Here is a 288,358-nt window from a genome sequence, read left to right on the forward strand (position 1 = left end):
CTCTTCTATGCTGTAGAGATACCTTTTTCCTTAAAAAAAAAAAGAGGCTTTATTATATTGAAAGCGTGCTTGTGGAACACTGAACACCTGTGTGTGAAGCGGCGATAAAAGTTGATGGGTGCATAAAAGCGAAAAGTAATAAAAGAAACAATACGCAAATGCTCTGCATGCCTCCAGCATCTATCGACACTAACCCCCTTGTGGGCCTTGTTAGGCAGTAGCTACACCTAAGTGCAAGCAGCATGCAGCCTAATTTGGCAGACACGGCACGCTGAATTAGGTGCTTTCCTGTTTTTTTTTTTTTTGTTGTTGTTGTTTTTTGTAACCAATGTTGCTTCTACCAACAAGTTGTGTTTGAACTCCTGCATTTCACAATCAGGGTAATAGAAAAGGTACGGTCTGAACCCTATGATGGATTTTGGTTCCAGCCGGCTGCCCTTTGGCCGAGGTTATCAGGCATTTGCAAAAAGGTGGTGTTTGTCCAAATTGAAATGAGAGAGCAGAATGGAGCTTCCCCGAGCATCATGACCTTTGCTAGCCACTCCATCAGCTGCTCATCACCACAGGCTCATTTATCAGGAACAGTACTCACCGAGGAAGCTCCCAGGTGCTGCCCTGGATGGGGTCACATGACACATCGGGTCATCGCACACGGTCTTTCCTGGAGGCAATAAGCGAGTGGGCGGAAACACAGTCTTGACTAGTCAATATTTGAATAGAATGGAGCTTTTCTGCATCGGTGCTAATTTAGGACAAAAGTGAAGCAGCCGTAGCTGCTCGTCTGTCTGCTAATCTCTGACTTCTCGTCAACCCAAGGCTTTTCAAGGGTTTAAGGATTTAAAGTTGATGCAGAAAAGCTAATTGGACAGTGAAAGGTCTTACTGACAATCATGGAGTGTTTCTTAAAAGAACAGCCTGTAGTGGCATTAGGACAGTAGAGTCTGTTGGCTGACCATTTTTGGTTTCTGTCTTTACACCAGCCACTAAATTGCCTCAGACACTATTATGCTGTGTTGCGGTGAATAAATGAGCACCAGATACCTGCACTTACCGACTATAGTATTATATCTGCGGCTGGCTGGTAGCAATTTTGAGACATTGACTCTGATTCCAGAATGTCTCGTAGAATTTGTATATTAGCCATCTCCCATCGAAATTACAGCCTACAGTAAAAAAAAAAAATAAATTGCAGAAAATAAGTTTGTTTTTTTAGTCACAACAAGCAGGTAATGGTATCTCAAGGTCGGATAGAGTGGCAGACAGAGGGCCAATGCTTTTATTATTTAGAAATGAGACCGGTAATTTTATGTTTAGATTGATTCATCCACTTTAAACTGTTTTTCCCAGGTACGTCTCTCGTCTCCAGCTGTCAGTGGTCAAGGCTCAGTCTCACATGAGTATAAACATAGTATTATGCTGCTACAGAGGCTAAAGTGTGTAACCGGAGACGGAAAAGAAACGACCGACTGGAAAACACAAGATCTTGCCTTGTTTTAATTGATATTTCACCACAGACTTCTTTTTTAACCTGTGTAAAGTTTATGAAACAGCTAGTAGATTTCACATCACATGCTGTAAATGGGATGGTTTCTGAGTTGAAGGACAAGTCAAATAAATACGTCAAGTAATAATTGCTGTTTTACTCAATTTATGACGAAGTAAAAGAAGAACTAAAAGAAAATCAATCTGTTGCACTGCATATCAGTCAGATAAACTGTAGACTAGACTTTCTCAAGGAAATAATCTCACATTTCTAATCATTTCTAAGTAATAATAGTTCTGAAATATCAGAGACATAAACAAAAGGAAAGTGATATGCATTTTAGAGCTACTATATAATGTAACTTTAAATGATTATCAATACATACAATTCCTTTGGATGCTCTAAGGGAAGACACTATAGCTAATGTTGTGTTAGCTTAGCATACTATTTATTTTAATGTGTGCAACCTCCAGGGCTGAAAAATGAGTCCAATGTGGAACTTTCTAAATCTTTGGTTAACTAAATGCCTCCAAACGAGAGTTAGCTAATTAGCTCACATAGCTGTAATAAGTGCATTTGTATATTTCATTTCTTTCACGTTGGCTGAAATCACTTGATGGTGTTTATTTTTACACTATTAGTCAATGTGGTTCATGTTTTTAGTAATTTCCGGTTGAATCCTTGCCTATTCTCCAACTCCACCCAATTGTTAACCAACTAAACCAACATGGTGATGACCATGTCACATGTCTTTAGGCTTCAGAATTGCACTTCACAAACCAAATGGGTGATGTCACAGATGTTTCAACCACTATTTTATATACTATTTACATCAGGGGTGTCCAAACTGTTTTTAAAGAGGGCCAGATCTGATAATGTGGAGATTGACAGGGGCCAGTGGTCCCTCCCTTTTTTAAACAGTATAAATTACATATAAAAGCGATAATTTTAAAAACAACTTTATTTTCATTGTCAAAATATCATTTTTTTAAATGCCAATGTAACCAAATCTAAGCCACTCAGGTGTGAACAAATTAAAAAAAAACAAAAAAACAAAAAACATTTCTGCCTTCCTTTCACATCTGGAGTCAGATAACAGAACAAACTGTGTGGAGTATCGTAAACATCCAAGAAGTTGATAAAAATCTTAACCCCACATTCATTTTAAACATGACTTATATGAGTAATCATTACTCATATATTACTCAGTAATGCAAAGTCTGTTAACATTTAAGATGAAAACATATGACTCTTACGCTTGTCTTTCACAAAATCATTCAGAAAGTAATATTTTGTGTCACATTTACAAGTACATAACACCAGCAGTTAGAGGCAACTAACCTGGCAACTTGGTAGCCTGCCTTGGTGGCGAACTCATTGAACTCCCAGGTTCACATGAAGAGTCACTGTTGTGAGTTTAAAGCAGCTTGAATTTGCTTCACTTTTTCGGAGCGCTCACTCCCTGCTAGCTTGTCGTATGCGTTAGCATCTTTTGTCTGCTAGTGTCTCTTTACATTGAATTCCTTAAACAAGGCAACAGTCTCTTGACAAATTGGGCAAACACAATCACCTCGATTTTCAGGGGAAAAAAACTGTAATTCCCATCTCTCCTGGAAGCGGCGGCCCTCACTGTCAACTTTCGTTTTTTTATTTACAGGCGCCGTGGTTAGAAATTAGCGAAACGGGTTCACGGCAAGGTCACAGAGCCAGATAGAGTTAGTGGTGCTGCCACCATGAGGTGAAAGGAGAAACTGCATTTTGAACCTTTTATGATTCATGTACTCTGTTCAACAGTCCAAGCGGGCCATAAATAATACATTATAAAACCGAAGCTGTGGGCCATATAAAATCTGACCGCGGGCCGTGATTGGCCCCCGGGCCGGACTTTGGACATGCCTGATTTATATAGTATGTATGGTGGTATCCAGATTTAATTCAGCCTCAAATGACACACAAATTTATATGAATAACTTATAATGCTCAACTGTGTATGTTTGCTAACTGGGGCTGCAACTAACGATGATTTTAATAATCGATTAATATGTGGGTTATTTTGCTAACTAATAGATTCATCAGATAAGCAGAAAAGAAAAGAGAGGTGGGGGTATATACATGCGGGTGTGTTCCATAAGTAACTGGCGTGAAACAGAAAATGAAACTTGACTTTGGACATCCGACTCCCAGCTTCTATGCTTCTCTTTAACTCTGTAGTTTACAAGAAATTTTCACAACTTCTAGCCTATATCCTCAGGCTGATAAACGGAGATGGATGAAAAAATGTGAATTTCAATGATAGTGACTAACTAGCTAGCGGGCTAAAGTAATCACAACACATAGGCTATCTTAAGTTAGGTCTACATTCTGTTCCCAGCGGCCACGGCAGCCCCGTTTGCCCGAAACATACTGTGCTGTAGGGTATTGGCCATTTTTTTTCTCCATACAGGAGGTCCTCGGGTTACAAACGAGTTCCGTTCCTACGTTGGCGACGTAACCTGAATTTCCGCGTAAGTCGGAATTAACCCTTTAATACCCCCCAAATCTCTCAATAAATATCCAAATACACGTATTAGGCTTTACCAATGTTCGTCGGCGTCTCGCCTTTCTCCGACCTTTTGATGATATCCAGCTTCATTTCCATCGTAATGGCTTTCCTCTTGGCTGGACCAGCATCGCTAGAAGATCCTGCTTTCTTTTTTGGGGCCATGATGTGAAAAAGGAGGGTGAAAAGGGCGAGGATACCGAGAAAATTACGGAGCACAAACACAGACACTGTACACTATGGGGCTGGAGACAAACTGGCGGACGAGACCCAGGCGTCGTAAAGTCGAAACAGCGTAGGTCGAGTACCGCGTAACCCGAGGACCTCCTGTATTAAACTTTTGTTTTATAAACAGCGCACTACGTTTCGAAGCCTCAGCCATGCTCCTCTGTGTTTTCCTCTGTTTTGTGCTCAAAGCCCAACGAATCCATTGCCAAATTCATTGCTAACTCTTAACAATCGATTTGTATCAATTCATTATTGCATCACCATGGTAACAAGTGTGTGCTAAATGAGATTACATTTACTCTTGAGTTATTGTTGATCAGATTAACACTTTATTGTTAAGTAGGTTAAAAAAGGCCAACTTGCTTTATTATCTCTGTAGGGATGATTAGTCTCTGCATTTTACCCATCCTAATACATACACACAGTACCTAGCATTAGCATTAGGAATTAGCATAAGCACGTACAATAGCGTACACATTAGGAGCAGTGAACTAGCATTGAAGGAGCTCAGGGACCAACTTACATCTTCACCAACACCGTACCCTTCTCTGCTATTTCAATATAGTTAGTACATACATTTCCAGTTATTCCCATTGGAATTTAATGTTTCTCTCTGATGACATTCACAACTTAAGTATTTTCACTGAAGGCAGAAAGATTCCAGTCACTGGGTGCAATCACATCACAGCCGTGGGGTCTTTGAAGACAGACCCGAGGCTGTTCTGTCTGAATGGAGTCCTATGGAGGAAGTGACTCAAGTATGAAAACTATTGGTGTCATAACAACCAGGCGACCTCTGTAATGATCATCTTATCTACAGAATAGCAAATTACAGCACAACCTGATAACATCTAGAATTAACTCAATTGTCAGTTTGTGAGCCTTGTCATGTTGGCAAACCATGGACCAGACACACACATTTGCATCCGTCCTCAGCTTTACTTCAAATCACCACCACTCATCTCTCTACGCTGACTGTTGTAAACATTAGGAAAACATTGTACGACATCAGAGACTTGATATGATTGGCTCACACTGATGCACTTCACCAAAGCCTAAGCTATTTAGCCAGAGGTTACCTGCTGCTTTTTCATCAATGCTGAAATGGATGAGGTTGGAATCTTTTACGTCTATTTGATGAAAATGCCATAGAGTGAAAAAGTGTAAAAGCTGGACAGTCATAGCAACAGTAACTAAGGGAGGCGGGGCTCAGTGAAAGGCCATCTGAGGGGGTAAACTATATGGTATTAGATTGAATGTTGGATCTTTTCATATGTACAGGGTGCTTGCACAGATCTTGAAAGTCTCAAAAAGTCTGGAATTCTGAAATGCTGTTTTCCAGACCTTGAAAACTCTGGAATTTTGTATGAAAGTCTTAAAAAAATGAGGAAAAAAGTTTATCTCATAGTCGAATTTTAGAGTATGCTCAAAGGCACATAACCTTGTAAGATAAGAAATACATGCCGAAAGTATATAAAAAAAAAAAAACTTGATATGATTTCAATAAGCAGTCGGTACTGGAATGATTCTAGTCAAACTTGTTTGTGTGATATCCATGCACTTTGGTGATTTTCATGTTTTTGAAAATGTTTTTGTCAGTAAAACATAATTTGCTGCAAATTATGCATTCATTCGTTTATTTAGCCCTATAACGCCAAACGTATCATATTTGAAACATGAGTTTTGATCAGTGTGATTTTTTTTTTTTTTCTTGAAAAACCTGATGTACGCAATTAGATACATCCAATACACAGATAATCCACCAGGGGGGAGGAATTCATTCACCAGAGGCCTTTCCAGTCACACTACAAGACTGTCAATAATGAGGAAGGAGGAAGAACTTTGCTGATTTTGAAAAGGAATTACCAATTTGTTAGACATGTTTGTGTTGTACTATGTTTTTGTTTGTTCAAAAATAATATTTGAGCATTGATACCCAATGTATCAAATATGATATAAAATTCAAACTCTTACGTGGAAATTAATATTTGAAAAAAAAAATTTGGGGGGCTGTTCTGAACGACCAATAAAGGCTACCGTTTCAAAGGACTAGAATTTTCTGTCAATGACTTAATGGTTCGGGCTTTACAGGGTTAAATTAACTTTTCTGCTACGCACTACAGGTAGAATCGCAACCAAAAAAAAAATGCATGCGAGTATAAAAGTACATAAAGTCAAGGTCTTGGAGGGGGGGGGGGGTGGCAGTTTTGAAAATGTCAAGAATTTTTATTTGGATAAAGAGAAAGCATCCTGTATGTAACTGAATGTATTGGATTACTGTCAATGCATCAACATCACTGATCGAGATGTACAACCCTAATACATAAAGTATTTTTCCGGAAGTTTTCAAAGTTCAACTGGACTGGTTTTGCTCAGTTGAACTCCGAAAACTACCAAGAACAGCAATGACCTGGACAAACGAGAACCTACACATATAGTACTGTTTTTTGGGGGTCATTTTTGCAACAAATATGCTATTTCCTTGTTATGTTGATGGAAAATATTCAATATAGTTTGAGTGCATTTCATCCATAAATTATTTTCTGCTGTAAATGATGTTGGTGTACATTTCCAGGAGGCAGGGTTGGTGTCTGAACAGACTCCCACACAACCACTTCCAATGCCTTTCTAAAGCACTCTAAGTGTAGCAAAGAGTCTCCTGGCCTTACCACTTATAAAATAGACTAATCACTCAACTGACTGCTAGCAGGGACCACTAGAGGCTGAGTTCAAATTCAGTTAAAGCCCAATCTCACGCAGCCTGTTGTAAATCTGTGCCATCACCCAGGGCAATGATTCAACACAAACAAAGGCCACTTGACATCTTATCAATATGAATGTTAAAATGCAGGCAAGACCTCAGTTAATTACATACAGTATCTGAGATCTAGCTTCTAATTTAGTAAATGATGTAATCAATTTATAGTCCGACTGATGATTAAAAACAACGTGAGATAACCGTTAAAATGTCTGAACCTGGCAATGCTGTTCAAGTTGTAATTAAAGTTTCTTTTACCCAAACAGGGACGTTTTGTTTTTTTGTTTTTTGTTTTTTTATATTAAGTGGTTACCATGCAGTTTGACCTTTCTAGAGCATTGTATTATTTTGTTCTTACCGTCCTCTCAATACAAATGGGTGCTTCTATGAAACTGGGTACATTTTGGTACCTGGCACTTTGCCTTAAACCTGACAGCTTCCATTCTCAAAGAGCGGCAGTTTTACTGTTTGGAAGCGTTTGTTTTTCACTCCAGTGTTGTCTCGTGTGAGGTTTTTGTTTGCATGGAAGTCACAAATAAAAGAAAATAATCAAATGTGATGATGTACAGTTGGGTTATCTCAAGCCAAAGAGTTACCATATTGTGATAAAGGCTTTTTCCATGATGTAAAATTGCATATGGGTGCTTCTATGAAACTGGGTTTGTTTTGGTATCTGGCACTTGACCAGCTTTTTAGACCCAATAATACAGAAGAAATTTCCTGTAAATTGGTCAGAAAGTCCAGATGAATAACTGGGTCGCTCCATGAAATGGGGTTTTATTTTGGTATCGACCAGCTTTTTAGACCCAATAATAAAAGAGAAATTCAGACATATTTCCCCCCAGGATGGACCTAATGATGATCTCAGATAAATGCAAAAAAATATATGCTCTTACTCTGAGCCATCCCAAAATTATTTAATTTTTAATCAAATGTTGGGGCCAAAAATAGGACCAAAATTGGGACAGGAAAAGCTACCTAAGTGTCAGTGGATTTGATCTGGAAAACATGGCTGTAAATGGTCTAATATACCGCTATAAATAAAGACACTGTCTTAAATTTGGTGATCCTAGTAGTTTTTCTATTCCAGACATTTGGGTTTTTCATGGTCAGTCTTATTCCAGGTTTCGCATGTAACCCATCGTGTCCACTAGCAATACATGCAGAACCTCCCCAGTTAAACGCATATAAATCGCGAATGATTTTGCAACAGCGGTCATTGTTGTGAAACACTCTGCCTTGCATAATTTGTTCAATTCCCAAAAATGTACCCGTGAGAGAATAAAAAGTGTCCTTTTTACCATGTTACATGCAGATTTTTGGACAAAATGAATGTAAAAATAATATAAAAATGTTTGGAAATCGTCTTATATAGCGCTATAAATAAAGACACTGTTATATTTGTCAATCCTAGTGGTTTTTCTAATCCAGACGTGGGTTTTTCATGAATCTCAGGCTCATTCCAGGTTTTGTATGTAACCCATCGTGTCTATGCGGAATTTGCCCATTTAAACACAAATAAATTGTGAGTGACTTTGCAACAGCGGTAGTTTTTGTGAAACACTCTGCCTTGCATAATTAGTTCAATTCCCAAAATGTACCTGTGAGAGAATAAAAAAATATTTTAAAAAATAGTAATGCTTAATTTTTTGGAAAAAATTAATATAAAAATAATATTAAAATGTTTGGAAATTGTCTTACATAGCTCTATGAATAAAGACACTGTGTTAAATTTGATAGTTGTAGTGGTTTTTCTAATCCAGACATGTGGGTTTTTCACGAATCTGTCTCATTCCAGGTTTTGTATGTAACCCATCATGTCCACTTGTTACATACAGAACCTGCCCAGTTAAATGCATATAAATCACAAATTATTTTGCAATAGTGGCCATTTTTATGAAACACTCTGCCTTGCATAATTAGTTCAATTCCCAAAATGTACCTGTGAGAGAATAAAAAGATATTTGAAAAAATAGTAGCAACTAATTTTCGTGTCCTTTTGACCGTGTTACATGCAGATTTTTGTATTAAATACAATGTAAAATAATATAAAAATGTGTTTTATCAGAAAAATAGTTTCTCTTTTATCTCAGTATTTATTTTTAAAATAGACCCAAAGTGCTTCCAAACTTGCTTCATCACATTAGTCTACATCTGGTTTGAATTTTTAGCCCCCATGTCCTGTTTTTAGGGAGAAGTTTCAGTGAAGCACCCAGATAGACAAAGCCAGTATAGTTAAGTCTATGGATTAAATTAATTCTGTTATTCTTTTTTTCCCTCTCTCTCTCTCTCTGCTGTGGTTGCTCTCATTTAAAGTTAGTTGGCCAGCATAGCTCTAATTATTGGAAACAACATATGGTTGATACTATTTTGGGGTAAAGCAAAAGAAACAGTCGATAAATTTAGCTACAGGGTCTCGGGGGGCCTGATTTGTTGCTTCATGGTTTCATTATACTGACACAATATGTTCTGAGGATCAGTTTACTCCACAGTTTGCTGTATGTGTGTTTTGACAATGTCTGGGTGATAACAGGCACAAGATTAGTGCATCATAGTGAGGTGTACAGAACTGTAATGTGACAAGGTTTTAAGGGATTGACCGAGATGGTTTTTTCTGTTTCAGTGCTGATACCAGTACTGGTTAGTTCAGTGGTTCCCAAGCTTTTTTGGCTCGTGACCCCATTTTAACATCACAAATTTCTGGCGACCCCAGATATTAAAACAGAGACTTTTTTTTTTTTGGTAAAATTAATTTGTTTTTGATCATGTCATAGTTTGCCATACGATGTTGCAAATAAATGTTAATTTTAGACACATTTAGTCTATATAATGTATATTATTATGGACAGAGGCAGAAAAGCCAGGTGTAGATTACTGCACAAAGTGAGAATTTTATTTTCCTTGGTCAGGATATGTACAGTCAGTCCAGCTTGGATTTCCAAGGCTGACAATTAATACTGAACAAACAAGAACTCAAACTATGAATTATGAAAGAGCTGCAGCATCTGAAACCGACCACAATGAACATTTGACAGATAAACAGAACCACAGTGTTTCAGTTTCAGCTTCACAGTTTGTCATGTCTTTTATGGATTGGGATTGTCTCTGTCAACTCACCATATATTTTTTATTAGCAAGTGTTTTTTTTTTTTTTTTTCATCAATTACTAGAAATTTCAGGCGATGCCATTTGAATTCCAGGCAACCCCAAGGTTGAAAACACTGGATTAATAGCAAACAAAAATACTGATAACCATTTTAAATTGAATTGTAAGAATTATAAATCATATTAACCCATGAAGACCCAGTGCTACTTTTGTTGCAGTTCTAAAACATTTTTTTCTCTATATTTAGCTTTTCTTAAGTGATTTATTACCCTTACTCCCCGTGTCTGTGTGGGTTCTCTCCGGGTACTCCGGCTTCCTCCCACCATCCAAAAACATGCACTAATAGGTTAATTGGTTAATCTAAATTGCCCATAGGTGTGAATGTGGGAGTGATTGTTTGTCTCTATATGTTCAGCCCTGTGATGAACTGCCGACTTGTCCAGGGTGTACCCCGCCTTCGCCCCTATGTAGCTGGGATAGGCTCCAAGCGACCCCCGTGACCCTAGTGAGGATAAAGCGGGTCAGAAAATGAATGAATTTATTACCCTTTAATACATTCCTTCATCTGCTGTTTATTTGACTGTTGTTTGTTTTCATATCGAACTAATTCTGTAAAGCCCTGTGAGGCAACCTTGTTGTGATATAGGGCTCTACAAATAAAATAAAATTGAATTAATTATAACATTATCCTTTGTATTTTGGGTTTTTTCAGTGAACATCAGGTAATTTCCTGTATTTAATTCACTGATCATGTAGATGTTCATAAAGGCTCACATTAATGTTGAGGGTTATTTTATTTAAAAAAAAAAACAGAGAAAACTGAAGAAAAAATTCTTTTGTTTCAGCAAAATACATCATTAACTGAACACATCAGTATAAATGAAAGATTTTGCTTAGATTATATGATTTGTTTTATCTATATTATTGGTTAAAACTGCACAATCTTGTTATCTTGTTTTGTTTCTGCAACTTTCTTACTTTTAAATAGGGTAGGTATAAATAAACTGTTGCTTCTGCCTACACCTTTTTGCCCATGTTTAATATAGAAATCCAAACTGTATTTATCATGTTCTGTTAAATGGGCGGATAAATTACCACTACTACTACATGTGTTTCCATCCACTGTCACTGATCCAACTCCATGGGTTTTACTAGTGAATCAATGTTGTAGAAGATGACGGTGTTTCCATGGTAACTACAGAGCCTCTGAACGTCCAAATGGGTCATATCTGATGAACATGAACTCCATTTTACACTAATTATTTACATGTATTGATGGGATTAGTGGATCAACAGGTATTAAACAGTTTAGATCAGTAGATGGTTTTGGTCGTTGGTGTCTGTTTGGGTCTTTATGGGTTAAATTTTTAATGTTTTTTTTTTTTTTTTCTTATTTATATGCAGTACTGTACAAAAGTCTTAGTCCGCCTTTAGCTCTGTTGCTTTTTTTCCAGGGTTGAAATAAGTATGTATCAGATATGACAAGAAAATACTGGAAATTATGTGCACAGCCTTAAAAGACACAAAAACAACCAAGTACAAGTTGTTAAATTAATGTATCACAGTGATTCCCAAACTGTGTCCAGAGGCAGTTTTTTTTTTTTTAATGCCACGACCTGATTTTCAGAGGCTTCTGACAGGGACTTTTTGTTGCTATGGTTACAAACAAAGTCACCTCCATAGTACTTCATTATAAATTACTGGCTGCTGGAACTTTTAACTTGTCCAATTCTATTCACAGAAATTAATAGTAGCATTCTGATTATTTTAAGTGTGAATGTGGTTGTTTAAACGTAGAATACGCGGTCGCTTAATTAAGATAGAGCCTGTTTGACAATTTCAGAGATGTGCTGTCAGTCATTTTGCCCTAACGACTACTAACCTTTGCAGATGGAACAGCCTTAATTTGGAAAGTGCTTATTAAATTCAATGATGTTTCAAACAATGAGACAAGTTAATTATTAATAGAAATACTCGTGATGGAGTCAGAGATGTGCAACATGTTTAAATGTCCGGTTCAGGCTGTGAATCTACCAAAATGTAATGGATGTTAAGGATGTTCGTTTTTTTCATCAGATTGTATTAACCCTTTAAAACCTAAACCTAAAAGGGTCTGCCCCAGAATAGAAGTGATTACATTTTGGCAACAATAGGTCAAAGTTTACTTCTTTTTTTTTTTTTTTAATTTTTCAAGTCTTTTTTTCCCCATTGACTTATAATGGGTGAAATTTCAAATGTGTGTAGCAACAAAACTATTGGTTGAATTCATACCAAATTTAGTTTATAGATTTCCAGTGACCCAGAATACATGCTATTATATTTAGGGAAAAGTAGGTCAAAGTTAAAAATTTTTATGAATTTTTAAAATCTTTTTTTTCACCATTTACTTATAATGGGCAAAATTTCAAATGTCTGTAGCAGAAAATTAATAGATTGAATTCATAACAAATTGGGTTTATAGACTCTCAGTGACGCAGTATACATGTAATTACATTTTGGGAAAAGTAGGTCAAAGTCTGAATTTTTTATTAAGTTTTTTATTTATTTTTTTTTTACCATTTACTTATAATGGGCAAAATTTCACGTGTCTGTCGCAGCAAAACTATTGGTTGAATTCATCCCAAATTGGGTTTCTAGATTACCAGTGACGCAGAATAAATCTGATTACATTCTGGGAAAAGTAGGTCAAAGTTCACATTTTTAATACATTTTTTTGCATCTTTTTTCTTCTCCTGTTTACTTATAATGGGCGAAATTTCACATGTCTATAAAAACTGGATCACTGCCAAAATAAGCGACAATACATGTGAGGGGCGGGGTTTGTTGTGCCTGACACCACTTGCTTGTTTTGTTTTATCTATAAAAAGGTTGGAAAATATGCTGTGAGTGAGTACATTTGCCCATTTTTCCCAGAGCACTTTTTTCCAGATTTTTCAAAATCTAGCAATCTTTTACAAATTACTGCATGTTATAATCCTGCTAAAACGGCTTCTTCTCCAGCTTCTAGTACAGGCGTGAGTGAAATTACCGTAATGACCCAAAAAAGTCCATGAAGCGCAACATGTCAGGTTTCAGAAACTGTTGGAATTTTTCCAGTTGCAAAAACAGTGGAAGAGTTACAGCCAGCAAAATACAATAAACAGGTGTCACATACAACATGATTTCATGAGATCAGTCTGCACAAAGCTAGAAACGGCCCTGGTTTCAGAAACTGTTGGAATTTTTCCAGTTGCACAGACAGTAAAAGAGTTACAGCCATCCAAAATGTATATGTGCAGGGTGTGTCAGCGATGACACGTCAGGTTTTAAAGAGTTACCCCTTCAGTGTTAGCTCATAAATAGCTGGGTTGTCAGTGAGGTTCTCTTTCATCATTGTTGACAGTGTTGATATCGTAAGTCCTGCCTCGTCTTTGTTTTGGTTGGTTGTTGAGATAGAAGCGAGATTGACAAGCATCTTTAAGCGTATATTTACGCCATGTAAAATAACACACCATTAGGGCAATTAGCGGTTAGCGTGGTTAGTGGTTAGGGTTAGGTTTAGGGTTAGCGGTTAGCGATTAGTGCGATTATTGGCTAGTCCATTGACACACCGTCAAATGTTGTTAAATAACACGAGAAAGGATGAAAATGCGTACTTATAGCACACTAAATGCAATAAACTGGCATCACATACAACACAGTTTCATGAGATCAGTCTGCATGAAGCTAGAAATGGCCCTGGTCTCAGGTTTCAGAAACTTGGAATTTTTCCAGTTGCAAAAACAGTGAAAGTTACAACCATTCAAAATGTATATGCGCAGGGTATGTCAGCATGACACGTCAGGTTTTTAAGAGTTAACCCTTCAGTGTTAGCTCATAAATAGCTGGGTTGTCAGTGAGGTTCTCTTCCATCATTGTTGACAGTGTTGATATCATAAGTCCTGCCTCGTCTTTGTTTTGGTTGGTTGTTGAGTTAGAAGCGAGATTGACAAGCATCTTTCAGTGTGTAAATTTACGCCATGTAAAATAACGCGCCATTAGCGCGATTAGCAGCTAGCGCAGTAAGTGGTTAGGCTTAGGTTTAGGGTCAGTGGTTTGCAGTTAGCACAGTTAACGGCTAGCGCATTGACACACTGTCAAATGGCGTTAAATAACACGAGAAAGGATGAAAATGCGTTCGTATAGCACACCAAATGCAATAAACTGGCATCACGTACAACACAATTTCATGAGATCAGTCTGCACGAAGCTAGAAATGGCCCTGGTCTCAGGTCTCAGAAACTGCTGGAATTTTTCCAGTTGCACAAACAGTGAAAGAGTTACAGCCATCCAAAATGTTTATGCGCAGGGTATGTCAGCATGACACGTCAGGTTTTTAAGAGTTACCCCTTCAGTGTTAGCTCATAAATAGCTGGGTTGTCAGAGAGGTTCTCTTCCATCATTGTTGACAGTGTTGATATCATAAGTCCTGCCTCTACTTTGTTTTGATTGGTTGTTGAGATAGAAGTGAGATTGACAAGCATCTTTCAGCGTGTATATTTACGCCATGTAAAATAACACGCCATTAGCGCGGTTAGTGGTTAGGGTTAGCGGATAGCAATTAGCGAGATTAACGGCTAACCCATTGACACGCCGTCAAATGGCGTTAAATAACATGAGAAAGGATAAAAATGCGTACGCATAGCAAGCAAAATAAAATAAACAGGTGTCGCATACAACACGATTTCATGAGATCAGTCTGCACAAAGCTAGAAACGGCCCTGGTTTCAGAAACTGTTGGAATTTTTCCAGTTGCACAGACAGTAAAAGAGTTAGAGCCATCCAAAATGCATATGCACAGGGTGTGTCAGCGATGACACATCAGGTTTTAAAGAGTTAACCCTTCAGTGTTAGCTCATAAATACCTGGGTTGTCAGTGAGGTTCTCTTCCATCATTGACAGTGTTGATATCATAAGTCCTGCCTCGTCTTTGTTTTGATTGGTTGTTGAGATAGAAGCGACACTGACAAGCATAACGTTGTTCTACAAATTGAGCTCTTTTCAACTCAAAATGGAGAAAACACCAAGGATTTGGAGCCAAGCCCAGCACTGTAAACACTGAACTACATAGGATTTGTGTGTTAACTAAACACTGCAGCAGTCTCTTATGGATATAGACTCTATATGTTGTGTTTCTCCAGGACTCAAATCCTATCATGAACGGGTGTATGTTATTGACTTTTTCAAGCTGGAATGTCAGAATGTGAATCACTGATAGTGGTCAAAATCACCTCTAACAAGACATGTTCACCGACAGACCCACCAAACAAATAATTCAACACTAACATACACAGTGTCTCTCACCTTCTCTTCTAAACACTATCACTGAAAGGCTCTTTTTAAGGTTGTTTTCGTCTTGTTACTTTCTATATACATCATTTTTGGGTAGTTTTGTCACATTTTGTGTTTTACATCATTTTCACACTATTGCATCTTCCAAGTTCTTTTTCTCTTTTTCGTCTTTTTTTTTTTGACTTGCCTACGTTTCACATGGCTTTGGTGGGGGTACCACACATTAGGAGTGCCCTGTGCTTTCTTACCGTAGACCAATGTTTTTCAACCTTGGGGTTGGGACTCCATGTGGGGTCGCCTGAAATTTCTAGTAATTGATAAAATAAATAAATAAAAACTCAGCTACTAATAAAAATATATATGGTGAGTTGACAGAGACAATAGAATAGAATAGAATAGAATTGATTTGTCATTTGACAGCACAGTACAATGTACAGCACAACAAACGAAATTGTAGTTCGATGTTAGGGATATTGCGCCGCAGCAAAGACGAGTCACGTTGCCCAGAACCCTTTCTTCGAAATTTGCCGTGAAGAACTGTTGAGCCGCATTATGTAATAAATTCCCATTATGTAATAAAAGTTCAAAATGTAATAAGAATGTCTCGTCATCTTGTAATAAAGCCGCATTATGTAATAAACTGACGCATTTTGTAATAAACTACCTCAGTGCATTATGTAGTAAATTTTTTCGCATTATGTAGTAAGTTATTACAATTTGAGCAATTTATTACAAAATGCACTTGACACGTTTTTATTTTCATCTTTAAACTGTGTGGTTAAAGTTCTGATTACATTACCTGTAGCTCCTGTGACTAATTTCTTCTAAATTGCTCTGAAATTATATTCATTCAGATTGTTATTACATAATGAACCATGTTATTACATTTTTTTTAAATAAAAATGTGTCAAAATGCGTTGATGTAGTTTATTACAAAATGCGTCAGTTTATTACATAATGTGGCTTTATTACAAGATGACGTGATATTCTTATTACATTTTCAACTTTTATTACATAATGGGAATTTATTACATAATGCGGCTCAACAAGAACAGAGAAGATAATGCAAGCACATACATCATAAGACATCATACAGTTTTCACACGTTACACGTGGACAATCCCAATCCATGAAAAAACATGACAAACTGTGAAGCTGAAACTGAAGCACTGTGGTTCTGTTTATCTGTCAAATGTTCATTGTTGTCAGTTTCAGATGCTGCAGCTCTTTCATAATTCATAGTTTGAGTTCTTGTTTGTTCAGTATTAATTGTCAGCCTTGTAAATCCAAGCTGGACTGACTGTACATATCCTGACCAAGGAAAATAAAATTCTCACTTTGTGCAGTAATCTACACCTGGCTTTTCTGCCTCCATCCATAATAATATACATTATATAGACTAAATGTCCTCTAAAATTAATGTTTATTAGCAACATAGTATAGCAAACTATTACATGATCAAAAACAAATTACCCTGGTCTACAATTTTTTAGAAATGATTTGCTTCAGACATTAAATGTGCTAAATGTTACGTATTTTAATAAGATTAATTGGAAAATAAATGACAAAAGTGCCGCTTTGCTGATGTTTTCAAGGTATATGATTAAGTGTTATTGCACATATATATTGGTTTATGCACATTTATATAATAGTTTTAGAAATCTTCCACTAAATAGAACCTGTAAAGTGAATGTATTCTAATGTGCAGACAGTGTTTTGAAGTAGATCTTGTCGCTCTGAGACAAATATTCCTTTTGAGTCAAACCCATTCTCTCGTTAATTCTCAAGTTTCATATTTTGACCCAAGGCTGTATCTTGGAAAGTTCAGCCGACCAGCATTTTTGACTTGATTTTTCTTTATCAGTGACTCTCATGTGGTAAAATTTCATTACTTTTATTCTGGCAGCATTTTTTTTGTAGACCAGTGTTAGTTTTAGCAAAAAAAAAAAAAAAAATGTCTGCGGTCGCCAGAAATTTGTGATGTTAAAATGGGATCACAAGCCAAAAAAGGTTGGGAACCACTACCGTAGACACTCATCACAGTTTATATAAAACACTTGCTTCAGATCATTGTCAAGCAGAAACCATGTTCATCTAAACGGCCTTGCTACTTATGTTCCGAGCTCATCACCATGACACCATATCACCAGACTGGAACGTTCTGTATCTCAGATCAAACTCATATGTTAAAACACTCATTCTCTGAGACGTCAGGGACTAAGTAGTGTCTATTTGCAGTAATATGCGCAAGTGTTTTACCGAGAAACAGTATTTTGTGTGCGGGCGTGTGTGAATGTTGATGAAGAGTAAATGAACTGTGTCATTTAATCAAGTTCATGTAACAGTAAGTCACACTCAGGTCTCTTAAGTAAATGAGATCCTCTTGTCAATGAGACAACCTGAAGGAAAATAGAACCGGCAGTTCAACTCTGAACAAAGGCAGAATGCGAAGTTTATCTACTCTTTCGCTATAATGTGAAGGGAACTGAAGTGATATTGACGCATGAGGCACTTAAAGCTATATGTTGTGAAACTCTTTAGCTGAGGTTTTTATGACAGATGTGAAAAACCGTGATGCTGTTCTTTGAGTTGAGTCATACTGTGCTGTTGTCTATTCCATGAGCGAACTTCTGGATGACAGAATTTGTCACACAAAGATAAAACTAACCAAGGCAGATCAGTCACCAGCAAAACTTCATCATTTGTTCCCTGTGCCAGTGACAACATTTCCTGAAAATGTCATCAACCCCCCACCCCCCTGATCACCACCACCAAAATGTAATCAGTTGTTCCTTGTGCCAGAATCAACATTTCCTGAAAATTTCATCCAAATCCTTCCATAATTTTTTGAGTTATTTTGCTAACAGACAAACAAACAAACCAAAAATCTGCCCCTCTGACACATCAGTTCACCAGTAAAATCCATGGAGTTTAATAAATGACAGGAGATACTTCTTGTTATGCTCATTTAATGATATATTTTGCTGAATAAGTCACTTTAGCTTCAGTTTTCTTCTGTTTTGATAAAATAAGCTCTGAATTTATGCTGAGATTTAATGAACATCTACATGATCAGTGAGGTAAATATATGAAAATACATGATTTACACTGAAAAACTGAAAATGCAGAGGATGATACAGTAAATGGTGATAAATCACACTGTCGTCTTCTGAAACTTGGATTCACCAGTAAAACCCGTGTAGTTTGGTAAATGACAGTGGTTCTAATGTTCTAAAATACATGTTCCTTTCACATTACATGTGTTTTTCTTGTATTTTTTATATCTATACACTTCTTGGATTTTTTTTTTGTCACTTACATGCAAGAAACCAAATATGATAACTTCATTGAGCTTTTTTTTATACATAACAATAAGAAAAAAATAGAAAAAGTCTACAATAATAATAAAGTCTTGTTATGTCCTCTAATAACACACTAAGGTTGAAATTTTGAATTTCAGAGTATTTCTATGAGTGAACTATAAAGGGTTAAAATATCTTCCAGAGACCCAGCAATGCATTTCTGTCCTCTGCAGGGGACAAAAGTTGGACAGTTTTACTAAAAAAAAAAGTTGTCCATTGCAAAGGACATTCCATTAAAAAAATAACAATAATACAGACATACATACATAAATAACACTGGAAAACCCCTAAAGCCCTGCAGTTTACTGCTTCATAAGTTTAACAATAGGGATGGAACCACAGCACCAGTTTGGGACCCACTGTGGTCTTACATAACTATGACTGACAGTCAGCAGGATGACAGCTGAACTACTTCCCTCTAGTACAGGGGTGTCAAACTCATGTTAGTTCAGGGGCCACATAAAGACCGACATGACCTGCAGTGGGCCGGATCAATAAAATAATAACATAATAATACATAAATAATATCGATTCCAAAATTTGTATGTTTAATTTCAATGTTTTAGAGTGAAAAAAGTAAGATTATATTATTAAAATTTCTACATCTACAAACTATCCTTTAAAAAAATATGGAAAAATATGAACCATGACCAAAATGAAATTTATTAAGAAAAAAAGGGCAATTTTAACGATCTATGCCATTATTTGGCCTCAGCTTCTCATTTTTACATGTTCATTACAACGTACAGATCACAGTGGATCTACAAATGCACAAAACATTTAATAACAGACAGAATATTGGTACAATTACTCTTAAATCTCTTAAGACCTTTCAGGTTGTTCATATTTGTTCAGGTTTTTCACATTTTTTGTGAAAGGCTAGTCTGTAAATGTTAACATTTTTGTGCAATTTTACTTTTTTTACACTAAAAAAAAAAGAGAAAAATATGTGGTTTTTGTTATTTATACTTTATTATGATTGTATTTTACTGGTCTGACCCACTTTAGATGGAATTAAACTAAATTTATTTTGACATCCTTGATTGTTAATATCTTCAGCGTAATTTTTGTATTTCACTAATTCATCCTGGGGGCCGGATTGGACCCTTTGGTGGGCCGGTTTTGGCCCCTGGGCCACATGTTTGACACCCCTGCTCTAGTATTTTATTTTATTTTTATCTTCTTAAGAACTTCCACGCTTTGTAGCATTCTTGATACTTTTCATGTATGTATAGAAGCCCTGTTTGTTAACATTAAGCAACATTGTGTGATTGTCGTGTACCAAGTGAAAACTCCAATGAAACTTGAATTACAAATAAATAATTTTAACTAGAAAAGCACTCCGAGAGCACAGGCTTCCACCAAGGCAGATCAGTCACCACCAAAATTTAATCTTTTGTTCCTTGTATCAGCACTTCCTGAAAATTTCATCCAAATCCGTCCTTAACTTTTTGAGTTTTCTCGCTAACAGACAAACAAACAAACCCTGATGGAAACATAACCTCCTTGTCGTAGGTAATAACACATCTCAACCAACACAGAACCTTTTTGTTTTGTTTTTTTTTTTGTTATTACAGACTTAACGGTTCTCCGGCTTTTCAAATATGTCATCTTTAGTCGTGTCCCCCCTATTTACAGTGTATTTTTGGAACGCATCTGCTTCTCAAAGTACATGCTCTGTCCACAGTCTAGAGCTTCAGGACCCATATGTTCAGCTGTGACTCAAATCAACCCCTGTAAAAGTAATGATGGGCGGATCGTGACACGCATGAAGACTCCGTTACGCACCAAACTCATTTACAAGCCGGCAGCTCAGCTTCCTTATATGCCAGTCATAACTCAGCCATTTTGTGAGGGACGGGCGCGGTGGATGAGGTCAGACCACAGACGCTGCACGCCGGCTGATAATAGCTGATGGCTTTGAGTGGTCTTTAGACTGAGATGCAAGCAGGAAATGCTGATTACATTCAAATTCTGAACATGAACTGGACTTTCTCACTGTTCGGCTGCATGACGCACCACTCCAGAGACCTGCAGATTGTCACTGGTAGTTGTCGGGATCAGCCGCGCTTTGGGAAAACATAACATGCATGTCATTGAGGAGGCTGTCATAGTCGTGAAAATTCAGTGGGTGATTAATTGTCATTGTTGAATTATCTTTTTCTGGTCATTTCTTGCCAGTGTAATATTTATAAGACAATAGTTTAACCCACAGGTGTCAAACATGTAGCCCGGGGACCAAATCCGGCCCTCCAAAGGGTCCAGTCCGGCCCTTGGGATGAATTTGTGGAATGCAAAAATTATACTAAGATATTAACAATCCTTTTAGTTCAGGTTCCACATTCAGAACAATTCAATCTCAAGTGGACAGGACCAGTAAAATACGATCATAATAACATATAAATAATGCCAACTCCAGATTTTTCTCTTTGTAAATGTAAATAATTTCATGTATTTACACTAAAATAAAGTCAAATTTCGCAAAAAAAACAATGCACATAACCTGAACAAATATGAACAACCTGTCTTAAGTGAATTAAGTATAATTTTAACAAGATTCTGCCTGTTATTAAATGTTTTGTGTATTTCTAAGTTCTAAAGTACATGTGTAAATGATAAACTGAGGCATAATATTGTTATGTTGTTTTTTTGCTCAGAAACAGAGAAAAGTTTGGAGTTGACTTTATTTATATATTATGTTGTTATTTTACTGGTTTGGTCCACTTGAGATCAAATTTAGCTGAATGTGACCCCTGAACTAAAATGAGTTTGACACCCCTGGTTTAACCCATAAGAATAGAAGAGAATGCCTTTATTGTCATTAGGGATGCACCGATACCAGTAGGGCTGTGTATTGGCAAGAATATGCCGATACGATACAAATCCCAACACTAGGATCACAATACGATATATCACGATACTGTTAAAAAGGCAATTTTTTTGTTTTTTTGTTTGTTTTTTTAAGATTGTTTCCAGGAAGAATTGAATTACACCAGAAATATGCACAAATACTAAACACATTTTATTTGATCAGAACAGGATCTGATGCTATATCACAACATTTTTCTAAGCTTCCTAGTTTCGAAAGGAACAAATATCTGCCTCTCAGACAGTAAAAAGTGCTTTCAGGATGCTTCAAATAACCATTATTTAATAAAACAGTGTTAAATAATAATAAATAAGATATAAACAATAAAGAAAACAGAAAACAAAATGAACCTCCACAATATCTGCATTTGAATAAATACCTAAAAATATCGATACAGTACTTTTTTTTAATATCGATACAGTATTGCGAAATGAAATATCGCAATATATTGCAGAAACTATATTTTCTTACACCCCTAGATACCAGTATCATGCCCCGTTTCCACTTCGTGGTATCGGCTCGACTCAACTCGGCTCGGCCTTTTTTGCGTTTCCACTCCAAAAAAGGACCTGGAATCTGGTACCTGGTACCGCTTTTTTGGTATCACCTCCGCCAAGGTTCCAGGACTGGGGACCAGATACTAAACCGTGACCTGTACACACTGCAGACCACTGATTGGTCAGACAGTTTTCTCTGTGACCCGCCATTTTACAAAAAATAGATGCGGAAGTTGACAGTAAATATAGCGGTACATTAATCCACATGATAACAGCCCAAAGCTACACCGTGGTCGGTCGAGGAGATTCAGTCTTTGGTGGCTGACGTAAAAATTCAGACAAGACAACACGCAACGAGCGAGTTTATCAGTGACTCTCTGAACAGATGACACGGAAGTAACGCGCTGCATCACTATGACGACCAGGTACTGTAAAGTCGGTAGTATCTTGTAATGGAAACGCTCTCCAGGAATACCGAGTCGAGCCGAGCTGAGTCGAGCTGGTTCCACGTAGTGGAAACGCGGCATCAGGTATCGGGTCCGATACTCATCAAAAAACTTCCGACATATTTATGACAAGTACCCTCATCTATATCAACATTAGTATCCACATTAGTGTTACCTCTGTCATCTCCTTATTCATTATCACTGACTTCCTTCTTCTCAAAAAACTTTACTTTTCTTCGTGATATTTGTCCAATATGGTTAATTCAGAGCGGTGACCCCTGGTGGATTGATTGAGAAATGCTCATTCCAACGCGTTAAATGTCAGTAACAGTATTTTGTTACAGTCAGACTAATGACAACGACAGTAAAGCACATTTTCAAAAGGAACAAAGAACTGGAATGGGATTATTTAGTACTCATATTGGTACTTGGTATCAGCAAGTGGTATCGGTGCATCCCTAATTGTTGTTATACATATGTACAACGAAATAAAGAGACAACGCTCTTATGGTGCGTAGTGCAAAACAGTTTAAAAGAGAAGTGTAACTATACAGTATATACAGTATAAAATGAAGCACTTCAACCAACCAAAAATGGCAGAGATAAATATATTGCACTTTGACTGAGGATATATGTTAAATATATATACAAATATAAATAAAGACCCAAATATCCACCAGTGACCAGAACCATCTACTGATCTAAAATGTTTAGTAACTTTAAAACCACTAATCCTATCAGTATGTTGAAGTAATCGGAGTAAAATGCAGTTTGTCATTTTTTTCATGGTCATCAGATATGACCCATTTGGATGTTCAGAGGCTTTGTAGTTACCATGGAAACACCGTCATCTTCTACAACATTAAAACACCAGTAAAACCTATAGAGTTTGAACATAAATCAAGCATTTCCATTCACTGTCATTGATCAGTTGATGACAGATTTGACTGAAAGTAAGTTTTCTCTGTTTTTGATATGATAACCCTTTAATCATCATGATGATAATATTACATTTAAGTACATGATCAGTAAATTAAATATAGGAAAATACTTGATTTTCACTAAAAAAAAAAAAAAAGCAAAATATAGAAGATAATATTATGGTAAATGGAGATAAAGCACTTAAGAAATGTTAAATAAAGAGACAAATTCATTTGGGAACTGACTCAAAAGGAGCACTGGGTCTTTATGGGTTAATTATGTATTTACTTATAGTCGCTATGGAAACCTCTTATGTCCAAAATGGTTATTTTTCAGGAAACTGCAAAAACTATGTATATTCTAAATAAATGAATAGAGTTGAGAGCTGTAGTAATAAGCTGTTTTCAACACTTTTCATTGGTTAAATATTTCTGAAACTAAACTACGATCGTTTAATAACAACAACAACAACAACAAAAACAACAACAAAAAGTCAAAAAATGGACTTACGAGGTTTCCACCCGACAGCAACATTATGGTTTATTTAATAGGGATAGATGCAGTATTCTGTACATACAATATACAGGTAAAAATACTGTAGCACATCACACCTATACCATGTAAGACCTCCCTTTCCTGTCGATTAGAACTATTAATATGATAAAAAATGTTCATGTCAGTTGTTCATCAATCATGAATAATGACAAATCAATATGTCTGTCCTGAGTGAGAGCTGTAGAAACCAGATTAGGACATGTGGTTATTATTCATGGTGGGAACGTGACAAATATTTCTAAAATCTTGAGGCAGAACATTTAAAACAATTATAGTAGAAAAGAAAATCAATGTTCAGTAAAATTAACTGAAAACCCAGCAGCAGTTTCAGAGCTTTTAGATGAAAATGTAAATAAATTAACCTTTGGGACAAAACAAAAGCCTTTAGTGTGATGATATTTATTCCAGTGGAAAATTATATTGTGTATGTATTTGGCATTATCATTTTGAATTCAATCAAATTAACTTTTTTGTCCTCCCGAAGGTGAATTTGTCTCGGTCTAAAGTCCAAAACAGGAAACGACATAGACAGACACATATACAAGACAATACAGACATCAGCATGGCTCACAACATGTAAAAACAAGTACTGGACACAGAAAATGCAATAAAAATAATACTATTATCATACAATAAAGTTGATTTATTTTAAATTCACTATATGTTTGGACATATAGTGTGAATAAATTGACAACAGCTAATGACCTAGGGGTCACCTGGAATTCAAATGGGGTCACCTGAAATTTCTAGTAATTGATTAAAAAAATAAAAATAAATAAATAAATAAATAAATAAATAAATAAAAACTTACTAATGAAAAATTATATGTTGAGTTGACAGAGACAATCCCAATCTGTAAAAGACATGACAAACTGTGAAGCTGAAACTGAAGCACTGTGGTTCTGTTTATCTGTCAAATGTTCATTGTGGTCAGTTTCAGATGCTGCAGCTCTTTCATAATTCATAGTTTGAGTTCCTGTTTGTTCAGTATTAATTGTCCTCCTTGTAAATCCAAGCTGGACTGACTGTACACTGTAAGCCCGGAATTTGTATTTACTAAAATGCTTTAATTACAATGCACTTAAATGATTTAAGTTTTATGATGTTACTGTAAAATGTTCAGTATATTCTACTAATTTGAAGACATAGTTGACAGCACAAAAAAGTTTAAGTTGAATGGGTTTAAATCACTAAGTTTTAGTCATGACTACACCTTTTTATCTTCGCATTGCATTGTGGGTATTGGGCATGTTGTTGAAAATGTGTTCTTTTTTTGTGCAGGGGTTCAGCGGGGTTGTGGTGATAGTGTTAATTTGGATTTAATGTGTGTATGGCAGTGTTTATTGGCCTTTTTGTGTTTGTTTTTGTATTTTTGTAGAGCTGCACCATGAGTCAGAGCCAGAGGAAGAACAATGGCTTTAATGTTCATCTAACACCATTATTGTATAATGGAAATTTTTGTGTCTTGTCAAATTAGAAGCACTTTCTGTACCGGCAAATGACATTGCGCTAATGTACATTCATGCAAAAAAATTATCAAGTTGAATAACTTCATAACTATTTCGGTCAGGAATAGAATTTTGAGTTTGATTACCTTAAAAAAAAGTTGTTTAATCAATGAGAAGTTACTCTGGCTGCAATTGAGAAAATCAGTCAGTGTAAGCTAAAATGCTGAGTTGAATGGTTGGATAGTGGGGTTGATTTTACAACAGATTTAAAGTACAAATAACTTGTCTTTTAGTGTTTTCTACTTAATAGTTTAAGTTCAATACTTTTAGCATTAAAGTTGAACCTACTTAAACCAATTGATTAGTCGATCATTACTCAAATCATTTAAGTACAAACACTTGCCTCAAATTTTTTGAGTAAACTCTACTTATCCGGGCTTACAGTGTACATATCCTGACCAAGGAAAATCAGATTCTGCTTTTGTGCAGTAATCTACACCTGGCTTTTCCCAACACTGGTAATACAGTGAGTTAACCTAACCTTACCTAACATTAATGAATTCTAATTCTCTATTTATAGAAATATTTAAATAACAAATTTCTCATTTTCTTTTATATTTCATTTGTCACTTTCTTTTTCTTCACATTTGTGTGTTTTATGTTGCTGATGTCAACTGTGAAATTTCCCCATGGTGGGATCAGTAAACCCTTGTCTTGTCTTGTCTTATCTTATCTTATCTTATCTTATCTTATCTTAGCTTATCTTAGCTTAGCTTAGCTTAGCTTAGCTTGGCTTGGCTTGGCTTGGCTTGGCTTGGCCTATCTTACCTTGCCTTACCTCGTCTCGCCTCGCCTCGCCTCGTCTTGTCTATAGTTGAACATATTGAAGTTTGCAGGATTTCATGTGATCTGAAGAGTTGAAATGAGAACAAAAATTCTGTAGCAACATGCTAATAAGCAGGCTGAAACAATATGCAAATTTTTACAGTATGTGCCTATTATTTCAGGGTACATAATCCAGTATACAAGCTCTGGGTACTTTGGCAGCATAAATATCCCATAGTGCATTGCAGCTGTGACAATAACCACAAAAGCAGAAGGTGAACAGACCAGTAGCAGGTCCAGTCTGTATTCCACACATGCTGGTAGAGGTGAGATTGGCTGATTATAACAATTATGTACCACCTTTTGTAAAGAAACCTTTCAGAAACTGACGTGTATTCACACTGTGAGTAATGCATTTAAATAGATACTGTATGTTCCACTGAAAATTTACATAAAAGTGGGGTGAGTTTGTGCATTGTGTATTTGTGCAGTGCACCTAATGAATAATAATGATACAAAATAAAATAAAGATTGCATTTTGTTTGCCTTTTAGGCTCTGCAAACAAACATTGCTCAGGGAGCATTAATAATGTAAATACACAAATCCTATGACTTAAAGTCCAACTTGCAGGTATTTTCCTCTGGATTTACATGTGATATTAAATGGAAACACATAATTCTCTGAGACTATTTACTCATGTATCAAAGCATAAATCGAAAAATCCCAAATAAGTCTTCGTGTTCAGCTCTGCTCTTAAAAACGTGATTTTTTTAAAACAGTCGACTTATGTTTCAACAAGGGAAACTGGATAAAAAATACCTACAGGGTGGGGAAGCAAAATTTACAATGAACATTTAGTTGTTTTTTCTCAGCAGGCACTACGTCAGTTGTTTTGAAACCAAACATATATTGATGTCGTAATCATACCTAACACTATTATCCATACCTTTTCAGAAACTTTTGCCCATATGAGTAATCAGGAAAGCAAACGTCAAAGAGTGTGTGATTTGCTGAACGCACTCGTCACACCAAAGGAGATTTCAAAAATAGTTGGAGTGTCCATAAAGACTGTTTATAATGGAAAGAAGAGAATGACTATGAGCAAAACTATTATGAGAAAGTCTGGAAGATACTATTAAAGAAGAATGGGAGAAGTTGTCACCTGAATATTTGAGGAACACTTGCACAAGTTTCAGGAAGCGTGTGAAGGCAGTTATTGAGAAAGAAGGAGGACACATAGAATAAAAACATTTTCTATTATGTACATTTTCTTGTGGCAAATAAATTCTCATGACTTTCAATAAACTAACTGGTCATACACTGTCTTTCAATCCCTGCCTCAAAATATTGTAAATTTTGCTTCCCCACCCTGTACATTTGTCATTTAAGTGTTTTTTCCCTATATACTGTATATGTGTGTCAGACTGAGATCCTGGTCCAGGTTCTGTGCTGACTGGGAGCTGTTGGGTCTACCTGTGACGTTCTTCTCCAGCTGAGGTCAATCAGTCGGACTGCGAGGGTGAAGAAGGCGCTGGTTCACAGTTCAGTTGGTTGGTGCAAACAGAGAATCAGTGTCATTTGATTTCCTCTGTATTCTCTTTGCCATTTGAAGTTTTGAAAAACGAAAGCTTTCATTAGTCACATTTTCATTGGACATCTGGGCAAAACTTCACCAATGTTTACTAAATGTTGAAAAAACAGAAGTGCGTAATGTCGATTTATCCACTAAATCCCAAATGCGATGATTTGTTGTATTATCGCGAGATGACACGAGGAGTCATTCCATAAACATGGCGATGAACGTTAATATGGTGTTGATTTACAGATATATTCATTATTATTATACACTGAACAAAAATATAAACGCACCACTTTTGTTTTTGCTCCCATTTTTCATGAGCTGAACTCAAAGATCTAAAACTTTTTCTACAAACACAAAAGGCCTATTTCTCTCAAATATTGTTCATAAATTTGTCTAAATCTGTGTTAGTGAGCACTTCTCCTTTGTCCTTTGCTGAGATAATCCATCCACCTCACAGGTGTGGCAGATCAAGATGCTGATTAGACAGCAGGATTATTGCACAGGTGTGACTTAGGCTGGCCACAATAAAAGGCCACTCTAAAATGTGCACTTTTACTGTATTGGGTGGTCCAGGGGGGTCAGAAAACCAGTCAGTATTTGGTGTGACCACCATTTTCCTCGCACAGTCTTCTTCATGAATTCTCTGAAACAGCTTTGGAGATGGCTTATGGTAGAGAAATGAACATTCAATTCACAGGCAAAAGCTCTGGTGGAGATTCCTGAAGTCAGCATGCCAATTGCATATTCCCTCAAAACTTGTGACATCTGTGGTATCGTGCTGTGTGATAAAACTGCACATTTTAGAGTGGCCTTTTATTGTGGCCAGCCTAAGGCACACCTGTGCAATAATCATGCTGTCTAATCAGCATCTTGATATGCCACACCTGTGAGGTGGATGGATTATCTCAGCAAAGAAGTGTTCACTAACACAAATTTAGACAGATTTGTGGACAATATTTGAGAGAAATAAAACTTATGTGCATACAGAAAAAGTTTTAGATGTTTGAGTTCGGCTCATGAAAAATGGGAGCAAAAACAAAAGTGTGGCATTTATATTTTTGTTCAGTGTATATTACCCCTCTATCTCGTACTAAATTAAAAAATGATTGGGTTTCCTGGTGTGTCCACACATACTGCAACATGTTTCTTCTTCTTCGCTTGTTGTAACGTCCGTCAACATCCGATTTTTTAATTCACCTGACTCTAGTTGCGAAAAAATGTCTCTCCGTTGCAGTTTTACGTGATATGCCATTTGCGCTGCGCCCGAAAAACCACCTCTTTCCAGCGCAAAAACTTAAAAAAAAAAAAAAAAAAAGAGAGAGAGAGACTTTTGGCGACATTGTCATTTTTCCATTAGGTAAATTTTTTACAGATCACGTGGATCTACAAACACACCAAACATTTAGTAACAGGTGGAATATTATTAAAATTATGCTTACTTCTCTTAAGAAATTTCAGGTTCATATTTGTTCAGGTGATTAACTTTTTTTCTTTTTTTTTGTAAAATTTTACTTTGTTTTAGTGTAAATACATGAAAATATTTGCATTTACAAAGAAAAAGTTGGAGTTGTCATTATTTATATGTTATTATGATAGTATTTTACTGAATCCTGCCCACTCGAATTGGTCTGAATGTGGAACCTGAACTAAAAAATGGTTAATATCTTAGTGTAATTTTTGCATTTGACAAATTCATCCTAAGGGCCGGACTGGACCCTTTTGCGGGCCGCATTTGGCCCCCGGGCCACATGTTTGGCACCTATGTCGTAGATCAACCGGACATGGGTCAGTACTAACAAGCTGAAACTGTGCTTGTTGCCACCTATTGTAGCAGAGATTACGACCAAGTTCTGATGTAGATATTTTGCAAAGTGGATATTCTCCTCTGTTTCTCTTGTCCTTTTAGGTTGCAAAAAGTGCGATTTTTATAAACTCCGGTTTGTGTGTATCTGTTGGGACAAGGAAAACAGAGATTGGAAAACCTTTTGTGTGATTTGTATAATGAAGCTGCACCTGAAACATCAAATCCAGGTATATAAATCAGTGTATGACCTGCAGTAGATCGAGATCAGCACCAGTACCTTTGGGAGATGGACTGGACCGGTGGTACGGACAAATCGACATCATGTAATGAATCCACTTCCACAACCAACACTGGAGGAAAAGCAAGTTTAAAACTGAACTTGCTGCTGCTTCAGGTTCATGACGGATTAAAGCGTCTGCGTCCGCTACATCCAATATTATCCACAACAAATATGGTTTGTCTGAGACTGTTGCATTGTTGTGTGGACAGAATGTGTAAAATAGAAAATATCTGTATAGAATAATATGTGTTTGTGTGGATGGGGAATAAATATAAAGATAGATGACCCTAATACTGTTGGATGCTGCTGTAGAAAACTGAATCCACTTTCCTAAGCTTGTGTTGAACCACAGGGAGCAGTGGAGTCACATCTGAACGCTGATTGGTGATTACAGCTGTCAATCATATATTTAACCTCCATACATGTCTGAAAACAGCAATGAGTGGCCAAAACCTCACATCATGGGGTAGATTTTCCTCATACTGAAAACTGTCTAAAGTTAAAGGTAGAATTCTTATTTCCTCTTATGCTTATGTACTGGATTTTTGTGAAAAAAAACAAGTAATTCATGTATAATTGGTGGTGATGAGATGTTTAGGCCTAGGAAATAATAGCTCAAAATAAATTACATCTTTGTTCAGTTCCAGGTTTTTACATCTTTTTTTTTTTTTTAACAGTGTGATTTTCAGTTCCACATTTATTGTGTTTTTATTCCAGTTTTTTAGGTACTCATTTGACTATTTCAACTGCTTTTCCTAACTTTGTGTTGAACCATGGGGAGCAGGAGAGTCACATCTGAACACTGATTGGTAATTACAGCTGTCAATCATATATTTAACCTCCATACATGTCTGAAAACAGCAATGAGTGGCCAAAACCTCACATCATGGGGTAGATTTTCCTCATACTGAAAACTGTCTAAAGTTAAAGGTAGAATTCTTATTTCCTCTTAGACTTATATACTAGATTTTTGTGGAAAAAACACAAGTAATTCATGTATAATTGGTGGTGATGGGATGTTTAGACCTAGGAAATAATAGCTCAAAATAAATTACATCTTTGTTCAGTTCCAGGTTTTTACATCTTTTTTTTTTTTAAGTGTGATTTTCAGTTCCACATTCATTGTGTTTTTGTTCCAGTTTTTTTAGGTATTCATTTGACTATTTCAACAGTTTTTCCTAACCTTGTGTTGAACCATGGGGAGTAATAGTCACATCTGAACACTGATTGGTGATTACAGCTGTCAATCATATATTTAGCCTCCATACATGTCTGAAAACAGCAATGAGTGGCCAAAACCTCACATCATGGGGTAGATTTACCTCATACTGAAAACTGTCTAAAGTTAAAGGTAGAAGTCTTATTTCCTCTTAGACTTATATACTAGATTTTTGTGGAAAAAACACAAGTAATTCATGTATAATTGGTGGTGATGGGATGTTTAGACCTAGGAAATAATAGCTCAAAATAAATTACATCTTTGTTCAGTTCCAGGTTTTTACATCTTTTTTTTTTTTTAAGTGTGATTTTCAGTTCCACATTCATTGTGTTTTTGTTCCAGTTTTTTTAGGTATTCATTTGACTATTTCAATTGCTTTTCCCAAGCTTTTGCTGAACCATGGGGAACAGGAGAGTCACATCTGAAAACTGATTGGTAATTACAGCTGTCAATCATATATTTAACCTCCATACATGTCTGAAAACAGCAATGAGTGGCCAAAACCTCACATCATGGGGTAGATTTTTCTCATACTGAAAACTGTCTAAAGTTAGAGGTAGCATTCTTATTTCCTCTTATGCTTATGTACGGATTTTTTGCCAAAAATCAAGTAATTCATGTATAATTGGTGATGATGGGATGTTTCGGCCTATGAAATATGACCTCAAAGTAAATTGCTTTTTTTTTCACAGTGTGATGTTCAGTTCCAGATTTGTTTTTATTCCAGTTTTTAGGTATTCATTTGACTCTTTCAACTGCTTTTCCTAACTTTGTGTTGAACCATGGGGAACAGTACAGTCACATCTGAACACTGATTGGTAATTACAGCTGTCAATCATATATTTCACCTCCATACATGTCTGAAAACACCAATGAGTGGCCAAAACCTCACATCATGGGGTAGATTTGCCTCATACTGAAAACTGTCTAAAGTTAGAGGTTGAACTCTTTTTTCCTTTTATACTTACATACCAATTTTTTTGCCAAAAAAAAAAATCAAGTAATTCAAGTATAATTGGTGATGATGGGATGTGTAGGCCTCTGTCTATGACGCAAATAAAAGCTCAAAACAAATTGCATCTTTGTTCAGTTTTAGGTTTTGTATGTGTTTTAATACATTTTTTTACGTATTTATTTAACTATTTCAACTGCTTTTCCTAACCTTGTGTTGAACCACATCTGTGTACTGATTGGTAATTACAGCTGTCAATCATATATTTCACCTCCATACATGTCTGAAAACACCAATGAGTGGCCAAAACCTCACATCATGGGGTAGATTTGCCTCATACTGAAAACTGTCTAAAGTTAAAGGTAGAATTCTTATTTCCACTTATACTTATACTGGATTTTTGTGGAAAAAAAAACAAGTAATTCATGTATAATTGGTGGTGATGGGATGTTTAGGCCTAGGAAATAATAGCTCAAAATAAATTACATCTTTGTTCAGTTCCAGGTTTTTACATCTTTTTTTTTTTTTTTTTTAGTGTGATGTTCAGTTCCACATTTATTGTGTCTTTATTCCAGTTTTTTAGGTATTCATTTGACTATTTCAACTGCTTTTCCCAAGCTTTTGCTGAACCATGGGGAACAGTACAGTCACATCTGAACACTGATTGGTAATTACAGCTGTCAATCATATATTTCACCTCCATACATGTCTGAAAAGGGCAATGAGTGGCCAAAACCTCATATCATGGGGTAGATTTGCCTCATACTGAAAACTGTCTAAAGTTAAAGGTAGAACTCTTTTTTTCCTTTTATACTTACATACCAATTTTTATGCCAAAAAAAAAAAATCAAGTAATTCAAGTATAATTGGTGATGATGGGATGTGTAGGCCTCTGTCTGTGAGGCAAATAATAGCTCAAAATAACTTGCATCTTTGTTCCGTTCCAGGTTTTTTATGTGTTTTAATACATTTTTTAGGTATTTATTTGACTATTTCAACTGCTTTTCTTAACTTTGTGTTGAACCACATCTGTGTACTGATTGGTAATTACAGCTGTCAATCATATATTTAACCTCCATACATGTCTGAAAACAGCAATGAGTGGCCAAAACCTCACATCATGGGGTAGATTTTTCTCATACTGAAAACTGTCTAAAGGTGGAGGTAGCATTCTTATTTCCTCTTATGCTTATGTACGGATTTTTTGCCAAAAATCAAGTAATTCATGTATAATTGGTGATGATGGGATGTTTCGGCCTATGAAATATGACCTCAAAGTAAATTGCTTTTTTTTTCACAGTGTGATGTTCAGTTCCAGATTTGTTTTTATTCCAGTTTTTAGGTATTCATTTGACTCTTTCAACTGCTTTTCCTAACTTTGTGTTGAACCATGGGGAACAGTACAGTCACATCTGAACACTGATTGGTAATTACAGCTGTCAATCATATATTTCACCTCCATACATGTCTGAAAACACCAATGAGTGGCCAAAACCTCACATCATGGGGTAGATTTGCCTCATACTGAAAACTGTCTAAAGTTAGAGGTTGAACTCTTTTTTCCTTTTATACTTACATACCAATTTTTTTGCCAAAAAAAAAAATCAAGTAATTCAAGTATAATTGGTGATGATGGGATGTGTAGGCCTCTGTCTATGACGCAAATAAAAGCTCAAAACAAATTGCATCTTTGTTCAGTTTTAGGTTTTGTATGTGTTTTAATACATTTTTTTACGTATTTATTTAACTATTTCAACTGCTTTTCCTAACCTTGTGTTGAACCACATCTGTGTACTGATTGGTAATTACAGCTGTCAATCATATATTTCACCTCCATACATGTCTGAAAACACCAATGAGTGGCCAAAACCTCACATCATGGGGTAGATTTGCCTCATACTGAAAACTGTCTAAAGTTAAAGGTAGAATTCTTATTTCCACTTATACTTATACTGGATTTTTGTGGAAAAAAAAACAAGTAATTCATGTATAATTGGTGGTGATGGGATGTTTAGGCCTAGGAAATAATAGCTCAAAATAAATTACATCTTTGTTCAGTTCCAGGTTTTTACATCTTTTTTTTTTTTTTTTTTAGTGTGATGTTCAGTTCCACATTTATTGTGTCTTTATTCCAGTTTTTTAGGTATTCATTTGACTATTTCAACTGCTTTTCCCAAGCTTTTGCTGAACCATGGGGAACAGTACAGTCACATCTGAACACTGATTGGTAATTACAGCTGTCAATCATATATTTCACCTCCATACATGTCTGAAAAGGGCAATGAGTGGCCAAAACCTCATATCATGGGGTAGATTTGCCTCATACTGAAAACTGTCTAAAGTTAAAGGTAGAACTCTTTTTTTCCTTTTATACTTACATACCAATTTTTATGCCAAAAAAAAAAAATCAAGTAATTCAAGTATAATTGGTGATGATGGGATGTGTAGGCCTCTGTCTGTGAGGCAAATAATAGCTCAAAATAACTTGCATCTTTGTTCCGTTCCAGGTTTTTTATGTGTTTTAATACATTTTTTAGGTATTTATTTGACTATTTCAACTGCTTTTCTTAACTTTGTGTTGAACCACATCTGTGTACTGATTGGTAATTACAGCTGTCAATCATATATTTAACCTCCATACATGTCTGAAAACAGCAATGAGTGGCCAAAACCTCACATCATGGGGTAGATTTACCTCATACTGAAAACTGTTTAAAGTTAAAGGTAGAATTCTTATTTCCTCTTATACTTGTATACTGGATTTTTGCTGAAAAAAAAGAAAAAGTAATTCAGGTGATGGGATGTTTAGGTCTCTGTATCTGCCTCTGAGGAAATAACTCAAAATAAATTGCTTTTATTTTTTTTATTTTTTTTTTTTTATTACAGTGTGATGTATTGTGTTAACTCTTTTTTTAGGTATTCATTTGACTATTGCAAGTACTTTTCCTAAGTTTATGTTGAACCACAGGAGCAGTAGAGTCACATCTGAACACTGATTGGTAATTACAGCTGTCAATCATCTATTTAACCTCCATATATTCCATATACCTCCACTTATATACTGGATTTTTGCGGAAAAATCAAGTAATTCAAGTATAATTGATGGTGATGGGATGTTTAGGCATCTGTCTGAGGGAAATTATAGCTCAAAATAAACTGCACCTTTTTTTTACAGTGTGCTGTTCAGTTCCAGATTTATTTTGCTTTTTATTCCAGTTTTTGTAGGTATTCATTTGACTATTTCAACAGTTTTTCCTAACCTTGTGTTGAACCATGGGGAGTAATAGAGTCACATCTGAGCACTGATTGGTGATTACAGCTGTCAATCATATATTTAACCTCTATACATGTCTGAAAACAGCAATGAGTGGCCAAAACCTCACATCATGGGGTAGATTTACCTCGTACTGAAAACTGTCTAAAGGTGGAGGTAGCATTCTTATTTCCTCTTATACTTATATACTGATTTTTTTTTTTTGCCAAAAATCAAGTAATTCATGTATAATTGGTGGTGATGGGATGTTTAGGCCTCTATCTATGAGGAAAATAATAGTTAACCCTTTCATGCATAGTGGTCACTACAGTGGACAGTTACTTTACAGCTTGACTCTTGTATATTCATGGGTTTTGTTGTTTTAGTTCCATATCAACCAACACAGTGGACACTTATGCATCATCTCATAAACTCCAATTCATACCATTACTGTAACTTTGCTGTTCTTGATTGGAAATCAATTGTTAATATTTATTTTTTGCATATTATCTCCATGAAGTGCGTAATAAGTAGTATTAGAATGTGTTAAAATGTGAGAAAACATCAGAGTAGCTGCATTAACCCTTTCATGCACGAATTATGAGAACCTTAGTCAAGATTTTTTTCTTCAGTGTTTAGCCATGAAAAAAACAATGCGATCGAGTTTTTTTTTTTTCTATGGAGTTACAAAAATATCCATGCATTTAATTTTTGAAGTAAAGAAACGTGTTTAAAACCCAATATCAGAAAGTGATATAAAACAATGAAATAAAAACATTTTTAATGCTGCTAATCTGATAGCTTCTCACATTTTAACATATTCTAATGCTAGTAATTACTCACTTCATGGAGATAATATGCAAAAAAAAAACCTTCTTGTCTAACAAATAACAATTGATTTACACTCAAACATGTTAGTGCAGATCAGGTTTATCAAGAACAGAAAAGTTACAGTAATGGTGTGAATGTCAGTGTATGGGATGGTGCATAAGTGTCCACTGTGTTGGCTGATATGGAACTAAAACAACAAAACCCATGAATATACAAGAGAACAGCTGGAGAAGAACTGTCCACTGGAGTGGACAGTGCATGAAAGGGTTAAACATGGTTTCATTTCACTGTTTTCAAATCACTTTATGATATTGGGTTTTAAATACATGTTTCTTTGCTTCAAGAATGAAATTTATGGTGTAGCTGAGTGGACATTTTTGTAACTCCATGAAAAACAGGTTGATTTAAAAAAAAATTCAATCACATTGTTTGTTTTTTTTCATGCCTAAAGAGGGATAAAAACACTCAGGAAAAAAAAAAAAATCTTGATTAAGGTTCTCATAATTCATGCATGAAAGGGTTAAAATAAACTGCATTTTTTTTTACAGTGTGCTGTTCAGTTCCAGATTTATAGTGCTTTTTATTCCAGTTTTTTTAGGTATTCATTTGACTATTTCAACAGTTTTTCCTAAGCTTGTGTTGAACCACAGGGAACAGTAGTCACATCTGAACAGTGAATGTTAGTCTTATATTTAACCTCTATACATGTCTGAAAACAGCAATGAGTGGCCAAAACCTCACATCATCGGGTAGATTTACCTCATACTGAAAACAGTCTAAAGGTGGAGGTAGCATTCTTATTTCCTCTTATACTTATATACTGATTTTTTTTTTGTTGCCAAAAATCAAGTAATTCATGTATAATTGGTGGTGATGGGATGTTTACTCCTCTATCTATGAGGAAAATAATAGTTAACCCTTTCATGCATAGTGGTCACTACAGTGGACAGTTACTCTACAGTTTTACTCTTGTATATTCATGGGTTTTGTTGTTTTAGTTCCATATCAACCAACACAGTGGACACTTATGCATCATCTCATAAACTCCAATTCATACCATTACTGTAACTTTGCTGTTCTTGAGTGGAAATCAGTTGTTAATATTTATTTTTTGCATATTATCTCCATGAAGTGAGTAATAAGTAGTATTAGAATATGTTAAAATGTGAGAAAACATCAGATTAGCTGCATTAAACATGGTTTCATTTCACTGTTTTCAAATCACTTTATGATATTGGGTTTTAAATACATGTTTCTTTGCTTCAAGAATGAAATTCATGGTGTAGCTAAGTGGACATTTTTGTAACTCCATGAAAAACAGGTTGATTTAAAAAAAAAAAATTCAATCACATTGTTTGTTTTTTTTCATGCCTAAAGAGGGATAAAAACACTCAGGAAAAAAAAAAAATCTTGATTAAGGTTCTCATAATTCATGCATGAAAGGGTTAAAATAAACTGTTTTTTTTTTTTTTACAGTGTGATGTTCAGTTCCAGATTTATAGTGCTTTTTATTCCAGTTTTTTTAGGTATTCATTTGACTATTTCAACAGTTTTTCCTAAGCTTGTGTTGAACCACAGGGAACAGTAGTCACATCTGAACACTGATTGTCAGTCTTATATTTAACCTCCATACATGTCTGAAAACAGCAATGAGTGGCCAAAACCTCACATCATGGGGTAGATTTACCTCATACTGAAAACTGTCTAAAGTTAAAGGTAGAATTCTTATTTTGTCTTATATACTGGATTTTTTTTTTTGGGGGGGGGGGGGGGGGGGGGGGGGGGGGGGGGGGGGGGGGGGGGGGGGGGGGGGGGGGGGGGGGGGGGGGGGGGGGGGGTGAAGTAATTCAAGTATAATTGGTGGTGATGGGATGTTTAGGCCTCTATCTATGAGGGAAATAATAGTCAAAATAAACTACTTTTTTTTTTTTTTCTTTTTACAGTGTGCTGTTCAGTTCCAGATTTATAGTGCTTTTTATTCCAGTTTTTTTAGGTATTCATTTGACTATTTCAACAGTTTTTCCAAAGCTTGCGTTGAACCACGTGGAACAGTAGAGTCCCATCTGAACACTGATTGTCAGTCTTATATTTAACCTCCATACATGTCTGAAAACAGCAATGAGTGGCCAAAACCTCACATTAGGGGGTAGATTTTCCTCATACTGAAAACAGTCCAAAGTTAAAGGTAGAATTCTTATTTCGTCTTATATACTGGATTTTTGCAGGGGAAAAAAAAAATCAAGTAACTCAAGTATAAATGGTGGTGATGGGATGTTTAGGCCTCTGTCTATGGGGAAATAATACCTCAAAATAAACTCCTTTTTTTTTTTCCTTTCTTTTTACAGTGTGCTGTTTAGTTCCAGATTTATTGTGCTTTTTATTCCAGTTTTTTTAGGTTTTTCATAAGCTTGTGTTGAACCACAGGGAACAGTAGTCACATCTGAACAGTGAATGTTAGTCTTATATTTAACCTCTATACATGTCTGAAAACAGCAATGAGTGGCCAGAACCTCACATCATGGGGTAGATTTACCTCATACTGAAAACTGTCTAAAGTTAAAGGTAGAATTCTTATTTTGTCTTATATACTGGATTTTTGCAGGAAAAAAAAAAAAAAAAAAATCAAGTAATTCAAGTATAATTGGTGGTGATGGGATGTTTAGGCCTCTATCTATGAGGGAAATAATAGTTAAAATAAGCTGCTTTTTTTTTTTTACTGTGTGCTGTTCAGTTTCAGATTTATTTTGCTTTTTATCCCAGTTTTTTAGGTATTCATTTGACTATTTCAACTGCGTTTTCTTTCTTTCCTGCTCATTATATCACCCTGGTATAAACTCCACCATCACTTGACCTCTCCATAGGTTTATACCTCAGAATAAACAGCAGGCTTATTACGCATAGACAGCACGTATAATTTATTACAACCTCCGTGAACTCAACATTTCATACGGTCTCTAATGTATCCAACTTCCTTGCATGCATCGCTGCGAAAAACTGCTGTCCTTTACAAATGGTGTGCTTCTGAAGGTGTCTCCGGTGCCGTGTTAGAGCTATTTTCTGCTTAGGCCATTTATTAATAAATGTCAGGAGATGGTGAGCTAGCTGGCTTAGGCGCTGACTTAATGCACTGCTGAATCGGTGACTTGACCTTCGACCCTGACACTTCGCTTCAGCTTGTATTAAGACAACACGGCCCGGGCTCTGAGCAGCAACTTGATTTTGACGGGCGTGCAGTCGTTATCTCTGCTGGTTGCCACTAATCATATGCCTCCGCAGAGTAATAGCTCAGGTCAGAGAAATGACAGAATTTCAAGGGCAAACCTCGCCCCGGCCTTTCAGTTTCAGATGAATAAGGCAGCAGGTGAATTAGCTGTCATGCGAGGCACAGTGTGACCACAGTGACACACAGAGCAATATACTGCAGCTTTATAAAGTCAATAAAAGCATTAATAAAGTGCTGCGGTCAAATAAACGTGTCCAGCGGTTAATGACTGGATGAATCTTCCAGGCTTAAAGTTATAGTACGCTGTCTAATTGCAAAACACAACTGACAACATCCTACTCGGCGCAAATAATAATAATACAACCTCGTTTTACTGAAGTGACAGTTCTAATTTTAGCACTGTAACCCTTAATTACTGAAATCCTACACACCAAACCTGACATTTATTAAGCCTGTGGTAGAGCAGGTTTGACAAGTGACTATATGAGATCAAGAGCTATTTAACCCGTAAAGACCCACTTTTATGTAAGTTCCCGAATCAATTTTTCTCTACAGGGTGGGGAAGCAAAATTTACAATCAACATTTAGTTGTTTTTTCTCAGCAGGCACTACGTCAATTGTTTTGAAACCAAACATATATTCATTCATTCATTTTCTGAACCCACTTTATCCTCACTAGGGTCACGGGGGTCGCTTGGAGCCTATCCCAGCTACAGGGTGGGGAAGCAAAATTTACAATATTTTGAGGCAGGGATTGAAAGACAGTGTATGACCAATTAGTTTATTGAAAGTCATGAGAATTTATTTGCCACAAGAAAATTTCCATAATAGAAAATGTTTTTATTCTATATGTCCTCCTTCTTTCTCAATAACTGCCTTCACACGCTTCCTGAAACTTGCGCAAGTGTTCCTCAAATACTCGGGTGACAACTTCTCCCATTCTTCTTTAATAGTATCTTCCAGACTTACTCGTAATAGTTTTGCTCATAGTCATTCTCTTCTTTCCATTATAAACAGTCTTTATCAGGGGTGGCCAACCCTGGTCCTGGAGAGCCACAATCCAGCATGTTTTAGATGTTTCCCTCTTCCTGCACACCTGATGGTCATTATCAGGCTTCTGCAGAGCTTGATGATAGGCTTATCATTTGACTCAGGTGTGTTGGAAGAGGGATACATCTAAAACATGCTGGATTGTGGCTCTCCAGGACCAGGGTTGGCCACCCCTGGTCTTTATGGACACTCCAACTATTTTTGAAATCTCCTTTGGTGTGACGAGTGCATTCAGCAAATCACACACTCTTTGACGTTTGCTTTCCTGATTACTCATATGGGCAAAAGTTTCTGAAAAGGTATGGATAATAGTGTTAGGTATGATTATGACATCAATATATGTTTGGTTTCAAAACGGTTGACGTAGTGCCTGAACCGTTAAATCATTGACAGAAAATTCCAGGTCTTTGAAACTGGAGCCTTTACTGGTCCTTCTGAACAACCAAAAATTATTATTATTATTTTTTTTTTTTAAATTAATTTCCATGTATGTGTTTAAATTTTGCATCATATTTGATAAATCTGGTGTCGTTGCTGAAATAGTATTATTGTTGAACAAACAAAAACATAATACTAGAAAAGCACTCGGAGAACGCAGACCTCCGCTAAGGCAGATCAGTGCCCCCCCCCCCCCGAAGAGAAGACTTGGAGTTTTTCATTATAGTTTAGTTTTATTTAGTTTTGACTTTTTTTTTCTCTAATTCAGTTAGTTTTACTTAGTTTTTAGAGCAGGTTTGCTAGTTTAGTAGTTTTTGTTGTTTTCTAAACACTTAGTTTTAGTTTTTCATATCTTTTATCTTCCTCGCTATCATATTCAAATAAACCCCAGACAGGACTCTGCTGCTTTCTCCCAACTTTAGTCTCTATGTTTCGAGGTAGAGTGGGAAAAAGAAGATGACTCTAAACCACAAGTGACGATAAGTGACGGACCATGAAGCGCTGTATGGTGCCGCTAGCTAAAATTGCTTGAGAAATAAATCAATTTCATGTCAATCCAACATTGACAAAGACCAAAACGAAGGGAATTTTATCCATAATTTTTATACGTTATAGTTAGTTTTTTAAGCACACAATACAGTTTCAGTTATTGTTTTTTTACTTTTAATTATAGTTTTTATTTATTTCAGTTAATGAAAATGTTTTTTCAATTCTAGTTTTTGTCATTTCATTAGTTTTCGTTAACGATAATAACCTTGGTTAACACTGACCTTCATTTTCAAGGTCAAATCAGGGTTGAGGCATAAAATTCCAATTACATTTTTTAGGTCTTTCTGGGACACAATTTGCCAAAACTGTCAAAGTGGAACATAACCTACAGAGTGAAGTCAATTTATTTAAAAATATATGCATATCATTGCATAAATACCCACCCCCTTCAAGTCATTATTTAGTAGATGCACCTCTGACTGTAATCACTGTACTGACTTTGTGTAGGTAGGTTTTATTTGGGTTTTCACATCCAAGAGTTGCAATTTGACTCCATTCTTTTATGCAAAACCACTCAAGCTCTGTCACGTTGCACTGTGATTGGGCCAAAACAGCCTTTTTCTCAAATCAAGCCACAAATTGTCTATTTGAACTGAGGTCTGAGGGTTGTTAGACTTCATTAGCACCTTGCCAGTGCTGTGGATAGATCTGTGAATCAGGGGCGCCATTCATGTAAATCTACACAGCCTGGCCAAAAAAATAAATAAATAAATAAAAATACTCCACTTGCAAAGAAGTAACAGTCTATCATTGGGTAATAACTGCAGTGATAATAACAAAAAAGACTCTTTATCAAAACTTGAGACTTAGAGGTTGTTCTTTCACTTAGATAAGTGGAACTTCATTTATATAGCAACTAAAACACATGGGTACAAATTGCTATATACATGTAAAAGAAAGAAATAAAGCCTAAGAATAAGTGGTTCCAGGTACAACAAACCCCGCCCCTCGCACGTATTGTAGCTTATTTTGGCATCGATCAAGCTGATGTCATCATGTCTATGCATGTGGTGATGTCAGTGTATCAGTTGCCTCTATATATGTGCCAAGTTTGAAGTAAATTGAAACAAAATTTATGTTTTTATAGACAGTAGAAATTTTGCCAAATGTAAGTAAATGGGAGAAAAAATTCATGTAAAAATTTGTATTTTGACCTAATTTTCCCCAAAATGTAACCAAATCTAATCTGGCAATCTACGAACCCAATTTGATATGAATTCAATGAAAACTTTTGCTAGTACAGACATTTGAAATTTCACCCATTATAAGTGAATGGGGAAAAAAATAGTTTAAAAATTCATAAAAACTTTAAACTTTGACCTCCTTTTCCCAAAATGTAATCACATCTATTCTGGGTCACTGGAAATCTATAAACCCAATTTGGTATAAATTCAACCAATAGTTTTGCTGCTACAGACGTGAATTTTTTTAACATATGTAAATTGTGGAAAAAAGACATTTTTAAAAAATTGCAAATTTTTAACTTTTACCTAATTTTCCCCAAATCTAATGATATCTATTCTGGGTCACTGGCAATCTATAAACCCAATTTGACATGAATTCAACTAATAATTTTGCTGCTGCAGACATTTGAAATTTTGCCCATTATAAGTGAATGGGGAGAAAGAAAAAGATTTTAACCCTTTCATGCATGAATTATGAGAACCTTAATCAAGATTTTTTTTTCCTGAGTGTTTTTATCCCTCTTTAGGCATGAAAAAAAAACATTGTGATTGAATTTTTTTTAAATCAACCTGTTTTTCATGGAGTTACAAAAATGTCCACTCAGCTACACCATGAATGTTATTCTTGAAGCAAAGAAACATATATTTAAAGCCCAATATCATAAAGTGATATGACAACAGTGAAATGAAACCATGTTTAATGCAGCTAATCTGATGTTTTCTCACATTTTAACATATTCTAATACTAGTTATTACTCACTTCACGGAGATAATATGCAAAAAAATAAATATTAACAATTGATTTCCGCTCAAGAACCAATCAAGAACAGCAAACTTACAATAATGGTATGAATTGGAGTTTATGAGATGATGCATAAGTGTCCACTGTGTTGGTTGATATGGAACTAAAACAACAAAACCCATGAATATACAAGAGTAAAACTGTAGAGTAACTGTCCACTGTAGTGACCACTATGCATGAAAGGGTTAAAAATGTATAAAAACTTTTAACTTTGACCTACTTTTCCAAAATGTAATGAATTCTATTCTGGGTCACTGGCAATCTATAAACCAAATTTGGTATGAATTCAACCAATAGTTTTGCTGTTACAGTGTTAACAATGAAACAAAGAAACAAACCAAAAACAATACAATAAGAATGGACCGAACAGGCAGGAATGATCAAACATACATTGAAAAAACACCATATACCCACTAATGGACATGCACATACAGATGTACAAACACCAGTCAGATATACATACACATATGATCGATATTTTGCGTAGTGTTGGAGACTTTCATCCACAGATTGAGGAAGGAAACAGAAAAATTAGTCTTTATTTTAGCAAAATACTTCCAGAGGACGATCCATCATTCGACGGTACACTTTAAGATTTGGATTCATTTGTGTTTTAGATAAGACCGAAAAGCTCATGAGATGTTATAGTGCGTTTTATATAAAGCTCACCTAAATGCACTAAAAGCATAAGGGACACAGTTAAGGGACACGGAGTTGGAGTTGCTTATTATAGCGACCGGCAGAAAGACTTGATAATTGGGTTTGCATTAGACCATTTGCCTTCTATCACTGAAGTCGCAGCTGAAAAATCAACCCTATTATTAACAACTGAGATCACTGTTCTTTTCCTTTTTCCCCTACTTTTCTTGACTTACTCTTTTTGTTCCCGTTCTTCTATCACCATTGGCGCCGCTATCCCCTGTGCTACGAGAATAGTCCGATTAAAAAATGATTGCATGCTTGTTCCTTCAGCCATGCACCATCCCCCCCACCCCCCACCCCCGACCATTTCACCATTATAATCATTCACTGTACTGATCTTCTCATCTGCATGGAGGCAACCCTACTGCCAACATAAGGACAAGAAATTGGACCTCAGCAGGGAGCTAAATGTGCCTTCAATCTCAACAATCCTTTTAATCTTTCATCAATCATGGGGAAGCAGCTCAGAGCCCAGATTCTATTACAGTGTGAGGGGAATAGTCTCAGATTGACAACATGAGAAGTGCAGTGAAGTTTGCCGTGTGAGAAACTTGTGAAGCGAGGTTTAGCTTTGGGCAATTTAATGTGCAGGGGGGAAAAAAAAAACTTATTTGCTAACACCTAAACCACAAACAATGACACAATCAGACATACTGTTTGCTTGCTGTCAACAAAAGGATCTAAAGGCCCCGAAATTGGAGACAGGTTGGGGTTTTTTTCCTTTTCTTTTTTTCCCAAAAAAAAGTAGTAATCAGTGAAGCGCCAGGGCCAAATGAAATGCAAACCCTAGACAGACTCTGAATTGACAAAGTCTAGGCCAAGTTGCTCTTTAGTGGCCAATTTAGGAATAAAGCTGAAGAGTAATGGGGGTTCATCACAGCTTAAAGTTTCTCAGATAGTAATTTACAAAACATTTCAGGTCCAAATGTGCTCCCAAATCAAGACCAATGAGCTGGAAAAGTGATTTAAACTAAGGCCGCTCTTACTACTGCCTGCACATACTCATCGCTCTGGCTTCAGATTGTCCTCCTCATAACATTTAGTCTAATATCTTTAATGTCTAAGTGTTTCACAGATATTGTCATTGTCATTATTCTCAAATAGTCTCATATAAATAAGACTGTCCTCTTTGCACAGTACATGCTCTGATTTGCAATTCAGAACGGAACTAGTGCTCTTGATATAAAAACAAACCAAACAGTAAATTGAACAACCTCGGCTTTGGTTTTTCTCGGCTCAAATGGAATTCTGGGAAAGAGCCTGCTTATTCATATTTGTATTTATCTTGGTGTGTTCTAGTCTTCCTGAATATATCCCCTTGAAGATATAACAATGAACCTGTTTTATATGGGATTTTCTTGCAGTTGTGTATCTATCATTGCAAACGACCTGCCCTTATCGTGAAAAGGACAATATTCCAAGTTGTACATCTATAATAAAATAGCTTTTCGACTACTATTACACAGATTAAACCAAAATGTTTCCTACCATGTACATTAATAATATGATTTATTTACAGGTTTTCCATCGCTGGCGTTCTTGTTGGACCATGCGAACACAGCCTGCTTCTTTTATTCCTTCAAACGTCTTTTTAATCAGGTAAGTGTTGCGATTTTCGTGCACATCCAGAGACTTAACATCCACGACTTTCATAACGCCTTAAAATAAATGTTGACTGTTCTTTTCACCGTGCAGCTGTATTTGGAAACTTGACTTGTTGGTTTGCGCAAAGATTAGGGCTGTAACTAACAATAATTTTAATAATCAATTAATCTGTAGATTATTTTAAGAACTAATCGATTCATCGGATAAACACGAAAGACTCAATTCTCAAAGATTGGTATTTAATCCAAACCAGTGTAGGCTGCAGACAAGTCACCAATGGGACTTTCTTGTATTTACATGTAAATGTTCATTAATACAAACTGTCCCATTTTAGAAATAAATAAATCATTCATTCATTAATAATGGTTACATCCCCGCAATGGCTTCGGGTATAGTTAGCGAGCACTAGCCCGCTACCTGGACTTGTTATGGCTCAAGACTAGCAAGCTATAGTCTTCAACCAGCTCCGGTTTTAGGCTATCGAACTAGTGTTGTATGTATTAGTTCCAGTCAGTGATAAGTAACGTTAGTCTGGTGGCCTGATAAACGGAGATGGATGAAAATGTTATAATTACGACAATAGTATCTAACTAGCTAGCGGGCTAACGTAATCACAACATGAAGACTGTCTTAAGCTAGGTTTACATTATGTTCCCGGTGGCCACGGCAGCCCTATTTGCCTGAAGCATAATGCGCCGTGGGATTTTGGCGCGCTACGTTTGGGCCGTGGCCACCGGGAACATTCGATTTGATTTGATTGATTTCGAACATGGAAAGAAATAAAATAAAACAAAAGGAAGCAAATTAAGAAAAAAACAAAATAACATTTAAATGGACAGAATCTATCTTCAAGCACATACAAGTCTGAATATTGCATGGTCGAAAAGGAGTAGGAAGAAGTATAAACTTATTTAATCTTACCCTTCAGTACATAATGTAAAATTAGCTTTAAAAATCTGGCCCGACATCCGACACCTCAGCCATGCTACTCTGTGTTTTCCTCCGTTACACTACATAGTATGCTTCAATACATACGCACTCAAGACCCAACGAATCGTCTGCCAAATTTTAATCTTTTAAGAATCGATTCCGTTGTTGCAGCACATACAGAAATCATCACAAAATGCAGTAAAATGAATGTCGAGACATATATTCACAAATGCACTGTACAGGGTGGGGAAGCAAAATTTACAATGAACATTTAGTTGTTTTTTCTCAGCAGGCACTACGTCAATTGTTTTGAAACCAAACATATATTGATGTCATAATCATACCTAACACTATTATCCATACCTTTTCAGAAACTTTTGCCCATATGAGTAATCAGGAAAGCAAACGTCAAAGAGTGTGTGATTTGCTGAATGCACTCGTCACACCAAAGGAGATTTCAAAAATAGTTGGAGTGTCCATAAAGACTGTTTATAATGGAAAGAAGAGAATGACTATGAGCAAAACTATTAGGAGAAAGTCTGGAAGATACTATTAAAGAAGAATGGGAGAAGTTGTCACCCGAATATTTGAGGAACACTTGCGCAAGTTTCAGGAAGCGTGTGAAGGCGATTATTGAGAAAGAAGGAGGACACATAGAATAAAAACATTTTCTATGATGTCAATTTTCTTGTGGCAAATAAATTCTCATGACTTTCAATAAACTAATTGGTCATACACTGTCTTTCAATCCCTGCCTCAAAATATTGTAAATTTTGCTTCCCCACCCTGTATATGTTCAAAGAATGCACCGGAAACCATAATATCACTGTGCCTCACATATCTTTCTCCAATGTCCAAATGAAATCTGCTGTTTACCTGAACTGTACGAACTTTGGAATATCTTCATAGTTGGAGTATTGGTGCATGTTTATGTAGTCACTGAAGCACATTTAGGTCCAAATGACCCATCTCCAGTATACATTTAAGTGCAATGAAAACATCACGGAGGTCATTACTATGGAGTGACTGTGATTTTTATTTGAAGCTGGACTAATATTTTGTTTACACACATCTCTACACCTTCAGTATTCTTACAATCAAGCACCTGTGGACTGAATTGGACATTACGCTCATGCTACATGTTTTGAGTTCAAGTCATCGCAATGCATTAGCACTGTCTTTAAATAACACAGCCTGCTGTTTTCATTGAGTGTGGAATATTCATGTAATGCTTCAGAGCTTATTCCAGACGTGTAATTTCAGAAATGTCAAAGTAGTTATGGAGTTCATTCAAGGCTGTTTGATACCAATAAGTGGCTACAATTTATTCTCAAATCTGCATAATGTACAAGAGAGCTGAAAAAAAAATCAAGATTTTCTTTTTTCCTACTAAAGCATCTGTCGGCTTTTATAAAGATATTATTTAACCTATTGTAAATTGTAGGAGATAAGTGTATATTAGGGATGTGGAATGATTTTGGACACTGAAATAGTCCAAATAAAAACAATAGATTAGCATATGCAGATATTGTCATAACATATAAATATTTTGCCGCATATGTAATCAGGATTGGAGCCTGTTTAATTGACACTCATTAATCCTTAGTTGTTTTCAGAGGTTAACTGGACCGGTGTTTGTTCTTGAAAGTGTTTCATCCCTCCACCAGACACAACTTGTCAAAAACGTACAACTCCACCTTGAACGTCCTCCCTGAACAATTCTCAACATGCAACCTTTCAAATCTGGACTCACCTGAGATCACTCAAACCCCCCCCCACCCCCTCGGCCGAAGCACCTGGACAACAACTCACCCTTCCTCAACGACCCTGAAACTCAAACACAATTCCCGCTAATGACCTTGAAACTCAAGATCACCCCTCGACAACACTGACACCTTTGGTCATTAACCCTTTCATGCATACTGGTCACTACAGTGGACAGCTATTCTACTGCTATTCTCTTGTATATTCATGGATTTTGTTGTTCTTTTTGTTGTTGTTTTTTTGGGGTTTTTTTTACACATATCTTTATTAAAGGTTTAAGACACTACATATCTTTTCTGACATGATTTGGTAACATTATGTAGATCTCTCCTGAGCATAAACCCTCAGAATCACAAGCGTTACCCATAGTTTTCACACAATTTATCAGTAAATACATGTTTCTGTGCATCAAAAATTAAACGTGTGGTGTCCAGCTGAGTGGACATTTTTGCAACTTCATGAAAAATAGGTTCATAAGAATTTCTTTTGTCATATTATTTTTTAATGTTTTGTTTTTTTTTTTTTTTTTAATTATTACCTCCACCAAGGAGGTTATGTTTTTGCCAGGGTTTGTTTGTTTGTCTGTCTGTCCGTTAGTGTGTAACATAACTCAAAAAGTTATGGACAGATTTTGATGAAATTTTCAGGGTTTGTTGGAAATGGGATAAGGAAGAAATGATTAAATTTTGGTGGTGATCGGGGGTGGGGGGGCCCACGGGGGGGCCCATTTCCAACAAACCCTGAAAATTTCATCAAAATCTGTCCATAACTTTTTGAGTTATGTTGCACACTAACGGACAGACAAACAGACAGACAAACAAACAAACCCTGGCAAAAACATAACCTCCTTGGCGTGGGGGGGCCCACGGGGGGGGCCACTGATCACCCTTGGTGGAGGTCTGCGCTCTTCGAGTGCTTCTAGTTGTTATTTTATTTTATTTTATTTTTATTTATTTTTCAGAAGAAAATTTTCAATCGCATTGTTTTTTTCATGCCTAAAGAGGAATAAAAACTCTCAGGAAAAATGTTTATTAAGGTTCTCATAATTTGTGCATGAAAGGGTTAACATACGGGAACAACAACCTACACACACCACTCCCCCTAAAGGTTTATACGTCTGCAAATACAACTGATGAACATGTTTTCAAGAGCATAAATAGGACCAGTGGCCCTGTATCTCACCGGTATGTTCTATCACAAATCAATAAGTTGAATTTGCAAGGTTGTCAGGTTCTGCCGCTATATGAGAGTCCCGTGGTTTTGATACAGTCTCCCAATAGAAGTGGGTGGTACTTTCACTGGGGGATAGCTCAACTAATTATATCCCCGAAATGGAGTTTCGGGGATATAATGGTTTCACCCCAAATGGCGCCGCCGGATATCCTTCATGTGAATGTGATAACTAGGACAGATTTGGTTGGATTTCTTCTCCCTTGATAACCAACATAGGTTATCAAGGGAGGAGAGGATTTCAGCTTCTCTATGATGATTATAAATCATCCACATGGGGGCGCCTTAGTTGAAAATTAGTTTTTTGGACATAAATCAAGCAATAATTGGCAGATTGAGAAAAAATTTGGTTCATATGGATCGTCTTAAAAATATCCATTTTCTCGCTACCATCCAGAGTTCATATGGTGTCATTTTCATTCACTAGGTGGAGTTTTGGGTTGGAAAAACTGGTTCTGTGACCGTTATTCTGCCACTATCAGGTCGATGTAGCTCAAATTGAGTTCATATCCATTGTGTAACAATTCTCTTTCTTCATGGCACTACCTTGAGTTTACATGATGTCATATTTTGACACCAGGTGGTGTGTCTTTTTTCCAAATGGTTGAGGGAGCAGAGGATTGGGGGGATTTCAGAGATATGCCCTTGCTGTCGGCCCCTGACAGCGTAAACCTCATTCAGTCAATCAATCAAATGTTTTTATATAGTGCCAAATCATAACAAAAGTTATCTCATGACATTTTACATATAGAGCTGTTTGTGCAAATGAATTCATGTACAGGGTGGGGAAGCAAAATTTACAATATTTTGAGGCAGGGATTGAAAGACAGTGTATGACCAATTAGTTTATTGAAAGTCATGAGAATTTATTTGCCACAAGAAAATTGACATCATAGAAAATGTTTTTATTCTATGTGTCCTCCTTCTTTCTCAATAACTGCCTTCACACGCTTCCTGAAACTTGCGCAAGTGTTCCTCAAATATTCGGGTGACAACTTCTCCCATTCTTCTTTAATAGTATCTTCCAGACTTCCTCCTAATAGTTTTGCTCATAGTCATTCTCTTCTTTCCATTATAAACAGTCTTTATGGACACTCCAACTATTTTTGAAATCTCCTTTGGTGTGACGAGTGCATTCAGCAAATCACACACTCTTTGACGTTTGCTTTCCTGATTACTCATATGGGCAAAAGTTTCTGAAAAGGTATGGATAATAGTGTTAGGTATGATTATGACATCAATATATGTTTGGTTTCAAAACAATTGACGTAGTGCCTGCTGAGAAAAAACAACTAAATGTTCATTGCAAATTTTGCTTCCCCACCCTGTATATGTATAAGCTTTGTTTGTTTTTGTTTTGTTTTTTTTTTCGTTTTTTTTTTCCATGACTTCTTACTACCTGTTTTATTTCTAAGGATTAAGTAAGATTACTTTGTCTTGTTGCATATTTGAAATAAACTAAACTAAAAATAAAAAAAACATATAGAGCTGGTTAAATCCAGATTCTTAAGCCAATTTACAGATGCTCAAAAGACTCCTTAATTCTTAGAAATACAACATTAAATGAAAGTCCATATATGACTTCCTATCAGTGCTCAATAGTAACTGTATGGATATCTCCAACCATTTACCTTTTATAACCCATCAAAATATGGCCCATTATATGTAAAGGCTAATGTTTTAATATTAAAAAAAAAAAAAAAAAATTAAAAATCCCAAAATCAAAATTTCTCAAAACTGAACAAACTTTGTAGACATTGTCCTAAGGAAGATACATAAGCCATTTTAAATGATTCCAACCAGTAGTTTGGTGAAGATGTTTCAAGAAAGATGACATTGAAGGTAAGGAAAATAAAGGCTAAGACAATGATGAAAACAAAGGTGACGAAAACAATGACTTAGACTCGACACAGCGCATATTGGCCAGTGGGCTACAAAGCAGTCCAACTGAACTTCACAAACAATGAAGGATGAATGATGACCTGGACAAACGAGGACCTATACAGTCGACCGTCATTGACAGTTTTTACATGAATCCCATTTTTTGCTGGATATCTGACTTGTTTTTAGCGACAGACCGCAGATTTCAGGACTCAGAATTAATGGAAGCAGAATATATCACATAGGAATGCTGCAGGTTGAATATGAAAAGTTGGTGGTAGACCAGCTGATGAAGTATCTTGAAATAAGCCTTTTCATCCAAAACTGTTAGGTTTTTCTCCACGACATTCAACTGAAGTATATATGTGCCGTCTACCAGAAATTATAATTAAACCATTAGATGAGGGTAAAGTAGTCGGAGGACAGAAGACATTTAATACTGTGGCTCATCAGATACTTTAACACAAATAAAACTAAAACTTTTCCCATCAAGTCGTACCTGTTTGGCTGAATTTATATGTTTTACAGTTAGATGAGCTGCAGACGGTCATTTACTGCCCAGTGTCGGCTCGTTCAGCTTCTTACACCTGTTTAATCTGTCCCACTTTATGGACTCGCATCTGGTTTTCAAACAAATCTGCAACAATAACCATTTACTTTTGGCATATTAACTAGTACCACTAGTTTAACCCATAAAGACCCAGCACTACTTTTATGTCAGTTCCTCAATGAAAGTTTCCCTCTTTTTAATCTTTAAGTGATTTATCAACATTTATTTCTAATATTATTCTCTGTATTTTCTAATTTATCAGTATAAGTCATGTATTTTCTTATATTTAATTTACTGATCATGTAGATCACAGGTGTCAAACATGCGGCCCGGGGGCCAAATCTGGCCCGCCAAAGGTTCCATTCCGGCCCGCAGGATGAAAGTGCAGAAATTAACCTGAACAGTCCAGGTTGTCCAAATCATTTTGGTTCAGGTTCCACATACAGACCAATGTGATCTACAGTAAAAATAATAACACAATAACCCATAATTAATGACAACTACAAAATTTCTTTGTGAAAAATTATGTAGAAAAAAATTAAGTGAAAAAATAACACAATTACACTGTGAAAATATTTACATTTACAAAACTTTTTTTTTTCACACTAAAATGCAAATAAATACATAAATAAAAACAAAGATGAACAACCCGAAATGTGCAATTTGAACAATATTCTGCCTGTTACTAAATGTTTTGTGCATTTATGGATCCATTGTGATCTGTAGTTGTGTTAATAATAAGAGATGGAATATTGTAGAAATTGTTCAAATTTTAGTTCCAAACTCCAAAATTTTAACAATATTCTGTCTGTTACCAAATGTTTATGTAACATTGTGTGTAATGTACATGTATAAATAATAAGTCGAGGCATAATGTTGTTAAAATTGCACTGATTTTTCAAATGAAATTTCTGTTTTTTCAGGTTATTCACATCTTTTTTGTAAAATGTAAATATTTTCAAAATTTAATTGTTTTTTGTTTTTTTTTGTTTTTTTTTTCGTACTAAAACAAAAAGAAAAACTTGGATTTGTCATTATTTCTTGGTTATTAAGTCATTATTTTACTGGTCTGGCCCGCTTGAGATCAAACTGGGCTAAATATGGCCCCTGAACCAAAATGAGTTTGACACCCCTGATGTAGATCTTCATAAAAGCTCAGAAAAAGGTTGAGGGTAATTGTATAAAAAGCAGAGAAAACTGCAGAAAAGTGACTTTTTCAGTAAAAATATATCATTAACTGAACATAAACCAAGCATTTCCACTGATCCAACTCCATGGGTTTTAGTGGTGAATCAATGTTGTAGAAGATGACAGTGTTTCTACGGTAACTACGGAGCCTCTAAACGTCCAAATGGGTCATATCTGATGACCATGAAAAGACGACAAACTGTATTTTACACCAATTATTTACATGTATTGATAGAATTAAGGGATCAACAGTTATTAAACATTACAGATCGGTAGATAGTTTCGGTCGGTGATGGATATTTGGGTTTTTAAGAGTTAAGTCTTTATTTTACTATTGCACTGTGTGACAAAATAGTAGATCATAATTCACATAAGCTAATCACCAACTACCAGCCACTGTTGATACTTTAAAACTGCCAGAAATATCATGATATAGTTTTTTTTTTTTTTTTTTTCTGAATTAATGTTATGTATAGTTGTGTATTGGATTATAGTATGAACTTGTGTTACACAGGGGACATATTTAATTTAGAGACTTTTTCAGAGGTTTTCCAATACCTATAATACATTTATGAATAATTTAGTTTATAATTATTCATATGTTTTTGAGACTTTTGGACCTTATGTGCATGGAAGTGATCTCTCTCTTGGAAGTGCAACCAATGCAGTGTGTATTTCTATTAATATTTATGTCGTGTATTTATTTTCACCAAAGAGTTATATGAGGTTTCTGTTTGTCTACTGTTTTTTATGAGCAGTTTGACATTGGATTTTATGGAGATGATTTGAAGAAGTGAAATAAATCTATCAGTGTGCTGAACATCGGTCCTGTGTATTTCCTGGAGGGAGATAAAGATACAGTATTTTTGCTCCAAATGTCCATTCCTAGTACATACTTGTATACAACATACACACATTGATTTCCCAAAGTAGGTTTTGCTGCAGTAAATAAGACTCTGTAACAATGATCTTTGGGGTTTGGGGTGGGATATATGTATTTGTGCACCGTCTGCCGGTTTTGCCGTTATCATGGAATGGACATTATTTAAAGTTGTTCATGGCTAATACAATATTGTGTCGAAGAATGGGGTAACACTTACAAAACCAACCTACAAGCATTATGCACGCTTTAAAAGAAAACAATACGGAAAATAAATAATACAGGATATCTGGAACATACCAATAAAGTATTTTTTTTACTCTCACATAGACCCAGATTAAAGGATTAAATTAACAAAAAGACATGCAAAAGACGGTCTATTACTTGGATAAATGAAAATTCTGAATGATGAAGTTTCTGAATTCCTACACTGGTCACATTTAAAAAGACTATCTGTGAAGTTCACAATAAATTACTCTTTATTTGTAATTTATCTGTATCAATATGGACCACCACAAGTTGTAAATAACACTGCGTTAGTATTAAATACATTAAATAAAGCATTGTGATTATATCTGACTTGTTTTAAAAAATAAGTCAACATTTTGGGTGATGCCTACAATGGTAAAGAGTCGTCCACGTGTTACTATGGCAACCTGTCCAGGTGTTACCACATTGTCATGTCAATAAAACAGAGACTTCTCAATATTTTACTCCAAAATTTATTTTCAGCATAGTTGAACATAATATCTAGAGGGTTTTGTCCTATTTGGTATCAGTTTATGTCGAGAACCACATGTTTTGAATGTTTGCGTAACGCCTTTATAGGTCCTTCTTTTATTCTTTCAACCATCTTTTTATTCAGATAAGTGTTGCGATATTGCGATATAGGCACATCCAGAGACTCATATCCAAGACTTTCAATAGACAAGAATTAAAAATACAGTAATTTTACTCGAAATGTCCATTCCTAGCGTATACTTGTACGATTTGCACAATCACTCATTTCACAAAGTACGTCTTGATGGAAAAATGGGGTAACATGTATAAAACCAACCTACAAGCATTATGCACGCTTTTAAAGATAATAAACAATACAGGACATCTGGAACATACCAATAAAATATTTTTACCCTCACAAACACACAGATTAAAGGATTTCGTTGGAATTAAAACAGCACTAATATTATACAAAGCAAGAAATAAATGTCTTCCAAACAACACACAGGAAATATTCACAGATAGAGAGGGTGGTTTTGACTACAGACAGAAACAAAATATGAAATATTTCACGACAACAAATCTTCAAAATAAGTGCATGTCATGTTGTGGGATGGTTTTGTGGAATAGAATAGAACAGCGTAGTCGCATTATGGCCGCTGCGCCAACAAGCACGGAAACGGCTTCATTGCCTTTTGCCACTGCAGCTGTGTGGAACTTCGCTTCCCACAATGCATGTCGCGACAAATTTCCGAAAATGCTTGAGTTACCAACCAGTTCTGTTTGTAAACAAATGGAGTGTTAACGGTGGAGTACACTTCGAAATTGGTCATCGTGAGGGTAGTGTTGTTTTTGTCAGTCTGTCTTAATTTTAGTTTTAGTCTAGTCTCATTTCAGTCTTTATTAGTTTTTGTCAAGTTCATTGTTTTTTCATCTAGTCAAGTTTTAGTCGACAAAAACTCTGAGCATTTTAGTCCTGTTTTAATCAGAATAATACATTATTATTTTTGTCTACAGGGTGGGGAAGCAAAATTTACAATGAACATTTAGTTGTTTTTTCTTAGCAGGCACTACGTCAGTTGTTTTGAAACCAAACATATATTGATGTCATAATCATACCTAACACTATTATCCATACCTTTTCAGAAACTTTTGCCCATATGAGTAATCAGGAAAGCAAACATCAGAGTGTGTGATTTGCTGAATGCACTCGTCACACCAAAGGAGATTTCAAAAATAGTTGGAGTGTCCATAAAGACTGTTTATAATGGAAAGAAGAGAATGACTATGAGCAAAACTATTAGGAGAAAGTCTGGAAGATACTATTAAAGAAGAATGGGAGAAGTTGTCACCCGAATATTTGAGGAACACTTGCGCAAGTTTCAGGAAGCGTGTGAAGGCAGTTATTGAGAAAGAAGGAGGACACATAGAATAAAAACATTTTCTATGATGTCAATTTTCTTGTGGCAAATAAATTCTCATGACTTTCAATAAACTAATTGGTCATACACTGTCTTTCAATCCCTGCCTCAAAATATTGTAAGTTTTGCTTCCCCACCCTGTAGTTTTAGTCGACGAAAACTGATGACATTTTAGTCAATGAAAATTGTATTTTAGTCTCTTTTTAATCATGCAGTTCTATTTAATCAATATAGTCTCGACAAAACCAACATTTTCTTATCTTATCATTCTTATGGACTCAGAAATATATTACATGCTGTCAATTACCATATCTGTATGAATATTCACGAGGGCAAGTCTACTGAGTCTATTGTCGGTCACTGTACTGCGCAAATAGCCTATGTCTTGAGAAGCCTTAAGGGGGGGGGGGGGGGGGGGGGGGGTGTCCGTGTGGTAAAGCCCAGCTCAGGCCGCATATTTCTATCCAAACATGAACCGTGCCTGACACAGTTGTGTCTGAACCCATCTGACTTGGTTCGGGTTGCAGTACTCTACCGTGCGGACCTGGACAGGGAGCAAGTCTTTGTGGACCCTGGACATGTGTAGCATGAGACGGAAGGCGAACCATCCAGACTTCAGGTGTGAACCGCCTGGGTGCAAAACATCTGTTAACCTGCAGACCTTACAGTTTCACGGCACACCTGCAGTAATGTAGCTAAAGATTATAACGTCAATTCATCTCGTCTTGTTAACAAAAATGAAGAGACATTTTATCACAGTTTTTTTGTAAACTACATTTGGTGTCGTTTTTATTTGTCAACAATATTGCATTACACATTTAATTATAGTTATCGTCACATGACCACCATTTTCATTACATCTTGTCATGTTTTCATCATGCAATACAGGTTTGTTGACGAAGATGTTTCGACATAATTTTCGTTGACAAAAGCAACACTATGTTAGGGAAGAGATTCAGGTGTGTAATCACAGAAAGACTTACGGATTTGTGATACTATGACTCTGGTTTACAGATTTGATGAAAAATTGGTGATGAAAGTCATACACAGCTTTAACGTCCATGAATTTCAATAGACAAAAATTAAAAACACAGTAATTTTACTCAAAATGTCCATTCCTAGCGTATACTTGTACGATCTGCACAATCACTCATTTCACAAAGTACGTCTTGATGCAGTAAATGACAGTCATGTGACTTACAGTATTCCAAATAACCCAGACCTGGAGCCTTATTCTTATGTTTTCTAATTATTAACTTTGCTCATCAACAAAGTGTAAGGGAAAATAAGACGGGGAGTTGGGAGTACAGCATCATCAAGCATCCCCTAATTAGGAGTTTTATGGGGCATATAATTTGAGTCACAGCACTAAGACTTGATTCAAAAGCAAAGATTGTGTTTCTTTTTTTTTTTTCTTGGAATATTACAAGAGCGCAGTGCTGCAGTACAGACTGTACAAGTGCACAGTAACAGAGGAAGCTGCGTTTGAGAAATGACTTCAGCGAATCCCCTGATAGAAGAGATTTCACATAGTTAATGCAGTTCCGTCACGAGTTAGATAAGCCTATTTTCTACAGACAAATAGTGTAAATTTGGATATACAGTGGTTGAAATGTTTCTTTATTTCCTCTCCAGTCTGCAGTATGTTCTAATTATCACTGATTATGAAAGCAGACAGCGCCGCTCATTCACCTTACATACTGTATAGGTTTCTGAACAGGTACTCCATCTCCATCTGGAGTCTAAATGAGAACAGCTGGGATGTGTTTACATTTGATATTCTCTTTTATATCTTCTTCTTTTTTTTATTTATTTTTATTTTTTTTACATATTTCACAGAACATCCATTATAACTCCAAATATGTACGTTTCATTAGTTGTAATCTGGGGGGGGGGGGGGGGGTGTCATTCAGCGTGGTTTGTTTTTAGTAGGGCAGATCACGCCTCCTCTGCTGACAGGAGGACGGTAGGGACAGATTTAGACTCCTGTGAGGCTTCGACAAAATCATAAGCCGTGATTTTGCATTTTACATTGAGTGAAAAAACATGGAGGATACCGCATGCTGCTTGAAGTGTCATTAAGATCCAAACAGGTGTCAAAACCAGTCATCTAATAAGCTTAAAGGTCCCACGTCTTAACACTTCTAGCATATCTATAGCATGTACAGTCACAGAAAAATTTATTAGACCACCAAAAGTCATCATAAACAATGGTTATGCAATCAAGTACGAACTCCTGTGTGTATCATGTGACTAATGCCGTGTTTCCACTATGTGGTACCAGCTCGACTCAACTCGACTCAGCCTTTTTGCTTTTCTATTACGGAAAAGGATCTGGAATCTAGTACCCCGTACTAGTTTTTTGGTATCACCTCCGCCGAGGTTCCAAGACTGGGGACCAGATACTAAAATGTGATGTGTAAACACTGCAGACCACTGATTGGTCAGAGTCGTCTCTGTGACCTGCTGTTTTACAAAAAACAGATGTGGAAGTTGACAGCAAATATAGCGGTAGGTTAATCCACATGATGATAGCCCGAAAACTACACCATGGTCGATTGAGGAGGTTCAGATGTAAAATTCAGCATGAGCTTGACGAGACATCAGACGAGTGAGTTTATCAGTAACTCTCTGAGCAGACGAAACGGAAGTAACGCACCGCATCACTATGACATCCAGGTACTCTAAAGTCGGTAGTATCTTGTAATGGAAACAGTCTCCAGGAATAGGACCTGGTACCTGAGTTGAATTGAGTTGAGCCGGTTCCATGTAGTGGAAACGCAGCATAAAACAGACAGAAAAGAAAACATGGAAATCATGCTCAAGTCTAACTGCGTTCTGGTCGTCAATATTTAAAGTGGCTGAAGACGTTCATTTTGTCTTCTGGTTTATGTAAATATTCCATTTTCTTTTGTTCAGACAAGGTATAGTTTTTGGATGTTACCTGCTTGACAGTTTCAACTATGACTCCAGTCTTCCTCAGAAGCGTCATTCGACATGCTGCTGACGTGTCATTTATCAGCTGGTTGGCTCGACGGACCAATCAGAGCCTGTCGAGCCGACCGTGCCTCCAACCGGGACGAGGGGGTGTACACCCTCTTGCACACCTGGGATTCCCTCCTTCAGAGACCACCCAAGGCGCAGGAGGCACGGTCAGCTCAGTGGGCTCTGATTGGTCCGTTGAGCCGACCAGCTGATAAATGACACGTCAGCAGCACGTCGGATGACGCTTCTGAGGAAGACTGGAGTCACAGTCGAAACTGTCAAGCAGGTAACATCTAAAAACTATACCTTGTCTGAACAAAAGAAAATGCTATATTTACAATATTTGAAGTGTATTCAGTGATTTAATGTCTGACCATTGACTCCTATCCTTTTATCAGACTTTTTGGCATACCATTAGAAGATGTCCCGCTACAAAGGCCACAATTAAATAGTATAGCCTACTCCTCCCTTTTAGCGCGGCGACTTATTCTTTTAAACTGGAAGAGTGACAAACCTCCCCCCTTTGGCAGATGGATATGTGAAGTCATGCTTTTCCTTAAAATTGAAAAGATTCGATACACATTGTATGAATCAATGGGGAAGTTAAATGTTGTATGGCATCCTTTTATTTCTTATGTAGAACAGCTGACGTTGAAAGTCCTAGTCCAATATTAGGTTTGTTGGTTTAGTAAATTAAGATCCAATCTCCACAGTCTTTGGTCTCCACACACCAGAAAATATGTCATTGGCTAAGAAGAGTGAGAGGTTTGTGGCTAAAAATAGCAAGAGCTTGTCGATTTTGTGGAATTGGTGCGGCTTCGAAGTTTCCGATTAAGACCAAACCATTCCTTGCCGCAAACTCAGCCAGAAGGTGGTATCAGTCAAAAACAGCAGCACAACCAACTTATTTCAGCAACTCAAACTTCATCACACATCAGAGTGGGAGCAGCAGGCTACACGAAGACGCCATGTCAGCTAAAACGCCACCACAAAATCAAAAATTGAGTTTTTAGAGGAAAAAAATCGGGATTTTATTTTTGGCCGAAATCGTGCTGCCCTAATGCAAACTATGACTTTTTCACATGTCAGAGGTCTGTGACTGGATCAGAGCGTCATGTTTTGTTTTGTTTTGTTTTGTTTTTTTAACATTCTTTTTATTGAACATTTCCAAAATTATACAGTCCAGAGCAGTACATACAGCTTGTATGAAATGTAAAGCAGATCCAAAATATGTCCACAGCAATGATCTCAAAAGTCCGTATTAAGTCTATTTCAGGTAGTTGCAGTCTGAGTTCCTAGATATTCCAACACTTTTCCAAACTTTGCTGTAAAGACATCCTTCTGATTGTTAATATGAAATCTTAGGCTTTCCAGAGAAATATAGTCTGATATCAAAGACTTCCACAGATGTATTGAAGAAGGTTCTTCTCCAACCCACTTGGTCCTAACAGCCTTTCGGCCCAAGATACACAAAAACTGAACAGTATACTTATATGTTCTCAATGATTCAGTGATACATCCCGATAGACACAATACAGGAGGTCGTCGGGTTACGCGGTACTCGACCTACGCTGTTTCGACTTTACGACAGCTGAGTCTCGTCCGCCGTTTTGTCCCCAGCCCCATAGTGTAGAGTGTCTGTGTTTGTGCTCCGTAATTTTCTCGGTATCCTCGCCTTTTTCACCCTCCTTTTTCACATCATGGCCCCAAAAAAGAAAGCAGGATCTTCTAGCGATGCTGGTCCAGCCGAGAGGAAAGCCATTACGATGGAAATGAAGCTGGATATCATCAAAAGGTTGGAGAAAGGCGAGACACCGACAAACATCGGTAAAGCCTTAAGCTTCAGTCGGTCGACCGTGGCGACCATTATTCAGGACAGGGGGTATTAAAGGGTTAATTCCGACTTACGCGGAAATTCGGGTTACGTCGCCAGTGTAGGAACGGAACTCGTTTGTAACCCGAGGACCTCCTGTAATGGATTAGGCTGTAACTGGTGCTTAATGACCACACTAACCTCAACACATATGATTTGCCAAAACTGTTGAATCTTTTCATATTCCCAGAGGCAGTGAAGTCTTGTCCCTAAAACAGTTTTATATTTGGGGCAGTTTGGAGAGGCCCCCTCTGTACATTTACTGTACATATATGGAGATATAGTCATTTTGTAAAATAGAATATTGCATTTCTCTAAATCTGTTACATATGGATATTTTTGAAGGTAAAAGTAAGACTTCCTCCCACACGTCGATATCTATTGTTGTTTTCAGCTGAGTTTCCCATGATTTCCATAAGAATCATAACTTATCAGTAGAGCTTCATGTTTTTAATAATAGATGAATTCCTAGGTCACAGATTGCTGGTTATGTGTTTGAGTTTGACAGATGACGAGTCAGGGGTCGTCCAGTTCAGTCCTTCACGTTCCATCTCATCCCTTGACACCAGTTTCTTTAGCGTTTCCATTAACACCACACAGGCTGCTTTATACTGTCACCTCAACTCTGATGTGCAAGTTAAGAATATTGTCCAATCATGTTTTCTGGAGGTAGAATTACTTTCTAAAGTCCAGGCCTTCATACCTTATAGTGACCTTCAGAGGGTTATTTATGCTTTTATGTAATCTAGCCTCGATTACTGCGGTGCACTTCATTCAGGTCTGAGCTCCAGGACTCCATCCATCGTTGACAACTGGACCAGAATGCAACACAACAGGCAACAGGATATTTTACTCTATCGTCTCCTTACACTGACTCCCGATCTACTACTGTGTGTTACAGTACTATTTTTAAACGGGTCATATTTTTGCTAACCCCACTTTTATTAGTCTTTGGTTCATTTATTTGTGTATTTGGACCCTAATAGTTCATAAAGTTTGAGTTTGAACCTTCCAGGTGCTGCAAAGCTATCTTTATATTCATTTTGGCAAAAATCAAGTGGATTTCTACAACCTGTTTTAATTCCTGTTTAATTTGTTACGTCTATAACTAGTTACGTCACAACATTTGCACATATAAGGTCAAGACTTCCGACAAACATTTCTCCGAGTACGACATAATTGTTTATCAGCAGCAGCAGTTGTAGTAAAAACTGAAAATATGTCCAAACTTTGAGCTGATTACCTAAAATTTTCAGTTGTTGGTTGTATTAACAAACACAAGTGGCTAAACAAGACAGAGCAGCATGGTCAACAATCTGGAGGGGGTGGGGCCTGAAGTGGCTCATTTGCAGACTGAAGCTAAAAATGTGCAGAAAATAAAACACTAACATTGTCCAAATGACTGAAATCCTCCAAAACAACTCCTAGCAAAACAATCTGTCTTATATATATTTTCACATATGCAGAAACACAGAGCCAGCTAACTGTTAGCAACAACAGCCTTGGCAACTGAGTCATCAAGTCCTACACAAATAAAAAAAAAAAAAAAACCTATAAGTAAATGGCAGCAGAACTGAATTATGTATGAGAAGCTGCAGAAACAACAAACCTTTAACAAACTCGAAATTGAAATCAGATTATTTAATTAGAATAATGTTTAAAAAGGGTAAACATCAAATCAAAGCAACAGCAGTTGTAGTAAAAACTGAAAATATGTCCAAACTTTGAGCCGATTGCCTAAAAGGTTCAGTTGTTGGTTGAACAGGACAGAGCAGCACATCCAACAACCTGGAGGGGGCGGGGTCTTAAGTGTCCAATTTGTATTTAAAGGGCCAGCGCTCAAAACCACCTTTCTGGTGTCATTACTCAGAAATAGGGTTGAAGATGGACTGTGGACTTGAACTAATGAAGAATTCAGACCCAAGTAGGGCATTTACAGTTTATGTAGACCACAGGGAAACGTTTGAAAATGCAGAATTCCATTTAAAAAAGCAAAATATCACTCCTTTAAGGCATTAAATGGTCTTACACTTATTCAGTCTTTTGTCCTGGTGTGTCGCTGCGAGGCCTTTAAGACCTTCAACAACTTAAAACTCTTATATTTTTTTCATCAAACTTAGAAATATAATATAATAAAGCACTAACATGCATTTCAGTCTTTGTTTCTTTGTTCCTCCACCCCCTGAATTTACAGGGGAAGGTAAGGGGTATTGTTTTAGGTTCAGTTTATTTTTTGTTTGTTTGTTAACACTCTAGCAGCAAACTATTGGTTCAGTTCATACCAAATTGGGTTTATAGATTGGCAGTGACCCAGAATAGATGTGATTACATTTTGGGAAAAGTAGGTCAAAGTTACATTTTTTTTTTAAATGAATTTTTACACCCCACCCCACCCCCCATTTGCTTATAATGGAGGAAATTTGTCTACACTGTGTGTGTCTATGCTGACATTAGCACATGCATAGACATGATGACATCAGCTGGATCGATGCCAAAATAAGCTACAATACATACAAGGGGTGGGGTTTGTTCTGCCTGGAACCACTTATTTTGAACAGATTTTATCGGTTTTACCTCCTATTCATTCCATTTTGTCTGCTTTTATTTAATTTCGTGAAGCACTTTGTAACATCATTTGGAAAAGTGCTATACAAAAGTTAATTATCTGTTCCTCTCAGATGTTTTCAACTGTTTGTGCTGCTTCTTGTCATGAGGTCAGAGGTCACACTAAATAGTGACTTTAATCTTTACATCCCATTTAGTTCAGTTTTTGTGTGTCTGTAAAGGCTGTGCATGTATTTCCTGTATTATCTTGTTTATATCTGAAGAAAAGAGAATGAGAAATAAATGTGTGTTCAGTTCAACCCTGCAGAAACAACAAACCTAGAGGTGGTGTAAGACTTGCACAGTTCTGTACAGTCGCGGAAAAAATGATTAGACCCTCAAAAGTCATCAAAAACAATGCTTATGCAATCAAGTACTAACTCCTGTGTGTATCATGTGACTAAAACAGACAAAAAAAGAAAACATGGAATACTTAAAAGCACTGTTTTTGGCAGTACAATGCCATAGATATTGATTTAAGACAGTTTTCTTCAACCTTGGGGTCGGGGTCCCCTGGAATTCAAATGGGGTCGCCTGATATTTCTAGTAATTGATATACTTTTAAAGTCCAATTTTATTCGAGCTAACACAATAATTCCATTCTTTTTTTTTTTTTTGGTGTCGTGGAAACCTACGGATATTTCCACCAATTTGGTTTCCAGTGGCCTCCAGTCAATTAACAACCACAAACCTTTAATGCAGTGTTTTTCAACTTTGGGGGTCGCCTGAAATTTCTAGTAATTGATATAAAAAGAAATGTAATAAAAATATATATATATATATATATGGCGAGTTGACAGAGACAATCCAGAGCCATAAAAGACATGACAAACTGTGAAGCTGAAACTGAAGCACTGTGGTACTGTTGATCTGTCAAATGTTCATTGTGGTCAGTTTCAGATGCTGCAGCTCTTTCATAATTCATAGTTTGAGTTCTTGTTTGTTCAGTATTAATTGTCAGCCTTGGAAATCCAAGGAAAATAAAATTCTCACTTTGTGCAGTAATCTACACATGGCTTTTCTGCCTCCGTCCATAATAACATACATTTTATAGAATGTCGTCTATAAATTCTTTATTTGTAACATAGTATAGCAAACTATTACATTATCAAAAACAAATTTATTTTAGCAAAAAAATAAAAGTCTCAGTTTTGAATGTCTGAGGTCGTCAGAAACTTGTGATGTTAAAATGGGGTCATGTGCCAAAAAACGTTGGAAACCACTGAGATGTAAGAACTGAAGTGATTTTGGCTATTATCAAGAAAACCATAGAAAATGGCTAGATATCAGTTCTGAAATTAAACGCTTATGAGCTATTTTTATTGTTATCATTACATTTGTCCAAACAAATGTACCTTTAATTGTACCAGGCATTAAAATGAACAAGAAACTGAAGAAAACAATGGGGGTCTAATAATTTTTTTCCATGACTGTATGTTCACATTTCCTTTCACCGACTTTTGATTAAGTCTGGTTGAATTTTCCAACACACGGACATGATAGAAACCGGACTAATCTAGGGCTAAGGTCAATAAAAGAAATGAACAGTGAAATGAAGCGTGGCATCACAGGGTTATTCAAGCAGGTCATATTAGACTCAGTTTATAAATACATGAACTGGCCATGTCGTATGATGTACAACGTGCCCTTAATTCTGTTTGATAGTTGGCTGCAGACGACCACCGTCCAGATGTAACCTGCTTTAATTTATATTTCACACTTGGGGCCACATGGAAATCGGTGCATGACCGGCGAGTTACAGGCTACCACCTGCAAACATAAGCTTGAATGCACCTCCTCGAACTGAAACCGGCCCCTTTCCCCTCCTGTTGCCTGGGTCAACGGCAAATCTCCCATTCCCACAATGACACGACCACAATACCGGGCCAGGCTTGAGTTTTACATTTGAAAGCATATTTAACTTTTCACTCATCCATTCAACAGCCTGTGAGCAGTAAGACGCTGAACCCGGCCAAGATTAGCTTTTGGCAGACAATGCAGTGAATTAAAGGCCACACATGGACCCCCTCTTGTTCTCTGGGTGACCAAACACACTTCCAAGGCCAGGGAACTCTTGACCAGTCTTTTTAACCCCCGCGCAGATCAACTAGGAATCGGAGATAAGTATATGGCTATGGATTTAGGATCAGAACCCGGCCAGACAAAAGTGTTGTCAGATGGAACAAGACAGATGGTGTTTTTCTTCAGTAACGTACAAAACTCCAATGTCAGAGGGTTTCTGGAATATACAAATGATGTAACCTTTAGCTTTAGACTTTAATTATATGTTGGTCTCTTTTAAATAAGTCTGGATGCATTTTACTCGTTGAGGCATAAATCTAAAATCAGGGTCATTCTAATAAACTGTTACAGTAGAAATTGTCATTTTAGGAATCTCTAAAAGCGTATTAGTCTTGAAATGAAAAGCAAAACTTCATTGTCATGGTTTTCTCGTGGTTTTTGACCAGTGATCAGTAAACTGCTGTAAAAGTGTTTAAATGTGTGTGTTAAATGTCGAAACAGCCAAGAAAGTAACATTAGTCGACTCAGTTCCACCTGTTCCAACCTCACAATATTGAAATTAGCAACCAATTATTGCTAACTTTCAGCCTCCATTGAGAAATGACTTGGAACGGTGGGAATAAAGGCATTGGAGTAAGTAAATGCACAAATTTTTGCAAGTGTGGCCATGAAATAGGCTGTGAAATGAGCATTAAATTCTGTTCTCATTCTTAAGAAGTCTTAAATTTAACTTGTAGAAACTTGTAGGAACCATATCTGTCTGCAGGAAACTGTTAAGTTTTAGTCAACCATTTAACTTAGAGTTGAATGTGTAATGTATTGTTTTGATGTTGTTTTAAGCTAATGGCGGCTAATGGTGCACAGATGCTTTTGAGACCCAAACTCCAGTGTCAGAGGTTTCTGGAATATACAAATGATGCAACCTTTAGCTGTAGACTTTAATTATATGTTGGTCTCTTTTAAATAAGTCTGGATGCATTTTACTCGTTGAGGCATAAATCTAAAATCAGGGTCATTCTAATAAACTGTTACAGTAGAAATTGTTGTCATTTTAGGAATCTCTAAAAGCGTATTAGTCTTGAAATGAAAAGCAAAACTTCATTGTCATGGTTTTCTCATGGTTTTTGACCAGTGATCAGTAAACTGTCAGAAATGTGTTTAAATGTGTGTGTTAAATGTCGAAACAGCCAAGAAAGTAACATTAGTCGACTCAGTTCCACCTGTTCCAACCTCACAATATTGAAATTAGCAACCAATTACTGCTAACTTTCAGCCTCCGGTGAGAAATGACTTGGAACGGTGGGAATAAAGGCATTGGAGTAAATAAATGCACAAATTTTTGCAAGTGTGGCCATGAAATAGGCTGTGAAATGAGCATTAAATTCTGTTCTCATTCTTAAGAAGTCTTAAATTTAACTTGTAGAAACTTGTAGGAACCATATCTGTCTGCAAGAAACTGTTAAGTTTTAGTCAACCATTTAACTTAGAGTTGAATGTGTAATGTATTGTTTTGATGTTGTTTTAAGCTAATGGCGGCTAATGGTGCACAGATGCTTTTGAGACCCAAACTCCAGTGTCAGAGGTTTCTGGAATATACAAATGATGTAACCTTTAGCTGTAGACTTTAATTATATGTTGGTCTCTTTTAAATAAGTCTGGATGCATTTTACTTGTTGAGGCATAAATCTAAAATCAGGGTCATTCTAATAAACTTTAACTGGAAATTGTTGTCATTTTAGGAATCTCTAAAAGCGTATTAGTCTTGAAATGAAAAGCAAAACTTCATTGTCATGGTTTTCTCGTGGTTTTGACCAGTGATCAGTAAACTGTCAGAAATGTGTTTAAATGTGTGTGTTAAATGTCGAAACAGCCAAGAAAGTAATATTTGTCAACTCAGTTCCACCTGTTCCAACCTCACAATATTGAAATTAGGAACCAATTATTGCTAACTTTCAGCCTCCGGTGAGAAATGACTTGGAACGGTGGGAATAAAGGCATTGGAGTAAATAAATGCACAAATTTTTGCAAGTGTGGCCATGAAATAGGCTGTGAAATGAGCATTAAATTCTGTTCTCATTCTTAAGAAGTCTTAAATTTAACTTGTAGAAACTTGTAGGAACCATATCTGTCTGCAGGAAACTGTTAAGTTTTAGTCAACCATTTAACTTAGAGTTGAATGTGTAATGTATTGTTTTGATGTTGTTTTAAGCTAATGGCGGCTAATGGTGCACAGATGCTTTTGAGACCCAAACTCCAGTGTCAGAGGTTTCTGGAATATACAAATGATGCAACCTTTAGCTGTAGACTTTAATTATATGTTGGTCTCTTTTAAATAAGTCTGGATGCATTTTACTCGTTGAGGCATAAATCTAAAATCAGGGTCATTCTAATAAACTGTTACAGTAGAAATTGTTGTCATTTTAGGAATCTCTAAAAGCGTATTAGTCTTGAAATTAAAAGCAAAATTTCATTCTTATGGTTTTTGACCAGTGATCAGTGTGGAAAGGTTACTTTTGGCGACATATTACTAAGCTACCCTGCTGAGCCGCATTATGTAATAAATTCCCATTATGTAATAAAAGTTCAAAATGTAATAAGAATGTCACCTCATCTTGTAATAAAGCTGCATTATGTAATAAACTGACACATTTTGTAATGAACTATGTCAACGTATTATGTAGTAAATTTTTTCACATTATGTAGGAAGTTATTACAATTTGAGAAATTTATTACAAAATGCACTTGACATATTTTTATTAAAAAAATGTAATAACATGGCTCATTTTGTAATAATAATCCAAATTAATATAATTTCCAGAGCAATTTAGAAGAAATTAGTCACAGGAGCTACAGGGAATGGAATCAGAACTTTAACCAAACAGTTTAAAGATGAATTTAGCACATTACATTTTCCTGAAAATAAAAATGTGTCGGTCGTTCTGTCGTTCTATCTATCTATCTATCTCTCTATCTCTCTATCGTTCTATCGTTCTATCTATCGTTCTATCGTTCTATCGTTCTATCCATCTATCATTCTTTCTATCATTCTATCTATCATTCTATCTATCGTTCTATCTATCATTCTTTCTATCTATCTATCGTTCTATCTATCGTTCTATCGTTCTATCTATCTATCGTTCTTTCTATCTATCTATCTATCTATAAATTGTTCTATCGTTCTATCGTTCTATCGTTCTATCTATCTATCTATCTATCTGTCGTTCTATCTGTCGTTCTATCTATCGTTCTATCTATCTATCTATCTATCTATCTATCTATCGTTCTATCTATCGTTCTATCTATCGTTCTATCTATCTATCGTTCTATCTATCTATCTATAAATTGTTCTATCGTTCTTTCTATCTATCTATCTATCGTTCTATCGTTCTATCATCTATCATTCTTTCTATCATTCTATCTATCATTCTATCTATCGTTCTATCTATCATTCTTTCTATCTATCTATCGTTCTATCTATCTATCTATCGTTCTATCGTTCTTTCTATCTATCTATCTATCTATCTATCTATCTATCTATCTATCTATCTATCTATCTATCTATCTATCTATCTATCTATCTATCTATCTATCTATCGTTCTATCTATCGTTCTATCTATCTATCGTTCTATCTATCTATCTATCTATCATTCTTTCTATCGTTCTATCTATCTATCTATCTATCTATCTATCTATCTATCTATCTATCTATCTATCTATCTATCTATCTATCTATCTATCTATCTATCTATCTATCTATCTATCTATCTATCTATCTATCTATCTATCTATCTATCTATCTGTCGTTCTATCTGTCGTTCTATCGTTCTATCTATCTATCATTCTTTCTATCATTCTATCTATCATTCTATCTATCGTTCTATCTATCATTCTTTCTATCTATCGTTCTATCTATCTATCGTTCTATCGTTCTTTCTATCTATCTATCTATCTATCTATCTGTCGTTCTATCTGTCGTTCTATCGTTCTATCTATCTATCATTCTTTCTATCATTCTATCTATCATTCTATCTATCGTTCTATCTATCGTTCTATCTATCATTCTTTCTATCTATCGTTCTATCTATCTATCGTTCTATCGTTCTTTCTATCTATCTATCTATCTATCTATCTATCTATCTATCTATCTATCTATCGTTCTATCTATCGTTCTATCTATTTATCGTTCTATCGTTCTATCTATCTATCTATCATTCTTTCTATCGTTCTATCTATCTATCTATCTATCTGTCGTTCTATCTGTCGTTCTATCGTTCTATCTATCTATCATTCTATCTATCTATCTATCTATCTATCTATCTATCTATCTATCTATCGTTCTATCGTTCTATCGTTCTTTCTATCTATCTATCTATCTATCTATCTATCTATCTATCTATCTATCTATCTATCTATCTATCTATCTATCTATCTATCGTTCTATCGTTCTATCTATCGTTCTATCGTTCTATTGTTCTATCTATCTATCTATCTATCTATCTATCTATCTATCTATCTATCTATCTATCTATCTATCTATCTATCTATCGTTCTATCTATCGTTCTATCTATCGTTCTATCTATCGTTCTATCGTTCTATCTATCTATCATTCTTTCTATCGTTCTATCTATCTATCTATCTATCTATCTGTCGTTCTATCTGTCGTTCTATCGTTCTATCTATCTATCTATCTATCTCTTTATCTATCTATCTATCGTTCTATTGTTCTATCGTTCTATCGTTCTTTCTATCTATCTATCTATCTATCGTTCTATCGTTCTATCTATCTATCTATCGTTCTATCGTTCTATCGTTCTTTCTATCTATCTATAAATTGTTCTATCGTTCTTTCTATCTATCTATCTATCATTCTTTCTATCGTTCTATCTATCGTTCTATCTATCGTTCTATCTATCTATCTGTCGTTCTATCTGTCGTTCTATCGTTCTATCTATCGTTCTATCTATCGTTCTATCTATCTATCTATCTATCTATCTATCTATCTATCTATCTATCTATCTATCTATCTATAAATTGTTCTATCGTTCTATCTATCTATCTATCTATCTATCTATCTATCTATCTATCTATCTATCTATCTATCTATCTATCTATCTATCTATCTATCTATCTATCGTTCTATCGTTCTATCTATCTATCTATCTATCTATAAATTGTTCTATCGTTCTTTCTATCTATCTATCTATCTATCTATCTATCTATCTATCTATCTATCTATCTATCGTTCTATCGTTCTATCGTTCTTTCTATCTATCTATCTATCGTTCTATCGTTCTATCTATCTATCTATCGTTCTATCGTTCTTTCTATCTATCTATAAATTGTTCTATCGTTCTTTCTATCTTTCTATCGTTCTATCTATCGTTCTATCTATCGTTCTATCTATCTATCTATCTATCTATCTATCTATCTATCTATCTATCTATCTATCTATCTATCTATCGTTCTATCGTTCTATCTATCTATCTATCGTTCTATTGTTCTATCTATCTATCTATCTATCTATCTATCTATCTATCTATCTATCTATCTATCTATCTATCTATCTATCTATCTATCTATCTATCTATCTATCTATCTATCTATCTATCTATCTATCTATCGTTCTTTCTATCTATCGTTCTTTCTATCTATCGTTCTATCTATCGTTCTATCTATTGTTCTATCTATCGTTCTATCATTCTATCGTTCTATACATCGTTCTATCGTTCTTTCTATCTATCTATCTATCTATCTATGATCATGTAGAGGGTTTCAAAACTCATGTATCAAATATGATACGTTTGGCGTTATAGGGTTCATTTTATGGAATGCCCTTTGCGGTGGACTTTTTTTTTTGTTGTTTTTTTGTATAAAGCTGTGAAACTCTTGCCCACAGACGTTGACAGAAAACCCATGGCTGAGGTTCATATTACTTATTCACATTAAGTTATAACCAAATGTATTCAGAAAACAGTCCATGCAAATCAACACAGCACAGTTATGTTTAAGCTCTTGTGAAATGAGTGTTGAATTTCCTGCAGTGAAAGCTGCTCAGGTCAGATGACATATTAACTGGCCTTGTATTTGTTTTTTTTTCTGCTTCTATATTCTACATATAAGCTGTTTACTGAAAAGAATATGCTCAAATGTACAGTAAATCTCCTCTGTAATCACCAACATCGCTGGCTGTAATTTAATGACATTTTTTCAATAACTCTAATTACATTCATTTTGCCATTTCATTACATAAGTACCAGTGATTATCTCGTTATCCTATAATTCACATCTGTGTTAATGCTGCATTTTCACAGTAGGAGCATATACATATTATAATGTAAAGAGAGAATATGTTCAACTTACAGAAACTGAAATGAATGACAGCCTGTGTTAAAGCAGTAACAGGTTTATACTGGGTTTTTTTTTTTGTTTTTTTTTTTTACTTTGCTTTGTTTTAATTGTGATGTTACCAGTGTGTTTAATTGATATTGGCTCTGTAAATGTTGCCAGTTAAGAAAAAACAAACAAAAAAACAAACAAAAAACAACGTTTATAGCTATTTTATTAATTATTAGGTGTTTAATAATCCTTTCCTAAACTTATTCAGGTCCAGAAATGAGTAAAATGCATAAAAACAATATGGAATGTGTATTAATTTTCTAGATTAAACAGTAAAGGAGGTTTTGGAAAAGTTTATAAATATCAACCTGTTATTGCATGTAAAGATTAGAGGATAGATAAGAGATGTAACCAAACAAAAATGACATTAAAGATGCAACAAGTTGTAAAAGATAAAACAAGAGAAGAAAAAACGGGTATAAAGGATGAAAATGGGAGGAAAACCAGGTGTAAAAATAGCAAAACAAAAGAAAAATACAAGAAAAAATGAGAAAATCCATATCAAAGAGGAAAAAAACACGTGTAAAAGATGGAAACGGGAAGAAAAAACAGGCGGAACAGGTGAAAAATGAGGAAAAAGATAGATGTAAAGACAAAAATAAGAGAGAAACTGGATGTAAACAATGAAAAGAACAGGGAAAAAACAGATGTGAAAGAGGAAAATGAGAGGAAACCCTGATATAAAAGATGAAAACAGGAGAAAATCAATACAACAAAGCATAAAAGATTTAACAAGATGAAATGATGTAACAGAAGTCAGGACAAAAACAATGTAAAAGATGTAACAAGACGTTCATCAAATCCAAACAAGATGTTAGATCGAGGATGACACTGATTCCTTCATCATTTTTTATCATTTTTATTTTACCAGTCAACCAATCAATAGTGAAACAGTGAGTGTTTATGTCGAATTGGTAAAATAGATTAAACCGTTATAGTAAAAATGAGACAGATACAGAAATAGTAAAAGCAAAAACAGATGGAAAAGGTGGAAACAAGCAAAAACTGGGTGAAAATGAGGGAAAAAGGTAGATGTAAAAGCTGAAAACAAGTGGAAATATGAGATATGAAAGATGAAAACGAGAAAAAGTAGATGTAATCGATGAAAAGAAGAGGAAAAAACATGTAAAAAGAGGAAAATAGAAGAGAGAAGCAAGGTATAACAGATAAAAACAAGAGAAAAATCAGATGTAAAAGCTGAAAACGAGTGAAAAATCTGAAGCAAAACATACAAATAAGAAAAAAAACGGGTATAAAAAAAATTAAAACATGACAAAATCAGTGCAACAAAACATAAACGATGCGACACGATGAAATGTTGTAAACGACGTCGCGACAAAAACACTGTAGAAGATGCAACAATATGTTAAAAAAGACATTTGACAGGATGGCACTGATTCCTCATCATTTTCTAATATTTTATTCTATTGATCCAGAAAATTAACGAATGGAAAAATAATCATCAGTTTACATTTACACATTTATACTAAAACTAGAAAACAAGAAAAACTAGATGTACAGGTTGAAAAGAAGAGGCAAAAAAAGATGTAAAAGAGAAAAACATGAGAGAAAACCCAGGTATAAAAGATGAAAACAAGAGAAAATCAATGCAACAAAACATAAAAGATGCAACAAGATGAAATGATGTAAAAGGCAAAAACACTGTAAAAGATGTAAAAAGGTGTTTAAAAAAAAAAAAAAGGATGACTGATTCCTCATCATTGTCTGATATTTTAGTTTATTAGACCAAACAACTAATCAATAGGAATGTAATCATTTATTATATTAACACAGTTAGACTAAAACTACATGCAAAAGATGAAAACAAGAAAAACATAATGTACAGGATGAAAAAAGAGGAAAAAACAGATGTAAAAGTGGAAAACGTGGAAAACCCAGGGGCAAAAGATGAAAACAAAAGACAAGATCACATGCAAAAGGTGAAAACAAGAGGAAAAAGTAGTTGTGAAAGTTGAAAACAAGAGAAAATTAATGCAACAAAAACATAAAATATGCAACAAAATGAAATGTAAATGAAGTAATGACAAAAACACTGTAAAAAATGTAATTAAGATGTTAAAAACAAGACATTTGACAGAGGATGACACTGATTCCTCATCATTTTCTGATATTTTATTTTAACAGACCAAACAACTAATCAATAGGAAAATAATCATTAGGTTACATTAACACAGCTGAACTAAAACTGGATGTAAACTATGAAAACCCAGATGTAAAGAAAAAACGAGAAAAAGACTAGATGCCCAGGATGAAAAGAAGAAAAAAATCAAATGTAAAATGTAAAACAAGAGGAAAAACTAGCTGTAAAAGACGAAAACAATAGAAAACCCCAGATGTGACTGAGAAAAATGACAAAAACTAAATGTACGTGATGAAAAAACGAGTGAAAAACAGATGTAAAATGGGAAAACACGAGAGAAACCCCAGGTATAAAAGATGAAAACGAAAGAAAAGCTGAAAACAAGAGGAAAAACTAGTTGTAAAAGACAAAAACTAGCTGTGAAAGTTGAAAACATGAGAAAATCAGTGCAACAAAACATAAAATATGCAACAAGATGAAGTGTAAATGATGTAATGACATAAACACTGTAAAAAATGTAACAATATATTGAAAAAAAAAGACATTTGACAGAGGATGACACTGATTCCTCATCATTTTCTGACCAAACAACTAATCATTAGGAAAATAATCATTAGGTTACCAGATGTAAAGGATGAAAAGAAGAGGAAAACCAGATGTAAATGATGAAAATGAGAAAAACTAAATGTACAGGATGAAAAAAGAGGAAAAAAACAGATGTGAAAGTGGAAAACATGGAAAACCCAGGTAAAAAAAGATGAAAACAAAAAAAAAAAATCACATGTAAAAGCTGAAAACAAGAGGAAAAGTAGCTGTGAAAGTTGAAAACATGAGAAAATGAATGCAACAAAATATAAAATATACAACAAGATGAAATGTAAATGAAGTCATGACACAAACCCTGTAAAAAATGTAACAAGAATGTTAAAAAAAAAAGACATCTGACAGAGGATGACACTGATTCCTCATCATTTTCAGATATTTTATTTTAATACACCAAACAACTAATGATTAGGTTACTAGATGTAAAGGATGAAAAGAAGAGGAAAACCAGATGTAAATGAGGAAAATGAGAAAAACTAGATGTACAGGATGAAAAAACAGATGTGAAAGAGGAAAACATGGAAAACCCAGTTAGAAAAAGATGAAAACAAAAGAAAAATCACATGTAAAAGGTGAAAACAAGAGGAAAAGTAGTTGTGAAAGTTGAAAACATGAGAAAATCAATGCAACAAAACATAAAATATGCAACAAGATGAAATGTGAATGAAGTCATGACAAAAACACTGTAAAAAATGTCACAAGATGTAAAAAAAAAAAAAAAAAGACATTTGACAGAGGATGACACTGATTCCTCATCTTTTTTTTTTTTATCCATAAAACTAGTCACTCCAACAGAACAAATCCCACCAAACAGTAAATTCACACATATTTTTTCTAGATATTAAACCATAAACAGTGTGTGTTTATGTGTAAGTGGACAAACACTCCAAAAAGTCACTATCATAAAAATAACTATAATGACATGCATTTTTTATAGTGTGACAAAAACTGTAAAAAAATGTAACAGGATAATCTGATTCCTCATCATTTTCTGATATTTTGTTTTTAATAGACCAAACAACTAGATGTAAAGGGTGAAAAAAGAGGAAAACCAGATGTAAATGAGGAAACCGAGAAAAACTAAATGTACAGGATAAAAAAAGAGGAAAAAACAGATGTAAAAGTGGAAAACATGGAAAAAATGATTAAAACAAAAGAAAAATCCCATATAAAAGGTGAAAACAAGAGGAAAAAGTAGTTGTAAAAGTAGAAAATGAGAAAATCAATGCAACAAAACATAAAATATGCAACAAGATGAAATGTAAATGAAATAATGACAAAAACACTGTAAAAAATGTCGCAAGATATTAAAAAAACACATTTGACAGAGAATGACACTGATTCCTCATTATTTTCTAATATTTTATCTTAATAAAACAAACAATTAATCAATAGAAAAAAATTATTAGGTTACTAGACGTAAAAGATGAAAAGAAGAGGAAAACCAGATGTAAATGAGGAAAATGAGAAAAACTAAATGTACAGGATGAAAGAAAAGAGAAAAAAAAAAGATGGAAAAGTGGAAAACATAGAAAACCCAGGTTAAAAAAAAAAGATGAAAACAAAAGAAAAATCCCATGTAAAAGCTGAAAACAAGAGGAAAAGTAGTTGTGAAAGTTAAAGACATGAGAAAATGAATGCAACAAAACATGAAATATGCAACAAGATGAAAAGTAAATGAAGTCATGACAAAAACACTGTAAAAAAATGTAACAAGATGTTAAAAAAAGACATTTGAAAGAGGATGACACCGATTCCTCATCTTTTTCAGATATTTTATTTTAATACACCAAACAACTAATGATTAGGTTACTAGATGTAAAAGATGAAAAGAAGAGGAAAACCAGATGTAAATGAGGAAAATGAGAAAAACTAAATGTACAGGATGAAAAAAAGATGTAAAAGAGGAAAACATGGAAAACCCAGTTAGAAAAAGATGAAAACAAAAGAAAAATCACATGTAAAAGGTGAAAACAAGAGGAAAAGTAGTTGTGAAAGTTGAAAACATGAGAAAATCAATGCAACAAAACATGAAATATACAACAAGATGAAATGTAAATGAAGTCATGACAAAAACACTGTAAAAAATGTCACAAGATGTAAAAAAAAAAAAAAAAAGACATTTGACAGAGGATGACACTGATTCCTCATCATTTTTTTTTTTTTATCCATAAAACTAATCACTCTAACAGAACAAATCCCACCAAACAGTAAATTCACACATATTTTTTCTAGATATTAAACCATAAACAGTGTGTGTTTATGTGTAAGTGGACAAACACTCCAAAAAGTCACTATCATAAAAATAACTATAATGACATGCATTTTTTATAGTGTGACAAAAACTGTAAAAAATGTAACAGGATAATCTGATTCCTCATCATTTTCTGATATTTTGTTTTTAATAGACCAAACAACTAGATGTAAAGGGTGAAAAAAGAGGAAAACCAGATGTAAATGAGGAAACCGAGAAAAACTAAATGTACAGGATAAAAAAAGAGGAAAAAACAGATGTAAAAGTGGAAAACATGGAAAAAATGATTAAAACAAAAGAAAAATCCCATATAAAAGGTGAAAACGAGGAAAAAGTAGTTGTAAAAGTAGAAAATGAGAAAATCAATGCAACAAAACATAAAATATGCAACAAGATGAAATGTAAATGAAATAATGACAAAAACACTGTAAAAAATGTCGCAAGATATTAAAAAAACACATTTGACAGAGAATGACACTGATTCCTCATTATTTTCTAATATTTTATCTTAATAAAACAAACAATTAATCAATAGAAAAAAATTATTAGGTTACTAGACGTAAAAGATGAAAAGAAGAGGAAAACCAGATGTAAATGAGGAAAATGAGAAAAACTAAATGTACAGGATGAAAGAAAAGAGAAAAAAAAAAGATGGAAAAGTGGAAAACATAGAAAACCCAGGTTAAAAAAAAAGGATGAAAACAAAAGAAAAATCACATGTAAAAGGTGAAAACAAGAGGAAAAGTAGTTGTGAAAGTTAAAAACATGAGAAAATGAATGCAACAAAACATGAAATATGCAACAAGATGAAAAGTAAATGAAGTCATGACAAAAACACTGTAAAAAAATGTAACAAGATGTTAAAAAAAGACATTTGAAAGAGGATGACACCGATTCCTCATCTTTTTCAGATATTTTATTTTAATACACCAAACAACTAATGATTAGGTTACTAGATGTAAAAGATGAAAAGAAGAGGAAAACCAGATGTAAATGAGGAAAATGAGAAAAACTAAATGTACAGGATGAAAAAAAGATGTAAAAGAGGAAAACATGGAAAACCCAGTTAGAAAAAGATGAAAACAAAAGAAAAATCACATGTAAAAGATTAAAACAAGAGGAAAAGTAGTTGTGAAAGTTGAAAACATGAGAAAATCAATGCAACAAAACATAAAATATGCAACAAGATGAAATGTGAATGAAGTCATGACAAAAACACTGTAAAAAATGTCACAAGATGTAAAAAAAAAAAAAAAAAAAAGACATTTGACAGAGGATGACACTGATTCCTCATCATTTTTTTTTTTTTATCCATAAAACTAATCACTCTAACAGAACAAATCCCACCAAACAGTAAATTCACACATATTTTTTCTAGATATTAAACCATAAACAGTGTGTGTTTATGTGTAAGTGGACAAACACTCCAAAAAGTCACTATCATAAAAATAACTATAATGACATGCATTTTTTATAGTGTGACAAAAACTGTAAAAAATGTAACAGGATAATCTGATTCCTCATCATTTTCTGATATTTTGTTTTTAATAGACCAAACAACTAGATGTAAAGGGTGAAAAAAGAGGAAAACCAGATGTAAATGAGGAAACCGAGAAAACTAAATGTACAGGATGAAAAAAGAGGAAAAAACAGATGTAAAAGTGGAAAACATGGAAAAAATGATTAAAACAAAAGAAAAATCCCATATAAAAGGTGAAAACAAGAGGAAAAAGTAGTTGTAAAAGTAGAAAATGAGAAAATCAATGCAACAAAACATAAAATATGCAACAAGATGAAATGTAAATGAAATAATGACAAAAACACTGTAAAAAATGTCGCAAGATATTAAAAAAACACATTTGACAGAGAATGACACTGATTCCTCATTATTTTCTAATATTTTATCTTAATAAAACAAACAATTAATCAATAGAAAAAAATTATTAGGTTACTAGACGTAAAAGATGAAAAGAAGAGGAAAACCAGATGTAAATGAGGAAAATGAGAAAAACTAAATGTACAGGATGAAAGAAAAGAGAAAAAAAAAAGATGGAAAAGTGGAAAACATAGAAAACCCAGGTTAAAAAAAAAGGATGAAAACAAAAGAAAAATCACATGTAAAAGGTGAAAACAAGAGGAAAAGTAGTTGTGAAAGTTAAAGACATGAGAAAATGAATGCAACAAAACATGAAATATGCAACAAGATGAAAAGTAAATGAAGTCATGACAAAAACACTGTAAAAAATGTCACAAGATGTAAAAAAAAAAAAAAAAAAAAGACATTTGACAGAGGATGACACTGATTCCTCATCATTTTTTTTTTTTATCCATAAAACTAATCACTCTAACAGAACAAATCCCACCAAACAGTAAATTCACACATATTTTTTCTAGATATTAAACCATAAACAGTGTGTGTTTATGTGTAAGTGGACAAACACTCCAAAAAGTCACTATCATAAAAATAACTATAATGACATGCATTTTTTATAGTGTGACAAAAACTGTAAAAAATGTAACAGGATAATCTGATTCCTCATCATTTTCTGATATTTTGTTTTTAATAGACCAAACAACTAGATGTAAAGGGTGAAAAAAGAGGAAAACCAGATGTAAATGAGGAAACCGAGAAAAACTAAATGTACAGGATGAAAAAAGAGGAAAAAACAGATGTAAAAGTGGAAAACATGGAAAAAATGATTAAAACAAAAGAAAAATCCCATATAAAAGGTGAAAACAAGAGGAAAAAGTAGTTGTAAAAGTAGAAAATGAGAAAATCAATGCAACAAAACATAAAATATGCAACAAGATGAAATGTAAATGAAATAATGACAAAAACACTGTAAAAAATGTCGCAAGATATTAAAAAAACACATTTGACAGAGAATGACACTGATTCCTCATTATTTTCTAATATTTTATCTTAATAAAACAAACAATTAATCAATAGAAAAAAATTATTAGGTTACTAGACGTAAAAGATGAAAAGAAGAGGAAAACCAGATGTAAATGAGGAAAATGAGAAAAACTAAATGTACAGGATGAAAGAAAAGAGAAAAAAAAAAGATGGAAAAGTGGAAAACATAGAAAACCCAGGTTAAAAAAAAGGATGAAAACAAAAGAAAAATCACATGTAAAAGGTGAAAACAAGAGGAAAAGTAGTTGTGAAAGTTAAAAACATGAGAAAATGAATGCAACAAAACATGAAATATGCAACAAGATGAAAAGTAAATGAAGTCATGACAAAAACACTGTAAAAAAAATGTAACAAGATGTTAAAAAAAGACATTTGAAAGAGGATGACACCGATTCCTCATCTTTTTCAGATATTTTATTTTAATACACCAAACAACTAATGATTAGGTTACTAGATGTAAAAGATGAAAAGAAGAGGAAAACCAGATGTAAATGAGGAAAATGAGAAAAACTAAATGTACAGGATGAAAAAAAGATGTAAAAGAGGAAAACATGGAAAACCCAGTTAGAAAAAGATGAAAACAAAAGAAAAATCACATGTAAAAGGTGAAAACAAGAGGAAAAGTAGTTGTGAAAGTTGAAAACATGAGAAAATCAATGCAACAAAACATAAAATATGCAACAAGATGAAATGTAAATGAAGTCATGACAAAAACACTGTAAAAAAAAAAAGTCAGAAAAATGACATAGGATGACACTGATTCCTCATCATTTTTTTTTTTTTTTTTAATCCATAAAACTAGTCACTCCAACAGAACAAATCCCACCAAACAGTAAATTCACACATATTTTTTCTAGATATTAAACCATAAACAGTGTGTGTTTATGTCTGAGTGGACAAACACTCCAAAAAGTCACAATCATATAAATAACTATAATGACATGCATTTTTTTTTATAGTGTGACAAAAACACTGTAAAAAATGTAACAGGATAATCTGATTCCTCATCATTTTCTGATATTTTGTTTTTAATAGACCAAACAACTAGATGTAAAGGATGAAAAGAAGAGGAAAACCAAATGTAACTGATGAAAATAAGAAAAACTAAATGTATAGGATGAAAAAAGAGGGAAAAAACAGATGGAAAAGTGGAAAATGTGGAAAACCCAGGAAAAAAATGATTAAAACAACGGAAAAATCCCATGTAAAAGCTGAAAACAACAGGAAAAACTAGTTGTAAAAGTAGAAAACATGAGAAAATCAATACAACAAAACATAAAATATGCAACAAGATGAAATGTAAATGAAGTCATGACAAAAACACTGTAAAAAAATGTAACAAGATGTTAAAAAAAGACATTTGAAAGAGGATCACACTGATTCCTCGTAATTTTCTGATATTTTATTTTAATACCAAACAACTAATCAATAGGAAAATAATCATTAGGTTACCAGACGTAAAGGATGAAAAGAAGAGGAAAACCAGATGTAAATGAGAAAAACTAAATGTACAGGATGAAAAAAAGAGGAAAAAACAGACGTAAAAGTGGAAAACATGGAAAACCCAGATAAATTAAGAGGAAAACAAAAGAAAAATCACATGTAAAAGGTGAAAACAAGAGGAAAAGTAGTTGTGAAAGTAGAAAACATGAGAAAATCAATACAACAAAACATAAAACATACAACAAGATGAAATGTAAATGAAGTCATGACAAAAACACTGTAAAAAAAAAATGTCAGAGAAAAATGACAGAGGATGACCCTGATTCCTCATCATATTTTTTCTTTTTTTTATCCATAAAACTAATCCCTCCAACAGAATAAATCCCACCAAACAGTAAATTTACACATAATTATTCTAGAAATTAAACCATAAACAGTGTGTGTTTATGTCTAAGTGGACAAAAACTCCAAAAACTAAAATGACATATATTTTATTTATTTTTATTTATTTATTTATTTTTTATAGTGTGTACCATTAAAATCCTTGTGTGTGATGTGGTGCGTGCACGTGAAGTGGACTCTACTCCAGTTTGGCACCGAAGGGGGCGACCACGAACAACCCCACACACTCGTCCCCTTCATCCTCCAACTATAGTGGTGGTGGTGGTGTGTGTGGGGGGACGACACACACACACTCACACATCCACGCACGCACGCACACATCCACGCACGCAGATCGGCCGGGGGTGTCACCTTATATCTCTCGCGCACTGTGCATCTGGGGACCATTCCACAGATTCCTCCCGCAGGATTTTTTTTTTTTTTTTTTGTTTTTTTTTTTGCGCGTATCCCCCCCACCCTCCTTCCCTCTCTCTCTCACTCTCTCTCTCACTCACTCACTCACTCTCTCTCTCTCTCTCTACGACGTTCAATTAGGTTCTCGTGCGCGTGCTAATGCGCATCTCGGACGGATGCGTCTTGTCCATGTGTGCGTCTGTGTGAGCGGCACCTTGGAAAAGGAGAAGGAGAAGTAGGAGGAGGAGAAAGAGGAGGATTTTTTTTCTGTGTGTGAGTGTGTTTTTTTTTTTTCTTCTTCTTCTGCCGTACCGTGTCGTGCACAGTGGAAATACACTCGCCTGCTCCGGTACTATCAAACCGAAAGGGAGGGAAGAAGAAGAAGAAGAAGAGGAGGAAGAAGAAGAAGAAGCAGGAGAGCTGTGTGTTGTTATTGGGGCATCCCACTCTATATTGATGATTTGTCAACGGGACAGGCCTGCTCCATTGGATGTGTCTTCAGAATGGTAAGGTTCATCTAAGTGTGATTTTATTTTTTATTTATTTTATATATTTTTTTTGCCAGTGTTGCAGAAAAAACACAGACAGCTGCACACAAGCATCATGCACCAAGCAGAGAACTACTAACGCGACCAGTTTCCCCGCAGACGCATGATTCTTTTTTTTTTTTTTTTTTTTTTAACTATTCCATGTTTATTTATTTTTTTTATTTATATTATTGCTGCGTTGGTAAATGTTAATCCTTTCCTTCCTCCTTTTTTTTTTCTTTTTTTTTCTGAAATCCGCGTGTGTTATTTCCCCCTTTTCCACATTTAACGCTGCTTTGTGAACCGTACATCCGACAACGAAAACGCAACCCCTGTCGATTCATTCCGAGCACGTTTGTCCGTTTTTTTTTTCCCAACTGGGGGAAATACTACAACTACTAATAATAAGAATTTAAACACGTAAAGTCCGAGAGGTTGCCGATTTTTTTGGGGGGGGGGGGGGGAGCTGGATCAGAGCTGGGAAGGGCTGCAACGCGTCCTAATGTCAGATCGGCACATAAATAACGGATCAAGCCGGATCAGGACTTGGTTTTTGGGTGGATTTTTAGAGGTAGGTTCGAGTGTTTATATGGATATACATATACGTATATATATATGAGCGCGTGAAGCCGGTTGTCATAAGATGTAAAAGAACAGGAGGGGTGTTGTGAGTCTGTGCAATGCAAAGGATGGCTTACTCTAAACGGCTGCTGTTTGCATTTTCAAAGCCAAGACTCCCAGGGAAAATGTGGAGGATAATGTGGATTTCATGAGGTGTGGAGTCAGGTGAGTCCATGCTTCAAGTTTGGAGGAAGCTTTTTGCAGTAGTAGGACCCATCCCGTGTCTGGAGATGCATGGAAAAAGCAAAGAGAGAGAGAGAGAGAGAGAGAGAGAGAGAGAGAGAGAAACAAACAAAAACATGCACTTGCAGAAAGAATAACATAACAGCACGAATAGGATGCAGTAATGTAATAATAATCATAATAAGTACTTTTTTTTTTCATTTGAAGTAACAATAACATAAGAGGACTTATAGGATGTGGTCATGTAGTAATAATCAAAATAAGTACTTTTTTTGGGAGGGGGGGCACTTGCTGAAACAACAACATAACAGAACTAATAGGATGCAGTAATGTAATAATTATCATATAATAAGTACTTTTTTTTGTTTTTTTTTTTCGCTTGCAGAAACAACAACATAATAGCAGTAATAGGCTGTAATAATGTAGTAATAATCAAAATAAGTACTTTTTTTGGGGGGGGGGGTCACTTGCAGAAACAATAACATAACAGCACTAATAGGATATGATAATGTAATGATAATCATAATAAGTACTTTGTTTTTCATTTGAAGTAACAATAACATAAGAGGACTTATAGGATGTGATCATGTAGTAATAATCAAAATAAGTACTTTTTTTTGGGGGGGGGGGGTCACTTGCAGAAACAGCAACATAAACGCACGACTAGGATGCAGTAATAAAATAATCAAAATAAGTCCTTTTTATGTGTTTTTTTCACTTGAAGAAACAATAACATAACAGTAATAGGCTGTGATAATGTAATAATAATCATAATAAGTACATTTTTTTGAGGGGGGGGTCACTTGCAGAAACAATAACATAACAGCAGTAATAGGCTGTGATAATGTAGTAATAATAATAATAATAAGTACTTTTTTTTTGAGGGGGGGTCACTTGCAGAAACAATAACATAACAGTACTGACAGGATAGGATAATGTAATGATAATTATAAGTACTTTTTTTGGGGGGGGGGGGGTCACTTGCAGAAACGATAACATAACTGCAGTAATGTAATAGTAATCATAATAAGTTATGTTCTTTGTGGGGGTCACTTGTAGAAACAATAACATAACAGCATGAATAGGATGCAGTAATGTAGTAATAATCATAATAAGTACTTTTTTGGGGGGGGGGGGCACTTGCAGAAACAATAACATAACTGCAGTAATGTAATAGTAATCATAATAAGTTATGTTTTTTGGGGGGCGTCACTTGTAGAAACAATAACATAACAGCATGAATAGGATGCAGTAATGTAGTAATAATCATAATAAGTACTTTTTTTGGGGGGGGGGGGGGGGGTCACTTGCAGAAACAGTAACAACAGCACTAATAGGATGCAGTAATGTAATAATAATCAGAAGTACTTTTTTTGGGGGGGGGGGGGGGGGGGCACTTGCAGAAACAATAACATAACAGCACTAATAGGATGGGATAATGTAATAATAATCATAATATGTACTTTTTGGGGGGGGGGGTCACTTGCAGAAACAATAACGTAACAGCATGAATAGGCTGTGATAAGGTAATAATAATCATAAGTACTTTTTTGGGGGGGGGGTCACTTGCAGAAACAATAACGTAACAGCACTAACAGGATATGATAATGTAATAATAATCATAATAAGTTTTTTTTGGGGGGGGGGTCACGTGCAGAAACAATAACAACAGCACTAATAGGATGCGATAATGTAATAATAATCATAAGTACATTTTTTTTTGGAGGGGGGGTCCACTTGCAGAAACAATAACATAACACCACCATTAATAGGATACAGTAATGTAATAATAATCATAATAAGTACTTTTTTTTTGGGGGGGGGGGGGGGGGCCCTTGCAGAAACAATAACATAACAGCACTAGTAGGATGCAATAATGTAATAATAATCATAACAAGTACTTTTTTTCCCTTTTATTTTATTATATGGTACAGAGCACAAACATCATGTCATAACAGCCAAAAAAAACAAACCCCAAAACAATATATAGTTGTGGAAAAAATGATTAGACCACCCCTTATTTTCTTTAATTTCTTGTACATTTTAATGCCTGGTACAATTTGTTTGGACAAATATAATGTTAACAACAAAAAATAGCTCATAAGAGTTTGATTTCAGAGCTGATAATCGATTCATTTTTCATGGTTTTCTTGATAAAAATCAATAGTTATGACATTTTACTGCCAAAAACAGTGCTTTTAGGCATTCCATGTCTGTTTAAGTCACATGATACACACAGTAGTTCATACTTGATCGCATAACTGTTGTTTTCGACGACTTCTGATGGTCTAATAATTTTTCCCGCGACCGTACATTCAACAGTAACAAAAAAAATTCATCGAAAAAGACCGCGTCATTACACCACCGTCACCATCCAACCGGTCGAATTAAGTGAAATCAAATCTCATTTCAGTGTTCAGCAGTTCACAAACGGTCCACAGCAGAGGAGCAGGAGCATGAGTAGGACCCCTGGGAGTCATTGTTGGGGCCCCTACACACCCCCGGCTCGGAGCTCTGATTGGACCACTTGTAAAGCTAACACACAAACGCACGCACAAACACAAACGCACACCTCCGAATCCGAGCGTGCAGCAGGACTCGCACCAGTGGGAGGGTTTTTCGACCTAAACAACATGACGAGGAAAATATATTGATAGTAGCCGTCTGCTCTGTGGTGACGGGCATTAGATGAGAATGGGCTTTTATGTAGGAGGGGATGTTTTGTTGGGAATATTCATCGTTAACCCTTAAAAACCCACACAACTTCCACATGATTTTGTCCTTCCCAAGTGATTTATCATCATTTATTGAAATATTATCCTCTGTATTTTGATTTTTTTTTAATGTTTTCCTATGTTTAATTCACTGATCCTATAGACCACAGGTCTCAAACATGTGGCCCGGGGGCCAAATCCGGCCCGCCAAAGGGTTCAATCCGGTCCCTGGGATGAATTTGTGACATGCAAAAATTACACTAAGATATTAACAATCAAGGATGTTGAACTCATTTTGGTTGAGGTTCCACATACAGACCAATGTGATCTCAACTAAAATAATGGCATAAATAACCTGTAAATAATGAACTCCAAATGTTCTTAGTTTAATGTGAAAAACACAATATTACATTACACCTATAAAATAATGAACTCCAAATTTTTCTCTTAGTTTTAGTTTAAAAAGTTACATTAAATTATGAAAATATTAACATTTACAAACTATTTTTTAACAATAAAATGTGAAAAACCTGAACTTTTGAAAGTGAAATTTTGAGGTGTAATATTGTTAAAATTGCACTTATTTTTCTCCAAAAAAATCATTTTTTTCAGGTTTTTCACATCATTTTGTTTGGATAGTTTGTAAATGTACATATTTTCATAATTTAATTTTGATTGCAGTAAAACAAAAAGAAAAAATTGGAGTCGTCATTATTTACAGGTTATTATGCTACTGTTTTACTGGTCCGGCCCACTTGAGATCAGTTTGGGCTGAATGTGGCCCCTGAACTAAAATGAGTTTGACACCCCTGCTATAGACCAAGGGTGTCAAACTCATTTTCTTCTGGGGGCCACATTCAGCCTAATTTAATCTGAAGTGGGCCGGACCAGTCAAACAATAGCATGATAGCCAGTAAATAATGACAACTCCAAATAGTTTTAGTGCAAAAGATGACATTAAATTATGCCAATATTTATGTTTACAAATTATCCAAACAAAAAGGATGTGAATAACCTGAAAAAAAAAGAAATTTGTAAAGAAATATAAATACAATTTTATCATATTATGCCTCGATTTATCATTTATACATATATATTACAGATCAGATCTACAAAGGTACAAAACTTTTTGTAACAGGCAGAAAATTTTTTAAATTGTGCTTAATTTTCTTTAGACATTTCAGGTTGTTCATATTTGTTCAGGTTATTCACATTTTATTGTTAAAGGATAGTTTCTAAATGTAAACATTTTCATAGTTTAATGTTTTTTGCATTAAATCAAAGAGAAAAAGTTGGTGTTGTCATTATTTATAGGTTATTGTGATAGTATTTTTCAGTTCGATGCCCTAACTTGCACTTTGCAAATTCATCCTGCGGGCCGGATTGGAACCTTTAGCGGGCCGGTTTTGGCCCCCGGGCCGCATGTTTGACACCTGTGCTATAGACCATAGGTGTCAAACATGCGGCCCGGGGGCCAAATGCAGCCCACCAAATAGTCAGATCTGGCCCGTGGGATGAATTTGTGAAATGCAAAAATTACACTGAAGATATTAACAATCAGTGGTGTCAAAATCCTTTTAATTCAGATTCCACATACAGATAAATATAATCCCAAATGGGTCAATCCAGTAAAATACTAAGGTATCATATCGTAACCTATAAATAGTGACAAGTTTTCTCGTTGTTTTAGCGTAAAAAAAGTAAAATGACATGAAAATGTTTATATCGACAAACTCTCTTTTTCAAAAAATGTGAATAACCTGAATAAATATGAACAATCTGAAATGTCTTTAGAGAAGTGAGTGTAATTTTACCAATATTCTGCCTGTTACTAAATATGATGTTTTTGTAATTGTAAAGTAAGTTATAATGCACACGTGTAAATGATAAACAAAAGCAGAATATTGTTAAAATTGCACCTGTTTTTCTTAAGACTTTTCAAGCTGTCCATGTTATTCAGATTTTTAAGGAAACTTTATAGATGTAAACACTGACATCATTTAATTTGACTTTTTTCACTGTTATTATTTTACTGGTCCGGCCCACTTCAGATCTTATTGGGGAGAATGTGGCCCCTGAACTAAAATGAGTTTGACACCCCTGCTATAGACGTTCAGAGCAAATTCAGTGCTTATTATATCAGAGCAGACAAAAACAGAAGAAAAAGCAACTTTTTTTTTTTTGCAAAATATATCATTAGCTGAACATAAAACAAGTATCTCCAGCCACTGTTATATATCAAACTCCGTGGGTTTTACTGGTGAATCAGCGTTTTAGAGGACGCTCACTACGGAGCCTCTGATGACCGTGAAAAGATGACAAACTGTATTTTACACCATTTATTTACATGTATTGATAGGATTAGTGGATCAACAGGTATTAGATCATAGATGGTGGATGTTTGGGTCTTTATGGGTTAATGAACATACCACCAACAGTTTTAACTTCTGTAGCTTGAAATGTATATACACACTGCTCAATAAGTGTACATAATTGTTCTATTAACATGCATGACCATGCAAAGCTGAGAAACTATATTTAGTTGGTTTTTTTTTTTAGTGTAAATTAGGTATTTTCCTATATTTAGTTTGTTGATAATGTTGATGTTCATGAAAGGTCAGAGTAAATTCAGTGGTTATTATATCAAAGCAGATGAAAACAGAAGAAAAAGTGACTTTTTTTTTTTTTTTTTTAGCAAAATATATAAACTGAACATAAAACAAATGTCTCCAACCACTGTTATATATCAAACTCCATGGGTTTTACTGGTGTTTTATAGGATGTTCACTACGGAGGCTCTAAACGTCCAAATGGGTCATATCTGATAACCACGAAAAGACGACAAACTGCATTTTACACCATTTATTTACATGTATTGGTAGGATTAATGGATCAGCAGGTATTAGATCAGTAGATGGAAAAGCTGAGAAACTGTATTTTGTTTTTGTTATTTTTTTAGTATGAATCAGGTATTTTCTTATATTTAATTCACTGATCCTGTAGACGTTCATAAAAGCTCAGAGCAAATTCAATGCTTCTTATATCAAAACAGACAAAAAGTGACTTTTTTTTTGCAAAATACATCATTAACTGATCATGAAACAAGTATCTCTAACCACTGTGACATATCAAACTATGGATTTTACTGGTGAATCAATGTTGTAGAAGATGACGGTGTTTCTATGGTAACTATGGAGCCTCTGAACGTCCAAATGGATCATATCTGATGACCATGAAAAGACGAATAACTGTATTTTACACCAATTATTTACATGTATTGATACAATTAATGGATCAACAGGTATTCGATCGGTAGATTGTGGACGTTTGGGTCCTTACGGGTTAATGAACATGTGATGACTTTTAACTACTGCAGCTTGATATGTATATACACACGACTCAATAAGTGTACTTTATATTAACGTGTCCATGAAAAGATGAGAAACTGTATTTTTTTTTTGTTTTTTTTAGTGTAAATCAGGTATTTTCCTACATTTAATTCACTGATCGTGTAGATGGTCATGAAAGCTCAGAGTAAATTCAATAATTATGACATTAAAACAGAGGAAGAGTGACTTTTTTTTGGCAAAATATATCATTAAAGCTGCGTATGACTTTTGGCACCAGTTTTTCGTCAAACCTCTAAAACCCGAGTCATAGCCTAAGTATCACGAATCTAAAAGTCTTTCCCTGATTACACACCTGACTTTCAATTTTGAAGTGTACCTCACCATAAACAAACCACTTGTTTACAATCAGAGTTGGTAGGTGACTCGGACATTTTTGGAAATTTGTCGTGATGTGGATTGTGGGAAGGGGAGCTACATGCAGCCACAGTAGCAAGAAGCCGTTTCCATGTTTGTTGCCGCTGCGGTCATAATGCGGTTGCGTGCGTAATCACGGAAAGACTTACGGATTTGTGATACTTAGGCTATGACTTGGGTTTTAGAGATTTGATGAAAAAATGGTGACAAAAGTCATACGCAACTTTACGAAAGTGTAAAAAAAAGCATCTACAACTGCTGTCATTTGTCAAACTCCATAGGTTTTACTGGCGAATCAATGTTGTAGAAGATGACGGTGTTTCCATGGCAACTACAGAGCCTCTGAACGTCCAAATGGGTCATATCTGATGACCATGAAAAGATGACAAACTGTATTTTATCGCAATTATTTACATGTATTGATAGGTTTAGTGGATCAACAGTTATTGAAAGTTTTAGGTCAGTAGATGGTTTTGTTTGACTTGGGATGTTTGGGTCTTTATGGGTTCAGAGAGTTGAGAGTAATTGATCGCCTCAAGAAGAATAATCACCGTTGCAGAGCAGAAACGTGGGTATTTCGCAAGTTATCTGAGACGAGTCAAACTTCAGCCGGTAAAGGAGCAACTCTGTGTGTGTTGGAGATTTGTTTTTGTGCGTGCGAAGGCTTAAAAGTGCCGTTATTACCCGCGTGACCCCAGATATTAGAGGTTAAATCCGAGGGAATCCGTAGGCCCTCCATCCTCCACGCCAAGTGTTTGTTGCGGAGTCTTCAAATGAGAAGTCTGAAGTTGTTAGGTTCCTCCGAGGTTAACCTTTGTAGAACAAGGCCGCATTCTCCCCAGTTGTCTTTGTCGTGCTGATGAGGTCTGAGAAGCAGCCTTGACGCTAGTTCTCTGCATGATAAGAGGGGATACAACCCTCCCTTTGTGGTCACAAATGAAAAATCTGTTCCTTGTCTTTTGGCCTTTTGTTGTTGTTTCATTGTGAACCAAGGGGTGTATAGCTTATTCTCCAAAGGACAGATCGCAGAGAGAAAGATGACATGTAAGTTGCAGTTGGACCTTGTTATATTCCATAAACGATTGGTAGTGTTTGAACTAATGTTGGCAGCGTACCGGGGCAGAACGATGACAAAGACCCAACAATGAAATGCCTTAACGTCCCTCTAGACTTTTCCAGTGGGGGATATTGTGTGTTTCAAGTCATAATTGTTGAGAGAGCTGTACGGTCATCTGGGGAGGGGGAAACGGTTAGCGTGGACGGTAAAAGGAGGCGCTGTGATTTGTGCCGCTCAGTGGAAACAACGTGACATTAAAACTGATGCTCACAAACACAATAAGGAAAGAGCAGGTTCGCCTTTACCTTCCGGAACAGATGGAAAAAAAACTAAATCAACAAACCGGTCTGTGCAAACGGACTGGATTCAACCTGTAAAGACCCAGGGCTAGTTTTGTTGCACTTCCCACATGAATTTCCCTCTATATTTAACCTTTCTTAAGTGATTTATTACCATTTATTACAGGGTGGGGAAGCAAAATTTACAATATTTTGAGGCAGGGATTGAAAGACAGTGTATGACCAATTAGTTTATTGAAAGTCATGAGAATTTATTTGCCACAAGAAAATGGACATAATAGAAAATGTTTTTATTCTATGTGTCCTCCTTCTTTCTCAATAACTGCCTTCACACGCTTCCTGAAACTTGCGCAAGTGTTCCTCAAATATTCGGGTGACAACTTCTCCCATTCTTCTTTAATAGTATCTTCCAGACTTTCTCGTAATAGTTTTGCTCATAGTCATTCTCTTCTTTCCATTATAAACAGTCTTTATGGACACTCCAACTATTTTTGAGATCTCCTTTGGTGTGACGAGTGCATTCAGCAAATCACACACTCTTTGACGTTTGCTTCCTGATTACTCATATGGGCAAAAGTTTCTGAAAAGGTATGGATAATAGTGTTAGGTATGATTATGACATCAATATATGTTTGGTTTCAAAACAACTGACGTAGTGCCTGCTGAGAAAAAAACTAAATGTTCATTGTAAATTTTGCTTCCCCACCCTGTATAGGGGACACAGTAATGTCCCGTCAGAGAGCGAACTTTAATTGATCGCCATTCCAACATTTATTTCAATATAAAGTAGCTCCTTGTTTTGGATAATCCCTTATGGTCCAACTAAAGCAAACATGAATTTAAAAGTAAAAATGTGGGTCATTTAGCAACACTAATCTGTCAAATTATCTCTAAAATGTCCCGTTGGAGAGATTTCGAATATGGTGTTTTGACGCTATAATATTATCCTCTATATTTTGCAGTTTTCACTGTGAATCATGTATTTAATCTCCTATATTTAATTTATGTGTTTATGAAATCGGAGTAAATTCAAAGATTATTACATCAAAACGGACAAAACTGAAGAAAAAGTGACTTTTTCAGTAAAACATATCAATAACAAGTTTGTTCATCCGCTGTCGATGATCAAACTCTATGGGTTTTACTGGTGAATCAATGAGCCCGTTTACATGACAATAAAAATCCAATAACTAGGAGTAATCCGATAATTGCCGTAATCGGATGTGACGCGTTTACATGCTCTTCCGAAAAACCCTAGTTTACATGTTTCAGTTCATTATTTGATTTCTTTCGAAGTACGTACATATGTTATGACATAAGACGTACACTTCCTGTCATTTTCAAAACATCTGGTCTTGTCTTGTTACCATGGCAACATCTATGGTGTTAGCGTTAGCCGTCCTAATGTGGGAGCTAATAAAATGGCAAAATACAGTCACGGAAAAAATTATTAGACCACCTTTGGCATTGTACTGAGAAAAACAGTGCTTTTAGGCATTACGTGTTTTTTTTTCTGTCTGTTTTAGTCACGATACACACAGGAGTTAGAACTGGATTGCATAACTATTGTTTTTGATGACTTTTGATCGTTTAATAATTTTTTCTGCAACTGTAGGTCACATGTTGGTCCTATCCTTCTTTTCATTTCATTGTTCGTTTACTTTTTTCCTTAGGCTCATGTTGTCGCTGCGTTACTTTCATTTATATAGTTGTTTTTTTTTGTTTTTTGTTTTTTTACACATGCGCAGATGTAAAAAAAATTAAAGAAATCAGGGTAGCTTCTACATGTGTGAAGACATTGGAATATTAGGGAGAAATTTAGGTGTCTTAATCTGATTAATCCGATCACATGAATAGTCTGATAACTCCAAAAATCGGATAATAATCGGAGTATTGGTATGCATGTAAAAGGGCTCAATGTTGTAGAAGATGACTGTGTTTCCATGGTAACTACAGAGACTCTAAACGTCCAAATGGGTCATATCAGATGACCACGAAAGACAACAAACTGCATTTTACACTAATTATTTACATGTATTGATAGGATTAATGGATCAACAGGTATCAATCATCGAACATCAGATTTACCATGAAACATCTCAGTGATTCTCAGTGCAGTTAGTGTTTTTTAGCAGATATTTATAAGTCAGTAGACTGTTTAACCCATAAAGACCCAGAGCTACTTTTGTGTCGGTTCCCAAATGAAATTTTCTCTCGTTTTAACTTTCCTTAAGCAATTTATCTCTATTTATTACAATATTATGCTCTACATTTTGCGTTTTTCACTATAAATTATGTATTTTCCTATATTGAATGCCTATTTTTAGTTTAGATTTTCATGAAAACTCAGTAAATTCAAAGGGGATTATATATGAAAATGTGACGTTTTCAGCAAAAATATCATTAACTAAACATAAAACTAAACACAGTCATTGATCCAACTCCATGGGTTTTACTGGTGAATCAATGTTGTAGAAGATGACGGTGTTTCTATGGTAACTACGGAGCCTCTGAACATCCACATGGGTCATATCTGATGACCATGAAAAGATGACAAACTGTATTTTACACCAATTATTTACATGTATTGATAGGATTATTTGATCAACAGGTATCAATCACCGAACATCAGATTTACCATGAAACATCTCAATGATTCTCAGTGCAGTTAGTGTTTTTTAGCAGATATTTATAAGTCAGTAGAGTGTTAAAGACCATAAAGACCCAGAGCGACTTTTGTGTCAGTTCCCAAATGAAATTTTCTCTCGTTTTAACTTTCCTTAAGCAATTTATCTCTATTTATTACAATATTATGCTCTACATTTTGCATTTTTCACTGTAAATTATGTATTTTTCTATATTTAATTTCCTATTTTTAATTTACATAGACTTCAATAATTAAAGTCCAACAAATTAAGTGGTATATGCCTGGTTCACCCACTCCATTAGGTTATTGGTGTTATAACTAATTTACCAACTATGGCTCAATTTTTGGACCAAAAGTACTTAAAATGTACATTGCTAATTATGTGAAATCTCTTCTGCTTTAAAAAAAAAAAGGAAAAATAGTCAGAAATGCACAATTTTTGACTTTGTGAAATAAAATTCCAAATGTTCAACTGAAAATCTGAGTCAGAAGTAATAAAAAGCCATGTAAGTAAACAATAAATAAGTAAATCTCAATCACTGAATATCTGATTTACTGTGAAGGTTCTAAATGATTCTTGATGCAGTCTTTTTTTATAGGAAATATCTATAAGTCAGTAAATTGTTTAACCCATAAAGACCCAGCGCTGCTTTTGTGTCAGTTCCCAAATGAAAATTTCTCTTGATTTAACTCTTCTTAAGCAATTTATCTGTATTTATTACAAATTATGCTCTACATTTTACACTTTTCACTGTAAATTATGTATTTTCCTATATTGAATTCCTATTTTTACTTTAGATTTTCATGAAAACTCAGTAAATTCAAAGGGGATTATAAATGAAAATGTGACGTTTTCAGCAAAAATATCATTAACTAAACATAAAACTAAACACAGTCATTGATCCAACTCCATGGGTTTTACTGGTGAATCAATGTTGTAGAAGATGACGGTGTTTCTATGGTAACTACGGAGCCTCTGAACATCCGAATGGGTCATATCTGATGACCATGAAAAGACGACTAACTGTATTTTACACTAATTATTTACATGTATTGATCGGATTACTTGATGAACGGGTATTAAACAGTTTATATCAGATGGTTTTGGTCGTCAGTAGATGTTTGGGTCTTTATGGGTTAACGTCAACATGTGCGTCTTTCTCTTTTGCTTTCTGGCTGATTTGTAAACTTGCTGACCCCGCCCCCATCCCCACCCCCTCCTTACCCTTCCACCCCCTCTTTCCATGCATACCTGCTTTTTAAACTTGCCTATATTGATTGCTGTACAAGGGGAGGTGAATTCTCTTGCCTGAAGCATTATGTTTAGTTGAAGCTGCAGTCTGTCATCTTGTGATTTATCACACGTTGAACTAATGGGGAACTGTCACAATTACACCACTTTATTTGACATGAAAGCAAGCCTCTGCACCCCCAGCCCCCCACCCTACCCCCCATCACCTCCTCTTTTTGTCTATTTTTTTTTTTTTTCCTTTAACGTTGCCGGGATAACTCCAGACTTCGAGTAATAAGTTGAAGACGCTGCAGAAATGGAAAGCATGTGTTTTTACTGAGTGAGTGACGATTAGTCTACGAGTGTCGGACGGTGTGAGCAAATGTTGTGTATCGTGGTGATTTTTAAGATATAATAATGATGAGTTCTAACAGGAAAAAAGCGATGAATGATTTATTGTCTGTAGAGATGTGCATAAATAATGAATTAGTTGAATAATCAAAATGAGAAGCATAGTCGACTTCTTCATCTTTTCATTATTGTTATTATTATTATTATGGCTTGGATCGAAGGCATTTCTTACCAATATCACAACTAATCACCTGAAAATGGCTTGATTATCCAATAACACTGCTCATTTGAAAGAAAAAAATGGAAAAAAAACAGGCACAAATGTAATGTTTTGGACTTAATTTGAAAAGATACAATATTTGAAGTGAATAATCTGAGCCAAAGTAATTAATATCTACATGAATAAACAATGAATGAATAAATGTAGTTCACTAAACATCAAATTAATTGCGAAAAAAGATGATTATAGCTGCAGTTTCTACTTTGTTTTTAAATTAACATTTTTTGTCAAAGTAATTGCATGCTTTTGGGAATCTTAATATTAGCTATTAGCGACGATCAGAGCCAGATTCTGCGACGGTAAAATGATAAATCAGTGCCGTTTATTTCCTTTTTTTTGTTTTTGTGCACAATAATAATTAGAAGTTAGTTGAATTACATGCATCCAGATTACATTGTAATCTGTTTGTATTAGAGATATGCATGAATAATCGATTGGTTGATTAGTCAGATTTGTAAAATTGGCACAGATGACATATTTAATGATTTTATAATTATTTTTATTTGGTGTTGGAAGAGATTTATGTTTCATTTTGTAGAGAAACAGAATTTAAATTAATGGTGATGTTCTTGTAGGTGACTTTTATAAACAAAGTCCAACAAATTAAGTGGTGCATGGTTCACCCACCCCTTTAGGTTATTGGTGTCACAACTAATGTACCTATTATGGCTCAATTATTTGACCAAAAGTACTTAAAATGTACATTGCTAATATGTGAAATCACTGCTGCCTTAAAAAAAATGGAAAAATAGAACAGAAATGCACTATTTTTAACTTTTTGTAGTGAAATTCCAAATGTTCAACTGAAAATCCAAGTTGAAAGTAATAAAAAGCCATGTAAATAAACAATGAATATGCTCATCTCAGTCACTAAACATCAGATTTACTGTGAAACATCTAAATGATTCTCAGTTCAGTCTGTTTTTTAGCAAATATTTATCAGTCAGTAAATTGTTTAACCCATAAAGACCCAGCGCTACTTTTGTGTCAGTTCCCAAATGAAATTTTCTTAAGCAATTTATCACTATTTATTACAATATTATGCTCCATATTTGGCATTTTTCATTGTAAATTATGTATTTTCCTATAGTTAATTTCCTATTTTTAATTTACATACTCATGAAAACAGTAAATTCAAAGTGATTATATTACAACAGAGAAAACTGAAGAAAAAGTGACTTTTTCAGCAAAAATATCAATAAGTGAACTTGCAGTGTGTCCATCCACTGTCATTGATCCAACTCCATGTTTTTTACTGGTGAATCAATGTTGTAGAAGATGACAATGTTTCCACGGTAACTACAGAGCCTCTGAACATCCAAATGGGTCATATCTGATGGCCATGAACTGCATTTTAAACCAATTATTTACATGTACTGGTAGGATTAGTGGATGAACAGGTATTAAACCGTTTAAATCATTAGATAGTTTTGGTCACCGGTGTATATTTGTTTTTTTATGGGTTAAAAAAATGTCAGTAGTAGCTCTCAATAACAACTGGAGTCAGATTTTGTCAATACCTGGTCTGTAAAGTATTAAATCTGTGCAGTTTATCATTGGAATGCAGTCTCCTGTTAGTGTTACAGTACAATATAATATTACAGCATTTTGTTTGATGAGATATAATGAAAACTTTAATTAATGTAGGCTTTGTTTTGAGTTTTGCCTTAAAAAATTAAACAATACATGAAAGAATCAGCATGAAACCTTTGTAGAAAGTGATCAGATTTTATTGTCAAGCAGTGATGGAAACAGAATATAAATATGATAACTTTAACTTGAGTTTCTGTCTTTAGTAGTTATGTTTTTGTGTATTTTCTGTTTTACCTCTGGATGTGTACATATATCAATACATATATCAATAAATCATATGCATCCAAATGTAGATACAGTTACTTGAGCAAACTTTGCGATGTTGTGCTGCAGGTAAATGTCTTCAAAATTTAATCTCTCCATTTTATATGTATTTGGTCTCAGTCTGATATAAATTGGTGGATATTTATTTCTTTGCAACTGAATTTAACTACATTCAAGCAAATATAGATGCTCATCACACACATAAAAACAGAATATCCACTACATAAGGCATCATTAATGATGATAAGTTGGAATATGGGCAAACTGTACTATAAATTGCATGTAAATTAAGCTTTTTGTGAAGTTCAGTCAACAATTATCCATTATTTGTATGATTCAGTCACATTTGGGGGAAACATTAACTCAGTGTTTTTTCAACCTTGGGGTCGCTGGAATTCAAATGGGGTCGCCTGAAATTTCTAGTAATTGATTAAAAAAAATTACTAATTAAAAAAAATATATATTATGTATATAATATATATATTTCATTATAGTTAAAACACCACAAACTTTTCCTAATAAAAATCAGGCTAAGATAAAATGCAGGATATAATATCTGAGAGGGCATATCTTAACTTGATCTTGACTTGATCATATGTTGAGTTAATTTTAGACAACATTTAGTCTATATAATGTATAATATACATGCATATTCTCTTTTCAGTCCAGTTTTCTTACTGTGACTGTGTCCAGGCAGGTTGAAGCGTAGTAACACGCACGGTCACATGATTGGGTCAATCAAGATATGCCCTCTCAGATATTATATCCTGCATTTTATTTGAACTTCATTTTTATGAGAAAAAGTGTGTGGTGTTTCAATTATAGTGAAATGTATATATCATATATACAGGGTGGGGAAGCAAAATGTACAATATTTTGAGGCAGGGATTGAAAGACAGTGTATGACCAATTAGTTTATTGAAAGTCATGAGAATTTATTTGCCACAAGAAAACTGACATAATAGAAAATGTTTTTATTCTATGTGTCCTCCTTCTTTCTCAATAACTGCCTTCACACGCTTCCTGAAACTTGCGCAAGTGTTCCTCAAATATTCGGGTGACAACTTCTCTCATTCTTCTTTAATAGTATCTTTAAGAAAGTCGACATTGCTGTGTGATGTTCTATTGGTAGCATGTTCTAAAACGCCCCAAATAGCAGAATCCAGAGGGTTTAGATCTGGGCTAGAAGGCGGCCATAAACATGATTCCCAAAAATTGCTAAAGTTGGATTTGTTGCTGTTGTCAACAAGTGTTTTGGTGTTCTTGTGTAAGATTTTAACTTCAAATCATATTTTACTGCATTTCTAACGCTCTTGTTGTCTACCTCAAGTTCAATTGCCATTTTTCTCATGGATTTGGTTGGATCCTTTAGGGTTTGGGATTTGAGAGCTTTAATAAAAGCTTTGGTACGTTTTTTGTTGCTTCCTCCACTTCCAGACTTTCTCGTAATAGTTTTGCTCATAGTCATTCTCTTCTTTCCATTATAAACAGTCTTTATGGACACTCCAACTATTTTTGAAATCTCCTTTGGTGTGACGAGTGCATTCAGCAAATCACACACTCTTTGACGTTTGCTTTCCTGATTACTCATATGGGCAAAAGTTTCTGAAAAGGTATGGATAATAGTGTTAGGTATGATTTATGACATCAGTATATGTTTGGTTTCAAAACAATTGACGTAGTGCCTGCTGAGAAAAAACAACTAAATGTTCATTGTAAATTTTACTTCCTCACCCTATATTCTCGTGTGCTTCTATAAAGTTTGTTTTCAGTAGTTTTTGAAGCCATAAGTTTATATTATAGCAGCTTGTGATTGTGTCTGCGTGTTTTTACTTTCTTCATCTATTTATTATGCAAGTGTGATTGTGTATGTAATTTTTTTATGTCAAGGATTGTACCTTTTAGGATTGCACTTTTTAATTTCGTTGTACAAATGTATAATGACAATAAAGATATATTCTATTCTATATTTTATTCATATTTGGACAAAAAGGTGGAGCTTAAGAGGGAAGATGGTGAGCTTCTCCAAGAACAGTAACTTAACGATATGCTAAAATTTGACATTTTATTAAATATTTATGTAACAAAATTATTTCAAGGTCGTTTGCATGCACACTAATAGGGATGCACCGATACTGATACGAGTATCAGCATCGGCTCCGATACTCAGTGTGTGTACTCGTACTCGTAAAAGATATCCGATAAAAATGCACCAATACCACTTAAACAACACCTCAAAACAACTAAATGGTCATTGTAAATTTTGCTTCCCCACCCTGTACATATATATGTTAGTTTTTTCTTAATCAGTTACGAGAAATTTCAGGCCCCAATGTTGAAAAACACTGACATAAACCCAACTCCTAACCTGCAGAACATGGTATTTGACGCAGCGTGAACATACACACAGAAAACTTAGAATGCGTACAGATCACACGTCAATTAAAGGCGGCGTGTATTTTTACGTGAGTCACGATATCATGTGACCTGAGATTGTTGCCTCACTGTAACTGTTGCTGTCACTGTCTTGTAGTGTGTGCGGAAATGACCAAACATAGTCACTTGTCTGATAAAGGGTGAAGCTTTGTCAAGTATTTTACACAGTTGTAATTAAACCTTTTTGTCATAATTGCCTGAACAGAACTGGGTGCAAAAGTAGAATTAATACGAGTGTGATTTTTGTGGTTTTGTCTTCACACGATGTTCTTTGTAAAATAGTAAAATTAGACGATTCACCTGCAAAGTTGGGAAACCAAAGAAAGGATCTTTTAATCAACTAAAAACATATAAATCATGGTCTGACTCCTGCTTTAATTAGACTCTTTCTCTATTTGAAGATTAGATTGTAAGGATTTGGGTTTCATCTATTGACTTATTGATTATCAGCGGAATAAGATTGAAACACTGGGAAGGGAGCAAACATTTGATCCCACATCTGAAAGACTTTCTGATGAGGGATATTAATACCGTGGAATATCAGATACGGTGGACGTACTGGAGCGTCGCACTGTGCGCCGTTTTCCACTAAAACTATCCGATTCGCTTTTTCAAAGACGTGGAATCTTACACCTGTTTGGAGCTCTGAGAGTCAGAATCACTCAAACTAAGTACTGGAGGAGTCCGTTTGGGATGGGAGTTATGCACTTGAGCGCCCAGACACAGGATAGTGTTTCTCCTCCAACAGACTCCCCTTTGTGTCCGACATTTCATAGCGCGCATGTAGTAATTTTAAAGATGACTCTCATTGCTGCAGAAGCTAATGACGGTCTGCAGGTGTGGTACTCATTATCCCTACACATTTGGCTTTGATATATTCCTGTCTGTGCAGCGTTAGCCTCTCCATGTGATGGCCAATGATTAAAGACTATTTTTCCACAGCAGAAACATAATTCTCCATATAAACTGGGGGAGAGTGCGTCTGGTTGGAAGTCCCTCTTCATGCATTAATCCTGCGTTCCTTTACATTAATAATGCATACGGAGCCGATACCGTATTGGATTTTCTCGTAGCCGTATCAATAATTGTATTAAGTTTTGCGCTTTTTTTGGAATGCATGCAAGACGTATTGGCATGTGAGTTTTACAGCAAACACAAAAGAAATGAGAATTTTCCTGAGAAGGCCGATCGGATTGGAATTTCAGATGCAACTGTAAAACAGAAGCACAAATTACACCACAGGCTGCATCTGTCTGCAGGGTCATTTCAGCAACGTGTGCAACTTGAATAATAGTCGCAGAAGGCAAATGTATTAACACAGGGTTTCTGCAGGTCATTAAAAAGCATTAAAAGTCATTACATAGATTTTGTGAAAATTAAAGCCTTTAACGACATTAAAAAAAAAAAAGGATTAAATTCGATGTCCAGAGGTATTAAGAAGTACAGCTGGACAATACAGCCAAAAAAATTCAATCTTAACTTTTTCAGTGTTAAGGACTAGGGATGTAACGATTACTGGTATAACGATAAACCGTGGTAAAATTCCTTATGGTTAGTAGAACTCTTTAAATTCTAATTATCATGATAACTGTGTTTGATTACCGCACTTTGATCTATCTATCTATCTATCTGAAACTGAAACATCTAACACTTGATATGGAAAATGGTCAAACAATAGCCATAAGGTTCCATCTTTAATGCACATTTGTATATTTGATGTTCACATATTCATATTTGAATGTTTCTGCCAACAGAAAAAAAAAAACATTGTGCTGTTATTTTTTTTATTTATTTATTTATTTATTTATTTTTTCCCAAAATACAACTTGGTTAAATTATTTCAGTGTGTGTATCAGTACTTTTTGAATATTTTGAGCACAATTTTATCCAATACTATGATAATAATGATAACCGTGATAATTTTAGTCACAATAACCGTGATATGAAATTTTCATATCGTTACATCCCTATAAAATTCAATCTTAACTTTTTCAGTGTTAAGGACAATTGTAGTCACTTATTTTTTGGCTCTAAGAAGAGAACGTGATGGAAAAATACTCTTTCTTTACTAAAAAATATATGCCGTAGGCTGAAGAGACATTAGAATAAAAGGTGACAAATCACATAGAAAATGTTAAATATGGAGGAAATTCATTTAGAAATGGCCACAAAACCCAAAACTGGACATAGTGAATGTAGAAACGCTGATTCACCAATTAAATCCATGTAGTGTTTTTTTTACATGTATGAATGTAGCTGTAGTAGACTAGGGATGTAACGATTACCAGTATAACGATAAACCGCGGTAAAATTCCCGACGGTTAGTATTACCGTTTAAATTCTAATTATGATAACCGTGTTTGATTACCGCACTTTGAAAGAGAGAGAGAGAGAGACACTATCTATTCATCTATCTATGAAAAAGAAACTAAAACAACTCAATCTTGATATGGAAAATGGTCAAACAATAGCCATAAGGTTCCATCTTGAACACACATTTGTATATTTGATGTTTACGTGTTCATATTTGAATGTTTCTGCCAACAGAAAAAAACATTGTGCTGTTATTTATTTATTTATTTTTTCCCCAAAATACAACTTGGTTAAATTATTTCAGTGTGTGTATCAGTACTGTTTGAACATTTTGAGCACAATTTTATCCAATACTATGATATTAATGATAACCGTGATAATTTTAGTCACAATAACTGTGATATGAAATTTTCATATTGTTACATCCCTATTAAGGACAATTGTAGTCACTTATTTTCTGGCTCTAAGAAGAGAACATGATGGAAAAATACTCTTTCTTTACTAAAAAATATATGCCATAGGCTGAAGAGACATTAGAATAAAAGGTGACAAATCATTTAGAAAATGTTAAATATGGAGGAAATTCATTTAGAAATGGCCACAAAACCCAAAACTGGACATAGTGAATGTAGAAACACTGATTCAACAGTAAAACCCATGGAGTTTTGTTACATGTATGAATATAGCTTTAGTAGATACATGTTTTTATGTTCAAAGATATATTTTGCTGAAATATTCCCTTTTTCTTCAGTTTTCTCTGTTCTGATCAAATAATCTTTAAATTTACTCAGAGATTTTTTGAACATCCACCTGACTAGTAAATAAAAAAATATAGGAAAATACCAGATTTTCACTGAAAAATGCAAAACACAGAGGATCATATGATAATAAATGGGATAAATCACTTAGAAAAGGTTAAATATGGAGGAAATCCATTCTGTCATTACATAGATTTTGTGAAAATTAAGGCCTTTAACAGCATTAAAAAAAGTATTAAATTTAATGTCCATTGGCATTAAGAAGTACAGCTGGACAATACAGCCAAAAAAATTCAATCTTAACTTTTTCAGTGTTAAGGACAATTGTAGTCACTTATTTTTTGGCTCTAAGAAGAGAACGTGATGGAAAAATACTCTTTCTTTACTAAAAAATATATGCCATAGGCTGAAGAGACATTAGAATAAAAGGTGACAAATCACATAGAAAATGTTAAATATGGAGGAAATTCATTTAGAAATGGCCACAAAACCCAAAACTGGACATAGTGAATGTAGAAACACTGATTCACCAATTAAATCCATGTAGTGTTTTTTTTACATGTATGAATGTAGCTGTAGTAGACTAGGGATGTAACGATTACCGGTATAACGATAAACCGCGGTAAAATTCCCGACAGTTAGTATTACCGTTTAAATTCTAATTATGATAACCGTGTTTGATTACCGCACTTTGAAAGAGAGAGAGAGAGAGAGACTATCTATTCATCTATCTATGAAAAAGAAACTAAAACAACTCAATCTTGATATGGAAAATGGTCAAACAATAGCCATAAGGTTCCATCTTGAACACACATTTGTATATTTGATGTTTACGTGTTCATATTTGAATGTTTCTGCCAACAGAAAAAAACATTGTGCTGTTATTTATTTATTTATTTTTTCCCCAAAATACAACTTGGTTAAATTATTTCAGTGTGTGTATCAGTACTGTTTGAACATTTTGAGCACAATTTTATCCAATACTACGATATTAATGATAACCGTGATAATTTTAGTCACAATAACTGTGATATGAAATTTTCATATTGTTACATCCCTATTAAGGACAATTGTCGTCACTTATTTTCTGGCTCTAAGAAGAGAACATGATGGAAAAATACTCTGTCTTTACTAAAAAATATATGCCATAGGCTGAAGAGACATTAGAATAAAAGGTGACAAATCATTTAGAAAAGGTTAAATATGGAGGAAATTCATTTAGAAATGGCCACAAAACCCAAAACTGGACATAGTGAATGTAGAAACACTGATTCAACAGTAAAACCCATGTAGTTTTGTTACATGTATGAATATAGCTTTAGTAGATACATGTTTTTATGTTCAAAGATATATTTTGCTGAAATATTCCCTTTTTCTTCAGTTTTCTCTGTTCTGATCAAATAATCTTTAAATTTACTCAGAGATTTTTTGAACATCCACCTGACTAGTAAATAAAAAAATATAGGAAAATACCAGATTTTCACTGAAAAATGCAAAACACAGAGGATCATATGATAATAAATGGGATAAATCACTTAGAAAAGGTTAAATATGGAGGAAATCCATTCTGTCATTACATAGATTTTGTGAAAATTAAGGCCTTTAACAGCATTAAAAAAAGTATTAAATTTAATGTCCATTGGCATTAAGAAGTACAGCTGGACAATACAGCCAAAAAAATTCAATCTTAACTTTTTCAGTGTTAAGGACAATTGTAGTCACTTATTTTTTGGCTCTAAGAAGAGAACGTGATGGAAAAATACTCTTTGTTTACTAAAAAATATATGCCGTAGGCTGAAGAGACATTAGAATAAAAGGTGACAAATCACATAGAAAATGTTAAATATGGAGGAAATTCATTTAGAAATGGCCACAAAACCCAAAACTGGACATAGTGAATGTAGAAACACTGATTCAACAGTAAAACCCATGTAGTTTTTTTACATGTATGAATGTAGCTGTAGTAGACTAGGGATGTAACGATTACCGGTATAACGATAAACCGCGGTAAAATTCCCGACAGTTAGTATTACCGTTTAAATTCTAATGATGATAACCGTGTTTGATTACCGCACTTTGAAAGAGAGAGAGAGAGAGAGAGACTATCTATTCATCTATCTATGAAAAAGAAACTAAAACAACTCAATCTTGATATGGAAAATGGTCAAACAATAGCCATGAGGTTCCATCTTGAACACACATTTGTATATTTGATGTTTACATGTTCCTATTTGAATGTTTCTGCCAACAGAAAAAAACATTGTGCTGTTATTTATTTATTTATTTTTTCCCCAAAATACAACTTGGTTAAATTATTTCAGTGTGTGTATCAGTGCTGTTTGAACATTTTGAGCACAATTTTATCCAATACTATGATATTAATGATAACCGTGATAATTTTAGTCACAATAACTGTGATATGAAATTTTCATATTGTTACATCCCTATTAAGGACAATTGTAGTCACTTATTTTCTGGCTCTAAGAAGAGAACATGATGGAAAAATACTCTTTCTTTACTAAAAAATATATGCCATAGGCTGAAGAGACATTAGAATAAAAGGTGACAAATCATTTAGAAAATGTTAAATATGGAGGAAATTCATTTAGAAATGGCTACAAAACCCAAAACTGGACATAGTGAATGTAGAAACACTGATTCACCAGTAAAACTCATGTAGTTTTGTTACATGTATGAATGTAGTAGTAGCAGACATATGTTTTTATGTACAGTCAAAGATATATTCTTCAGTTTTCTCTGTTCTGATCGAATAACCTGTGAATTTACCCAGAAATTGTATAAACATCAACTGGACCAGTAAATTAAATATATAGGAAAATACCAGAGTTTCACTGAAAAATGCAAAAGAAAGAGGATCATATTATAATAAATGGGGATAAATCACTTAGAAAAGGTTAAATATGGAGGAAATTCATTTAGAAATGGCTACAAAACCCAAAACTGGACATAGTGAATGTAGAAACACTGATTCACCAGTAAAACCCATGGAGTTTTGTTACATGTATGAATATAGAAGTAGCAGACACATGTTTTTATGTTCAGTCAAAGATATATTTTGCTGAAATATTCTCTTTTTCTTCAATTTTCTCTGTTCTGATCAAATAACCTTTGAATTTACTCAGAGATTCTATGAACATCCACCTGACCAGTAAATTAAATATACAGAAAAATACCAGATTTTCACTGAAAAAATGCAAAAGAAAGAGAATCATATTATAATAAATGGGATAAATCGCTTAGAAAATGTTAAATGTACAGAAAAAAAAAAATAATTTAAGAGTCCAGATAAGTGGTTTTTGGCTTTTAAGACTCAACTAAATTCACTGTCCGTTCCATTTGCACATTTGTTGATCATTTGACTCAGACACGACTTATTTCAGTCGCAGCCCTGGTGCGATAATAATCCGCCTAGCCTTATCAACATTTGATTTATGTCTGTGTAGTCCGTCCAGAGTGAATCAGCTCTTGTTCCTAATGTGGAGATTAGACTCACAAATACTGTTTTGAAGGAGAAAACACATTGAAATCGGACTTTTTGAAGTGTTTATTGTTAAAAGAGACAAGGCTATTCTTGGGTTGTCAAGTCTGAGTCTTCAATTAGAGCAATTACGCAAATTCAGAACTTCCATCGGCGGAATGTATTTGACTACATCCTGATGCTGCGGAAACGCTTTTGAATATGCTTATCTGGGAGCAGCATCATCATCATCATCATCATTGGAGGAAAGCTGGGGGGATACGCTAGGAGAACAGTGTTTGCAGCGCTAAGTGCACCTGGTCCTGTAAAATGGGCTCATATTATTTGGCTGTTAACAACCAGGCAAGGCAACCATCAGATCTAATGACCCTCAGGAGATGGCTTCAGATCCCATTACTGGACCAGAATCATGTTTAAAAGTGGGAACAGAAAACGTGGGCCTGCTCAAGCTTTCAACACACGTTAAAAAACGACTACTCTGAAGGATGAAAAAGGACCGGAGTCAAATAAATTACAATTTCTTTTGTTTCTTATTTTATTTTGCAGCTCTGTTCAGTCAACTTCTTCATCGTGCATCATGATGTTTCCAATTTAGGGAATTATTGATTTAAAAAAAGCCAAATCTTGTACTTTCCTGGGTCTCAGGAGGTTAAATATCTTCTTTTTTTCCCATTTATTTATTTATTTATTTATAATTATACATTTACACAAACATGTACCCATACACAGGGAACTACACTCAAGAAAATGATTCTTGGCTCTAATAAACATCAGGTAATATTTTAAAGTAAAATATAACTGAAATACATGAAATTTAAAGTTTATTTATCCGAAAAAGTCAAACGTAATGTGAATATGCTTAGTATAAAGTGAATCTAAACGAGTAAAGTAAACTTTATTTACTAGATCACATAAAAAGGCTGAGCGTCACAGTCAAACACAGTTTATGTAAAAGTTTGCATGAACTAAAACAAATCTGACTGAAGGTATTTAATTTATTCATCTTAAGTCAATGTGATAGAAAAAACATTGTATTAAATGCAACTCTTTACATTAAACTTATGTAATGAAATTACATGGAAAATTTACATGTAATTAAAATACATAAAGTCAACATTTTTGGCTTAATTATTTTTTTTGAGTGTACACAGACACAACATATACAAACAAACCATACAACAAACGTACCACCCCCCCACCCCAAAAAAAATAAAAGAAAAAAGAAAAACAAAAAAACACACAAAAAACCAAAACAAAACAAAAAAAGCAACAGGATAAATAACGTTATCAACTCCTCTTTACAATACTCAGGGCTGAGTCAATACAATGCAAACCAACAACACATTTCTCCATCATATCTTCTTAATAACACCATATATTGAAAAAAAAAAAAAAAAAGTCAAAATACATTTCAACTTTAGCCAAATTTTGGGTAACAAAATCAACCTAAAAAAAATGTAGATGCTTCTTTTTCATAATTTATGCATGAAAGGGTTAACTAAGTGTAAAAAAAAAAAAAAAGCATCTGCAAGCACCATCATTTGTCACTCTACTGGTGTATCAATGTTGTAGAAGATGACGGTGTTTCCATAGTAACTACAGAGCCTCTGAATGTCCAAATGGGTCATATCTGATGATCGTGAAAAGCTGAGAAACTGCATTTTACAGCTGTTATTTACACGTATTGAAAAGATTAGTGGTGGTAAAGTTATTAACCCTTTCATGCACAAATTATGAGAACCTTAATCAAAATTTTTTCCTGAGTGTTTTTATTCCTCTTCAGGCATGAAAAAAAACAATACGACTGAAAATTTTCTTCTGAAAAATAAATAAAAATAAATAAATAAAATAAAAATAATTGAAAAAAATTTAAAAAATACATTAAAAAAAAAAAAAAAAAAATTAACCCTCTGGTATCCCATCCAGCAAGGCCCTTACTAAGCACCAAGTGTGCCTTTTTGGCACACTTGAGGAATAATGTCAAAAAAATTTTCATACACTTTGTTTTTAATTCTTTTACACTTTTTTTCTATTTCATCAACTTGAGCCATAAATGAAAATACCAAATACTCAATAGTTGTCACATTTTTTAACCCTTTAAATGCCGTGTTTGTAATGTAAACAAACCATTTTTTTGGATGCAAAAAACAAACAAAACAATTTTTTTTTCCAATTTACTACATAAAAAGTGGATCACATATTATTTGATTTTTTCATACTGGCATATGTCAATGATTAACTCCAACATCGGTTAATTTGCATGATTATTTTTGGCGCTAGGTCAAATGTTCAAAAATACTAGCATCTGTCACCAAGTGTGTGTAAAATGCACACCTATAAATCAAACTATTAAATATTATATATTGATTTATTTTTCTGCTCTAATTTGATTTTATTTTTGTAAATCCAGGTCAGCCCTAATCATACAGATCAAATGGAAGAAATAGTGCATTTTTGGCACACTTGGCAGACAGATGCTAGTCTTGTAATTTTCTTTTATTCACAATGTGCACATTTTAGTTGGTGGCCAGAATTTTAAAGATCATGCAAAAATGAACAACTTTTGAATTCTAACCTTATTAAAATTGTGAGAAATAATATGAAGTTTTTTAACACGAAGTACAAAGTGTGCCTAAAAGGCGCACCCGGATACCAGACGGTTAAAAAAAAAAATCTTCATGAAGTTGCAAAAATGTCCACTCAGCTGGACACCACACGTTTAATTTTTGACACACAGGAACATGTATTTACTGATAAATTGTGTGAAAACTATGGGGAGGGCTTTTAATTCTGGGGGTTTATGATCAGGAGAGATCTACACAATGTTACCAATTCATGTCAGAAAAGATATGTAGTGTCTTAAAACTTTAATAAAGATATGTGTAAAAAAAAAAAAAAAACAAAAAAAAAACAACAAAAAGAACAACAAAATCCATGTATATACAAGAGAACAGCTGTAGAATAGCTGTCCACTGTAGTGACCACTATGCATGAAAGGGTTAAACATTTTCAGTAGATGTGTTTGGTCGCTGGCGGCTGTTTAGGTTGTTTGAAGAATTCCAAAAAATGCAAAAAAAAACAAACAAAAAAAAAGCTTTGAAAATTAAGTGCCAAAACTGTCATAAAACAATTTCCTGTAATAGAGCGTATTGGGCTTGTGTGGCCCGACCAACCTTTGTTTTTTGATTGCCATTCATGCGGTTAAAAAAAAACCAAAAAAAAAAAAAACCAAAACTCCCTCCTCTGATGGAGAGAAATTGAGGCTGACCATTTCTAACTGTTTCCAACTACTGCTCACAGACTGACTCTGCTCGACTGTCGGGTCAATGTGTTTTACACCACTAGAGTTAAATGCACTGCAGCAAATTGCCCCACTCATGTTGCCGCGTGTACGCCGAGGACTGCCGCAGCCGAACACAGCAGATAAAAAAAAAAAGCTAGTAATTTGATGACTCAAGCTCAAATCATGTTGAACCTGACAGAAAAAAAAAAAAGTCAGACAGCGGTAATAAGACATTCTTCCAGGGGTTTGAAGGTCACATGATGACACCGATTGGCTGACAGGCTTCACATGCCCTACAGCCATCAGACTAACAAAGTAGCGCTGTATATTTTCTGCGTGTTCGGATCCTCCCATCAGAACACGCTCCCCTGTGACATTTCATCATGACCAGGATAATCTTATGCAAGACGGTGAAACGACAGTTAATTTGCAGGTAATTAAACCCCAGTGAGTTACAGTTGGAAAAGCAGCATTTACAGTAGAGCTGCACGGAACCATGGCGAGGATGCAGCAGCGTGAGGTCAGCTGCAGCTTTTGGTTAATGCACGGTAAGTAACGTGAGACTAGGGCTGTGTATCGGCAAGAAGTGGCGATAGGATACAAATCACAATACTAGGATTACAATACGATATATCATGATTACCTCCGCCAAGGAGGTTATGTTTTTGCCAGGGTTTGTTTGTTTGTTTGTTTGTTTGTTTGTCTGTCCGTTAGTGTGCAACATAACTCAAAAAGTTATGGACAGATTTGGATGAAATTTTCAGGGTTTGTTGGAAATGGGATAAGGAAGAAATGATTAAATTTTGGTGGTGATCGGGGGTGGGGGGGCCCACAGGGGGGGGGGGCACTGATCAGCCTTGGCGGAGGTCTGCGCTCTCCGAGTGCTTCTAGTTAGGGATGTAATGATATGAAAATTTCATATCATGGTTGTCGTTATTATCACGGTATGATTGAAACTAGGGCTGCTCGATTATAGAAAAAAAAAAATCACGATTATTTTAGCAATAATTGAAATCACGATTATTAAAAACGATTATTTGTTAACCTTAAAGTTGTTTATTTTTTTCTTGCAAAACAATGTAAGATATACTCTTTAAATATAAATAAAGCTTTTAACCATTAAAACAAAGTATGTTCACTTTTGTACGAAACCAAAAAATCTTTGAATGCAAATAAGTGTACTGTAAATTCAAGTATGTTTCCTTTTGTAAACAAATAGTGCACTGGAATTAAACTGCTATAGACTTGCCATAGAACTGGAGTAATAAAAAAAAAAAAAACTCACATAAAGTGCAAATTATAAATTCAAGTATGTTCAGTGTAGTATGAAACAGTAAATTCAGTGGCGTGCCGTGAGGTTTCAGTTAGGTTAATACGGGAGTTGCAGCGTAAAGAGACTGAAGATTGCATTGTGGACGAAGTTGTAGACGGAGTTTTTTTTATGTGTTTTAGTTTTTCATAAGATTATGATAAAGGTCACGGTGGTTAAACTGTAGATGGTTAAAAAGGTTTGCTGTGTTAGCGGTCGGTGCGGACACAAGTACGAAACACTTTTTGCACGTAATAGGTTTTTGCTCTTCATCAAACCCAAAGTGATTCCATACAATTGAATTTGACTTGCCTTTTTTGTTTACCAAGCCCTTCTGCTGCGATTCTCCTGCTATTTTTCCAGACCGCTAGGTACAACTTTCCTCTTGGGGTGGACCTGCCGGCTAGCAGGCAGCAGTAGCTTAGAGGGGGGCGGGGCAGAGCAGCTCATGGTAGCTTGCGTGCGCGTGAATTAAACTCAAAATTAATAATTGTTTTTTCTCGATTACATAATTTTTGTAATCGTTGCGTGTAATAATCAAAATCATAATTGAATTTCGATTAATTGCACAGCCCTAATTGAAACTGTGCTCAAAATGTTCAAAAAGTACTAATACACACACTGAAATAATTTAACCAAGTTGTATTTTGAAAAAAACAACAACAACAACAAATAAAATAACACTGGGTTACAAAAACATGTTTTTTGCAAGTTGTCTAGGTTTTTTCAGCTGAATTAGGACCATTTTGCACCGCTAAATCCAAAAATGACATCTGTTTTTCTCAATCAGGTCAGGTTTTTTTTTTGGCTAATTTGATTTTGAAAAATTTGATCTTCTCACCAAATATAATAATTAATACCAAAATAACATTGGTAAGCACACTTTATGAAACTTGTGACTTGATTCCTGTTAGGTACAATGGTGTATTCACCGCAGATGTAGCAGAATACGTCAGGCTTATTTTTGCAAGATCTTCTAGTCGAAGCCATTTCATTCACCTGTAATATTAAAAAAAAAACATTAATCATAAATTGGCAAAAGTAAAATCTTCAGAACTCGTTTATTGCAAGAAATACGAAAGAATTTTGTATCATATGATGTGAAAATGCCCATAAATGTAAGCAAAAATGTTAAAAAGCCAATATGTAGCATAGTTCAGAAAGTTGACCTGATTGAGCAAAATTAATGTGATTTTTGGATTCAGCACACCAAAATTATCCTAAATCAGCTCAAAAAACTTCAACAATAAATTTGTTGTTGACCAGTGTTGTTGTTATTATTATTATTATTATTATTATTATTATTATTATTATTATTAATAATAATAATAATAATAATAATAATAATTTAAATGGCGTGACATCAATGACACTATTAAATAATACTTCTTCCAACTCCTTTTCGTCCATGCACATTCAGACATGTGCTTGAAGACAGATTCTGTAGATTTAAATGCTATTTTGTTTTTGTCTTATTTTGCTTTGTTTTGTTTTATTTTGTTTCTGTGCATGTTCAAAATAAATAAATAAATAAAATAAAACAATATGTTTTTTGAGGAATACCTGAAAAATTAAACAACTTTTTATTACTTTTATTAAATTATTTTATATTGCAAGAAAATAACCTCACTGGGTCGTTTTTCACCACTTATGCATTTAAGGGTGAATGTAAAGCAACTTATTACAACTGATAAGCCTCTAATACCTAGATATAGATAGATAGAAGTTGTTTTTTTTTTATAGATTTTATGAAATTGTAGTTTTTGTATAAATCCCCCAAACTTCCATAGGAGTCAACGGTGGATGTTTGGGTGTTTACGGGTTAAAGCAGTGGTTGAAGCCGTTCTAAAAACTGCCGTGGCGTGGCTCGCTCTCATTTTACAGTGTTGCTTTCATGGTTTGTATTCAGAATTGGTAGGCGTTCTCACAACCCTGATGAAGGGAGGAGGAAAAAAAAAAAAAAAAAAAAAAACCCGTCTGTGCATCTGGGATAAGTCAGGGTCAGTGCTATTTAAGTTTCAGCAGATTGCAGTCGGTGGAACCTGGGGTGATGCCATTTCTAATTTAGGGCCTTTTCGCACCTGAAAGTACGAACCAAGGTTAATGTTTGCGTTGCACTGTCTACGTTTGATCCAATTAGCTCCAACTTCACATTGTGTTTTTGTGAGCACACTTTGCATGACGTACCGACATCCTGTTATCATCACCTACATGGGCTGCATCTGTCTGCAGATGGTTGTGTGTCTGCTCTGGGCTGATTTTCACTTTGATGGCACACGTCTGGCTTTTTCAATCAGTGAATAGAGACGTGAAGTTAAATATCAATAGGATTAAGGATGCACCCATGGCTAAAGTCTGGTCCAGTATTGACATTTAACATGACATTTTAGACCATAGCGGATATCAGTGTTAGTCTGGGCCTTTGTATCATTTTGGATTCTGTTTATTTTGTATTAATAAATAAATCTTTATTATATAAAAAGAAAATAGTTAATATTTTAAAGTCTTTTAGCTCATTACTTTATCTGTGAATGAACACAGATCCAGTCAAACAAGTTTATGAAAAAAAAACGTCCATACAATAGGAAAACATCTTAACTTATTTTGTCTTATCTGATTTGATCTTTACGTAAGTTTATCTCATTTTATCTTTTTGTAACTTATCTTGTTTTTTCTTATCTTATTTTATCTTTTCATAACATCTTATTTTATCTTATTTCATATTTTCGTAGCTTATCTTACTTTGTCTTATCTTATTTTATCTTTTCATAACTAATCTTATTTTATCTTATTTTATCTTTTCACAACGTATCTTATTTTTTCTTATTTTATCTTTTCGTAACTTATTTTATCTTATTTTATCTTTTTGTAACTTATTTTATCTTATTTTGTCTTATCTTATTTTATCTTTTCGTAACTTGTCTTATCTTATCTTGTATAATCTTTTCGTAACTTGTCTTATCTTATCTTGTATAATCTTTTCGTAACTTATCTTTTATCTTATCCTATTTTTTCTTATTTTATCTAATCTTATTTTATCATATTTTATCTTTTCGTAACTTATTTGATCTTATTTTGTCTTATCTTATTTTATCTTATCTTATACTATTTTATCTCATTTTATCTTATTTTATCTTTTCCGAACTTTTCTTTTATCTTGTCCTATTTTGTCTTATTTTATCTAATCTTATTTTATCTTTTCACAATTTATCTTGTCTTGTCTTAACTTAACTTAACTTAACGGTATCCCATCCACAGAGCTCCTTCCCGACCAACATGTATGCGTAATAGGCACAGTCACGAAAAAATGTCAGTTTTTTTTCTTTTCATTTTTACCTCTTTTACTCATTTAACTCTTTTGCCAAATATGACAAAAGTGATGTCACCAGGTAAAAAAAAGGTTGATGTGAAAATTTAGAGCCACGCCTCTGAAATGAAGCCTAAATATGAGTAAAAGTATGATTTATGCTTTAGTAGCTTCAAAACCAGTGGTTATAATGGGAGATAATCAGTTTGATTCCTAAAATTTACCTGTGAGAGAATAAAAACATATTTAAGAAAATAGCAGCACCTAATTTTCGTGTCCTTTTTACTGTGTTACATGCGGATTTTTGTATGCGTGCATCAAATAAAATAATTACATCTGGAAAAATAGTTTCTCTTTTATCTCAGTATGACAAAAGTAATGTCACCAGGTAAAAAAAAAAAAGTGGTTCATGTGAAAATTTAGAGCCACGCCTCTGAAATGAAGCCTAAATATGAGTAAAAGTATGATTTATGCTTTAATAGCTTCAAAAACAGTGGTTATGATGGGAGATAATTAGTTCAATTCTCAAAATGTACATGAGAGAATAAAAAAATTGTGACGCGTCATTTTCGTGTCCTTTTTACCGTGTTACATGCAGATTTTTGTATGCGTGCATCAAATAAAATACCTGCATCTGGAAAAATAGTTTCTCTTTTATCTCAGTATGACAAAAGTGATGTTACCAGGTAATAAAAAAGTGGTTCATGTGAAAATTTAGAGCCACACCTCTGAAAAGAAGCTTAAATATGAGTAAAAGTATGATTTTTGCTTTAATAGCTTCAAAAACAGTGGTTATGATGGGAGATAATTAGCTCAATTCCCAAAATGTACCTGTGAGAGAATAAAAAGATAGAATTTGATGATCCTAGTGGTTTTTCTAATCCAGACGTGGGTTTTTCATGAATCTGTCTCATTCCAGGTTTCGTGTGTAACCCATTGTGTCCGCTGGCGTTACATACGGAACCTGCACCAGTTAAACGCAAATAAATCACGTGTGATTTTACAACAGTCATTTTTTTTAAACACTCTGCCTTCCATAATTAGTTCAATTCCCAAAGTGTACCTGTGAGAGAATAAAAAGATAATGGAAAAAAATGTAGCGCCTAATTTTTGTGTCCTTTTTACCGTGTTACATGCGGATTTTTGGATAAAAATAATGTAAAAATGTGTTTTATCTGAAAAATAGTTTGTCTTTTATCTCAGTATGACAAAAGTGATGTCACCAGGTAAAAAAAAAAAAGTGGTTCATGTGAAAATTTAGAGCCACACCTCTGAAAAGAAGCTTAAATATGAGTAAAAGTATGATTTATGCTTTAATAGCTTCAAAAACAGTGGTTATGATGGGAGATAATTAGTTAAATTCTCAAAATGTACCTGTGAGAGAATAAAAAGATAGAATTTGATGATCCTAGTGGTTTTTCTAATCCAGACGTGGGTTTTTCATGAATCTTACTGTCATTCCAGGTTTCGTGTGTAACCCATTGTGTCCACTGGCGTTACATACGGAACCTGCCCAGTTAAACGCAAACAAATCACGTGTGATTTTGCAACAGTCATTTTTTTTAAACACTCTGCCTTGCATAATTAGTTCAATTCCCAAAATGTACCTGTGAGAGAATAAAAAAATAATGGAAAAAAATGTAGCGCCAAATTTTTGTGTCCTTTTTACCGTGTTACATGCGGATTTTTGGATAAAAATAATGTAAAAATGTGTTTTATCTGAAAAATTGTTTCTCTTTTATCTCAGTAAGTATTTATTTTTAGAATAGACCCAGAGTGCTTTCAAACTTGCTTCATAACATTAGTCTACATCTGGTTTGAATTTTTAGCCCACATGTCCTGTTTTTAGAACCGGTTTCATAGAAGCACCAGCAGATTCATTCGGCCATTTTCTCTCTTTCTCTGTGATTGATTTGTACAGATTCTTAAATTCTTGAACGTTCGAATAATCATCACGCTCCATATGTTTGAGATTTTAACCTTCAATGGAATACACATCTGTACCCCCCCCCCCCCCTTTAATGCTGCTGAAAGTGATAAAAACAACAGGCAGATTCTTTATTATCATAATAAATGTGACCGTGCATGTTTTCTTCTCTAAATGGAACTTTTTCGTATTAGATTACCTTTTACAGATACGCTTTCACCAGGTCACACCAAGCAACGTGAAAATACTCCAGTGTTTTTTTTTTTTTTTTTTTTAATTCCACAGACGACTATGGGGGCGTTTTTAAAGTGTTGCAGTGCTGCAGACCATTTATAAGGTTTAAGTCGACAGTGCTGGAATCCCCATCAGATCTCATGCTAATGTGTTGCTGCGACTCGAAGCTGTGACATTCATAAAGCTACGACAAAGGCGTCTTTATGGAAGATTTATATTCGGACTGAGGTTCAGGACATTTAGACGATTATCACAAGCATTGATTAAGCACCTTCTTAATATACGGCGTTAGAATTTCAGATTTTAGATTACAGCTGTGTTTTCTCTCAGCGTCTGTTAGAATGTTTTATTTTTATATTGCATAGTCATATATTATTAAATGGAATTCTACTAAATAAAGCGAGGCAATAAATGGAATTTAACTAAAGTTTTCATCTCTGAAAATTGTGGAAAATGTCCAAAAATTCAGGTTATTTCTTCAGAGAGCTTTCTTGTTCAACAAAAACTCAAAATGCCAACTGTGTTCTTCTTATAATATGCAGTAAATGTGATTCTTGAGTCATATATGGCATGTATTTTTTTAGTGATGTCCCGATCTGGATTTTTTTGCTTCCGCTCTGATTTTTTTGCAGATATCGATCTGATACCGACTTTTTACAGTAAAATTCTGATTTAAATTTGGAGTCATTATTTATAGGTTATTATACTATTATTTTACTTGAGATCACAACTGTGCTGATGTGGAACCTGAACTAAAACAACTACGACATCTTTGATTCTTAGTAACTTTAATCGGCTAAAATTTACTTAGGGGGTCAAATGAGTGACCATTTTTGTCAAAAAAAAAAAAAAAGTTGTAAGAAATGCATAGAACTGTGTTGCAATAATGCTAATCCATTTGTGCACAGACTACTGTTATTATTTGACAGTGGAAGCTATATTTTCAGAAATATTGGATTTTGAATAGCACGTGTATGTGAAAACTTTTGCTGGTGGACAGACGTGACATTACCCATGATGCTCTGGTCAGTACCAGTACTTTATTAGTAATAAACTTATATACTTACTATTGCTAATTCTCCTCTTATTCATAAATGTTAGTATTGTGGATCTAAAACAATAACAGCTGACACAAAAACACAAAATGTGGCAGTGGACGGATGTGACATGGTTGTTACAGATCCCATCATACTGATGCTCGGCAGCCATGTCACCGTTTCCACTAATGATCCCTGTGCAAAAACTAGGATCAGAATTATTTATTGTATAGTTTATCATCAGACTAAAGAGGAAATAATATACACCACCAGTCAAAAGTTTGGACTCACCTTCTTATTTAAATGGCTTGAGATGGACCGCTGATGGTCAACAAGTGCTCAGCATCATTGGGAACTGCTTCGAGACTTTTGGAAAACACTTCAGGTGACTACCTTATGAAGCTCATCGAGAGAAAGCCAAAGAATGTGTAAAGCAGTAATAAAAGCAAAATGTGTCTATTTGGAAGAATCTAAAATATAAAACACGCTTTGAGTTATGTCACACTTCTTTTAACTAGATAATTCCATGTGTGTTCATTCATAGTTTTGATGCCTTCAGTGAGAATCTACAATGTAAATAATCTTAAAAATAAAGGAAAACCAGGTGAGTCCAAACTTTTGACTGGTAGTGAATTGTTATTTCTTTATAAAAATGCTTATTATTAGAAAACTGTTGATTTAAAAAGTGACGTGTGACATTCTTCATGTATGTATTGGCATAACATAAGCAGGATGGATCAGCACCATACTCCATATTGAACCTGTAAAAATAAAACGTGATATGTAGGATATAATTTTGTAAGAAAAACTGGGGAATCTAAAAGAATAGAATATTTGTTTTTCAGGTAAATTCAGTTCAAATATAACTTGGCCATTTGTGACATGAAAATATAGCATTAATTGTGATGAAATTGGACATTTTTGAGCTGAAAACATAGTTCATATGACCATCAACATGTTGAATAGAACTGAAATCCTGTCAATTTGCATAACTTGCATTTACCAACACAAAGTTCCTTTGGGGATTCACTTATATTGATTTCTTATGCACAAAGACATAAATAAGACCTCTAAGCAAATTTTAGCTGTAGTATAATTTTTGCACTTTCCAAATTCATACTGTGGGACAAATTAGAACCTTTACCGGGCCGGTTTTGGCCCGTGGGCCGTATGTTTATGCTGTCGCTGGTCTATGGACAGGTCCATCCAGGTATTATATGGGGGTGCGTTTCGTGCCGTTAGTGATGTGTGGATCAGTGGGTTACTTGCGGGTCAAGTTGGGGCAGGTCAAAAGAATGCCAGTTTATTCGCGGGTTGAGTTGGGGCGAGTTTAAGTAATTCCACAAAAGCCCCCTGGGTTGAAAAAAAACCCGACCTGCGCATCACTCCTGGACCTTAAAGTGAAAGTGAAACTTATAGACACCTGACTATTTCCTCTAAAAGGAACAAGGCTGTGAATATTATTGTATTTGGCATTATTGATTTTGCTGTTTTTTCTTTTTCCTTTTCTTTCTTTCTGTTTTCCCTTAATCTTCTTAATATAATATTTAAAACCCTTTACTGATTTCTCATTTTTGTATACTCACATCCTGTGACCCTTTTACTTATTAGACTGTCAGTTTTGTTTTCATTCCCTCCTCTGTCTCCACCTGCATATGCCCAACACACACAAAATAATCATAAGTAATCATACACACACACAAACTCACATGTAAATAGACCTCTGTTTGCACCCGTCTACGAACTATTCTGTCTTGTCTGGTGTCTGTGAACTTGTATCCCTTGAAGTCTATCAATTAGCACGCCAGATGTTTTGTCTAGCACTAAATTAAAAAAAAAAAGAAAAAAAAGATGCTTGAACAACTGAAAAAAAAATCTACATTTTTCATTTTTCAGTGAAGATCAGGTATTTCCCTGTATTTACTTTAAGGATGAGGTAGACAATAGAATAGAATAGAATAGAATAGAATAGAATAGAATAGAATAGGCTTTTTTGTCTTTGTACTCAAAGTTACAGTGAGATTGGTTCAGGATGCCCTTACCAAAGTGCAACAAATAAAATAGCAATAAATATAAAAACAGTAATTATAAAAGCACAATGTTCATAGAAATTCCTCGTATATTCAAAGGTTTTTATATCAATTCAGAGAAAAAGTGATATTTTTCAGTAAAATACACCATTAACTCATCATTTGTTAAACGGCATGGATGTTATTGGTCACTGAAAAGCTGAGAAGCTGCATTTTACTTGTATTTTTTTTCCCATGTATTGATCATATAAGTGGTTCAAAAGTTAAGCGTTTTAGATCAGCTGATGCGTTTGTCTGCTTCCTGCTTCTGGGTTGATGTTAATTCAACGTGTTCTGTTCAAGGAAACAAAACACACGTCCTCCAACACATGTGGCCGGTGTTTAATTAACGTTATTCTACCGACACGAAGGGCCCGTCTAAAAGCTTGTAAGAGGTGAAAGCGCTGAAGAATGCTCCTTTTATGTCAGAAGGACTCGGAGGTTTATTTGGACTCCAGATGAGCCTGATGAACACGCCACAGTATCCGTTGCATGATGGGATAGCGCGGCCTGCCTGTAGTCATTAGGGAAGCTCTGGAAACGTTTATTCGGCCAAAACGGTGATGAAATAATTTTGCGGTACGTATTCTGCATGTTTGGCTAATCTAAGCAATCAGGGAGGAAAAGTAGCCCCCTTTGATTACGTATGCCCATGTGGATGTCACTTCACATCAAGAGCCACCTTGGCCCCGTCTCGGGTTTCAGACGAGTCGGCTGAAGGAGGAGAAGGTTCCGTCTGTGCTGTGAAGGTACTTCACAGGTTCTCAGCTCAAACCTGGTCTAAAAAGCGCAGTTCTGATGCTCCACAGGGCTGCCAGCCGTGACTTTCATACCCATCCAGAGGCCAGAGGAGGGATGGAAACTGATAAGAGTTTAGAGATTCCTGTTCCATTAAGGCAGGGGTGTCAAACTCATTTTAGTTCAGGGGCCATATTTAGCCCAATTTGATCTCAAGTGGGCCAGACCCGTAAAATAATGACTTAATAACCTATAAATAATGACAAATCCAAGTTTTTCTTTTTGCTTGAGTACAAAAAGCCTCAATTAGATTATGAAAGTATTTACATTTTACAAATAGATGTGAATAAGCTGAAAAAACAGAAATTTAATTTGGAAAAATTAGTACAATTTTAACAGTATTGTGCCTCCACTTATTATTTATACAGGGTGGGGAAGCAAAATTTACAATATTTTGAGGCAGGGATTAAAAGACAGTGTATGACCAATTAGTTTCTTGAAAGTCATGAGAATTTATTTGCCACAAGAAAATTGACATAATAGAAAATGTTTTTATTCTATGTGTCCTCCTTCTTTCTCAATAACTGCCTTCACACGCTTCCTGAAATTTGTACAAATGTTCCTCAAATATTCGGGTGACAACTTCTCCCATTCTTCTTTAATAGTATCTTCCAGACTTTCTCGTAATAGTTTTGCTCATAGTCATTCTCTTCTTTCCATTATAAACAGTCTTTATGGACACTCCAACTATTTTTGAAATCTCCTTTGGTGTGACGAGTGCATTCAGCAAATCACACACTCTTTGACGTTTGCTTTCCTGATTACTCATATGGGCAAAAGTTTGTGAAAAGGTATGGATAATAGTGTTAGGTATGATTATGACATCAATATATGTTTGGTTTCAAAACAATTGACGTAGTGCCTGCTGAGAAAAAACAACTAAATGTTCATTGTGAATTTTGCTTCCCCACCCTGTACATGTATATTTACACACAATGTTACATAAACATTTGTTAACAGGCAGATTATTGTTCAAATTTTGAAGTTTGGAATTAAAATTTGAACAATTTCTACAATATTCCATCTGTTATTATTAACACAACTACAGATCACAGTGGATCCATAAATGCACAAAACATTTAGTAACATGCAGAATATTGTTAGAATTGCACATTTCGGGTTGTTCATCTTTGTTTTTATTTATGTATTTATTTGCATTTTATTGTGAAAGAATAGTTTTGTTAATGTAAATATTTTCACAGTTTAATGTTATTTTTTTCAGTTATTTTTTCGTTGTCATTATTTATGGGTTATTGTGGTGTTTTTTTTTTTTTACTGGAGATCACATGGGTCTGTATTTGGAACCTGAACCAAAATGATTTTGACCACCTTGACTATTTAGGTTCATTTTTGTACTTTCATCCCGCGGGCCGGAATGGAACCTTTGACGGACCAGATTTGGCCCCCAGGCTGCATGTTTGACACCTGTGCATTAAGGGATATCACTGATTGATTTGATTCTCTTATCGATTCTCATTGGATTTAGCCTTGTTTTCTTCAATGTCTAGTTCATTTTAATGCCTGGTACAACTAAAGGTATATTTGACATATGACTTTTTCAGCAAAAAATATATCAATAACTCAATGTAAAAACAAGTTTGTCCATCCACTGTCAATGATCAAACTCTATGGGTTTTACTGGTGAATCCATGAGTCCGTTTACATGACCATAAAAATCTGAAAATACAAATCACAATACTAGGATCATGATATGATATACCACGATATATCATGATACTGTTAAAAATGCAATTTTTTTTTATTTGTTTCTTTTGTAAATGATTATTTCCTTGAAGAATTGAATTACACCAGAATTTTGCACAAATGCTAAACACACTTTTATTTGATCAGAACAGGATCTAATGCTATATCACAAAATTCTCCTGTGTTAAAACTTAAATTATATTTTACGGACGTTACAGTTTAAGATCCTGTTCAAATGTTCATATTCTATTAGTTCAGAACTAACATCAGAACATTATTTTTGTGTAATCCCAACAAAGGAACTAACATTATTCATTCATTAACATTTATTAAACATCAAACACGGCTGTGGCTCAGGTGGTAGAGCGGGTCGTCCAATAACCGAAGGGTTGGCGGTTCGAATCCCGCTCTGTCCTAGTCAGTCCGTTGTGTCCTTGGGCAAGACACTTCACCCTCCCTGTGTCCGGTGCCACCCACACTGGTGTATGAATGTTTGGTGGTGGTCGGAGGGGCCGTAGGCGCAAATTGTCAGCCATGCTTCTGTCAGTCTGCCCCAGGGCAGCTGTGGCTACAAATGTAGTTTACCTCCACCAGAGTGTGAATGTGAGAGCGAATGAATAATGGCTTAATAATGTAAAGCGCTTTGGGTGTCTAGAAAAGCGCTATATAAATCCAATCCATTATTATTATTATTATTATTTAATAAAAGTGTTAAATAATAATAAATAAAATATAAACAAAAAAGAAAAACTAAAAAACAAAAGTGCACCTTCACAATATCTGCATTTGAATCTTCCAGAAATTTGCACAAATGCTAAACACACTTTTATTTGATCAGAACAGGATCTAATGCTATATCACACAAGTTTCCTGTGTTAAAACTTAAATTATATTTTACGGACGTTACAGTTTAAGATCCTGTTCAAATGTTCAGATTCTATTAGTTCAGAACTAACATCATCACATTATTTTTGTGTAATCCCAACAAAGGAACTAACATTATTTAATAAAAGTGTTAAATAATAAATAAAATATAAAAAAAAAATAAATAAAAATGCACCTTCACAATATCTGCATTTGAATAAATACCTAAAAATATTGATTCAGTACTTTTTAATATCGATACAGTATTGTGAAATGAAATATCACGATATATTGCAGAACCGATATTTTCTTACACCCCTATTGAGCACCATCCGCTACATAGCATCATGTTTGTGCTGCTTCTTTTATTTTATTTTTTTTCTCTCTTCAATAACACAATTTTTCAATCATCTCTCATTTTTTTTCCTTTTCTTTTCAAGTCCTTTTAAAATTGACTTCACTCTCCCCGGTTGACAAACTTATCGGATCAGATGGGAATAAGAGTCTATTCTTTGTTAGTAGCAGAAAACTGGCATATTCCTGAAACCTGCGGCAACACCTGCACCTGCTCAGGGAGCGTTTGAGGGGCCGGGGACCGCTGAAAAGAAGTTGTCAATATATTTTGCAAGTGTTAGGCTGCAAAGTGGAGTGATAGCTCTCAAGGGGGCTGGCCTTAAGCTGTTATTCTATAAATATTAATAAAGCCCACTAGCCTGCCTGGAAGGAAACTAACAGTTTGCTCATGTCACAAACTGGGCATCAATGTGACACGCCGTGAAAAGAGTGATGAGATGACAAAGAGGCGGCGGGATGACATTTAGTGACAGGCATCATTTTTCAAGTATGAATGTCATCACTGAGAGCGGAAGCACAGGCCGTTGACCTCCCCATGCACAATCTGAATACAGCGAGCAAATATCTCCATACCTAATAACATCTGTATACAAAAATAACACGTTAGCATCGTATGTTTGTGCAGAGCGTGGATGTGTACACGGCTGTCACAGTTCATGATTTACTGACGTCGAAAATATGAAGATGTCATTGACTTGTTGTTGTCTGAGCCTAGCAGGAGTTTATTTATACACATATTTATGGAGAAGAACAGGTGTTTATTGGCTTTGAACGTAGGAAAATTGCAGCTGCGTTTTGTTTTTAAGCCTTGGAAACAAAAAAAATTGACTTAAATCATCTTATTTTACCAGGAGTTTTTACTATGTATGGACACAATTTAAAAATAAAGTGGAAGATAATGTCATTAAAAGGAAATAATGGACTGATGCGGAAATAGTGATGAAATAAAGACTTTTTTTTTAGTTCTGTGCAGCTGTTTATACATAAATGGACATAATTTTGACATCAGATTCAGATTCAAGTTTGTCATTTCAGCGTATAAAAAATACACAGAAACGAAATATTGTACTCAGATCCCCGACTGTCAGCAGCATTTAGTAAATAGTATAAATTACTGATAAAATAATAAAATACAGATATAAAATAGCAATAACAATACCCCCCCCCCCCCTTAATTAGGAATTTAAAAAAATATATAAAAATAGGTCATAGTGGTGGTGATGGAACAATAATGATAATTGTCAAAATGATAATAATTATAATCATCTTTATTATGATAATAATTTTGATGATTGCAATGATGATAATGGTGATGTAAATATTATTTCTATTGTTACTACTAGTACTACTACTACTACTAATAATAATAATAATAATAAGGTGTAATACACTAGCTACTTCCAATTCATAAAGAATAAATCACATTGTCACAATCATTTCATGAGAAGAAGTAAAAATGTTATTCCAATTTTATGGGAAACAGTGTATTAGTGATGATGATAAACAATGATAATAATACTGATAATAATTAATGATAGTAAAACTTGTCAGGTACAATAGTGATAATGTTGATGATTATAATAAGTAATGATACTTGTAGTAATAATAATAATTGTGGATACTGATGGCAATGAACAATAATGATAATCGTGAAAATGATAGTAATAATAATAATAACAATAATAATGATAATAATTGTGATTATTATAATGATGATAATGGTAGTGGGCATGAGTGTATTAGTGATGATCATGAATAATAATAATAATAATAATAATTGTGGCAGTTAAAATAGTGATAATGGTGATAATTATGATAATGGCAATGATACTTGTAGTAGCAGCAGTAGTAATAATAATGATCAGAAATGCTTTTCAGAAGTCAAATTACACAAAAATGTTGCATGAGATTTAAAAGGATAATACAAATATGATTTTTTTTTAAAGGTTATTGATGTTAAGATTTATTGAGACAGTAGGATTCTGTAACAGGTTGGTTTGGAAGTGACATAATTCAACCTTAAACTATCGTCGTAGGACTGAAAATCCACGACTTATTAATAAAAACATTGTGAGCAGTGCTTGGCGATACAAGGATAATTATGAGTATGACACAGTTCTTAGTTACAGTTAAACTCAATGAAATAATGAACTAATTACACACAACTCCCTCTTAAATATTAGTCATTGTGTATCTACTTTTTAACTAACAAAAGAGTAAGATACAAATTATTTCATGCATACAAATTCCTTAAATATTAGAAGCAGCTGATGCCAAGCACAGCCTTTATTATCCAACTTAAAATAAATTTATTTATATTATATTTTCTCCAGACAGTAGAATAATCCTACAGAAATGTGCCAGTTCTGACACATCTGTGCAGACTTTTTCTGTGTTTAATTCAGCTGCTGTCAGAGCCTGATTCTAAGTAAAAAACTTAAATAATGCTGTCATTTCTGAGAGAGACGATTGTATTCCCACGAGCACTTAAAATACTTACATGCTGATATACATAGAAATGTTGAAATGAAATGTATTTTTAGGTCAGGAGCACTGATATTAATTTGTATCTATGGTTTCAACAACTGTACATTTTATTCTGGTGACTGGTGGAAAACATATGGGTGCTGCTTTGAAACTGGGTTCATTTTGGTATCTGGCACTTTACCAGCTTTTTAGACCCAATAATAAAAGAGAAATTTAGACGTATTCCCCCCAGGATGGACGTAATGATGACCTCATACCTGTATAACATTGAAAAATAATCGCAATAATTAATTTTTTGGCTTTATGACCTACATTTCCTGTAATTGGTCAGAAAGTCCAGATGAATAAATGGGTTTCACCATGAAAGTGACTCAACAATAAAAGAGACATTTAGACATATTTCCCCCCAGGATGTACCTTATGATGACCTCAGATAAATGCAAAAAAAAAATTATACTCTTACCCTGAGCCATCCCAAAATTAGTGAATTTCTAATAAAATATTGGGGCCAAAAATAAGATCACAATTGAGACATGAAAAACTACCTAGGTGTCAGGGCATTTGAGCTGGAATACATGGCTATAAATGACCTTATATACCGCTATAAATAAAGACACTGTGTTAAATTTGATGATCCTAGTGGTTTTTCTACTCCAGACATGTGGGTTTTTCATGAATCTCAGTCTCATTCCAGGTTTTGTGTGTAACCCATCGTGTCCACTTGTGTTACATGCAGAACCTGCCCAGTTAAACACATATAAATTGCAAATGATTTTGCAACAGCAGTCATTTTTATGAAACACTCCGCCTTGCATAATTAGTTCAATTCCCAAAATGTACCTGTGAAAAAATAAAGAGATATTTTTAAAAAAAAATAGCGCGTAATTTTCGTGTCCTTTTGGCCATGTTACATACAGATTTTTATATTAAATATAATGCAAATTAATATAAAACTGTGTTTTATCTGAAAAGTAGTTTCTCTTTTGTCTCAGTAAGTATTTATTTTTAAAATAGACCCAAAGTGCTTCCAAACTTGCTTCATAACATTAGTCTACATTTGGTTTGAATTTTTAGCCCCCATGTCCTGTTTTTAGAACCAGTTTCATAGATGCACTCATATGTATATATTTGTTGATTGAGTGCAGTATATCAGTGGTTCTCAACCTTTTTTGGCTCATGACCCCATTTTAACATCACAAATTTCTGGCGACCTCAGACTTTCAAAACTGAGACTTTAATTTGTTTTTGATCATGTCATAGTTTGCTTTACTATGTTACAAATAAATTTAATTAATTTAATTTTAGACAACATTTAGTCTATATAATGTATATTATTCTGGACGGAGGCAGAAAAGCCAGGTGTAGATTACTGCACAAAGTGAGAATTTGATTTTCCTTGCTCAGGATATGTACAGTCAGTCCAGCTTGGATTTACAAGGCTGACAATTAATACTGAACTCAAACTATGAATTATGAAAGAGCTGCAGCATCTGAAACCGACCACAATGAACATTTGAAAGACAAACAGTACCACAGTGCTTCAGTTTCAGCTTCACAGTTTGTCATGTCTTTTATGTAATGTGATTGTCTCTCAACTCACTTTTTTATTACTACTTTTTTTTTTTTTAAATAAATTACTAGAAATTCCAGGCGACCCCATTTGAATTCCAGACGACCCCACGTGGGGTCCCGACCCAAAGGTTGAAAAACACTGACTTATATTATATAACAAAAACCATCCACGTGCAGCTCTGAACTAACACTAGGAAATAAAAGGAAATGCACTTGGATGGAGAATATGATCTGAATTTAATTTCCCACAAACTCACAAACATACAGTACACGATCTGCTCCATTTCTCATTACTTTTCCTCTGAAGTCCATGGGGCATTTAGATAAATTAACCGCTATCATACAACACGTATTAGCCATTGTGTGTAAAGTTGTGATAGCGACTGTTACTCCACACTGTAATTGCCTTATTCTCTTCAGATACAGTTTTGTATTAATCTGACAACTGGCCTCATGTGTGACCTATTTTCACTACTGTGTCTGAAATCTGCCCTTGTACTTTCACCGGAGTGGTTAAATCTCACCGTGGTCTGTTTCCCCCCCAAACGCCTGCTTGGCTGGAAGACTAACGGAAGCTCCAGTGTAGACGGGCACGCTGTGGAAGGTTTTGGCCGCCGCTGACATCGCTCTGCCAAGATACACTTGTTGCACGAAACAAAGACTAAGCTGCAACACAGCGTTTTGGCGTGCTAATAGACGCTCGCTTATTTTGTATTATTCATTAGGTTCAGCGCATGCAGATATTGTTTCTGTGAGCGCTGACAGGAAGATTTGTTGTTGTTGTTGTTGTTATTGTTATTGTCGGGTTCCCAGTGGTGCTCACCGAAGCCCTATTTTGTCTTGTGGTTTTTTGCCGAGAAACTTCCAAACTTTACTGAAAAGCCAATTTAAGTCGATCAAAGACAGACCGGTTACACTGTCTGTAGTATTGTTGTTCTGCTCCGACTATGTTTAATGCCTTATTCCTAATCTAAATACCACCATTCTGAGGATATCCGTGGGGCGATGTTTACTCAGAGCCAATTTCTGTAAACAAAAACGGTATTTTCTGGACTAAACCCACCGAACAAAGAGCCAGTAAAGTACACACTGAACAGAACCAAACCCAACAGTACGATACAGCAGAACGGTTTCTCTCAGGAGTATTAGGGCTATGATAAAAGCTAAAAATCCGATCTTTGGCTCTGTTTATGCGACACATTTGCCACACAATGCTTATGTAATGTCACAATATTTATTTCCATGCCAAGCTGCGTTAACTTTTCACAGATATTGTTTTGATGGTGGAAGTTTTGGACCATGATGTAAAGTAGGGTTGCACGATATCGGAAAAAACTGACATTGCGATTTTTTTTTTTTAACCCTCCAATATATATTGCGATATAAAAAAAAATAGAAATGTCCCAATCCGATGTACAGATCGGTATCGGCTGCCGATCTGGCTTTTTTTTTTTACAAGATCAGATTTATTCATGAGATTAGACCCATCCAGACCTGGTTCTGGGATGGGGGTAAATACAGGTCCTGCTCCCTCAAATTAAAGTTTCCAAAGGTAGGGGAAAGGAAAATTAGTTGCACAACAGCGGGAGGCTTAGAGGAATTAGTAAAACATCTATAGGTTTCACTTTGACTTTAACGTGATGCGCGAGTGGGGTTTTTGTGGAATTATTTGATCCACTTTAGATCATATTGGTCTGTATGTGGAACCTGAACTGAAAAGATTTCAACACTATTGATTGTTAATATCTTCAGTGTAAATTGTGTATTTCAAAAATTCATCCCACGGGCCAGATTGGACCTTTTGGTGGGCTGGTTTTGGCCCACAGGCCGTATGTTTGACGCCTATGAATGAAAGGGTTAAACAAACTAATCACTGCGTACTTAACCAATGGAAGGATCTGAACTTTTGCTTAGTTAAATCCAGGTGGTGACTGTTTTATTATTATTATGAGAATGAAATTGTGTATAATGATGACAAAAAAGTCTTCGTAGTTCAAGGATAAATTTTATTTTCAACTGTATGGAATTTCTTAGAGATGAAGAAATCATGTGGCGCCAATATAACGTAACTACAGAATAAGCCTGTGGGGTCAGCAAACTGTTCTTATACATCCAATACAAGCAGCAGCTGTTAGAACCGGACCGCTGCTTTCAGTTCAGCAGGGAATATAAAACTGATGATATTAAGTCCTTTTCTCACAAAAACACAACTTTTCTCCAGCTTGACCCTAATACTCCTTTGTACTTGTTACACTTAACTCCTACATTAATATTACTATATCTAATGAAATTGGTCTGATGGCCCAGTTAGTTATTCCCTCATGATTAGCACCATAACTCATGTGTGGACAAAGTGTTAAGATTAAACAGTCGCATTTCCACAGACATGGCTGAAGCCTTGTTCTCTCAGCTCACGCTTTCCAAAGCATTTATATTAATGGTGTTTCACACCAGTGAGGAGATAATTCCTGTGTGGCTAGGTGTAAAATTGAGCAGCTTTGATGTTAAGCGGTTTATTTAAGATTCAAGATGAGGGTGTTAATTAGTTGACAAAAATCTTTTTGGCTTTAGGAGCTTTTTTTATCCTCTAATCCCTCTGGTCTGAGATCAGGTTGCTTCATTTCATTTCAAAGAAAACTGTTAAGATAAAAAATGTAGTTAAGATATGTCAGGCACCATACCTGTATCCTTTTTTATTTTCATAAATCCATTGTCTAATGTCGCTTGGATAACGCCGAAAACTGCTTATGTGGGTCTTTGTAACTAGGTTGTTCAGTTTGGGAATAAGCCATTTATAATGCATCCACTGTCAAAAAAATAAATATATAACATAACTTCCGAATGGGTCGTATTAGTAATTATGACAGTGGCTCAGTGAGCAGCGAAATGTACCAACTGCTATAGAAACCAAACACAAGGCAGCTAAATACTCATCCTGCGATATTTAACCTGTGGGAATATTTAGCTCGACTCCAAAAGCGAGGACTGTTTGTCAATATATGCAGCACACGGACACTGCCTCAGTGTGTAGCGAAGCATCTTACAAGAGAAAATATATAGCCACATTAAATGTGTAATCCATTGTGCAGTGTACGTGCTCTCCTCTAAAAGTTCTTGTGTATCCTTTATGGCCGATGTTCATCACACTGGGAGCTTTTACTGTGTGAACAATGAGCAGCCATGATCACAATGCACACACAGCACTGCACTTGTTTTCACAGAAAGGCAGCAGACTGCTTATTTTGGTGATGTGTGTGGAGATTAGATTGGTCCGGTCCTTGCTAAGCCCCTACATTTCTTCCTCTAATCATTGCAGATGTATCTTTCTGCATTGTTTAGTCCTTCCTTGCAGTGGTTGTGTAGTGAGCTTCGACAAAGTGCTCAAATGCCTCTATAGCAACCATGAACTGCTGTATCCTTGGCTTGTTCCTCTGTTGCATCTCTGCTTATTTTTCTGTGCTATTATATTTTTATTTTTAATTTTTATTTAACCTTCACTTTTATGCAACCAGGACACGAATCACGTCGAATAAGAATCTCTGGTAGTGCCTTAGTTAACAAGGTTTAGACAAGGTTGAAGCTGTAAATACTTGCTATATACAGTCACAGAAAAAATTATTAGACCTTCAAAAGTCATCAAAAAACAATGGTTACGCAATCAAGTACTAACTCCTGTGTGTATCATGTGACTAAAACAGACAGAAAAGAAAACATGGAATGCCTAAAAGCACTGTTTTTGTCAGCACAATGCCATAGGTATTGATGTAAGAACTGAAGTGATTTTGGTTATTATCAAGAAAACATGGAAAATGGATAGATATCAGCTCTGAAATTAAACTACTATGAGCTATTTTTGTTGTCATCATTATATTTGTCCAAACAAACGTACCTTTAGTTGTACCAGACATTAAAATGAACAAGAAACTGAAGAAAATAAGGGGTGGTCTAATAATTTTTTCCATGACTCTGTATAGAAATCTAAACCTACACCTCTCAGTTCTTTAATTCCCGTGTTTCCTTCTGCCACAGGTGTTTAAAAAAGCACCCACCCATGCAATTTGCATTTTCAAACATTTGTTAAAGAATAGGTTTGTCTAAAAAACTCACTGAATTCAAGTATTTTACAGTAATCCAAAGCCACTGCTACAATAAGTGAAATGTCTTAGATATTCCACTATCAAGTATATGTGGTATTATTGGGAAATAGAAGCATTCAGGAACAAGAACAACTCGTGTAAAGCTATATATAAGTCACCAGTGCTTTTCTGACTCAATAACTGTAGAGTTCCAGACCTCCTCTGGTGTCACTATCAAAAAAACTGCATCAGGAGCTCCATGTCTGAGCATTGATATGTAAACCTTACATCATAAAACACAATGCCAGGCGTCAGATGGAGTGATGTAAAGCAGGTCACCACTGGACTCTGGAACAGTGAAAATGTCTTCTGCTGAAGGATGAATCATGCGTCTGTATCTGGCCATCTGATGGATGAGTCTGGGTTTGGAGAATGTTGCCATCCTGACTGGACTGTGCCAATTATAAAGCTTGATGGAGGAGGGATGACGCTATGGAGTTGCTTTTTCCAGGGTTGGCCTATAGGGCCCTTAGTTCCAGACCAGATACATTTACCAAGACGGGTTAAAAACATCTGTGGTTCCAACTTTGTGGGAACAGTTTGGGGAGGGTCCTTTCCTCTTCTTGTACCCCAGTGCCCAAGGTCCATAAAGGCATGGTTCCATCAGCCCTGACCTCAACCCCATCAGACACCTTTGAGATGAAGTCGGTGATTTCTCGACATCCCCCCTTATCCAACATCACTAGTCGCTTTTCCATTGGACATCTGCGCAAAACTTTACCGATATTTACTAAATGTTGAAAAAACAGAATGGGCGACACTGTGGTGCAGTGGTTAGCATTCGTGCCTCACAGCAAGAAGGTCCTGGGTTTGATTCCAACACCAGTCGACGTGGGGTGGGACCTTTCTGTGTGGAGTTTGCATGTTCTCCCCGTGTCTGCGTGGGTTCTCTCCGGGTACTCCGGCTTCCTCCCACCATCCAAACACATGCACTCATAGGTTAATTGGTTAATCTAAATTGCCCATAGGTGTGAATGTGAGAGTGATTGTTTGTCTCTATATGTTCAGCCCTGCGATGAACTGGCGAAATGTCCAGGGTGTACCCCGCCTTCGCCCCTATGTAGCTGGGATAGGCTCCAAGCGACCCCCATGACCCTAGTGAGGATAAAGTGGGTTCAGAAAATGAATGAATGAATGAAAAAACAGAAGTGTGTAAGTTCGGTTTTTCCATTAAATCACAAATTTGTGTTTGTTATCACGAGATGGCGTGAGAAGTCATTCCATAAACATGGCAACAAACATAAATATCATGTTGATTTACAGATGTATTCATTATTATTATTATATATTACCCCTCTATCCCGTACTGAATAAAAAAAAATAATTCCTGGTTTGTCCACATGTACCGTGCCATGTTTCTTTTTAAAACTCTTCTTCACTTGTTTTAACGTCCGTCAACATCCAGTTTTTTTTAATTCACATAACTAGTTGCGGAAAAAGGTCTTTCCATTGCAGTTTTGCGTGATATACCAATTGCGCTACGCCTGAAAAACCACCTCTTGCCAGTGCAAAAACTTTTAATCAAAAAATGAGAGTTTTAGCGAATTTGTCATTTTTTCATTAGGCAAATTTTCTTTAAAACTCTTCTTCTTCCCTTGTTGTAATGTCCATCAACATTAGTTTTTTTTTTTTATTCATGTCTCTAGTTGCGGAAAAAGGTCTTTCCATTGCAATTTTGCAAGATATACCAATTATGTTATGCCCGAAAAACCACCTCTTGCCAAAAACCTTTAATCGAAAAACAAGAGTTTGGGCAAAATTGTTGGTTTTTCCATTTGGTAAATTTTTATGCACAAGTTATATCCACATAATTTGAGGGTCAATGGAAAAGCGACTAGTGTCTGACCTCACAAATGCCCCTGTTGATGCCTTAACAGAAGAGTGGAAGCTGTTAAAGCTTCAAAGGGATGTCCCACTCCTTATTTAATGCCTATGGATTTAGAATGGGATGTCATAAAAGCTGCTGAAGGTGTGATGTAGGTGGCCCAATACTTTGGTCCTTATATTGCACTGGGTAATACATAATATAGTTCATCTACTCCATAAATTATAGAATCACAAAATGTCCAACGTAATCAACAAGTGTTTGACATAAATCATTTCTGTCCCCATATTAATGAATCAAGCAAAACGTCCACAGTCTGATGTGCATGCCCCCAAGTCATTTAAAATTACTTTGAAAGTGTCTAATGAGACCAGGTCCTTAACTTTCAGGTCATTTTCTGATTGGTTCCAAGCAAAGGGAGCTGCAAACTTTAATGTCTTTTTCCTCAGTCCATTAGGGGCCTTTAGAACAGAGCGTACAAGTGTTAGATTTAGAGATTTGAAGGAAGCGGACCAAAAATGAGCAGATTGTGCCAATACCTTAGTCTATCTGGGACTAACAATTAGTTATATTTTCACATTTACATGTTTTTATCAACAGAGGAGTCGAGGAGGCGTCTTGCCGTTTTAATGATGGGTTTCAGTTTAGGGATGCACCGATACCACTTTTTCCAGACCGAAGTACTTAGATTTGGGTACTTGCCGATACCGAGTACCGATATGAGTATTTAATGATACCATTACAGTTCCGAGTTACTTTTAAAAATGTGCTTTATTACCTCTGCCAAGAAGGTTATGTTTTCATCGGGGTTTGTCTGTTTGTCTGTCTGTTTGCAAGATAACTCAAAAAGTTATGGATGGATTTTGATGACATTTTCTCTGTGCTCTGCGATTGCTTTTCTAGTTATCATTGCCACTAGTCTGACTGGAACAAAGTGCTGCTACTGACATTTAATGCCTTGGAATGAGCATTTCTCAATCAGTCCACTAGGGGGCACCGCTCTTAATTAACTATACTAGACAAATAACATGAAGAAGAGTAAGGTTTTTTGAGAAGAAAGTCAATAATAATAAACATGGCGACAACAGAAGAGGTAATGCTAACTTACAGGGGTTGGACAAAATAATGGAAACACCTTCCCCTCAAGATGATAATGCCCCAATCCATACAGCTAGAATTGTTAAAGAATGGCATGAGGAACATTCTAATGAAGTTGAGCATCTCGTATGGCCGGCACAGTCCCCAGACCTCAACATTATTGAGCATTTATGGCCAGTTTTAGAGATGCAAGTAAGACGTCGATTTCCACCGCCATCGTCTCTAAAAGAGTTGGAGGGTATTCTAACTGAAGAATGGCTTAAAATTCCTTTGGAAACAATTCACAAGTTGTATGAATCAATACCTCGGAGAACTGAGGCTGTAATTGCCGCAAAAGGCGGACCTACACCATATTAAATTATATTTTGTTGATTTTTGAAGGTGTTTCCATTATTTTGTCCAACCCCTGTAGATGTTAATGTTCATATTGATGAGGGTAGTTGTCATAAATATGTCAGTAGTTTTTCACGAACTCACACAGTCACTCTTCGAAAAGATCCGCTACCTCCACGGTTCTTGGTGGTACTGCTCTGTATTCTTCGTCAGAATTACATATGGAATGTTGGCAGAGAACGGAGAGAATGCTCTGTCCGTAAGGTAATGGGATTAACTGTGAACGTCATGCTGTCGTAAATGGTATCGGTGTGTTTGTATCGGAGCACTTTTACGAGTACAAGTAGAAGTACACGTGCTCAGTATCGGACCGATACTTGATACTGGTATCAGTGCATCCCTATTTCTGTTTTAAAGCTGCATTCTTAGAAACAAAAATTATAGTGTGTTGGAATTGGGTGATGTGACGGCATATACCCTGCACCAGTAGATCTGCGTAGACTGGTATTTCCATTTCCTCTGCAACATGTTTAAATTCACTGTGAATATCTACTGTTGCTGTATTTTGTAGACACACAAGCCATGTAACAAATTGAGGCTGGATTCTGTGTGACTGTGTGATGTCCGGAATTCATCTGCCTTCCAAAATAACATGCTTTGGACAGCAGGACAACACAGCGCGTTAAAAACCACTAAAATAAAATGTGAAAATATCGTTCTCATTATGAAGCTGGAGTTGCATGATTAGTCTCCCAGACATTTGCACATTGTCATTGATTTTGACAGTATTATTGTTCTCATTTGAAACCTTAAAGCTTCCATTCTGAAAGAGCGTCAGTTTTACTGTTTTGAAGCGTTTGTTTTTAACTCCAGTGTTGTCTCGTGTGAGGTTTTTGTTTGCATGGAAGTCACAAATAAAAGAAAATAATCAAATGTGATGAAGTACAGTTGGGTTATCTCAAGCCAAAGAGTTACTGTATCGTGATAAATGCTTTTTCCATGATGTAAAATTACATATGGGTGCTCCTGCTTCTATGAAACTGGGTTCATTTTAGTATCTGGCACTTTACCAGCTTTTTAGACCCAATAATACAGAAGAAATTTCCTGTAATTGGTCAGAAAGTCCAGATGAATAACTGGGTCTTTCCATGAAATTGGGTTCATTTTGTTATCTACCAGCTTTTTAGACCCAATAATAAAAGAGAAATTTCGACATATTTCCCCCCAGGATGTACCTAATGATGACCTCAGATAAATGCGAAAAAAATTATAATCTTGCTCTTTGCCGTCCCAAAATTAATGAATTTTAAATCAAATATTGGGGTAAAAAATAGGACCAAAATTGGTACAGAAAAAGCTACTTAGGTGCATTTGATCTGGAAAACATGGCTTGAAATGGTCTTAAATTTCGCAAAAAATAATGACACTGTGTTAAATTTGATGATCCTTTTTGTTTTTTCTAATCCAGACGTGGGTTTTTCATGAATCTCAGTCTTATTCCAGGTTTCATGTGTAACCCATCGTGTCCACTGGCGTTACATGCAGAACCTGCCCATTTAAACATATAAATTGATTGTCATTTTTGTGAAACACTGTCTTGCACAATTAATTTGATTCCCAACATGAATAAAAAGAGATTAAAAAAAAAAAAATACTAGCACATAATTTTCGTGTCCTTTTTACCGTGTTACATGCAGATTTTTTTTTTTTTTTAATTTTAAATTATACATTTATATAAGCATGTGCTTAGATATAAGGGACCACACAGACACAATCCAAAAAAAAAAACCAAACAAACAAATTATACAACTACAGACCTATTTAACACAAAAAAAGAGAAAAAAATAACAAAAACACAACATCAAAAAACAACAAAATAAATATTATCAACTCCTCTTTACAATGCTCATGGGGATTTTTGTATAAAAATTGTATAAAAAAATTAAAATGTGTTTTATCTGAAAAATTGTTTCTTTTTTTTTCTCAGTAAATATTTATTTTTAAAATGGACCCAAAGTGCTTCCAAACTTCCTTCATAACATTAGTCTACATCTGCTTCGAATTTTTAGCCCCCATGTCCTGTTTATAGGGACCAGTTTCATTGACGCACCCATACACCGTAATATAAACCCATCTCTGTGAGTGTATGAATAAAACAGAACTCTATATACCTATGATCACACATATTGTAGACAATCATTTCCCCATGAGGTCGACAGTTCAGTTGACAGTGGGAAACCATCGTATGTTGGCTGTGGCCCAATCAGGACTGCGATGTTAGCACCCCCCCCCCCCCCTCATGAGGATGCAGTGTACATACTGTTACACTGAAGCACCTAACAGCACACCAGTGGAAAATACATCGCGGTCATATATCATCAGTCAATTTTTAGCCGCTGCTGTTGAATTCTGATGTGGTTTACACATGGATGTTCCAGGGAACGATTGTAGCTTCAGCAAAAAGTAAAACTGGGAGACCGGATTTGCGCAGTTTATTTCATTCACCTATAATAACTGTTAGTGATGTGACAACTGTTGGATTGGTTGGGTTCATGTTTTATTGCAAATGTCCTGAAAAAACTGTATGTGATGCAACAAATGTCAAGCAAAAGAATTGTCATGTTGCATTGTAAGACTACTTCTACTTTAACCCTTTCATGGACAGTGGTCACTACAGTGGACATTTATTCTACAGCTGTTCTCTTGTATATTTGTGGGTTTTGTTGTTTTATTTGCATATCAGACAACTTTGCTATTCTTGATAAACCTGATCTGCAGTAACATGTTTGAGAGTAAATCAATTGCTAGTTGTTATTAGACTGTAATTAACAGCTTTCTGAAACAAAGTTTTTGTTTTTTTTTGTTTTTTTTTTACATTATCTCCATGAAGTGAGTAATAACTAGTTTTAAAGTATGCTAAAATGTGAGAAAACATCAGATTAGCTGCATTAAAATAATATTTCATCGTTTGCACACAGTATATCACTTTCTGATATTGCATTTTAAATACATGTTTCTTTTCTTCAAAAACTAAACACACGGTGTCCAACTGAGTGGATATTTTTGTAACTCCATAAAAAACAGGTTCATGAAAAATTTCCATCACATTGTTTTTTTCATGCCTAAAGAGGAATAAAAACACTTCGGAAAAAAATCTTGATTAAGGTTCTCATAATTCATGCATGAAAGGGTTAAAGGGGTCATATTTTGCTAAACCTACTTTTATTAGTCTTTGGTTCATTTATTTGTGTATTTGGACCCTAATAGTTTATAAAGTTTGAATTTGAACTCACCAGATGCTGCAAAGCTATCTTTATATTCATTCCGGCAAAAATCCAAATGATAACACTGGGTTACAAAAATATGTTTTTTGCAAGTTGTCTAGGTTTTTTCAACTGAATTAGGACCATTTTGCAGCGCTAAATCCAAAAATGACATCTGTTTTTCCTCAATCAGGTCAGGGTTTTTTTGCTAATTTGATTTTGAAAAATTTGATCTTCTCACAAAATTGATTACATTTTTGTGACTTTATCAGTTGATTTTTTTATATAGTTGTCACCCAAAATAGGTTTTAAGAGAAAAAAAATCATTTTCTAACAGGATGTATTTATTAAGTGTTACAAATTGTAGCACAATACGTCAGGCTTATTTTTGCAAGATCTTCTAGTCGAAGTCATTTCATTCACCTGTAATATTAAAAAAAACCATTAATCATAAATTGGCAAAAGTAAAATCTTCAGAACTCGTTTATTGCAAGAAATATGAAATAATTTTGTATCATATGATGTGAAAATGCCCATAAATGTAAGCAAAAATGTTAAAAAGCCAATATGTAGCATAGTTCAGAAAGTTGACCTGATTGAGCAAAATTAATGTGATTTTTGGATTCAGCACACCAAAATGATCCTAAATCAGCTCAAAAAACTTAAACAATAAATTTGTTGTTGACCAGTGTAATATTTACAAAGTCAAATATCTTAATAAACTAATTTAACACATTTTAACACATATTTTTCTCAGTTTTTTAGGTATTTTTAACCACTGTGAAAAGAGTAGCAAAAGGTTTTTAAATCGACATTACAGCCTATCATACGTATAATATAGGTCCAATAGAAGAGGCTCACAGTTCTGCTTTGAAATGCACTGACAGACAAAGAATGCAAATGAATACAGGGTGGGGAAGCAAAATTTACAATATTTTGAGGCAGGGATTGAAAGACAGTGTATGACCAATTAGTTTATTGAAAGTCATGAGAATTTATTTGCCACAAGAAAATGTACATAATAGAAAATGTTTTTATTCTATGTGTCCTCCTTCTTTCTCAATAACTGCCTTCACACGCTTCCTGAAACTTGCGCAAGTGTTCCTCAAATATTCGGGTGACAACTTCTCCCATTCTTCTTTAATAGTATCTTTAAGAAAGTCGACATTGCTGTGTGATGTTCTATTGGTAGCGTGTTCTAAAACGCCCCAAACAGCAGAATCCAGAGGGTTTAGATCTGGGCTAGAAGGCGGCCATAAACATGATTCCCAAAAATTGCTAAAGTTGGATTTGTTGCTGTTGTCAACAAGTGTTTTGGTGTTCTTGTGTAAGATTTTAACTTCAAATCATATTTTACTGCATTTCTAACGCTCTTGTTGTCTACCTCAAGTTCAGTTGCCATTTTTCTCATGGATTTGGTTGGATCCTTTAGGGTTTGGGATTTGAGAGCTTTAATAAAAGCTTTGGTACGTTTTTTGTTGCTTCCTCCACTTCCAGACTTTCTCGTAATAGTTTTGCTCATAGTCATTCTCTTCTTTCCATTATAAACAGTCTTTATGGACACTCCAACTATTTTTGAAATCTCCTTCGGTGTGACGAGTGTATTCAGCAAATCACACACTCTTTGACGTTTGCTTTCCTGATTACTCATATGGGCAAAAGTTTCTGAAAAGGTATGGATAATAGTGTTAGGTATGATTATGACATCAGTATATGTTTGGTTTCAAAACAACTGACGTAGTGCCTGCTGAGAAAAAACAACTAAATGTTCATTGTAAATTTTGCTTCCCCACCCTGTATAATGCCGTCTAAGTATTTTTTTTTAGTTTTTTTTTACAGCAGTAGTGCCAAAAAAAAAAAAAAAAATCTACAAAAGACAAAAGAGACTATACAGTTTTAATACTTATTCAGTCTTATTATATGTATTACCTTTTACTCATTTGAACATTCTAATAGTGGTTGGTGTATGTTTTCACATCGTTGAACATATGCATCTGTGTCTGAAGATGAGAGAGCGATGAAGAAAAAAAGAGAGGCCAGCTTATAAACTGTTTGTATCTAATTTGTACCTCGGCGTCCTGACTAAGACATGGCAGCATTGTAGCAAAAGGCAATTCCAACAGGCCTAAGGGTCCTGACCAGCGTTTTCTATTCGGTGTAATTGAATAAAAACACTGTTACTAACAATCAGAGTTTTTTTTTTTTTTTTTTTTTTTTTTGTAGTGCTGGCATATCATCCATTCCAGCATAAATGCTTTTAATGGGGCTTAAAATGTACTTTTCCCGCACATTCATGTATATATAAAGAAAAAAAATATTATGTACTAAATATTGAATGAATAGTATGAAGTAATATTAGTAAAATGTTATGATATAAAACATGAAAATATGCTCAGCTCTGCCTCAGCTCTTTCTATGTTATTATATTTTCTGTAATATCTATGTGCTCTTAAATAAATGCTTGTTGTTAAAGAGACACAAGTATGTAGGTGTGTATACACAATAACAAGGACTAAAGGGAAGGGTAATGAATTATTTGGTAATAAAAAGACCAAGGTTATGGGATTAAGTACAAAAATAAAATAAGCATAATAAAATTAAAGTGATATGGGAGGATATAAAAGCAAATATATATATATGATATACACAATGCACCTGTTTGTTATGATGTTGTGTTTGTACAGGACAAGTATGAATTATATTGTAACATTAAAATAGCTCCACATGCACAAGTGCAGGTGTAAATCATACAAAGTCACTCAGTTATACACTAATATTCCATCCACACTGGACCAACATTTATTATTTGCATTCAGTTTGGCATCATAGTAATTCACTACATTTCAGTTTCTATCTATCTCTTTTTTTAAAAGATAATTTAAGTGTAAGAAATTGAATAAACGTGCATTGGATTTTTATTATTATTTTTTTTTAACTTATATTTTATTGTTTCCTTTTAGAAATTTTACAACCCATAAATTTAGAACATAGTAGTCACTTTTCCATTGGACATCTGCACAAAACTTTACCGATATTTATTAAATGTCGAAAAAAACAGAGGTGTGTAATGTCGGTTTTTCTATTACATCACAAATTCGATGATTTGTTTATTTATTATAGCGAGATGACGCGAGAAGTCATTCCATAAGCAGAGCGACAAACATAAATATCATGTTGATTTACAGATACAGGGTGGGGAAGCAAAATTTACAATGAACATTTAGTTGTTTTTTCTCAGCAGGCACTACGTCAATTGTTTTGAAACCAAACATATATTGATGTCATAATCATACCTAACACTATTATCCATACCTTTTCAGAAACTTTTGACCATATGAGTAATCAGGAAAGCAAATGTCAAAGAGTGTGTGATTTGCTGAATGCACTCGTCACACCAAAGGAGATTTCAAAAATAGTTGGAGTGTCCATAAAGACTGTTTATAATGGAAAGAAGAGAATGACTATGAGCAAAACTATTACGAGAAAGTCTGGAAGTGGAGGAAGCAACAAAAAACGTACCAAAGCTTTTATTAAAGCTCTCAAATCCAAAATCCTAAAGGATCCAACCAAATCCATGAGAAAAATGGCAATTGAACTTGAGGTAGAAAACAAGAGCGTTAGAAATGCAGTAAAATATGATTTGAAGATTTAAATTCTCATGACTTTCAATAAACTAATTGGTCATACACTGTCTTTCAATCCCTGCCTCAAAATATTGTAAATTTTGCTTCCCCACCCTGTATATCCATTATTAGTATTTATTACCCCTCTATCTCGTACGAAATTAAAAAATGATTGGGTTTCCTGGTGTGTCCACACATACCGCGACATGTTTCACTTAAAACTCTTCTTTGTCGCTTGTGGTAACGTCCGTCAACATCCGATTTCTTATTCATGTGACTCTAGTTGTGGAACGAGGTCTTTGTATTGCATTTTTGCATGATATACCAAATTCGCTATGCCTGAAAAACCACCTCTTGCCAACACAAAAACTTTTAATCGAAAACAAGATTTTGGGCGAAATGTGCGTTTTTCCATTACATACATTTTTATACGCAAGTTATATTCGCGCAATTTGAGGGTCAATGAAAAAGCGACTTGTGTCAGTTGTCTTCCTGTATATTGTCCATTTTTTCCATTGATCTTCACATGTTGTTTGCTGTAGTCTGATGATAGAAGTAAGTCTCTCCATGTTGTGAATTTCTTCCACAATGTCTCTCCAGTTATTTAGGGGGTGGGGATGGGGGGGTCCTCTTTTAGACCATTTTCATGTGATGGCTTTTTTGTCGTGCGAATTGTTGGAAGAATCTACAAGGAAGCATTGCGTAAGCCGATAAATCAGCTCCGACAGAATGAACGACCAATGGAAAAGTGGAGATTTAAATTATTCAAAGCCTTGCTGGTCCTGTTCCTGTCACATCGAAACAACATCTTCAGTGTCAGAGAGAAGGAAAACAGAAAAGAAAAAAAATGGAGCTTTAGTTTACAGAAATGTTCACTGATGTGTACTGTCCCTGCTAAATAAACAAACAAATAAAATGAAGTGGGTTAGACACTGAGCTATTTTATACAGTAATGTTAATAATAGAATCAGATAACAGATCAATAATGATTTTGCTACTGGATCAGATGTGATGTGGGATCAGCAGGTCGGATTTTTTTTTTTTTTTTTTTTTAGAGTTTCATTTGACCCATTTAACATATGCTACAAACAAAAAGTTAAGGATATTTAATTTTGTTTTTGTCTTTTTTTTGGTCATTTTTGTAAATAAAACTATGTCTGGTCATTAAAAAAATTTGTTTCAATTTAATTCACACACAAAAAAGTAAAAAGCACTGTGCAAGAGTCCTAACCAAAAAAAAAAAAAAAGCCCAAAAATTAAAAATATCCTTAACTTTTTTTTTTTGTAGTGTAAAGGTAGCATTTAACCCTGTAAAGCCTGAACCATTAAATCATTGAGAGAAAATTCCAGTTCTTTGAAAATGGAGCCTTTATTGGTCCAACCCAAACATTTTATTTTTTCAAATATCAATTTCCATGTATGAGTTTCAGTTTCGTATCATATTTGATACATTGGGTCTCAATGCTCAAATATTTTTTTAACAAACAAAAACATAATATAACACAAACATGTCTAACAAATTAATAATTCCTTTTCAAAATTGCCAAAGTTCTTCCTCCTTCCTCATTAATTTAATCTTGTAGTGCATAGGTGTCAGACATGCGGCTCGGGGGCCAAATCCAGCCCGCCAAAGGGTCCAATCCGGCCCCTGGGATGAATTTGTGAAATGTAAAAATTACACTGAAGATATTATCAGTCCAGGATGTTCAATCTAAAATGGGTCAGACCAGTAAAATACTATCATAATCTATAAACCTATAAATAATGAAACCTATAAACCTATAAATAATGAAAAATAGCACATTTTTTCTTTTTGTTTTGGTGTCAAAAAAGTAAAATTACACAAAAATGTTTACATTTACAGACTGGCTTTTCACAAAAAATATGAACAACCTGAAATGTCTGAAGAGAAGTAAGTCATATTTTAACAATATTCTGCCTATTATCAAATGTTTTGTGTATTTGTAGATCCACTGTGTTCTCTAAGTTGTGATGCGCATGTATAAATGATAAACTGTGGTGTAATATTCTTAAAATTACACTTATTTTTCTTCAGAATTTTCAGGTTGTTCATATTTGTTCATATTACGTTCAAGTACGGTTCATAGATGTAAACATTTTAACCACAGAATTTTCCTTTTTTCACTCAAAAACACAGAGAAAACTTTGGAGTTGATGTTATTTCTCAGTTCTTATCCTATTATTTACATTATTTTACTAGTCCGGCCCACTTTATTTCATATTAGGCTGAATGTGGCCCCTGAACTAAAATGAGTTTGACACCCCTGTTGTAGTGTCACTGGAAAGGCCTCTGGGGAATGAATTCCTCCCCCCTGGTGGATTATCTGTGCATTGCATGTATCTAATTGTATACATCAGGTTTTTCAAGACAAAAAATATCACACTGATCATGTAGAGCACAGGTGTCAAACATGCGGCCCGGGGGCCAGATCCGGCCCGCCAAAGGATCCAGTCCAGCCCTTGGGATGAATTTGTGAAATGCAAAAATTACACTAAAATATGAACAATCCTTATAGTTCAGGTTCCACATTCAGACCAATTCAATCTCCAGTGGGCGGGACCAGTAAAATACTATCATAATAACATATAAATAATGACGACTGCAAATTTCTCTCTTTGTAAATGTAAATATTTTCATGTATTTACACGAAAACAAAGTATAATTTCGCAAAAAAAACCTGAACAAATATGAACAACCTGAAATTTCTTAAGTGTAACTTTAACAATATTCTGCCTGTTAATAAATGTTTTGCGTGCTTATAAGTTATAATGTACATGTGTAAATGATGAACTGAGGCAGAATATTGTTAAAATTACACTTATTTTTTTCAGTTTTTTCATGTTATTCACATCTTTTGAAAGGATAGTTTGTAGATGTAAACCTTTTCATCATGTAAATGTACTCTTTTCATTCTAAAACATAGAGAAAAGTTTGGACTTGACATTATTTATATATTTTTATGTTATTATTTTACTTATTTGGCCCACTTCGGATCAAATTTAGCTGAATGTGGTCTCTGAACTAAAATGAGTTTGACACCCCTGATGTAGAGGGTTTCAAAACTCATGTATCAAATAGGATACATTTGGCGTTATAGGGTTAAACATCACATCAGCTTATTCTACTTGTAATTATTTTCTTAGAATGACATGACATTCATATGTTGTGAATCACTGAGCAGAACGTGACTAGCTCATAAATCTAAAACACGATTTCTACCTGAGTCGTGTCATAGTTCAGCCTCTGCAGCGGTGATGAAACAACAACTTCATCCTTTTGTTACTGTTTTCAGAAAAATAAACCCACAGCGGCAGAAATTATGTAGTGCCTGCAGCCTTGAACATCTACAGAAGCTGGGAACTCACTCAACCTCTGCCATCATCAGTTCTGTCTTAAACAACTGGAGAATATCTGTGGATGTTACTGCCCTGGCCACACTAGTACACGTATTTTTTTGCGCAATGGATATAATTCTTTATGTGTGGGCCTTTTGTTGACATGCAAACAGCATTTAGGTCACTGAAACAGAAGACTTTTAAACTGTGGTTTGCGAGTATCTGTGAAAAATGAAGATATTAGAAAACAATAGCCTCACTTCCTTATTCTCCCATGCATATTGTTCTTTTGTGCAGTAAACGTACACCTGAAACACCAAATTTAGGTCATTCAGGTTAAGGTTTATTTTTATAGCACATTTAAAAACAGACGCTACTGTCCCAAAGTGCTGTACATAATCAGGAACTAGAATATAAGTAAAAGAAAATAAATAGAATAAAACTATACTAACACATAGTTGATGCATGGAAATATTCTTTTTTTTTTTTTTTTAATTAATAACAACATGAATAAAACATTCACTATACAGGAAGATAATTTTTGATTTTAATCAATGAAAACATTTCTGAAAAGACAGAATGAAAATTAGTTTAAAAAATATTAATGATGTTTAAAAACCATAAATAAGTGCAGTATAAGAGAACAATATAAAAAAACAAGATAATTGATAAAGAGAAATGGAAAAGAAAATAAATAATAATAAAAAAATATATATATATTTTAAAGTAAATGAATAAAAGGGGGAGGGGGGTTACTAAGATTATTGTTGTGGGTTTCTTGTAAAATACCAAGACGTGGTGCCATATTTTGTAAAATTTATTCTCTAATCCCTGAATAGTATCCGACCTTCTCTCATACATTAAAATATTAACCCTTTCATGCACGAATTATGAGAACCTTAATCAACATTTATTTCCTGAGTGTTTTTATTCCTCTTTAGGCATGAAAAAAAAACAATGTGACAGAAAATTTTCTTATGAACCTATTTTTCATGGAATTAAAAAACATGTCAGCTTGACACCATGCGGTTAATTTTGGAAGCAAAGAAACATGGATTTAACTGATATATCATGTGAAAACTATGAAATAAAAACCTTTTTAATGCTACTAATTTGCTGTTTTCTCACATTTTAACACATTCTAATACTAGTCATTACTCACTTCATGGAAATAACATACAAAAAAAAAAAAAAAAAGTTTTTGTTAAAAAAAACAACAACAACAGTTAATTGCAGTTTAGTAACAATAACAAGCAATTTATTATTTTTATTTTTAGTTTAGTTTATGTTGAATATGCAACAAGACAAAGTAATCTTACTTAGTCCTTAGGAAAAAAAAAAAACAGGTAGTAAGAGGTCATGGAAGAAAAAAAAAAAAACAACAAAACTTATACATGTACATGACTTCATTTGCACATTCTAAAAGGAGTGGAGGAAGTATAATTTACTTATCCCACCCCTTCAACACTCAAACATGTTAGTGCAGATCAGGTTTATCAAGAACAGCAAAGTTACACTAATGGTATGAATGTCAGTGTATGGGATGATGCATAAGTGTCCACTGTGTTGACTGATATGGAACTAAAACAATAAAATCCATGAATATACAAGAGAACAACTGTAGAAGAACTGTCCACTGGAGTGACCAGTATGCATGAAAGGGTTAAAATAATAAATATATACAGGTGTATCAGTCAGTGTTTTACAGTAGACTGTAGTCAACACCAACACATTTAGAGACGGACACATGTACTGGTGATGTGAGGAAATCTACACAATCTGAAAAAACACGTAAAACCCAAACCTACAGTTTTAACCCGTTATAGAGAACTCATAGAAATACTCTAGGATTTAAATGTTGGTGTGTTATTGGAGGACCTAACAAAACTTTATTACTTTTGTGAAATTTTTCGACATTTTTTATTGTTAAGGATAAAAAAAAAAAAAAAAAATCAGGATTAATGGAGTTACCATATGTGGTTCTTTACCTATAAGTAGCAAAAAATAAAAGAAAAGAAAAGAAAAAATCCAAGAAGTATATATATAAAAAAATACAAGAAAAACACACGTAAGATGAAAGGAAAGTGTATTTTAGAACATTAGACCAACATAAGTGTTGATCCAGACCCCATGTCCACATCCATATTATCCCTTTGAACATCATTCCTTACATTCGTACCAGTACTTCATGGTACCTGACAAAGCAGGTACACTCACTGTTCTAATTGGTTAATCTAAATTGTCCATTGGTGTGAATGTGAGATGATTGGTTGTTCATCTGTATATGTTCAGGACACTACTGAAAATTAGAATCAGTTCTCAACTAACTTACCTGAGGTGGACCTTACAGACCCTGTAGACCGCATTGGACCTGAGATTGTTGACTCACTGGAACTGTTGCTTTCACTAATCACTTTTCCATTGGATATGTGCGCAAAACTTTACTGATATTTACTAAATGTCCTAAAAACAGAAGTGCGAAATGTTGGTTTTTCCATTAAATCACAAATACGATGATTTGTTTATTTATTATCGCAAGATGACACCAGAAGTCATTCCATAAACATGGCGACCAACGTAAATATCTTGTTGATTTACAGATATATTCATTATTATTATATATTACCCCTATATCCCATTCTAAATTTAAAAAATGATTGTTTCCTGGTGTGTCCACACATACTGCACCATTTTTCTGTTAAAACTCTTCTTCACTCATAACATCAATCAACATCTTTTTTTTTTTTTTTTTAATTCACGTGACTAGTTGCAGAAAAAGGTCTTTCCATTGCAGTTTTGTATGATATACAGAATTGCGCTACGCCAGAAAAACCACCTCTTGCCAGCGTAAAAATGAGTTTTGACGAAATTGTCGTTTTACCATTAGATAAATTTTTATGCGCGAGTTACATTTGCACAATTTGAGGGTCAATAGAAAAGCGATTAATGGCTTGTAATGCATGCAGAAATAACCAAAAATAGTCACTTGCCTGATAAAGGGTTAATTTGACTGAATGATAAATATGTAGCATGTTATTGTTGACACTAAAGCCTCTGTATCTGCTACATTTAATATTATGGCATAAATATATATAGTTATGTTGTTTTTAATAGAGATGTTTTATAAAATGAAGGTCATATAGACAGATTATTATTTTACTTTTATAATGATAGAGAAAGCAGAAACATATCCATAATCATGTTGCCTGGGCATAAGTCTAACTCGGAGTTGAGCCTTGACAGGCAGGAAAAGAAACGCGATATTTCTCATCCAGTTCTCTTCGCATTAAAATTCTGTTTGGAAAGAATGTCTTCATATTCAGTATGGAAAAGAATTATCATTGCTCTGACCATTTATTTTTTATTAATACTAGCATGTGTGTATTACGCTGAGACAAATCAATGAGAACCTGTTCTTTATTTATTCATCAAAGGAAATGGTGGTGTATTTCTAGATAGAGATATTATTTCGTTTTTTTTTTTTTTTTTTTTATTACATTCTGTTGAAAATAATTAAAATGATATAACCAGTGTTTTGAATCTTTGATGAATTGAAACCTTTGGGCAGAACAACGCCAAGCATACTTACCAAGCGTGGAAATCAGTTGATGGTCATCTGCTTTTGGGCATGTGACCTTTTTGACAATCATGGAATACATTGTTGGATCAGAGAGCATATTCTTAATTTCACAGCCAGCTTGCAGTTCTCAGATATCCTACTTGTACTATGAGTATTTTGCTGCTGTTTGATATGTAGTACATGTGCACTGTTGAATAAGTAATGGGGGTGCCACAGCATGCATGCATGCATTAACAGTGTAGATCAACAGAGATGCTCAATGCACTTCAAACCCACTGACTGTCCCAAGTGCCCATGCAGCCTTTTCCAGTCCGAAGCATCGGCTTTTTAAATAGTGTAGAGGGTTTTTATGTAAAAATACATGTAACCTATGGGCCTCAATCACAAAATGGCACTGGAAAATGGAAGTTAAACCCACTTCTCTTACCAGTTGAATGCCAAAGAGGTAAATATGAGTGTGCTGGTGAAGTCACTTTGTGGGTGTCCATTTAAAGGTTCAATGTGGGAGATTTGTTACCCCGCCCCCCCCCAAAAGGGAGGCAAGGGGTGTTATTTTTGGTTTGGTTTGGTTGTTTCATTGTTAACACTCTAGCAGCAAAACTATTGGTTGAATTCATACCAAGTTTGGTTTGTAGATTGCCAGTGACCCAGACTAGATCTGAGTACATTTTGGGAACAGTAGGTTGAAGTTCAAATTTTTTATGACTTTTTAAAATCTCTTTTTTTTCCCCATTTATTTAAAATGGGTGGAATTTCAAATGTCTGTAGCAGCAAAACTGTTGGTTGAATTCATGCCAAATTTGGTTTGTAGATTGCCAGTGGCACAGAATAGATGTCCTTAGATTTTGGGAAACATAAGTCAAAGTTTCAATTTTTTATGAATTTTTAAAATCTTTTTTTCCCCATTTACCTATAATGGGCGAAATCTTGCATATCTGTAGCAGCAAAACTAGTGGTTGAATTCATACCAAATTGGTTTTTATAGATTGCCAGTGACCCAGAATAGATGTGATTACAATTTTGGAACAGTAGGTCAAAGTTAAAATTTTTATGAATTTTTAAAATCTTTTTGTTTTCCCCCATTTACTTCTAATGGGTGGAATTTCAAATGTCTGTAGCAGGAAAACTATTGGTTGAATTCATGCCAAATTTGGTTTGTAGATTGCCAGTGGCTCAGAATAGATGTCCTTAGATTTTGGGAAACATAGGTCAAAGTTTAAATTTTTTATGAATTTTTAAAATTTTTTATATTTTTTTCTCTCCCATTTACTTATAATGGGCGAAAATTGACGTCTATAAAAACATATATTTTGTTTCAGTTTTCTTCAAACTTGGCACATAGGCAGTTGATATGGTGACATCACCACACACATAGACATGATGACATCAGTTGGATTGATGGGGCGAGGGGCGGGGTTTGTTGTGCCTGGCACCACTTGTTCATGTTTATGTTGGGATCTGTGTTGTGCTAACATCTGCTCATTTGTCGATGCTAGCTGTCTTCATTTTTACACCAGTGGTAGCAAGTGTTGCAGTTCTAGAGGAGAAGAAATGAGCTGTTGAAAACAGGAATTAGTGCACAGGCTCCTGTTCTGGATGTTGTTAGCTTAGAAATTTAATTCACTTAAATGCAAATGAACAACTAGCCTCAGGAACCAAACAGACTCCATCTTCAAATTGATGACGGTGCAGGAAGTATTTTTAAGTGTAATACTGCTGATGGACGTCAGATGCTATCTCCGAAAAATCCTGGCTCCTGGCTACAAATATTAATGTCACTTTCCCACTGACAGTATCAGATTGACGCCGTTCACCTCGGTATGACTTTTTTTTTTTTTTTTTTTGCATTTCCACTGTGTGAGAACAGGGATCAGTGGGTACTATGAGGTACTATTTCTAGTATCACCTTCATCAAGGTTCTAAGTCAGACGAAGCACTAGTAAATGTGATGGAAAATCATGCAGATTGGTCAGTCTTGAATTGTTGCTGCTTCAGTGAATACATGTGTCATCATGTTACAGCAGGAAGCCTCTGAAAAATGTCAGTGCAAATTCTGAAGTCGCCTCCATCTTGATAAACAGAGCACAGATGACAATATTCTATAGTAATATTTTATTTGAGGATTTGTAACTTTAAGTTTTATGCGATGATGGAGAAACACTGGTTTACATGTTTCAGTCCATTTGATTTTCTTTTTTGGATTATGTATATGTCAAAAGGTAGAATCAAACTTCCTATTTCTGTCTTCTGCTCACATTTGACTATGCCACTTCTGTTTTCTACGATTTCTTCTTCTTTTTTTTTTTTTTTACACATGCGCAGATGTAAAGAAACAAAATTAATCAGATTAACTGGTATACAATGGGGGAAGACATCAGAACATTGGGGAGAAATTCAGATGTGTTAATCTGATTTCTCATAATCAGACTGGTAATGAGTGATGATCTAGTTGCTTATTTGATTCTTTTTGACTAAATTTTGCTTCATTTGTTGCTTATTTTTCATGTTCTTTAGGATTTTGTAAGTATTGTATTCATTTTTGTTCCTTTTTTTCATTTCGTCTATTGTTAATATTAGTGTGTAGGGATGCACCGATACCACTTTTTTCCAGACCGAGTATGAGTACGAGTACTTACATTTGAGTACTTGCCGATACCGAGTACTGATACAAGCTACAATTTTCACTTCTCTGGGTCTCGGGAGGATACCATAAGGTTGTAAGTATGGAGTACATGTGCATTTTCCTAATATTCTGGTGGCTACAGAATTGAAATTAGGGATGCACTGATACCACTTTTTTCCAGACCGAGTATGAGTACTTACATTTGAGTACTTGCCGATGCCGAGTACCGATACGAGTACTTAATAATCCCATTCCAGTTCTTAGTTCCTTTTGTAAATGTGCTTTATTGTCGTTGTCATTAGTCTGACTGGAACAAAGTGCTGCTACTGACATTTAATGTGTTGGAATGAGCGTTTCTCAATTAATCCACCAGGGGGCACCGCTCTGAATTAACCATACTGGACAAATACCATGAAGAAGAGGAAAGTTTTTTGAGAAGAAGAAGAAGAAAGTCAGTAATAAACATGGAGACGACAGACGTAACACTAAAGTGATACTAATATTGCAGCGTTTTCACTGGTAAGGTTGAACAGCTTAGCTTCAGCAGGAAGAGAAAAGAGAAATGAATGATAAGTTTCATTTTCACTTCTGTTGGCGGCGGTCTGCACCGCTCTGTACACCCGCTGGTATTCTCATTCTGTTTATGCATCCATGAGCACCTGGTAAACGGATGGAATGTACGCAGAAGACGGACAGAACGCTGCGTCCGTATCTGTCTGTAACGTTACTTGCAGTCCGTTACTTTTATCACCGTCATTTATTTTGAAAAATCTCCACACTCTTCACACTCCACACACATTATTCCTCCTTCTGGTACCTGCTGCACTGAACTGTGAATGTCACATGGCTGTAAGTGGTATCGGTGCATTTGTATCGGATTACTTTTACGAGTACGAGTACACACACAGAGTATCGGAGCCGATGCCGATACTCGTATCGGTATCGGTGCATCCTTATTAGTGTGCATGCAAATGACCTTTAAATAATTTTATTACATAAATATTTAATAAAATATCAAATTTTAGCATTTCATTAAGTTACTGTTCTTGGAGAAGCTCACCATCTTCCCTCTTAAGCTCCGCCTTTTTGTCCAAATATGAATAGAATATAGAATAGAATATATCTTTATTGTCATTGTACATTAGTACAACGAAATTAAAAAGTGTGATCCTAAAAGGTACAATCCCTGACATAAAAAAACACACATACACAATCACACTCGCATAATAAATAGATGAAGAAAGTGAAAACATGCAGACACAATCACAAGCGATTTTTGCTATAATATAAACTTATGGCTTCAAAAACTACTGAAAACAAACTTTATAGAAGCACACAAGAATACAGAGTGAGGAAGCAAAATTTACAATGAACATTTAGTTGTTTTTTCTCAGCACTACGTCAATTGTTTTGAAACCAAACATATATTGATGTCATAATCATACCTAACACTATTATCCATACCTTTTCAGAAACTTTTGCCCATATGAGTAATCAGGAAAGCAAACGTCAAAGAGTGTGTGATTTGCTGAATGCACTCGTCACACCAAAGGAGATTTCAAAAATAGTTGGAGTGTCCATAAAGACTGTTTATAATGGAAAGAAGAGAATGACTATGAGCAAAACTATTACGAGAAAGTCTGGAAGATACTATTAAAAAAGAATGGGAGAAGTTGTCACCCGGATATTTGAGGAACACTTGCACAAGTTTCAGGAAGCGTGTGAAGGCAGTTATTGAGAAAGAAGGAGGACACATAGAATAAAAACATTTTCTATGATGTAAATTTTCTTGTGGCAAATAAATTCTCGTACCTTTCAATAAACTAATTGCTCATACACTGTCTTTCAATCCCTGCCTCAAAATATTGTAAATTTTGCTTCCCCACCCTGTACAAATGTTGAACTTCGTGTTAACCTCAGTAGCGTCAAAGAAGATGAGATCTTCGCCGGTTGGGGTTGTCCCAGCTATCTTACCCGTTCATTGCAGGTTTGACAGGTGAACCCAATTATTTATATGCTCCGCTGTACCATGGTGGATGCTGGAGGACGGAGCCTCTTGATCTCAGTTGACTCCTAAGTTGCATCAGTTTTGTTTTGAATCTGCTGTGGGTGGGTTTTCTAGTAGAACATCAGGTTTCAAAAGCAGTCTACTTGCAAAAAAAAAAAAAAAAACATGTCCAGCAGAGGCCGACTTGAAACATGTGAAGTCCAAATGACACATTGCAGGTGCTGCTGTAAGTGTAGCGTAAGCAGGTGTAAGCGGCACCAGCGACCGGGTTCAGCACGTAAATGAACCCAATTCTCCCCTTATTTTTTTTTTTTTGTTTCCTCAATAAAATGAAGGCTTTAATCAGGAGTATACCACTCGGGCTCTGTCTATCCACCCTGTCCACCCACGCACTGCCTCATGTCTCTATCGCTTGGTTTCTCATTGTTCACTGAACTGCAGAGTGAAAAGAACGACTTTTTTTTTTTTTTTTTTTTTTTTGCTTTTCTCCAGTTTTTCCTGGCTCATTTTTGCTGTTTGGATTGTAAAATCAAGCAAACTTGGACATTATTTCTGTAGTATTGTGCATTTGGATCCAGCAGGATGTTAAATTGGCTCTTTCTGTGAAGTGTACTCAAGTTGTTGTTTCAGTTATGATGATCAATAGCTAAGGGTACGCCTTTTTGTGTTCATATAATTGGTACGGCAATGCATTTTCCACTGACATATATGCATATAATGAATGATTTTATTGAAGTTTAAGCACATGCCTGTAGGTTTTTCACTTCACATTCATACCATATTAAATAGTATAATGAGACATGCAGGTAAAGCAGTGATAGGTCATTTTATTTCAATATGTGGTCTTCAGATGTGGTTCCCAAATGAATTTTTTCTCCATTTCTACCTTTCTTAACTGATTTATCACCGATTTTATGTTATTTTTTTATAATATTATCTTCTGTATTTTGCATGTTTTGGTGTAAATCATGTATTTTCTTATATTTAATTCACAGATCAAGTAGATGTTCATTAAATTCAAAGTTAATTATATCAAAACAGAGAAAAATGAAGAAAAAGTTACTTTTTCAGCAACGATATGGCTGAAAAAGTACCTCATTGATCCAACTCTGTGGATTTTACTGGTGAATCAATGTTGTAGAAGATGACGGTGTTTCCACGATAACTATGGACCCATGAGAAACTGCATTTTACACCAATTATTTACATGTTTTGATAGGATTAGTGGATCAACAGGTATTAAACAGTTTAGACTTGTAGAAGGTTTGTGTCACCGGTGGCTGTTTGGATGTCTATGGGTTAAAGGAGTGATATTTAGCTTTTTTAAATAGAATTCTGCATTTTCAAACATTTCCCTGTGGTCTACATAAACTGTAAATGCTATGCTTGGGTCTGAATTCTTCATTAATTCAACTCCACAGGTCCATCTTCAACCCTATTTCTGAGTAAAGACACCAGAAAGGTGGTTTTAGCGCTGGCCCTTTAAATGCAAATGAGCCACTTCAGGCCCCGCCCCCTTCAGGTTGTTGGCTATGCTGCTCTGTCCTGATCAACCAACAACTGAACATTTTAGGTAATTGGCTCGAAGTTTGGACATATTTTCAGTTTTTACTACAACCGCTGCTGCTGATAAACAATCATGTCGTACTCGAAGTATTCATCGGAAGTCTTGACCTTACCCAGATAGCAATTACCTTTGGGCCGGATCCGCATTAAAGCCTTTACATCCGTTTATAGTTCACATCCGTTTTCGGACTTTGGACCACATCTGCATTGGATCCGTCTTTCAGCTCTTTCTAGAAGTTCCGGAATTGTGCTGGCTTACGGATTCGGCCTAGAACAGTCTCCCATCACACAACCAAGACTGATTTTCAAAGTAGTAATACTGATCTGGACCAGAATCGTAATATGAATTTGAACCAGAGTCGTAATACAAATCTGGGCCAACAGGATTCTTGTGTATATTCTAGATGTGATTGAACGGAACTGAGCCAGAGCTGGACCATTTCTGTAGAAGATCCATTCGGCGGAGCAGTACCTGTTTTGGCCCGATGTGCATTTGGACACCGGGCCAGATCCGCCAAACTGTTTCGGGCCGAATTGGGGTGTGATTCTGTTCCAGATCCGTCCCAGTATCTCTTTGCTATTTGGGACGGAACTGGGCCAGAGCTGGACCGCCTCTGTAGAAGATCTGTTTCACGGAGCTGTACCTGTTTTGGCCCGATGTGCGTTTGGACACTGGGCCAGATCCGCCAAACGGTTTCGGGCCGGATCGGTTAGCGATTCTGTTCCAGATCCGTCCCAGTGTCTCTTTGCTATCTGGGTATATGTGCAAATGTTGTGACGTAACTAGTTATAGACGTAACAAATTAAGCAGGAATTGAGACTGGTTGTAGAAATCCACTCGATTTTTGCCGGAATGAAAATAAAGATAGCTTTGCAGCACCTGGAGGGTTCAAATTCAAACTTTATGAACTTTTAGCGTCCAAATACACAAATAAATGAACCAAAGACTAATAAAAGTGGGTTTAGCAAAATATGACCCCTTTAATTTCAGTGCACAAATCTCTTTTTAAATGACTCATTTCCCTTTGAATCAATTAAATAAACCAGGAGGTTGATTTCAGGTTCTTTCTTGCAATAACCCAAGGTCAATGTATTCCAGAAGACAAATATGACGTACTCAAACACTGAACACCATATGGTTCTAAGTAGGGATGTCCGATATTGGCTTTTTTTGCCAAAAAATGATATGCCGATATTGTCCAACGCTTAATTTCCGATTCCGATATCTATCGATACCGCTGCCAATATATGTGGGATATTAAACTAATTTCAGGTAACATCACATATCTCCTGTCATGGAATTAACACATCATGCCTAATTTTATTGTGATGCCCCATTGGATGCATTCTCAAATGCAACAAGGCTTTTAAAATGTAAACACTGTCTGTGCAAAGAATACATACTTCAACTTAAGTTGTGGAAAAAATACCATATTTATTTATTTTCTCTCCCTCCATGAGTCTATTACAGTGTGGCAACTCTACTGTACAATTTTGAAAACTGCTCATTTCTTTCAGCTACAAACAATGCTTCATTTATGCGTCGGTAAATGCCGGCAAAATCAAGGCATTATTTTATCGGTTTTAATGATAGGCAAAAAAAACGATAACGATATTCACTGATATTACATTTTTATGCCAATATCGGACCGATAATATCGGTGGGCTGATATTATTGGACATCCCTAGTTCTAAGACATGTACCTGTCTGCTAACGTGCTGCATAGGTGCCGTGTTGTGGAGTTGACGGTAAATGTGCGATAATAAAACATGAAAAAGCGTGGGAGACATAGGAGCATGCTGAATAAAAAGCCTGGGCTGAAAGAAGGTGAAGGTTCCGTGCAGAATCTAATTGTGTTGCTATGATTCAAATCCATTAGTTACCTGTATTTTCTTTCCAGGCTTTTAGTATTCAGAGCCGGTGCCTTCATCAGCTGTAAGTGGAGATCCGTGTGCGCCTGAAATGTTTTTGTTTGCGCCTCAATGCGAGCAGAAACATTGAAGAAGCTTATGTGATTTAGATCATGACTAGGGACGCTGCTGTTGTGCTGAGTGAGAAGAATATCACAGGGAAGAAAACTGCTGCGCTATCGTACACAGCTTGACCCATAGCAGGGATTATTTATTGCTGTCAGCTGAAAAGCCCATAACTCCGGTTATACTGATTTACTTTTTTATTGTTAATGTCAGTTCAAGGTCCGCGTGTTGCTATATGGGTAGGGAACGATCTATATATGTGGTGTACCGTCTGATTTTTGTAGCTCCGTTAATTAAACCAAAGCGCACGACAAAACTAGTTCATAGAGTATCGCGTGTGAGTTCAGTCATAAATTGATAATCAAAAGGTATTAAAGATTCAGTGTGAAAGCTTTTGGGAGATCTAATTACGGGAATAATGTGTTCATTAGTGTATAATTAACTGAAAATAAGACTTGTGCCTTAGTTTGAACGGGCTGTTTGTTTCGGAATCGATTTCCTCATCTTCTTTTTGTTTTCACGGTTGATCACATCAGTATTTAAAGTGTATTACTATCACCTTCCATGTTCTAAAGATCTCTTTGACTAAAAATCCCAGAGCAGACAACAAAAACAATCGCTGGTTTTAGAGAGAACAAAACTCACCTCGCTATCCAACATTATGGGAGGGTGAGGCGAGGGGTATTTATTCGCTTTGTTTGTGGTTTTATTGAGTGTTTTCTTATGTATGAGTGTAGATAGGGTGAATAGAAATGGCTTTATTAGGTGGGATGTAATATTAAAACTGTTAAAATGAAGATTTTAAAATTTGGGTGTGTTTTAGTATATTTATTTTTATGTATATGAAATTTTCCAAAAAAAAAACAAAAAAAATTTACAACAAATTCTAAATTGTGACTATCATGTTTAAAATATGTAATTACATTTTGGGATGTTATGGTTATCTTTTCATTACTTTCAGATATGATATATTCTTCAATTTTGGACCAGAAATTAGAAGAGTGTTAAGGTTGAAGAATTTGTGTTTGACCAGGCAGAGGCTGAGTGTATCCTATGTCTACTAACAAACACACAATGGATAAAAATCATAGAGCAGCACCATTAAAGACTAAAAAGCAGAATGAAATCAGAGATATTGTGCTTCCAAAAACATACAAAACACAGGTGCAGACTTTTTTCTATTCTTTGGTAATATGCTAGCTGGCACCAGATCTCCCAATAGGAAAACTGTATTTAGTTTCAGTGTAATTGCAGGTGTTCAGCCTGTAGGGGGCAGACTAAATAGAGATGAGCAGAGGTTGAATTAGTCTTTTAAGTTTGGGATAAAAGGCTCATGTAGCCAGGTGCACTTTACACTCTGAGAGTCGGTGTAAGATGTACTAGCTTGTGTAGTGGTAATAGCTCATTGGAGAATAACTCAAGTTGCCTAAAATTCTCATGTGGTTTGTAGTTTTTTCATCTGGATTTTTCTCGCTGTAAAAAGAAAGTGATCCAAGGGAGAAAGTAAGCTCACAAAACTCACCTGTTCAGACTTGCATTTTCTTCAGCCCTTTTGTTCGTTTGTTTGTTTGTGAAGCGTCTTTGAGTGTCCAAAAAAGCACCATATAAGTGTGATTTATTTCTATTATTATTATTATTATTATTATTATTGTTATTATTTAAATGATGAATTTAAGTTCACTTCTCTGACAAAGTTTAAAAAATGTTAAGGATAAGATCATTCAGGAATATTAAGTGGAGATGGTAGATGTGTTTTTGTTGTTACTGATTCTTTTGTTATAATGCGAATCCTTGACGATGTACACATTTAATTTAAGTATTGGCAAAAATCTGGCGATACGATACAAATCACAATACTAGGATCACGATATGATACATTACAATATATCACAATACTGTGAAAGAGGCAATTTTTTGTTTCTTTTTTTTAATGATTATTTCCTTGAAGAATTGAATTCCACCAGAAATCTGCACAAATACTAAACACATTTTTATTTGATCACAACAGGATCTAATGCTATTTCACCAAATGTTCCTGTGTTCAAACTTAAATTATGTTTTACAGACATTACAGTTTAAGATCCTGCTCAAATGTTCATATTTGATTAGTTCATTATTAACTAACATCAGAACATTATTTTTGTCCCAACAGAGGAACTCACATCTGCCTCTCAGACAGTAAAGTGCTTTTAGGATGCTTCAAATAACCATTATTTAATAAAACAGCGTTAAATAATAATAAATAAAATATAAACAAAAAACAAAAATTAACTCGTGCCATATCTGCATTTGAATAAATACCTAAAAAATATCAATACAGTACTTTTTAATGTCGATGCAGTATTGTGAAATGAAATATCGCGATATATTGCAGAACCGATATTTTCTAACACCCCTAGTAAGTGCTGTGTCACATGAAAAGGTTAAGCAAAAAATCATCTTTTGCTTCGAGCCTATTCTTTTTTTTTTTGTTTTTTGTGTTTATTGTGGTTGTTGTACTGTGTGGTGATTACTGTGCAAACCAAAACTAAACTGTTCATTCATTCATTCATTCAAATGCTTTTAGGTGATTTAGACCAGAACAAACTAACTATAGGTGTCACAATTAGGGGTGTAAGAAAATATCGCTTCTGCAATGTATCGTGATATTTAATTTTACGATACTGTGTCGATGTTAAAAATTACTGCATCGATATTTTTACGTATTGATTCAAGTGCAGATATAGTGGAGGTTTATTTTTGTTTTTTGTTTTTCTTTTTTGTTTATGTTTTATTTCTTATTGTTTAACGCTGTTTTATTAAATAATCGTTATTTGAAGCATCCTTAAAGCACTTTTTACTGTCTGACAGGCAGATAGTAGTTCCTTTGTTGGGACTGAACAAAAATAATGTTAAGATGTTAGTTCTGAACTAATAGAATATGAATATTTGAGCAGGATCTTAAATTGTAATGTCTGTAAAACATACTTTAAGTTAGAAGTTTTTACAGAGGAAAATTTTGTGATATAACATTAGATCCTGTTGTGATCAAAAAAAAAAAAAAAATGTAAAAATGTTATGTTAAAAAAAAAAATTGTGCATATTTCTGGTGTAATTCAATTCTTCCAGGATTTTTTTGATTTTTTTGATTTTTTTTTTTTCTCAAAAAGAAACAAAAAAAAAGTCTTTTTGACAGTATCGTGATGTATCGTGATCCTAGTATTGCGATTTGTATCGTATCGCCAGATTTTTGCCAATACACACCCCTAGTAACAATGTACTTAACCTTTTGCAGTACACATCATTTCAGATACTGTTTCTCTTTTTTTTTCTTAGTGCAGTGTACAGTTTCCAGAGTGAGTAAGCTGAAGCTATAAAAGCACAACAGTATTATAAGACAAGAGCAGAAAAGAAGAACAAAAGATGATAAGTTAGCACTTGAAGTGATCTGGCCTGTTTCTGCCAGGGTCTGAGCTCAAATGCTCCTCTCTGGAGCTCCGGCTGATAAAAGACGCAGCTTCAATAAGCAGGAACCTATAAAAGTTTCCCCTTTTAAAATCAATCATCTCATAGAGGTTTCTCATCTGTTTCTCAATAGTGAAATATTAAGCCTTATAAATCAACAAAAAGCACTTAAAATAGCATCCCCTGAAGCGCTAGCCTCTCATTCCACTGCTTTGCCCTGGAAATGCCTGAATAAAAGGAATCTGGATCACCTATGTCTGGTTTTCCAGTCTGGGGGTCTGAAACCGAGCCATGGTTCATATAAATGCAGGGAAATGGCAATGTTTCTGTGAAGGTGTATTTGGAAAAATTTCAATATCTCTGCTCACTAAACCAAGCACTGCATCAGCAAAAAGAACGATGAATTTCTTAGATTTTTCTTTATCTGCTGCTTGTATTTTTCTGCACTTCCAATCTTCTGTCCACTCCAGTTTTTATTAAAACAGGCTATTTCACACTTTATTATGACAAAAAAAATACTATTCTGTTGTTATAGTAAATGTCCAAGTTCTTAAAGTTCTTTTTTTTAATTAATTGTGGTTGATTTATGTTTTGTCACATTTCACACAGTTAATTAATCAATGCTATGTATCCACTGAACTGAATAAAATATAAAGCTCATTGTTTACACACACATCTATATTATGGTATCATCAAGTTTTCAACTTCAAGCTAAAAGTCATAGCGACTTTTTTTGACTGTCGCTCGAAATAACAGTGTTTTATAATCTTTAAGCAGAGCAAAACATGCACAAAAATACAAATATCAACAATCATAAAGGTTGTTTTTTGCTTGAATTAAGCAAAAAAAAATCTTGAATTAAGCAAAAAAATCTTCTAATGGCACAAGTGAAAATTATTCAAGTGAAAATTTTCTTTATCTGCTGCTTGTATTTTTCTGCACTTCCAATCTTCTGTCCACTCCAGTTTTTATTAAAACAGGCTATTTCACACTTTATTATGACCAAAAAAATACTATTCTGTTGTTGTAGTAGATGTCCAAGTTCTTAAAGTTCTTTTTTTTAATTAATTGTGGTTGATTTATGTTTTGTCATATTTCACACGGTTAATTAATCAACGCTATGTATCCACCGAACTGAATAAAATATAAAGCTCATTGTTTACACACACATCTATATTATGGTATCATCAAGTTTTCAACTTCAAGCTAAAAGTCATAGCAACTTTTTTTGACTGTCGCTCGAAATAACACTGTGTTTTATAATCTTTAAGCCAAGCAAAACATGCACAAAAATACAAATATCAACAATTATAAAAGTTGTTTTTTGCTTGAATTAAGCAAAAAAAATCTTGAATTAAGCAAAAAATCTGCTAATGGAACAAGTGAAAATTTTCTTTATCTGCTGCTTGTATTTTTCTGCACTTCCAATCTTCTGTCCACTCCAGTTTTTATTAAAGCAGGCTATTTCACACTTTATTATGACAAAAAATACTATTCTGTTGTTATAGTAAATGTCCAAGTTCTTAAAGTTCTTTTTTTTAATTAATTGTGGTTGATTTATGTTTTGTCATATTTCACACAGTTAATTAATCAACACTATGTATCTACCGAACTGAATAAAATATAAAGCTCATTGTTTACACACACATCTATATTATGGTATCATCAAGTTTTCAACTTCAAGCTAAAAGTCATAGCGACTTTTTTTTGACTGTCACTCGAAATAACACTGTGTTTTATAATCTTTAAGCAAAGCAAAACATGCATAAAAATACAAATAACAATCATAAAAGTTGGTTTTGCTTGAATTAAGCAAAAAAAAAAAAAACTTGAATTAAGCAAAAAAAATCTGCCAGCGGAACAAGTGAAAATTATTCAAGTGAAAATTTTCTTTATCTGCTGCTTGTATTTTTCTGCACTTCCAATCTTCTGTCCACTCCAGTTTTTATTAAAACAGGCTATTTCACACTTTATTATGACAAAAAAATACTATTCTGTTGTTATAGTAGATGTCCAAGTTCTTAAAGTTCTTTTTTTTAATTGTGGTTGATTAATGTTTTGTCATATTTCACACGGTTAATTAATCAACGCTATGTATCCACCGAACTGAATAAAATATAAAGCTCATTGTTTACACACACATCTATATTATGGTATCATCAAGTTTTCAACTTCAAGCTAAAAGTCATAGCGACTTTTTTTGACTGTCGCTCGATATAACACTGTGTTTTATAATCTTTAAGCAGAGCAAAACATGCATAAAAATACAAATATCAACAATCAGAAAAGTTTTTTTTTTTGCTTGAATTAAGCAAAAAAAATCTTGAATTAAGCAAAAAATCTGCTAATGGAACAAGTGAAAATTTTCTTTATCTGCTGCTTGTATTTTTCTCTACTTCCAATCCTCTGTCCACTCCAGTTTTTATTAAAGCAGGCTATTTCACACTTTATTATGACAAAAAAAAAATACTATTCTGTTGTTATAGTAAATGTCCAAGTTCTTAAAGTTCTTTTTTTAATTAATTGTGGTTGATTTATGTTTTGTCATATTTCACACAGTTAATTAATCAACACTATGTATCTACCGAACTGAATAAAATATAAAGCTCATTGTTTACACACACATCTATATTATGGTATCATCAAGTTTTCAACTTCAAGCTAAAAGTCATAGCGACTTTTTTTGACTGTCACTCGAAATAACACTGTGTTTTATAATCTTTAAGCAAAGCAAAACATGCATAAATATCAACAATCATAAAAGTTGGTTTTGCTTGAATTACGCGAAAAAAAAAATCTTGACTTGAGCAAAAAAAATCTTGAATTAAGCAAAAAAATCTGCCAATGGAACAAGTGAAAATTATTCAGGTGAAAATTTTCTTTATCTGCTGCTTGTATTTTTCTGCGCTTCCAATCTTCTGTCCACTCCACTCACACTTTATTATGACAAAAAAAATACTATCCTGTTGTTATAGTAGATGTCCAAATTCTTAAAGTTCTTTTTTTTAATTAATTGTGGTTGATTTATGTTTTGTCATATTTCACATGGTTAATTAATCAACGCTATGTATCCACCGAACTGAATAAAATATAAAGCTCATTGTTTACACACACATCTATATTATGGTATCATCAAGTTTTCAACTTCAAGCTAAAAGTCATAGCGACTTTTTTTGACTGTCGCTCGAAATAACACGGTGTTTTATAATCTTTTAGTGCTGCATCAGCTGAAACAACATCGATAGATAGATAGATAGATAGATAGATAGATAGATAGATAGATAGATAGATAGATTGTGATTTAGTGATTTATTTCGAACATCCAATGAAATTTAACATATATGCGACCAAGCAAAACATGCATAACAATCATAAAAGATCTTTTTTTGCTTGAATTAAGCAAAAAAATAATCTTGAATTAAGCAAAAAAATCTGCCAATGGAACAAGTGAAAATTATCTTGGTAAGATTTCTTGAAATAAGATTTTCCAGATCTATTGTCTAAAAATAAGTTTTTATATCTGACTGAAAAGTTACTCTTTAGGTGATTATGTCTTATGTGAAGTGTGATGACATATTCTGACTAGAAATGAGAAAAATACACTTGGTAAGATTTAGATTTTTGCTGTGTTTTCTTCGTCTTTCTTTCAGCTTCACGATGCCTCTGCTCACTGTGTAAGGAGGATCGTTCACCCCCAAGACATGAGATCTGGAACGTAATTTCCATCCATTTTCTTGTGCTGAAGGTCAAAGAGCAATTGACCCCGTAACATAAAGGACAATTAGCATTATTAAACTTAATTGCGGTTGCACTGAGGCTGTCAGATGCCAGGTGCACGTGTCCTATTGAACGCTGAAAGTGCAGTCATTGTTAATGCCACTTAAGAATATCTCCAAAAATATCAGCTCTCCTACATGAAACAGATATTTGTCTGCAGTAATAAGACCACGTTAACCTCATAAAACTACAAGTAAGTTTATTTCCTCTTCATTTCAATAACATCTCCTCATTACACATACAATTCCTGCTGTTGGGGATTGTGTTTCATCGCTTGCTGTTACTTTGAACATTGTTTTTATCTTGGCGTTTCATAAAGTGCGTCCTAATTACGACTTGCTTAAATTAGTTTTGGCTTCAGATGACGAAAATCAAGCTTATCGTCCTGTATGAATACATTGAAGGACCGTTGTATATTGATGAGCTGATTCTACTTTTTGTCTTTCTTTGTAAAAGTCGGACAAGTGTCACTCCCTTTCAGCTGTTACTGTTTTTAATCACCCGAGTACAATGTAAGATATATTTATTATCTTTACTTATTTACTCCTGTCGAGAACCACAGGTGGTCGAAGCACCCCTGCTGTCTTCGGTTTACGTTGTGAATGTAAATTGAGTCCTAATTCAGTTGTTTAGCTAATTACCGCCAAAGAGTTTATGTAATTACCTCTGCCAAGGTGGTAATATAATCACCCACGTCTGTTTGTTGGTTTGTTTGGTCTGTCAGCAGTAGGGGTGGGACAAAAACGATGAGCCTGGAATATATTGGAACATGACATGCTCTATTGTACTGCTGCCAAATATTGATATTTGTATTATAATGTGACAGTTTTTGCATTTTCTTACCATTATTTGGGAGGATTTTTTTCTTATCCATGAACCCAGGATGAGTGTTTTTGAAACCAAAAGCATAATAATGAAAAACTGACCGACCAAAGAACAGATCAAAACAGTTTAGTCGTTTTTTCGGACTTTTCTTGTGTGTTTGAAAAAAAAAAAAGTATTTGTCCAGTTGAGTAAAAGTATGCCACGTCACTTAGTTTTAACGTGGACGTCTGCTCCGGCCTCTTGCCTGTTCCACAAAAAAAAAAAAAAGTGAAGATATTCAAATAAGACAATAGCGTGCGACCTCAAATCAGCAAATAGTTCCGATCCATCCATTGGATAAAAACTGCAGTGATTAAATGTATTTCAGCCGCAACAGGTTTTTTAACCCGAACTGATGCATGAAGATACCGTGTCATAAACAGAAGTTCTTCAGGTTTGTAAAGTAAAACGTAAATCTTTTTCCATCCTAAATAAAGACTTGTCGACTCTTACTAAAAAAAAAAAGATGGCAACTAATGCTGCGTTTCCATTACGTCAGTTTTTTTCAACCTTGGGGTCGGGACTCCACGTGGGGTCACCTGGAATTCAAATGGGGTCACCTGAAATTTCTAGTCATTGACAAAAATATAAATAAATTAATAAATAAAAACTTACTAATAAAAAATATATGTTGAGTTGACAGAGACAATCCCAATCCATAAAAGACAAACTGTGAGTCTGAAACTGAAGCTCTGTGGTTCTGTTCATCTGTCAAATGTTCATTGTGGTCGGTTTCTACTGATATTTCCAACAATTTTGTTTCCAACGGCCTCCAGTCAATTAACAACCACAAACCTTTAATGCAGTGTTTTTCAACTTTGGGGGTTGCCTGAAATTTCTAGTAATTGATATTAAAAAAATGTAATAAAAAAAATACACAGGGTGGGGAAGCAAAATTTACAATGAACATTTAGTTGTTTTTTCTCAGCAGGCACTACGTCAATTGTTTTGAAACCAAACATATATTGATGTCATAATCATACCTAACACTATTATCCATACCTTTTCAGAAACTTTTGCCCATATGAGTAATCAGGAAAGCAAACGTCAAAGAGTGTGTGATTTGCTGAATGCACTCGTCACACCAAAGGAGATTTCAAAAATAGTTGGAGTGTCCATAAAGACTGTTTATAATGGAAAGAAGAGAATGACTATGAGCAAAACTATTACCAGAAAGTCTGGAAGATACTATTAAAGAAGAATGGGAGAAGTTGTCACCCGAATATTTGAGGAACACTTGCTCAAGTTTCAGGAAACGTGTGAAGGCAGTTATTGAGAAAGAAGGAGGACACATAGAATAAAACATTTTCTATTATGTCCATTTTCTTGTGGCAAATAAATTCTCATGACTTTCAATAAACTAATTGGTCATACACTGTCTTTCAATCCCTGCCTGAAAATATTGTAAATTTTGCTTCCCCACCCTGTATACAGACTAAATGTCATCTAAAATTAACATTTTAATTGCAACATAGTATAGCAAACTATTACATGATCAAAAACTAATTAATTTAAGCAAAAAAAAAAAAGTCTCCGTTTTGAATGTCTGGGGTCGCCAGAAATTTGTGATGTTAAAATGGGGTCACGAGCCAAAAAAGGTTGGGAACTACTGCATTACGTGGAACCGACTCGACTCGACTCGTTTACCAGATACTATTCCTGGAGACCGTTTCCATTACAGGATACTACCGATTTTAGAGTACCATGGCGCGTAACTTCTGTGACGTCTGCTCAGAGAGTTGTTGATAAACTGGCTTGTTACGTGTTGCCTCATCAAGCTCACACTGAATTTTTTGGTCGGCCACCGAGGACAGAAATGTCTGAACCTCCTCGACGGACCATGGTGTGGTTTTGTGGGCTACCATCATGTGGATTAACCTACCGCTATAGTTACTGTAAACTTCCAAATCTGTTTTTTTTTTTTTTTTTTTTTTTTTAAATAGCGTGTCGCACCTTGATGATGCAATGACACAGACACAACTTTCTAACCAATCAGTGGTCTGCAGTGTTTACATGTCACGTTTTAGTATCTCTTCCCCCATTTTGGAACCTCAGCGGCGCAGATACCAAAAAACTAGTACCAGGTACCAGATTGAAGGTTCTTTTACGTAATAGAAACACAAAAAGGCCGAGTCTAGTCGAGCCGGTACCACGTAGTGGAAACGCAACATCATTTTACCACTTGCCAGTTATTCGTCATGATGTATAGTAGATGACTTGGAACTCTCTTATTAGAGTTATCACAACTGAGGGCAGCCTTGTAACAGTTTTATGTCACAGCTTAGTCAGTCCTTCCACCTTTAATCAGAAGAATTATGCAAAAACTGCACTGATTTTCATGAAACTTGGAAGGATCAGGCACGGGTTTGTGAGAATTGAGTCAGCCCATAAGTTTTCAGACTACACTCATTTGTTGGTTTTTACTTAATTACCTCCACCAGGAGGTATTGCGATCGCTTTGCTTTGTGTTTCCGTGTTTGTTTGCGTGTTTGTTTGTTAGCAAGATAACTTACAAAGTTATGGATGGATTTGCATGAAATTTTCAGGAAATGTTGATACTGGCACAAGGAAGAAATGATTCAATTTTGGTGGTGACGGGGGGGGGGGACTGTCTTGGTGGAGGTATGTGATCTCCGAGTGCTTTTCTTGTTTTTATTTAGTTTTGCTCCTACAAATATACAAGGCATTTTACATACATAAACATATCTAATCAAACGTCCCTATATGGAAGGGGTGTCAAACTCATTTTCTTCTGGGGGCCACATTCAACCCAATTTAATCAGAAGTGGGCCGGACCAGTCAAATAATAACATGATAGCCAATAAATAATGACAACTCCAAAGTGTTTTAGTGTAAAAAAATAACATTCAATTATGCCAGTATTTACATTTACAAACTATCCAAACAAAAAGGATGTGAATAACCTGAAAAAAATGGAATTTGTTAAGAAATGTGAAGTACAATTTTATCGATATTATGCCTCGACTTATCATTTATAGGCTACATGTGCATTTCAGATCGGATCTACAACTGCACAAAACACTTAGTAACAAGCAAAATGTTGTTAAAATTGCACTTAATTTTCTTTAGACATTTCAGGTTGTTCATATTTGTTCAGGTTATTCATGTTTTATTGTAAATGTAAACATTTTCAGAATTTAATGTTTTTTTTGTGCAAAATCAAAGAGAAAAAAAATGGTGTTTTCATTATTTATAGTTTATTATGGTATTATTTTTCAGTTTGATGCCCTAACTTGCACTTTGCAAATTCATCCCATGGGCCGGATTGGAAACTTTGGCGGGCCGGTTTTGGTCCCCGGGCCCCATGTTTGACACCTGTGCTAAATGGCATATATGAAAAAATATGGATATCTGCAGTAGATACTGATTACAATTAGAGTCACAAATGAAACATGAATGGCACTATAAAGAAACAAAAATTGCAAATAAAATAAGGGGAGGAAAAAGAAAAAAAAAACAAACAAAAAAACACATGCATGTAGATGACCACTTCCCTGAATTCTATATATGTATATATAAGTAATTTGCTCCATCTGATAGATTTCCCTCACTTTCTCAATCCAGATGTTATTTGTGGGAGGTTCAGGTTTCAACTACTTGATAATGCACCCATCCTTATTAAGCTCAGTGCTGCAGCCACTAATTATTTGTATTTTTGATTAATCTGTTGTTAAGATTAATCAACAACAGTTCCTAATTTGTGTAAAATAAAACTCAAATGTCCTTCCAACTGAAATAAAAATGAGTCAACTCTTACAAAAAGACGTCCACTTTTCAGTTATTCATGTTGAAACTAATGCTTATTTTTATTGTTAATCACTCTGTTGATTATTTTATTAGTTAATGAAATGTCAAGAAATGGTGATAAACATCAATCACTGTTTCCTAAAGGCTGATCTGACGTCCTCAAATGTCTCATTTGGTTCCACATCCCCATGATTTTCTGTTTCCTGTAACAGAGGAGGAGAGAAACCATAAAATATCCAAGTTTAAGAAGCTGCAATCACTTTATTTTGATTTATTTTCCCCTTAAATCAGTCAGATTAATCAAAACATTGGTGATTAATTTAATTGTTGGCTACTAATCACTTAATTGTTCCATCTTAAGGTTGGGTAAAAACAAATTATTTGTAGAGCACTTGTCTAAATTCTCATTACAAATGGTTCACACAAGCATAAAAACAAGTAAAGAGAATAAAACTACAAAACAACTGCATAGCAAGCCAACAGAGTGCATTTAAAAGAAATAAAAAAACAAAAGCACGTACTCTAGCTGTGCCCTTCTAATTTCAAATAAAACAACCGAGTTAAGAGAAAGAACAAGTCTATATTTGGACAAGACCCAAAGCTAATGTTACTGGAATTCTCAGCGGTGGCCTTGGCTCTCGAAAGCACTTTTATCTTAACACATCGCACAACTCACTCTGCAGGAGTGGAACTGCTTTAAAGACGTTTACAACCACGCTTTATCAATTTGTTTGTTTCTTACAAATTGTGCAACAATTAAAGCTGCTGAGTTGTGTGTTTTTTGTTGTTGTTTTTTTTTCTTCTCGGACTTTAAGAAGACACAATTGCCATGTTTTGGCGGTTTTAGCGCCAGGCGGTGGGGGCATAAATCCAGGATTGTGTCCTGTTCCCAGAAGAGGTGAAACACCGTCCAGTGAGGATTTGAAGGGAAACCCCTGCTTGTTTCCAGACTTGTTAAACATAGAGATGGTGTTAACATGCTTTGTTCCAGCACTACTGCACAACCCCCAACTCCGCACACACTCATATACCACCCCCCACACCCACCTCCTCCTTACCGTTTCCAAACACTCCCACCCTCCAAGCTGAGTAAACCTGCAGAGTATGGCAGCGGAGGGAGCTTGGCCCTGATTTCAGTTCAGTGGAGGAGCTGGGGGGGCCCAAGGGACACTCAGGTTACCAGCATCAAATCCTGCAATATTAGCAGGGCACAGTGAAATAACAGCCTGCCATCTGGAACCTATGCTAAAGCCATCCTAGCCTTGCAGCGTTCAATCACACTGACCTCAATTAAGTGTTATTTGTCCACTATTTTTATTCACTTCTTCCTTCGCCTCCAGATCTTTCCACCCTACGTAGTAACATATGCTTTAATGTCGTGTCAGATCCAGACTGATGGTTGTACTATAGGTCTCGTTCGTCCTCTCTATAAGCTTCGCCATTAAACTTTAAGCAAGTCGAACTCATAAGAGGTTTCAGTAGAGAGCACCTTAAGTGCAGGGGGATAAAGCCTGTCTTTGTGTTCCAGAGATGCTGCATGGTGAGCCGCTTTAAGAGTGGGTGTTTTTTTTTTTTTTTTTGGTGAGGCTTCATGCTCATGACTCAGTGTGGTCTTTTTTGACCCCACTTATACAGGACACAATGAGCACACTTAAGCAGGTCTTGTCTCTATTGAACTTTAGTGCTTTTTCATCTGTAAACAGGGAACATTTACTTTGTCATTCTGCATTCCTGGGGCTCAATTAAGATACAGTTGATGTCCTCTAAATATCTTAGCGCTAACCGGAGATCTAGATGTGCTTTAAGTGACGCACGGCCGCCGCACAAAGTATTTCTAGAAGATTAAACCTGCGTTATTAAATGTAGAGTTTGCACACGCAGGTTTGACATTTATCTACCTTTTAAAGGAGACGGGACTTAACTCTGTAGTTTTATTTACTGAAGAACTGACTAATAGGGCTGAGTGATCTGACTATGTTAATTTAGTTTATGATCTGCTTTTCAGAGGACTTGTTTATATGACTTCATCATTAATCCTGATTTCAAGATAAATGCAGAGAGTTTTGTATTCTATGTTGTTCTGTGTTGTTTTTCAGGTCTATTAATAGTGATTAACCCTCTGGTATCCCGTCCACCAAGGCCCTTACTAAGCACCAAGTGTGCCTTTTTCGCACACTTGTGGAATAATGCCAAAAAAATTTTCATACAGTTTGTTTTTAATTCTTTTACACTTTTGTCTATTTCATCAACTTGAGCTGTAAATAAAAATACCAAATACTCAATAATTGTCCATTTTTTTTAACCCTTTAAATGCTGTGTTTTTATTGTAAACAAACCATTTTTTTTGGATGCAAAAAACACAAAAAATATTTTTTTTCAATATACTACATAAAAAGTGGATCACATATTATTTGATTTTTGCAGCCTGGCATATATCAGTGATTAACTCCAACATTGGTTAATTTGCATTATTATTTTTGGCGCTAGATGAAATGTTCAAAAATACTAGCATCTGTCACCAAGTGTGCGTAAAATGCACACCTATAAATCAAACTATTAAATACTATTTATTGATTTATTTTTCTGCTTTAATTTGATTTTATTTTTGTAAGTCCAGGTCAGCCCTAGTCATACATATCAAATGGAAGAAATAATGCGTTTTAGGCACACTTGGGAGACAGATGCTAGTCTGGTAATTTTCTTTTGTTTACAATGTGCAAATTTTAGTTGGTGGCCAGAATTTTAAAGATCATGCAAAAATGAACAACTTTTGAATTCTAACCTTATTTAAATTGTGAAAAATAATATGAAGTTTTTTAAAACGAAGTGCAAACTGTGCCTAAAAGGCGCACCCGGATATTGGAGGCATCTATACCAGATTTCTGACTGCTGTATTGGTTTATAGTTTTGTGGACAAAGCACGCAAAAAATATGTTTTTGTGTAGTCCGAACAGGTCTGTTTTTAGTCCAACAGCCGAAAGGTCCGATCGAGTATTATAATAATAATAATAATAATAATAATAATAATGGATTAGATTTTATATAACGCTTTTCTAGACACCCAAAGCGCTTTACATTATTGACCCATTATTCATTCGCTCTCACATTCTCCCTCTGGTGGTGGTAAACTACATTTGTAGCCACAGTTGCCCTGGGGCAGACTGGCAGAGGCATGGCTGCCAATTCGCGCCTACAGCCCCTCTGACCACCACCAAACATTCATACGCATTCATACACCAGTGTGAGTGGCACTGGAGGCAAGGAGGGTGAAGTGACTTGCCCAAGGACACAACGGACTGACTAGGATAGAGCGGGATTCAAACTGCCAAGTCTTTGTTATTGGATGACCCACTCTACCACCTGAGCCATGGCAGGTATCAGTTGTCGTCCATTTGTCATCTGTTGTCCGTAAACAATTCTTCAAGAATCTTCTCCCTGAAACCGTCAGTCAGAATGCCTTGATATTTGTTGTGGAACATCTTTGGGCTAAGGTCTACCAAGTTGGGAAAAGAATTGGGAAGTGTTTATTTTTAAATTTTTTTAATGAATTTTTTAAATTTTACAAATCCCCATTGGTTTATAATGGGACACATTTCAAAGTGCTGTAACTTGAAAACAGTTTAAAATATTGGTATAATTACTATTGGCAATAGGTAGGAAGTCACATATGGGCTTTCATTTGGTGCCATGACTTTTGACCTTGAGTGACCTTGAAACATCACACCCAAGGTCATCTGTGTCTAGATTTCTAGAAACTTCTCCTCCAAAACCGTCAGCCAGAATCAATTGAAATTCATAGCAGAGGCCTTGACACCTTGAGTAACCTTGAAAGGCCAAACAAATGTCAATTAATGTCTTAAAATATGCCGTTGGACTACAGGAACCCTATTATGTTTTTTTTTTTTTTAGAAAAAATCATTTTTGCCCAGTTTTCAGAGCGCTAGTGTTGGTAATAATCTTCAGGAAAATGTGAATTTCATCAATGAGCAGATTTTTGTCAGGTTTCTCCAAGCTGTTGTTAAAATTTTGCAGTAATATCAGTCCAAAACGAAGCAAAGACTTCGTGAAATAAACACAGAAAGAGCTACCACATTGTCTAAGTCATCCAGGATCCAAGGCCATTCATTCGAAGAAATTTAGTGTAGTGAAAGCACATTTTTGATCCTAAAAGACACAAATAATAGAAAATATTTCATTTAATTGGCAATACACTGACGTTATTCAGTGTTGGTTTGTCGCTTTAAGTCCCTGTGAACAGTACAGGGTGGGGAAGCAAAATTTACAATGAACATTTAGTTGTTTTTTCTCAGCAGGCACTACGTCAATTGTTTTGAAACCAAACATATATTGATGTCATAATCATACCTAACACTATTATCCATACCTTTTCAGAAACTTTTGCCCATATGAGTAATCAGGAAAGCAAACGTCAAAGAGTGTGTGATTTGCTGAATGCACTCGTCACACCAAAGGAGATTTCAAAAATAGTTGGAGTGTCCATAAAGACTGTTTATAATGGAAAGAAGAGCATGACTATGAGCAAAACTATTACGAGAAAGTCTGGAAGATACTATCAAAGAAGAATGGGAGAAGTTGTCACCCGAATATTTGAGGAACACTTGCGCAAGTTTCAGGAAGCGTGTGAAGGCAGTTATTGAGAAAGAAGGAGGACACGTAGAATAAAAACATTTTCTATTATGTCAATTTTCTTGTGGCAAATAAATTCACATGACTTACAATAAACTAATTGGTCATACACTGTCTTTCAATCCCTGCCTCAAAATATGGTAAATTTTGCTTCCCCACCCTGTAGAACTGGTCTGGTTTGGAGTACCTCCATCCTACAGGTGAAAGTGGCGCTGAAAAGTCTTGGAATTAAAGACAGGAATGAAGGTTGTCGTCGATCCCTTGTCTGACGTGAATGTAAAACAGGCCTGCAGCTATTACACGTTGAAAAGTCAATTTTAATGGCAGATTCTGCCCACTTAAGTCATCACAAAATGGATGTGGTCTTGAGATTTACAGCATTTTAACAGACATGCCCACAGGAATGCTTTTGATATTGCGCATGCAAATAGGAACGTTGTCATATATTTTATCAGGTCTTGAATCTTCAGAGAAAACGGGGATTTATCCTTGAAAAGGTAAAGAGAGTGCCATGTAAGGACAGTCACACAAAGCAATGAAAGGTTCAGAAACTGTGTTAACAATACGGAACTACTCACATTGTTACTGGAGCCTATGTGCAAAAGTGGGGAAAAAAAGAAATTACACATCATAGCAATAAGTCCAGCTTTTCAGTAGGGTGTTAACAGTCATATTTGATCATTTTGTTCTGCTTTCTCACTTATAAAAATTTCAGTGTGGCTCCAGAGGTTCATGTAGTCGATTACATCCAAAAAGAAGAAGAAACTGGAGAAAGAAATGATCCTCCGATTGCAGTTACAAGGAGATAAAGCAGAGGGAATTATTGGTAGTCTAGTCCTTATTCAGCCACATGTCGTATAGTTTTTTCATTTTGTTGTATTTTTCTGTAACGGATAAGTGTTAATAACAGTGTCTGTCACCTGCACCACAGTCAAAACATGTCAGTTAAGTCCACAAGAAATGAGACGGCGTACGGGGCTCAGTCTTATCTGTGTTTACCTTTTGTGATGAATGAGTGGCGCCGGTCAAAATTGCCTGGTGCTGTGTGCCACACCGCACGACACAGTGCCAAGAAGAAACAGGCTGTACAAACGGCATCCCCGATCCTCCACTAAACATCCCCTGCTATCAGTGACAGGCATCAACAGGACAGTAGGCCTTTAATGGTCGCCCAAGGAACATCTCTGAGGAATTCCCATACAAGTGACACTGGGAGCGCTGCAGGTGGTTTCAGAGCACCCTGTCACTGTAAACCACTGTTCTGTTTCAGCTTGAAGCGCAGGATTTCAGAGCTAGTACAGCTTAGGTGAGGTGTTGTTTGGCTAGTTGGACTTCCAAATGTGCACAAAAGAAGAACAACAAGGTTTTTTTTTTTTTGCAATTAATGCCTCAACAGTCAGTGTGCACCTTAGTCGAGCTTTGTCCCAGTCTATATGCATAGGAATCTTGTAAATTAATTGTTGAAAACCTATGCAATGATAGGTGGAGATATGCATTCTTTTAGCTTGTTAACCTACAGGGGTTGGACAAAATAATGGAAACACCTTCACCTCAAGATGATAATGCCCCAATCCATACAGCTAGAATTGTTAAAGAATGGCATGAGGAACATTCTAATGAAGTTGAGCATCTCGTATGGCCAGCACAGTCCCCAGACCTCAACATTATTGAGCATTTATGGTCAGTTTTAGAGATTCAAGTAAGACGTCGATTTCCACCACCATCGTCTCTAAAAGAGTTGGAGGGTATTCTAACTGAAGAATGGCTTAAAATTCCTTTGGAAACAATTCGCAAGTTGTATGAATCAATACCTCGGAGAATTGAGGCTGTAATTGCCGCAAAAGGCGGACCTACACCATATTAAATTATATTTTGTTGATTTTTTTAAGGTGTTTCTATTATTTTGTCCAACCCCTGTACATCATAGACCACTGCAATAGTCAATAGTCTGAGATAAACTGGCATGAAAATGGACAATGTTGTAAATTTGTACATAGCGTACTTGGGAGATTGATCGCCTGCATCAAGACCACATGACTCTAACATAGCAGCAGAACCTGACAACCTGGCAAATTCAACTTGTTACTGATTCTTGAGAGAACATGCTGGTGAGATACAGGGGCTTTGGTTCTATTTTTGTCCAGATGAGTTGTTTCAGCGAGAAGAGCAGGATTTCAGAGCTAGTACAGTTTAGGTGAGGGGTTGTTTGGCTAGTTGGACTTCCAAATGTGTACAAAAGAAGAACAACATGTTTTTTTTTTTGTTTTTTTTTTTGGGTTTTTTTGTAATTAATGCCCCAACAAGAGTAAGTGTGAACCTTAGTCAAGTTTTGTCCCACTCTATATGCATAGGAATCTTGTAAATTAATTGTTGAAAACATGTCGCCAATGCAATGATAGGTGGAGATATGCATTCTTTTAGCTTGTTAACCTACATCATAGACACAACAATAGTCAATAGTCCGAGATAAACTGGCATGAAAATGGACAATGTTGTAAATTTGTACATAGCGTACTTGGGAGATTGATCGCCTGCATCAAGACCGCATGACTCTAACATAGCAGCAGAACCTGACAACCTGGCAAATTCAACTTGTTACTGATTCTTGAGAGAACATGCTGGTGAGATACAGGGGCTTTGGTTCTATTTTTGTCCAGATGAGTTGTTTCAGCGAGAAGAGCAGGATTTCAGAGCTAGTACAGTTTAGGTGAGGGGTTGTTTGGCTAGTTGGACTTCCAAATGTGCACAAAAGAAGAACAACATGTTTTTTTTTTTTGTTTTTTTTTTGGGTTTTTTTGTAATTAATGCCCCAACAAGAGTAAGTGTGAACCTTAGTCAAGTTTTGTCCCACTCTATATGCATAGGAATCTTGTAAATTAATTGTTGAAAACATGTCGCCAATGCAATGATAGGTGGAGATATGCATTCTTTTAGCTTGTTAACCTACATCATAGACACAACAATAGTCAATAGTCCGAGATAAACTGGCATGAAAATGGACAATGTTGTAAATTTGTACATAGCGTACTTGGGAGATTGATCGCCTGCATCAAGACCGCATGACTCTAACATAGCAGCAGAACCTGACAACCTGGCAAATTCAACTTGTTACTGATTCTTGAGAGAACATGCAGGTGAGATACAGGGGCTTTGGTTCTATTTTTGTCCAGATGAGATGTTTCAGTGAGAAGAGCAGGATTTTATAGGTAGTACAGCTTAGGTGAGGTGTTGTTTAGCTAGTTAGAAGTCTAAATATGTACAAAACAAGAACAACAAGGTTTTGTTTTTTTTAATTATTTTTTTTATAATTAATGCCCCAAAAAGAGTAAGTGTGCACCTTGGTCAACTTTTGTCCCAGTCTATATGCACAGGAATCTGATCAGTTAATTGTTGAAATCATGTCGCTTCTGCTGTGACAGGTGGCTTGTTAACCTACATCATAAGGCTGCAGCTGACGATGTTTTGAATAATCGATTAAATAACTGATCGGTTCATCGGATAAACACAAAAGAAAAGGGGGGGGGGGTAATGTGCGTGGGGATGCATTCCATAAGTGCCGCAACTACCATAACTGGCGTGATACCAAAAATGAAACTTAACTTTGGACGTCTGACTCCCAGCTTCTACGAAATTTTCACAACTTCTAGCTTATATCCATTTTCATCCATCTTAGTGTATAAACTGAGATGGATGAAAACGTTCTAATTGCGACGATAGTGTCTAACTAGGTAGCGGGCTACAGTAATCACGGCACAGGCTATCTTAAGCTAGGTTTACGTTATGTTCCCGGTGGCTACAGCACCCCCGTTTGCCCCAAATGTACTGTGCCGTGGGATTTTGGCCATTTTTTTCTCCCCATATTCAATTTTTGTTCCATAAACCATCCGGCATCCGAAGCCTTAGCCATGCTCCTCTGTGTTTTCCTCTGTTTTGTGCTCAAGACCCACTAAATTGACTGCCAAATTTGTTGCCAACTTTTCTAAGAATCAATTCGGATCGATCTAATTGATTCATTGTTGCAGCACTACTACATCACGGACCACAACAAAAGTCAGAGATAAACTGGCATGAAAATGGACAATGTTGCACATTTGTACGTAGCATACTTTTTGTCCACTCTACTTTAGACTTTCTCACTAACACTTCCACTTCCAGTAGGATTGGGGTCCTGTTGATCTCTCACAGTTAATTTGTTGAGTTATCCTCAAGTGAAAGTACGAACTATTTCTATCGGGATTTCTATTGATCTCCTGCATCAAGACCACATGACTCTAACATAGCAGCAGAACTTGACAACCTCGCAAATTCAACTTGTTATTGATTCTTGAGAGAACATGCAGGTGAGATACAGGGATCTTGGTTCTATTTTTGTCCAGATGAGATGTTTCAGGGAGAAGAGCAGGATTTCAGAGCTAGTACAGCTTAGGTGAGGTGTTGTTTGGCTAGTTGGACTTCCAAATGTGTACAGAAGAAGAGCAAGTTTTTTTTATTTCTTTTGCAATGAATGCCCCAACAGTAGTCAGTGTGCACCTTAGTCTTGTCCCACTCTATATGCATGGTAATCTTATCAATTAATTGTTGAAAACATGTTGCCGATGCTATGATAGGTGGAGATGTGCATTCTTTTAGCTTGTTAACCTACATCACAGACACAGCAATAGTCAATAGTCCAAGATAAACTGGCATGAAAATGGACAGTGTTGTAAATTTGTACCTAGCGTACTTGGGAGATTGATCTCCTGGATCAAGACCACATGACTCTAACATATCAGCAGAACCTGACAACCTGGCAAATTCAACTTGTTACTGATTCTTGAGAGAACATGCAGGTGAGACACAGGAACTTTGGTTCTATTTTCATCCAGATGAGATGTTTCAGCGAGAAGAGCAGGATTTCAGAGCTAGTACAGCTTAGGTGAGGTGTTGTTTGGCTAGTTGGACGTCCAAATGTGTGCAGAAGAACAAGGTTTTTTTTTTTTTTTTTGCAATTAATGCCCCAACAACAGTCGAGCTAGGTCCCAGTCTATATGCAAAGTAATATTATCCATTAATTGTTGAAAACATGTCGCCTATGTTATGATAGGTGGACATATGCATTCTTTTAGCTTGTTTATCTACATCATAGGGCTGCAACTTAATGATGTTTTTAATAATCGATTAATCTGTAGATTTATTTAATAACTAATTGATTCATAAGATAAACACAAACGGAAAGAAGGGGGGGTGGGAGGCATATACGCGGGGATGCGTTCCATAAGTGCCATAAATGTCGCAACTACCATAACTGGCATGATACCAAAAATGAAACTTAACTTTTGACGTCCGACTCCTGGCTACTATGCCTCTCTTTTACTCCAGAGCTTACATGAAATTTTCACAACTTCTAGCCTATATCCGTTTTCATTCATCATAAACTGAGATGGATGAAAACATTCTAATTACAACGATAGTGTCTAACCAGCTAGTGGGCTAAAGTAATCGCAGCACAGGCTATCTTTAGCTAGGTTTAAATTATGTTCACGGTGTCCACAGCAGCCTCGTTTGCCCTGTTTCGTCGAGCCGATTACCTAAAATGTTCAGTTGTTGGTTGAACGGGACAGAGCAGCACAGCCAATAACCTGGAGGGGGTGGGGCATGAAGTGGCTCATTTGCATTTAAAGGGCCAGCGCTCAGATCGACCTTTCTGGTGTCATTACTCAGGAATAGGATTGAAAATGGACCTGTGGAGTTGAATTAATGAAGAATTCAGACCCAAGTATAGCATTTACATTTTTATGTAGACCACAGGGAAATGTTTGAAAATGCACTCCTTTAAATGTGACCAAAGGTACCTTGAAAAATGTCTTAAATTGTCATAAATTCAACTTCCTCAAACCTGCAGATACTCTGTTTTTGCAAAATGAATGCCGTTTAGACAGTTTTTTGTGTTTTTTGACATCGAACAAATATCTGTTTGCAAAATAGACATAGATATACTTTATTTGTCATTAAGATTTGCATCAAAGTGAAATTACAATGCGACGACTGTGCACAACAGGAACAATGACAGTCTTTATATAGAAGGATAAATATGCATATTAAAAATAAAGATAGAAAAACTTTTCATTAAAATAAAATAAAATATCTGCATTAGTATGGATAAGGCATCCTTTTATTTAATGTGCAGTATTACAGGTATGTCTATCAAACTGGCCTTTGATGAAACGTTGGGATTGATATGACATCTCATAACCATCTTGTCACAGTCAGTTTTTTCATGTTTTACAAAATGTAGGCAAGTTACAACTAAAGTCTAACAAGTTTCCTGTTGTTCTGAGGGCTTTTGTTGTGTCTGATGCTTTCTTGTTTCCTGATGCTGTTGTTATGTGACTAGAAACTCTGTGTCTTTGCATCATTTAAACCCATATTGTTGCAATATTTTGACATTATGATGAAGTAAACACTAGCCCACGTTTTGCTAAGTGCACATACATATGTGACAGCTGCAGTGTTTTCATTAATTACACAGACTGTGGTGTCCTCATTTGTCTGTCCAGAGATTTATAATGAACCGAGTATATTTTTTAGTCTCTTACTTAAACATAATATCATTTTTATAAACCAGATTCACTGCACAGGACTTGCATACTTATGGTAATTCTTCACTGTCTGAAGTCGTCATTGTGTCAGTGGTTATTTCTTCAACAGCAGCAAAACAAAACATTACATGCGGGCAAAAACCAAACACTTCAGTGCTGAAATATGCTGAAGAATCACTATACGTAAAAACACCGGTCTAGTGTTGTTCTCTGTTGAGCGCCACAAGACACTAAAACACTAAAAGGAATGGCAACACATGACACGATCTGCACAATACGATCCCTCTGAAAAACAAAGTATGTGATATATTACGATTGATCATGATCTAAGATGGTGAGATCACACACAGTCTCAGGGACGGATGATAACATCGAAGGGAGAAGGCTTGTTTTTCTCAGCGTGATGGACTAGTCCCAATTTGAATCCATTTACCAGAGCCCAAGTTATTAAATCTATCTGCATTAAATATTCCATGTCAGCAGCATCATAAATAAGACAAAAAAAAAAAAAAAAACAGCACTCAAGAGAGCGTCAATTTGCTTTATTTGTTAAAAATTAAACACACTTAAGTACCACCGGTAGGAAACGACTGTATATACTTACGGATAGAGGAACAATCAGAATAGTCTCCAGAGGAAGAGCTAATCTCAGTTTTGTGATTTGTGCATTTTTTTCCTCTTTGTTCAGGAAGCAAAACCTTGATTGTACTGCCCGACCCTAATTATAAGCTTGAGTCTTAAGACGAAATAAAGTGGTCAGTGCCTACACAGCGCACATCTGAGAATATATTCGGTAATAAAACGCAGTCTGCTCTTAATATCAACTCAAAAAATAACACTCCGCGCCTGTGTTTGTACCCTGTATCTAAGACGAAGTTTAGCTCTGAAAGCAGTTTACCCCCGTATCCATTTGGTTAATAGATCCATTAAGCAGCATGGCGTGAGTGGAGTGTGGCTGCTGTGTGCGGTGCAGGATGACGTGTTAATTCTGGGTAATTTATTACCCTGGGTGTCGCTGGGCAAGCAGCTCCTGACAGATCCTGTCTCACTGGGATCGTCCTCAGCCGGGCTTCCATAGGCGTCGAGTGCTTAGCGGTGCGACTGTACAGTATGCAGCGCTCACATCCTCTGATGCAAGCATGATGTAAAACCCCTGGTGCAGGGAAAACAACAGTGAGGCTGCACATAGTGTGGCATTATATCAGACTGGCACTCTTTGAAGGTAGGAGGCTAAAAGCACACCTGTAGAGGGGGAGAGGGTAATCAGATTTCCCCCCCCTACTGTTATGGGCACTTGCTGGCTCTCATATGGTTTTTATTTATGGAAGTATCCTTTTCTGTCTAGAGCCGGGCCCTGATTAGATCACGGATGCTGATTGTGGCCTAGAGCTGTGGTGATCAATCCTAATTTACTTGGGGAATTAAATTTATATATAGGAGGATGCAGCGCCCTGCCCTGAAAGATGAAAGGGCATTTCCCTCTTATGCATTAACAATGGGGATGACAGAAAAAAAAAAAAAAAAGAAAAGACAACACATATCTTTGATTCTGTTTTATTGTGCGTTTTAATAACATGTAACATGGGGTTTCCACTTGGGAATGAAAGCTGCATTAAAGACTCACAGTGGATAAGCTGCGAAGTGAAATTGCACAGGCGCTTGTGCGTAAGGCTGTTTTTTTGCGAGCCTCAGCACTGTCTAATGTTCAGCCATCGGGATCAGAGAGTGCAGACCTCTGGTGCCTTAAAGGCAGAGGAAAAGGATTGTGCAGGTCAACGCAGCGCTGCCAAGCTACCCGTCAGCCATTTCATGTTTTAATCAGTTAGGGCAAATCAGCATACACCAACTCTGTGTGTGTGCCTCCGGAAAATCCTTTCAGGTTTTATAGTCTGCAGTGGAACACAAGAAGGAGGGCAAAGCATATTTCAATCCTTGTCTCACGCAGAAACAGTTGATGTTCTGCTCTGTTTTCAGATCTCAAAAAGACAACAACAACAAAAAAAAATCCAAATAGTGCGTGTTTAGAACAGGCCACTGCAGCAGCCACGCCTTCGAGACATAGCATCTTTACAGCCGGAGCTGTCATGGAGTCGATGATGAAGCTACAGAGTGATTAGCCCCACCCAGAGGCTGCTGAGATGGGAGATGTGGGAGGTGTGTGGTTGTCAAAGCAGGGCTGGCGGAGATGACTCAGTCAGGCACTTAGAGTAAGATCATTACCATGCAGGATCTCTATAGCTTTGCTGTATGTGCTGATTTTTTATTTATTTATTTATTTATTTTGACTGTTGATATTGAACAGCCGGTGGGTTTATTGTCTTGAACAACACAGTGCTGCTTGTTACTTGTTGTGCATTGGGTTATCACATGGTGCTCACAGTCATTTCTCCACCAACATGGCCTGTTTGTGATTCACTTTGCAAAGCCCAGCTAAGATCCATATTATTGCTGTTGTGGGGAAATCTAATTACTCCAGTTTATATGATTGATTGATGCTCAGAGTTGAAATGAGTTCTTCCTACTGTGTGGTGTTTTTTATTGTGATCACACAGCGGTGATAGGATTATGTGGTGTTCATCTGTCTGCGTATATATATGTATACAGCGTACTAGTTAAATGCAACACTGCTGTTTAATTAAATGGCAAAATGTAATTGGGGAAAAGTCTGTAATTTAATTTTATTTCTGAATATAAAATTCTTTCAGCAATAAGTAGAATAGAAGATTTATTCTCCAGGTTTCCCTCTATTATAACACTAAACCATTGTAATATTTAGTCACAGCGTGAGTCTTTTTACAGCCAAAAGAAAAGGGGAAAAAATTGCAGAAAGCTCTCTACTGTGTTTTTTTCCTTCTTATTTGTTGTTGTAGAAATCAGAGTTTAGAACTTGGACTATTGTTTAGCCAATGTTTTTTGCTATTTTTGAAAAATGTCAAGGATTAGTTCAGGACAATGCACCCATCGCATCAGTGAGCATGGTTGTTTTGCTCTGTTTTTGTTGTTGTTCTTGCAAATGTGTGGTATACATATAAAACCCAGTTGTCTTTTTTTTTTTTTTTTTTTTACTATAATAACGATATAATATGTGAGAATACTCTATTTTTAGTCAAATTACATCAAACCCCTATACCTCAAAACTAGGATTCTGCAGCTTCACTTCTTTTTGCATGAAATAACATCTTTTGTGGTAGATTTCTGCACAACACGGTTCAGTAAATTCATTGGGATTTTGGATATTTTCCATTTTTCTGCTTAGACAGACTCCATTCACTTTGACAGTATGTGCTCAGATGGTTTTTCAATGCTTGTTATACTGTTCTTGTTACATGTTTTATACAGCTTGTATGTTAGAGTAGTGAAACAGCTAGCCCTGAAATAGGAAACAAATGCCTTGTTTTTTAAATTATAATCTCCGTAAGTGAAAATGTTGTGAAATTGTAATTCATGACAAGTTACTAAATGCTCTCAACACTTTAAAATAATAAGTGTTAACATTAACCGTCAAAGTAATGACCGTATGCTATGTTTATACGTAAATACATTACCACATCACAGTAATGTTATGCTAATATGCATACTCAGGGCTCAAAATTAACTTTTTGACCTAGGAGCACTGTGCTCCTAACCCTAAAAAGTTAGGAGCACAGGCTAAAATCTAGGCGCACCACTATTATATAAAAAATTTGGAGAACAAGCAAAACTCTTGGCCATACCAAGTAATATTCCTATATGTATTTAAGCAGTGTTAACAACCTAGAATAAAGTATTTGAATAGAGTATGAAAGAAAAAGCTTACATTGACACAGGTGCAAAACAATTGTCAATGTGTGGTATATACTTTAGTTGGTTCTTGGAGAAGAAAGACGAATCACACCATTATTTGCAACAACCAACTTTTGAGGAAGAAACTTTTGACGAATCATGTACACGTCTGGATACCGCTTGTTGTTTATTCATTAGCCCCTCGATTCGCTGGTTACGGTCAGCTGATCGTGTAGCAAGTTGATTCGCGCAACATGATCATCTGACTTGCAGGATACATTACGTCATGGGAAAATACTTGGAACAACGCCAGCGCTACTAACCGGGTTTGGCGGGAGATTGTTTCAAACGTCGGTGGAGTTATTTGATCCCTTTGTTTATGCCGCCTGCTAACGCGAGGGGGCGGGGACTAGATTTTCCGCTTCAGTCAGCGGGGCGTGGAGCTTGTTTATTTTCAGCTGACGAGTTACTTCTGCAGCCATTATTCTAGGCGCACGTATTAATTTTCGCTCATTTTTTTATTGGCGCACCGTGCGATCGTAATCTCAAAAACAGTCGCACTACTGAAATTCTCAGGCGCATGCGACCGTAATTCAGTCGCAGTCACGAGCCCTGATACTTAAACATGTAAAGTCATTGATATGCTAATCGGTGACGACATTAGCATAAAACATTTTCCAGATTAGCACCACTGTTCTGTAAATATAAATCTGCACACAACAAACTAAAACTCTGCACAGAAAAGTACATCTAAATTACTGAAATATGTTTCCTGAACTATTAAACAACAGAATACAAAGTGTACATGCTATCCCATAATGCAAAGCGTGTCTCATGAACATGATTTTGTATTTTTATCTGTAACATCAACTTAATTCACAGCTGTCATATTTTTCTTAAATGAACTAAATCAGAAAAATACATAACCTTTAAAGACCTGGAATTATTTTTATGTGGATTTCCAAATGAATTTTTCCTCCACATTTAACTTTTCATAAGTGATTCATAACCATTTATTATAATATTACCCTCTGCATTATGTATTTTTCAGTCTGTTTGTTTACTGTTAATGCATATGTTCAAAAAATGTCAAAGTAAATTCAATGGTTGTTTGATCAAATGGAGAAAAATGAAGAAAATTTTTTACAGTAAAATATGTACATCATTAACTGAACATAAAAACAATCACTGCAATTTACCAAACTACATGGGTTTTACTTATGGAGCGTCTGAATGTCCAAATGAGTCACATCTAAAGACAATGAAAAGCTGAAAAACTGCATTTTACCTAAATTATTTACATGTATTGATGGGATTAATGGTTCACAAGTTATTGAACATTTTAGATCAATAGATGCTTTTGGTTTCTGGTAGACGTTTAGGTATTAAAGGGTTATCCGATGTAATAAGTTGCATTACTTTAACCCTTAGATACATAAGTGGGTCAAAACTGATCCGGTGACGTTGTTTTCTTGCAATATCTTTGTAATGAAAAGTTGTTATTATTTAATTTTTCAGGTATTTCTCAAAAAACATGTCATTGATATTATGGCATTTAATTTTTTAAGTTATCTTTTATAGATTTTATGAAATTGTAGTTTTTGTTTGACTACCTCAAACTTCCATAAGTGGGCTAAAATTACCTGCATTCATTTTCAATGGAACTTCATTGGAATCTTTGATTAATTCTACAGCAAAACTAAAGGAGTCACTCACAACATGGATGTTGACATTGTTCCGTGAATGTTATACACTACTTATTATTATTATTTTTTTATTTATCTTTTTTGAGCAATGTCACAGTACATAGAAAGTGGAATCACAGTGCATACATTATACATTTCCTTTTGTATAATTTTTCCCTCCATGCCCGAACCAACCCCAAGGCCCTCCGATATACTATATGTTATATACTATATATACTTTGCTTCTCAAATTTTCAGAATATTTTATAAAAACATTTTGAAATTGTTAAAAAATGTTGAAAAAAAGAACAATAAAACCACAATAGAAGACACAAATGATTATTTTTAACATGACAAAATGACAAAAGTGGCATAAAAATACATTGTTTATAACACAGGTCATTTTAGACCCACTTATGGAAGGTCAAAGTTATTTATAAAGCACATTTACAACAATGCAAAGTGACCAAAGTGCTGTACAAAGATTTACGTAAAAATAAAAGATAGTAAAACTAATACAAATATATGGATGTACAAGATAAGATCTACTAAAACTGATTAAACAGATACGCAGTAATAGGAGTCACACACTTGTATTAATGGGGTGATATTTATTTAAACCCACTTTTATTAGTCTTTGGTTCATTTATTTATGTATTTAGATCCTAATAGTTCCAACAGTTTGAATTTGAACCCTTCAGCTGCTGCAAAGCTATCTTTATATTCATTCCAGCAAAAATCGAGTGGATTTCTACAACCTGTTTTAATTCCTTCTTAATTTGTTACGTTTTATAACTAGTTACATCATGACATTTGCACATATAAGGTCAAGACTTCCGACGAACATTTCTCTGAGTACGACATTAATTGTTTGTCAGCAACAACAGTTGTAGTAAAAACTGAAAATATGTCCAAACTTCGAGTTCATTACCCAAAATGTTCCGTTGTTGGTTGCATTACCGAACACAAGTGGCTGAATGGGACAGAGCAGCACAGCTAACAACCTGGAGGGGGCGGAGTCATTTGCATTTAAAGGGCCAGCGCTCAAAACCACCTTTCTGGTGTCATTACTCAGAAATAGGGTTGAAGATGAACCTGTGGAGTTGAATTAATGAAGAATTCAGACCCAAGTATAGCATTTACAGTTTATGTAGACCACAGAGAAATGTTTGAAAACGCAGAATTCCATTTAAAAAAAAAAAAAAAAAAAAGCAAAATATCACACCTTTAAAATCCAGTTTAAATAGGTGTGTCATTGATTTTTATTACTGACTGACATTTTGTTTCTTATGTATATTACATGCCATATATCTTAACCCCACTCACCACCACCACATTATGATGATGTAATGTAAATATTGTATAATACTTTACATAAATCTCTTTGTCACTTGGTGTCGCTTCATTAAATAAAAAAAAACAACTATAAATTAAATAGGTGTGTTTAGAAGAGTGGAGGGTCTAGACACTCATGCATCTAAGGGTTAAAGAAGGTTAAATAGTCACTAGGGATGGGAATCGTTAAGAATTTAACGATTCCGATTCCATTATCGATATTGCTTATCGATCCGATTCCTTATCGATTCTCATTGGGTGAGGGAATAAAAGAGTACAAACAGGTGTGTTTGCATTAACTGTCTTTTATATTTCCATCTGCACAGAAAATATAACATATACAGTATGTACAAATAATAATAACAGATGACGCCGGACCCGGTTGGGGGGGGGGCACATACAGTGAAAGTGAATCTAAAGACTCTTTACTAATTCCTCTATTGCCGCATTTCTACTACGTGGAACCGGTTCAACTTGGCTCAGCTTGTCTCCCGTTGTTGTGCACCTCATTTGCTTTCCCTTCTTACCTTCGGAAACGTGTATTTGAGGAGTTACGACGTTTGTTGCCCACACCGGAACCGGCCCAGCGTTCACAAGCGTCGCTAAGTAGAGAATCAAATATATGACATTCCTGTAAATGATTCACATGCTGTGGACAAATGTTTGAGGATACTGGAGAGATTCCACCCTTTTGAAGACATGGAAACTTTGACAGTTTTCCAAGTAAGTGGACCTGGTGTCGTCTGTTTAGACCGTTTCTGCCTCAACGCCATCTTGGCTGTGTTCTGACCAAAACAATGCAGCGTACGTGTGACGTCATCACGCATGCACAACAAAGGCGGAATCGATAAGCAGAATCGTAAAGCGGGCAGGCTAACGATTCCAAGGAATTGAGCTACTGGGAACCGATTCTCAAAAGGAACCGGTTCTCGATTCCCATCCCTAATAGTCACTATATTATTACATTTCGGACAGTATAACCAGTATAACATTTCAGACGTACCCGTTCTAACACTGTACATGTTTTGGGGCTGTGTGTTTAACTGTAAATGCATGACTTGGGTAAAAACCTGCAGAGATACTGTCTATAAGAAGAGGAAAGTTTAAGGGTGGTTGTGAGTTTTCTCCTGTGGTAGGAACTCTTCATAATGACAGTGCTGATACGTGATTGGAAGAAGTTACAAAGTCTGTGATCTGTGCACTGCACTTCCTCCACTCTGTTACCATGAGGAAATCTGTGGACCCCCATAGTGAGTGGACTGTAATTGGTATCCAGCAGTACTCCTGCCTATATCGCAGTCTCTTTGAGGGGAGTTCTTCCACTCGGGATTGCTCCTTAAAAACAGCACAGTGGCTTTTCCGTCGGCCTTGAGCTCAGATCCACAGGACGAGAGGGTGAGTCGGGGGAATTGCATGTGGCGGCTCGACAGTGCGATCTATGGGAAAGCAGAAAACGGTCAGATGTTAATACCCGACAAAAGTAGAGCTCACTAAATATGGTCAAACCTACTGTTGTCCAGGGGTGTCGAGAGGATATCAAGTCAAATAATAACCTATAAATAATAACTCCGAATTTTTGTTTTTGTTTTACAGTGAAAAAATTGTAAAGTTATATCATGAAAATGTTTAAATCTGCAAACTATCCTTTAAAAATGTCAATAATATGAGCAACCTTAAATTTCTTCCTTGAAAATAAGTGGAATTTTAACAATATTATGCCTCAGCTTGTCATTTATACACGTGCATTTCAACTTACAGATCACAGTGAATCTACAAAGACATGAAACATTTAGTAACAGCAATAATACTGTTAAAATTCTGCAATTTTTTTCTAATAAATTTCAAGTTGTTCATGGATGTTGAGGTTATTTACATTTTTCACGAAAGGATAGTTGGAAAATCTAACTTAAATGTAAATGTTGTGATGAAGTTGAATAGAACATGTTTATTAAGCTAAATAAATGTAAGAGCTCGCGGAAAATTTTTTTAAACCACCCCTTGTTTTCTTCAATTTCTTGTTCATTTTAATGCCTGGTACAACTAAAGGTACATTTGTTTGGACAAATATAATGATAACAACAAAAATAGTTCCTTTAACACCAGCAACCTTCAATATCTTCCTTGAAAATAAGTGGAATTTTAACAATATTATGCTTCAGCTTGTCATTTATACACGTGCATTACAACTTACAGATCACAGTGAATCTGCAAATACATAAAATGTTTAGTAACAGGAATAATATTGTTAAAATTCTACAAATTTTTTCTAATAAATTTCAAGTTGTTCATGGATGTTGAGGTTATTTACATTTTTCGTGAAAGGATAGTTGGAAAATCTAACTTAAATGTAAATGTTATGGATGAAATTTAATAGAACATGTTTATTAAGTTAAGTAATAAATGTAAGAGCTCCACTCAAACAATACAAATATACAGTTGTGGAAAAAATTATTAGACCACCCCTTGTTTTCTTCAGTTTCTTGTTCATTTTAATGCCTGGTATAACTAAAGGTACATTTATTTGGATAAATATAATGATAACAACAAAAATAGTTCCTTTAACACGAGCAACCTTCAATATCTTCCTTGAAAATAAGTGGAATTTTAACAATATTATGCTTCAGCTTGTCGTTTATACTTGTGCATTACAACTTACAGATCACAGCGAATCTACAAATAGATGAAACATTTAGTAATAGCAATAATTTTGTTCAAATTCCACACATTTTTCATAATAAATTTCAAATTGTTTGTGGATATTGAGGTTATTTACATTTTTCCTGAAAGGATAGTTGGAAAGTCTAACTTAAATGTAAATGTGATGAAGTTATGGTGAAAAAAATGTTTCTTTGCTAAAACAGCGTTTATTTATTAATTTTTTTAATTGATTTTGAAAATACCTTTAATATGCTCAGAAGAGGATATTAACTAGAACATTGTATTTGGTAATGTATTTAATACATGTATGCAAATAATAATAATAATAATAATAATAATAATAGCATATACACATTTTTATGAGAAAGCAGGAACTGAGGAGGATATGACTTAAATTGACCTCAAATGATGAACTTATTTATTTGTTTATTTATTTATTTACTTACTTGCTTACTTGTTTGTTTGTTTGTTTGACAGGGACAATGCAGTCAAACATAGTTACAAGTTTGCAGCTGATGTGATGCATATAGTTTACAGCTAGTGCTAATTCAGCAGCTCTTCCACAACACTGCAGTACAATAAAAAATAAAATAAATACATACATACAAATTCATATAAGTAAATAGAATCAAATATGCATCATTTAAAACGATCATACCATACAATTCAATAATCCAGTGTTATTAATTTTCATGCATTTTTTTTTACACTGAAATAAAGAAAAAAATATGGATTTGACATTATTTATAGCTTAACTTAAATGACTTTAACAGCCTTAATTGTTAATAACGTCATTTTTACATTTCACAAACTCATCCGACGGGCCATGTGTTTTACACCCCTGCTGGCAGACTGAGTTTCTTCTCACCTCCACAAACTCCATATTTACATTTTTATTTGCATATTGGACATTGAAATGAATCACAAACATAAGGAGTCACTTGAGACGCATCCGTGACACATTTTTATACTGAAAAGTCAAGTCTGTTGAAATGTGGTTCCACTCAGTCTAGACATACTCAGAATGTACAGTGTGCTTGAAAAGATGAAGCGTTTCACTCCTTTATTCCACCTCCTCGTGTTAATAAATAAGAATAATTTAGACTCCTTCTGTTGAGATTAGTCCTTCATTTACTTTTATTTATTTATTTATTTTTTTCATATTAACCCTTTCATGCATGAATTTTGAGAACCTTAATCGAGATTTTTTTCCGGAGTATTTTTATTCCTCTTTAGGCATGAAAAAAAACCCAAAAAAAAACAATGTGATGTATTTTTTTATGAACCTATTTTTCATGACGTTACAAAAACGTCCACTCAGCTGGACACCATGCATTTAATTTTAGAGGCAAAGAAACATGTATTTAATGATATACTATCTGAAAACGATGGAATAAAAACATTTTTAATGCTGCTAATCTGATGTTTTCACACATTTTAACATACCTGCATGGAGATAATATGGAAAAAACAAACAAACAAACAAACAAATAAGCAACTTTTGTTTAAAAAAACCACCAAAACAAAACTGTTTATTTCAGTCTAGTAACAATTTGCATTTTTTTTTTTTACACTCAAACATATCACTGCAGATCAGGTTTATCTAGAACACCAAAGTTACAGTGATGGTATGAATTGCAGCATATGGGATGATGCACAAAACAACAAATCCATAAATAAACAAGAAAACACCTTTGAACAGCTGTCCACTGTAGAGACCACTATGCATGAAAGGGTTAAAAAAAAAAATTTTTCCACAGAATTGGAAGCATTTTACACTGGTGTCACTCTGTAAAACCACTGAATTTAACATCATATGTCTCATATTTTTATATAATAACTGTTGGATTGTTAGTGCGTTTCACTCCTTTATTCCACGTCCTCATGTTAATAAATAAGAATAATTTACATTCCTTCTGTTGAGATTAGTCCTTGATTTACTTGTATTTTTTTTTTCTTTTTTTTTTCATATTAAAAAAATAATTTTCTACAGAATTGGAAGCATTTTACACTAGTGTCACTCTGTAAAACCTCTAAATTTAACATCATATGTCTCATATTTTTATATAACTGTTGGATTGTTAGTGCGTTTCACTCCTTTATTCCACGTCGTCATGTTAATAAATAAGAATAATTTAGACTCCTTCTGTTGAGATTAGTCCTTGATTTTTATTTTATTTTTTTCATATTAAAAAAATAATTTTCCACAGAATTGGAAGCATTTTACACTAGTGTCACTCTGTAAAACCACTAAATTTAACATCATATGTCTCATGTCTTCATATAATAACTGTTGGATTGTTAGTGCCAGGCAGGAGTGATAACATCCGTGAATAATTTTTTGCAAACATTTGATTTTCCAGCAAAGCGCAGATATTTAATTTTACTATTTGAATACAATGCAAATTGCTAGGAGACACCTGCTGTAATTTATGTACCTTTAGTACTCTTCAGAGTCTTTTAAATTACCTAGGCAGACCACTGTTGGGCTCAAATGGAAAACTAATAAAGTGCCGGGGAGAAAAAAACAAAACAAAACAATACACATTAGCTTTCACCTCATTTTGTACTCCCACCCCCCCACCCCTGTTAAGTCACGGCATCAATTGCATGAATACATGTGAGGCCAATACCAAACAGGTGCAGCACAAACAGGTACGTTGTGGAGTTGAGGCACTGTTTCAGTATTAGTCTGTTTCCAGTTCATTGAATCAGCGTCAAAATGAAAGCAGGCTGAAAACACTGTGTCGGCTCGAATATCTTCAAATGGTTAAAGCGTATATTTAGAAATGTAATCGGCTCTTGGTCTTCTAACCGGCGCTGCCAAATAACTGCAGACCTGCACTGTCGCTGCCAGGGAGCTAATAACGTGAGCAGAACAGTGTGTGTTGGATATTTCTATTAGGATTGAGGCCAAACCACCGTCGCAGGTTGACCAGCTGTCCTGAGAGCAGAGGTTAACATGAAGCCCAACAATATTCATTCTGTCACATCACTGGCTCCTGTTAATGTCATTATATTTGAGATTTGTTTTACCCATACCACCTTAACCCTTTCGTGCATGAATTATGAGAACCTTAGCCAAGATATTTTTCCTGAGTGTTTTTATTTTATTTTATTCTCTTTATTTCGAACATGCAAAGAAACAAAATAAAACAAGCACAAAGCAAAATAAGACAAAAACAAAATAACATTTAAATCAGGGATGTCAAACTCATTTTCCTCCGGGGGCCACATTCAGCCCGATTTAATCAGAAATGGGCCGGACCAGAACAATAATAACATGATAACCAATAAATAATGACAACTACAAATCGTTTTAGTGCAAAAAAATAATGCTAACATTTACATTTACAAACTATCCAAACAAAAAGGATGTGAATAATCTGAAAAAAATGGAATTTAAGAAATATAAGTACAATTTTATCAATATTATGGTTCGACTTATCATTTATACATATGCACAAAACATTTAGTAACAGGCAGGAAATTGTTAAAATTGCACTTAATTTTCTTCATTTCTTCATTTTGTTCAAGTTATTCACATGTTATTGTTAAAGGATAGTTTGTAAATGTAAACATTTTCATAATTTAATGTTTTTCGCACTAAATCAACCACAAAAAATTGGTGTTGTCATTATTTACAGGTAATTATGATATTATTTTTGAGTTTGATGCCCTAAGTTGCACTTTGCAAATTCATCCCACGGGCTGGATTGGAACCCGGGCCACATGTTTGACACCTGTGATTTAACCCTTTCATGCATGAATTATGAGAACCTTAGTAAAGATTTTTTTCTTGAGTGTTTTTATTCCTCCTTAGACATGAAAAAAAAAAATGTGATCAATTTTTTTTTTTTTTCATGGAGTTACAATAATGTCCATGCATTTGATTTTTGAAGTAAAGAAACGTGTGTTTAAAACCCAATATCATAAGTACGGAAGAGGATTAGGGCCACTGGAAAAAAAAAATTCAATAAATTAAAATAAGGTCCAATATATGTATATGTCGAGGCCCAAAACGGAATCTGTCCCGCTTCAGAATCAAGCCGGCCCAGAATGGAATCCTATAGAGATTCCATTCTAGAATGGAATTCCATTCTGGGCTGGCCCAATTCTGAATCGGGACAGATTCCGTTTTGGGCCTCAACATATATATTTATTATTATTATTATTATTATTTTATTATTATTGTAAAAAAAAAGTCAGAATTTTGACTTTAAACTCAGAATTCTGAGTGTTAAGTCAGAGTTCTGAGAAAAAGTCAGAATTCTGAGTTTAACGTCAGAATTCTGAGGAAAAAAAGTCTGAGTCTGAGTTTAAACTCAGAATTCTGAGTTTAAACTCAGAATTCTGAGTTTAAACTCAGAATTCTGAGGAAAAAAAGTCAGAATTCTGAGATTAAAGTCCAGTGGCCCTAATCCTGTTCCGTAAGAAAGCAATATGAAAGCAATGAAATAAAAACATTTTTAATGCTGCAAATCTGATGTTTTCTCCCATTTTAACATATTCTAATGCTAGTTATTACACCCTTCATGGAGATAACATGCAAAAAAACCTTTGTGTCTAACAAATAAGTGATTTACACTCAGACATGTTACTGCAGATCAGGTTTATCAAGAACAGCAGAGTTAAAGTAATGGTATGAATGTCAGTGTATTATGGGATGATGCATTAGTGTCCACTGTGTTGGCTGATATGGAACTAAAACAACTAAACCCATGAATATACAAGAGAACAGCTGGAGAAGAACTGTCCACTGGAGTGACCACTGTGCATGAAAGGGTTAAATGAACAGAATCTATGTTCAAGTACGTGCAAGTCTGAATTTTGCAAAAGGAGTAGGAAGAAGTATAAACTTATTTAATCCTGCCCCTCTTTAGGCATGAAAAAAATCTATGCGATTTTTTTTTTTTTTTTTTTTGTTAAGGAGTTACAAACATGTCCGCTCAGCTGGACACCATACATTTAATTTTTGTAGCAAAGAAACATGTATTTAAAACCTAACATCAGAAAGCGATAAGAAAAACGATGCAATAAAAACATATTTAATGCTGCTAATCTATTGTTTTCTCACATTTTAACATACTCTAATACTAGTTATTATTGACTTCATGGAGATAATATGCAAAAAATAAAATAAATAAAACCTGTAAATTACAGTCTAATATCAATTAGCAATTGATTTACACTGAAACATGTTTGTGCAGATCAGGTTTATTAAGAACAGTAAAGTTACAGTAACGGTATTAATTGCACTGAATGACATGATGCATAAGTGTCCACTGTGTCGGCTGATATGCAACTAAAACAACAAAACCTGTGAACCTATAACAGAACAGCTGTAGAATAACTGTCCACTGTAGTGACCAGTATGCATGAAAGGGTTAAAACATGGTTTCCAGAAAATTTTACATTTTTTAGATTTTGTTAGATCTCTACAGGAAGGTACACCAATCAGATCTCTACTTTTTGTCCATTTTTTTTCCCTAACACATTAGCTTCGAGGACTAAATGTTCACTTGCTGCCTCATATATCCCACCCACTGACAGGTCCCATTGTAATGAGATAATCAAAATTAATACCACTTTGCCTGTCAGTGATTATAATTCTGTGGCCGATCGCTGTCTGTTGGTTGGAAACATGTCGCTAATAGCAGCTGCAGTGATGACACGTGTCTGTATGCTAATCCACGTTAGCAATTGTATTTTTTTCATTGGACGTTTGATTATTGCAGTAAATAAGCTTGGAAGCATTTTGCCTAAATAGCCCCTGCTCGTTGTCGCTAAGGCGGGTTACGCGCTTAAAGATAATCGGGCTGGTTTTCTCTCGATTTTGGCCCGTTCCAACCAAGGACCAAGGTTATAATAGTTTTGGATTTTTCATTATAGTTTAGTTTTATTTTGTTTTGTCTTTTTTTTCCCTCTAATTCAGTTAGTTTTAGTTTGTTTTTCGAGCAGGTTTGCTAGTTGTTATTGGTTTTCATTTTTTGTAAATGCTTAGTTTTAATTTAGTTTTAGTATTAGTTTTAGTTTTGTCGTATCTTTTATCTTCTTCGCCGTCATATTCAAATAAATCCCGTACAGGACTCTGCTGCTTTCACCAAACATTAGTCTCCTTGTTTCCAGGTAGAGCGGAGATGAGAAGACGACTCTAAATGACCAGTGACGGACTGTGAAGTGTCGTATGGTGCCGCTAGCTAAAATTGCTTAGAGCGAAATAAATCGATTTCGTATCAATCCGACATTGACAAAGACGGAAACGAAGGGAATTTTATCCACAATTTTTATACGTTTTCATTAGTTTTGTAAGCACACAATACAGTTAGTTATCATTTTTTTCTTTTAATGATAGTTTTTATTTATTTCAGTGAATGAAAATGTTTTTACAATTCTAGTTTTTGTCATTTTGTTAGTTTTTGTTAATGATAATAACCTTGATTTGTACTCTGTGTAGCTCTTTGGAGACTTTCTGTTGATAAAATGTGTTATAAAAATAAAAGTGGATTGGATCAATTCCATCTCGTTTATTCTAAGAAATCTCAAAGGCAGATAACTGAAAACCTGCCGTAAAAATCCCCCGCAGTTGGAATAACTTAATAAATCCTAGTAAGAGTCCGTTTTTTTTTTGTTTTTTTTTTTAACAGTACTCCACTTCTTTTTCACCCTGTACACCTCAAACATTTGTAACATTAAGTTTGACAGTAGCAAGTTTACACAAAGTTGATTATTGCTTAGGTGGTATTTAGATTGGTTTCACCGCAGGCCAAACTATAAATCAAATGCAGGGTCTCGCTTTTGGTGGATAATGAGCATTAATGGTGGACTAATGAGAGACGGGTCACCCCCCCCTAGTTTGACCTGTGCACTCACCAGCTGGGCTTGAGAACAGAGGCACTTCAGCTCAGTGCAGAGGTCTTCTTTTAAACCTGCACAACTTCACATTCATTTGTTTTTTCAGGAATATGGTGACCATTAAGAACCCGGAGTACTTGTTCTCTGCTGAGATTCCAGCAGGTTTATTACCTAAATGTCACCACATTGTGCGATATGAATCTAATAAACTTGGCTAGGATGTGTATCCAAACTGTATGAAATCTACTGACTCTCATTGACGCAAGTAAATAGAATCAAAGATCATTAGAGTGTGTTGTCTGTATGTGCTGCTAGTGTTGTAAACAGCTAAGTTTAGCAAATAACTGCATTGATACAGCGACGGTGACCTGTTCTCGACTTGGGAAAAGAGGCCAACGCCGGACGCCAATTAGGCAAATGCCCCATCCACACTAATACGGATTTATTTTCTAAACAGATATTTTCTTCATCCGTCCACAGAACCTTTTTATAGAATATCTCTGTCCGCATGCCAATGAAAAAATGGCCACAAACGGATCCAAACTGCGAGACAAACCATAGTTGTTGTTGTCCAACCTCATTTCTAGGGATGGGAATCAATAAGAATTTAACGATTCAGATTCCATTATCGATTTTGCTTATCGATCCGATTCCTTATTGATTCTCTTATCAGTTCTCATTGGGTGAGGGAATAAGAGTTCAAACGGGTGTGTTTGCATTAACTGTCCTTGATATTTCCACCTCTGCACAGAAAATATACTGTATACAGTATGTACAAATAATAACAGATGACGCTGGGCCCAGTTCAGGGGGGTGAAAGTGAAACTAAAGACGCTTTACTAATTCCTTTATTGCTGCATGTCCACTATGTGGAACCGGTTCGACTCGGCTTGGCTCCTCGTTTCGTTGTTGTGCACCTCATTTCCTTTTCCCTACCTTCGGAAACTTGTATTTGAGGGGATACGACGTTTGTTGCCCACACCGGAACCGGAACTGGGCCCGGCATTCACTCTGCCGCTACATTCACAAGTGCCTCTAAGTAGAGTATCAAATACATGACATTCCTGTAAATGAATCACATGCTGTGGACAAATGTTTGAGGATACTGGAGGGATTCCACTCTTTTGAAGAAGTGGAAGCTTTGACAGTGTTACAAGTAAGTGGACCTGGTGTCGTCTGTTTAGACCGTTTCTGCCTCAACAACATGTTGGCTTCGTTCTGACCATTGCAGCAATGCAACGTATGTGTGACGTCATTGCGCATGTGCAACAAAGGTGGAATCGATAAGCAGAATCGTTAAGGAGGCAAGCAAACGATTCCAAGGAATCGAGCTACTGGGAACCGGTTCTCAAAAAGAACCAGTTCTCGATTCCCATCCCAACTCATTTCATTTAATTTAACCCTTTCATGCACAGTGGTCACTCCAGTGGACAGTTCTTCTACAGCTGTTCTCTTGTATATTCATGGGTTTAGTTGTTTTAGTTCCATATCAACCAACACAGTGGACACTTATACATCATCTCATAAACTGCAATTCATACCATTACTGTAACTTTGCTGTTGTTGATTGGTTCTTGAGTGGAAATCAATTGTTAATTGTTATTTTTTGCATATTATCTCCATGAAGTGAGTAATAACTAGCATTAGAATATGTTAAAATGTGAGAAAACATCAGATTAGCTGCATTAAACATGGTTTCATTTCACTGTTTTCATATCACTTTATCATATTGGGTTTTAAATACATGTTTCTTTGCTTCAAGAATAAAATTCATGGTGTAGCTGAGTGGACATTTTTGTAAATCTAGGAAAAAAAAAACCTCAATCTCATTGGTTTTTTCATGCCTAAGGATGAATAAAAACACTCAAGAAAAAAAAAAACAACAACAAAAAACTCAACTATAAGGTTCTCATAATTCATGCATGAAAGGGTTAATTTAATTTTTTTTTTTTTGAGCATTTACAGAATACATGCAAGTTCAAAAATTCCAAAACCATTCATTTACACTCGAAAAGGAGCGGGAAGAAGAAAAACGTATTTAATCCCACCCCTATTCTCATCATCAAATAACTTAACATAATAACGTTACTCACTCCTGTCCTTAGACTTCAAACCAGAACAATGAACAAATAGGCCCATACCAAATTAAATAAACTCATGCAACAGTATTTACATTATAGAACCAAATTGTGTGAAAAATGGAAACAACATCGTATAACATTGTTTTCCAATCTATAAGTTTCAGATAACACAAACTGGAGTTTATGACAATCTCAAACTAAAAAACACCATTTACATGTGGACAAAAGACCCAAATGTACAAACAAATTAGTTTAGGAGGGGAAATAGGTAGCTTGAGTTTAGTATTTTTAGCTACATAAATTTACATGATGCATTAATCTCGGAGGTAATTCTATGAATCGTTGCAGATTTTTTTTTTTTTTTTTTGGACATAAAACTGGGATATAAACCTGTAAACATCTCTGATAACGTGACTTTGGACCAACATTTTTTAATCATGTTGGAACATAACACTGCATTTTCACACCTTTCATTTTTTGAAGGCCAAAAAAACAGCTGTATTCCTTTTTTTTTTTTTTTTTTTTAATTTTGTGAAATCACTCTTATGTATTGATAAACTCAAGAATCACAGTATTATTTTTACTTTGTTCATAAATGTGAAGCAAAAAGTATTGGTGTGATATTAGATCCTACAAAGGATATTCTTCTTTGGTGATACGGGCTAAAAATCTAATCATGTTTTTTTCCCCTTCCTTAGTATCTTGAAGAATTCACTATTTCAAGCCATTTCTTTCTGTTCAGTTGAAGATATCACACAGATACATGCCATATATAACTGCAGAAACATATTCACAACAATTTTATAACTAAGTACATATCATGTTTTTTTTATTTAGTTAAAAATGCCCAGAGGGGAAAATATCAGTTTGGGGATTCAGGCATTTTTCATGAGTTTCAGAAAGCAAAAACTCAATTAATTGGATTAATTTGATATATTTCCCAGACCTATTTCTGATGCATAAAAACTCAACTTCTATGCATAAGCTGGAGCAGTTCTGCTTCGTAGGAGTATTCCTAAAATTAGTAAAAAAAAAAAAAAAAAAATTATCATACTCTATAACCTTGCTTGCAGCAACATATTGGATTCCAGGAGATCTCACTAGAAAAACAACAAATTTGGTCGATTTTTGAAAGGGTTTAAAACGGCAGATGTTTAATTAATGTGCTATGTGACCTCTTGCATCTGTATGAATATATGCATGTGAAAAAAGACAAAAAGTGGCAAAAAGGAGAAATGCATGTTGGTGGATTATTGAATAGTGACTAGACTGAGAAGATGGATGTATATTGTTGTGTTGGATTAAGAAACTTTATAGACCAGAGTTTGTGCCAGTTTACAACTGAAGCTACAAACTGTTGTATTTTGTTCTACTTTTTGTATTTCAGCCCTAACCATGAACTTCCCCTTAGATATTTCCTTACACAAGTTCCTTTTTGGTCCAAATCTTTCTCTTTTTATTGAAATGTACTTAACAATGAGTCATTTATGTAAATATGTGTACATGAACATAGAAATATGTACACACCCAGAAATAACAGAAACAACATCACAAGTTAAGGCGAAGAAAAACCCAAATAGGAAAAAAACAAAAACAAAAGATGAGTCACTCCCATGGAGCTATGTAATATTAAATAACAATCACATGTCATCATCATAGTATAGACTTCTGCTTCATAACTAACTACTTATTTAGCAATATTATATGTACAAATTGTGTAATGTGTTCTTAAAAAGAGTAGTGGGGGTAGAAGTATGCAATTGAGTTAGGACATGTAGTGACGTGAAAGTGAAAGTAAACAGGACAAAAAGATGATGATGTAAATAATTTTTAATTTTAATTCTTCATTTCAATACCAAATTTCTTATTTTTCTCTTTATATTTTCATTTTTTCTCTCCTTTGTGTTTTTTTCTACCTGACTTTTTATCTGCACCTGCTTGCTTGTATTTTTGCTGCTGCTAACTGTGAAATGTCCCCACGGTGGGATAAATAAAGTCTTATCTGATCTGATCTTGTCTTATCTTATCTTCAATCAGTCAATTTTTTTTAGTTTTATAGCCCTTCTCATACATGTAATCTGTAGTACAAAGTGCTTTACATCAAACCCCCCACTGTCCCGCAGTGGCAAATAGAAATAAAAATAAAAGCAACAGAGCAAAGCAATGTTAAAAAGTAAGAGTTTAATTAAAGCTAAACTAAAAAGATAGGTTTTGAGTTTACTTTTAAAAATATGAACACTCAGGTCCTCAAGTAGGCTGTTCCACAGTTTAGGGCCATAAAAGAAATCTTATCTTATCTTATCTTATCTTATCTTATCTTATCTTATCTTATCTTATCTTATCTTATCTTATCTTATCTGTAAAGTACAAATTCTCCCAAAACATACTTGAGTACAGTAGTGAAGCATTATTACGTAGTTATTATCCAACACTGGTTGTACATCAACGTGCGGACTGAATATACAGTCATAGAAAAAATTATTAGACCACCCCTTGTTTTCTTCAATTTCTTGTTCATTTTAATGCCTGGTACAACTAAAGGTACATTTGTTTGGACAAATATAATGATAACAACAAAAACAGCTCATACTAGTTTAATTTCAGAGCTGATATCTATCCATTTTCCATGTTTTCTTGATAATAACCAAAATCACTTCAGTTCTTACATTAATATCTATGGCATTGTACTGACAAAAACAGTGCTTTTAGGCATTCCGTGTTTTTTTTTTCTGTCTGTTTTAGTCACACGATACACACAGGAGTTCGTACTGGATTGCATAACCATTGTGTCTGATGACTTTTCATGGTCTGATAATTTTTTTTCTGCGACTGTGCAAATGGCTTTGTTCGTGGTAACTCTTTAATGTCAAATATGCGCTAACATTTTGCATTGGATTTAAACAAACCTCCTAAAGCCTGGGGGGTCAAACATATGGTCTGCAGGCCAAAACCGGCCCACCAAAGGTTCTGATCTGACCCATGGGATGAATTTACAGAAGTGAAAAAATGGGTGTCAAATGGACAAATGTGGGTTGGACCGGTACAATAACAGTTTAATAACCTATAATTAAATAATTAAAAAGTATAAAATGGGTTCCCAAAGTGTACTTGAAAGTTTTGGGGAAAAATACATTCAAACAGACAGAAAACTCTGTTTTAGTCACATGATACATACAGGAGTTAGTACTTGATTGCATAACCACTGTTTCTGATGACTTTAGACGGTCTAATAATTTATTTCCTTGCCTGTAGAAGTGCTTCTGTCTTTTATTCATGGGGTTGGTTTTAAAAGCCTTATTCCAGTGGCTGCTCCTGCTGTCAGGTCTAAACCTCCAATTGTTTCTTGTGATTAGTAGTGGGGAGTGTGCTGCAGAAGGAGTCTGGGGCTACTTTTGTTTCTGTTAAGGCTTTTTACACATTCTGTTTTAAGCACTTTTGATCCCGGAAGGAGGCGACTGCTGAGACGCCACCTCCACCTCTGCCTCCAACACCACTACCACTAACCCCTCCTCCTCCTCCTCCTCCTCCTCCTCCTCCTCCTCCTCCTGCTCCTCCTCCTCGTCTTCTTCTTCCCAGCCTGCATTAGCACCGGTAAATTCAGATCTGTTTAGCGAGCTATTCAACCCCTCCACCCCCCTTCCACCCCTTTTCCTCTATTGAAAACACACCTTTCTGTTGACCGAGGAGGCTTTTCTATAGAAACGAGGCATGTGAAAGATTTCCAGAAAAGAAGTAAGTGGTGCCTGGATGGAGCTTTCGTGGCTCTCAATGGACCTGGTAGACAATGTTCTTGATATTTGCCCAGATTTCCCCCTCTTGTTGCACTACAAGCTGCTAGTGGGTGTAGATGCGTAGATGTCTGCGGTGTTGTGAGCTAACTGCCACTAATCCTACGCACTACGTGACCGTGTTCGATTATCCAAGAAAACAGTCCAAAACACACATCTATGAGTTCGCCGTTTCATATCTCTGTCAAAAATACGCCTGAAAATTTTTGTGAAATAACCACAACAAATTTCTTATCCACCTGAGACCCAGCAATGCATTTTTGTCCTCTATAGTGGACAAGAGTTTCATAGCTTTACTTAAAATAAATAAATAAATAAAAATGTCCACTGAAAAGGATGTTATATTAAAAATATTTAAAAATGTATCTGAAAAAACTGTTGCATCATGCTTTTTCCTATTAAGGCAATTATTTAATCGGCTAAAATTTACTTAGGGGGTCAAATGAGTGGCCATTTTTGTCCAAAAAAATAAGTTGTAAGAAATGCATAGAACTGTGTTGAAATAATGCTAATACATTTGTGCACAGACTACTGATATTATTTGACAGTGGAAGTTATATTTTCAGAAATATTGGATTTGGAATAGCACGTGTATGTGAAAACTTTTGCTGGTGGACGGACGTGTCATTACCCATGATGCTCTGGTCAGTACCAGTACTTTATTAGTAATAAACTTATATACTTACTATTGCTAATTCTCCTCTTATTCATAAATGTTAGTATTGTGGATCTAAAACAATAACAGCTGACACAAAAACACAAAATGTGGCAGTGGACGGATGTGACATGGTTGTTACAGATCCCATCATACTGATTCTCGGCAGCCATGTCCCCGTTTCCACAAATGATCCCTGTGCAAAAACTAGGATCATAATTATTTATTGTGTAGTTCATCATCAAACTGAAGAGTAAATAACAATATAGAATTGTTATTTCTTTATAAAAATGCTTATTATTAGAAAACTGTTGATTTAAAAAGTGATGTGTGACATTTTTCATGTATGTATTGGCGTAACATAAGCAGGATGGATCAGCACCATACTCCATATTGCAACCTGTAAAAATAAAACATGTGATATGTAGGATAGAATCTTGTAAGAAAAAATGGGGAATCTAAAAGAATAGAATATTTGTTTTTCAGGTAAATTCAGTTCAAATATAACTTGGCCATTTGTGACATGAAAATATAGCATTAATTGTGATGAATTGGACATTTTGAGCTGAAAACATAGTTCATATGACCATCAACATGTTGCAACAGAACTGAAATCCTGTAAATTTGCATAACTTGCATTTACCAACACAAAGTTCCTTTGGGGATTCACTTAGATTGATTTCTTATGCACAAAGACATAAATAAGACCTCTAAGCAAATTTTAGCCGTAATGTAAATGGTGCAAATGTTTACTTACTTCTCAGGAGGTTATTAATGTGAATATTAGCAATGTCAGGGGGGTTAAAATGTTTTTGTCTTCCTCCAAATAAACGCTATTGTTCTCCCAAAAAAATAAGAAATAAAGTATGGCGCTCATGTAAATCAGTAGTAATTTGTCTTAAAATGTCAACCCTAATCAGCGGCAGATTATGTTTCAATCTAAGTGATCAGTAGTCATTAAATGATTTCACAGACAAGTAATCTGTAATCACCTAAGGGATTTGTCAGACAATGTACATGCGTGTTGCCTTTTTTTTGTCTTTAGTCGCTCAATGTGAGTCGGTGTGTGTTGGCGGATTCTGCTCGTCGAAGTCTACGGCGACACGTTAAGAGCAGCAAGCTGTTAATTATCATGGAAAACATGGCCGTGTGTGCACAGAGAAGCCCAGATTTATATGCAGCAGCGGTGAATAGCCGTTCTCAGCACCCTGCTAATTGTTTGATGGATAGTACAGACCATTTGCATTTATATTGTACCCCAAACGCCTCCCACCTATTTAGATCCCATATTTAACCAACTCCTGACACACAGAGCAATGGTCACAACAATCTGCCCAGTAAAAACCTCGACCTTGTGTTTAAGAGAAGCTTCTGCAACCTGCTAGTTAGAATGCTAGTATGTTGTTTTATGGGTTTACACTTGTTTTTTGCTGCTTTAGCGGGTAATTTAATGGGCGTTAATTATGTAACAGTCTAGAAAAACAAAAAAAAACAAAAAAAAAACTGCACCGACGTACAGAAATAAATCAGCGTGACGAACAGAAGGGTTAAAAAATAATGAGAACATGCACCTGAGCAGGTTTTGTGTTGATAAATTATATGTTTAGTCCAGATGGTACTTAAATGCGTATGTAGTAGAAGACTGAGGCATCATTAGCGGCACTTAAAGATCTTTACACCATAAGCGTAGCACTTTGTGTAGCATATTACGCCTGTTGTAATTGTCGAGATGGTGAAATTATACACGCAGCATGAAGAGTCAGGGCCACGTAACTAATTCACACTCATGCCACTAATGATTTGGTTTGTTACAAAGTGTTTTTCAGTGCATAATCATCTTGAACCTTTTCAGTCTGTCTTAAGGACTTTTCATTCTAAGGAACTTCACATCAGTGTTCTTTACATCCATGTTATTAAAAAAAAAAAAGAAAAAAAAGCATCATGGAAATAATTTGCTGATAAACATTTTCATAAGGACTTTTGTTATAATTAGGACACAACAGATCATTAGTAACGTTATTATCCCCTGAGCCACAGCTGCCCACATTTAAATGCACTTTTTGCAGCGCCCACATCTGGAATGTGGGCACCATATGTTATCAAGGTCGATAAAAATGCCAGCTAATAAATACAATCTAGGTGGTGTTGAAGCACACGGTGAGCACAAACTGAGACTGGCGGTTCAAGCTTGGAGTCAGTTTATCTATCGCTACAGGTGCAGTCCATTTACTAGATGTTCTCGCTCTGGATCTGCCATCTGCGAGAAGAATAATCAACTGTTAATAAGTATATACCAACTGCTTGTAAACGAATGATAATGCACGTCTTAATTGTGATAAAGCAACAAAAAATCTTTAACAAACTGTATAAAATGGATTTGAAAATGACATAGTATTGGTAATGTGGTCATAATAAATAAATAAAATGCAGTAGCCATTAATGTTGTTAAGACGCATTTTTAACCCATACAAACTCAGTATGTTTGAGTAAAAACAATGACTGGACTTAAAAACACAATTACTTTCACAATGGACTTGAAAAAGTTCACCTTAATCAGAATTAACAAGTCATGTCAATAAATTAGACACATTTAAGTAATATGAACTCAATCTCTTTGAGTTGAATCAAAATCTGGGTTTACAGTGTATGGACCCAGTGTGACTTTGTGGCAGTTCTAAAATTTTACTATCTCTATATTTAACTTTTCTTAGGGGATTTATCACCATTTATTTATAATATTACCCTTTTTGTTTGGTGTTTTTTCAATGAAAATCGTGTGTTTTCCTAAATTTCACACACTGATCATGTAGATGTTCATAAAAGCTCAGATTAAAGTCGAAGGTTATTATATCCAAAAACAGAGAAAACTGCTGAAAAAGTTACTTGTTTCAGTAAAATATATCATTAATTGAACATAAACCAAGCATTTCCATCCATGGTCATTGATCAAAATCTATGGGTTTCACCGGTGACTCAATGTTGTAGAAGATGATGGTGTTTCCACAGTAACTACGGAGCCTCCAAACATCCAAATGGGTCTAACTGATGACCGTGAAAAGACGACAAACTGTATTTTACACCAATTATTTCCATGGATTGATAGGATTAGAGGATCAACAGTGTAGATTTGTAGATGGTTTTGGTTGACAGTGGATGTGTTCTAAAATGGAACCTGGATTTCCTCTGGGTTTTCAGATGTTTTAGGTTCTGTCTGGTGTAACTACTAAGTTACTAATGTTAACATGTTTTTTTGTTGGAAGCTCCAAGAATAAGTCCGGAGTCTTTTAGGTCTCATTTTTATAAATTTATTTTAGACTTGATCTGACCATAAACCAAATATAACTCAGCTGAGGATCCACAGCCCAAGCAGGAAAATGGATCTAGACATTTCAAAGCACATCACTTTTTCATCCTTGTAAAGTGATCTTCAAACTATTGTCTGACCCCCGTGTGCTGGGTGGGTTGGGTCACAAAAAAATGGACTGATGTCATCTGATTGTAAAGTCAAGCAGATGTGATACCTCAACTCTATGTAAAACCCTGTACTGACAATGTGTTTACGTCATGTCTCCTGTGGTTTACAATCCTATGTGGGCATGTGTTAGGGCTGAACGATATGGACAAAATTTCATATCTCGATATTCATGCCAGATATCTCGATATCGATACCATACGATATGACTGCAGGTTCGGTGAAAACCAAGCATTTTTCAGAAAAATACAAACATCATAATACAAAAGAAAGTGTTTACGTCATGTCTCCTGTGGTTTACGATCCTATGTGGGCATGTGTATGGACAAAATGTCATATCTTGATATTCATGCCAGATATCGATACGATACGATATGAATACGGGTTCGGTGAAAACCAAGCATTTTTCAGAAAAATACAAACATCATAATACAAAAGAAAGTGGAAAGTGCAGTTTTATTTATAAGAACTCACTGCCAGTCATCAACATTAACATAACGTACAAATAAATGAAATTTGTTGTGACTTCCAGAGCTGTACATGCAGGGCGAGCACGGGGAAATCTATATCGTTTATATCGTTGCTTTTTTGATATTAATACTTGAATGTTCATATCTAGATATCGATACGATAACGATATATCTTTCAGCCCTAGCATGTGTATTTAAAAGTGAGCCTAAGGTAAAACCTAAGTCCTGTGATCATAAATCTGTCAGTTTAGTGTGTTGACCAAGATGTGTCCCAATACTATCCGAAGAGCTTTACCACTAACCAGTGAAACAAAGAAATCTACTGAAACAAAGGATCCTGACTACGACTGACTAATATGTGATTAAACTTAAGTCTTCAACTATCTAAATTGAAATCATATTTCACTAAAGAAGATTTGGGGTCATGCATGGAGAGTTTGGGCGTCCAACCACAAAAAAAATGTTGTTTTTCAATAAAAAATATATAATTTCATACCATTATCACTAAATCTTTGTGCAAAACATTGGAAAAGCTGGTGCAGATGATAAACAAACAGCATCCAAGAGTTAAGAAATTGCTCAAGATGGTGCATAAAATAGTTTTGGTGCAGCACCTATAAGCCTTACAATGGTAGGGAAACCCTAAAAAGATTGAGCGGCTCAAATGATTTCATCACTCTGATGTTGATGCGCTGTTGTAAATAGTTTTGGATGATTGGTTCTTGATGGATGCACTATAAAACCTGCACAACAGGAAAGTGCTGCAAACTTCTGCCACGGCCAACTTTCGTAGGTGGGAGTCATGACACGTCCATAAATGAGCTGTGTTGTAAAAGTTGTGGAGTTTTCATAGATTTCCGTGGCTTTTGATGTTTGTACTGTTCAAGCCTGCAGTCATTCCTTCAGTATTCACTCTCTAACACCCAACTAAGAGCGTTGCAGTATCACCGATGCCTTCAATCGACACAATTAATTGTTCATCGCTCCCTGCCAGCCTTATCTGCAGAACCACATTATTGCTTTGCTTACAGCTGCTATACGTTTGCTCAACACCCACAGACAAACCTGACTCTACCCTGGCCCGATAGGAGACAATGCAATTGAAAATGTAGACTCTGCAATTGTTTTAAAGGGGAAAACAGACCATCCATCATTTCTTTTGTCTACCCAGAGAGACCTCCATTGATTTTGGATCATTGCATAGATATGCAGTTAGTTCCTTTTTGGCACTGCTCAGACTCTGCAGTTTAGGCTTAAGAGGAACTTTGTCTTTGAAATAAAAGCAGGATTGTAATCTTCATTTTAGAGATTTCACCTCATTTGTCATCGGTCTTTGTGAATACTTTTCCTACTTGCTCACTTTTTTTTGCAACTACATCCTCATTAACCTTTCTCTTCAATACTGTAAGGTACTTTTTTTTTTTTTTTTTATTGTCCGTTGTGTCTTACCTTAAGATGATAATAGGACTTTAAGAATAGTCCACTTGTCTCTTATCGTGCTTTCTCTTATTAAGTGCTGAAGACATCTTGGTTTATTATCTTCACCTACCAGCACATTGAAATAACACAACGGTGGCATTTTCTTTGTTTTGCCTCACTTTTCCAAAATGTAGCCCTAGACAGATGAATAAGAACAACAGTTTCGCTCTGTGGCACCGAAAGCACAGCGATAATACCAGACGTAGTGTTTTTATGAGGAGGTTTTAGCTTTACAGTATGTAAACATTCTGACAGCTGCACCCCAGGTAGGTACAGTTCCAGGACCTCAGTTTGCATCCCATGTTATTTGTCAATGTGCATGGCCCGTTGCCTCTCACAAAACAAAAAAATTGTGGTTTTCCCATGGCCTCAAAGGTACGACTTGTTGCATACTTGCAGATTAATAATGAGGAGTATGGGCTGTGGCCAAAGCACCGAGCCTGGCCCTTTTGGAAACAAAAACAATGCACTTTTATAAAAGCATTCTTGAAACTTTACAAAGCTGCTTGTTCTCTACACTCTTTCATTTGCATAGCGTCAAGGATCTCTTGCAAAAAGGTAAAAAAAAAAAAAAAAAAAAAAAAATTAGCAACCCATACAAGCTGCATCGAAAATCTTGGGAGCAGCTGAAGGGCTCTTGCGGATGCAGAGTGGGAGCATTTTCACCCCCCACCCCCCCACACAAGTGGCAGAGGTCCTGCTATTGAGGCCCCAAGTCATTAATCACTGGGATCTTTTGAGCTGTCAATACGCACAAAAAGAAACCCCCAAACCCAACAATGGTGTCTTCAATAGATTTTTTTTTCCTAGTAGGGGCAAATATAGTTCACTAAGGATTATTGTTTACTCTTCTGTCCGGCACAAATCTCATACAGTATTCATAAAGAGCTTATCTTGTGGAAAAATCCTTGCCTGAACAACACAGGCATATTGTCAGTATTAAAAAAATAAATAAATAAATTAAAAAAAAAAAAACATCAGAGAGTTTTTTTTTTTCGAATCTACGCTCTTTATCCACTGACTTACACTTCTGTTCACAGTAAAATACATGTGTTAGGAAGCGATGTATAAATAGAAACCTGCAACACGAGTGATCGGGGATTCAGATTTGCAGATTTAAGAACGTCGCGGAATCTCGACAGGAATTGGAAGACAAAAAAACACAACAGCGGCATCCCTAGCCGTCTAATTCTTTGTGTTCAATCACGGAGCTTTAAAGTAAACAGCGATCAAGCCTTTAATCAATTTTATATCCACAACGACATCTGCTAATCCAGCTCGATATTCTTAAACCACGTGGCTTCTCTCAATGAGCTGAAGGCGGCGTCATTAACCCTTAGGGGTCTGAGCCTATTTTTGGCCGTTTTTGAGTACTTGTCATTTTGCCTTTATATACTATATAAAGAAATGTTTACTATACCTATGTTTGATATCTATTTTTTCAGCACAACTTCATCTATCTCATTTGCCTATTTTTTCACTTTAACCTACTATATCAACACAAAAGGACAAAAAACACACAAAAAATATAAAATCTGATTTGAAAAATGTATATCATTTATTGCATAAATAGCACAATGATGCTTACCAAACCTTTTCAAAGACTTTAAAAATGAATCTTGGTTCCAAATATTAGGTATATAGAATCAAAATTGTAATAAAGTAAAACTATACTCAAATATTTGACATTAACGTCCTGAGAACCACCAATGTATTTTTATCCTCTGTATGGGACAAGAGTTCACAGCTTTATGAACAAAAAAAAAAAAAAAAAAAAAAACACGGTCCACTGCAAAGGACAGTCAATTAAATGTTAAAAATGCATCTGAAAAAACTGTTGCATTGTGCTTTTTTTTTTTTTTAAAAAAAAAGGCAATTATTTAATGTAAAAAAGCCAAAAACTTGTACTTTTCTGGGTCTTTACATCGGTGTTTTCTCTGGTTTTCTTACCCCCACACACCCCACTGTCCTCCTGGTTTCTGAATCCGGTTCAGGTGGAGGTCGTCTTCGCCCTTACCTGTAATGCTAATGCAGTCTGTGGATTAGAATCTGCAGATTCAACCAGTTTTTTCCGTTTTGAAAAAGGGCAAAAAATGACGAAGATATGGTCAGAAATATAACGCTTGCTTTATATCGCTATAATAATGCTATATTGTTAATTTGCTCCAGTTTAAAACTGTCATATCTCCGGTTGTATTTGCTCTATCAACATCAAATAAAAAGTGGGAGAGTGTTTCAAGTCCGCACTTTTGAATGTAATTATCCCTAGTAGTCTACGTAACCGACTATCGATGCTACGACGTGTTGAAAATGTCATGTGATTCAGTCACAGGGCCGTAACCGTGGACCCCTAAGGCAGTGTTTTTCAACCTTGGGGTCGGGACCCTATGTGGGGTCGCCTGGAACTCAAATGGGGTCGCCTGAAATTTCTAGTAATTGATTAAAAAAAAACAAAAAACATACGAATAAAAAATATATAGTGAGATATATGGTGAGCTGACAGAGACAATCCCAATCCATAACAGACATGACAAACTGTGAAGCTGAAACTGAAGCACTGTGGTACTGTTTATCTGTCAAATGTTCATTGTGGTCGGTTTCAGATGCTGCAGCTCTTTCACAATTCATAGTTTGAGTTCAGTATTAATTGTCAGCCTTGTAAATCACAGCTGGACTGACTGTACATATCCTGACCAAGGAAAATCAAATTCTCACTTTGTGCAGTAATCTACACCTGGCTTTACTGCCCTCTCTTGCAATGTCAATGCATCAAATGGGACTGTGGTCTTAAATATAGATTCCAAACAATTGTGAATGTTCTCCCAGAATGATTTGAGTTTTTGGACATTCCTAAAATAGATGGTAGTGATTAACTACTGCTGATTGACATAACCCCCAACAGTTAGCGCCCACCTCTTAATGCTTTATTTGAGCCGGAGTCATAAAAATCGTATAATATTTTTCCACCCAAATTCCCAATCTGTGCATTTTCATTAAATATTCACCAACTAGACCAGTGTTTTTCAACCGTGGGGTCACCTGAAATTTCTACAGGGTGTCCCATAAGTCTCCATACATAGGAAAATAAACGTGTCTTGATAGAACCATTTTTATTTATATAATATGCTCTATATGACTGCCATTTGTCGGAACACATTTCAATGCGTGTCCTCCACTGCTGAAGAACTATAAAGAAGAAATATGAAGAAATACATGTTAGAATCATATATGTATGGAATGTATTATGTCTCCTATGTATGGAGACTTATGGGACACCCTGTAGTAATTGATTAAAAAAAAAAGAACTTACTAATAAAAAATATTTGGTGAGTTGACAGAGACAATCCCAATCCATAAAAGACATGACAACTGTGAAGCTGAAACTGAAGCACTGTGGTTCTGTTTATCTGTCAAATGTTCATTGTGGTCAGTTTCAGATGCTGCAGCTCTTTCATACTTCATAGTTTGAGTTCTTGTTTGTTCAGTATTAATTGTCAGCCTTGGAAATCCAAGCTGGGCTGACTGTACATATACTGACCAAGGAAAATAAAATTCTCCCTTTGTGCAGTAATCTACACCTGGCTTTTCTGCCTCTGTCCAGAATAATATATATTATATAGACTAAATGTCTAAAATTAACCTGTATTTGAAACATAGTAGATCAAACTATTACATCATCAAAAACAAATTAATTTTAGAAAAAAAGGTCTCCATTTTGAATGTCTGGGGTCGCCAGAAATGGTGACGTTAAAATGGGGTCACAAACCTAAAAAGGTTGGGAACCACAGCCCTAAGGGTTAAGCTACGTATCGTATTCCACGTTATTATAGATCCTTCTGTTTAGGTTTAATATTTTAGCCGACCACCATCCGAGTCCAAGCAAGAAAAATCAAATTCAGCACTCGGCAGTCAAACCCACTCCTTCTATTGAGCTAATACTCAGTGCACTATTTGACAGCGGTGGTTTATGTTTCAGATTTTAATCATCTTTTGCCGGTTAGTGTAGTCCCAGATTTGTTCGACTCCACCGTTTTCAACCAGTGATGATTTGTAACTTATAAACAACACAATTCATAGGAAGGACACCTGCCATTTTACACATGCTGTGGGCCCTGCGTATACCGGCACATAAACTTGGGTATTTGTGGGAGACTTGCAACCGTAACCTTTATTGGTGCAAGATTTGTTGTGGCATATTTTATTAAACTATCTATCCTGCTGATCTTTCATGCCCTGTCCCTGTGGTGTGTGCTGAGCCATGCACACACTGCTGCTTGGGAAACACGCATTTGCATTTTAGTTATCTCCGCTGTTACTCGCTAACTTTTTTTTTCTTCCTTTTTTTGTGTGAGAGTATCAGTCTGTCAGTTTTCATTTTGTTACATGTGCAGTCTCCTGTATTATTCTGTAGATATGGTTGACTGGTTGCAATTTTAACATTTTTGCTGGCTTTTTTTCCCTGGTATAAATACAGTTGTGTGATTGTTGAAGTTCTGAACCAGTGGAATTGCTTTTAGAATCCACAGAGATACATTTCAGCCTCATATGTTGCAACAATGAATTTAGTAGATTTAATTAAATAAATAAATGGATTATGTGTAGACTACAGTGAAATTCAAGTTATTTGAATTTACCTAGAGAATACACTGAATGAATAAAAAATGAATAATACTTAAATAAATTCATATATAATGTATATATGCACATACATACCAAACATACATACACACGTACATACACACGCACATATACATACACACATGCATACATACACACAAACATACATACACACAGACACATGTACTACACACATACTACATACATACATACATACATACATACATACACACGCACATACACACACATATATACATACATTAACACATACATACATACACACAAACATACATACACACAAACACGTACATACACACACTTATATACATACATACATACACACGTACATACACACACATATATACATACATTAACACATACATACATACATACACACAAACACGTACATACACACACTTATATACATACATACATACACATGTACATACACACACATATATACATACATTAACACATACATACATACATACATACATACACACATACATACATACATACATACGTACATACATACATGCATACATACAGGGTGGGGAAGCAAAATTTACAATATTTTGAGGCAGGGATTGAAAGACAGTGTATGACCAATTAGTTTATTGAAAGTCATGAGAATTTATTTGCCACAAGAAAATTGACATAATAGAAAATGTTTTTATTCTATGTGTCCTCCTTCTTTCTCAATAACTGCCTTCACACGCTTCCTGAAACTTGCGCAAGTGTTCCTCAAATATTCGGGTGACAACTTCTCCCATTCTTCTTTAATAGTATCTTCCAGACTTTCTGGTAATAGTTTTGCTCATAGTCATTCTCTTCTTTCCATTATAAACAGTCTTTATGGACACTCCAACTATTTTTGAAATCTCCTTTGGTGTGACGAGTGCATTCAGCAAATCACACACTCTTTGACGTTTACTTTCCTGATTACTCATATGGGCAAAAGTTTCTGAAAAGGTATGGATAATAGTGTTAGGTATGATTATGACATCAATATATGTTTGGTTTCAAAACAATTGATGTAGTGCCTGCTGAGAAAAAACAACTAAATGTTCATTGTAAATTTTGCTTCCCCACCCTGTACACATAAACATTCATCTGCTACTGGAGGAAAAACATCAGATTTTGACTTAATCAGTTGCATCAGGACTTTTGCGTCATGAATAAATACACAAATTTTCCACCTTAAACTGACACCATTTATTTTGTACTTGCAATCTGAAGATAATCTATATATAATACAATTTATCCAATGGATGCCTTGATCAGTGATTTTCCCCATTGTCTTGTCTTCTCGTCTCGTCTCGTCGTCTGTCTCGTCTTGTCTTATAGTGGTTCAGAATCTGTCTCTTGTTCTTGTGGTTGTTCAGTTTCCTGCTGTACAACTGACAGTAATGATCAAAACCCATTTCAGAAATATCTGGATGAAATCATTCACCATGTTCATCACTTACATCTCCTGAACTGAAGAAAATAATGAAGGTCCAAATGGAGAGAATGAATTTTTGGCCACATTCTACAACCCATCCGTTCATCTGCTTTTATCGTGTCCTCAACTAATTGATCATAATATGAGGTTCTATGGTCACCCAGAACATTTTGCACCATTTGTACAAATGAATCCCAGTCTGTTAATTTTACAGCTGAGTTTTGAGGTGAATACAGGATCACCAATGAGTTCCACAATCTGAGTCCAATGAAAATTCTAGCTTTTGTCTTTGCATGACTTTTCACCAAGTTCTTATTTGAGATTTTGAAATAGTCTGAAATCAGATCACTAAGATTCTACAGAACTAATGGAATCATATTAATATGTGCATATATCTCTAAATGCTAACATGCTGGAGAGGTTCTGATGTCAGATTTGGACTTGATTTAGAAATAAAAATTAGTATTTTTACCAGTGCTTTTGTCATATAGGAATATGGTACAGTCACATGATCATTTTATCCTTTTTCCATAATTGGTGTATTAAAGGGGTCATATTTTGCTAAACCCAGTTGTATTAGTCTTTGGTTCATTTATTTATGTATTTGGACCCTGATAGTTCATAGAGTTTGAAGTTGAACCCTCCAGGTGCTGCAAAGCTATCGTTATATTCATTTTGGCAAAAATCAAGTCGATTTCTACAACCTGTTCTAATTCCTTCTTAATTTGTTATGCCATGACATTTGCACATTTAAGGTCAAGAGTTCCAATGAACATTTCTCTGAGTACGACATAATTGTTTATCAGCAGCAGCGGTTGTAGTAAAAACTGAAAATATGTCCAAACTTTGAGCTGATTACCTAAAATGTTCAGTTGTCGGTGAACGGGACAGAGCAGCACAGCCGACAACCTGGAGGGGGTGGGGCCTGAAGTGGCTCATTTGCATTTAAAGGGCCAGCGCTCAAAACAACCTTTCTGGTGTCATTACTCAGAAATAGGGTTGAAGATTCGCCTGCGGAGTTTAATTAACCCCATAACGCCAAATGTATCATATTTGATACATGAGTTTTGAAGCCCTCTACATGATCAGTGTGAGATATATGTATATCTTTTTTTTTTTTTTTTTTTTTTAAAAACCTGATGTATACAATTAGATACATGCAATACACAGATAATCCACCAGGGGGGAGGAATTCATTCACCAGAGGCCTTTCCAGTGACACTACAAGACTATCAATAATGAGGAAGGAGGCAGAACTTTGGCAATTTTGAAAAGGAATTACCAATTTTTAGACATGTTTGTGTTACATTGTGTTTTTGTTTGTTCAAAAATATTTGAGCATTGAGACCTGATGTATCAAATATGATACAAAATTTAAACTCATACATGGAAACTGATATTTGAAAAAAACAAAAAAAAAAAACTGAGTTGTTCAGAGGGACCAGTAAAGGCTCCAGTTTCAAAGAACTGGAATTTTCTGTCAGTGAATTAATGGTTCAGACTTTACAGGGTTAATGAACAATCCAGACCTAAGCATAGCATTTACAGTTTATCTGCACCACAGCGAAATGTTTTAAAATGCATAATTCCATTAAAAAAAAAAGACAAATATCACTCTTGAGTTGGAAGTTATTGCTGAACTTGTTTTGTGTGGTTTTAATGGACCTTGAACATTAAAGTCTAATATGATTTCCTGAGTTTCAGTGAATGTGTGTTAAGTTGAGGAGAAAAAAAATACAATTCTCAAGCTCATCCTGCAGTTAATATTTATAATAATCAATTCTGGTGAGTATTAGTGTGGAGGCATAAAAACCATACATCTTACCCATCATTTATAGTTTACTTTGGCTTTCAATTGCAATCTATAAATCCACACAAGAGTCTGATGGTTTATAAGAAACACTAACGTCTGCTGAATGAACCTGTGTGTTGCACGGACTTCAGCCAAACTCTAATTGAGCTGAATTTAGGATTGTCCCCGGGATGCTGAACCGATACTGTGATCGATCCAGCCGTGACACTCATCTGTGGTCAAACCCCCCCGTATACTGATCTGTAAATGTACTGAAACTCCCCCAGAGGCAGTAACATCCAGACTGTGTGTCTTTATTCTGTCCAATGCCAAAGTCTCATTGAAGACAAACTATGGAATCTTATTGTACCGATGTTCTTCACATGCAATACTATTTAAAAGACTTGTCAAAGTTAGGGCAAGGATACACATGTGCAGTTTTCAAAAGACTATGTACTACTTTTTTTTTTTTTTTTTTTTTTAAGTATTACTTTTGTACCTTGAAACCTCTTCCTTTCTGAAAGTTGAGGTGCTGCAAAACACATTTTTCATTGACAAAGAATTTGAGATCAGGACAACCTTGACTATATATGTCAACTATGAAAAATGAAATACCCATCGTTCTACTAAATATTTACCTCCCTTCATGGTTTCTTGGTTTTCTCTCATCTATCTTATCTACACAGGTTTCTGTAGAGGTCAAATTGTCTTTGCTTCCACACATTTAACTTTACCAAACACTAGTGAATGCAGCTGTAATGTAAAAGAAGTACATTGAACACTGTTTTAACCCTTGGATGACAGTTCCCATATACATTTTTCTGTCTATGCAACCTTGCCTCAGTGATTTTTTTCACTATTTATTGTAATATTATCCTTCATACTGGATTTTTTTCCACTGAAAATCATGTATTTTTAATATTTAATTTGCTGATCATGTAGATGTCTGTAAACGTTCAAATTAAAGTTGAGGATTATAAAATCAGAAACAGAGAAAACTGAAGAAAAAGTGACTTTTTCAGTCAAATCTATCATTAACTGAACATTAACCAAGTGTGTCCATCCACTGTCATTGATCCAACTCCATGGGTTTGACTGGTGAATCAATGTTGTAGAAGATGACGGTGTTTCCATGGTAACTGTGGGGCCTCTGAACATCCAAATAGGTCGTATCTGATGACCATGAAAAGACGAGTAACTGCATTTTAGACCAGTTATTTACATGTATTGATAGGATTAACGAATCAGCAGGTATTAAACTTTTTATTAGGGCTGCACGATATTGGAAAAAAACTGACATTGCGATATTTTTTAACCTTGCGATATGAAAAAATATTCAGGAGGATGTAATAGCTGTTTGGCACTGACGTAAATGGTCAAACTAATTAATTGTGTTACCTCTTGTGGCAACAGGTGCGACACAGAACATGTGTTTTAATATCATCCTTCTTGTAGCCGAAATAATTCCAGATAACTGACGTTGCTTTTCTTTTTGGCACCAAGTCTTCATTTATGGTGGTTTTCTCTTGTTCGTTGCTCGTTTTTCAGTGCTATTACCAGTGATTCACTCCAAACTGATTTTGGGAGGGGGCACGGACTGACCTGCCTTGGCAGAGGTCTGCGCTCTCCAAGTGCTTTTCTAGTTATTATGAGTTAAATATCAGATTTTCTAAAGGTTTCTTCTTGTGTGTGTTTTTTTTTCCAGAATCCTTCACACTAAACCGGCACTATAACCTACATTTGATGCTGAAAACAGAGTGGAGGCAGCCATGGAAGTGAAGGAACGTAGACCCTATCGCTCACTCACTGCCCGGCAGGACACCGAGCGCCGTTACACCAGCTCCTCGGCCGACAGCGAGGACGGAAAACCCAACCCCAAATCCTACAGCTCCAGTGAAACGCTCAAGGCCTTCGACCATGACTCGAGGATGGCCTACGGGACTCGCGTCAAGGACATGGTTCACCACGAAGTCGACGAGTTCGGCCGACAAGGTTAGTCCCGCTGAGCTTTTTTTTTTATATGAGTAGAACTGATTGATATAGTTTGCTTCATGTGTAAGTATACAAGCAGTGCACGGTGACATGTAAATGCTGATAATTCGTTTAAGGGCATGTCGCTGGCCTGGTCTCGGTGTACAGTATGCATCATTGCCTTTTAATGAGGAGTCTCCTGGTGATTCACATTCAGTCTCTGCAGAGGTCACTGGGCAGTTTCACCGTTAACGGGGTGGCCAGCCGCTGAACTTGCAGATGTTTAAAACTGCATGACAGACATGGACTATACCTTTAACCGCTCTCCAGATATATTATTGATCGCGAAGTTCAACTCAGATGCGATGGCACTGCAGAGACAGCCTTCAGTCCAACTGAAGCAGGACTACTTTTCACCCTTCGATGGTGAAAACTCCATTTTTCACTTTTTTACCACAGTGCTTGGTATAACTTAAACTGATTAATAGAAGGAAAAAAAAACATGGTTTCTTTTATTTTTCAGCAATTACTGGATTTAATAAGATTCTTAAATTAACAGTGTCTGATATACAGTATAAGTGTCATAACTACTGGTGATAATTTTAGTTCTATTGGTAGAGGTCTTAAAGTAGGGAAAACCAAGGAGATATTTTTTTGGTTAAAAGAAATTGGGATTTAAATATTAGATTTTAGTGTTCTGCTTCATTTAGCCACAAGCTACAAATATTAATTCAAGTGAATTCCAATTACTTTCATATAGATATCCTATAATTACCGTGGGGGATATTACCTGCTTTTCAAGAGTTTAACTGTGAAATTACATTTGCACAAACATGCACAGGGAATGTGATAAAAGTATACAGATTCTGGAGGCGTAGAAAGAAATATACACCATTTAATATTATATATGCATCTAAGAGAGGTAAATATCAGCAATCTTAACAGGTTTTATTTTGGCTGGTAGTTATATAGTAGCATTTCATTGTAATCTGTTTAGAGCAATTATCTTTTCAATAGTTTTTGAAAAAAGCTCTCATATATATCTTTTAATCAATATATATTTAATCAGTGATTACATTTTGAAGTTCTATAACGCTAGCAATTTTTTAACCAGCTTCAGTAAACACTTTATTTTGCACATTACATTCCAAGTCAACAAAGAACACTGATAATGTAATATTTACCTGAACTGCTGCTATGCTCATATTTGTAAAATAAATAAATAAAAGAAATCCACACTGAAATACTCCAGTGATGGAATGTTAAACTTAGTAAAAATCTACCTAATTAAGAAGCAAGTACATTTAAGGGGAAATTATATTTACGCAAACATGCATAGGGAATGTGATTTAAAAATACAGAATCTAGAGGCAAAAAAAAAAAATACACCATTTAAGATTAAATATACATCTAAGTTTTGCTCAAACAGAGGATATCTTAACAGGTTTTATTTAGGCTGGTAGTTATGTTGTTGCATTTCATTGTAGTCTGTTTACAGGGATATTTTTTTCACCATAGCTTTTGAAAATATCTATCTATCTATCTATCTATCTATCTATCTATCTATCTATCTATCTATCCATCCATCCATCCATCCATCCATCCATCCATCCATCCATCCATCCATCCATCCATCCATCCATCCATCCATCCATCCATCCATCCATCCATCCATCCATACATCCATACATACATACATACATACATACATACACTGGGAAAAACATCAAAATTTTCCCAAGTGTGTTTATTCTCATTTCTAGTCAAAAAATATCTCATCACACTTAAAATAAGACATAATCACTAATTTTCCACTTGTTATATATAGTCTTTATTTTATTTATTTATTTGCTTAATTCAAGATTTTTTTTGCTTAATTGAAACAAAAAAAAAATCTGCCAATGAAACAGGTGAAAATTATCTTAGTAAGATTTGAATATATTGTCTAAAAATAAGTTCTTATATCTCACTGAAAAGCTACTCTTTAGGTGATTCTGTCTTATTTTAAGTGTGATGAGATATTTGGACTAGAAATGAGAAAAATACACTTGGTAAAATTTTGATTTTTTTCCAGTGCATATATTTAATAAATTATTAATTGTTGAAGTGCTATAATTTTTATATTTAACCAGCTTCAGTAAACATTTTAATACAGAACACTGATGATGTATTCTTTACCTGAACTGCTGCTATGCTCATATTTTTAAAAAAAAAAAAAAAAACCAAATTGAAATACTCCAGTGATCGAACATTTTGCAGTAATTTGCTTTAAGCTTTGTAAAAATCCCCTTAAATGTACCTGCATCTTTATTAACTCCCCAACTGCTTCATTCTTTGCTTTTAAAAGATTACCGCACCTTTCAAAGCCAGGATATTGCTGTCATCTTTTGTGAAATGAATACAGTTCATTATGTTAAGTGAGGCAGTTGGCGGCAGATTTAATTACCAGAGCTGTGTATGTATTGGCTCACTCCTCCAGGGGCAGATTTCTCTCTTCGAGACCTGGGCTTTGGAGAGGCTCTCCCATCCCACGTAGCGGCGTACAGGACAGAAATGGGGCTGCCGCACGCGACTACTCTGTCAGCGTGGGCTCGGACGCCGACACGGAGACAGACGGCATCATGTCGCCGGAGCACGCGGTCAGATTAGGGGACGCAGTAACACCAAGTCCGGTCGCAGCTCGTGCCTGTCGAGCCGAGCCAACTCCAACCTAACGCTCACCGACACCGAGCACGAGAACACAGAAAACGGTAAGAAAAACCTCCCTGTTGTATTTGTTTCTGCCAGTCCTGATCGATGCGACTGATTTGATCCTATTCTCATGGAGATTTGATTTTGGTAAGAAAATGGAATAGATTTTTTTCAAGATACATCCTTGTAAACAGAAAGGAAATACTGTATGACTGACGAAAAGTGAAGAACAAACACCAGACTAAACTAGACTGGAATGGAACGGTTTAAGAACAAATGAAGATTGGTGTGGGCGCAGATTTGTTTAGATTTTGACAAAGCTCACTGGAATCAATAGGAGCACAATATAAGTTGCAATTTCTCCATCTTTGTAAATGTCATGCTACGGTTTGACTCTGGAACTATTTCAGCTGGGCTAAATTAAAGTTGGCTGTTTGTATTGAATGTTTTATTTGCAATGTTTTGGAATTTGGCAACATAGTGAGGCTTTTGAAGAAAAGACAATTACCAGTGTTTTAATGAAGCTAGAGTTTTGGCCGACTGTTCCCTGTGCTGTCAGAACGTTTTGTTCCTGGTTTCCTCTTTGCGTCTCAGTATGTGAGTAACTTGGGCTGTGTTCAGATCTGACTCTGACATGAGTATTTCATGATCTGATCACAAGTTTTGACGTCTCAACGTGGGTTCACACCTGGCATTAGAAACACATCTCACTTCCCCTGTCTATACGAAAATAAATCCACTCAAATCATAAAACATAGTGTCATATAGTGTAGTCTGGCTTTCTAAGATTTGCAGATATGTCACAAATTGCTTTCTATTGCACGGATCTCTGTTATTTTTTAAGTGGGGACTGCTGATGAAAATTAGCACTGACGCTAACTCCGGCATATTTGCATGTTTATACCGAAATGGAATGTATAAATGTGTTCATTAATGTGCACTGTTCCGCCTAAATAAAGATACATACGTAGCTACAAATAAAGGCAGCAGATGTTTGATCAATGAAGGATGTTTTATTTCTTAAAGTTAGAAGCTAGCACCAATTAAAGTGTTCTGTTTTGGGTAGGGTGTCCTTCTAAACTTTTTCAGAACATTGTTTTCAATCCCAGTTTTAATTTTTACAAAAATACAATGACATTACCCATTACAGTACACATCTTCAGCTTCACCATGTTTTAATTTCACCCAAAGCAGTTTAATAACACAAATATAAACCAGTTTAAAATAGTGGGGTTTATCGTAGTTCCCCAAATACTAGTCCTGCCCTTTATTTAACTCAGAAGAAGGTACCAAACCTTCTATGAAACTGGTCTCTAAAAACAGGACATGGGGGCTTAAAAATTCAAACCAGATGTAGACGAATCTTATGAAACAAGTTTGGAAGCACTTTGGGTCTATTTTGAAAATAAATATTTACCTAGATAAAAGAGAAACTATTTTTCAGATAAAACACATTTTTATATGATCTTACATTATATTTAATACAAAAATCCGCATGTAACACAATAAAAAGGACACGAAAATTACGCACTACTATTTTTACTAATATCTCTTTATTATCTCACAGGTACATTTTGGGAATTAAACTAATTATGCAAGGCAGAGTGTTTCACAAAAATGACCGCTGTTCCAAAATCATTCACAATTTATTTGTGTTTAACTGGGCAGGTTTTGCATGTAACACAAGTGGACTCGATGGGTTACACACGATACCTGGAATGAGACTGAGATTCATGAAAAACCCACGTCTGGCTTAGAAAAACCACTAGGATCATCAAATTTAACACAGTGTCTTTATTTATAGCGGTATATTAGACCATTTACAGCCATGTTTTCCAGATCAAATGCACTGACACCTAGGTAGTTTTTCCTGTCCCAATTTTGGTCCTATTTTTGGCCCCAATATTTTATTAAAACTCATTAATTTTCAGATGGCTCAGGGCAAGAGTATAATTTTTTGGGTCTAAAAAGATTGCTAAGTGCCAGATAACAAAATGTACCCAGTTTCATAGAAGCACCCATTACAATCAGGGTTTTAGTTTTTAATTTCCCCTTTTAATTAACTCAAAATGGTTTAGTGTGAAAATTTCTTTGTGATCCACTCACATTTGTATTGTTGAACTAGAATGTAGAATTCTACAAACATGACACATCCTTAATCATTACAAAATGAAGAGTTTTGTGTAAGTGTTGTCTTCCTGATGTGCTTTTAAAATTTCTAAAAATGACAGGAAGACACACACCTGCAGTGCCCAAGCCCGGACAATAACACTTCAGCTGATGATGTAGAACAACAAATGGTTAAAAACATTTAGATTATATTGTAGTGTTTAGTAAATTAAACTTATAGAAGTGAACATTGTACTTAACAGACATCAGATGTTTATCCATGTACTTTTTCACCCAACATCGATATCTGCTGTTATTAAAAACCTGGCTTGTAAGTGACTTGCGATTTGTATTTGAAGAAATACTGCTAATTAAGGCTCCCACTTCATTGAGTAACTGTCAATCAGTCAATACCCCTTAAATGTCAATTCAACAACTGTGACACCTCTGTTTTAATTGGCTCTCTTGGATGACACATGCTTTAGTGATTATTGAATCTTCAAGTGCAAAAATACAGTCACGGAAAAAAAATTTCGACCATCGAAAGTCATCACAAACAATGGTTATGTAATCAAGTTCTAACTCCTGTGTATCATGTGCCTAAAACAGACAGAAAAGAAAACATGTCTAATGTCTAAAAGCACTGTTTTTGTCAGTACAATGCCACAGATATTGATGAAAGAACTGAAGTGATTTTGGTTATTATCAAGAAAACATGGAAAATGGATAGATATCAGCTCTGAAATTAAACTATTATGAGCTAGTTTTGTTGGTATCATTATATTTGTCCAAACAAATGTACCTTTAGTTGTACCAGGCATTAAAATGAACAAGAAATTGAAGAAAACAAGGGTGGTCTAATAATTTTTTCCACGACTGTATGTACACAAATTTCTACCAAGTTATTTAAACTATGGATATTGTCCTCACACGTTGTTCTGGGTTTCAATGTGTCTTTAAAGTGCTTTAACCCATGTGTGGTGTTCAGATTTTTTTTATTCAGCCACCTTTCCTGGGTGTGGTGGTCCCGCTGCATTTGTGGGTTTTTAATTCAACATAATCAAACAATTATAAGTTAAAATACTATATAATCTAAATATTTCCCTCTTGCCTTTGCTAGATCACATTTATGAATTAAAGCGCTACTCGTTTTTAGTTTGTTTTTTAATAGAATGGAATACAATCAAGATATGAGAGGGAAAAACTCATTAAAAAAATTACTCATCATTTTTCTTTTAATAAAAAAATGAAAACGGATCCCACAGACCCAAACACCGTACAAGGGTTAATATGATGGCGATGGCGTGCAAATAAGTGGATGTCCACCGAGTAGGCAATCCAGGATGTGTTTGTGTTCATGCTGTTGAAAAAATGTGTCCACATGCATTGACTGATTGACTATAGATCAGGGGTGTCAAACTCATTTTCCTTCAGGGGCCATATTCAGCGAAATTTGATGTGCAGTGGGCCGGACCAGAAAAATAATAACATAATAACCTGTAAATAATGACAACTCCAAATTTTTGTCTTTGTTTTAGTGTAAAAAAAACCATTAAATTCTGAAAATACTTACTTTTAATAAACTATCGAAAAAAAACAAAAACAAAAAAACAACTGAAAATGAAATTAAAAAACGTAAGCAAATTTAGCGCAATTTTAACAATATTATTCTTCCATTCCTCATTTCTACATGTGCATTATGGATCAGATCTCCAGAGACACTAATCAATGAGTAACAGGCAGAAAAATTGTTAAAATTGTGCTTCATTTTCTTTAGACATTTCAGGTTCTTCACATTTGTTCAGATTATTCACATTTTAGTGTTACAGGATAGTTTGTAAATGTAAATATTTTCATAATTTAATGTTATTTTTTGCACTAAAACAAAGAAAAAAAATTAAGTTGTTAATTCTAGAAATTTTTTTTTGGCTTAATTCAAGATTTTTTTTACTTAACTGAATTTTTTTTTATTTTGGCTTAATTCAAGATTTTTTTACTAAAGTTGAGATTTTTTTGGCTTAATTGAAGATTCTTTTACTTAACTGAAGGTTTTTTTTTTTTTTTTTGGCTTAATTGAAGATTTCTTTTACTCAATTGAAGATTTTTTTTTTTGGCTTAATTCAAGATTTTTTTTTTTTAACTTAAATGAAGATTTATTTATTTATTTTTTTTTTTTTTTTTTTACTTAATTCAAGATTTTTTGCTAAAGTTGAGATTTTTTTTTGGCTTAACTGAAGATTTTTTTACTTAATTGAAGATTTTTTTTTTTTTTGGTTTAATTGAAGATTTTTTTTACTCAATTGAATTTTTTTTTTTTTTGGCTTAATTCAAGATTATTTTCCTCAATTCAAGCTAAATTTTTTTTTGCTTAATTCAATTCAAGACTGTCAAATTTTTACACTTGGCAAAAACATCCCAGGGGCCGAACTGGACCCTTTGACGGGCCGCATTTGGCCCCCGGGCTGCATGTTTGACACCCCTGCTATAGATGCATCTTTACACCAGGCCTGAGTAGATCCTGTGGAAATCAAGACTGTGATAGACTAACAGCTTCCGCTCGGTGACAGCAGTGACTGAAGTGTGAAGCATAACGTATTGAATTCATCTTTCTGTATGGTTTGGTGTTTCTAATTTACCCCCCAAGGGCTTGATGAACCTGTGTGCTTGCTCAGAAGGTCACTCAGGCTCAGGGGATATGTAACTATGAGCCATGTCAAGTGCTGCGAAATGCCAGGAGATAATAGCTGCTCTGCTGAAGATTCTCATATTCAAATTGTAGATTAGTGTGCTATGATATTACAAAAATCATTTTGGAAGCAGAAATGCCATTTGAATACTCATACTCATAATGCTCAGTCCCCAAGCACTAAATTGTCTGTAAATTCAGCAGCAACTTATTAATGGATCGAGTTGGGTATACAGCACAGTAAAAGGAAAGAGTGTAAATTCAGTGCAGTTACAGTGTTAGGCCCAATCCCATTACACCCCTTGGCCCTACCTCTTACCCCCACCCCTTCGTTTGCATGTTCATGTGAAGAGGTAGGGGTGTCTTGATTCTCGATGAGTCAGAAGTGAAGGGCTAAGGGGAGGGGCTGTTATTCAGGACCACACCACAAACAGTGGGGTATGAGAAATTTTTCATCATTTTTTTTCTCCAATATTTTTTATTGAAGGAAAATAGGACACTTCCAATCACAGAATTACAATTTACCTTCCTTTTTTTTTTTTTTTTTTTCCCAAGTATAAACATATATGCGTATAGACACATTTACATGTAGTACAGGGTGGGGAAGCAAAATTTACAATATTTTGAGGCAGGGATTGAAAGACAGTGTAAAAGTCATGTGTGAAAGTCATGAGAATTTATTTGCCACAAGAAAATTTACATAATAGAAAATGTTTTTATTCTATGTGTCCTCCTTCTTTCTCAATAACTGCCTTCACACGCTTCCTGAAACTTGCGCAAGTGTTCCTCAAATATTCGGGTGACAACTTCTCCCATTCTTCTTTAATAGTATCTTCCAGACTTTCTGGTAATAGTTTTGCTCATAGTCATTCTCTTCTTTCCATTATAAACAGTCTTTATGGACACTCCAACTATTTTTGAAATCTCCTTCGGTGTGACGAGTGCATTCAGCAAATCACACACTCATATGGGCAAAAGTTTCTGAAAAGGTATGGATAATAGTGTTAGGTATAATTATGACATCAATATATGTTTGGTTTCAAAACAATTGACGTAGTGCCTGCTGAGAAAAAACAACTAAATGTTCATTGTAAATTTTGCTTCCCCACCCTGTACTATCTATCTATCTATCTATCTATCTATCTATCTACACACCCATGCATACAAAAACAACAAATGAAAGCCCACTCTACAAATTTTCATAATTTTGATCGAATCATTGGCAAAATGGAGGCAAACAGCAAAAACAGTGCAGCAGTTCGACTAAAGAAACACACAAGTGTACACATTTTCTTCGTAAATAACTTAATCATTTGATCATCCGTTCAGTGCCGTTTCAATGTGTTATAGACAGCTTGTTTATGACAAATGTAGCAAAAAGTTGATTGTGTCTTCTCTTTCGTGCATTTCTGCATTTTGCGATAGCCACAAAAAGATACCCAAAGCCCTTGCAACAGAGATGGTTACAGCTGCTGATGGCAAGGTGAATTAAGGCTAATGACGTTCAATTTTGAAAAGAGGTCATGACACGCACATCCAGTCACTAAAAGGTGTGCAGGATCCCATAGAAATAGTGAATGAAAAAATCAAGTAGGGTCCACACAATCTTTAAGTTCCCAAAAAGTTTTATTCACCACAAATGGTGACGTTTCAGACGTCACTATTTGTGGTGAATAAAACTTTTTGTGAGGTTACAGGTTGTGCGGACCTTATCTGATTCTTTCATTAATGACGTTCAATTTGTCTTACGTTAATGTAATGATACTTTTCTTTTTTCTTTTGTTCAGACAAGGTATAGTTTTTAGATGTTACCTGCTTGACAGTTTCGACTGTGACTCCAGCCTTCCTCAGAAGCGTCATCAAGCAGGTAACATCTAAAAACTATACCTTGTCTGAACAAAAGAAAAAAGAAAGGTATAGCATGGTGAATTATTTCGCAAACAGAGTTGTCGCATGTGTTTATAGCGGCATCGACAACTGATGATGACGTAACAGGTCTCGAAGGGTTGTCTCATTTTATAGGGGAACGCTTCAACCCCTACCAAGTGCAAGGGCCAAAGAGTAGAGGTGAAAATGAGAATTTGGATTGGGCCTTGGTGTTTGTAATGCCAATTTCTGGCTGCATTTGTTTGCCCGGGATTCTGTTGCTCAGTTTTTTTTTTTTTTTTTCTGACACAGGGGATTTTATGTGTCAAAATTTAAGTTCTGTTTCGTAATAAGTTTAACACAAACCTAAATCATGCATATTAACTTGCAGATTTATGATACTGTTCCCAGGATACTTCAGAAATAGAGGAACTCATCAAGGGCCTAGCGGCAAGATTCTAATTGCCCTGCGCAGCCTCGCAGAGAACCTTTTGAATAGTTTTGCATTTCAGAGTGTGTCTCATTATGTATTAGCTTCTTATTATACTGACAGAAATGACTCTTGGAAGTGGAATCCATTTGCCCGAATGACTCAGGCAGAGAACGTGGCATCCCTCTGCTTGATCATCTGAGATGCCAGGGGACTTAAATTTGGCTGCATTGTACATAATTAAAGAGAATCTCCTTGGATAGCTGTTCGGGGCTTGGTACGCTGGAATGTACTCAGAGCACCCGTTGCTGCAGCATCATGCTACATCTGTGAGATCCAATCGAGATTCTAAGTAGCTTTTTATTCCACTCACCCAAGCAGAAAGAGCACTTGCATTCAGCATTTAATTCAGTAATGCCTGATAACATACAATTTATATATGGCAAGTTAATTAAAATCCATCGAGCAGGGCTGCTTGTGTGTGCTTTAATCTCTTTAAATCAACAAACCATTTACTCTGCTTTAATGTATTCAAGCCGCTGGGCAGTACTCCCCCTCTTCACATATGACTTACTTGACCCTTGTTTTAATGCATGCAAATAAGCCACAGCGATTTTTGAAACAATTTTCTTGACGCCTAAGATTCCACGTTTTTTTCCCCTCCTTACACAATGTAAAAAAAAAACAAAAAAAAAAACGCCTTTGTGGTGATGACTTGCTGAACTAAAAATTCATTCCATTTGTGCCACTCGCCTGTGCCTTGATTGTCTTTTTCAACCTTTTACGTGATTAGTTGAGTGGGGGTAATTGGAGGTAGAAGACCACGGATTGATCACTTTAAGTCTGCGTGATTACAGGACCTTCAGGACATGTGTTAAAGCAGCAATAAAGGTGGTTTAAGTTTGTCACATCACAGAAAACTGCTATTACCAACCAAGCCTGCATATAAAATTAGATTTCAAAACTACTCAAAAGCTATATTTCTGCTCTGAAACAATGCCTACTCACATCTTAAGTTTCTAATATCACCTGAAAAATGGATGCATGAGGTCGACGTACCTCTAGTTTGCATGGAGAGAAACTGCCTAAAAAATTAATATCCATTTAAATTTTCCACTATATTTAGAATATTTTGCTGTCAGACACACTTTTCCAACAGGGACCTTACATCTCCTCAGGCCATAAGGAATAATTTTACGCTGCAAAACACCCGAGTTGTTGGTTTGGATCAGTATGAATCAGCGAATAATGTGTTAAACACTAAAGTCAAGCTAAGGAACCAGTCAAGGCAGTGGACCAGCAGACACAATGTTCTACAGAGTACAATTTCTGCTTTTTGTCAGGGCAATTTGTCTAGTAATATAATGACAATAATAACCATCATTATTTATATAGTACTTTAAGTACCATACCATAAATTAGTGTTTTTCAACCTTGGGGTCGGGACCCCACATGGTGTCGCCTGGAATTCAAATGGGGTCGCCTGAAATTTTGAGTAATTGATAAAAAAATAAATAAATAAAAAAATAAAAACAACGTACTAATAAAAATATATGGTGAGTTGACAGAGACAATTTCAATCCATAAAAGACATGACAAACTGTGAAGCTGAAACTGAAGCACTGTGGTACTGTTGATCTTTCAAATGTTCATTGTGGTCTGTTTCAGATGCTGCAGCTCTTTCATAATTCATAGTTTGAGTTGTTGTTTGTTCAGTATTAATTGTCATCCTTGTAAATCACAGCTGGACTGACTGTACATATCCTGACCAAGGAAAATAAAATTATCACTTTGTGCGGTAATCTACACCTGGCTTTTCTGCCTGCCTCCATAATAACACAATATAGACTAAATGTCGTCTAAAATTAATATTTATTTGCAACATAGTATAACAAACTATTACATGATCAAAAACAAATTAATTTTAGCCAAAAAAAAAGGTCTCAGTTTTGAGTGTCTGGGGTCGTCAGAAATTTGTGTTGTTAAAATGGGGTCACGAGCCAAAAAAGGTTGGGAACCACTGCCATATATATTAACAGTTGAGTGCAACAGTGTCACCAATTAACCAAACAATAGTGTCCCTACATTTACCTATCATAATACACCAGCACCTAGCATTAGCAATTAGCATTAGCACATAGCACATTAGGAGCTGCCTTCAGTGGAATTTTACAGACAAGTTATAAAGGGGAAAAAAATTATATAGGTCTTTGTTCATATATGTACAGTATATATATATAGTAAAGTAATTAATCTGGACAATACTTATTAATAATAAAAAAAAAATTACATAAAAATCATTAAGATCAATACCCTATGCCAATAAAAATGTATAAAACAAAACATCACGACAACAGACAACATCACCTAATTGTAGCCTGTGGTGAAACAAATTTCTAGGGCCAAATAGTCAACAACAACAGAACTTTCATGCATATTTACCACAGCTGATTATTACTAAGCACTAGTTAGCTTTCAGAAAGGGCTAAATGAGTTTATTCTCCAGTATAGAAATTAGGGTCATTTTCCACAGTCAGGGTTTTAGTAGACTGATGATTTAGTAGATAGCAGTAGATTGTGGTTTTAAAGTGTCTTAAACTGTCAAAAAACTCAACAGCCACTGGCGACCAAAAGCATCTGCTGATCTAAAATGTTTAATAATGAACTGCTAATCATATCTATGCATAATTCAGAGTCTCCTTAGTGAACATGGAAACACTACCATCTTCTGAAACATGGATTCACTGGTAAAACCCATGGAGTTTCACAAATGACGGTGGTTGTTCATCAGTTAAGGATATATTTTGCTGGAATATGCACTTTTTCTTCCTTTTTTTTCCTCTTTTGATACAATACTTTTTATATTTACTCTGAGCTTTTATGACCATATGCATGTTCAGTGAATTAAATATTGGAAAACGCCTGATTTTTTTACTAATAGTAAAAAAAAAATAAGAGAATGACTAATAAATAGGAAGAAATCATTTAGGAAAGGTGAAATATCGACAGAAATTAAGTAAGTCATCACAAAAATAGTTGTAGGTCATTTTATAGTAGTGCATCATCTCCTTTCATGCTTTGCGTGCTTAGAGTTTTGTCATAAATTCGCATGTTACTTTATTTTTACTTTTTCCTGAACTGGACAGCGCAGATACAGGATTGGCAAATGAAATACAAAATGTTAAGATTTGAAACACCTTTTATTCTATATAATCCATAAAATCCAGTTTCATACTATCTGCACTTACATTAGCTAATGTGCTAATGTAAGCTAGCATGCTAATTTGGCTAGTTTTCTTATTTGTGCTCTCAGTTGCCACTTAACTTATCAATTTTGTCCTCTTTCTCTGCTCTTTATACACATGGAAAGTGTTAGGTTGACAACTGGATGAGTTTTTAAGTGACGTAAGGGCTTAATAAGTGGTGTTTATTTCTATTACTGTCTAGTATAAGCTAGCTGCTATTGAGAAGGAGAGCCACTGTTTCTTACACAGTCCTATTCATACACATCACAGCTCCAGTGCTTTGTCAACCCACAATTCCTACCCCCTCATAAATACGAAATGATAGTATAACAGTCCAGCGCTACAATTCAGACTCGGATATCAGTGATTTCACATATTTTCAGCAGCTACTTTGTGCTTACAGGCAAATCACTGCATTTACTATGTGTTTATGTACGTAGTGTTGATGCGTAAGTACAGACGACTGGCTGCTGCATCCAGATACTGTCGGCGCTAACATTAGCTAATGTGCTAGTTTCTCATTTGTGCTTCTCAATTGCAACTTACTTATCAATTTCATCCTCTTCTCTGCTCTTTATACACATAGACAGTGTTTAGGTTGATGACTAGATGAGTTTTTAAGTGACATCACAGCTTAAGCTAGCGGCTATAGAGAAGGAGAACCACCATTACTGTACCTTATACAGTCCTATTTCATACGTATTACAGCTCCAGTGGACCCACAATTCCTAACCCCTCATAAACACTAAAATGATAGTATAACAGTCCAGCGCTACAATTCAGACTCACATATCAGTGGTTTCACACATTTTCAGCAGCTACTTCTTGTTTACAGGCAAATCACTGCATTTACTTACGACATGTTTATGTACGTTGGTGTTGATGCACAAGTAGAGATGACTGGCTGCTGCGTACATTAGCCTAATGTAAGCTAGCATGCTAATGTTGGCTAGTTTCTCATTTGTGCTTCTCAGTTGCAACTTTACTCATCAATTTCGTCCTCTGTCTCTGCTCTTTATGCACATGGAAAGTTTTAGGTTGACAACTAGATGAGTTCACAGCTTAATAGGTGTTGTTTATTTCTATTGTTGTCTTGTATAAGCTAGCTGCTATTGAGAAGGAGACCCACTGTTTCTTACACAGTCCTATTTCATACATATCACAGCTCCAGTGCATTGTCAACCCACAATTCCTAACCCCTCATAAACACTAAAATGATAGTACAATAGTCCAGCACTACAACTCAGGCTCAGATATCAGTGGTTTCACACATTTGCAGCAGCTACTTCGTGTTTAGAGGCAAATCACTGCATTTACTGTGTGTTTATGTACGTGGTGTTGATGCGTAAATACAGATGACTGGCTGCTGCATACAGATACAGTCGGTGCTAACATTAGCTAATGTGCTAATGTAAGCTAGTTTCTCATTCGTGCTTCTTAATTGCAACTTTACTTATCAATTTTGTCCTCTTTCTCTGTTCTTTATACACATGGAAGGTTTTAGGTTGACAACTGGATGAGTTTTTAAGTGACATAACAGCTTAATAAGTGTTGCTTATTTCTATTGATGCTGCTATTGAGAAGACCCACTGTTTCTTATACAGTCCTATTTCATACATATCCCATCTCCAGTGCATTGTCAACCCACAATTCCTAACCCCTCAGAAACACTAAAATGATAGTATAAACGTCCAGCACTACAATTCAGACTCGGATATCAGTGGTTTCACACATTTTCAGCAGCTACTTCGTATTCACAGGCAAATCACTGCATTTACTTTATGACATTAGTATGTGTTTATGTACGTGGTGTTGATGGATAAGTACAGATGACTGGCTGCTGCATACAGATACTGTCAGTGATAACATTAGCTAATGTGCTAATGTAAGCTAACATGCTAATAGTGGCTTTTTCCCCTCATTTGCGCTTCTCAATTGCAACCTTATTTATCAGTTTCGTCCTCTATCTCTGTTCTTTATACACATGGAAAGTTTTAGGTTGACAACTAGATGAGTTCACGGCTTAATAGGTGTTGTTTATTTCTATTACTGTCTAGTATAAGCTAGCTGCTATTGAGAAGGAGACCCACTGTTCCTTACACAGTCCTATTTCATACATATCACAGCTCCAGTGCTTTGTCAACCCACAATTCCTAACCCCTCATAAACACAAAAATGATAGTGTAACAGTCCAGCACTACAATTCAAACTCAGATATCAGTGGTTTCACACATTTTCAGCAGCTACTTTGTGTTTACAGTCAAATCACTGCATTTACTATGTGTTTATGTACGTGGTGTTGATGCGTAAGTATAGACGACTGGCTGCTGCATACAGGTACTGTTGGTGCTAACATTAGCTAATGTGCTAATGTAAGCTAACATGCTAATGTTGGCTTTTTTTCCCTCATTTGTGCTTCTCAATTGCAACCTTATTTATCAATTTTATCCTCTATCTCTGCTCTTTATGCACATGGAAAGTTTTAGGTTGACAACTAGATGAGTTCACTGCATAATAGGTGTTGTTTATTTCTATTACTGTCTAGTATAAGCTAGCTGCTATTAAGAAGGAGACCCATTGTTGTTTCATACATATCACAGCTCCAGTGCTTTGTCAACCCACAATTCCTAACCCCTCATAAACACTAAAATGATAGTATAACAGTCCAGCACTACACTTCAAACTCAGATATTAGTGGTTTCACACATTTTCAGCAGCTACTTTGTGTTTACAGGCAAATAACTGCATTTACTTTACAACGACATTAGTATGTGTTTATGTACATGGTGTTGATGCGTACGTACAGACGACTGGCTGCTGCATACCTCTGCATGTGTGTGTCTTGGTTAATGTTTCATGAGTATGTGTGCGGTGCGTTCAGTGTATGTGTGTATCTCCTACCCATGCTGCTTCTGGTCCTTTGGGAGCCCCTTGAGGACACTTCCAGCAGCCGACAGCTGCTGAGTCATACCACAATCTTTCAGAGGCTAAACATCGCCGAGGCCTGCCCAACCTGCTGCGTTTGGAAGAGGGAGCTGCCGCTTTTGGGTTTTACCCTATTACGGCTTATCCAGATGTGTGCTCTAATCCCAGCTTTCTCCCGCTGTCATGGCTAGACTATTACGTTTCTGTAACCATGAGAACTGGCTGTGGAGATAGCCACAAAAGCTTGCCGAGGGACTGTTGTTATTCATGTGTTCCATAACCTGCGGAGAAAAATAATGTGGCTAAGGCCTACACAGTTCCTGTTGATAGAAAAATGCCCGTATGACTGACACTGGTATTTTCTATAGACAAAACATAATTAGTTCCAGTGGGTGGTTAGTTGTGTTCTGATTTCATTTTTGCTTGCTCAGTCCTCCTGGGGGATCTGCTCTATATTGATTAAAGAGATGTATATATAGCTAAGCTTTGATTCAAACTCTAAAATGTGCTATGGAATGGTGATACAATCCTGTAAAGTGCAGTATTATACATATTGTTCACCATGTTTTGTTTTGTTTTTGTTGCTAACGAGTGGCAGAAATGTGTGATTTTTAATTTTCGGAGCTAGATTAGTTTTATTATCACTCGTTACTCAAATCTCGATAGCTGTAGGCGTCGCTCCAAGGCAAAGTCTCTAGGAACTCCAATGAAATATTCTTGCAAAAGTCCCTCCACAGCCTTTCAGATGCATTTTGATTTTCTGCTGCATCCAAGCGTTTGTGTTTCTGCTGTTGGCCTGTGTGTGAAATCATCAGATCCACTGTGATTTCTGTCAGATTCATTTAAATTTAATCAGCCCACAGCATGACCTTTGGAGTATACGTGAACCAAATCATTATATCTTGGTAGAGATATTACTAGTACCACCATAACTATTAGCCTAATGATAATATTTCACATCCCAGCAATAATGAAATGAGTTACCTTTAATAGAAGACTCAAATGACAACACAATTTTCCAACAGATATTTCTTAAAACAGATGAGAAATGTCCACTGATTTCAAGTTTGTTTGGATATATTTAGTTTGAGATAAATTCAATTATTCAGCTGCTCAGTTACATCGCACCACATTCTTTCACAATGTACAAAAACATAAGAACTCTGTAAAATATATATGATATATAAAGTATAAGAGGAAAAACTAAATATAAAACATGCTCTTGTTCTCACAGTCTTTCTGCTGTACTTTGGGTGACCTTTATAATTGGTTAATAATAACCTAAAGGCATTTGTGATTGCATTACAGTGAAGTCACGACAACCGTATTTGTCAAAAATGTCTACATGATACATGAAGAAATCCAGTTATCTTGGTTAATGTGGAAGCTTTGCCTGCATGTGATGACATTTTCTTGTTATCTGACTAAAAACTCATTTTGGACCAGTATTATTGCAGCATTTTGACAATAGCTAGAAGAAACCTGAACAAATCTTGCTCATTGATGCAGTAAACACTAGCCCACATTTTCCTAACTGTACAAACATCTGTGACAGCTGCAGTGTTTCCCATTAATTACCTAGACTGTGGCGGCCTAATTTGTCCCGCCAGAGTTTATAATGAACCAAAAATGTTTTTACACTCCCAACATTGTGTTTCACAGCATTATTTCAGCAAAGAATCTCTGTTAGTCAGACCTAGTGTGTGCTAGAGTTCAGAAGTCGATTCGCAGCTCGTGGAGTGACTAGAATTCTTCAGTTTAAAGTTGTCATTTGGTCATTATTTCTCGAGGAATAGCAAAATAATGTTGCACAATCTGCACTTTAACTGGATAAACCGAGGACTTTAACACATGTAGATGATAAATAGTCACTGTATTAAACTTTCAGTGCTGTCTGGAAAATATAATAATTACTCTGGTTCTTTTGCAATGAAAAAAAAATAACATTAGTAGAGTAGGGACATTTGGATAGCACCAATTTTAATTTATTTATTGAATAAAATGATCTGTTCATAAGATCATAAGACAAATGAAGATAGTCCATAATATCAGATCATAAAATAAACCAGACCTAGTGAAGTGAGTGGAAGAGTAGTCCATGGAATAGTCCGTTTGCCACTTCATTTGTCTAGTCCCCACCGGCAAAGCGCCATGAGATGACTTTTGTTATGATTTGGCGCTATATAAATAAAATTTGATTTGATGGTTTAATAGGTAGACATTAATCGCCTTCCCTAATTAAATGTGATTGGCTTATAACAATAATAAGTTATAGAGCACTTCTTAAAAAAAACCTCCAGTTACAATGTACTTCACACAAACATAAAAACAGAGCAAATAATCTGTGACTCGATAGTTGTGTCTCAATTCAGTGGTTCCATCCTTTGAGTATTTTTGCCTATGAGGGTCTATGAAGGCTAATCTGACCAAGTTGATCTGGTCTACAGTGGATTTCCTTGTGTCATCAGTTCTTGTCATGTAGTAACTTCACCAGCTGCCAGTCATCAGCATGAAGATAGATCAGTGTTTTTCAACCTTGGGGTCGGGTCGCCTGAAATTTCTAGAAAAAGAAATTTCTAAAAAAAAAAAATTTCTGAAAAAAAAACCCCAATAACTTACTAATAAAAAATATATGGTGAGTTGATAGAGACAATCCCAATCTATAAAAGACATGACAAACTGTGAAGCTGAAACTGAAGCACTGTGGTACTGTTATCTTTCAAATGTTCATTGTGGTCGGTTTCAGATGCTGCAACTCTTTCATAATTCATAGTTTGAGTTCTTGTTTGTTCAGTATTAATTGTCAGCCTCGTAAATCACAGCTGGACCGACTGTACATATCCTGACCAAGGAAAATAAAAGTCTCCCTTTGTGCAGTAATCTACACCTGACTTTTCTGCCTTTGTCCATAATAATATACATTATATAAACTAAATGTCATCTCAAATTAGCCTTTATTTGCAACATAGTATAGCAACTATTACATGATCAAAAACAAAATAATTTTACAAAAAAAAAAAAAAGTCTCAGTTTTGAATGTCTGGGGTCCCCAGAAGTTTGTGATGTTAAAATGGGGTCACGAGACAAAAAAGGTTGGGAACCACTGAGATAGACAGTTAAAAGTTTTGGTTTCCAATGACTGTAACATATTCCATTTATTTCATTTTACGTAAGCATTTATTACTTTGACTTAGTTGTCACGTCACTATGTTTTCAATAATGCGAAAGCAAATTTGGACATGCATGTTGAAAATATTTTGGGGCTGAGGTGGGATAATAGCAAATCAGTCCGCTTTTTCCTGCTTCCAACTATAGTTACTATATTAGCCTTTAGAAGACAGTTGGTCACTTTACTGTTTTTAACGCAGTATCTATATCATATTCCATTGTGAAAACATTCAAAAAAAATTCATACACATCAATATAGTAATTTCCAGTCCATTATAGAAAAAAAACTCAAAAAAAACCTTTGAAGCCTTTTATTAAACTCTTTACTAAATATACAAATCATGGATGTGATTCACAGCGGAATACAACTGAAGGGTATACTAGTTTTTCTAGCCTACACAAAACATAGTTTCAAGTGTGTTTTTGCTGCCGAAAGATTAATTAAAGAGTGAACCCTCACCAGAATTGAAAATAATTTTTTTTTTTTTTGGCCACATACATATGCCCTAATTAGCACTACCCTACAGAAGACAGTGAGCATATCGTTAAAAATCTGTTCACTTTTTCTGCACTTTCACACACTATTGTATCTCCAAGCATCTATGTGAACAATGCACATTTCAGACTCATTTGCTGAGGAAACATTTGAAGCAGCAACCTAATCAAAAGAGCTTGAAGATAAATGATGGTCAGGTTTCTTCATTCAGTTCAGTTTTTTTGTTCTGCATGATTAAACGCGAGTCATCAATCAGCATTTTTGCCTTCAAAGCACACTGTGGCTTATGCGTCGATGTGATCATGCTTTTAGCTCGGGTAAAAGCAATATTTATTGATGTAGAGTTGTCACATGAAAGGTGTCTGGCCTTTTCATGTGGCTTTACCTCTCACAGCCTGTTTTCACACTGATTTGTTCATAGATCTTGAGCTAAGGCTGTACTCTGCCTCACGTACCTTATATTTTCATATTGGGGTGTAAAATGCCCCCCCCCCCTTCAATCTTTAGTTGGCCAGTATATTTTACATGTGGACATAGTGAAATTAGTCCAATGTCTTTGTCTCATTATTGGCTGAACACGCAGTAATAAACCACACACTGCAGACTAGGAGGAGTGGGCAGCCATATCAGTTACCCAGGGTTAAATGCCTTGCTCAAGGGCAAGTCAGTCAACACTTTATCTGCCGGTCTGTGGGAAATAAACCCATGACCCTTCGATTACAGGCAGCTTCTCCAACCTTCCTAGGCCAGTAAAGTAATACCTGTAAATAATGACAGAGCAAAAGTTTTCTCTTTGTTTTAGAGAACCACAATGTTAGGTAAATGGCGGGAAAAAAATTTCGAAATAAAATTGACCAAAAATGTGGAAAAAATACATTTGTCTTAATTTTATGTCAAAGTGATGTATAACAATTGCCTCTATATATGTGCCAAGTTTGACGTAAATTGAAACAAAATTTATGTTTTTATGGAGATTTGAAATTGTGCCCATTATAAGTAAATAGGGAAAGAAAGACTTTAAAAATTCGTAAAAAATTTTAACTTTGACCTACTTTTCCCAAAATGTAACTACCTGTATTCACGGTCACTGGCAATCTATAAACCCAATTTGGTATGAATTCAACCAATAGTTTTGCTGCTACGGACATGTGAAGTTTCTCCCATTATAAGAAAATAGGATAAAAAAAGATTTTAAAAATTCATTAAAAATTTGAACTTTAACCTGCTTTTTCCCAAATGTGATCAAGTCTCTTCTTGGCCACTGGCAATGTATAAACCCAATGTGGTATGAATTCAACCAATAGTTTTGCTGCTACAGACATTTGAAATTTCGCCCATTATAAGTAAATGGGGGGAAAAAAATAAATAAATAAAAATTCATAAAAAATTGGAATTCTGACCTACCTTTCCCAAAATGTAACCACATCTATTCTGGGTCACTGGCAATCTATAAACCCAGTTTAGTGTGAATTCAACCAATAGTTTTACTGCTGAAGTGTTACCAAAGATACAAACCGAACCAAAAACAATACCCCTTGTCTACCCTTTGGGGGGCGGGGTAATAACCAATTCCAGTGAGTGAAAACCTACTACTAAATCCAAATAAAACAACATTTATACATCAACTTAATTACAAAAAAAAAGAAAGAAAGAGAGAAATAGCATGGTAATTATCATTGCTCATTTTTCGCAGTTAGAAAATGCCGTATAGAAAAAAAACTCTTCCAGTAAGTGTGAACTCCCCAGTAAAGATGATTTATTCCCCTGCTACCTTTATCAGATGCTTGTTGGCGGGTTCAAGACTGTGAAGAAACTTTGAACTGTTGAAAGATTGAGGTTAAGAGCTCCAGGGCGGTGCTCAGTTACTGAATCTTTGAACAGAGCATGACTGTCTACAAGGGACAGGTGTTCCTCGTAGAAACATGTCGCAGCCCCAAAGACCGAGCGGCCTCTTTGAAAAGCAAATCTCTGGCAGATTTGAACTTGGAGCGGGGAGTACCTCAGCCTGTCCTCTTATCACGCCGATAGATAAGTATTGACAGAACCTTTGTTCAACCCCCTGCACTCCCGTCAGTCTTCCAAACTGCATTTCCCCCTGCACAGATTGTTCAGTGAATTTATTATAAGGAATTTTATACTTTAAATGGCTGTGTTTGATCGCTTCTGAGTTGGGTTTTTCAAGCTATCCCAATGAAATGGTAAAGTACGATAATAACAATGGAAAAAATAATAATATAAAAAACATAATTAAACAATTAAATGTCGAAGCTGTAACTGTTTTAACTATATACATCATAATATGTTCATTAAAATAACAAAAATGAATGTTACCTGGCCTGGAACTGTAAATACATTTAGTTGTTTATATTGTGATTGAGCCTATTTATTTATTTATTTACCTTCAATGTACCAGAATTCACTGTCTTGACTGTCTTGTTATGCGTGTTTTGTTTTGTTTTTTCTATGGGTTCTGTTTCTATATCATGTCCGGTGTCAATTTTTGTATTATGAACACATCACTTGAAATTATAAGTGTTATATTTGTTAAATATTGAAAAGTTCTATAAATAAAGTTAAAAAACAACAACAAAAAAAATAAAAAATAAAAAAGCTACTAAACTACCTCAACCATTCAAAATTAAACTTTGCTAGTACTTGCAGATAGAGACCATTCATTGCCATTTGAGACGCACACACCTGCAGTGACCAAAACCAGATAATAGCTGTTCTGAGGAGTGCTAGAACAACAACTAAGCATTAAATAGCCAGGTTTTTCTATTAAATTAAAGTTGTAGAAGTGAAACTTTGTATGTAAGTTGCACCACATTACATGACAGGCACCAGAGGTTTATGTTCAATGAAGTTTTAATAAGGAATTTTGCACTTAAAATTGTTTCTTTTGATCAGTTCGGAGTTATGTTTTTCAAGTCAAAAGGAAAAAATCTGATAGTGACAATAGAAAATGACAGTATAACAAATGTGATTACACAATTAAATGTTGAAGTTGTTACTTGTTTGAACTATATACATTATGATATGTAGATTAAAGTACCCAAAGCCACAATTGTACCTCAACTATTCAAAATTAAACTTGCAGATACAGACCATTCATTGCCATTGAGGTTTTATTGTAAGACACACACACCTGCAGTGACCGAAACCAGACAATAGGAGTTCTGATGAATGCTAGAATAACAACAAAGTGTTAAATAGCCAGGTTATTCTGTTGAATGCATTAAATTAAAGCTATAGAAGTGAAGATTGTGTGTAATTTGCACCACGTTATAGAGGTTTGGGTTCAATTAATTTATTATAAGGACTTTTGCACTTAAATTTTTGGGGTTTTTTTCAGTTTGGAGTTGTGTTTTTCAAATTTACCCAGTCAAAATGAAAAATTCCGGTAGTGACAATAGAAAATGACAGTATAAGAAATATAATTACACATTCGAATGTCGTAGTTGTAATTTGTTTGAACTATATACGTTATGACACATACATAAAAATAACAAAAGCCAGAAAAGTACCTCAAGCATACCGATGTTTTCTGTTTATTTAATTTGCGAACTCCATATTTAAGATGTGTGTGTTATTTGAAACGCCAGTGGCACAGAAGGAGCCTGTGGGTTAAAGTGAAATCAAGCTTCCAATTAGAAGCGACGTTTCCTGTGTAACAGAGTTTGGTTCATTAGGACATGTTTTACAGCAGTGTGGTGGGACCACAGATATGGGATTTCGCTTGGTGACCTTGAAGGCGTTGTGGTGGATTCACACACACAAACACACACCGTGTCTGTCTAGTTTTTCTTTGACGTATTGATAGAAATGCAAACTGATGCAAAACAACAAATGTGATGTTGTTGTCGTTTTATGTGTGTATATTTCCTCAGGTCATGGTGAGGGGTTTCAGTCGGTGTTTCAGTCAGTGTTAATCAGCAGGAGCTCAGTTGATGTGTATTACTGTGCATTTCAGAAAACTATAACCATAATGTGGTGTAATATGGTGCAATGGTGTTTCTAATATACTGCAAAAGACAGAAAGATGAGAAACACGATACATCAGAATGAAATAAGAACTCATAAGGATACCAACAAAACGAGGACATTGATAACGCAATAACTACTGTATTTCCTCATGTAATGACCAGGACATTAATTTACCTTTAAAGTACCAGGCCTGTATTTACAGAAGGCTTGTATTATGCTACATTTCCATTAGAGCCCAACCCACTTCTTGTCTCCCTCACAGTTTCATTCTGCCAGCAGGCCTGGGTGTTAATAGTGTAGGGGAGACTGGGGACAGTTGTAACACAGGTCAGTTGTAACTCTTGCAATTGCTCCAATCAGGAACAATTTAGTACTCACCTAATTCACTCTGCACATGCTCAGTTTTGTCCTTAGTCCACATAAGAAGTTGGAGTGAAAATTTGTGAGTGAAAACATAATTTTGTGCTAAGTAATATTTTTTGCTCTAATTATTTTTGTGATTGCATAGTTTGCATTTGAAAGTTGTGTAAATTATATTTGTGAGATAAACAAAGATTTATGCAGCTGTTTATCCACCTGTCCACAAGTATCTAATATAAGATTATTATATCCTGTGTAGATCAGTGTTCTTATTTCATATATCGACCAATATATCGGTTATCGGCCAATATCGGATATCGACCGATATATTGGATGTTGGCTTTTTTTAGCCCCCAATATCAGCCCCAAAAATCCCGTATCGGTCGGGCTCTAGTTTCCACTAAATGGAACCGACTCAACTTGACTCACGTACCGGGTATTACACCTGGACACCATTTCCATTACATGATACTACTGACTTTAGAATACCTGGACATCATAGCGATGCTGCACATAAGTTCTTTTTCTTTTTTTTCTTTATTTGTTTATGTGAGGAGGACATTGCATATTAATGAACACTCAGTACAAATAAAAACATCACTTTGCGTAAATATGCCGGATTTCGCTGGGAGCTATTTTCGTAACTTCTGTGTTGTTTGCTCACAGAGTTGCTAATGAACTTACTTGTTGCGTGTTGCCCCGTCACACTCACATTGAATCTTTTCGTTGGCCACCAAGGACAGAAATATCTGAACCTTCTCGACTGACCATGGTGTAGCTTTGCGGGCTATCATCATGGATTAGCCTACCGGTATATTTACTGTCAACTTCCAAATCTGTTTTTTTTAAAAATGGCGTGTCACGCATCGATGACGCAATGATGCATATACAACTCTCTGACCAATCAGTGGTCTGCAGTGTTTACACATCACATTTTAGCATCTCTTCACCCATTTTGGAACCTTGGTCGAGCAAGTACTAAAAAAGTAATACCGGGTACCAGATTCCAAGTTCTTTTACATAGTGGAAACACAAAAAGGCAGAGTTGAATTGAGCCGGTACCATGTAGTGGAAATGCAGCATAAATGTCAGTCTTTTACTTCTAATTTTTTCTCTTTAATAAGTAAAATTGTTATATTTATTGTGAGACATTGTTTTGATCTACTCCTGTTTGAGGTGTTAAAACCACTGCATTATGCATTTTGTACAAATGCAACACTTTTTTAACCATTTCAGAATGGAAGCTCATGTATTTTAGTGGATGGAAACCATATATTGCTTAACAGAGTGTGTATTGTATAAACTTCGTCCTTCTTTGGCATTTGTATATTTCTATAAATAACAGTTTTGATGCCAAAGTAAGACACACACCTGCAGTGACCAAAAATCAGAGGATAACTCTTCAGATGAGTGATCTGGAACCATATTATTAAATGCATTAATTTAAACCTCTGAACATCATGTTTAACTGCCACCACACATTTTATTTACCTTATTTGTTTTACTCTGTATTTGAGGACCAGCTTGTAATTAGCCTCCAATTTTTATTTGAGAAAATGTAGGAATATAGATATCCAGTAAAAACAGAACAAACAAACAAACAAAAAAAGGCTTTGAGGTAAAATTTAAGAATTTTAGAAAAGACATGAACTCTTTTATAAAACTGCAGTGGAAATGCCTGGGGAGTTCTCTGCAGCAATTTTATAAAGCATAAATAAATAAATCAAATAGATTCCTGAAGTTTTATAAATGAATGAATAAATAAAACTAGTAAAAAAATAAAGTCTCTATTTGTATAGTCTCTGAATTCAGCAGCACCAACTCGTAGTAGCTACAGAAAGTGTCACAGCAATGACAATTGAGCTAATAATTAATTATCACGCAAATAATTATGATTAACAATTGAATTGTCATTTTCTGTTCTTTTATACCATTGATAAAGTTTAAGCCCAAAAACATTTTAATTACACACATACAGTTCATCTAATGATAAGATGAATCATTTAATAGGTTTGAACCCTGGAACATGAATAAAAAAATGACATTTCTGTTTGCCTTTTTAGTTCTGTAAATAAAAATAGTAAAGGGGTGATTTGACATTAATAACTTAAATATTTGAAAAGAGAAAAGCACCAAATAGAGAAAAATCATGTGGAACTGTTGGAAATATAACACCTGTCAGATTTATAAAGTTGTTTTTAAACAGTTGATGTGATGTGATGTGATGAGGCAAAAATGTTAAAACATTTGACATAAAAATTAACATGATGATTTATTTACTTTCGCAGTTTCCGTCTCTTTTTACTTCAAGTCAAATCAGTGACAAATACGTGAAGAATACTGAGTTTTGAAAAAGCGATTCCATTTCCACCTCTGGATGGGTTGTTGAGATGAATGTAATCGCTGCAGTCAAACAGTGGTATTTGGATGTGTCGCCGCATTTCGGCGTCGTTGATAAGAGTCGGAGAGGCTGTGATCGTTTGCCGTTGGAAGCACTGTTAATAATATCGGAATCTGTAATTTCGCCTCATCCACAACGAGCGCGACAAGGAGGCTGGTTCAGAAGCGGTCACAGGCGTCGTAGCAGTCGAATATCAGGCGAAATGATGCTTCAAAGAAATCACTAGTGGTTTCCCAGCTATTTCCACCCCCAGTATTTCTTGTGAAGTTATTTATTTGTTTACTTTTTTGGCTGAGTCTCTGCTCAGATCATGGATTAGTACAGATATTCTCTGGCTCATTTGCAGGCTAATTTGCTGGGTTTTAAAGGCCCTTGTGGACAGTTTTGGGCTGTTATCTGTAGAGTTGCATACTCGCTCCCTGCCAGCGCCTCTGACAGTCTAAACCAACAGCACATCAGGGCCCGTCGTACCACCAAGGCTCAGGGGCCTGGGTACCGCTCAAAACACCACATCGAGCCGGATGAGCCCCTCTCCGTGGAGGATCATCCAAACCCCATCTCACAACTTCTGTCCTTCTCTGAACAATATCCATTTAACAGCCAGTTATGTGAGCTCATGTTATATTTATGTTAGTTCTGAGCAAATACTCTCCCTGCACTGATTTAGTATTCTGGGTCTATTAAGACACACACACTGACCTATTTAAACGAATAAGGTTGAGAATGGGCGTTTTATCTCATCTTACACTAAATTTTCCAAACACTGTACACTTGTCCGTCGCATTAAAATTCCAGATAATAGCGTGAACCAGCAGTTATCACAAGTCGAAGCAATTAGCAGTTGTTTTTGAGGGTGTAAAAGCAAAGATCATGACGTGCTGTTTCCCTGGTGTGAGATAAAAATAATTAAACCTCCATGCTGAGATTCGTCTCATTAGTGGTCACCTCTGTTGTGTATAAGACTGTCACAAAGGTACAATATTTTTCAGGTGGTAGCAAATGCCTTTGGTGTTGGAGACGGTTGCACTTTTGTCGTCATGAATTATTAAAATAGAGAAGCATGTTTTTGGTATCGTTTGAAAATTATGTAAACAATAAAAAAAATACAGGGATAAAAAAACAAAACAAAAAACAGGCATCCTCATAGTCATAACTCATTAGAAAACAAGTGGTTCCAGGCACGACAAACCCCTCCCCTCGCACGTATTGTAGCTTATTTTGGCATCGATCCAGCTGATGTCATCATGTCTATGCGTGTGATAATGTCAGCACATCAATTGCATCTATATATGTGCCAAATTTGAAGTAAAATGGGACAAAATTGATGTTTTTATAGTAATGTGAAATTTCGCCCATAATAAGTAAATGGGAGAAAAAATATTTTAAAAATTCATTAAAAATTTGAACTTTGATCTACTTTCCCCAAAATGTGATCAAATCTATTCTGGGTCAGTGGCAATTTAAACCCAGTTTGGTATGAATTCAACCAATAGTTTTGCTGTTACAGACATTTGAAGTTTTGCCCATTATAAGTAAATGGGAAAAAAAAAAGATTTTAAAAATTCATTAAAAATTTGAACTTTGACCTATTTTTCCCAAAATGTAATGACATCTATTCTGGACCACTGGCAATGTATAAACCAAATTTGGTATGAATTCAACCAATAGTTTTGCTGTTACAGACATTTGAAGTTTTGCCCATTATAAGTAAATGGGGAAAAAAAAAAAAAGATTTAAAAAATTCATTAAAAATTTGAACTTTGACCTATTTTTCCCAAAATGTAATGACATCTATTCTGGACCACTGGCAATGTATAAACCAAATTTGGTATGAATTCAACCAATAGTTTTGGTGCTACAGACATGTGAAATGTTGCCCATTGTAAGGAAATGGGGGGTGGGGGATTTAAAAATTAATACAAAAAAATTTAACTTTGACCTACTTTTCCCAAAATGTAATCACATCTATTCAGGGCCACTGGCAATCAATAAACCCAATTTGAATTCAACCAATAGTTTTGCTGCTTCAGGCATGCGAAATTTCGCCCTTTGTAAGTAAATGGGAAAAAAAAGAGTTTAAAAATTCATAAAAAAAAAAATTGAACTTTGACCTACTGTTCCCAAAATGTAACCACATTTATTCTGGGTCACTGGCAATCTGTAGACCCAATTTGGTATGAATTCAACCAATAGTTTTGCTGCTAGAATTGTTAACAAATGAAGAAACAAACAAACCGAACCAAAAACAATACCTGTTGGCTCCCCTTTGGGGGGCGGGGTTATAATGTAAAAAGCATAAGTAGAGTATTTAAAGGTAAAATATGTGAGGTTTGTGGCTTTTTTATAGTTGAACTGTTCAGTCTCTTTACTCTGTGAATGAGGGAGCGAGAACAGTGGTCAAGTGAGGTATAGAATGAATGGGAGAGTGAGCAGGAAGAGATTATAGGTGTAACTACAAAAGCACTGAGAGAGCACAGACCTCCACCAAATCCAACCCCCCCCCCCATCACCACCCATATTTTATCATTTGTTCCTTGTGCTAGTATCAACATTTCCTGAAAATTTCATCACATTCGCCCATAACTTTTTGAGTTATCTTGCACACAGACAGACAAACAAACAAACAGACATATAGACAGACAGACAAACCCCGATGAAAACATAAAAACCCTATATATTTCCTGATTCTGTCAAAGTGATTTATATTCTAAAAATGCAAATAAACACTCCTGTATCTTTGCAAAAGTTTACGTGAATTTCCAGAGGCTAGAACCTGCTGCTTCCTCATTTCTGTTGTCGCAGACTGATCTATTAGAGGTAACACAGAGGTGAAGTGGCGGTTAAACCCCATGGGACCAGATTTCAGGGGAAAAAAAAAAACAAAAAACGATCATACCATGAAAATACGTAAACATGAAGAGTACACACCTGACAGTTGCGGAGATGGCGTCAGCGTTACTGTCGATGTTGGCGAAGATGTCTGTACAGCTTCAACTTTTCACCTCGTTCTCCGAGATTGAGGTGAATTGATTGGGGCGGGTCTTCAGTTCTCTCAAGGCTGAAAGGTCTGCATTTGTTTTATGCTTTGCCCAGAGTTTGGTCTCCCAGGCAGAACTGTGCAGTTAGTTAAAAAAGCCAACTCATATTAACCCTTACACTTCCACACTGTAAAAAAAAAGTCTGTAATTTAACAGAATTTTTGCCATTTATTTTTACAGACTTTTCCTGTATTTTTAAGATACAGGAAAATATCAATGAAATGAAAAAAACAGAGTGATTTTACGTGTCAAATGTAAAATAACACAAAAAAAACTGTAACCCTGAATAAGCATAAAATTTCCATTTTTTAAAAGATTTTTTTTCACAGAAAAATACAGTTAAAATACATTTGCAAATGTATCGTAATTTCACAAATATTTATTTTCTATTTATAAGATTAAACTGTTAATTTAAAATTTAATACTGTAAAAAATAAATAAATAAATAAAACGAGATAAAATTACTGACAATTAACCGTAAAAGAAGTATTTGTTCTGTAAATTTAACAAGACTTGTTTGTGATTGACAAATATCTTGTGTAATTACAGGAGGTTTCACAACAAAAATGTTGAATAAATGTGTTTTTGTGAATGTATAACATGTATAAGCACTGATAAACTATGCAAATACAGTTTTTATCAGTGGATTGTACAACTTAGTCCCATTGAAACTTATTTATTTATATTTATAGGTAATTTGATTGTTTTAATACATGTAAATATTCTTTATTGAACATTAAAGTCAAAACAAAACAAAAAAGCCAAATCTCATGTAAGGTTAGGGTAAAAAACTGTATTTTAATTATGGAAAATTACTGTATTTTTATGAGATGGTTATTTTCCGTTATTTTACAGCACCCCTGCTGCCAGAATATTACTGTTTTTTAATGCTTTTTTTTTTTCTTTTTTAACAGTGCATTCCAATTCAAATTAGCCTTGTTCACTGAAGCATGAAAACATCGGAGCTATTTGAGCTGCATCCTTCAGAATGTTAGCACAACTCCATCCTGAGATAGACATTTCCTGCTCCGTTTCACCTTTCGGCCGGTTGCATAAATGATTGTATGATGACTCTGAAGGCTTTGTTAACGCTGCATGATTTCAGACAGGATCAGTACGCTTAAATAAAGGTATGTTGCTCACACAGCACATTAAAAAAGAGCCTCCCAAACGGTTCTGCACTGGACAGCTCAGGTTCTTCCTGGATTATTTCTCTCCCACTGAAAATAGGTAGGCACGGGGAAATTTCACAGCATGTGCATGTTAAGGAAAATAGCTTAGGACATAAGCTTTAGACTTTTTTCCCTGTGCCTTCAGAGGTTTCCCTAAAGTACTGCTGTCACACTGGAAATACGCGCCTTATCTCAGCTGTATGAATTGCCAGCTTTTGCAGCAGGTCACACCACAGTTGCAATCATTCTGTCATCAAACCTCAATGCATTAACCGTGTGAATTACCAAATTTTGGCGCAGAGCACACCACGAACTAGTTAAACTATGTGAGCTGGTTCTGTACTCGCTGAACAGTAGTAAATGGAAACAAGAGGTTGAATGTGCAGCAGTTTTAGCATGTCATTTAGTGCACAGTATAAAAAAAAATACCCTGAAACAGTGAGGAACTTTCCTACTGGGAAGTTTAGAAAAGATACAAGCCTTTGAAATGTCAGCCTGGACAACTTAATTCATGACACAGAAAATAAATCCACTTCTGTCTGTCAGCCACCTGGTAAACACTTTCTGTGAGTCGAACTCCTACTGCATGACTCTGAAAATTATTACCGTCAAAAAGAGGCTGAGATGGAAGTGATCAGTGTCTGGATGTGAGACAGGAGTAGTTCAGGGACGTCCGTAAAACAGACAATCACAAGACGAGGATGAAATGATGCTCTGAAAGGGTTAGTTGGAGTTTCAGTGCTGAGAAAGCCACAGCTGTTATGTGACTAGGGATGGGAACTGATAAGAATTTAAAGGTAGAGTGGTTCGAGCAAAATACAAAAGTCCAAATCCCTTTCTTCAGACTTCCCCCGAAGCCACGCCTCCAAAGTAGCGGAATATGCAATAGTTGTTCCAGAGGGTTCCTGAGTGCTGCGCAGCATCAACCGTCTGTCCGTGGATCCATGTGTACCCCATTCATTCTCCTCCACCCCCCCTACCCCCAACCACCCGCTCTGACGATTCAGTATATTAGATTAGAAGTTGGACTTTTCACCTGTTTTGATATATGTTCTAATGATGCGTTTCCACTGCGTGGTATCGGCTCGACTCGACACAACTCTGCCTTTTTGCGTTTCCATTACAAAAATGGACCTGGAATCTGGTACCCGGTACTAGTTTTTTGGTATCACCTCCGCCGACGTATAACACCATGGCGTATAACACTGCAGACCACTGATTGGTCAGACAGTTTTCTCTGTGACCCACTGTTTTACGAAAAACAGATGCAGAAGTTGACAGTAAATATAGCGGTAGATTAATCCACATGATAACAGCCCAAAACTACACAGTGGTCGGTCGAGGAAATTCAGTCTTTAGTGGCCGACGTAAAAATTCAGACGAGACAACACACAACACACGAGTTTTCAGCAACTCTCTGAGCAGACCACACGGAAATAACACGCCGCATCGCTATGTCGACCAGGTACTGTAAAGTCAGTAGTATCCTGTAATGGAAATTGTCTCCAGAAATACCGAGCCGAACCGAGTCAAGCTGGTTCCATATAGCGGAAACGTGGCATAAGTAATCTCGGGCTAGTAAGAACAGCTGATTGCAGTCAGACTGATGTCAGGCTAGCAGCCCACTACAGCTGTAATCTGTGTATTTCACTATTATGTTTGTCGGCAGAACAGCCCCAGTTCATACCTATCTGGCTAACGTTACATTTCCTAGTGATTTATGTAAGTGACAAAACAGTTTGCCTGTGAATTTTCCATCCTAATATAGCTAATATAGCTAGCCAAGCTTTCCTGTACAAGTGCTCCAAACCTCTAAGAACGTACAGTTTGTGCACAAAGAGGGGGGAGGGACAAATGGCAGTTGAGTTTGATAGACATATCACCGTTCAATCATTTCGATGGGTCGGTTAAAATGATTGGATGGTGTTATTTCAGTCCTGTCCGTTCCACAAGTGACTAAATTTTTTAAATTTTTATGTTTGAGCATTTAATTAATTGGTTGTAATCGGGGTGTGACAGAGATTTTAAGCAATATAGTCAAAAATGCTCCAGGAAAACATCTCCTACCCTACCTTTAAGAATTCCAATTCCATTACTGATTTTGCTGTTCGATCCAGTTCTTTTATCGATTCTTATTGGGTGAGGGAATAAAAGAGTACAAACGGGTTTGACAAACAGGATGAAAACTCCAAGGCACTCTCTTTAAGCATTAAAATGCCTTTATTCTCATGGCATGGTCATATATAGACCTTAAAAAACACTGGTGTTTTTAAGGTCTGGACTAAGGTCTAATCTGAATGGTATATCACGCAAAACTGCAATGGAAAGACCTTTTTTCGCAACTAGAGTCAGGTGAATTAAAAAAACGGATGTTGACGTACGTTACAACAAGCGAAAAAGAAGGAGAAACATGTCACAGTATGTGTGGACACACTAGGAAACCCAATCATTTATTAATTTAGTGCAAGATAGGGGGGTAATATATAATAATAATAATAATGAATATATCTGTAAATCAGCATCATATTCACATTCATCGCCATGTTTATGGAATGACTTCTCATGTCATCTCACGATAATAAATAAACAAATCATCGCATTTGTGATTTAATGGAAAAACCGACATTACACACTTCTGTTTTTTTGACGTTTAGTAAATATCAGTAAAGTTTTGCACAGATGTTCAATGGAAAAGCGACTTCTATCTTTAACAGATCGGATACAGGTCACATATGGGCCACATTTGCCTGCAGTGTAAACGTAGCCTGAGTAATGTTCTGAACTATTTGAGTTAAATCCAGTCTGATTTGTTTATAATGTCATAGTTAGAACAGAAACATGGTTAATATATTGCACAGGTTGCAAAGCTTTTTCAGTCATGAAGCTGAAAAGTAAGGACAAACAATGTCTTTATTTTCTGAATCTGGTCGTGCCCTTTAAAGGCATATTTTTGTTTGTATTTCTCAGAGATCACAGTAGCAGCTGTGATTTTCTTTGAAGAACTGAAGTAATTTTGTCTCTGTGGAAGAATTATTTCAGTATGTTTTTCTTGTAAATGGCTGCGGGCTCCAGGTTTATTTAGTTGCCGCTTCTTTAAAAGTCAATGTTTTTTTTTTTTGTTTTTTTTTTTGTCAGTGCATTTGAAAAGCGTGTAGAGGTGACAGAAAAGAAGGACATGAACTTTGTAACTCTTCTTACTGAATTTGAGGCAACGGTAATTAAAAAGAAATGAGATCAGAGGATTACACTTGACAGAAAATAAAGCCGTGCACCTTGATCACATGAGGAAAGAGAATCCAGCGCAGTTTGTCACGAGATGCTGACTCGGAATAGTCTGAGATTGTCAGCCTGTTAGAATTTTTAATCTTTTCGGGGAAATGAACTTTACCAAAGGATGCACTTCATTAAAAAGCGATGACTTAGTGTTTTGTGAGAACAATTAAACCCTGCCTTCACATTCACACTGTAGTAAACAAAGGAACAATAGATCAGACTTCATATAGCTGCTCCTGATCAATTAAAAATTGATTGGCCCCGATCCTGATTCAGCAGATCAACTCCCACATAGAGCTGAAATTACACCCAAAGACCTATAATGTCACTTGTAACTCATCGCGGGCTCAAATGCCTCGTACAATTCAGAATTAAAACCTGATATCGGAGCACTCGACTGCTGTTAAACGAACGTTGAAATTACCAGGTTAAAGAGTTTTATTCAGCTGTGGGAAATGCTATGAATGAATTTCACATTCTGATTCAGTATCGGAGTATTAAAGGACAATTTTGGTGTTAAATTGTTGCACAGATTCAGGGGCTTGGATAGCATTGACCCCAGGAAACTTCATTTCTATTCATCGCCTCAGTGGAAATTTTCAGAATGAAATTGGCATAGCACGATTTGACCAAAGCCTCCACAATTACTCTACTGGGGAAAAAGTCTGTCTGCATAAGTTATGTTTCATTATTATATGCTTGCAACCACCGCTGAGTTGAACGCATAAATTGAGGTTATTTTTGGAAAAAGGAATTTAGATATATATCTGAATGATGGCACAATCCTGATACTAGATCTCTGTATTCTGTCTGGTGTTTGTTCAGTCTTATGTTACTGTGAGTCTGTTCAACATTAAAGAGGATCAAACATCTATTTACCTTAAGTACCTGTTTTTATTAAAGTTCATAATGATGTACACTGCAAGCAAAAAGTTAAGGATATTTCATTTTTTTGGGTCATTTTTGCCATTTGTAAACACAACTATGTCTGGTTATTAAAAAATGTGTTTCAATTCACACGCAAAAAAGTAAAAAGTGCTGTGCAAGAATTCCAACTGAAAAAAAAACAAAACACAAATCGCCCAAAAATGAAAAATATCCTTAACTTTTTGTTTGTAGTGTATATTAGCAGTTATCAGCTAGGAGTGTGACAAAAGATCAACAGGGCAAAATATCGTGATATTTCATCTCACAATGGATTACACTGGTCTACATTTTTTTAGAAATGATTTGCTTCAGAGATTAAATGTGCTAAATGTTACGTATTTTAATAAGATTAATCGGAAAATAAATGACAAAAGTGCCGGTTTGCTGATGTGTTCAAGGTAAATGATTAAGTGTTTTTACGCATATATATTGGTTTATGTACATTTATATAATAGTTTTATAAATCTTACACTAAATAGAACCTGTAAAGTGAATGTATTCTAATGTGCAGACAGTTGTTAATTCTTGAATTTCACATTTCGACCCAAGGCTGTATCTTGGAAAGTTCAGCCAACCAGCATTTTTTACGTGACTCTCATGTGGTAAAATTTCATTACTTTTATTCTGGAAGCATTTTCCTTGCAGACCAGTGTTATTGATGTGCTTTGCCGTGTATTGTTTTTTTTTTTTATTATTAAAATATAGCAGCTATAAGCTTATTGTATTGTTCCTCTTTAACAAAATGCATTACAATGAATTAGAATGTTGTATTAGATTGGACTTTATTTTGATTTGCTCAAAATACTGTAAAATGTACTGAATGAACATAATTTACAAAAAATGGTGTCATCAAATTTTCTTCTCATAGCTGCTTATAATAACAGTTGCTAAAAATAACAGTTTTATAATCTTCACGTGCTGCACCAGCTGATAGTTTACATTATAGCTCTGTTAGCTTAGCTCTGTTAGCTTAGCTGTATTTTTGGATAGAAAACCGCAGCAGTAAAACCACAAATCACCTGTTTTCTGCAGTTTTTGTCATTTAATATCTGTATTTATATGTATTTAAAACCCAATATCATAAAGTGATATGAAAACAGTGAAATGAAACCATGTTTAATGCAGCTAATCTGATGTTTTCTCACATTTTAACATATTCTAATACTAGTTATTACTCACTTCATGGAGATAATATGCAAAAAATAAATATTAACAATTGATTTCCACTCAAGAACCAATCAAGAACAGCAAAGTGACAATAATGGTATGAATTGCAGTTTATGAGATGATGCATAAGCGTACACTGTGTTGGTTGATATGGAACTAAAACAACAAAACCCATGAATATACAAGAGTAAAACTGTAGAGTAACTGTCCACTGTAGTGACCACTATGCATGAAAGGGTTAAATTATGAAAATATTAACATTTACAAACTATTCTGTCACAATAAAATGTGAATAACCTGAACAAATAGGAACAATCTGAAATGTCTAAAGAAACTTAAGCATGATTTTAACAGTTTTCTGCCTGTTACTAAGTATTTAGTGTCTTTGTAGTTCGGTTCCATAATGCACGTAAGTTGAGGAATAATATTGTTAAAATTGCACTTATTTTTCTGAAGAAATTTCAGTTTTTTCAGGTTATTCACATCTTTTTTGTTTGGATAGTTTATAAAAGTAAGTATTTTCATAATTTAATGGGGTTTGTTTTGCACTAAAACAAAGACAAAATTTTGGAGTTGTCATTATTTATAGGTTATGTTATTATTGTACTGGTCCGACCCACTGGATAGCTGATAATTTACATTATAGCTTTGTTAGCGTAGCTCTGTTAGCTTAGCTCTGTTAGCTTAACTGTGTTTTTGGATAGAAAACAGCAGCAGTAAAACCACAAATCACCTGTTTTCTGCAGTTTTTGTCGTGTAATATCTGAACTAAAGATCTGTTTGTAATCGAATAAACAAGGTCAGAAATGTCACAGTTTAGTCTGAACCGTGGATCAACAAACGGCAACTTAGCAACAATAATAACATCCCATAATAACTTCATACCTTTGTAAACCTCACAAATAAACTTACAAGTTTAGAAGAAACGCTGTCATTTCAGCATCAAACTCCATTGTTTTCATTTAGAGAACAACAACAACAACAGTGCTTTTAACTTTTATCACTTCTACACTTTATAACATGAAGACCTGCCTCGAGCGGTTGAGCAATTGCTTTTTTTTTTTTTTCCTGTAGTTGAGCAACAATAAACAATCTGAGAAGAACCCTCTCACTTATTTTGCTTATTTCAGATAACACCTGCGTTTCCTGCCTTCGCTGCAGATACTAATTCACTGAATTTGTCACCAGAAACACTTTTTTTTTTTTCCTTCTCCGTACACATTTTCAGCTGTGATTTATAAATTCCCCAAAATGTTCAAGTGATTCTGTTGCAGGTAATCATCACTGAAACTTGTACAAATGGATTTTACGAATGCCAGATAATGAAAAAAAAAAAAATACATCGAATCTTCAGCCAAATTTGTCTCAACTGACAGTGTTCTCAGCCACAGTTTTGTGCTACTACTACTCATATTGGTAAGAAAGATGCGTTCCAGTATTTCCAACAGGATTTGGTGAGTTTAATTTACCAGCTGGCTCTGCATCCCATGTGTCATTGCTCTGACTGGTTGGAGGTCTGTCCAATTGCATCCTGAGGCAGTTTGGTCTGCATCCATTAATAATACGACTAAAAAAATCTGAAAATGAACAGATAATTAGTCAATGCCAGGCTACAACTTTATAATGAGACTGTTTGTAGTCATAATAATCAGTAGTAAATCATTAGCCAAAGCTGACTGATAAAGGGAAAAGATATAATCAACCGTCAGCAATAATTACATTTGTAATGAACAAACTTAATTTTCCATGTCGCAAAGTCTTACTGGCTTTAGGATTCATCACGTTATGCATTACATAAGCCCGCTGAAACACAAGCCTCGTGACAGTGTGTATTTTAGATAGCCTTTTGAACTGTCATGCACTCAGTGGGAGCTGGGAGGCACGCACAAATCAATTCTTTAACACTGCCAAAGTGTCTGAAATGAAAAACACTGGGTTCTTATGTAACTTATCTGGAGAGTGGAAGAAATAATGTTTTGACAGAGGTACGCCGCTTCAGCTTGAAAGCATACATAATACTTGAATGTTAATACACAACATCAGGGGTCTCAAACATGCGGCCCGCCAAAGGTTCCAATCTGGCCCATGGGATGAATTTGCAAAGTGCAAAAATTCCACAGTCAAGGCTGTGGAACTCCTTTTAGTTCAGGTTCCGCATACAGACCAATATGATCTACAAGCAAATAACAGCATGATAACCTACAAAAAACAACTCCATATTTTCCTCTGGGTTCAATGGGAAAAAAAATGTTACATTATGTCTATAAATATTGACAACTTCAAATTTTTGTCTTTGTTTTAGTGCAAAAAATAACATTAACCCTTTCATGCATGAATTATGAGAACCTTAATCAAGATTTTTTTTCCTGAGTGTTTTTATTCCTCTTTAGGCATAAAAAAAACAAAACAATGTGATTGAATTTTTTTTTTTTTTTTTTTAATCAACCTGTTTTTCATGGAGTTACAAAAATGTCCACTCAGCTACACCATGAATTTTATTCTTGAAGCAAAAAAACATGTATTTAAAACCCAATGTCATAAAGTGTTATGAAAACTGTGAAATGAAACCATGTTTAATGCAGCTAATCTGATGTTTTCTCACATTTTAACATATTCTAATACTAGTTATTACTCACTTCATGGAGATAATATTCAAAAAATAAATATTAACAATTGATTTCCACTCAAGAACCAATCAAGAACAGCAAAGTAACAATAATGGTATGAATTGCAGTTTATGAGATGATGCATAAGTGTCCACTGTGTTGGTTGATATGGAACTAAAACAACAAAACCCATGAATATACAAGAGTAAAACTGTAGAGTAACTGTCCACTGTAGTGACCACTATGCATGAAAGGGTTAAATTATGAAAATATTAACATTTACAAACTATTCTGTCACAATAAAATGTGAATAACCTGAACAAATAGGAACAATCTGAAATGTCTAAAGAAACTTAAGCACGATTTTAACAGTTTTCTGCCTGTTACTAAGTATTTAGTGTCTTTGTAGTTCGGTTCCATAATGCACGTAAGTTGAGGAATAATATTGTTAAAATTGCACTTATTTTTCTGAAGAAATTTCTGTTTTTTCAGGTTATTCACATCTTTTTTGTTGGGATAGTTTATGAAAGTAAGTATTTTCATAATTTAATGGGGGTTTTTGCTATTATTATTTGCTATTATTATTTGCTATTATTTTACTGGTCCGGCCCACTGCAGATCAAATCGGGCTGAATGTGGCCCCTGAAAGAAAATGAGTTGGAGACCCCTGCACAATATAGTTAATCTGCTGAAACAAAACAAAAAGGTCGCCCCTCCTTCAGCACTCAGTAAAATTTTAATCTGGGAAAGTTTGGATTGTTTGTACTTTTGTCAGTGCAGTGCTTAAAGTCTTTACTGTCTGTTAATGAGAATGTTCCTTTTTCTTAAGGGTATGCTTTACAATTTTATTAGTCTTGAACAAATATGAACAACCTGAAATGTCTAAAGAAAATTAAGCACAATTTTTACAATTTTCTACCTGTTACTAAGTGTTAAGTGTTTTTGTAGATCCGATCCATAATGCACATGTAGAAATGATAAGTTGAGGAATAATATTGTTAAAATTGCACTTATTTTTCTTAAGAAATTTCTTTTTTTTTTCAGGTTATTCCCATCTTTTTTGTTTGGATAGTTTATAAAAGTTTATAGAAGTTTATAAAGTTTATAAAGTTTATAAAAGAACAACCTGAAATGTCTAAAGAAAATTAAGCACAATTTTTACAATTTTCTGCCTGTTACAAAGTGTTCAGTGTTTTTGTAGATCTGATAATGCGCATATATAAATGATGAATTGGGGCACAATATTGTTAAAATTGCACTTATTTTTCTTTAAAAATGTCAGTTTTTCAGGTTATTCACATCTTCTTTGTTTGAATAGTTTATAAAAGTAAGTATTTTAATAATTTTATGGCGGGTTTTGCTATTATTATTTGCTATTATTTTACTGGTCCGGCCCACTGCAGATCAAATCGGGCTGAATGTGGCCCCTGAAAGAAAATGAGTGGGAGACCCCTGCACAATATAGTTAATCTGCTGAAACAAAACAAAAAGGTCGCCCCTCCTTCAGCACTCAGTAAAATTTTAATCTGGGAAAGTTTGGATTGTTTGTACTTTTGTCAGTGCAGTGCTTAAAGTCTTTACTGTCTTTTAATGGGAATGTATCTTTCTCTTAAGGGTATGCTTTACAATTTTATTAGGCCAGGCCTCGAATGTGCTGAGGAATGACAGGATGGGGATGGTGCCATCTTTGTTGAGCAAGGCCCCAGGCAAGCCACATGTAGCCCTAATGAGTCGCTTACAATTTCAGGCTCCGCTTGCTCTCAAACACCAAAAGTAAACTTTTGTCTTTTTTTTTTTTTTCTCCCTAACTATTCGGGGACCTTAAGAGGATTGTGGGGTCATTATTTATTCATGCCATTGTGTTTATTCACCAGCCTCAGTGTGTGATGAGAGAGGGAATGGAGCAGCCAGTGCAGACGGAGTAAAAGCTGATAATTATCCACTATTAGTATTGTTTTTTTCAGTCGTGGTTTAAGTCGGCTCAGCTGATGATGGAGCGGCGATAAAGGCCCAGAAACATCCATTTAAAGCAGATTACCACGTACGCGTCTTTGAAGTCAGGAATCCTCCGTAGAAGACCCTCCACAAATGGGTGTGGATGTATTTGTGAAGTGTTTGTGTGCCGCTGTTAAAGAAGATATCCTGTCACGGTGTCTCTCACACACACACCCCCCCACATATGCGCGCTCGGCCCTGACCAGGAGATCCTTAAAAACAGCCATTACATGTCTGCGGGATGTTGTTAACAGCGAGAGGTGAGGAGACTGAAACCGTTACTTTTTATCCTAGAACAAAGAAAGCCCCAGGGATGCTCGAATGGGGCTGCACGGAGGGATTTAGCAACGTCAGACCTCGTCAGAACTGACATTGATTCTAAAGACTAGTGAAGTAAAAAGCCACGAATTTTCAGACTCGGATCTTAACCCTTTTTCCGTGCACTCATTGAAATACTCTGAAATGTAACATGTCAACTTTATAGTGTTATTGGACATCGTTATATCTACCTCCTCTTGCCTTAAGGCTCATTTATGTTCGCTTTATGTAGGTTAATAGGTACGTGAATTTTTCTAGTGTCATGTGTCACTGCCTTCGTACTTCTGTGTGTTCATTACATTGGAATTCGCGTTTCTCAATCAGTCCACCAGAGGGCACTACTCTTAATTATCTTACTGGCCAAATACCATGAAGAAGAGTAAAGTTTTTTAAGAAGAAGAAGAAGAAAGTCAATAATAACAAACATGGCGACGACAGAGGAGGTTTTACTAATATTGATACTAATGTTGATATTGAGAAGGGTTCTTGTCATCAATATGTCGGTAGATTTTCAATAATTCTCACAGTCGCTCATTGAAAAGTGTCGCAATTTCCGGAAATTATCCTCTTCAAATATCAACACCCCCTCCACAGTTCCCGCTGGTACTGCTCCGTATTCTTCGTCTGGGTACGCATCCACAAGCTCCCAGAAAACAGACAGATTTTTTTTTTTTTTTACAACTTTATAATTGTTGTATAATGTCTGGGGAGAGGGAAGTCTGGGCGTCCCTGCTTAGACTGTTACCCCCACGACCCGGCCCCGGATAAAGCGGAAGATAATGGATGGATGGATGGATGGATGGAAGGAACTTTATAGTTTTTTTCATATCAACAACATTGAAATCGTTAAAGCATTTCTTACAAAAGTTGTGAACATACCTCCCACCCCATCCAGGTGGCATCCCCCGAATTACGTATTTTAATGTACGCAGAGGACGGACAGAACGCTCCGTCCATATCTATCTGTCTTTAACATAGAGCATAAATGAGTCTAAGGCTGGGCGATAAAACGATAATGATATATATCACAAAATAACGTTTCCTCCATAGAAATATGAGACACGCTCGATACAATTTCGATAGAATTAATTCGTCCATGTTTTGACAGACGTAAAAACAGCCAATCATAATTAAGTAGCGCCGCACTGAACCAGTCAAATTAGAGCCTAACGAAAACTAACGAAATGACAAAAACTAGAATTGAAAAAACATTTTCGTTAACTGAAATAAAAACTATGATTCAAAGAAAAAAATGATAACTAACTGAAACTGTATTGTGTACTTATGAAACTAACTAAAATGTATAAAAATTATGGATAAAATTCCCTCCATTTTTTTTTTGTCAATGTCGAATTGATATATTGATTTATTTCACTCCAGTAATTTTAGCTGTCGGCACCGTACGACACTTCACGGTCTGTCACTTGGTTTAGAGTCGTCTTCTGGTCCCCACTCTACCTGGAAACATGGAGACTAAAGCAGCAGAGTCCTGTACGGGATTTATGTGAATACAGCGGCGAAGAAGAGAAAAGATATTAAAAAAATTCAAACTAAACTAAAACTAAGCATTTAGAAAAAAACAAAAAATAATAAAAAGTAGCAAACCTGCTCTAAAAACTAATTAAAACTAACTGAATTAGAGAAAAAAAAAAACAAGTCAAAACTAAATAAAACTAAACTATAATGAAAAATTCAAAACTATTAGAACCTTGATCTGGAATCGCCTGAAATTTGTGATGTTAAAATGGGGTCATGAGCCAAAAAAGGTTGGGAACCACTGGTCTAACAGCAAATAAATCATATTAAATCAAAAATAACCTTCTGATGTGTTCACAACTAACTTATGAGTAACAGAAAATTTAAGCTTAACAAAAATAATGATTTGATTTATATTGTGACACATATCGATATTGTCTGACATGAAAAAAATTATCGTGATATGATTTTTTTTCCATATCACCCAGCCCTACATGAACCTTTAAAACATCCAAGCAGCACTCGCTAAAAAGTAAACACCTGCAATAAAACAACTGATGAAAATGCCTCATATTCAGTAATTACAGCTTCAATATTTCTACAAAATCTCTCTGAATCACTGTATAATGTCATAAAAACCAACATTCTTCTTGACTTCACTGAGGCACAGGATTGGCCCCAAATTTAATGTTCCTGGAAATTACCAAAAACAGTCATTTGTCCGATAAATAGTTAAAGACTGATGACTTTAGCAAATGGATCAATTGCTGTTTGACTTCTAACATCATCTGAAAAACTCTTTATTATAGCACAGGGATTAAAGTTCTCCGTCACCACAACGGACTTCCGTCAAATGGAAAAATTGAGGGGGGAAAAAAGTCATATTGAAGTAACTTCCCCACGTGTTTCGCGGAGTCCAGTCGGCACCGCGATCCTGTCCTGAATCTGCAGGTGTTTAACACAGGCACGCCACGCACAGGGGGCTGATAGGTTTAACAGTGATGATAATAAGATGACTTCTTTATTTTTATGTCGGGAGGAGAGACTGATGACTATTTCTCTTTGGAAGGAAACGCTGCTCATTCTGTGCCTCAGAAACACATGGACAAGTTCAGCTTTACCGAAGTTCAGCCTCCAGACGCTAACTTTAGTTTAGTGCTAACAAGTAGCTTTCATTATGAAAGAACCACAGCGAAAAGGGAAGAAGACAGAACTGATCTACATGGACCTTCATGTTTGGGTTCATAGCTTATCTCCTCTTGCCGGTATATGACTAGTGTGTGTGTTTGTGTTTGTGTGTTTGTGCCCTTCCCGTGCGTGCGACTGTGCGCGCCGCGGCCTTACGCGGTTATGCCCCCGACTGCATAAGTGCTTTATTTTGACCCGTTTAGCATCTTATTTCTATCTGTGTGGTACAGTACGAAGATAAAACTGAATGAATGAGTAACACCCTTGGTATTTGCAAAGCCACTGTATTTTAAATACCCTCAGAGAGTATCTGGAACGGAATATAATTTCTGTTTCAGTTGACGTAATTTCTTCCAATCAAAAGAGAACATGACATTGGTGGGAGGGGGTTGTGGACGCAGGTTTGACGACGTACAGATTATTTTGACTAGCATTTACGACTTCATGGACATGTTTGTAGAGGAAGGTGCTGAAGTGGTAACTATTGAGAGATGCGTGAAAAATAGATGGAGGTGGGCGTGGCTTGATGAGAAGGGAGACGATGGAACTCCAATTAGATCATGATGCAAAAAAATGAAGCAGCCTCACTCATTTTTTGTAGTAAGGTTTTCTTTTAGTTATTATTTTCACTTGCTTCAAAGGTTTTCATACCCTTTAAAATTAACCAGAGAGCACCAAAATTGACCTGAAGCTTTAAAAATTTTCTGGGGGAGGACCCCCAGACCCCCCACCAATACCACTCATGACATTTTTTCTATCCATGTTACTAATCTTCTACACCTGTGCACTCTCCCATTCAGTGTGTTTTACAGTATTGCCAAATTTGACTATATAAACTTTTACGCTATAGTAGTATTGTATTGCATCATTTTTAAAAGTGGCCAATGATTTTGACCAGAAGAAAATTTTCAGTCAGATGAAAAATTTTTGCTTTAATCCCTGTTATAGCACAAAAACAGGGTTGATTTCTGCACATGCACCGTGTTCTGTGTTTATTGTAAGCGTTCCATCAACATCTTCTTCTGGGTAAAAAGCAGCTTCTGTGGAACTTCTGTATGAAACGGAAACAGAAAAAACATTTGGTTAATTCCGAGGTTCAGTTTCACATTTCCAGGGTGATTCATTTGTCTTGTTTGTCACAGTGAAGTTGAAACAGATGGTGTCTTTTAGCTGAACGGCAGGACACGCCGCCTCTCCAACACAGAAGAGCAGAGTGGACTGGATGGTGGAGCAGTAGCCTTTGAAATGCACCTAAGAACGCTTTTGGTTTCTGCAAATAAGCTGTGTAAAAGTAGGGGATTTCAGCTTTTTTGGAGAAATTAGAAACTAAAATGAGCATCGACACCTGGTTTGTTAAGCATTTTTTAACCCATTAAGGCCCAGTGCTACAAATGATTTTTTTCTCTATTTCTACCTTTCTGAACTGATTTATCGCCATTTTTTTCATAATATTCTTCTCTGTATTTAGCATTTTTGGTGTAAATTATGTATTTTCTTATATTTAATTCACAGATCATGTAGATGTTGTTGAAAACTCTTCTTTTCTGTTACATGTAGGGCTGTAAGAAAATATCGGCTCTGCAATATATCGCGATATTTCATTTCACAAAACTGTATCCAAATTAAAAAGTACTGTATCGATATTTTTAGGTATTTATTCCAGTGCAGATATGGTGTAGGTTCTTTTTTTTTTTTCTTTTTTGTATCTATTTTATTTATCATGATTTAACAGTTTTTTCTATTAAATAATGTTAGTTCCTTTGTTGGGATTGCACAAAAATAATGTTCTAACTAATAGAATAGGAACATTTGAACAGAATCTTAATCTGTAATGTCTGTAAAATAGAATGGAAGTTTTGACACAGGAACATTTTGTGACATAGCATTAGATCCTAAAAATGTGTTTAGTATTTGTGCTGATTTCTGGTGTAATTCAATTCTTCAAGGAAATAATCATTAAAAAAAAAAAAAAAAAAGAAGAAATAAACAAAAAAATTGCCTTTTTAACAGTATCATGATATATCGCGATATATCATATCGTGATTCTAGTATTGGGATTTGTATTGTATCGTCAGATTTTTGCCGATACACTGCCCTAGTTACATGGACAGAATCGGGCAGATTACAAGGATGTTGATTGACAGAAAACCCATCCTCTATAAAACTGCTAATAACCAAATACAGCGACATAAAAGTAATAAACATGTGCAATAATAGAAGAAGTCAACAGACATTTAAAGGGTTAATGTGTAAGTCTTGCAAGTAGGTGTGGGTTTTGTTGGAGGTCTGTCATTTGTTGATGTTAACCCATAAAGACCTAATGTTCCTTTATTTTCTTTATTTCTACCTTTAATAACTGATTTAAAACCAGTTTTTTTCATATTATCCTCTGTATTTAGCATTTTTTGGTTTAAATTATGTATTTTCCCATATTTAATTCCTATATTATGTAAATGTTGATGAAAACTCAGAGTAAATTCAGAGTTAATTATATCAAAACAGAGAAAAATGAAGAAAAAGTGACTTTTTCAGCAAAGATATGGCTAAAAAAATTGTCTCCATCCACTGTCATTGATCCAACTCCATGGGTTTTACTGGTGAATCAATGTTGTAGAAGATGACAGTGTTTCCATGGTAACTCCAAAGCCTCTAAGCATCCAAATGGGTTATATCTGATGACCATTAAAAGACGACAAACTGCATTTTACACCAATTATTTACATGTATCGATAGAATTAGTGGATGGAGTAGTATGAAGAAGTATGAAGCAGACACAGCGGGCGAAAAAAATCCTGAAAAAAAAGATGCATCGAAAATCTTTATAATCTTAATCATTGCAATAATCGTGATAATTGTCAATTAATCGAATCGTAGCACCCTGGATCATAATCGAATCATCAGGTGCCTTAGATGACACACCCCTAATTGTAATATATGTGTGTAAAATGCATACCTTTTAGTCAAATAACAACAGAAAAAGCCACCGCAGCGTAGAATCCCTACACAAACTACGGAAAAACTGCGATTTAGTAAAAATTGTTCAACATAACTTGACTGAAGATGGATGCATTGTGATTTCACAAGTAAAAAACAGTCCAAGAAAAAAATATTAGACCACTTCTTGTTTTCTGGTACAACTAAAGGTACATTTGTTTGGACAAATATAATGATAACAACAAAAATAGCTCACAGTAGTTTAATTTCAGAGCTGATATTTATCCATTTTCCATGGTTTTCTTGATAATAACCAAAATCATTTCAGTTCTTACATCAATATCTATGGCATTGAACTGACAAAAACAGTGCTTTTAGGCATTCCGTGTTTTCTTTTGTCTGTTTTAGTCACATGATACACACAGGAGTTAGCATTTGAATGCATAACCGTTGTTTTGGATTACTTTTGATGGTCTAATAATTTTTTGTTAGAATTTCCAGCTCTGCCTTGTGGTAAATGTGAATACAAAGAAGATAATCCATTAAAATCAGCTCTCAGTATTTGATTCGGTGAAACCTGTCAATAGTCGGACATGAACTAGAACAGTTATTGTCACAGCCAATTATCTGATACCGTATTCAGTGTTTTGTGGTTGTTGCTGCAGGGTGTTTTTTTTTTTTTTTTTGGTTTTTTTTTGTGTTTGTTTGTTTTTTGTCTGATTTAGGTGTGTTTATTGTGTTGCAGCTGCTTCTCTCTGTCTGAATTCCAGTGTCATTATTTGATTTGACAGTCAGCTTAGAGGCATTTCAACAGTTTGACACCCAGGATGTAACTTTTTCCTGCTTTTTACACGGGTTCCAAACAGTGGTTTATGAGTGGATCTGTTGTTGCTAATGACTGTATCGGCTCAGAAGTGAATCTTAGTGGTAGGTGTAGCTCCTTGTATGTCATCAAACCCTGAATACTGTTGCACTCAGTTGCTGCTTTTTCACAAATTGCTTCAACTTCGCAGTGTTTTTGCCGTTTTGATTGCGTGAGAGCAGGGACCACTAGGGACTATCAGGTGCTATTTCTAGTATCACATCCGTAGAGATTCTATGCAAGCTGAGGCAATACTACACGGGATGTAAAATCATGTACATCATATACTGGGAGATCTGGAACTGTCACCGTGTCAGTACGTATGTGTCATCAATGGGAAATGTCCAAAAATGTGAAGTTGGTTCTGTCTTGATAAATGTAAACAATAGTATTAATACCTGAAAAAACTTAATTTAATGTTTTGGGGTTTTTTTGGAAATTAAAATGTAGAGGTCTGAGTTTCATCATCCGCTATAGTTGCATCACCTGTGGCTGCAGTCACATTGAAGATGACATCACAGTAGCTGATGCTTTAGGGCTATAACGACGATAACGACCAGTCGCACCGTAGCAACGCATAGCAACACAAGTCTGATCCTTTTGCAATTGTGTCAATATTTACACAGACTGTAAGGTTAGAGTTCATGAGACAGGAATGTGGCAGTTTGTGGTAAAGAGAGTTAAGCAACATCCATCCATCCATTCATTCATTCTTACATCCTTGTATCCATTCATCCATCCATCCATCCATCCAGCCATCATCCACCCACCTTTGCATCCATTCTTACGTTGTTCCATCCATCCATCCATCCTCCCTCGCATCCATTCATCCACTCATCCATCCATACATTCATCCACCTTTGCATCCATTCTTACTTCGTTCCGTCCATCCATCCATCCATCCATCCATTCTTACTTCATTCCATCCATCCATCCATCCATTCTTACTTCATTCCATCCATCCATCCATCCATTCTTACATCCTTGCATCCATCCATCCATCCATCTGTCTGTCCATCCATCCATCCTTCTGTCTGTCCATCCATCTGTCCATCTGTCCGTCCGCCATCCATCCATCCATCCATCCATCCATCCGTCCTTGCATCCACTCATCCATCCATCTATCCTCGCATCCATCTGTCCATCCATCCATCCACCCACCTTTGCATCCATTCTTACTTCGTTCCACTCATCCATTCATGCATTCATCCATCCTTACGTTGTTCCATTCATCCATCCATCATCCATCCTCCCTCGCATCCATTCATCTACTCATCCATCCATCCATTCATCCACCTTTGCATCCATTCTTACTTCGTTCCGTCCATCCATCCATCCATCCATCCATTCATTCTTACTTCGTTCCGTCCATCCATCCATCCATCCTTGCATCTATTCTTACATCCTTGCATCCATCCATCCATCCATCCATCCATACTTGCATCCATTCATCCACTCATCCATCCATGCATCCATCCTTGCATCCATTCATCTACTCATCCATCAATACATCCATACATTCATCCACCTTTGCATCCATTCTTACTTCATTCCGTCCGTCCGTCCTTACATCCATCCATCCATCCATCCATCACCAAAACACCCACTGCTTTGACACGTTTTCCCTCTGTGAGGCTGTAAAAACATTAAAGTAGTGAAAATCACTCCAGTCTGGTCATGTTGACATCATCATGACACATTTTCAGACTCTGAACAGATCACAGTCAGAGACGGGTACAGTGACCTCCATAATTTTAGGTGTTTACTCTTCACATTCAGGTATTTTCACAGCCTAATACTTCAACAGTTTGCAGCTTTCATGCCTTATCAAATCATCTATTAAACTGACAAACATCATGTGTAAATGATGCATAAATCAAGGCTGATCCAGATATTACCAGTCTATCACCAGTGGCTACTTTTTTTTTTTTTTCCTGCAATAACATCCCATGGGGCTCAGCTGTAAGTGGCAGTACTTGGGCTTTCTATACCTGCAGTGGAAATGTGAAGCTCTAAGCACCAAACTGAGCCGGTAAGTAGCGAGTCAAGCTGATTCTAGCGATGATAACGCAGCAAGATGACTTTACTCACCCATGTTGTCCTGAAATCCACCAAAACACAACATTCCTCGGCAAAAATAGAAAATATCATCCCACACAAACACTGATGTAACTCTCAGTGATTAACCCTTAGGGGTCTGAGCCTATATTGGCTGTTTTTGAATACTTTTGATTGTGCCTTTTTGTACTATATAAAGAAATGTTTACTATACCCATGTCCGGTATCTTTGTTTTTTTCAGTACAACTTCATGTATCTCATCTGTCTATTATTTTTTCACTTTAACCTACGATATCAACACAAAAGGACAAAAAACACAAAAAATATAAAATCTGATTTGAAAAATGTATATAATTTATTGCATAAATAACACAAAGATGCTTAACGAATCTTTTCAAAGACTTTAGAAGTGAATATTGGTTCCAAATATTAGAGATAAAATCCAAATTGTAAATTAAAACTATACTCAAATATTTGACATAAAACCATATCTTTACAGAGGCATTCTCTGTGGTTTTCTCACCCCCTGGTCCAGTCCTTCCAGTTTCCACATCTGGTTAAGGTGGGGGTCATCCTCCCTCTTTTTTTTTTTTTTTTTTCTTTTTCTTTTGTTCTGCTTTTTCTTGATCAAAGTGTAACCTGAACAAACATGTACAGCCTCGGAAAAGAAATACTACACCACCCTTCTTTTCTTCCATTTGCATTTCCATTTCCATTAAATTTGACCAAGGACACCTTAAAAATATCTTAGAAAGTCATAAATTCAGCTTCTTCAAACCTGTGGATACCCTGTGTGATATTTCATGCTGTGATTCCACCTACAGTTGCGGAAAAAATTATTAGACCACCCCTGTTTGTTTTATTTATGTATTTATTTATTGTTCATTCTAATGCCTGGTACAACTAAAGGTACATTTGTTTGGACAAATATAATGATAACAACAAAAATAGCTCAAAAGAGTTTAGTTTCAGAGCTGATATCTATCCATTTTCCATGTTTTCTTGATAATAACCAAAATCACTTCAGTTCTTCCATCAATATCTATGGCATTGTACTGACAAAAACAGTGCTTTTAGGCATTCCGTGTTTTCTTCTCTGTCAGTTTTAGCCACATGATACACACAGGAGTTAGGACTGGATTGCATAACCATTGCTTTTGATTATTTTTGATGGTCTAATAATTTTTTCCACAATTGTGGTGGTCTGGGGTCATTCCCACCCTTACCTGTAATGCTAATGCAGTCTGTGGATTAGAATCCACAGATTCTGCCAGTTTTTTCCATTTTGAAAAAGGACAAAAAATAACGAAGATATGGTCAGAAATATAACGCTTGCTTTATATCACTGAAATAACACTATATTGTTTGTTTGCTCTGGTTTCACAACGTCATATCTCTGGTTGTATTTGCTCTGTCAACATCAAATGAAAAGTGCGAGAGTGTTTCCAGTCCACCCTTTCAAATGCAGTTGTCCCCAGTGGTCTATGGCTATGTTCAGACTGCAGCCAAATGTGGCCCAAATCTGATTTTTTTGCCACTATTTGACCCGTACCTGACCTGTTGAAGACAGTCTGAACGGCACAAATCCGATTTTTTTCAAATCCGACCCAGGCCACTTTCATATGTGGTCCTAAATCCGATACATATCGGATATTTTGCAATGCAACATCAGTCTGAACGGCCAGGTCACATTTATCCAACCTTTACGTCATTGAAATGCCAGTCCAGCCTGACTGCAACAAGCTTGTGAACAGATATTGGTCGCTGGAGAGGAGTGTCTTGTCATGAGAGTCTTACGGAGAGGTACAAATACTCTGTTGTACAGACATAGCAGCCATTGCACCACAAAAGGCCACAACAAAAAACCTGGCTGTCCTCTTTGGTAATCTTCTACTTAGAATTATTAGAATAAATTAGAATTTGACTGTAAAAAAAAAAAAAAAAATTAAAATGACATAAATAAATAAATAAATAAATAAATAAATAAATACATACATACATACATACATACATACATACATACATAAATAAAAATAGACAAATAAAATTATTTGACTGTAATGGTGCTGACTTCGATTGTAGACAAACTTTATCAGTGCCACACACACCGATACGAGATGCCTCCATATTTACTTCTGTAAACACAGTGCGTGCTGTGTGGTCACGTATTATGTCAGGACCTCTTTTGTGCATGCGGGTCACTTCAGGGTCGCTTTCAGTTCAGACTCAAAACTGATAGAAGTTCCATTTAATGTGTAATATGAACGAACACACGAAAAAATCTAGATCAGGATCTTCTTCTGGATCTGGGAACTTAGGGAAAATTTAACATGGGCTCTTATGGGAAAACATTTCAATCGTCTTTTTCTCCCAAACTCCAGTTCTGATTGACTTCAAACTTGGTATACAGCTTCTGTATGATGATGTCAACACAAGGTACTGAAATTATTTTGATCTGGATCTGATTCTGGATTTGGTGGGACTTTGAAAAATGCTCCCATTATAAGAGATAGGATGTGGATTGTTGAGCCTCATTATGTAATAAATTCCCATTATGTAATAAAAGTTCAAAATGTAATAAGAATGTCACGTCATCTTGTAATAAAGCCGCAATATGTAATAAACTGACGCATTTTGTAATAAACTATGTCAACGCATTATATAGTAAATTTTTTCACATTATGTAGTAAGTTATTACAATTTGAGAAATTTATTACAAAATGCACTTGACACATTTTTATGAAAAAAAAAGTAATAACATGGTTCATTATGTAATAACAATCCAAATGAATATAATTTCAGAGCAATTTAGAAGAAATTAGTCACAGGAGCTACAGGGAATGTAATCAGAACTTTAACCACACAGTTTAAAGATGAATTTAGCACATTACATTTTCCTGAAAATAAAAATGTGTCAAGTGCATTTTGTCATAAATTTCTCAAATTGTAATAACTTACTACATAATGCGAAAAAAATTTACTACATAATGCATTGAGGTAGTTTATTACAAAATGCGTCAGTTTATTACATAATGCGGCTTTATTACAAGATGATGTGACATTCTTATTACATTTTGAACTTTTATTATATAATGGGAATTTATTACATAATGCGGCTCAACAAGGACACCATTTTATTTGCCCAAAAAAAGGTTGGGTTTTAGCTATAGACCATCCCTTTTTACCATATTTAGAACATTATTCTAGTTGCGTTAGAGCCCGCCTTGTTGAGCCGCATTATGTAATAAATTCCCATTATGTAATAAAAGTTCAAAATGTAATAAGAATGTCACGTCGTCTTGTAATAAAGCCGCATTATGTAATAAACTGACGCATTTTGTAATGAACTACGTCAACGCGTTTTGACACATTTTGATTTAAAAAAAAAAATTAATAACATGGTTCATTATGTCATAACAATCCAAATTAATACAATTTCAGAGTAATTTAGGAGAAATTTTCCTGAAAATAAAAATGTGTCAAGTGCATTTTGTCATAAATTTCTCAAATTGTAATAACTTACTACATAATGCGAAAAAAATTTACTACATAATGCATTGAGTTAGTTTATTACAAAATGTGTCAGGTTATTACATAATGCGGCTTTATTACAAGATGACGTGACATTCTTATTACACTTTGAACTTTTATTACATAATGGGAATTTATGACATAATGCAGCTCAACATGGATTGAATGAGTAAGTATCAATGATATCAACTTGGAATTAGAATTTTTCACAGATCTGATTGGAATATGACCAAAACATGGGCTATTTCTGTAATATAATAAATACACAGAACTGGGTGATAATAAATGGCATCTGGATACATTTCCCAAAGCTTTTAATTTGGCCGGTAAGCTACAGGGCCATTGATCCGGTTTTTCTTAAGACATTTCAAGTTATTCAGATTTTTAAAAAAAGCGATGTAGATGTAAACATTATCATGATGTAATTTAACTTTTTTCACTGGTGTTATTTTACTGGTCCAGCCCGCTTCAGATCATATTGGGGTGAATGTGGCCCCTGAACTAAAATGAGTTTGACACCCCTGCCTTAAGGGTTACTATGTGTAATTTAAGTGCATTTTCTCCCTTGGTAACAGTAACAGATTACATTTTTCTTTTTTTCTTGTTTTGGACTTCATCAAAACCCTTTTCCATGTCAGTCGCTGCCTCTCAACGCCGTGGCAGAAGATGGGCAGGAGAGTGGGAAGAAGACTGTGGAAGCAATCTGTGCCTATAATCACGCAGAAAAGAAATGTCATCTCTAGTCTTTGCCACTCTGGCCTCGTTTTCATCCTCCTCGGTGATACTGACATCAATGCTTTGCTGTGTGCCAAGGCGTGTGTGTGTGTGTGTGTGTGTGTGTGTGTGTGTGTGTGTGCGTGCTACTGCAGCTTTTTATCTTAGTCGGATATTTCCCTTCGCCATACAAGTGAATAGATAAGCTCCCGACGATTACATCAGCACGACGGTGTAAATTAAAGAGAAGCGAGGGTCCGACGGTCGAAGCGCTCTGCGGACATGTTTATAGAAAATATGACAAGTGCTAATTTGATCTAAATCGGCGCTTTCTTCGCATTTCTTCACTTCTCACGCTTCTGGTTATTAATGACCGGAGACATTTTGCTTGGTTTTGAGTTTGTTTTTTCTTTTTTTTTTTCTCCCCCAAACCGTCCATTTATACTTTGGCTTTCAGTGTTTCCTTAAGAGCGTACAGTAATTGTAAGTAATGGATGCTGGGTTTAAAGTGCTGATAGAAATGCTGCGGGTCAGCCTTAAATGGAATTGTGCCGTCTGTGGGAATGGTTTTTTATTACACACAAATACAATTTCCATTCTCTCAGTAATGGTCAGACCTGCCTGTCTATAAAAAAGCATTTATGGGTGGTTTACAATTTGTTTTCAGCCTTATCATACATTACGCTCACTCTCCTTTATTATGATATTGATTCTTAGCAGGTAAACAGCACAGTCAGAGGAATTTTTTATCTTTTTTCCAATGCTGCTTCATAAAAGCTCATTTCCTATTTCCTCCGGTGGCGTGTCTGCTCGTTTTTTTTGTAGTGCGTGTTGTTTTCAGTCGACTGTGGTTGCGGTGTCTTGCAGAGTTGCCATCTACCAGACAAATTGATTAAATTTCACCGCGTCGACATAAAAAATTCTTAATCTGACGGTAGGAGGGAAAGCGTAACTTAGGGTACATATGCCAAAATAAAGCTTGTTTTCACTTTCGTTCAGTAAAAACGACACGTGCTGGATGTAACGAGGTGTTTTCATTCATTCAAACCTGTAGATATCCGGTGTGATATTTCATGCTGTGATTGCACCTACAGTTGTGGAAAAAATTATTAGACCACCCCTTTTTTTTTTTTTTCTCGTTCATTTTAATGCCTGGTACAACTAAAGGTACATTTGTTCGGACAAATATAATGATAACAACAAAAATAGCTCATAAGAGTTTAATTTCACAGCTTTTGAATGTTCAAATGGGTCATATCTGATGAACACGAAAAGATGCACAACTGCATTTTACACCAAGTATTTATATACGTTTATATATGTTTATATATGGATCAGGGGATGGTTTGTGTCGCTGGTGGCTGTTTGGGTCTTTATGGGTTAATATAGTTTTTTTTTTTTTAATGTAGGTCTTTCTTTTCTCTGTAGTATTTTGAGATGCCATTGAATGGAAAGTGCTTCACAAATGCAATTTATTATTATTTATTATTATTATTTAAGTGTTCAGTCCTTGTTCAGGGTCTTTATTGGTTAAGCTGGTATTTGATATTTATAGTAATATACATGTGTAAAATGCATATCTTTTTGTCAAATAACAACAGAAAAAGTCACCACAGCATAGAATCCCTACACAAACTAAGAAAAAACTGATTTAGTAAAAATTGTTCAACATAAGTAAAATACAGTTGTGGAAAAAATGATTAGACCACCCTGGTTTTCTTCAATTTCTTGTTCATTTTAATGCCCGGTACAACTAAAGGTACATTTGTTCAGACAAATATAATGATAACAACAAAAATAGCTCATAAGAGTTTAATTTCACAGCCTCTGAATGTTCAAATGGGTCATATCTGATGAACATGAAAAGATGCACAACTGCATTTTACACCAATTATTTATATAGGTTTATATATGTTTATATATGGATCGGGGGATGGTTTGTGTCGCTGGTAGCTGTTTGGGTCTTCATGGGTTAATATATATATATTTTTTTAATGTAGGACTTTCTTTTCTCTGTAGTATTTTGAGATGCCGTTGAATGGAAAGTGCTTCACAAATGCAATTTAGTATTATTTATTATTTTTATTTAAGTATTCAGTCCTCCTTCAGGGTCTTTATTGGTTAAGCTGGTATTTGATATTTATAGTAATATACATGTGTAAAATGCATATCTTTTTGTCAAATAACAACAGAAAAAGTCACCACAGCATAGAATCCCTACACAAACTAAGGAAAAACTGTGATTTAGTAAAAATTGTTCAACATAAGTAAAATACAGTTGCGGAGAAAATTATTAGGCCACCCTTGTTTTCTTCAATTTCTTGTTCATTGTAATGCCTGGCACAACTAAAGGTACATTTGTTCTGACAAATATAATGATAACAACAAAATAGCTCATAAGAGTTTAATTTCAGAGCTGATATCTATCCATTTTCCATGTTTTCTTGATTAAAAACCAAAATCAGTTCTTCCATCAATATCTATGACATTGTACTGACAAAAACAGTGCTTTTAGACATTCCATGTTTTCTTCTCTGTCTGTTTTAGTCACATGATACACACAGGAGTTAGTACTTGATTGCATGACCATTGTTTTTGATGACTTTTGATGGTGCTACATATTTCCTCCGGTGGCGTGTCTGCTCGGTTTCTTGTAGTGCGTGTTGTTTTCATTCGACTGTGGTTGCGGTGTCTTGCACAGTTGCCATCTACCAGACAAACTGATTAAATTTCCCCGCGTCGACATCAAAAATTCTTAATCTGACGGTAGGAGGGAAAGCATAAGTTAGGATACATATGCCAAAATAAAGCTTGTTTTCACTTTCGTTCAGTAAAAATGACACGTGCTGGATGTTACGAGGTGTTTTCATTGGCTTTTGCAGAGTTACACCTGTGTCTTTTTTTTTTTTTTAACTCTCCCTCAAGGTGCAAACTGTCTCATTTGTTTGCTAACTTTGATGAGATCACCTATCAAGTGATAATTTCATAAAAGGCTAGTTATGGCTTGCAGCTGCAGTAGACCTCTATTAGGTCAATTTGGGGATCCTAATAATGCAGAAGCCATCTTGTTTGCGTTGCCTGGAGAGGTTTAATCACAGCAACTATTCCCTGATCAACCACACACATCACTGCATTACCAAACAAGGGGGGAAAAATAAATTCACTTCATAAATTCTGTCGCTCTTTTACAGATTTAACTCTTTCAGTTATTATTTCTGATCTCATAAAAAACAAGGCCGCCTGAATAAACTTTTAAAGATGCTGTATTTTTTTTTCGCCTTTATTCTTCAACAAAAAATAACATTATTTTCTAGATATAGTTATGATGGAGAGGTCAGTGGTCCGGATGCACGCAGCCAGTCAAAAAACCCTTAGTATGTGGGATGCTGTTTACAATTATGGTTAAAGAAAGAGTGCAACATAATAGTCTATGACTATACTGATCACCTATCTGTTTATATCTGTAAATTATATTCTCTTTCATCTATATACGTATTTTTGTTTTTATTAGTGGTTTTCATATTTTGAGATCCAGGTTGGGTGTGTATGGGGGTTGCCATTGGTTCTGGTTCTGTGTGTCACAAAATCTTGCATCATAAAATGTGAATTTTTTATTTATTTTAATTTTTTTTTATATTGTACTTTAGAGATGCATAATGAAAAGAAAAAAGAAAAAAACCCAAACAAACGAAGAAATAACATTGCCCCAACTCCACATATACAGAAAATACAGACCTATAAAAGTAATTACCATAAAATTGAGGGTTTCCTACATAGATAGAAATAGTAAATAACAAGTGGTAACAAACCCCGCCCCTTGCACATATTGTATCTTATTTTGGCATCAATCCAGCTGATGTCATCATGTGCTGATGTCAGTGTATTAGTTGTCTCTATTTGTGTGGCAAGGTTGAAGTGAATTGAAAGAAAATTTATGTTTTAATAAAAATGTGAAATTTTGGCCATTATAAGTAAATGAGAAGGAAAATATTTTAAAGATTCATAAAAAAATTTGAACTTTGACTTGGTTTCCCTACAAATGTAACCACATCTATTCTGGCTCACTGGCAATCTATAAACCCAATTTGGTATGAATTCAATCAACAGTTTTGCTGCTACAGACATTTGAAATTTCATCCATTATAAGTAAATGGGAATTTATAATTTTTTTTTCTTTTTTAATTCATAAAAAACTGAACCTTTACCTACTATTCCTAAAGTGTAATCACATCTATTCTGGGTCACTGGTAATTAATAATCCCTATTTGGTTTGAACTGAAGCAACAGTTTGGCTGCTAGAGTATTAACAACCAAAGAAACAAACAAACCAAACCAAAAACAATACCCCTTTCCTTGTGGTAATTAAAAAAGTTAAAGATAAGTAAATGAAATAAAATAAAATGACAGTATTATCAATTATCCATCCATCCATCCATCATCTTCCGTTTCTTTGGGGGCGGGGTCGTGGGGGTAACAGTCTAAGCAGGGACGCCCAGACTTCCCTCTCCCCAGACACCTCCTCCAGCTCTGCCGGGGGGACCCCGAGGCGTTCCCAGGTCAGCCAAGAGACATAGTCTCTCCAACGTATCCTGGGTCTTCCCCGAGGTCTCCACCCGGTGGGACATGCCCGGAACACCTCCCCAGGGAGGCGTCCAGGAGGCATCCGAAACAGACGTCCGAGCCACCTCAGCTGGCCCCTCTCGACTGCGGAGGAGTAGCGGTTCTACTCCGAGCTCCTCTCTGGTGACTGAGCTCCTCACCCTATCTCTAAGGGTGCGCCCAGCCACCCTGCAGAGGAAACTCATTTCGACCGCTTGTATCCGGGATCTTGCCCTTTCGGTCATGACCCAAAGCTCATGACCATAGGTGAGGACATGGACAGTACAATTATAAAATTACAAAATCAGACCATAGTCATGTACAACTGTAGCACTGAATAGGAAATCAAATCAAACAGAACGGTGTTTTTTTTTTTTTTTTTAACAAACCCACATACGGACCCCATGAACATGCACATTTGTGGTCCTTCTTTTGAACACATATATGTTAGACTCTCCAAGGCAAGACAAGCAACCGAGACGCTTTCTTCAATCGGAACATTTTTAGAATTACAATATTAAATCCTTGTCTTTTATTGGCCTGAAGAAAAGTGCAGTAAGCCTACATTAAATTGACAGGGTAAGAAAATAACTGTTCCTTCTGCAGAAAAGGCTTCTAATCCCAACCTGAAATGCCACAGATATTTGCACACAGTCTCAGCAGCTTGACTGAGTTATTATTATAGAAATATTAGCGAGTTTCTCCTTGCAAAGCTGTGATATCTGCATATTTGCAGTGTTGATATTAAACAGCGGGTATTTCTATGTGGTATATTTGACATACACTGGAAGAAGGGCTGGTAGAAAAGGAGAAATTAAATAGATATGGATGATTTTAGAAAGTTTACTGAGAAGATTCTTTAGTAAAATATCATGGATATTACAGAAACATCTTACAAGAAGCAAACAGGTTGCATTTAGACTTTTTGTTGGATCAGAAAGTTTCTCCAAGGAATCGTCTTTAAAGTGATACTCAACAGTAAAATATGTTTTTAGCTGTAAGCAGAATTATGACTCATCAGTGCACTGCGAAAATCAAAATCTTACCTAGTGTATTTTTCTCATTTCTAGTCTAATATCTCATCACACTTAAAATAAGACATAATCACCTAAAGAGTAACTTGTAAATTTAATTAATTTTTTTTTTTTTTTTTTTTTTTTTTTTTTGCTTAATTCAAGCAAAAAAAATCTGACAATGGAAGAAGGGAAATTTATCTTGGTAAGATTTCTTGAAATAAGATTTTTCAAGATCTATTGTCTAACAATAAGTTCTTATATCTCACTGAAAAGTTACTCTTTTGATTGATTTGTGATTGTCTTTTTTTTTTTTTCTTTTAAACTTATCTCGTCCAACGTCATAACAGCAGAATGGTAGTCTTGCTGCCTTTTGGTGCTGAACAAATTTGCTTTGCCAAGGGAAACTTCATAAAGTATATGAAGCACCCCTTGATATTCTACTATCTTTATTATGAGTTTTGTTGAACCGCATTTTGATGCCGGACCTGACATGGGGGGGGCAAGGAAGAAGAAGGTGGCAAAGACCCTCACAAGAAAATATCAACAATACAAACAATAACAACTATGATGATAATTATAATGGGAACAAAAACTAGAACAAGAACTGAGTAAACTGGGCAGAAGAGAAAGAAAAACAAACAAAAAATTTAAATAAAATAAGACCTATTAAATGAGGAATATAAGAAAAGAAAGCATGAACAGAATATCATAAACAATGACTGCCCAAATAATGCCTGGTATTATTATGTCTTATTTAAGTGTGATGAGATATTTTTTAAAAATACACTTGGCAAGATTTAGATTTTTGCAGTGTAATGGTGAAATTGTACATAGAAATGGACAAATATGTAAAAATCTGGATTTTGTGGGTGAAAGCAGCTCAGCTCACCAGGCCTTTTTTGTTTGAGTACAATTCTACCTGAAGAAATTTCAGAAAAATCAGTGTCCGTGCCTCCAATCAGAGAGTTCATTCAACCTGTCCCTCTGTCAGACTCTGCCAAAACTTCATTTCACAACAGGTTATATCTTGTATTTTTCTCCGTTCTGAACCATCACACTCATAAAACCTAAAACCTCTGCCTCGATCTGTTAATTTGTTTGTTGGTTTGAATCTGAAATAACATCGAAACAACACAGTGACACAAACACAGGCTGCAGAAGGTCACTTTAAGCTGAGGAACTGTGGTAGGGTTAAGGGCACTTCAGGGTTTCGGTCGCCTGTAGGAAAGGACGGTACGACAGCAAGGAAAAGGGGCGGAAATATTCGAAATATATCAGATACTGACTTTTAGGTGAAACTAACAAACTAACCCTGTCAGAGCCTCATATGTTTCTGCATACGTGTCTTAGGATTCGGGTTTTTTTTTTTTTTTTTTTTTTTATTCACGTGACTCCAGTTGCAGAAAAAAGGTCTTTCCATTACAGTTTTGCGTGATATACCAATTGTGCTAGGCCTGAAAAACCATCTCTTGCCAGCGCAAAAACTTTTCATCGATAAACAACAGTTTTGGCGAAATTGTCATTTTCCCATTGGGCAAAGTTTTATGCGCAGGCTTTATTTGTGCAATTTGAAGGTCAATGGAAAAGCGACTATTGACTACTCGCTGCCACCCGAGAATGAATTTTCAAATGGGGGGGTGGGGGGACGACGTGCAGGATGATATGCGCCCCCCCAGCATATCACGAACCTCAATCCGTGAGCAGGAGGCGAGTATGTGCCGAGTGATTTATACTCTTATGTACAACAGAAGTCGCTAACGCATTAACCCCTCCCATGTGCGCCCCCCTAGTTGAGAACCACTGGCCTAAGTCATATTTTTGGCCAAATTGTGATATCTGCGTAACTTTACTCTCCTAACATGGCTCATTCATTTTATGCAGATATCACAATTTGGCTAAAAATATGACTTTTTATGCTATTATGCTATGAAGCTAACAATATGTTTAAAGTTTTTTCAAAGTTAACATTGTGGTTCACGATATCCCTCTGCATCCAGAAACATTCACGTAGTAGTAGGTACCTGCGTCTGTCACTATCCCAGTGATTTGTTGCCACTGTATCGGCGTGTTAGTGATTGTAGTTGTGGGAAAAGGTCTTTCCGTTACAGTTTTGCATGATATACCAATTGCGCTAGGCCTGAAAAACCACCTCTTGCCAGCACAAAAACTTTTCATTGAGAAACAACACTTTTGGCGAAATTGTCGTTTTTCCATTTGGTAAATTTTTATGCGCAAGTTATATTCGCACAGTTTGAGGGTCAATGGAAAGGCCACTATTTACTACTTGCTGCCACCTGAAAACGAATTTGCGAGCGGGGGGTGGGGGGATGATGTGCTGGATGATATGCACCCCCCCCCCATTCATGGACCTCAATCTGTGAGCGGGGGGAGAGTATATGCTGAGGGATTTATACTGTTATGTACAACAGTAGTCGCTAACGCATCGACCCCTCCCATGTGCGCCCCCCTGGTTGAGAACCACTGGCCTAAGTCATATTTTTGGCCAAATTGTGATACCTGTGTAACTTTACTCTCCTATCACAGATTATTCATTTTATCCAGATATCACAATTTAGCCAAAAATATGACTTAGACAATTACGCTATGAAGCTAATGATATGTTTAAAGTATTTTCAAAGTTAACATTATGGTTCATGATATCCCTTTGCATCCACAAACATTCACGTAGTAGTAGGTACCTGCGTTTGTCACTATCCCAGTGACTTGTTGCCACTGCATTGGTGTGTTAGTGATTGTAGTTGTGGGAAAAGGTCTTTCCGTTACAGTTTTGCGTGACATACCAATTGCGCTAGGCCTGAAAAACCACCTCTTGCCAGCACAAAAACTTTTACTAGAAAAACAGTTTTGATGAAATTGTCATTTTTCCATTCTGTAAATTTTCATGCGCAAGTTATATTTGCACAATTTGAGGGTCAACGGGGAAGGCGACTATTTACTACTTGCTGCCACCTGAAAACGAATTTGTGAACGGGGGTTAGGGGGACGATGTGCTGGACAATATGCACCCCCCCACCAGTCACAAACCCCAATCCGTGAGCATGGGGAGAGTATGTGCCGAGTGATTTATACTGTTGTTATGTACAACAGTAGTCGCTAACGCATCGACTCCTCCCATGTGCGCCCCCCTGGTTGAGAACCACTGGCCTAAGTCATATTTTTGGCCAAATTGTGATACCTGTGTAACTTTACTCTCCTATCACAGATTATTCATTTTATCCAGATATCACAATTTAGCCAAAATATGACTTAGACAATTACGCTATGAAGCTAATGATATGTTAAAAGTATTTTCAAAGTTAACATTGTGGTTCACGATATCCCTCTGCATCCAGAAACATTCAAGTAGTAGTAGGTACCTGCGTCTGTCACTATCCCAGTGACTTGTTGCCAGTGTGTCGGCGTGTTAGTCAATATTGCCCCCCCCTTTCATCATGTTACATTGCAAAATCCAGGACTACAGGGCTCCACATTCTTCACGTCACAAAGAACTTGAATTTCTGTCAGTGGCACAAGGGCAGGACTAACACCGCTTTCCCCTCAGTCTTTGAAGTTCAATCCCAACCAAGAGCAGTGATAAAGCAGGCGAGAGGGCACATTTGATCAGTCATGGCAGAGCTCAAATACCGCAAGTCAGTTAGGAAAAAAAAAAAAAAAAAAAGAAAAAATCAAAAGGGCATCAGACGGCCTTTCAGGGGTTTAGCCTCTCCCAAGCCTTTGTACGGTCAGACTTTTCCAGGACGGCTTGATCCTGACTAGTGAACACTGTAAACATGGACACCGGAGCTAAGCAAGAGGACATCATTAGAGGGACCAAATCCGAAGACTGAAAGGGGAATTGATGATGCTCGGCAATTAAAAAGCTATTAAATATCCAATTAAGATACCTTGTCAACCAAAGTACCTTGTAGGCAAATATAACTCAATTAATACACCATTATTTGTGTTAGGCCTGGCATAATAGGCTTATTGATAAAACCAACTGTTTTCTTTTTTCCCTTCAGCGCACTTGGTACACAATGCATCCTATCTACTGTATGCAACATTTTATGAGATTATGTGCAAGGAGATTATGCTTTTAGCAATATACAATAATATAAATTAGTCTGTTAGTAGAGTGTTTACGTCTGAACACACTGTAAGACCGGATAAGTTGAGTTTACTTTAAAAATTTGCCTTAAAAAAATTAAGTAATGAGTAATGAAAACTTGAGTGGATTAAACTTAAATGCTTGATTTGAATGGAATTGCTATTTTAAGTACAACACATTAAATGCCAAGTTAATTTAACTTCAAATTTGTCGTAATGTTAGTTGCTTTGTATAATCATTAAAACAGTGTTTTTAAACCTTGGGTTCGGGACCCCACATGGGGTTGCTTGAAATTTCTAGTAATTGATATAAAAACCAAAAAAAAAAAACTTACTAATAAAATATATGTGGTGAGTTGACAGAGGCAATCCCAGTCCATAACAGACATGACAAACTGTGAAGCTGAAACTGAAGCACTGTGGTTCTGTTTATCTGTCAAATGTTCATTGTGGTCAGTTTCAGATGCTGCAGCTCTTTCATAATTCATAGTTTTTTGAGTTATTGTTTTTTCAGTATTAATTGTCAGCCTTGTACTGACTGTACATATCCTGACCAAGGAACATAAAATTCTCATTTTGTGCAGTAATCTACACCTGGCTTTTCTGCCTCCGTCCAGAATAATATACATTATATAGACTAAATGTCGTCTGAAATTAACGTTTATTTGCAACATAGTATGGCAAACTATTACATGATCAAAAACAAGTTAATTTTAGTAAAAAAAATGTCTCAGTTTGAATTAGGGATGCTCTGATACCGATACCAGTATCGGGCATCGGCTCCGATACTCAGTGTGTGTACTCGTACTCATACTTGTAAAGTAATCCGATACAAATGCACTAATACCACTTACGGCCATGTGACATTCACAGTTCACTGCAGCAGGTACGAGGAGGAGGAATAATGTGTGGGGAATGTGGAGATTTTTCAAATAAGCGACGGTGATAAAAGTAACGCTGACTGGAAGTAACGTTACAGACACAGACAGATACGGACGCAGCGTTCTGTCCGTCCTCTGCGTACATTCCATCCGTTTTCCAGGTGCTGGTGGAGACAGAATACCAGCAGGAGTACGTAGCGGTGCGGACTGCCGCCAGCGGAAGTGAAAATGAAACTGATCACTCATTTCTCTTTTCTCTTCCTGCTGAACCTTCGCTTTTAAACCTTACTAGCGAAAACGCTGCAATATTAGTATCACATTAGTGTTACCTCTGTCGTCTCCATGTTTGTTATTACTGACTTTCTTCTTCTTCTCAAAAAAACTTGACTCTTCTTCGTGGTATTTGTCCAGTATGGTTAATTCAGAGCGGCGCCCCCTGGTGGGTTAATTGAGAAACGCTCATTCCAACACATTAAATGTCAGTAGCAGCACTTTGTTCCAGTCAGACTAATGACAACGACAATAAAGCACATTTACAGAAGGAACTAAGAACTGGAATGGGATTATTAAGTACTTGTATCAGTACTCGGTATCGGCAAGTACTCAAATGTAAGTACTCATACTCGTACTCGTACTCGGTCTGGAAAAAAGTGGTATCGGTGCATCCCTAGTTTGAATTTCTGGGGTCGCCAGAATTTGTGATGTTAAAATGGGGTCACGAGCCAAAAAAGGTTGGGAACCACTGTAGTAGACTTTATATAATCAGTTCATTGTACTCAATTCCAAGTTGTTTTTAATTAATATGCACTGCAATATAACTTACTTTATGAAATTATTCAACTTAATATATTGTAGCGTGGATGGAAGTTAGGCAGGAAGTTAGCTCAGCATATTTTGCCAGTACAAGAAGTGTTTTCAATTTGGCAAGGCATAAAGATTACGTAAGACAAGAATAATCATAAATGAACAGGAAAGCCATTGTTGGGCCTATGGCTTTGACTCATGGTGCAGCTCTACAAAAATACAAAAACAACACAAAAAGGCCAATAAACATTGTCATACACACATTAAGTCCAAATTAACACTAACACCACAACCCCACTGAACCCCTTCACAGAAAAAGAACATATTTTCAACAACATGCCCAATACCCACAATGCAATGTGGAGATAAAAGGTGTGGTCATGACTAAAACTTAGTGATTTAACCTCCTGAGACCCAGGACATGTCAGTGAAGTACAAGCTTTTTTTTTGTTTTTTTTATTAAATAAGTGCCTTTATTGGAAAAATCATGATGCAACAGTTTTTTCAGATGCAGTTTTTAAAATTTTTTTATGGAAGGTCCTTTGTGGTGGACAGTTTTCTTTTCTTTTTTTTTTTGTATAAAGTTGTAAAATTCTTGTTCACAAACGTGGACAGTGGGTCTTAGGAGGTTAAATCCATTCAACTTAAACTTTTTTGTACTTTTGACTATGTCTACAAATTAGCAGAATATACTTAACATTTTATAGTCATGTAATAAAACTTAAATCGTTTAAGTACATTGTAATTAAAGCATTTCAGTAAATTTAAAGTCCGGGCTACAGCGCATCATGGAAACTATTGTGGTTTGTTTGGATACAGTTTCACTTAATTTTCACTTCCAGTTGCTTCCGTCACACATATAAAACTCTATCCCCTTGTTTCCTGTCTGCCTGTGCACCTTCACATTGCCTAATAAAGTGCAAACTACACTTACATCCTGTTCTGTTCTGGTGACAACCTTAGATGTGTGGATTAACGTTAACAAGCTGAAGTGATGTCCACTGTCTTCTCATTTGTTTGGGATTCACAGGAACAAGAAATGTCTAATGAATTCCAGCGTCACATTTGCAACAGTATAGTGACTTCTGAGAGGAATTTAATTAAAGCTACCATTTGCTCTGATTTGTGCAATTTCACTTTCACAATATGTTGGAATTAAACGCTACATATGCATCACATACCTGCCGTGTTCTGAGTAAATAGCGGAAAGATGAGGGCGTCGTACATGAAGCTTTAGCATGCTTTTATGGTAATGCCTCAATAACTTTAATACATAAATTTAAAGCATTTTAGTGCAATTAGGTGTCTGCTGCATAAATAATGTATGACGGAGAAAAGCAAATAATACATGAAAGTAGTCTGAGTGGTTATGGAGAGATCTGGAAAGGTGGTGAAACGTGTAGGACACACTGTGTGCTTTGACAAGATAAATTAGGTTTTTATCATCAGTGTGTTTGTTGTGCATCGAGTTTATGCACAATAAACATATTGCAAACAGAAGCCTGAAATGCAGTTAATTATAATTTTATATTTATTTATTTATTTTTTGGCAGTTGGTGAATATTTGACCTGGAAATATCCCATGTGTTTTTGTTCATTATATATTTAACTGTAGTCTTTTGTGCAGTGTGTCTGATATAAAACCGAGATAAACCAAATAGGACTGAGGCCAAAATGGATTTCCATCTTTAAATGCACACGATGAAATTGAAACGCAAAAAAAAACAAATGCAGCAGTGTCATTGGCATCACAAATGGAACCAGAAAATCAGAAACGGTAATTATGTAGAAGATGAAAACGCTAAACACCCAATTTATTCTCATAAATAGTTGACTTTGGAAGGTTTGACTTGATTTTGTGCTTTTTTATTTATTGAAAACTGTTTTGGTTTTTATGTATGAAAATTTGTGTTTGTAGCTATTTAATGTACTGCTGCCCGTCTAGGTCAGGACGCTCTAGACAAACAGATGTTCAATCTCAATGAGGTTTCCCTGGTTAAATAAAGGTGAATAAAATAGCACAATTTTAGCACAAATCTTAGCACTTACAGGGTGGGGAAGCAAAATTTACAATATTTTGAGGCAGGGATTGAAAGACAGTGTATGACCAATTAGTTTATTGAAAGTCATGAGAATTTATTTGCCACAAGAAAATGTCCATAATAGAAAATGTTTTTATTCTATGCGTCCTCCTTCTTTCTCAATAACTGCCTTCACACACTGAAACTTGCGCAAGTGTTCCTCAAATATTCGGGTGACAACTTCTCCCATTCTTCTTAATAGTATCTTCCAGACTTTCTCGTAATAGTTTTGCTCATAGTCATTCTCTTCTTTCCATTATAACAGTCTTTAGGACACTCCAACTATTTTTGAAATCTCCTTTGGTGTGACGAGTGCATTCAGCAAATCACACACTCTTTGACGTTTGCTTCCTGATTACTCATATGGGCAAAGTTTCTGAAAAGGTATGGATAATAGTGTTAGGTATGATTATGACATCAACATATGTTTGGTTTCAAAACAATTGACGTAGTGCCTTGCTGAGAAAAACAACTAAATGTTCATTGTAATTTTGCTTCCTCACCTTGTATGACATTGTTGTTTACCATGACGTTATGTCAAGTGGCATCAAATAACAATCAGACAACATTCATTTAAGAAATCTATTAACCTAAAAAAGCCGGCATTTAACTTTGAGTTCTAAACCCTAAATTTATATAGAAAATCCCAAATAAATTAAATGCAATGTTAAGCAAACGTTCAACCAAAGCGTCATCACCAGCTCGATTTTTGCTAGAGCACTGTCGCTACAGCTAGCATTTAGGGCCAACCGACACAAGTGTGATCTGTTAAAAAAAATACTTAATAGACAAAAAAAAAAAAAAAGAGGATTTGTTTGTCCTTATTCCAGAATTAGAGGGGAAACTGTAAGGTCCAAACTGAGATGGTGCAGAAACATACTTAAGTAAAATGAAGAAATGGACAAATGTTATATTTCCACCTGTATGTCTGTAGATACTGTTATTTTGCACAAAAATACAGAAATACACTCTAATTCTGGAGCTTTCTCCTCTCAGTCCAAATAAAATTACATTTATAAATTGGTACATCTGTGAAACTGGTCCTAAAAACAGGACATGGGGGCTAAAAATTCAAACCAGATGTAGACTAATGTTATAAAGCAAGTTGGAAGCACTTTGGGTCTGTTTAAAAGATAAATATTACTGAGATAAAGAGGAACTATTTTTCAGATAAAACTCATTTTTATATTTTTTATATTATTTCTATACAAAAATCTGCGTGTAACAGTAAAAAGGACACGAAAATTACATGCTTTTTTGGAATATGTTTTTATTCTCTCTGGGTACATTTTGGGAATGAACTAATTATGCAAAAATGACAGCTTTTGCAAATCACTCATGATTTATTTGTGTTTAAATGGGCAGGTTCCGCATGTAACACCAGTGGACGTGATGGGTTGCATGCGAAACCTGGAGTGAGACTGAGATTCATGAAAAACCCACTGTCTGGTTTAGAAAAACCACTAGGATCATCAAATTTAACAGTGTCTTTATTTATAGCGCTATATAAGACCATTTACAGCCATGTTTTCCAGATCAGATGCACTGACACCTAGGTAGCTTTTCCTGTCCCAATTTTGGTCCTATTTTTGGCCCCAATATATATATATATATTTTAAATAAAGATTTGTTTTTATTAACAGAAGGTTTTACAGTAAGTTAAGGCACATTTTACAGAAGGAACACGCATAAATGTATAACTTACAGAGGGATGATTATTACACATCAGAGAAAAAAGAAGAAATAAATAAACAAAAATAATAAAAATAAAATCTAAACAAAACAAAAATATTACAAGAACCTCTCCTCTCCCACCCCTTTGGCCCCAATATTTGATTAAAAGAGTATAAATTTTTTTTTTCTTCATGTATCTGAGGTCATCATTAGGTACATCCTGAGGGGAAACATGTATACTTTTTTTTTTTTTTTTCTCGATATTGGGTCTAAAAAGTGCCAGATACCAAACAAACCCAGTTTCATAGAAGGATCCAAATATAAACAACTTTATTTCATGCTAATGTAGTAAAGAGAAGCACTTCTGTGTGCAGAGCAGTAGGGTCACATCTGACTGAACCTGTGTCCACAGAAAGGCCTCGGGTTCTTGTTTTTTCTCCGACCACTTGAATTACAATATTCTAGAAAGCAGTTATGGATTTTCTTTTTTTTTTTTTATTTTTTTTTTTATTTTTTGCGCCTAGTAACAGCAAAATCTATCAAGCACTGGAGCTTAAGCTACAAGCAACTTGTTAGGACCAAACTACAAGCACCTCCTGTTTGGAGTCGACGTGTTTAGCCTCGTATTTGGTAGATTCTTGCTAAACTTGAGCAGCCTCGTCTCCGTAGCGCCTTACCCACCGACAGAAAATCAAAGCAGCATCAGAGGCAGGAGCAGACTGACTGATGTCTGGGCTTCATTCTGTCTGAACTTCACTCTGTATTGAGTACATGTCAAGGACATTATTTATCTTTTTAGATTCATTTCCTGTGAATATGATTTAACGTGGAGTCCAGCCAGGTTGGTTCCAAGGTGTTTTTTTAACCCCGGGTTGGACCATACGTGTTCACTAAAGTAGATTATTCATTTTTAGGGAAATCTGATGGACCTGTCTACTGGTTTGTCAACTGTCTGTAGGCTTTGGGTTCGTTCGTAGATTTTTCTTTGTATCATTCATGTAGAGTTGTAACAATAATGATGATCATCAGTTTTATATTTTGATTATTAGTTTTTATTCTGATACATGTTTGGGTTTATTTTGGTGAAATTACCATGAAAGAAGGAGGAATGAAGGGAGAATGGAAGAAATAAAGAGAGGATGGATGGCTGGATGGATGGATGGAAAAAGAAAGAATGGAAG

The 288,358-nt window shown here is 35.4% G+C and overlaps 1 pseudogene; it reads left to right on the top strand.

The window, feature by feature from the left end:
• Nucleotides 1–83,339: 83,339 nt before the first annotated feature.
• Nucleotides 83,340–221,690, top strand: LOC115431152 (teneurin-4-like; annotated as a pseudogene).
• Nucleotides 221,691–288,358: the final 66,668 nt, after the last annotated feature.

The sequence above is a fragment of the Sphaeramia orbicularis genome, chromosome 13 (genome assembly GCF_902148855.1).
Source record: "Sphaeramia orbicularis chromosome 13, fSphaOr1.1, whole genome shotgun sequence".
In the NCBI taxonomy this organism is placed as follows: domain Eukaryota; kingdom Metazoa; phylum Chordata; class Actinopteri; order Kurtiformes; family Apogonidae; genus Sphaeramia; species Sphaeramia orbicularis.